This window comes from Rhinichthys klamathensis, unplaced genomic scaffold, assembly GCF_029890125.1.
Source record: "Rhinichthys klamathensis goyatoka isolate OS25496 unplaced genomic scaffold, OSU_Roscu_1.1 h1tg000062l_1, whole genome shotgun sequence".
NCBI lineage: Eukaryota > Metazoa > Chordata > Actinopteri > Cypriniformes > Leuciscidae > Rhinichthys > Rhinichthys klamathensis.
In genome coordinates this window covers 648,013-936,370 of record NW_026606606.1, presented here as the reverse complement: position 1 = coordinate 936,370, position 288,358 = coordinate 648,013, and the positions used below count along the sequence as shown (strand labels likewise).

At 39.9% G+C, this 288,358-nt stretch overlaps 5 protein-coding genes and 1 long non-coding RNA gene across 17 annotated transcripts; 3 read left to right on the top strand and 3 right to left on the bottom strand.

Moving 5' to 3' along the window:
• Positions 1 to 44,223: 44,223 nt before the first annotated feature.
• LOC130084355 (serine/threonine-protein kinase pim-3-like) lies at positions 44,224 to 50,224 on the bottom strand. The gene is made up of 5 exons (XM_056249745.1): positions 50,105 to 50,224; positions 46,389 to 46,442; positions 45,901 to 46,279; positions 45,053 to 45,223; positions 44,224 to 44,939 (listed from the first exon to the last, which is right to left on the bottom strand). The coding sequence occupies exons 1-5, from the start codon at positions 50,222 to 50,224 to the stop codon at positions 44,803 to 44,805; spliced, it is 861 nt and encodes a 286-aa protein (XP_056105720.1). The 3' UTR covers positions 44,224 to 44,802.
• Positions 50,225 to 90,320: 40,096 nt separating this feature from the next.
• On the top strand, positions 90,321 to 130,501 carry LOC130084379 (PDZ domain-containing protein 4). Its single transcript, XM_056249784.1, has 7 exons — positions 90,321 to 90,530; positions 119,525 to 119,790; positions 121,152 to 121,242; positions 121,366 to 121,464; positions 123,392 to 123,454; positions 125,699 to 125,800; positions 128,383 to 130,501. Exons 1-7 carry the CDS (start codon positions 90,471 to 90,473, stop codon positions 130,237 to 130,239), a joined length of 2,538 nt encoding a protein of 845 aa, XP_056105759.1. The 5' UTR covers positions 90,321 to 90,470; the 3' UTR covers positions 130,240 to 130,501.
• A 1,097-nt stretch (positions 130,502 to 131,598) lies between these two features.
• LOC130084376 (ankyrin repeat and SAM domain-containing protein 1A) lies at positions 131,599 to 249,518 on the bottom strand. 9 transcript variants are annotated; one of them, XM_056249773.1, is made up of 28 exons: positions 249,091 to 249,517; positions 218,622 to 218,702; positions 218,351 to 218,507; positions 213,022 to 213,084; positions 199,111 to 199,407; positions 197,450 to 197,525; positions 197,264 to 197,365; positions 197,082 to 197,168; positions 195,781 to 195,953; positions 194,248 to 194,304; positions 192,300 to 192,420; positions 190,859 to 190,902; positions 190,144 to 190,243; positions 183,162 to 183,655; positions 167,924 to 167,974; positions 165,160 to 165,229; positions 161,718 to 161,830; positions 150,538 to 150,636; positions 150,255 to 150,401; positions 148,356 to 148,463; positions 146,249 to 146,416; positions 146,022 to 146,159; positions 145,750 to 145,821; positions 144,222 to 144,308; positions 142,854 to 142,991; positions 141,510 to 141,674; positions 138,381 to 138,469; positions 131,599 to 133,310 (listed from the first exon to the last, which is right to left on the bottom strand). In XM_056249773.1, exons 1-28 carry the CDS (start codon positions 249,267 to 249,269, stop codon positions 133,307 to 133,309), a joined length of 3,480 nt encoding a protein of 1,159 aa, XP_056105748.1. In that variant the 5' UTR covers positions 249,270 to 249,517; the 3' UTR covers positions 131,599 to 133,306. The 9 variants fall into 9 exon arrangements, with proteins under 9 accessions (XP_056105748.1, XP_056105752.1, XP_056105749.1 ...); XM_056249774.1 differs by lacking the exon at positions 131,599 to 133,310 and adding an exon at positions 137,736 to 138,289 and having other exon boundaries at positions 249,091 to 249,518; XM_056249777.1 differs by lacking the exon at positions 138,381 to 138,469 and having other exon boundaries at positions 249,091 to 249,518.
• Positions 133,009 to 133,428, top strand: LOC130084378 (uncharacterized). The gene is made up of 2 exons (XR_008806919.1): positions 133,009 to 133,048; positions 133,080 to 133,428. It is a non-coding gene; the product is annotated as an uncharacterized LOC130084378 (long non-coding RNA).
• A 6,563-nt stretch (positions 249,519 to 256,081) lies between the features above and the next one.
• Positions 256,082 to 258,523, top strand: taf11 (TAF11 RNA polymerase II, TATA box binding protein (TBP)-associated factor). 2 transcript variants are annotated; one of them, XM_056249783.1, is made up of 6 exons: positions 256,082 to 256,211; positions 256,475 to 256,619; positions 256,703 to 256,848; positions 256,985 to 257,072; positions 258,010 to 258,106; positions 258,196 to 258,523. In XM_056249783.1, the coding sequence occupies exons 2-6, from the start codon at positions 256,482 to 256,484 to the stop codon at positions 258,324 to 258,326; spliced, it is 600 nt and encodes a 199-aa protein (XP_056105758.1). In that variant the 5' UTR covers positions 256,082 to 256,211; positions 256,475 to 256,481; the 3' UTR covers positions 258,327 to 258,523. The 2 variants fall into 2 exon arrangements, with proteins under 2 accessions (XP_056105758.1, XP_056105757.1); XM_056249782.1 differs by having other exon boundaries at positions 256,470 to 256,619.
• A 5,783-nt stretch (positions 258,524 to 264,306) lies between these two features.
• Positions 264,307 to 286,419, bottom strand: LOC130084374 (NACHT, LRR and PYD domains-containing protein 3-like). Of its 3 annotated transcripts, none has more exons than XM_056249769.1 (15): positions 286,364 to 286,419; positions 285,884 to 285,975; positions 284,655 to 284,762; positions 281,350 to 281,457; positions 281,165 to 281,219; positions 280,057 to 280,288; positions 278,070 to 279,810; positions 277,106 to 277,279; positions 276,581 to 276,754; positions 271,821 to 271,994; positions 271,355 to 271,528; positions 268,547 to 268,720; positions 266,087 to 266,260; positions 265,068 to 265,241; positions 264,307 to 264,830 (listed from the first exon to the last, which is right to left on the bottom strand). In XM_056249769.1, the coding sequence occupies exons 2-15, from the start codon at positions 285,934 to 285,936 to the stop codon at positions 264,818 to 264,820; spliced, it is 3,528 nt and encodes a 1,175-aa protein (XP_056105744.1). In that variant the 5' UTR covers positions 285,937 to 285,975; positions 286,364 to 286,419; the 3' UTR covers positions 264,307 to 264,817. The 3 variants fall into 3 exon arrangements, with proteins under 3 accessions (XP_056105744.1, XP_056105745.1, XP_056105746.1); XM_056249770.1 differs by having other exon boundaries at positions 276,581 to 276,739; XM_056249771.1 differs by lacking the exon at positions 266,087 to 266,260.
• Between the last annotated feature and the right edge of the window lie 1,939 nt (positions 286,420 to 288,358).

Here is a 288,358-nt window from a genome sequence, read left to right as displayed (position 1 = left end):
AGCTGACGCTTTTATCCAAAGCGACTTACAATTGCTATATATGTCAGAGGTCGCACGCCTCTGGAGCAACTAGGGGTTAAGTGTCTTGCTAAGGGACACATTGGTGTCTCACAGTGGTTTCGAACCGGGGTCTCTCACACCAAAGGCATGTGTCTTATCCACTGCGCCATCACCACCCCGTGTTAATAGTTGTTTTACCTGGGTATTGGGAACGAGCCCTAGAAAACGTCATATATTTGGTTTTCTTAGTATTTAGCACTAGCTTGAGACCATGTAGTGAGATTTGAAGCTGTTTGAATGCTAACGAAGGTAGTTTATGGCTTGGTTCAATGAAGGGGCAACTGAATATATCACTGTATCATCTGCGTAAAGGTGTAGTTTAGCATTTTGCACACCCTTTCCAATATTATTTATGAATATAGAAAATAAAATAGGGGTTAAAATCGAACCTTGAGGAACACCCTTGGTAATCTCTATAAAGTCTGATTTAAGACCATCTATAGAAACACATTGCGTTCGTTCTGTAAGATAGTTTTTGAACCAATTAATAGCTGTGTTTCCTATTACAATGGGTGGAATTGACTCGTACCCATGCTCGCCGATCCCCTAAACATCAGCGAAACTGGCCCGCTGATGTTGGTGAATACGGGCAGAGTATGGGTTCTTCCATGGCTTCTTGATCTCCATGTGAAGATCAGGAAGGAATGGAAGGCTCACCCGAGCTGGTGGTGTATGGCCGGGGAGAAACCGATCATTGAGCCTACCGTGAGCGGTCTCTCCTCTAGCGCGCTGCCAAGGCAACTGCAGCCTGCCAGCGGCACGCTTCATAACATCCACCAACTCTGCATACACGGGGCAGGATGGCTGAGGGGGTTCAGGATCTACCTGATCATAAACCTCCTCAACCATCTCCTGCGCGTCCTGAAGAGCTGCAACTGCAGGAACAGTCGGTGAGTAATCTTCCCCATCGACCTGCAGTTCGCCCTCGTCAGCCATCGAATCATCTGAGAGGCTTACAGCCCTCTCGAGGCGATCGACGAGCTCCATCTGGGAACCCCATGATGTAAGTCATCGCTCGGCCTCGGCACGAGCGGGACCTGCACCATGAGGACCAGACGCTGAGCCCCCTTCACTCGAGAAGAGGGCCAGACGAGAGCGGAGCGTTTTGAGAGAAAAACGCACGCAGTTTGCACAGAGGGCTCCCTCGAGAACCTCCCGTGCGTGCTCTTCTCACAGGCAAAAAACGCACAGCTCCTGTGTGTCAGCCGGTGTCAGAAACCTCGGACACGGGTCAGCACACTTACAAAAACAATCTGCCTTTGCTGTGCGTTTCATACTCGTACCTTTTGCGTAACTTGAGTAGCGTTTCACACATTCCCTGAAGACGAAAAGGTGATTTGTCATGTTTGCAAGGCGCCCTTATATACTTCCAGGTCGCACGTTAATCATTCACGCTAATGATTCACGGCTGTCGCCGGTCAATATGATTGACGTGATTTGATAGTGATTTCAGACACCTGTCACGCCTGCGGCGTTCCCCATAGCGTCGATGACGTATTGTTGAGTTGCCTTCGAAAGGGAACCCTGTAAACACACACAGGCATCTAATGCACATGTAACTCAGTTAGGACAGGTATCTCTCTCATAAAAACCCTGTAAACACACACAGGTATCTAATGCACATGTAACTCAGTTAGGACAGGTATCTCTCTTGAAATCCCTGTAAACACACACAGGTATCTCATGCACATGTAATACAGTTAGAACAGGTATCTCTCTTGAAACCCCATGTAAACACACACAGGTATCTCATGCACATGTAATACAGTTAGGACAGGTATCTCTCATGAAACCCCTGTAAACACACACAGGTATCTCATGCAAATGTAACTCAGTTAGGATAGGTATCTCTCGTAAAACCCCTGTAAACACACACCGGTATCTCATGCACATAACGCCGGCGATATGTTATGCCCTAAATTAATACATGATGATTAACTAACTGTATTTTTCTATGTACATTTCTGAAATGCACTTTCTGTAAAGCTGCTTTGAAACAATATGTATTGTGAAAAGTGCTATACAAATAAATTTAAATTGAATTGAATTGAACATGTAACTCAGTTAGGACAGGTATCTCTCATGAAACCCCTGTAAACACACACAGGTATCTCATGCACATGTAACTCAGTTAGGACAGGTATCTCTCTTGTGAAACCCCTGTAAACACACACAGGTATCTTATACACATGTAACTCAGTTAGGACAGGTATCTCTCTCATGAAACCCCTGTAAACACACACAGGTATCTCATACACATGTAACTCAGTTAGGACAGGTATCTCTCTCTTGAAACCCCTGTAAACACACACAGGTATCTCATACACATGTAACTCAGTTAGGACAGGTATCTCTCTCTTGAAACCCCTGTAAACACACACAGGTATCTCATACACATGTAACTCAGTTAGGACAGGTATCTCTCTCATGAAACCCCTGTAAACACACACAGGTATCTCATACACATGTAACTCAGTTAGGACAGGTATCTCTCTCATGAAACCCCTGTAAACACACACAGGTATCTCATACACATGTAACTCAGTTAGGACAGGTATCTCTCTCTTGAAACCCCTGTAAACACACACAGGTATCTCATACACATGTAACTCATTTAGGACAGGTATCTCTCTCATGAAACCCCTGTAAACACACACAGGTATCTCATACACATGTAACTCAGTTAGGACAGGTATCTCTCTCTTGAAACCCCTGTAAACACACACAGGTATCTCATGCACATGTAACTCAGTTAGGACAGGTATCTCTCATGAAACCCCTGTAAACACACACAGGTATCTCATGCACATGTAACTCAGTTAGGACAGGTATCTCTCTTGTGAAACCCCTGTAAACACACACAGGTATCTCATGCACATGTAACTCAGTTAGGACAGGTATCTCTCTTGTGAAACCCCTGTAAACACACACAGGTATCTCATACACATGTAACTCAGTTAGGACAGGTATCTCTCTCTTGAAACCCCTGTAAACACACACAGGTATCTCATGCACATGTAACTCAGTTAGGACAGGTATCTCTCATGAAACCCCTGTAAACACACACAGGTATCTCATGCACATGTAACTCAGTTAGGACAGGTATCTCTCTTGTGAAACCCCTGTAAACACACACAGGTATCTCATGCACATGTAACTCAGTTAGGACAGGTATCTCTCTCATGAAACCCCTGTAAACACACACAGGTATCTCATGCACATGTAACTCAGTTAGGACAGGTATCTCTCATGAAACCCCTGTAAACACACACAGGTATCTCATGCACATGTAACTCAGTTAGGACAGGTATCTCTCTTGTGAAACCCCTGTAAACACACACAGGTATCTCATACACATGTAACTCAGTTAGGACAGGTATCTCTCTCATGAAACCCCTGTAAACACACACAGGTATCTCATGCACATGTAACTCAGTTAGGACAGGTATCTCTCTCATGAAACCCCTGTAAACACACACAGGTATCTCATGCACATGTAACTCAGTTAGGACAGGTATCTCTCATGAAACCCCTGTAAACACACACAGGTATCTCATGCACATGTAACTCAGTTAGGACAGGTATCTCTCTTGTGAAACCCCTGTAAACACACACAGGTATCTCATACACATGTAACTCAGTTAGGACAGGTATCTCTCTCATGAAACCCCTGTAAACACACACAGGTATCTCATGCACATGTAACTCAGTTAGGACAGGTATCTCTCTTGTGAAACCCCTGTAAACACACACAGGTATCTCATACACATGTAACTCAGTTAGGACAGGTATCTCTCTCTTGAAACCCCTGTAAACACACACAGGTATCTTATACACATGTAACTCAGTTAGGACAGGTATCTCTCTCATGAAACCCCTGTAAACACACACAGGTATCTCATACACATGTAACTCAGTTAGGACAGGTATCTCTCTCTTGAAACCCCTGTAAACACACACAGGTATCTTATACACATGTAACTCAGTTAGGACAGGTATCTCTCTCTTGAAACCCCTGTAAACACACACAGGTATCTCATACACATGTAACTCAGTTAGGACAGGTATCTCTCTCTTGAAACCCCTGTAAACACACACAGGTATCTTATACACATGTAACTCAGTTAGGACAGGTATCTCTCTCATGAAACCCCTGTAAACACACACAGGTATCTCATACACATGTAACTCAGTTAGGACAGGTATCTCTCTCTTGAAACCCCTGTAAACACACACAGGTATCTCATACACATGTAACTCAGTTAGGACAGGTATCTCTCTCTTGAAACCCCTGTAAACACACACAGGTATCTCATACACATGTAACTCAGTTAGGACAGGTATCTCTCTCATGAAACCCCTGTAAACACACACAGGTATCTCATACACATGTAACTCAGTTAGGACAGGTATCTCTCTCTTGAAACCCCTGTAAACACACATAGGTATCTCATACACATGTAACTCATTTAGGACAGGTATCTCTCTCATGAAACCCCTGTAAACACACACAGGTATCTCATACACATGTAACTCAGTTAGGACAGGTATCTCTCTCTTGAAACCCCTGTAAACACACATAGGTATCTCATACACATGTAACTCATTTAGGACAGGTATTAGGGGTGTGCAAAAAAATCGATTCACATTTGAATCGCGATTCAATCTTTACCGATTCAGAATCGATTCATAGAATTCCAAAAATCGATTCATATTTTTATTTTTTTTATGGCGTGCACGGGCGGAGTGGCAATCGGGTGAGTGGGGACTTTTACCGGTGGTTCGGTAGTGTTTCGAGGCTGCGAGGGCCGGTCTGATAAATAGTTACATTGCAAGTTCTTGCCGCCCGCTGGTCAAACTGTGCAGCCTCTCTGCTCAACCCGTAAATAAATGCATCGATCCGCTGATTATGTTTGAGTTCTTAATGGTCTGTAGATCTTTTGCCAAGCGTGTCAGAGGTTACGGGTTCTAAACCGCACTCGTATAGTTTTTTCTCTCTCATCAAAACCGAATATGTTCATCACGTTTGTGTGCATCATTTTGAGATTTCACCGGAACCACAACGGCGATATGAACCGCGCATCCGAGTGAAGACTGCGCGAGCCACAGAGAACACTGTATCCATGACACTGATAGCAGCGACAACGAGCGCTGACAGCGCTCAGCTTGATTTCAAAAACAACAGATCTCTTATTTAATAGCGAACTAAATAAATGCTCTGCTAGTTAACTGGAGATACCCGCAAATTACGCCTATGAACGACTTCACTGGATCTAAACAAATCAATCTAACCATAGATGTTACCAGTAGCGGTGGCTTTTTAAAATCTATTTAAAATTATTTCGCAAGGGTTCTATGACATTAGTATATTATTAGGAAATTCAATGTGCCCAGTCGAGTTCACATTTCAACAGTCAGCCTGGTAGCTGAAGTAGTCCTTAAACCACATTTAGCATAATTGTTTGTTTGATCTGACTACAGCACTTTAAAGCTAAATGTAAAAGCTTTTTAAGTTGTATTTTAAACTTGAATTAAATGTATTTGAAAGCTGGCCAAAGCTTGGCACTTTGCACTTTTTAGTTGCAAAAGTTTTTATTTTTGTTTGAAGACATAAAGTAATATCAAACTACATTTAATTTGTTGTGTTTTTTTTTCTTTTAAATTGTGTCTACTGCAATCAATCACATAGGAAAAAGTAAACTACATTTATATACTGCGAATCGTTTTTTGAATCGAGAATCGTTTTTGAATCGAAAATCGATTTTGAATCGAATCTTGAGACAAAAAAATCGGTATCGAATCGAATCGTGACATTTTCTGAATCGTGCACCCCTAACAGGTATCTCTCATGAAACCCCTGTAAACACACAAAGGTATCTCATGGACATGTAACTCAGTTAGGACAGGTATCTCTCTCGTGAAACCCCTGTAAACACACACAGGTATCTCATACACATGTAACTCAGTTAGGACAGGTATCTCTCGTGAAACCCCTGTAAACACACACAGGTATCTCATGCACATGTAACTCAGTTAGGACAGGTATCTCTCGTGAAACCCCTGTAAACACACACAGGTATCTCATGCACATGTAACTCAGTTAGGACAGGTATCTCTCATGAAACCCCTGTAAACACACACAGGTATCTCATGCACATGTAACTCAGTTAGGACAGGTATCTCTCATGAAACCCCTGTAAACACACACAGGTATCTCATGCACATGTAACTCAGTTAGGACAGGTATCTCTCGTGAAACCCCTGTAAACACACACAGGTATCTCATGCACATGTAACTCAGTTAGGACAGGTATCTCTCTCATGAAACCCCTGTAAACACACACAGGTATCTCATACACATGTAACTCAGTTAGGACAGGTATCTCTCTCATGAAACCCCTGTAAACACACACAGGTATCTCATACACATGTAACTCAGTTAGGACAGGTATCTCTCTCGTGAAACCCCTGTAAACACACACAGGTATCTCATTCACATGTAACTCAGTTAGGACAGGTATCTCTCTCATGAAACCCCTGTAAACACACACAGGTATCTCATACACATGTAACTCAGTTAGGACAGGTATCTCTCTCATGAAACCCCTGTAAACACACACAGGTATCTCATGCACATGTAACTCAGTTAGGACAGGTATCTCTCTCATGAAACCCCTGTAAACACACACAGGTATCTCATGCACATGTAACTCAGTTAGGACAGGTATCTCTCTCGTGAAACCCCTGTAAACACACACAGGTATCTCATGCACATGTAACTCAGTTAGGACAGGTATCTCTCTCATGAAACCCCTGTAAACACACACAGGTATCTCATACACATGTAACTCAGTTAGGACAGGTATCTCTCTCATGAAACCCCTGTAAACACACACAGGTATCTCATGCACATGTAACTCAGTTAGGACAGGTATCTCTCTCATGAAACCCCTGTAAACACACACAGGTATCTCATGCACATGTAACTCAGTTAGGACAGGTATCTCTCTCGTGAAACCCCTGTAAACACACACAGGTATCTCATACACATGTAACTCAGTTAGGACAGGTATCTCTCTCATGAAACCCCTGTCAACACACACAGGTATCTCATACACATGTAACTCAGTTAGGACAGGTATCTCTCGTGAAACCCCTGTAAACACACACAGGTATCTCATGCACATGTAACACAGTTAGGACAGATATCTCTCGTGAAACCCCATGTAAACACACACAGGTATCTCATGCACATGTAACTCAGTTAGGACAGGTATCTCTCGTGAAACCCCATGTAAACACACACAGGTATATCATGCACATGTAACTCAGTTAGGACAGGTATCTCTCATGAAACCCCTGTAAACACACACAGGTATCTCATACACATGTAACTCAGTTAGGACAGGTATCTCTCGTGAAACCCCATGTAAACACACACAGGTATCTCATGCACATGTAACTCAGTTAGGACAGGTATCTCTCGTGAAACCCCATGTAAACACACACAGGTATCTCATACACATGTAACTCAGTTAGGACAGGTATCTCTCGTGAAACCCCTGTAAACACACACAGGTATCTCATACACATGTAACTCAGTTAGGACAGGTATCTCTCTCATGAAACCCCTGTAAACACACACAGGTATCTCATACACATGTAACTCAGTTAGGACAGGTATCTCTCGTGAAACCCCTGTAAACACACACAGGTATCTCATACACATGTAACTCAGTTAGGACAGGTATCTCTCGTGAAACCCCTGTAAACACACACAGGTATCTCATACACATGTAACTCAGTTAGGACAGGTATCTCTCATGAAACCCCTGTAAACACACACAGGTATCTCATACACATGTAACTCAGTTAGGACAGGTATCTCTCGTGAAACCCCTGTAAACACACACAGGTATCTCATGCACATGTAACTCAGTTAGGACAGGTATCTCTCATGAAACCCCTGTAAACACACACAGGTATCTCATACACATGTAACTCAGTTAGGACAGGTATCTCTCGTGAAACCCCTGTAAACACACACAGGTATCTCATACACATGTAACTCAGTTAGGACAGGTATCTCTCGTGAAACCCCTGTAAACACACACAGGTATCTCATACACATGTAACTCAGTTAGGACAGGTATCTCTCGTGAAACCCCTGTAAACACACACAGGTATCTCATACACATGTAACTCAGTTAGGACAGGTATCTCTCTCGTGAAACCCCTGTAAACACACACAGGTATCTCATACACATGTAACTCAGTTAGGACAGGTATCTCTCTCGTGAAACCCCTGTAAACACACACAGGTATCTCATACACATGTAACTCAGTTAGGACAGGTATCTCTCGTGAAACCCCTGTAAACACACACAGGTATCTCACACACATGTAACTCAGTTAGGACAGGTATCTCTCGTGAAACCCCTGTAAACACACACAGGTATCTCACACACATGTAACTCAGTTAGGACAGGTATCTCTCGTGAAACCCCTGTAAACACACACAGGTATCTCATACACATGTAACTCAGTTAGGACAGGTATCTCTCGTGAAACCCCTGTAAACACACACAGGTATCTCATAAACATGTAACTCAGTTAGGACAGGTATCTCTCGTGAAACCCCTGTAAACACACACAGGTATCTCATACACATGTAACTCAGTTAGGACAGGTATCTCTCGTGAAACCCCTGTAAACACACACAGGTATCTCATAAACATGTAACTCAGTTAGGACAGGTATCTCTCGTGAAACCCCTGTAAACACACACAGGTATCTCATACACATGTAACTCAGTTAGGACAGGTATCTCTCGTGAAACCCCATGTAAACACACACAGGTATCTCATACACATGTAACTCAGTTAGGACAGGTATCTCTCTAATGAAACCCCTGTAAACACACACAGGTATCTCTTGTGAAACCCCTGTAAACACACACAGGTATCTCATGCACATGTAACTCAGTTAGGACAGGTATCTCTCTAATGAAACCCCTGTAAACACACACAGGTATCTCATGCACATGTAACTCAGTTAGGACAGGTATCTCTCTAATGAAACCCCTGTAAACACACACAGGTATCTCATACACATGTAACTCAGTTAGGACAGGTATCTCTCTCATGAAACCCCTGTGAACACACACAGGTATCTCATAAACATGTAACTCAGTTAGGACAGGTATCTCTCGTGAAACCCCTGTAAACACACACAGGTATCTCATACACATGTAACTCAGTTAGGACAGGTATCTCTCGTGAAACCCCTGTAAACACACACAGGTATCTCATACACATGTAACTCAGTTAGGACAGGTATCTCTCGTGAAACCCCATGTAAACACACACAGGTATCTCATACACATGTAACTCAGTTAGGACAGGTATCTCTCTAATGAAACCCCTGTAAACACACACAGGTATCTCTTGTGAAACCCCTGTAAACACACACAGGTATCTCATGCACATGTAACTCAGTTAGGACAGGTATCTCTCTAATGAAACCCCTGTAAACACACACAGGTATCTCATGCACATGTAACTCAGTTAGGACAGGTATCTCTCTCATGAAACCCCTGTAAACACACACAGATATCTCATACACATGTAACTCAGTTAGGACAGGTATCTCTCTCATGAAACCCCTGTAAACACACACAGGTATCTCATGGACATGTAACTCAGTTAGGACAGGTATCTCTCTCATGAAACCCCTGTAAACACACACAGATATCTCATACACATGTAACTCAGTTAGGACAGGTATCTCTCTCATGAAACCCCTGTAAACACACACAGGTATCTCATGGACATGTAACTCAGTTAGGACAGGTATCTCTCTCATGAAACCCCTGTAAACACACACAGGTATCTCATACACATGTAACTCAGTTAGGACAGGTATCTCTCTCATGAAACCCCTGTAAACACACACAGGTATCTCATACACATGTAACTCAGTTAGGACAGGTATCTCTCTCGTGAAACCCCTGTAAACACACACAGGTATCTCATACACATGTAACTCAGTTAGGACAGGTATCTCTCATGAAACCCCTGTAAACACACACAGGTATCTCATACACATGTAACTCAGTTAGGACAGGTATCTCTCTCGTGAAACCCCTGTAAACACACACAGGTATCTCATGGACATGTAACTCAGTTAGGACAGGTATCTCTCGTGAAACCCCTGTAAACACACACAGGTATCTCATACACATGTAACTCAGTTAGGACAGGTATCTCTCTCGTGAAACCCCTGTAAACACACACAGGTATCTCATGGACATGTAACTCAGTTAGGACAGGTATCTCTCGTGAAACCCCTGTAAACACACACAGGTATCTCATACACATGTAACTCAGTTAGGACAGGTATCTCTCTCGTGAAACCCCTGTAAACACACACAGGTATCTCATACACATGTAACTCAGTTAGGACAGGTATCTCTCTCATGAAACCCCTGTAAACACACACAGGTATCTCATGGACATGTAACTCAGTTAGGACAGGTATCTCTCGTGAAACCCCTGTAAACACACACAGGTATCTCATGCACATGTAACTCAGTTAGGACAGGTATCTCTCTCATGAAACCCCTGTAAACACACACAGGTATCTCACACACATGTAACTCAGTTAGGACAGGTATCTCTCGTGAAACCCCTGTAAACACACACAGGTATCTCATACACATGTAACTCAGTTAGGACAGGTATCTCTCGTGAAACCCCATGTAAACACACACAGGTATCTCATAAACATGTAACTCAGTTAGGACAGGTATCTCTCGTGAAACCCCATGTAAACACACACAGGTATCTCATACACATGTAACTCAGTTAGGACAGGTATCTCTCGTGAAACCCCTGTAAACACACACAGGTATCTCATACACATGTAACTCAGTTAGGACAGGTATCTCTCTCATGAAACCCCTGTAAACACACACAGGTATCTCATGCACATGTAACTCAGTTAGGACAGGTATCTCTCTCATGAAACCCCTGTAAACACACACAGGTATCTCATGCACATGTAACTCAGTTAGGACAGGTATCTCTCTCATGAAACCCCTGTAAACACACACAGGTATCTCATACACATGTAACTCAGTTAGGACAGGTATCTCTCTCATGAAACCCCTGTAAACACACACAGGTATCTCATGCACATGTAACTCAGTTAGGACAGGTATCTCTCTAATGAAACCCCTGTAAACACACACAGGTATCTCATGCACATGTAACTCAGTTAGGACAGGTATCTCTCTCATGAAACCCCTGTAAACACACACAGGTATCTCATGAACATGTAACTCAGTTAGGACAGGTATCTCTCTCATGAAACCCCTGTAAACACACACAGGTATCTCATGCACATGTAACTCAGTTAGGACAGGTATCTCTCTAATGAAACCCCTGTAAACACACACAGGTATCTCATGCACATGTAACTCAGTTAGGACAGGTATCTCTCTCATGAAACCCCTGTAAACACACACAGATATCTCATACACATGTAACTCAGTTAGGACAGGTATCTCTCTTGTGAAACCCCTGTAAACACACACAGGTATCTCATGCACATGTAACTCAGTTAGGACAGGTATCTCTCTCATGAAACCCCTGTAAACACACACAGGTATCTCATGGACATGTAACTCAGTTAGGACAGGTATCTCTCATGAAACCCCTGTAAACACACACAGGTATCTCATACACATGTAACTCAGTTAGGACAGGTATCTCTCATGAAACCCCTGTAAACACACACAGGTATCTCATACACATGTAACTCAGTTAGGACAGGTATCTCTCTCATGAAACCCCTGTAAACACACACAGGTATCTCATACACATGTAACTCAGTTAGGACAGGTATCTCTCATGAAACCCCTGTAAACACACACAGGTATCTCATACACATGTAACTCAGTTAGGACAGGTATCTCTCTCATGAAACCCCTGTAAACACACACAGGTATCTCATACACATGTAACTCAGTTAGGACAGGTATCTCTCATGAAACCCCTGTAAACACACACAGGTATCTCATACACATGTAACTCAGTTAGGACAGGTATCTCTCTCTTGAAACCCCATGTAAACACACACAGGTATCTCATACACATGTAACACAGTTAGGACAGGTATCTCTCATGAAACCCCTGTAAACACACACAGGTATCTCATACACATGTAACTCAGTTAGGACAGGTATCTCTCATGAAACCCCTGTAAACACACACAGGTATCTCATACACATGTAACTCAGTTAGGACAGGTATCTCTCATGAAACCCCTGTAAACACACACAGGTATCTCATACACATGTAACTCAGTTAGGACAGGTATCTCTCATGAAACCCCTGTAAACACACACAGGTATCTCATGCACATGTAACTCAGTTAGGACAGGTATCTCTCTCATGAAACCCCTGTAAACACACACAGATATCTCATACACATGTAACTCAGTTAGGACAGGTATCTCTCTCATGAAACCCCTGTAAACACACACAGGATTCTCATGCACATGTAACTCAGTTAGGACAGGTATCTCTCTCATGAAAGCCCTGTAAACACACACAGATATCTCATACACATGTAACTCAGTTAGGACAGGTATCTCTCTCATGAAACCCCTGTAAACACACACAGATATCTCATACACATGTAACTCAGTTAGGACAGGTATCTCTCTCATGAAACCCCTGTAAACACACACAGGTATCTCATGGACATGTAACTCAGTTAGGACAGGTATCTCTCATGAAACCCCTGTAAACACACACAGGTATCTCATACACATGTAACACAGTTAGGACAGGTATCTCTCATGAAACCCCTGTAAACACACACAGGTATCTCATACACATGTAACTCAGTTAGGACAGGTATCTCTCATGAAACCCCTGTAAACACACACAGGTATCTCATACACATGTAACTCAGTTAGGACAGGTATCTCTCATGAAACCCCTGTAAACACACACAGGTATCTCATGCACATGTAACTCAGTTAGGACAGGTATCTCTCTCATGAAACCCCTGTAAACACACACAGATATCTCATACACATGTAACTCAGTTAGGACAGGTATCTCTCTCATGAAACCCCTGTAAACACACACAGGATTCTCATGCACATGTAACTCAGTTAGGACAGGTATCTCTCTCATGAAACCCCTGTAAACACACACAGATATCTCATACACATGTAACTCAGTTAGGACAGGTATCTCTCTCATGAAACCCCTGTAAACACACACAGGTATCTCATGGACATGTAACTCAGTTAGGACAGGTATCTCTCATGAAACCCCTGTAAACACACACAGGTATCTCATACACATGTAACTCAGTTAGGACAGGTATCTCTCATGAAACCCCTGTAAACACACACAGGTATCTCATACACATGTAACACAGTTAGGACAGGTATCTCTCATGAAACCCCTGTAAACACACACAGGTATCTCATACACATGTAACACAGTTAGGACAGGTATCTCTCATGAAACCCCTGTAAACACACACAGGTATCTCATACACATGTAACTCAGTTAGGACAGGTATCTCTCATGAAACCCCTGTAAACACACACAGGTATCTCATACACATGTAACACAGTTAGGACAGGTATCTCTCATGAAACCCCTGTAAACACACACAGGTATCTCATACACATGTAACACAGTTAGGACAGGTATCTCTCATGAAACCCCTGTAAACACACACAGGTATCTCATACACATGTAACACAGTTAGGACAGGTATCTCTCGTGAAACCCCTGTAAACACACACAGGTATCTCATGCACATGTAACTCAGTTAGGACAGGTATCTCTCTCATAAAACCCGTGTAAACACACACAGGTATCTCATGAACATGTAACTCAGTTAGGACAGGTATCTCTCGTAAAACCCCTGTAAACACACACAGGTATCTCATGCACATGTAACTCGGTTAGGACAGGTATCTCTCTCATGAAACCCCTGTAAACACACACAGGTATCTCATACACATGTAACTCAGTTAGGACAGGTATCTCTCTCATGAAACCCCTGTAAACACACACAGGTATCTCATACACATGTAACTCAGTTAGGACAGGTATCTCTCTCATGAAACCCCTGTAAACACACACAGGTATCTCATACACATGTAACTCAGTTAGGACAGGTATCTCTCTCATGAAACCCCTGTAAACACACACAGGTATCTCATACACATGTAACTCAGTTAGGACAGGTATCTCTCATGAAACCCCTGTAAACACACACAGGTATCTCATGAACATGTAACTCAGTTAGGACAGGTATCTCTCTCATGAAACCCCTGTAAACACACACAGGTATCTCATACACATGTAACTCAGTTAGGACAGGTATCTCTCTCGTGAAACCCCTGTAAACACACACAGGTATCTCATACACATGTAACTCAGTTAGGACAGGTATCTCTCTCGTGAAACCCCTGTAAACACACACAGGTATCTCATACACATGTAACTCAGTTAGGACAGGTATCTCTCTCGTGAAACCCCTGTAAACACACACAGGTATCTCATACACATGTAACTCAGTTAGGACAGGTATCTCTCATGAAACCCCTGTAAACACACACAGGTATCTCATGCACATGTAACTCAGTTAGGACAGGTATCTCTCTCATAAAACCCCTGTAAACACACACAGGTATCTCATGAACATGTAACTCAGTTAGGACAGGTATCTCTCTCGTGAAACCCCTGTAAACACACACAGGTATCTCATACACATGTAACTCAGTTAGGACAGGTATCTCTCTCGTGAAACCCCTGTAAACACACACAGGTATCTCATACACATGTAACTCAGTTAGGACAGGTATCTCTCATGAAACCCCTGTAAACACACACAGGTATCTCATACACATGTAACTCAGTTAGGACAGGTATCTCTCATGAAACCCCTGTAAACACACACAGGTATCTCATACACATGTAACTCAGTTAGGACAGGTATCTCTCTCATGAAACCCCTGTAAACACACACAGGTATCTCATACACATGTAACACAGTTAGGACAGGTATCTCTCATGAAACCCCTGTAAACACACACAGGTATCTCATGCACATGTAACTCAGTTAGGACAGGTATCTCTCTCATGAAACCCCTGTAAACACACACAGGTATCTCATACACATGTAACTCAGTTAGGACAGGTATCTCTCTCATGAAACCCCTGTAAACACACACAGGTATCTCATACACATGTAACACAGTTAGGACAGGTATCTCTCTCTTGAAACCCCTGTAAACACACACAGGTATCTCATACACATGTAACTCAGTTAGGACAGGTATCTCTCTCATGAAACCCCTGTAAACACACACAGGTATATCATGCACATGTAACTCAGTTAGGACAGGTATCTCTCTCATGAAACCCCTGTAAACACACACAGGTATATCATGCACATGTAACTCAGTTAGGACAGGTATCTCTCTCATGAAACCCCTGTAAACACACACAGGTATCTCATGCACATGTAACTCAGTTAGGACAGGTATCTCTCTCATGAAACCCCTGTAAACACACACAGGTATATCATGCACATGTAACTCAGTTAGGACAGGTATCTCTCTCATGAAACCCCTGTAAACACACACAGGTATCTCATACACATGTAACTCAGTTAGGACAGGTATCTCTCTCATGAAACCCCTGTAAACACACACAGGTATCTCATACACATGTAACTCAGTTAGGACAGGTATCTCTCTCATGAAACCCCTGTAAACACACACAGGTATATCATGCACATGTAACTCAGTTAGGACAGGTATCTCTCTTGTGAAACCCCTGTAAACACACACAGGTATCTCATACACATGTAACTCAGTTAGGACAGGTATCTCTCTTGTGAAACCCCTGTAAACACACACAGGTATCTCATACACATGTAACAGAGTTAGGACTAGGGTTGGGTATCGTTTGGGTTTTATCCGATTCCAGTACCTACTCGGTATTTTTTAAACGGTTCCGGTGCTTAAACGGTTCTTAAATCGGTACTTAAGAAAATGAAACCGCACACACTTTATCAAAAAATAATACCCTTTAATTTACAGGGCCAAACTGGACACAATATTAACTTAAATCTTTAAACAATATAAATACAAGTAACATATGGTAATAATAAAACCAATATAAAATAAAAATTCATATTTACATAATATCAAATGAAACAATATTGTATCAAACAATGTAATAATACTGGAGATTAATAGAGATTACTAGCAGGCAGAGCTGCCAACTCTCACGCATTGACCATAAGACTCACGCAAATGACCCTTTTCACACAGAGAAATCGCGGACAAAGAGGACACGGACAGACAAGACAGAGAAGGTTACTTTTGATATGGAACAAATCCACAGCTGTCAGATTCTGTCAATATTTTTACGAGATTCACACAATAAATAACGTTTTGGCTCTTTGAAATGTGACAGATCGCTGTAGCGCGTCAGTTCAAACGGCACGTGATACAGCAGCCTACAAATCCACTGCTTCTTAGCTACGCAGCGTTGAGTGAACCTATGAAAGAGAACATCTCTGGTTACTGGTGTAACATATCTCTCAATAGGGAACGGGACGCTGCCAAGCTCCTCGCGCTGCCGACCAGCTTCCTTTTTCGGCAGAGAAATGAAATCTGAGGAGCAGATGGCGCGCGCACGCCAACATAGTATGACGACGTAAGTGCGTCGATGCGGCGCCCGCGCCATCAGCCAATGAATTGGCTTGATTCTATATGGGATTCAGACTATCGGCACACCCAGAGGGCGTTCTGACACGTAATTTTACACGTAAAATGCAGCCAAACCTTGTGAGAAAGAGCGTGCATGCGAGACAGAAGAAACTGTGCTCCAAACTGTGTAGCACACGCACGGCGGAGAGAGAGCGAGCGAGAGACCTTGTGTGTGTGTGTGTGTGTGTGTGTGTGTGTGTGTGTGTGCGCGTGTGTGCCTAATGAAGTTAGGCACCGAAATCAGGCACCGAAATTTTCGTTCTTATTCGGTCTGGTTACTACCGTTTACGTCGGAACCGGTTCCCTATTGGCACCGAGTTTCGGTACCCAACCCTAGTTAGGACAGGTGTCTCTCTCGTGAAACCCCTGTGAACACACACAGGTATCTCATACACATGTAACTCAGTTAGGACAGGTATCTCTCTCATGAAACCCCTGTAAACACACACAGGTATCTCATACACATGTAACTCAGTTAGGACAGGTATCTCTCTCATGAAACCCCTGTAAACACACACAGGTATCTCATACACATGTAACTCAGTTAGGACAGGTATCTCTCTCGTGAAACCCCTGTGAACACACACAGGTATCTCATTCACATGTAACACAGTTAGGACAGGTGTCTCTCATGAAACCCCTGTAAACACACACAGGTATCTCATACACATGTAACTCAGTTAGGACAGGTATCTCTCTCGTGAAACCCCTGTGAACACACACAGGTATCTCATTCACATGTAACACAGTTAGGACAGGTGTCTCTCATGAAACCCCTGTAAACACACACAGGTATCTCATACACATGTAACTCAGTTAGGACAGGTATCTCTCTCATGAAACCCCTGTAAACACACACAGGTATCTCATACACATGTAACTCAGTTAGGACAGGTATCTCTCATGAAACCCCTGTAAACACACACAGGTATCTCATACACATGTAACTCAGTTAGGACAGGTATCTCTCTCATGAAACCCCTGTAAACACACACAGGTATCTCATACACATGTAACTCAATTAGGACAGGTATCTCTCATGAAACCCCTGTAAACACACACAGGTATCTCATACACATGTAACTCAGTTAGGACAGGTATCTCTCTCATGAAACCCCTGTAAACACACACAGGTATCTCATACACATGTAACACAGTTAGGACAGGTGTCTCTCTCTTGAAACCCCTGTAAACACACACAGGTATCTCATACACATGTAACTCAGTTAGGACAGGTATCTCTCTCACGAAACCCCTGTAAACACACACAGGTATCTCATACACATGTAACTCAGTTAGGACAGGTATCTCTCTCATGAAACCCCTGTAAACACACACAGGTATCTCATACACATGTAACTCAGTTAGGACAGGTATCTCTCATGAAACCCCTGTAAACACACACAGGTATCTCATACACATGTAACTCAGTTAGGACAGGTATCTCTCTCATGAAACCCCTGTAAACACACACAGGTATCTCATACACATGTAACTCAGTTAGGACAGGTATCTCTCTCATGAAACCCCTGTAAACACACACAGGTATCTCATACACATGTAACTCAATTAGGACAGGTATCTCTCATGAAACCCCTGTAAACACACACAGGTATCTCATACACATGTAACTCAGTTAGGACAGGTATCTCTCTCATGAAACCCCTGTAAACACACACAGGTATCTCATACACATGTAACTCAATTAGGACAGGTATCTCTCATGAAACCCCTGTAAACACACACAGGTATCTCATACACATGTAACTCAGTTAGGACAGGTATCTCTCTCATGAAACCCCTGTAAACACACACAGGTATCTCATACACATGTAACACAGTTAGGACAGGTGTCTCTCTCTTGAAACCCCTGTAAACACACACAGGTATCTCATACACATGTAACTCAGTTAGGACAGGTATCTCTCTCACGAAACCCCTGTAAACACACACAGGTATCTCATACACATGTAACACAGTTAGGACAGGTATCTCTCTCGTGAAACCCCTGTAAACACACACAGGTATCTCATACACATGTAACTCAGTTAGGACAGGTGTCTCTCTCTTGAAACCCCTGTAAACACACACAGGTATCTCATACACATGTAACACAGTTAGGACAGGTGTCTCTCTCTTGAAACCCCTGTAAACACACACAGGTATCTCATACACATGTAACACAGTTAGGACAGGCATCTCTCTCATGAAACCCCTGTAAACACACACAGGTATCTCATACACATGTAACTCAGTTAGGACAGGTATCTCTCTCGTGAAACCCCTGTAAACACACACAGGTATCTCATACACATGTAACTCAGTTAGGACAGGTATCTCTCTCATGAAACCCCTGTAAACACACACAGGTATCTCATACACATGTAACACAGTTAGGACAGGTGTCTCTCTCTTGAAACCCCTGTAAACACACACAGGTATCTCATACACATGTAACTCAGTTAGGACAGGTATCTCTCTCATGAAACCCCTGTAAACACACACAGGTATCTCATACACATGTAACTCAGTTAGGACAGGTATCTCTCTCATGAAACCCCTGTAAACACACACAGGTATCTCATACACATGTAACTCAGTTAGGACAGGTATCTCTCTTGTGAAACCCCTGTAAACACACACAGGTATCTCATGCACATGTAACTCAGTTAGGACAGGTATCTCTCATGAAACCCCTGTAAACACACACAGGTATCTCATACACATGTAACTCAGTTAGGACAGGTATCTCTCTCGTGAAACCCCTGTAAACACACACAGGTATCTCATACACATGTAACTCAGTTAGGACAGGTATCTCTCTCATGAAACCCCTGTAAACACACACAGGTATCTCATGGACATGTAACTCAGTTAGGACAGGTATCTCTCATGAAACCCCTGTAAACACACACAGGTATCTCATACACATGTAACTCAGTTAGGACAGGTATCTCTCATGAAACCCCTGTAAACACACACAGATATCTCATACACATGTAACTCAGTTAGGACAGGTATCTCTCTCATGAAACCCCTGTAAACACACACAGGATTCTCATGCACATGTAACTCAGTTAGGACAGGTATCTCTCTCATGAAAGCCCTGTAAACACACACAGATATCTCATACACATGTAACTCAGTTAGGACAGGTATCTCTCTCATGAAACCCCTGTAAACACACACAGATATCTCATACACATGTAACTCAGTTAGGACAGGTATCTCTCTCATGAAACCCCTGTAAACACACACAGGTATCTCATGGACATGTAACTCAGTTAGGACAGGTATCTCTCATGAAACCCCTGTAAACACACACAGGTATCTCATACACATGTAACTCAGTTAGGACAGGTATCTCTCATGAAACCCCTGTAAACACACACAGGTATCTCATACACATGTAACACAGTTAGGACAGGTATCTCTCATGAAACCCCTGTAAACACACACAGGTATCTCATACACATGTAACACAGTTAGGACAGGTATCTCTCATGAAACCCCTGTAAACACACACAGGTATCTCATACACATGTAACTCAGTTAGGACAGGTATCTCTCATGAAACCCCTGTAAACACACACAGGTATCTCATACACATGTAACACAGTTAGGACAGGTATCTCTCATGAAACCCCTGTAAACACACACAGGTATCTCATACACATGTAACACAGTTAGGACAGGTATCTCTCATGAAACCCCTGTAAACACACACAGGTATCTCATACACATGTAACACAGTTAGGACAGGTATCTCTCGTGAAACCCCTGTAAACACACACAGGTATCTCATGCACATGTAACTCAGTTAGGACAGGTATCTCTCTCATAAAACCCGTGTAAACACACACAGGTATCTCATGAACATGTAACTCAGTTAGGACAGGTATCTCTCGTAAAACCCCTGTAAACACACACAGGTATCTCATGCACATGTAACTCGGTTAGGACAGGTATCTCTCTCATGAAACCCCTGTAAACACACACAGGTATCTCATACACATGTAACTCAGTTAGGACAGGTATCTCTCTCATGAAACCCCTGTAAACACACACAGGTATCTCATACACATGTAACTCAGTTAGGACAGGTATCTCTCGTGAAACCCCTGTAAACACACACAGGTATCTCATACACATGTAACTCAGTTAGGACAGGTATCTCTCTCATGAAACCCCTGTAAACACACACAGGTATCTCATACACATGTAACTCAGTTAGGACAGGTATCTCTCTCATGAAACCCCTGTAAACACACACAGGTATCTCATACACATGTAACTCAGTTAGGACAGGTATCTCTCTCATGAAACCCCTGTAAACACACACAGGTATCTCATACACATGTAACTCAGTTAGGACAGGTATCTCTCATGAAACCCCTGTAAACACACACAGGTATCTCATGAACATGTAACTCAGTTAGGACAGGTATCTCTCGTAAAACCCCTGTAAACACACACAGGTATCTCATACACATGTAACTCAGTTAGGACAGGTATCTCTCTCGTGAAACCCCTGTAAACACACACAGGTATCTCATACACATGTAACTCAGTTAGGACAGGTATCTCTCTCGTGAAACCCCTGTAAACACACACAGGTATCTCATACACATGTAACTCAGTTAGGACAGGTATCTCTCATGAAACCCCTGTAAACACACACAGGTATCTCATGCACATGTAACTCAGTTAGGACAGGTATCTCTCTCATAAAACCCCTGTAAACACACACAGGTATCTCATGAACATGTAACTCAGTTAGGACAGGTATCTCTCGTAAAACCCCTGTAAACACACACAGGTATCTCATACACATGTAACTCAGTTAGGACAGGTATCTCTCTCGTGAAACCCCTGTAAACACACACAGGTATCTCATACACATGTAACTCAGTTAGGACAGGTATCTCTCTCGTGAAACCCCTGTAAACACACACAGGTATCTCATACACATGTAACTCAGTTAGGACAGGTATCTCTCATGAAACCCCTGTAAACACACACAGGTATCTCATACACATGTAACTCAGTTAGGACAGGTATCTCTCATGAAACCCCTGTAAACACACACAGGTATCTCATACACATGTAACTCAGTTAGGACAGGTATCTCTCTCATAAAACCCCTGTAAACACACACAGGTATCTCATGAACATGTAACTCAGTTAGGACAGGTATCTCTCGTAAAACCCCTGTAAACACACACAGGTATCTCATACACATGTAACTCAGTTAGGACAGGTATCTCTCTCGTGAAACCCCTGTAAACACACACAGGTATCTCATGAACATGTAACTCAGTTAGGACAGGTATCTCTCGTAAAACCCCTGTAAACACACACAGGTATCTCATACACATGTAACTCAGTTAGGACAGGTATCTCTCTCGTGAAACCCCTGTAAACACACACAGGTATCTCATACACATGTAACTCAGTTAGGACAGGTATCTCTCATGAAACCCCTGTAAACACACACAGGTATCTCATACACATGTAACTCAGTTAGGACAGGTATCTCTCATGAAACCCCTGTAAACACACACAGGTATCTCATACACATGTAACTCAGTTAGGACAGGTATCTCTCATGAAACCCCTGTAAACACACACAGGTATCTCATACACATGTAACTCAGTTAGGACAGGTATCTCTCTCATGAAACCCCTGTAAACACACACAGGTATCTCATACACATGTAACACAGTTAGGACAGGTATCTCTCATGAAACCCCTGTAAACACACACAGGTATCTCATGCACATGTAACTCAGTTAGGACAGGTATCTCTCGCATGAAACCCCTGTAAACACACACAGGTATCTCATACACATGTAACTCAGTTAGGACAGGTATCTCTCTCATGAAACCCCTGTAAACACACACAGGTATCTCATACACATGTAACTCAGTTAGGACAGGTATCTCTCTCATGAAACCCCTGTAAACACACACAGGTATCTCATACACATGTAACACAGTTAGGACAGGTATCTCTCTCTTGAAACCCCTGTAAACACACACAGGTATCTCATACACATGTAACTCAGTTAGGACAGGTATCTCTCTCATGAAACCCCTGTAAACACACACAGGTATATCATGCACATGTAACTCAGTTAGGACAGGTATCTCTCTCATGAAACCCCTGTAAACACACACAGGTATATCATGCACATGTAACTCAGTTAGGACAGGTATCTCTCTCATGAAACCCCTGTAAACACACACAGGTATCTCATACACATGTAACTCAGTTAGGACAGGTATCTCTCTCATGAAACCCCTGTAAACACACACAGGTATATCATGCACATGTAACTCAGTTAGGACAGGTATCTCTCTTGTGAAACCCCTGTAAACACACACAGGTATCTCATACACATGTAACTCAGTTAGGACAGGTATCTCTCTTGTGAAACCCCTGTAAACACACACAGGTATCTCATACACATGTAACAGAGTTAGGACTAGGGTTGGGTATCGTTTGGGTTTTATCCGATTCCAGTACCTACTCGGTATTTTTTAAACGGTTCCGGTGCTTAAACGGTTCTTAAATCGGTACTTAAGAAAATGAAACCGCACACACTTTATCAAAAAATAATACCCTTTAATTTACAGGGCCAAACTGGACACAATATTAACTTAAATCTTTAAACAATATAAATACAAGTAACATATGGTAATAATAAAACCAATATAAAATAAAAATTCATATTTACATAATATCAAATGAAACAATATTGTATCAAACAATGTAATAATACTGGAGATTAATAGAGATTACTAGCAGGCAGAGCTGCCAACTCTCACACATTGACCATAAGACTCACGCAAATGACCCTTTTCACACAGAGAAATCGCGGACAAAGAGGACACGGACAGACAAGACAGAGAAGGTTACTTTTGATATGGAACAAATCCACAGCTGTCAGATTCTGTCAATATTTTTACGAGATTCACACAATAAATAACGTTTTGGCTCTTTGAAATGTGACAGATCGCTGTAGCGCGTCAGTTCAAACGGCACGTGATACAGCAGCCTACAAATCCACTGCTTCTTAGCTACGCAGCGTTGAGTGAACCTATGAAAGAGAACATCTCTGGTTACTGGTGTAACATATCTCTCAATAGGGAACGGGACGCTGCCAAGCTCCTCGCGCTGCCGACCAGCTTCCTTTTTCGGCAGAGAAATGAAATCTGAGGAGCAGATGGCGCGCGCACGCCAACATAGTATGACGACGTAAGTGCGTCGATGCGGCGCCCGCGCCATCAGCCAATGAATTGGCTTGATTCTATATGGGATTCAGACTATCGGCACACCCAGAGGGCGTTCTGACACGTAATTTTACACGTAAAATGCAGCCAAACCTTGTGAGAAAGAGCGTGCATGCGAGACAGAAGAAACTGTGCTCCAAACTGTGTAGCACACGCACGGCGGAGAGAGAGCGAGCGAGAGACCTTGTGTGTGTGTGTGTGTGTGTGTGTGTGTGTGTGTGTGCGCGTGTGTGCCTAATGAAGTTAGGCACCGAAATCAGGCACCGAAATTTTCGTTCTTATTCGGTCTGGTTACTACCGTTTACGTCGGAACCGGTTCCCTATTGGCACCGAGTTTCGGTACCCAACCCTAGTTAGGACAGGTGTCTCTCTCGTGAAACCCCTGTGAACACACACAGGTATCTCATACACATGTAACTCAGTTAGGACAGGTATCTCTCTCATGAAACCCCTGTAAACACACACAGGTATCTCATACACATGTAACTCAGTTAGGACAGGTATCTCTCTCATGAAACCCCTGTAAACACACACAGGTATCTCATACACATGTAACTCAGTTAGGACAGGTATCTCTCTCGTGAAACCCCTGTGAACACACACAGGTATCTCATTCACATGTAACACAGTTAGGACAGGTGTCTCTCATGAAACCCCTGTAAACACACACAGGTATCTCATACACATGTAACTCAGTTAGGACAGGTATCTCTCTCATGAAACCCCTGTAAACACACACAGGTATCTCATACACATGTAACTCAGTTAGGACAGGTATCTCTCTCGTGAAACCCCTGTGAACACACACAGGTATCTCATTCACATGTAACACAGTTAGGACAGGTGTCTCTCATGAAACCCCTGTAAACACACACAGGTATCTCATACACATGTAACTCAGTTAGGACAGGTATCTCTCTCATGAAACCCCTGTAAACACACACAGGTATCTCATACACATGTAACTCAGTTAGGACAGGTATCTCTCATGAAACCCCTGTAAACACACACAGGTATCTCATACACATGTAACTCAGTTAGGACAGGTATCTCTCTCATGAAACCCCTGTAAACACACACAGGTATCTCATACACATGTAACTCAATTAGGACAGGTATCTCTCATGAAACCCCTGTAAACACACACAGGTATCTCATACACATGTAACTCAGTTAGGACAGGTATCTCTCTCATGAAACCCCTGTAAACACACACAGGTATCTCATACACATGTAACACAGTTAGGACAGGTGTCTCTCTCTTGAAACCCCTGTAAACACACACAGGTATCTCATACACATGTAACTCAGTTAGGACAGGTATCTCTCTCACGAAACCCCTGTAAACACACACAGGTATCTCATACACATGTAACACAGTTAGGACAGGTATCTCTCTCGTGAAACCCCTGTAAACACACACAGGTATCTCATACACATGTAACTCAGTTAGGACAGGTATCTCTCTCATGAAACCCCTGTAAACACACACAGGTATCTCATACACATGTAACACAGTTAGGACAGGTGTCTCTCTCTTGAAACCCCTGTAAACACACACAGGTATCTCATACACATGTAACACAGTTAGGACAGGCATCTCTCTCATGAAACCCCTGTAAACACACACAGGTATCTCATACACATGTAACTCAGTTAGGACAGGTATCTCTCTCACGAAACCCCTGTAAACACACACAGGTATCTCATACACATGTAACACAGTTAGGACAGGTATCTCTCTCGTGAAACCCCTGTAAACACACACAGGTATCTCATACACATGTAACTCAGTTAGGACAGGTATCTCTCTCATGAAACCCCTGTAAAAACACACGGGTATCTCATACACATGTAACACAGTTAGGACAGGTGTCTCTCTCTTGAAACCCCTGTAAACACACACAGGTATCTCATACACATGTAACTCAGTTAGGACAGGTATCTCTCTCATGAAACCCCTGTAAACACACACAGGTATCTCATACACATGTAACTCAGTTAGGACAGGTATCTCTCTCATGAAACCCCTGTAAACACACAGAGGTATCTCATACATATGTAACTCAGTTAGGACAGGTATCTCTCTCATGAAACCCCTGTAAACACACACAGGTATCTCATACACATGTAACTCAGTTAGGACAGGTATCTCTCTTGTGAAACCCCTGTAAACACACACAGGTATCTCATGCACATGTAACTCAGTTAGGACAGGTATCTCTCATGAAACCCCTGTAAACACACACAGGTATCTCATACACATGTAACTCAGTTAGGACAGGTATCTCTCTCGTGAAACCCCTGTAAACACACACAGGTATCTCATACACATGTAACTCAGTTAGGACAGGTATCTCTCTCATGAAACCCCTGTAAACACACACAGGTATCTCATACACATGTAACTCAGTTAGGACAGGTATCTCTCTCATGAAACCCCTGTAAACACACACAGGTATCTCATGAACATGTAACACAGTTAGGACAGGTGTCTCTCTCTTGAAACCCCTGTAAACACACACAGGTATCTCATACACATGTAACTCAGTTAGGACAGGTATCTCTCTCATGAAACCCCTGTAAACACACACAGGTATCTCATACACATGTAACTCAGTTAGGACAGGTATCTCTCTCATGAAACCCCTGTAAACACACAGAGGTATCTCATACATATGTAACTCAGTTAGGACAGGTATCTCTCGTGAAACCCCTGTAAACACACACAGGTATCTCATACACATGTAACTCAGTTAGGACAGGTATCTCTCTCGTGAAACCCCTGTAAACACACACGCCTCGCGGTTCTGGGCCCGCGGTTGCCGAGGCAGCGCGGCGCCGCAGATCGTGGGGCTCACAGATGGATCTTTCAGCGGGACACGGGACTGCTTCGGCATCTTCCCGATCCTCGTCTGAAGATTTAGATGTTCTCCCGCCCCGTGTGGAAGCCCGCGATGAGGTTTCTTCCCGCGAGGTGGATGAACAGATGCTTCATTTATCTGGTTCTGAGGAATCAGATTAGTTGAGCATCGGGGCGGGTGATGTGGAGCTTAGGCCTCGTTTACACTGCAGGTCTTGATGCCCAATTCTGATTTGTTGCCTATATCCGATTTTTTTTACCGTCCGTTTACACGTTCTTTAAATTGTGACCCATATCCGAGTCATGTGTTTACACTTGACTGAAACATCGCGCATGTTTAAAGGGGTCTTCTTGCTCAGATGGACGAACGTGCAGCGAGATCTCAGGACAGGTGGGAACATACAACACGATCTCATAAAAGTGAGTATCTATAGCACAAATTTTATTTCTCATGCCATTTATGCGCCAAAAATAGCTTTTGCTTGCATATGATACGCACTGTAAACGTGCGCATTAAACGCCATAAAGTGCGTATCATGCACGCAAAAACTATTTTTGGCGTAAATGCCACGTGAAAAAAAAATCGTGCAATAAACGCACTTTCATGAGATCGTGGCGGGCTTTAACGAGGAGCAAGCCAACCTTTGATATGTTGTGTCAGTGTGTCCACATTCCTCTCCTACGACGACACAATGTTTCGTCGGGCCATTCGTCCATCCACAGATGCGCGTCGGGGTTTCTCTCGTCATTAAACCGCGGAGACACAGCCTAATGCCTCGGAAAATCCGATCTGCCTGTTTACATGACAGTTGCATTGGCACACATCCGATTTACATCTGATTTATTTCCACATATGAACGAGGCCTGAAACCGATCTCGAAATATCCGAATGCATGCGTTTTTTTCCTGTTTACACTGTCATAGAACACATCCGATCTGTGTCGCATACGAGTAAAAAATCGGAATTGGGTCACATTTCACTGACAGTGTAAACGAGGCCTTAGTTCACCGCTTCACGCACCCGCTCAAGAGGAGCTGGTGGAGGTTTTGACCCGCGCTGTGGCCAAATTAAAATTAGACTGGCCACAAGAAGAAACAGAAATTCAGCCGCCTAGTAAGCTGGATGAACGGTTTTATAGGCGCCGGTCTCAACCTCCATGCCGGGGCCTTCCGTTTTTCCCTGACTTGCGTGGGAAAAAACATTTTCAGCCAGGCTCTCCAACCCCCCAGTGCTTGATTTCTCTAATGTGCTGGGGGCGGCTGAGCGTGGCTATGGGAAAATACCTCGGGTGGAGGAGGCTCTCGTGAGCTATCTTTCCCCCGAGGCCGCATCTTCCCTTAAGGCCCCGGTACTGCCCACCAAGCCATGCCGAGATACTTCCTCACTGGTGGACAGAGCTTATATGGCGGCTGGGAGGGCTGGTAGTTGCTTGCACACTATGGCGATCTTGCAAGCCTATCAAGCTGACCTCCTTAAGGAGCTGGATGAGGGTGAGGGTCCCTCTCCTAGTGACATCTTGGAGCTGAGGAAAGCCACCGACCTGTCTCTCCGCATCACCAAGGAGACGGCCCGTGCCATCGGCCGCTCCATGGCTGGTATGGTGTGTGTGGAGAGACACCTCTGTTTGAATTTGTCGGGAATGAGGGAGAAAGAGAAACATTTTCTTCTCGACTCCCCGATTGTACCTTCTGGCCTCTTCGGCGGTGCTGTTGGTTCAGTAGTCGAAAGGTTTCAGGAGGTCAAAAAGCAGTCGGCGGCTTTCCATCAATATCTTCCTCGCCGCTCTGGCTCCTCAGGGAGGGCTGCCGCCTCAAGAGGGCAGCCTCAGCCGCCTGCCAGCTCCTCGCACCGTCAGGTGCAAAGAAAGAGTGTCACCTCCCGCGCCCCTCCGGAGGTAGCTTGGCAATGGAGGCGGCGCTCTCGAGGTAAGCCTTCTGAGCCTAAGGTCGATCTGAGGACCGTCCTTCAGGCAAAGAAGGCTTCCTCCAAGCGGTCCTAGTTGCCGGACCGCTGAGAGCTGTCCCCCCCGGGGTGGAGCGATCGAGGTCGCCTCCATCCCGGAGGTCTCGGGAAATCAGTGCTGTGTTTCCGCCGTCCAGTGCGCTTCGGGCCACACTGATTTCCCGCATACGCACGCCGCTCCAGCACCTCTACTAAGACCTGCGGCTGGGCAGCGAATGCGTCCGCCCACCGAAAACCGTTGTCGACCGCTCCCTGCCGGCCAGCCGCTTCAGGGGGTCGGGAACGAGTCTCGAATAACACCCGAGGCCAGCCTCGGTTCCCTTACTAGATTATCTCGGCGCATGGTCATGCCTTCCGAATATTTCTGCGTGGGCCCTGCGTACTGTAGAACTGGGTTACAGTGTGGTACTGTGGTTGGCCCAGAGCAGGTTCGGGTTATGGAACAGGAAGTTCAATCCCTGTTGGTCAAGGAGGCCATAGAACGTGTTCCTCTGCCAGACAGGGAGTCCGGGTTCTACAGCTGGTACTTCAGGCCATCCTTAAAAATATTTTGGTTTGCAGTAACAGCAAAAAATCACTGAGTGGCTCTTCAACCCATGCCTTCGGGCGCACCATTGCGAACCTCATTCTGATACAGGTTATAGACCACAAACAATTTGAAATCTTTGTCAAAAAAAAAACATATTTATTGCATTAATTCCAGCTGCATTCATTTGGAAAAAAATAGGCAGAATCAAAAAAAAAAAAAAGGAGCCACTAGATTTCAATGAAAGTGGATTTTCAGAGGTAAACAAATAAATTAAAATGACTAATCTCACCAGCGCCTCGCCGTCCAATAAAACAGCGCGTTTGGCACCATTCGTTTACATTTGACCCATACTGTTACAAGCCCCCTTTCTGGTCTAGGGGCAGGAAAGGAGGGTAACAAAAGGTTGCAGGGAGAGAGTGAGAGATTTGACCCATAAACATCTATTATTAACGGAAATCAGTGAGGTCAAATGGCTAGGCGCATTGTAGGAAACTAAAGGCCGATTAAGTAGTCCTGACATATTATGGAATGGTCGATTTTCTTTTGTGCAATTTAGTACATTTCGGTATGGGATGTGCTGTTTTATTGGTCAGCGCGGCGCTGGTGAGATTAGTTCGCGCCGCTCTGACCATTGGCTGGCGCAAGCAAACACTTCTCCCTGCGCTGTCGAGTCTGTCGCGACTCGGCCCAGTCAGCCACGCAGATTACAAGTCAGCGCAGCGCGAACTCTGTAACACACAGCGCCGTTTCGCCCCCCTTTCGGTGTGTTTGGCTTCCCATACTTATGTGTGTTTGTTTGTCAGAGCCTGCAGTTGCTGTGTGATGCGCGTTCGCGGTGGGCATATCGTGACGAGCTGGACGCTCTCCGAGAAAAGGCAGTTAACATCGATTCCCTATTCTCCTATTTGACCATTAAGAATTTCGAATAATGAGCGACTAAATGTAGGCTCATACAGACGTATTTCACAAGCAGCCACGCCGCAGCTATCATCACCGAGCGCGAACCATTGACAGTGAATGAAACGAAGCGAACGCACAGGCCATAGTGTGACATGCGTAAACCAATGGTGTAAACATAATCATAATAGATGACGCCAGGGGTTTTTATTTAAAATAAAGAACGTAGCCTACGCAATTTATATTCACAATACTTACTATAATACATTTATATTATTTTATTGCATTTGTATTAGTTGTTTGAAGAGTAAAAAAAAAATCGGTCGGTCTTAATGCAAGTTTACAACTGGCAAGTCGGTCGGACTAAAAGGGAAAAAAATAATAATAATTGGGTCGGTCCAAATTTGACAGGGTCGGTCGGGTTACGGCAAACAAGAATATTTTTAACCCTCTGGGGTCCAAGGTGTTTTTGGGGTCCTTGAGATGTTTTGACATACTCTGACATTTGTGCTTTTTTCAGTTGCTTATAAACAAATTACTGGCAAAGGTGTAATTACACTCTATTTAGCACAAACAGGGCTACCATAATATGTTATCAACATGTATGTACATGTTTGTATTTTTGAGAGAATATTGTTTATGCGTGGTTATTGAAAAAACTAAAACTTAAAGTTTCTGAAATAAGGCCACAAAACACATACTAAATATGTGTCTTTTGACTAATGGATGTTTTAGCTTAAAGGTTTTTCTTCAAAATGATCTGAAAATCATCCTGCCTTATCATTCACATAAAACAATAGATTGGTTTAAATTTAAAAATGACACTTTTTGTTTGGAAAGGCAATATGCGCAGGGGTGTGACCTGCTGTGATTCACACCTGAGAAGACAATGGGCCCGCATAATGAGCGCATAATGGGGCTGCATACTAATGACCCTTTCATTCAGGTGTGTCACTGAGCCACAAGAATGCAATGACAATATATATATATATATATATATATATTAGTGCTGGGCAAGTTAACGCGTTATTATCGCGTTAACGCATTTATTAATTAATGCCGACAATTTTTTTATCGCGCGTTAACGCAGTTTTTTTTTATTATTATTATTTTGAAAGTCCGTTGCTCACTGGCTCTGAATACACATAGGCCTACAGTCAAACCATGATCACAGGAGGGGTGGGATGTTGGTCAGCCAGCAAATAACCCACCCAAACAAGCAGTGGAGAGGCTTTGGCAGGTTCTCTCAGGTGAACAGAAAGGGAGACAGCGCCCCGCGAGTGAATGACAGGCGCTCTATGGATAGTAACCATGCAACGGCTTCTGTGCGCTACGCAGCTGTAGCCTTTTTAACTTAAATTAAAATTATACATAACTTTACCTGATAGGCCTGCGTTTAGTTTAGCGGGGATGCTCTGCCATGTGAATTCCCTCCTGTTGATGTCCTGATAACTATTTAGATTCTGGAAACTCACAAACAGCGAGCCAAGGATCAGTCTCTCTTCCAATGATTTGTGCTGCGCGTCGTGTACAAAAAGTTAGACAATTCAACTTCGGCAACGCGCGGGCGCGTGCGTGAGGCGAGCATGACCGCAACAGTTTCACAGAAACGCACCCGCTTGTCGCTGCACCTGTGCTCGACCACTTCACCTCACTCTATCTAGGCTGATTTATACTTCTGCGTCGGACCTAAGCCGGAGCCTCTACGCTATAGACTACGCGTTGGTTTTCATTTATATATCTGCGTCGTTGTCCGCGTTGACGCGCAATTACACATGCAGAGGGAGAGTGTGAAACCCGGGGAGCGGTTCTAGCAATCACAGCGCTTGCAGTACGCGTAGAATTGACGTTACATTTTTGGAGAGATGCACGTCAGGGTATGCGCGCTACACAGCTACGGCGTGAGTTCGACGCAGAAGTATAAATTGGGCTTACCTCTGTTTAATGTAATCTTACGTGGGAAACCATGGCATGCCATGACCAAACCTAAGCTGCTATCAGAGAAGTAACGTTGGTCGACTTATATCTGTAGTAGTGATCATGACCCTTTGACTGTTTCTGCTGCTCCCTGATACAAGATACCTGTTCAGAAAAAAAAGAAAAAAAAAAGAAAACTGGACTCTTTTTAACAAGCTAGATAAAAGGTAATGCCCTGGCAGTGGCAAATAGCTTTGTTTAAATATTTGATTTGATTACGTTAATGTTTAAGTTGAGATTTACAAGAAATATTTTATTGCTACTGTGTAAAGGGAATACTGCTGGCATAAAAGCACCTTATTTGTTTAAAGTTTTTGCAAACCACATGTTATTGCACTTTTGTAGCAGTACATTTAAATCAAAAGTGTGCAATACACTACTTTAGAATTCATTATTCAATATTGCGCGTAACAATGCGATTAATCGCGATTAATCGCAAGAAAATCATGCGATTAATCGCGATTACATTTTTTAATCGTTGCCCAGCACTAATATATATATATATATGCCTATATAATACAAAATTGTTTCACAGTTCCAATTATTTATTTATTTTTCAAATTGTGCTTGCAAATTGTATAATATCAAATGTAAACATTTCTAGTAATTGTGCAGTTAATTCTCATACTATTTTTACAGAAAGTTTGGGAATATATCCCAAATGTGTCACTAATAAAACAAAATACAATTAATTTAAAGAGGAGGCTTATATTGAGCTTTTAAGATTTACCTAAGATTTATTTATATGTAGCCTACATATATTTTTGCTATTTTAATAAAAAGGTTAAAATTACAACAACAAGTAAAATTTTAACTATATTTCAAATGTAATCTTTCTTTGTATATACTAATTGTCGCATTGATCAGTACTTCTTACGAAGTCAGTCAAGTCAGTCGAATGAAATCCAGCGACAGGAAGCAAACCACAGCTCGCAGGATATCAGCACCCCTGTCATTGACGAAAGGAGGGCTTGCACAGTTAGTGTTGAACATATTCAAACTTGTGAACCCGGTCAGGCTAACCAGCATAAGAGAGAAAAGAACCTCAACGGGCATAGGCCTGGAGTTAGATGGCCAAGAGCTTGTGAGAAAACTGCATGGGACACGGTAAACACAGATCTATGCTTTGCATTGGAAAGATTAACTGGTACAGTTGAAAAGAAGCTAGATAAATTTGGGGACATCATTTACGCATATGGAAGTGAGAGGTTTGGTGTGGAAAAAAGGAAGGAAAAAGTACAAACTACTCCTGGAATGTCTAGACGGCAGCAGAAAATTGAAGGGTTAGTTAGAGAAAGGAGACAGCTAAGGAAGCAATGGAAAAGAGCAGAACAAAGTCAGAAGGAGGGACTCAATCTCTTAAAAAGGGCCATAAAAGATAAGCTGGCAACATTACGCAGAGCTGAGCGCCTACGGAAACGCTACAAAAAGAAGGAACGTGCGAGGGCTAATTTCTATAAAGACCCATTCAAATTCGTAAAGAAGTTATTCACCAGTGAGAAGAATGGCACTTTAAAAACATCTAGGATTGAGCTAGAGAGATATTTGGAGGACACGCATACAGATGCAAAAAGGCATGAGCCTATGTCAATTCCATCAGACATACCACCTATCAACCCACCAGAATACCAAATGGAGGTCTGTGCACCTAAGTGGAAAGAGGTAGAGCAGGCTGTGAGAAAGGCAAGGGCTTCATCATCTCCAGGGCCTAATGGAGTTCCGTAGAGAGTGTACAAGAGTGCTTCAGGAGTTCTGCGAATTCTGTGGAAATTGATAAAAGTGGCATGGGAAAAACAGGTTGTACCTAGAGCATGGCGCAGAGCAGGTGGAGTCTTTATACCTAAAGAAAAAGATGCTACAAGCATCAGTCAGTTTCGTCCTATTTCACTTTTAAACGTTGAGGGTAAGATTTTCTTCAGCATTATTGCCCAGAGATTGTCCACCTACCTGTTAAAGAATGGCTTCATTGACACCTCAGTTCAAAAAGCGGGCATTCCAGGGGTCTCAGCATACTTAGAACACATCAATGTTATCTGGCAACGAATTCAGTCAGCTAAAAAGGAGAGGAAGGAGCTCCATGTGACATTCCTGGATTTGGCTAATGCATATGGTTCAGTGCCACATGAGCTTCTTTGGGCAGCATTTGATTTTTTCAGAGTACCAATGTCCATAACAAATTTAGTGAAAGCCTATTTTGGAGATTTGCAATTCAGTTTCTCAACTCCAAAATTCAGCACTGCATGGCAATGCCTAGAGGTTGGAATAATGGCAGGATGCACCATTTCTCCACTGGCTTTTACCATGGCGATGGAAGTAATCATGAGGGCATCAAGATGGGTAGTAGGAGGAGAGCGCTTGGCTTCTGGGATGCGACTACCACCAATCAGAGCATACATGGATGACATGACAACCATGACTACAACAGTAGCCTGCACTAATCGGTTATTGGGGAAGTTAACAGATAATATTGAATGGGCACGAATGAAATTTAAGCCCTCTAAATCAAGGAGCATCTCGATAGTTAAAGGAAAGGTAGTAGATAAAACATTCTTCATTAATGGTGAGGCAATACCAACAGTTTCTGAGAAGCCAGTGAAGAGTCTTGGGAGATGGTACGATGGGGATCTAAAGGACACAGGAAGAAGTTAGACGACAAGCAGTGGAAGGGTTGAAGAGCATAAACAGCTGTGCTCTACCTGGTAAACTAAAACTCTGGTGCTTTCAGTTTGGTCTACTGCCGAGGTTGCTGTGGCCACTGACCGTGTACGACGTTTCTTTGACAACAGTGGATAAGCTGGAAGCGTTGATAAGTTCATACATCAGGAAATGGTTGGGAGTTCCACGCTGCCTCAGCAGAGTAGGACTTTATAGTAAAGGAATATTGCAGCTGCCAGTCTCTGCTTTAACCGAGGAGTTCAAGTGTGCCAAGGTCAGACTGGAAATGACCTTAGTAGAGTCACGCGACAAATGTGTAAGGGAGGCAGCCCCTGTGTTAAAAACTGGTAGAAAGTGGTCAGCAAAGAAATCTGTAGTAGAGGCAAAGGCTGCCCTTCAAATTAGGGATATCGTGAGACAGGTACAGCATGGAAGAGGGGGTTTTGGGCTCAGTTTAGCTCCTCCTAAATGGCACAAGGCAGGGCCAGCTCAAAGGAGGAAGCTGGTAGTCAACGAGGTGCGACAGCAGGAGGAGAGGATGAGGTGTATAAAGGCCATTTCCCAGGCCAAGCAGGGAGAGTGGATGAGATGGGAGAGTGTGGAACAACGTAAGATGGGCTGGCAAGACCTTTGGTCAATGGAAGAGAGTAGGATCAGTTTCCTTATTAGGTCAACATATGATGTTCTCCCATCACCGCAGAACCTAAACCTTTGGGTAGGAGAGGATCCCTCTTGTCCTTTGTGTTCATCACCTGCCACATTAAGGCACATTTTGACAGGATGTAAGGTGGCTCTTAGCCAAGGTCGGTTTACTTGGCGCCATGACCAAGTACTGCGATGTTTGGCTTTAGCATTAGAAGGCAAGCGTAACATGACCAATAAGTTGCCACCTGTTCTAGCAAAACATTACACGCAGAAGACAATATTCCTCCGCCCAGGCGAGCAACCACCAAGAAAAGGTGTTAACACCAATTCTCGCCCAGGACAACTGGAAGCTGCTAGGGACTGGAAGATGCTGGCTGATCTTGACCAACGGCTTATTTTTTCACCTGAGATTGCCACCACTAACCTACGACCAGATATTGTTTTGTGGTCTGGATCAGCACGCATTGTTCAACTGATAGAGTTAACAGTGCCATGGGAGGATGCGGTAGATGAGGCATATGAGAGGAAGAAACTGCGGTATGCCACTGAAGCAGAACAGCGAGGATGGAGAGTCCAGGTTTATCCAGTGGAAGTGGGTTGTCGAGGTTTTGTGGCACACTCTACAACCCGGTTCCTCAGAGACATCGGATTCAGCGGCCAAGAGTTGCGTCGCACAGTAAAGAACTTATCTGAAGCAGCAGAAAGGAGCAGCAACTGGCTGTGGTTGAGACGGAAAGATTCTAGCTGGCTGTGTACAGGCCGCCACGCTACGGTTTCGTAGAATTCTTGAAAACTTGAAGAGTCTGTTGGTTTGTTTGTATACGTTCCTGTGAATATTGTGTGAATGACGGGTGGTTGGGCAGATATTGTGTTTTGCGGTAGGTGGTATGCCATACGGAACCGTTGTCCACTGAAACTGCATATTAACGCACCAGTGGGGCTCGACAGCCTTAGTCAAACGGGTTGGCGCGTATGGTCGGGTTGCGGAGAGATTGTGGTTAGGTCTCAGCAGCAGGAGGGATGTAGAGGTCAGTAAGCTGGGCTGAGTTGAGTGGGGGACGGAGGGGGGTGACACTGGGACGCCAGAGTCACTGTCGAGCCCTCTTGAGGTGTCGTGGGCTAGTCGACGAAACACTGAGGACGGAAGGTGCCCACTTGAAGACCCTAGAGATGTCCCCTACTCGGTTCAATCCAGACGGTTGTCGTGCTGGTCCTGTAGTTGCAGCCATCGCGTGCGCTAACGCGCCAAGTACACTGCTGCCGTTAACGCCGGACAGAAGGGGAGTCACACCTTATGGAAAGAAGCGTAAATGGATGGAGAAGCATAGTTTACTGTAAAGCTACGTCTTAGTTTTGCTTATCTTGGCGAAAGCCAAATACAAATCAGCATGAAGTTTTAACATCTACTCTCGTGTAATGGAAATCATTTTATATATGCCTATATAATACAAAATTGGTTCACAGTTCCAATTATTTATTTATTTTTCAAATTGTGCTTGCAAATTGTATAATATCAAATGTAAACATTTCTAGTAATTGTGCAGTTAATTCTCATACTATTTTTACAGAAAGTTTGGGAATATATCCCAAATGTGTCACTAATAAAACACAATACAATTAATTTAAAGAGGAGGCTTATATTGAGCTTTTAAGATTTACCTAAGATTTATTTATATGTAGCCTACATATATTTTTGCTATTTTAATAAAAAGGTTAAAATTACAACAACAATTAAAATTTTAACTATATTTCAAATGTAATCTTTCTTTGTATATACTAAAGTATACATTTTATCATACATATTTCACAGTTTCGGATTAATTAGTTTGAATATAGCCTACAATCGAACAAACACTATAATAACATCTTAGCAAACAAGCTTATTTGATGTGGCAGTATTTTACAGTAAAAACGACATCTTGTCTTTCATATGTAACATATCGTTTTTATGATTAGGACATATAAATGTTAATTTGCAGTTTAATACGTTGCTTATACAAAAATATTTTATTTCAACATATTTCAGTCGATTTTTACTCATCTCAGTATTGGAATATAGTTAGGTAAAAGCTGTTCATTCATTCACACACAAAAACGTGATTCATATTCAAACAGTCTTTTTGTTTACAGACACTATTCCATATCGCGATTAGAACAAAGCACTTGAAAATAAAGAATGCACCTATTCCTCAGCTGGATCCGTTGCTCCTCCAAATGAAACTACCTGCACTTCTGAGGTAATTATTAAGATAGTATTATTACTCACAGCGTCGTAAATATGAGTCTCTTTCGGTGGGTTATCCAGCTGATGTGGGCGTGGATCGCCTCAGAGCGTTTGTGTTTGAATAGAGTGCGCGCTCCGTGGGCGTGGTCAAATTAACTTTAATGAGCTGAGACGAGAACGACTATCATCTCTCTCTTTTCGTACAGATTACATAAAATGAGAAAATTTGTTTTTTATATAAATTACTTCATTTAAAAGAAGATAATTCAGGCTTCATGCCTGTGTGCCTGTATACCTGTTTGACTGAGTATTTGCAGAGTTACAGTTCATTTTTCGGACTTCACTGACAGAGAACGCAGAACGCGCATCATGTTTATTTTTCTTTATTAGGCGAAAAGCACAACACTTTGTTTTTATTGTGAGGTTCCACAAAAAAAATACAAACTTAACAGGATCGAATGATGTACAACACTTATATGTAAGATCAAAATCAACAGAGTAATTTGAGTCTCTTTTGCACAGGAGGTTCCTGAGGTTCGCTTTTGGGGGCGAAGCGTACCAATATCGGGTTCTTCCGTTCGGCCTAGCTCTCTCCCCTCGCACTTTTACAAAATGCATGGATGCAGCTCTAGCACCCCTGAGGCTCAAGGGCATCAGGGTGCTCAACTACATTGACGACTGGCTGATACTGGCCCAGTCGCGAGAGCTGGCGATTCGGCATCGAGATGTCGTCCTCGCCCACATCCAGAGCCTGGGGTTGATACTCAACACAAAAAAGAGTGTGTTGACGCCCTCCCCGAGGACTACGTTCCTGGGAGTTGTATGGGACTCCACGACGATGCGGGCACAAATGTCTCCTGCGCGCGTGAAGTCCATACTGGCAATGGTCTCCAGAGTGAAGCTAGGCCACAACCTCACTGTGAAGCAGTTTCAGAGACTGCTGGGGCTCATGGCAGCAGCGTCCAGTGTTATACCTTTTGGTCTGCTACACATGAGACCCCTACAGTGGTGGTTGAGAGCCAAGGGATTTTCCCCGAGGGGAAATCCGTTCCGTATGATCAGGGTAACGCGCAGATGCCTTCGTTCCCTCGTCATATTGAAGAAACCTTGGTTCCTGTCCCAGGGACCGGTGCTGGGATCATCATGTTGCCGGAAAGCCGTTTCAACAGATGCCTCCCTCACTGGTTGGGGCGCGGTCATGGACGGCCGCTTTGCGAGAGGTCTGTGGGAGACCCGGCACTCTTCCTGGCACATCAATTGCCTTGGAAATGCTGGCGGTCTACAAAGCTCTGAGGAGTTTTTTCCCGGACCTCTGCGGCCACCATGTCCTGATACGCTCGGACAACATGTCCGTAGTCGCGTATCTGAATCACCAGGGGGGTCTGAGGTCGCGCCCTCTCTGCAGACTGGCACACCAGATCCTTCTGTGGTCCCAGGGGAAACTGTCGTCTCTCAGAGCGATGTCAAGTCAAGTCAAGTCATCTTCATTTATTTAGCGCTTTTAACAATGGAGATTGTTTCAAAGCAGCTTTACAGAGATAAACATACAATTTACGGTAACAGAGATTGTTTTGGCTTTATAGCGATTTTGAATTATGTTATTTCCGGCTAAAGTTGGTTTTGATTGATTCACTTCCAGCAAAATTATCATTTGTTATTACATTAGGGGCCATTAGGGGCGACGCCGTTCTCTCTAAACAGACTTTAAACGCGAACCTGTGACCGGATGGCGTTCACATGCGCATTAGAAATTGATTCTATAGTTATATTCGTTTCAATATGTGTGCGCAGGTTTGTAATTTCCCTACCAACCATGCCTAAACAAACTACTTGTCTTGCCTATATCTTTGATACAGAATTTTATTTTATCACTTCGGGGTATGTCCCGATGATGTATGTCCCCGGGGATCAAAATCAGAGAGCAGACATCCTGTCGAGGCAGGGGCTGAGGCCCGGGGAGTGGCGACTCCACCCCGAGGTGGTGGAGGCCATGTGCGTGAGATTCGGCCCAGTGGAAGTGGATCTTTTCACGTCTCGAGAGACGTCCCACTGTCCACTGTGGTTCTCTCTCAAGTATCCAGCTCCGTTGGGGCTGGACGCTATGACACAGACGTGGCCGAGGCTGCGTCTGTACGCATTTCCCCCGATCGCTCTGCTCCCGGGAGTCTTGGAGCGGGTCCGCCGGGAAGGAATCAGCCTACTTTTAGTAGCACCCCGCTGGGCGACCTGGATATGGTTCTCGGACATTGTAGCACTGCTAGACGGCCTCCCGTGGCAGGTCCCTCTGAGGAGGGATCTGCTGTCTCAGGCAGGGGGCACACTATTTCACCCCCGGCCAGAGCTGTGGAACCTCTGGGTCTGGCCCCTGAGGGGGCTCGGTACCTAGAGGCTGGCCTGCCAGCAGGTGTTGTCAAAACCCTACTTAGCTCCAGGGCTCCTTCCACTAGGAGACTGTACAGCCTAAAGTGGAATGTGTTTTCCACTTGGTGTAGAGAGCGTGAGGTGGACCCAGTTAACTGCCCAGTGGCTTCAGTGCTGGAGTTCCTCCAAGATCGTTTCTCCGCCGGTCTTTCCCCATCCACACTTAAGGTGTATGTGGCTGCCATTGCGGCTTTCCACTCACCTATAGGTGCTGGGCCTTTGGGAAGGCACCATATGGTTGTACATTTCCTCCATGGGTCTCGGATGATTAGGCCTGCGGCTCGCTCCAGAGTCCCAACTTGGGACCTGGCGGTGGTTCTTGAAGGGTTGGCTGAGGCCCCCTTTGAACCACTGGAGTCGGCTGAGGCAAAGAACCTGACCTTCAAGGTGGCCTTTCTCCTTGCCATCACTTCTCTGAGGAGAGTGGGGGATCTCCAGGCCTTGGCTATATCGCCAACTTGCCTGGAGTTTGCCCCTGGCGGAGTTAAGGCCATCTTACATCCTAGACCGGGCTATGTGCCCAAGGTGCCGTCTAGTGCGGCACGGTCAGTGGTTCTTCAGGCCTTCCATCCTCCACCTCATGGGACGGCGGAAGAGGGGAGACTTCACCTGCTCTGCCCAGTCAGAGCCCTAAGGATTTACTTGGAGAGGTCTTCTCAGTGGAGGAATTCAGACCAGTTGTTGGTGTGCTTTGGTTCACCCAAGAAAGGGCTGCCTGCATCTAAACAGACAATCAGCAATTGGATTGTCCAGGCTATAGCCACGGCTTATCAGGTGCGCAATTTGCCTTCACCTATGGCCGTGAGGGCACATTCCACCAGGAGCATGGCCTCCTTGGTGGCCCTCCTTTCTGGCGTCTCGCTTCAGGAGATCTGCGAGGCGGCCGGGTGGGCCACCCCGCACACCTTCATACGTTTTTACAGTTTGCAACTCCCCATGACGCCTGGCGCCAGAGTGCTCGCGTCCTAAGTGTGCCTGGTCTTCCAGCTTCACACTAGGGCAGGCGTGATTACGGTGTGGCATAGTGGGTATTTCGTTCCCAAAGTGTCATAACGATGACACAGTTCGAGTTCCCTCGAAGGGGAACGTCTCGGGTTACCACTGTAACCCTTGTTCCCCGAGAAGGGAACGAGACACTGCGTCTCGTCGCCACACCTATCACGTTCAGAGCGCTAGCTTCATCGCAAAAGAGCTATTGTTTGTATATGCCAGCGTACCTTTGTATCTTCCGGTTATGCCGTCATCTACTACGTCATGACGCAGCACCAATCAGGATTGGACAGATTTCATTCATGCTTCAGATGCATTACGCTAGGGGCGTTCCCAAAGTGTCATAACGATGACGCAGTGTCTCGTTCCCTTCTCGGGGAACAAGGGTTACAGTCGTAACCCGAGACGGTATCTCATACACATGTAACTCAGTTAGGACAGGTATCTCTCGTGAAACCCCTGTAAACACACACAGGTATCTCATGCACATGTAACTCAGTTAGGACAGGTATCTCTTGTGAAACCCCTGTAAACACACATAGGTATCTCATACACATGTAACTCAGTTAGGACAAGTATCTCTCGTGAAACCCCTGTAAACACACACCGGTATCTCATGCACATGTAACTCAGTTAGGACAGGTATCTCTCGTGAAACCCCTGTAAACACACACAGGTATATCATGCACATGTAACTCAGTTAGGACAGGTATCTCTCATGAAACCCCTGTAAACACACACAGGTATCTCATACACATGTAACTCAGTTAGGACAAGTATCTCTCGTGAAACCCCTGTAAACACACACAGGTATCCCATACACATGTAACTCAGTTAGGACAGGTATCTCTCGTAAAACCCCTGTAAACACACACAGGTATCTCATACACATGTAATATGCCATTTTAATAACTGACAGTACATTTCACTAATTACCTGTCTTTGTATAATAGGTTTAATGTTAAAAGAATCATTCACTTATCAGTGAAAACAAGTGCATAATTTTGATTCATGTATTACATTAATAGATCTCTGGGGTGATAAATATTTCTGGTCAGTAAAGAAAGGTTAAGTTCATCCACTCTTACCCTTACTACACACAACACAGTTTATTTTATTTTCGTTTTTTAATATTTTTGTTAAAGCTGCAGTCCGTAGCTTTTCCTCTTTGTCGCCATCTCTGTTTGAAGTCTGCAATTGCAGTCATTCGCGGAATTATTAATTTTACGTGAGTTGTACATCGGCATGAAACAGCGCAGATGAACACAATGTTGTGAGGAGAGTGCGCGTCGCGGCTGTCGGTCACAGCGCCGGTGTGGATACTGGCATTCAGAATCACACATACTTTTTGGAAGTACAGGATGACCAACATAAGAATTTTCACCGGAAAATGTCATCTGAACAAGTAAGTAACATTCACTTTTGTTCAGATCAACTACGGGGAAAATGCATTGATTGCACTGCAGTAAATCGCGCTGATTAAATCTAACGATCGCTTATCATGTCGAACCGTGCAAATTATACTTTGTTCTCAAATTGTTAATGTTAACAACATCAGCTTTGCGTGACTACATTTAATGTGTTTTATGGTTACCTGTAGTTCAGAATTCATATTCTCCATAATAGCTAAACGAGAAAGGCACAACAAAGGAAACTCCATAACTGTGTGAATTAAGCAAACAATTGTGGTACTGTTACACGATTGAACTATTGAAATGTCTTACTTGTCCAGCAGAAAAAAGCGTCTCTTCTTCCGTTTTGAACCCCTTCTAAACACGGAGTTCACGCACCAAACGCCCTGCCTATGTTCCTTGTGTTCACATGAGACGGTTGCTGTCTTTCTCTAGCCACTTTAAATCCGAAGTACGAAGTCTTTTGGGTTTTATAACTGGTGAATCTTCAGTTGACACTGATGATTGTCGTTTGGATCTTTCTGGATCCGCCATAAGTTCAATTATGTAAAGTGCTGCGAGAAAAGGCATCTCTACTCTCCCCAACGTCAACATCCTCACGCGCACTATAGCTAGCCGAAACTCCTTCTTTATGTGTACGGATGTGGCATAATGACGCAAAGACATGCTCGAATTTCCCGCGGAAATCCACCAGTGCCACTGGAAATAAAATCATTATTACAAGCTAACCGTTTTGAATCGAGCTACAGCAAGCAGAGAGTTTTGAACACTGGCTGAATATGTTTTTTTTTAAATAACTATTTTGGATTATTTTTAACTTGAAAAAAGTTACGGACAGCAGCTTTAAAAGAGTGACCGTTGATCCAGGTGTATACCAATATTTCAAATTGTTTTCGCGATTGTGCAATATATTAGCGTGTGACTTTGAAATAATTTACTTGACATGACATAAATAATCAATTTTAACCTTGTTTCTATTAGCGGCAGAAGAAAAAAAACGTTGGTGTATCCTCATACACTTACTGCGCATGACCGGTGACCTATGCAAATTAGGAATTAGGAGAACGCCTACTCTACAATGTCACAATTTTTACGCTGTACTGAAACCCCTGGAAATAAGTGACTGTCGGGTTCGTCACTTATTGGGTTCCCCTGGAAACATTTCCGTAGTCTGTGCTATTTGCAGTGTGTTTCTGTATTAGGTTGAGTTGTGAGTATTTGCAGCACACGTGTGTTGTGAAATTGATGAAAAAAAAAAAAAAGTTTATAGTAACTAACAAATGACTAAAAAAAAATGCAATTATTTATTAAACTAATTTTCCCTCCACCCACACAATAATTTGAAAATATTTATGAAAACTTGGTGCTTGTTTTTGTGCACTAAAGATGCTTTCACACTGGCAGTTCAGTATGAAACAGAGCATGGTTCGCCTAAAACACTGAAAGGTCACGTGAAAGCTGTCACGCGGACCGGGGAGCGCACATGTACACAAGTAGGGGATGACAGTGGTGATGACTTACCTTGGCTGTGAGCGAGAGTGAGCCAGCAGTGTAATCGTGCAGAGTGAGTGCAACACGTTTTCTTAATTAATTAGTCTTAATTCATATAAAAAACACTGTATATTGACCTGCATTTTGTGTTCTATCATACGCTGTGCATCAGGTTTCTTTAGAATCAAGTGTGTATGAAACCAGTCCAATCTGGGAACAATTGCACTCGGATTCGGACAGGAGCAAACATGCCCAGTGTGAAAGCCCCTATGGTTTTCCTATCTTTGTGCACTAAATTAGCTCTTCAAACTTTTCTCTATTTGCTGCTTCTTTGTTTGTGCACTACTTCTGCTCTTTCCTAGTAATTTGCTTCTCTCTATGGAGCACCGATTTGCTGCTTTTTTTAGCTAAGATTGCCACTCTGAAGTCTCCCTGCTGAATGGTTTGTGCTGATTTTCCTCACTTTGGAGCATCTGATGAATGAATGAATATAAAGAGCTTGTGCCTGCACTGCTTGGCATTTCACAAAAGTGATTTCTGTAATCATCTACCTTCCCTCCTAAGTTACAGTACCTGACTCCTGAGCTACTCGTGACATTGGTCCCTGCCGAAACCATTCATGCTGTAAGATCTCCTCTACAGTTGCTCTCTCGGTTGGTTCGCGAGTCAGGCATCGGCTTATCAAATCCTGGCATTCTGTACAAGTTTTCACAAGAGCACAGGTCATGTATAAACCTTGCATGTATTACGTAAAGGATTGTACTGATATTTCATGTGTTTCAAATGTTACTGTAATTGTGTTCTCTCACCTCTGGATATTCTGGAGTTAAACATCAGAGCACCATTATTCATATCTTCAAAACTTTCAAAGGGATGACGTCTGCACATCACTCTGTACATCATAACTCCCAGAGACCAGACTGTTGTTGGCCCTGCCTCATATTTTAAGATCTTGTAGTACTCAGGTGGGCGACATGCTCCTGTTCATTAAAAGCAAGAGATATTCAGGTTAAGCAAATATTTAATTTACAAAAGTCAACTTGTACAAATTTTCACATATCTATTCTTCGCTTCTATTAAATCACTACACACGCAAGACTGACACATCATTAGGGGCTTTCGCACCGGAGGAACCTTTTCATAGTTCCTAGAAAAGAAGTTCACGGATTTTGGCGTGTTCGCAGCGCAGGAACTGGGAACGATTTTAGTTCTAGGAACTCCTTTTGGAGGAACTAATTTAGCTCCTACTTCAGAGTCGGTCTAAACCAGCACTATAGGAACTATCAGTGACGTTAGTGTTCGCTGATTGGCTGAACACACGTGAAACACCAGCTCCCGCCATTTTTAAAAAGCTGTGTAAACACAGATTATAGCCTATTTACTCCATGAACTAACTCTACGAACATGGAAAACAGTGATAGACGGGCATCTTAACCTTTACACTGAGGAGAAAATACAAAGCAACTTTCAGGGGACCAAGCCAAACATGATTATGTATTTCTGCTCAGCTAGTGACACTGGACATCAACCACACAGCATACGCTAATAACGTATTAGACAGGACTGTTAGACAGATACTGGCGGTGCGAATGCAACCAGGAAACCGTTCCTTAGGGAACCATTAGTTCTCTATGCTAACACAAAAAATCCAACTGACCTGTAAATTCACCAAAGTAACCACTTTTGAGGAGGTCACCGCTGCCAAAGTCGATCATTTTGACTTGGTTTGTCGTTGTGTTGATCAGAAAGTTGTTTAACTTTATGTCACGGTGGAAGACGCCTCTGTCAAAACAGTGTTTGGCTCCGAGCACTGCTTGGTACATCAGGTCACGTGCCTGCGATTCATTCATTCGCAGTGCGTTCCTGACAACAAATCTCTGCAAGTCTTTACAGGGCTGCGGATACTCTAGGATGAGGATGTACTCATCTTCCTCTTCAAACCAGTCCAGCATGTGCACAATGTAGGGGCTTATTGGAGGCTGATTGAGCAGCAGGTTTAGAGCCACTTCTGCTAACAGTGGCTTGGAACACCCAGGCTGGAGAAAAGAGTCAAACAAAAGGTTAGCTGACTTTCAATATCACATTGCACTTGTATTTAAGATATATTATTTGTATTTAAATGTATGCATTGTTTTGCCAACTTACAATTGCAATACACCGGTCTTCTGTTGTTCTCTTAGGGATAAATTTGATGGCGACCTAAAAAAAAAGATATTGGCATTATAAGAAATGTTAATAAATGTAAATAATATTCCATTTAAATGTATTTTAAAGTCCCCCTGTGGTGAAAATCCAGATTTTAATGTTGTTGTGGTGTTTTTTCATGTGCAAATTCATAAGTCAACATCATTGCTGGGTATTTTCTGTTTAAAACTGCAGTGAGACACAGACCGTCTCAAAAACACGGTTTGAAATCGCTGGTGTTTCTGACGTCACAAATCGCCTTGTAACCAATCAGATCAACGTGTGATCGTCAACGAGTGGATCTCTGAGCTGGGGGCTGTTCCATAAACCAAGATTAGAGTATAAGCCAGGCTTATTTCGGTTAGTCAGGCTTATTTTTGGTAGATTCGGTTTCATAAATCAAACTTAAAAAAGTTCAAACTCAGTTACCCTGGCAACTTATGCTGGGAAACTAGCCTGGTCCAGGGCAGGCTAACTGTCAGGCTAAGCCTCAGTTGTTACACAGATCCTCAACACTGACCGACAAGAACACAATGATATTACCACTGACAGTCTCTAATACCATTATTGGACTTTATAAATACACAGTATACAGAAAATCAACTTAAATAAGGCTACAATATAGACACATATATAAGGCGTTTTAAAGTTGTCCGTTTAGGACATGTCATTTTTGTAATAAAGACATTTTAATTAAGGAATGCCTCGGTTATCAGAGAATTCTTTTTTCTACACTGTCTCATATATATATATATATATATATATATATATATATATATATATATATATATATTATGTACTTTATTATGTCTTTCAATTCAAACACATTTAACACAATTATACAAATGGACAGTTCCTTTAAAGACATTATTTTCCCCCAATAAATATTCCTTATTTTTCCTTCTACTTTTTTTTCTTTTGTGATAATACCAACACATACATATAAATAAAACAATAAATAAATATTAATAAAAATATAACATTCACATATATCAAACTCTTATAATGAATGACACATAATTCCTAATAGTTATTCAAGTAATATTATTTAAATATCAAATATTCAATATTAAATAAGTAGATAAATAAAATTACAAATAACTAGAAATAAAAGGGAAGGTTACATAAAAATGTAGTAAATGTAGGCCAATATATATTCCTTTATTTTATGGAATATTCTTTGATTTTAGAGTTGCACATATCTTTTCAAAATGTATACATTTGTTCTTAATTTAATGTTATCCTCTCCATAATGTACTTTAGAAACTAAATCTAACCACTCATTTAAAACTGGGGATTCTTGCTTTCTCAAAAAAAAATCATTGCATTAAAAGCTGCAATTCTCAGCATTCTAAATAAGTATAGGCCTATATCTTTATTAGCATAGGTCCTATACCCAAAACTATATTTTGTATCTTTATATATTTAGTTTCTTAAAAAAAATCTTCCCTGAATTAGGCTACTTCTGTTCAATTTTTTTTATTTAGGCCTATTAGAAGTATAAAATGAGTGTAATGAGCTAGAAGTTCACTGCAACTTATCCAACATCCTAAAGAGAAATTATTATAATTAGAAGATATTTCTAGTGTTCTAAAATATCGCATTTTAATTTTCCAAGCAAAATGTATATTTTTTTATCAGAATTATTGCGCTCCTATTTGGCGCGCATGCGCGCAGCAGCGCTCGTTCAATATGAAGATTAGCAGCAAAATGGATACATTTGCACGACTTTCTAACATTTACAGATGGAGAATATAACTGTAAAATGTAATTTTTGCACTGAGGGGGAAAAAAAAAACATGTCACAAATGCATAAAACAGCACAAAAACTACGCTGTTTGATGATGGATCGATTTGATCCACGATCGACCTCTAGGGCTGCTTCAGAAACGCGTGCACACGCAATTATCTAGACTAGATAAACCTGGATCAAATTAGTGAGATTGTGTGAACTTCAATTACCTTTTATGGAACCACTTTAGCCCCAACTTATTTGTTAGGCTCATTCAAGTCCGGTTTTGGAGTTTAATCCCCGCTTTTCTAAGCTTCATTTATGGAACAGCCCCCTGGTGTGAGTGAGTGGAGGCGGGGATAATTTGCATATTCATAGAATTGTGTATACTTACATTCAAGCTATTTTGAGGCATAGAACCTTTTTTTAAGGAAAAAAAAAACGTTTAAATGTGTAATTTTGGTGATCAAAGGTGTGTTTTAAGGCAGGGTTTCTCAACCTTTTGCCTACTGCGACCCACTTTTCTTTTGTATGCCAGTCATATGACCCACTACTAAATAAATCAATAACTGAAATGCCTATTTAGATCTAGGCTACACCGTAGGTCTATATGCTTATTATAATTAATGATAATCACGAAAACACAAACATTTTCAATAATTAGGCAGACTATGTATGAGGCAAACTGATTTTTTTACTCATGTTAATGTGATAGCCTACTTGAGACTGCCGCTCTGAAATGATCATAACCAGACGCGGTGGAATTTGGAAAAGTGTGGCTCGTAGTGTCGCACACAAATAACTGTTGTAAGCCTATTCCTGCTTTTTGTTTTCGTTGCAGTCACTGTTGAAAATCCCGACTCACAAAGATAGTAGTGCTAAATGGGAAGAGAAACTTCGTTGCACAATCTGCGAGTTGGTTTAAATCCAAGGAATGAAAATAGCCTACGATTCGTTGGAGGATCGACTACGTTTACATGCACAATGAAATGACTGAATTCATTCCGATTGATGAATCTGAATAGTGTTTACATGAACGCTAAATGTGATCGGGTTAATGTGCGCGTTTATATGTCACAAGATTCAAATCGAATTATATTTTTTTGACATGCGCACACTGCACGAATATACAGAGTTTCCCGCGGTTTGCGCATACTAACTATTCTCTTAGATTGGTTCTTTATTTGTTTTAAACAGCAGACTTAATATTTATCCATTGCTGGTCATAATTTGGAGACAATAAGCATATGAACCGTTGTGCCGTGCTGCTTATTTATCACGCAGTAAAAATGTCCAGCACCCAAAACCAGTCGTCTGTGAATGAGAGTCTGAAACAAGGACTGGTGGGACGTTGTCCTGCTCCACTTCACAGACGCTGAGTGAAAGGAGAATTTTAGAATGATGGTACGCTCATTTATACGACACTTTACTCAAAAGGAAGAACAGCTCGTTCAGCGCGTCATACATCATTATGCTATGCGCAGTCCTTTAGTTTCGGTTTTCAATCCGATCAAGCGTTTATGTCCTCCCAGTTGGATTAGAAAATGAATAAACCACCCCTTTCAATCGAATTGAAATTTTATTCGGATCAAGCTCAATCGGATCGATTAAGGTGTTTACATGAAGGCTTTTTAGTCCGATTGAACCGTCAATGCGTTTACTAACGGATTATTTGGATTTGGTTGCATGTAACCAAAATCCATTTGGTTGCCTGTTGCAATGAGCCTTTTGTGAAGCCCACTTATTGCCTGTGCCGGTTAACACAGAGAAAGTCTCGCGACCCCCTATAGAACGAACAACGACCCACTAGTGGGTCGCGACCTACTGGTTGAGAAACACTGTTTTAAGGGATAAAATGATTGACTACAATGGGACTTCAAAAAAGTTTTGGTTAAAGCACTGATCTATAAGGTACAGTTGGTGAATACAGCAAGATTGATTTTACCTGCTCGCGTCTAAATTTCGAAATCCCCTCGCAGACGGTGCCGAAGCCTCCTTCTCCAATCTCGTCTCCCACTTCATAAACCTCAGAAAACGGAACTGCAAAAAAGTACCAAAAGAACATGTTAATATATTAGATTCATAGTCTTACATGACCTGGAGACTAAATATGGTTAAGAAAAAAGTAAAACAGCAGGATAATCTTTAAGTAGGGAATCAGAAAAAAATTATACTTAGGGGTTGTTTACACGACACCGTTTTCAACTAAAACCGTAAAACTTTTTATTTGTTTTGGCCGTTCATTTACACGACAACTGCGTTTTGGGTGCCTGAAAACACAGACTTTTGAAAACGGTCCACGTGTAAACAACAAAAACGCTCTGAAGAATCTCTGTAGATGATGATGTCATACAAATGCGTATTACATGTTCAGTCTATAGTGTTTCATCGCCATCTAATGGCCTGACAGCAGAATACAGCGTTTTAGTCGTTTTCTCAGATCCGTGTGAATGGGGATCGTTCTGACAATGGTGTCGTCTGTACGCGGAAAACTCAAAGGAAAAACTTCATATCGTTGTCGTGTAAACGTACCCTAAGATCAGGAGTAAAAAATTCATCAGGATGACACATTACGTTAAACAAAGGTTGACAAATAGAAAAAGACTCACGGGTAGATGGGCCCGGAGAAGAGGCTGTTCTTAACCAATCTTGATCTCCAAGACGTCTCCGCTTGGAAGCAGCACCTGTAAGTTTTGGAGATCTTGGCTCAGGGCCAGATGGGCCTGGAAGAGGATCAGCTGGATCCTGCAGACCTGTAAGCACAAGGACATATGGTTCTACAACAGATGTTATCATTGAAGCAGCTGGATCTCGATGGTCGGATGAACCAGGCTGTTGGATCCAACTGAAGATCAGTCGGAACCTGCAGAACCGTTATCTCATGGACGGCTGGATCCAACTGAAGATCAGTCGGAACCTGCAGAACCGTTATCTCATGGACGGCTGGATCCAACTGAAGATCAGTCGGATCCTGCAGAACCGTTATCTCATGGACGGCTGGATCCAACTGGAGATCAGTCGGATCCTGCAGAACCGTTATCTCATGGACGGCTGGATCCAACTGAAGATCAGTCGGATCCTGCAGAACCGTTATCTCATGGACGGCTGGATCCAACTGGAGATCAGTCGGATCCTGCAGAACCGTTATCTCATGGACGGCTGGATCCAACTGAAGATCAGTCGGATCCTGCAGAACCGTTATCTCATGGACGGCTGGATCCAACTGAAGATCAGTCGGATCCTGCAGAACCGTTATCTCATGGACGGCTGGATCCAACTGGAGATCAGTCGGATCCTGCAGAACCGTTATCTCATGGACGGCTGGATCCAACTGAAGATCAGTCGGATCCTGCAGAACCGTTATCTCATGGACGGCTGGATCCAACTGAAGATCAGTCGGATCCTGCAGAACCGTTATCTCATGGACGGCTGGATCCAACTGAAGATCAGTCGGATCCTGCAGAACCGTTATCTCATGGACGGCTGGATCCAACTGAAGATCAGTCGGATCCTGCAGAACCGCTATCTCATGGACGGCTGGATCCAACTGAAGATCAGTCGGATCCTGCAGAACCGTTATCTCATGGACGGCTGGATCCAACTGGAGATCAGTCGGATCCTGCAGAACCTTTATTTCATGGACGGCTGGATCCAACTGAAGATCAGTCGGATCCTGCAGAACCGCTATCTCATGGACGGCTGGATCCAACTGAAGATCAGTCGGATCCTGCAGAACCGCTATCTCATGGACGGCTGGATCCAACTGAAGATCAGTCGGATCCTGCAGAACCGTTATCTCATGGACGGCTGGATCCAACTGAAGATCAGTCGGATCCTGCAGAACCGTTATCTCATGGACGGCTGGATCCAACTGAAGATCAGTCGGATCCTGCAGAACCGCTATCTCATGGACGGCTGGATCCAACTGAAGATCAGTCGGAACCTGCAGAACCGTTATCTCATGGACGGCTGGATCCAACTGGAGATCAGTCGGATCCTGCAGAACCGTTATCTCATGGACGGCTGGATCCAACTGAAGATCAGTCGGATCCTGCAGAACCGTTATCTCATGGACGGCTGGATCCAACTGAAGATCAGTCGGATCCTGCAGAACCGTTATCTCATGGACGGCTGGATCCAACTGAAGATCAGTCGGAACCTGCAGAACCGTTATCTCATGGACGGCTGGATCCAACTGAAGATCAGTCGGATCCTGCAGAACCGTTATCTCATGGACGGCTGGATCCAACTGAAGATCAGTCGGAACCTGCAGAACCGTTATCTCATGGACGGCTGGATCCAACTGAAGATCAGTCGGATCCTGCAGAACCGTTATCTCATGGACGGCTGGATCCAACTGAAGATCAGTCGGAACCTGCAGAACCGTTATCTCATGGACGGCTGGATCCAACTGAAGATCAGTCGGATCCTGCAGAACCGTTATCTCATGGACGGCTGGATCCAACTGAAGATCAGTCGGAACCTGCAGAACCGTTATCTCATGGACGGCTGGATCCAACTGAAGATCAGTCGGATCCTGCAGAACCGTTATCTCATGGACGGCTGGATCCAACTGAAGATCAGTCGGAACCTGCAGAACCGTTATCTCATGGACGGCTGGATCCAACTGAAGATCAGTCGGATCCTGCAGAACCGTTATCTCATGGACGGCTGGATCCAACTGAAGATCAGTCGGAACCTGCAGAACCGTTATCTCATGGACGGCTGGATCCAACTGAAGATCAGTCGGATCCTGCAGAACCGCTATCTCATGGATATATCTCACGGCTGGTTCTGGCTGAATCTGTGTCGGGCTGTGGACAAAGAGGAGTCTCCTTGTTGTGGTTTTTGTGTTGTGTTGTTGTGCATTTTAGACCCCAAGAATAAACATTTTCATGACTTCATAATTAACTAACATGCTGCAAGGGAATGGATAAATACACACACTTAAGAGTCACTAGACACAAGTGTTAAAAATCAGAACAAAATTAAAATGACAGTAGACTCACCTTCAGCAGGCTCAGGATCAGCTGGATTTGCATTACAGTTCATTGGCTTGACACTGGAAGGACCCGGCTGAGAATCAGTTTGATCCCGTAGAGCCGTCGGCTCGAGGCCGGATGGACCAGGATGGGGATCAACTAAATCTGTGTAGGACACAGGCTGAAGAGGAGCCACTTCGTTGCCTCGACGTCTACTTTTCACAGCCAGCCATGTATTTCTGAACAATGCCCAAAGGCTATTCTTCTTGCTTTTTGCTTATTTAAAAAATATATATATTTATATATTTCTGGTTATTATTTAACATTATACATTAACATTTTACATTAAACATGAAATGCCACAAACAAATTAAACTAACTTCATATTGTGTAGTTGAAAACGGAATTAAACATGCAAAACTATAATATATATTATATATATATATATATATATATATATATATATATATATATATATATATATATATATATATATTAATATATATATATATATATATATATATATATATATATATATTAAGGCACTTGGTTTAGGCATTTATCTGACAAAACTGTTTGGCAAAAAAATACTACAGCTATCCTATTCTACAGTTTACTATGCAAAAAAAAAAAAAATCTCACAACCAAAAGCATACATTGACTACAACATAATCATAAACATAATTGGTTTTCTCTTGTTTTTGCCTGCATTTATTATTTCCTTGTAGGGTATGAGAGCCTGTCCGCACAATTTGACGTTTCATTGCGTTATCATAAAACAACTGACTCCAAAGCCCAATTATGCAATATTCTATAGAATACATTCTATAAAATCCTTAGTATTTTTTTAAAATCATACTTTTGAATAAAGGGTGAAGATGTCAATTTCCGTAGGCTGGACATCAGGTTTAGCCTTTTAGTGTGTGTGTGTGTGTGTGTGTGTGTGTGTGGCCTGGTAAACCCTACTTTATGAGGACAAAAAGTCCCCACCAAGATGGAAATATCATACTAATAATCATACTAAGTGATGTATTTTTGTTTTGTTTTTGAAAATGTAAAAAAGCTAAAAATGTTGATAGGTTTAGGGTAGGGATAGTGTAAGGGGAGAGAATATACAGTATAAAAATCTATGGAAAGTCCCCATAAAACATAAAAGCATTTCACAAAATGAAGTTTGTTCCATGAAATGTTGGGCTGTTGTTGTTGTTGGGCTATTTACCTGTTGGGCAGTTCTCCATAGCCGCTGCTGTTGAAGAAGTTTCTCCAGCTGTCAAAGTGTTATCTGCTGGCATTGGACAGTTAGTGTTGAGATTCATACACACCAACACAGGAGAAACGCAAGTGTTTATAATGAAGCTTTAAACTCGCAAGTCTTCGCTTCTGCTCGGACTCACACTGCACTGGAGCTGCACTATGACGTCACGGATTCTGTGACGTCCGCGCGCGTTTAAATTGGGCGCGCAGTGCAGCCTCGCACATGCACAAACACATTATATACTGCCTTCAAGTGCACGCAGAAATGTCTTGTTTCCCACTTGTTTTTTTTTTTTTGCCCGAATAAAAATTAATCGTGGAAGATGGTGTTCTGAAATATTCGGTGCCTGAGATTTTCGTTGACACTGCGGACATATTCACGAGTTTCCTGTTTTGTGTTATACCACTGGAAATATTAGTGCACGCCCCTCGCCTTACAAAAAGGTATTAGTCTATGTTTCAGAGTTTAACGAAGTTATCTTATATTCTAACTGTTATTATGTTTATATGTAGGCTATATTGTGTTTTGTCTGGTCGTGTCTTGTGTTTAATATGATCAAAAGGTTGGTATGATTACAGTATTTACCAACCAGAGGATACGCTAAACGAGCCAAATGCGTTTAATAGCCTATATTTGTATTATGTTTTACAAGTATCGTTTTATAAGTTTGCTGAAATGTATGATGTCATGGTAATATTAATTAAAGCAGTGAACAATTAAGGCAGCAGTGAACTTAGTTTGCAGAAGCACTTCTAATATGGTTAGACTTGGATTTCTTGTGTTATACAGCCCATTTCCCAAAACTGCACACATGCATGAACACATGTTAGTGTACTTTAGTATCTTAATGATTAAAAGGCCATGATAAATTATTAATCTGATAACCAATAGGCCTATACTGTCTGATACCTAATATAACCTTGATTATTTTCCAAAGAAGGTGACTTGTGCCAATGCATATCCATGTACACCAGACAAAGCAGACACTTTTATTTTTCACTTTGCTTTGTAATTTTTTTTAATAACACAGGTATGTTGTACATATCATTATTAGGCTATATATTTTTTTAGATTGAATCTGTCAGTTGCAAAGGCTGGGATCACTGGATTGCATGAGTAGATCAAACTTCTGCATGGGATCTCAAGACTTAAAAATGTGTTAATGTGTTTATTTTTATTATATGTCACACATTTCATGACTTCTCTTTGTGAATAAAACTGAAGAAAAAAAAAACAGAATCAGTTGCTCGCTTTTATTCCAAATGAAACTACTATCATGATTTTCTTTTATCTTTGACATTTACAAATTAGGCCTACTAGGCTACATGGTCTATTATTTAGCAGCTAAATAAATGTCATTAAAATTTGAACATATTAATTGTTACGGTTAGCTTGAAGAATATAAAACATTTAATTACGAATGTACTGCTGGCTCACTTCACAACTCATATCACCACTGTATTAAATTGAATCCTGATTCACACTGCATCATGTGACCAAAGGAACTTTTTTTTCACATTTAAGACTAATTTTGTAAACTAAATGCATCGTTTTGGGGGGTAAAAAGATTGGGAATGTTTCTTGATCATATGACAAAAATGTGTGAAGCGTACTTTGGATCTAATAAAGACTCTTCAAAATTATTGAGCGAACAGAAAGTAAGAAATGACAGACAGTTCTCTGCACACATTACATCATTACACACAACTTCAAAATAGTACTAAATAATACAATGTCATGAATACAACAGATTTATTTTAAAATCTTTGGCTTTGTTAAGAGATTTAAGTATAGTTATTACTGTCGATAAATGGGCAATTCAATTCAAGTGATACAGTCATTTGGACAGGAAGCCAACATTTAAGTCAAAACTGTACACTGAAAAAAAAAATTGTCAACCTCACACAACTCTACTTAATCCACACTATTCCTGCGCCCCATGACGCTTTGCGCGAATTATGGGTGTAAATTCCGTTAAGCTTTAAACAATCAGTGAAAGGCTCGCTCTATGAACGCAATACGTTAAAAAAGTTACATTATTCGACTCACGCTTCAACCATCGAACATTAAAATAAAATTTAAAATAATCAACAAAGTACTTTCAACAGACCAAAAATAGCCCCAAAAGCGCGAGTCTTTCGTTAAATATCACTGTAAATATATATCTGTATTGTATAACAAGCCTAATCAAAAATGTTCATTAACTTCAGCATTACGTGACACTATATCAAAGTGATTTCCGTCATTTTGACAGATTATAAATTGCATTTACCTGTGAAAACAAACCTGGAAAGAGACGTGAGGATTTGAGGAGAATAACGAGAGATTCTTCGTGCATTCCAGTGAATTATTAAGGGAATATCGTAAATTAAATTCGGGAGAACAGACCACAAATGTGCCGTATATTGTCCTTTTTCATGCTTTTACAGCGGATTGCAAAGGAAAAAATAAAAATCATCATGAGGAGAAGAAAGCAGCGACTGTAAAGAGCTCTCGCCGTAGATATTCTTGTTATAACATGTCACGTTAAAATACCAAGTATAACGTTATTCTCATGATGTCTGAAAATAAATCATGAAGGAAAATTGACGGATCAGCTTTATTTGTAGGGCAACCTTATGATTTGAAATGATTAGTTTTAGCCTTTTTGAATGGAAGTTCCCCAAACCGGAAGTGCCACCCATAATTCAAAACGCAGTAAGCTTGTCAGGAATAAGGTGGATATGAACCATGGGTGGATTATGACTTAGGGAATAGTGAACTCATTGTCATGTTCAAGAAACAAGTTTGAGCTTTGTGACACATGTGTTATTCTGCTGGAAGTATCAGTAGATGATGGGCAAAAAGAGATGGACATGGTCAGCAACAATACTCAGGTAGACTGTGGTGTTTAATCGATGCTCAATCACTAAGAGGCTCAAAGTGTGCCAAGATAAAATCCCACACACTATTACAGCACCAGCAGCCTGAACCACTGATACAAGGCAGGATGGATCCATGCTTTCATTGTTTACATCAAAGTCTGATCATAACATCTGAATGTCACAGCAGAAATCAAGACTCAACATTTTTTTCCATTGCTCTTTTGTCTAGTTTCAGTGAGTCTGTTACCCCTTTTCCAACAACGCATTTTGAGAGCCGGTTCGGAGCCGGTGCCTGCGCGCGAACCAGTTCTTTGTGTTTCGACAGCCAAAGAACCGGTTCTCGGCCAGGAAAACTGGTTCCAAAGCGGCACCAACTCTTTGCTGGACTAGAACCGTTCTTTTACCACGTCATGCTTACGTCGGGGGGCTGGGGGCGGGTTTAGGTAACATATTTTCTGACACAATAGGATCGCAAAGCCAGGAGAAACATTTGCAGAAACACGATGTAGTTCGCCATTGTAATTGTTATGCTTGAAGTTGGCGCAAGCATTTGTAGTTTTTTTTTTTTTTTTTTTTTAAGATATGTAGCCTAAGCAAAGGAGAAAACAGTCATTATATAGAACAAATAAATGGAAAGAAAAAAAAAGACAAGACAGGAGTACATAACTAATCAGAAAAGATTACATATCAAAGGAAAAGATTAAAAGACTTACATATTTCAATTGTTTTTAAAGCCTTCTTGGTTCATGAGTTAGAGATAATCCCAAAGTAATGTTGTACTTGCAAGCGTTTCTAGCTAAGATGTATGGCGACGTACACAGTGACGTAACGACGTCGTTCGCTGGGCGCTCTAGTCAGTGGAAAAACAAACAGGTTCTGAGAAGGTTCGCAAGTTGAACCAACTCCGAACCAACTTTGAACCAGCACCAGTTCCGAACCAGTTCGTTTTTGGTGGAAAAGGGGTATGTGTGATTTCAGTTCACTGTTCTCATCTGACAGGAGTGTCACCGGTGTGTGTGTATTCTGCTGCTGTAGCTCTTCTGCTTCAGGGTTTGATGTGTTGTGTGTTCAGAGATGCTCTTCTGCAGACCTCGGATGTATCGAGTGTTTATTTGAGTGACTGTTGTCTTTCTATCAGCTGAACCAGTCTGGTCATTCTCCTCTGACCTCTGGCATCAACAAGGCATTTTCACCCACAGAACTGCTCACTGGATATTTTCTCCTTTTCAGACCATTCTCTGTAAACTCTACCCAGATAGCACAAGTCTATTTGATGTTATATTTACATCTGGAAGACGTATTTTTAAGAGTGTTTGCTCATCTGCAAGACGTCTATAGGACGTTTCCTGTCAGATGTCAAATAGACGTTTAGAAGATGTCAGTTTAACATGCATTCTAAATCATTACATCTTAAAGACATCTTCTAAACGTCTATTTGACATCTGACAGGAAACGTCCTATAGACGTCTTGCAGATGAGCAAACACTCTTAAAAATACGTCTTCCAGATGTAAATATAACATCAAATAGACTTGTGCTATCTGGGTAGAGATGTTTGTGTGTGAAAATCCCAGTAGATCAGCAGTTTCTGAAATACTCAGACCAGCCCGCCTGACACCAACAAACAAGCCATTTAAATCACCTTTCTTTCTCATTCTGATGCTCAGTTTGAACTTCAGCAGATCGTCTTGATCATGAGTTGCTGCCATGTGATTGGCTGATTAGAAATATGTTTTAAGGAGCAGCTGAACAGGGGCACGTTCAAGTTCAAAACGGTGCGCAGCGTTTTGCTACGGTTTCCGGGTTGAACGTCATGTTTCCTGGAAACGGCGTGCACCGGTGTGCAACGGGGTTTGAGATGCGTTTTTTCTTGTTTGGTGGGTGTGTCAGAACTGCAGTCCAATCAGCAGCAACATGTGTATAACACACGCGGTATTAAAGTGAACTCGCACAATGGGTTCAAGGAAAGCCATTTACAAATGTGTTCGATGCAGCTCAGTATACGCAACAACTGAGGATATTACGACATGTTTGTCGTAAGTTTTTTTGTAAAAATATAGGATATCAACATAATGATGTAGTTGTTTATATTTTTAGCTTCATTGCAAGTGTATGACATTTGGTATAGAAATAAACAATGGTAATTAAAGGTAGGGTAGGTCGTTTTTGGTCTAAAAAACTTTTTCCCAAATTTGTTTAAACTTTCTATATATATCAATGCATAATTAAAATGTAAGTACTCTGATAAAAAGAGTATAAAAATCGAGTGACTCTAGACCGTTTAATCTGCACTAAACACAGCTCATTATTTCCTTCCGGGACGAAACAATGGATTGGCTTAGGCGACTGTCACTCTCTCGCAACCATGGCAACACCCCCGCTGCTACATGCGCTGCCCACATGCGCGCCCTCGTTTGACTCGAGGAGGGCAAGAGACTAGTAAGAGACACAATTACATGCAAAACACGGCGTATATGTTATGAATCTTACACGAAATTCACCTTTATCACAGTGTAACTAATTGTAATGGGAAAACGTGTATCAATGCAACCTGTTTTTAGCTTTGCTTTATGTTACTAGCTCGTTAACGAATCAAACTCAATATATTTTAAACTTTACCAGTATCGATATGCTAGCTTGATAGTGAGTACTAACAGCCATGTTAGTTGTTTATATTCATAATGATAAAGTTAGGTATTTTATTACATGTGAGTCTGACATGATGTCACTACATGCACTGCTCCTCTCCGCTGGGCGCTGGTAAGCGCGTCCTCCAGCTGTGAGCTGTCGGCATCGCGCGTTCATGTGTTTTGGGGGCGTGGTTTTGGAAGGAGCCCAGAATGGAGGGGGTGGAAGTGAATGGAGATAAGTAGCTGTGTTTATTACAGCCCTGAGAGGACTACAGACACTCGATTTTTATACTCTCTTTTCCAGAGTACTTATATTTTAATTATGCATTGATATATATAGAAAGTTTAAACAAATTTGGCAAAAAGTTTTAAAAAGAAATTCCTACCTACAATACCTTTAAGTGCTTTTCCTAAAAATGAGAAAGAAAATACAGGGTATTAAAACAGTGTGAACTACAAATAAATGAAGTTTTATGTAACAAAGTTCGGGAGGAGCATGTTCAGGTAATCATCCAATCAGCACAAGAAGAAGCCAGTATAAATAAAGCCTTCCCTTACCTCCTGTCTCATGACTTCTTTCTCAGCATCCCTCCACCACCCCTTCACCCCACATTCGGCGGGGTCCGCTCATAGATACCTATGACCTCTAAGGTTAGGGGGGAGTACTCTGGGGTCGGGCCGAATTCTGAGCTCGGAGCCCTCCCCCCGGACAGCAAGCCAAATACGCATTATTATATTACATCAGATTTCATTAACATGTAAACTCGTGAAAGTCAGTATGTGAGGCTAAATAGATGTTTTAGTCTGAATTAGGTAAGATGTGTGCTTCCATTTCAGTTTCCACAAATCCCTTCACTCGATTGGGATGTTCTCTTGTGTTCTGGGCGGCAAGTGCAGTAACTGGAACATCGGGCATATTTTGTAGCATTAAACACATATTTATACCGACTTCATCAGGCTCAGAAAATTCTTCACAAAGAACACAAAGAATGGCCTTCTCAGCTGCCATAGTTGTAACTCTTGCGTCATCAGAACAGTGTCACGGTTGGTAAATCCTATGTCTTCTTGTCTCGTGTCTCTGTTGTTGTATGTGTGTGCGCTGATCAGAGGGGCGTGGCCGCTCATCAGTGCTCGTTCAGCAATCACTCATTACCTCATCACCAGCTGCAGTCTATCCATTCCTGTGTATATATCTCACCAACTTCTCATCTCCATTGTCAGATCGTTGTTTTGTGATGTCCGGTTGTGTTGATCCCTCTGCGTTCCAGTCCCGTGCCTTCGTTGTTCCTGTGGTCGTTATCTGGATTCGTCTTGTTTGTTCAGCACTCTCCGTCACCTCACTCACCGGATTCATCTGACCATTGGAGTTCCTGCGCCGCTAGCCTGTTACCACTGGACTCTTTCTTGCTTCATCATTGCTTTATAATAAATACTGAGTTTTTACTTGCATCTTGCTTCCGAGTTTCTATCATTACAGAACGATCTGACCCAAATGGAAGCAGCGAGTAACCCGTCAGAAAGTCTGGAAGACTTTCTGAACAACAGCAGACTTCGGATGGGTAACCAAGAAAAGAACCTCAACGACACAGCTCGCGCTGTTCAGGCTTTAGTGGCGCAGGTGTCCGGGCTCACCCAGCAAATCCAACTTCTGCAAGCTCCCACTGCGCCGCCTGCACCGCCGATTCCCCAACCACCACCAGCGGACCCCTCCCAGTCGGAGCCCCGTCTACCGGCTCCGGAGCCGTATTCAGGTGAACCTAACTTTTGTCGAGCCTTCTTAACACGATGCTCAATGCATTTTTCTCTCCAGCCCCGAACCTTCCGTGAGGAACGAACCAAGGTCGCTTTTGTCTTGACGTTACTGACTGGGAGAGCGGCACTATGGGGAACGGCGGTGTGGGAGAACCAGGATGAATGCTGCGCCTCGTTCCAAGCGCTCTCTGCCGAAATGAAACGAGTCTTTGACCGCGCTGTGCCCGGTAGAGAAGCAGCCAGAGTGTTAGCCGACCTGCGTCAAGGAAGGAGATCCGTAGCGGATTTTTCTATCGAGTTCCGGACCCTGGCGGCGGAGAGCCAATGGAACGAGGAGGCGCAGTGGGACATGTTCCTGCATGGGCTGGCTGACCGCGTCCAGAAGGAGATATACGCCATGGACCTTCCCACCAAGCTCAACGACCTAATCGCTTTGGCGCTTAGAGTGGACGCACGGCTGTCCAGAGTGGAACAGCGAGCACAGCTCAACCGCCCTTCGGGAGGATTTGAAGGCCAACGTTCTGGAGGCGGGGACGCGGTCAGCCCCGTCTACGATCCCGAGCCCATGCAGGTGGGTCGAGCTCGGCTTTCCCGGGAGGAGAAGGAAAGGCGGAGATCCCAGGGCCTCTGCATGTACTGTGGAGGAGCTGGACACTTCGCCTACAACTGTCCTTTAAAAGGCCCAGCCCGACAGTAAGTATGAGGCTACTGTCGGGTGGGATCTCCGCCGAGAAGACCTGATCAACATCGACTCTCCTTCCGGTTAGACTCCGATGGTCCAAACACCGTCACGACTGTCACGCACTTCTGGACTCGGGCGCCGAAGGTAACTTCATGGACCACACCTTTGCACTCAACCACCAAGTTCCCCTCAAACCCCTCACCCATCAGATTGCAGTACACGCCCTCAATGGCCAAGAACTCCCCACTATATCTCTGGTCACTGAAGACATCACCCTCATCACGTCAGGCAACCACTCAGAAACCATCTCCTTTTATATCCTGGACACTCCGCTTGCACCCATTGTTCTTGGCCACCCATGGCTCACTCATCACAACCCCAAAATAGACTGGCAGCTCAAATCAGTAGTGGCGTGGAGCAGTTTTTTTCATAAGTCCTGTCTTGTGTCTGCCTGTCCGTCTGTTTCTGTTCATGTGTTGCAGGAGGAGACAGTGGATTTATCTAACGTGCCCACGGAGTATCGGGACCTGAAGGAGGTGTTCAGTAAGTCTCGGGCTGATTCTCTTCCTCCACACCGTCCCTATGACTGTGCTATAGAGTTATTGCCAGGTACGTCTCCGCCTAAGGGCAAATTATATTCACTCTCTGTCCCAGAGAGAGAGGTCATGGAGAAATACATTTCTGATTCTCTAGCAACGGGATTCATCCGCCCTTCCTCTTCTCCAGCGGGGGCGGGGTTCTTTTTTGTGGGGAAGAAAGATGGATCGTTGCGACCTTGTATTGATTACCGGGGGTTGAACAACATCACGGTAAAGAATACTTATCCTTTGCCGTTGATGTCTTCAGCCTTCGAGAGGTTGCAAGGAGCATCTATCTTCACAAAATTGGATTTAAGAAATGCATATCATTTGGTCCGCATCAGGGAGGGGGATGAGTGGAAAACCGCTTTTAACACCCCTAGGGGGCACTTTGAATATTTGGTTATGCCGTTCGGCCTTTCCAACTCCCCAGCGGTCTTCCAAGCACTTGTCAATGACGTTTTGCGAGACATGGTCGATCAATTCATATATGTCTACCTGGATGATATATTGATTTTTTCATCGTCTCTCCAGGAACACGTGCAACACGTCCGACAAGTGCTTCAGAGGTTGCTAGAGAATGGGCTTTTTGTCAAGGCGGAGAAATGCGTGTTTCATGCACAGTCTGTTCCTTTTCTAGGTCACATCATCTCGGTTGAGGGAATGCGCATGGATCCTGACAAAGTTAAGGCTGTGGTAAATTGGCCAAGTCCAGATTCCCGTAAGGCCCTACTGAGGTTTCTGGGGTTTGCCAATTTTTACCGGCGTTTTATTCGCAATTTCAGCCGACTAGCCGCGCCTCTGACCGCCTTGACCTCCCCCAGAACGACGTTCAGGTGGTCAGACGCAGCAGAAGCTGCGTTTGCCAAACTGAAGGGTTGCTTTGTTTCAGCCCCCATCCTGATAACCCCTGATCCATCACGTCAGTTCGTGGTGGAGGTCGATGCGTCAGAGGTGGGGGTAGGTGCAGTGTTATCCCAGCACTCTCCTTCAGACGACAAGATGCACCCTTGCGCGTTTTTGTCTCATCGTTTATCCCCTGCCGAAAGCAATTATGACATTGGCAACAGAGAGTTGTTGGCAGTCAAGCTAACATTGGAGGAGTGGCGCCACTGGTTAGAAGGGTCAGGGGTACCTTTTTTCGTCTGGACCGATCACAAAAATTTGGAATACATTCGTACGGCTAAAAGACTTAATTCCAGGCAGGCTCGGTGGGCTCTTTTTTTCGGACGTTTTGACTTTACTCTCTCGTACCGCCCGGGTTCTAAAAACATCAAACCCGATTCTTTATCGCGCATTTTTGACCGTTCCGATCGCCCGTCTACTCCCGAGTGCATTTTACCAGAGACCCTATTTATCTCTACACTCACATGGGAGGTCGAATCGAAGGTCAAGAAGGCCTTAGAAGGGGTAACGCCTCCGACTCGTTGCCCACCGAACCGGTTGTTTGTGCCGGAGAGTTTACGGTCCAGCGTTATTCAGTGGGGACACTGTTCCAATGTGGCTTGTCATCCGGGAGTTAATCGTACTATGTTTTTTAGTCAAGCAACGATTCTGGTGGCCTCTCATGGCTTGTGATGTTCACAATTTTGTATTGGCCTGCTCAGTTTGTGCCACGGGTAAAACTTCCAATCGACCTCCAGATGGGTTACTCCAACCGCTGCCGGTACCTTCGAGACCCTGGTCCCATATCGCACTAGATTTTATCACCGCCCTCCCACCCTCCCAGGGTCACACGGTAGTTTTGACCGTGGTGGACCGGTTCTCGAAGGCTGCCCACTTTATTCCCTTGCCCAAATTACCTTCAGCCAAGGAGACAGCGTTGATTGTCGTTGATCACGTCTTTCGGATTCATGGCCTCCCGACAGACGTGGTTTCTGACAGGGGACCCCAATTTGTGTCCAAATTTTGGCGAGAGTTTTGTAAACTTCTGGGGGCGACTGTCAGTCTGTCCTCTGCGTTCCAACCCCAGAGCAATGGTCAAACTGAGCGAGCCAACCAGGATTTGGAGCGAACGTTGCGATGTTTAGTGTCCAAGAATCCTTCCTCTTGGAGTCAGCAACTGTCTATGGTGGAGTACGCCCACAACACATTGCCAGTGTCATCCACGGGCCTATCACCATTTGAGTGTAGCGTAGGTTACCAGCCACCTATTTTTCCTAGTCTGGAATCCGAAGTCGCGGTCCCCTCCGCCCACGCCTTCGTCCAGAGGTGTCACCACACTTGGACTAGAGCCCTTGAGACTCTACTCCAAGTGGGAGCGCGCACCAAGGCCAAAGCCGATCGCCACCGGCGGAGGCCTCCCGTGTACGTCGTCGGTTCTAAAGTGTGGCTTTCTACCAAGGACATTCCTCTCCGCTCCGTTTCAAATAAGCTCGCACCCTAAATTCATTGGCCCGTTTTCTGTCACCAAAATCATTAGTCCGGTGACAGTCCGCCTGAATCTTCCTCCAGTGTGCAGGAGGATTCATCCCGTCTTTCATGTATCTAAAATTAAGCCCGTTTTTTTTGCTCTCATTAATCCGCCAGTCCCGGTTACCCCCCCCCCCCGCCGCGTCTCGTAGACAGGGAACCCACTTATTCGGTCAATCGTGTTCTGGACTCGAGGCGGAGGGGGCGCGGATTGCAGTACTTGGTGGACTGGGAAGGTTACGGTCCGGAGGAGAGAAGTTGGGTACCGGCTAGAGACATCCTTGATCACTCCCTTATCGATGATTACAATCGGCAGGTAAGGGAGTCTGGGAACGCCAGGAGGCGTTCCTAGGGAAGGGGGTACTGTCACGGTTGGTAAATCCTATGTCTTCTTGTCTCGTGTCTCTGTTGTTGTATGTGTGTGCGCTGATCAGAGGGGCGTGGCCGCTCATCAGTGCTCGTTCAGCAATCACTCATTACCTCATCACCAGCTGCAGTCTATCCATTCCTGTGTATATATCTCACCAACTTCTCATCTCCATTGTCAGATCGTTGTTTTGTGATGTCCGGTTGTGTTGATCCCTCTGCGTTCCAGTCCCGTGCCTTCGTTGTTCCTGTGGTCGTTATCTGGATTCGTCTTGTTTGTTCAGCACTCTCCGTCACCTCACTCACCGGATTCATCTGACCATTGGAGTTCCTGCGCCGCTAGCCTGTTACCACTGGACTCTTTCTTGCTTCATCATTGCTTTATAATAAATACTGAGTTTTTACTTGCATCTTGCTTCCGAGTTTCTATCATTACAAACAGTGTGTTCAACGCATCACTGTTTCTGTTTAAAAAACGTTGTGCAACATTTTGTAGCTAATAAAGTGGCAGATGCCTTTTCAAATGAATCCATTGATCTCGTTTATTTTCGGTTTAACCTGAAACTTGATGGGCACAAACCAAAAGAAAAGCTTCATAGACCTGACAGCAATGCAAAAACAGTTAAAGGTTGTGACATATAAAGTCGCAATTATCTTCTTTCTTTTTTTTTTCTATTCAAATATAACAAGCTTCCATAGATAAAATGCTGTTGATAGAGATTAACTGATCCTGGGATATTCCTTTAACATGCCTCTATGGAGGTTTTGGAATGATGTAAGTAGAAGCTGTTGTAACTGTCTAATGTGAAGTGTACAGGTGTTTAATGCGTGTATTGTTTGCACAGTGAGTTACTATCTCTCTGCAGCATGCGGCACCATCAGTCAACACGGCTCTGAAGGCTCGAGCGCCTACAGGACGATTACACATTCATTTCACTGACTCCACACCTCCCCCTGCTCTCTGGTCGGGTCTCTCCCTCTCTCATTCCCACTATTCCTTCTCGCGGCAACACGGGCATCTCTCATTGTTCTTAATGTCTTGCTGCTCTCCGTTAAATTCCCCTCATCACCTCTTTGCTCTTCCCATCTTTACCAATTTTCAAGTTTTCATCTGTGTGTTATTTTAACACAGATATTAATCAATTAAAGGAGATTGGAAAGAATGTGTAGCTTTGATGAAAATGTGTGCTTATGGGTGGAGACTATAGAATAGATGGTGTAAAAGTGCTGATGTAAGCAGGGAAGAACAGGGACTGCAGGAAGAGGACCGAGTTAATGGTGTATTGATCTGACACAGCTGCAAGGCACACACTTCTCTGTCTGGATATAATGCTTATGTATTTGCATGCAAGGTGTGTTACTTTCACATTAGAAAGATAGCAGAGCATGTGCGCAGAGGAGAGGACGTGAGACTATTTTCCTATTAAGATTGATCTCATTTAAGATTGAGACTGTAATGTTTCCCTCTAGGACTAACACAAACACTTCCTCTGAACTGAGAGGATCTGAGCCCCTCTGGTGGCGGACTGTCTGCCTGGATGAATTATACAATCTGTTGTTGTATGAAGTTTGCTGCTCTGCATGGTTGTAATTTATGAATCCTTTAATTTACTTCAAATACTGATCTATAATCTACTCCAGGTTACTCATTCACATTCACTCTGGATTCAGATCACTTGCAAATCCAGGCAATCCTTGTTCGAAGGATGCATAGTTTGATCCCTAACAGGTTAATACATAAACCTTTATGTAACTTTGCTTTTTTAAGTAAAAACACTAATCTATAATCTACTTTAGATTACTCACATTCACATTCACTCTGAATTCAGATCACTTGCAAATCCTGTAGATCCACTGGTTCGAAGGATGCATAGTTTGATCCCTAAAGGGTTAATACATAAACCTTTATGTAACTTTGCTTTTTTAAGTAAAAACACTAATCTATAATCTGTTCCAGATTACTCACATTCATTCTGGATTCAGATCACTTGCAAACCCAGTAGAACCACAACGTTTGACTGGTTTGACCCACTTTATGTAGCTTTTTAAACTAAAGCACTAATATATAATCATTCTCCTACAGATTACTCTCATTCACATTCGGTCTGGATTCAGATCACTTGGAAATTCAGCAGATCCGCTGGTTTAGGGGTTGATTCTTTGTTAGGTTGTGAGGGGTTCACACACACACACACACACACACACACACAAACTAATGTTTGTATGTAACTTTAAAATAATTTCGTTAACTATTAACATTTGCCTGATGGACCCAGATTAGTCTCATAAAAGGTGACTGTCTAGTCTGAGCCCTAAAGCTTTCATACATACAAATTTTTTTTTATACTTTCTATTACACAAACACTTATTTTTAGTCTACTTGAGATTTCTCTCATTCACATTCACTCTGGATTCATTCTTGATTCAGATCACTTGTAAATCAATTCCACTGATTCAAACGTGGACTCTTTGTCTAGTTTGAACCCTAAAGGGTTTGTGCATTTGCCTTTAAGCAAAGGCAGTTATGAATGCTAAATTCAGTAAATTTAACTACACTAAGAAGCTCTGCAGCTCAACTCACTTCTATTCAGATGTTATCTCATCTAATTATATTTTATTAACAATACAAGGGCATAAAAGGGCACTGAGAATATCTCACGCACGGATATTTATGATCAAAGGAATAGTTTCATTTGAGAGAGGGGTCATATCCAATCAAAAAACAACACTTAGGACCCGTACACACCGGGACGAATATCGGCGCGCGTTATTCGTCAGCGTTTTTTTTGTTTTCACACCCAAGCGATTTTCGCTGACGATGAGCCGAGTGAACATGCAAATTCATTCCTTGATATTAGATGGCGCTTAATGTAAAACAGAAATAGTCCTATTTTGTAGTCCCTGTCGCGTTTGTCATCATAGTTCTTTATGTTCCGACACCAACGAGACCAGCAGCTCTACATTCATCTTGCCTTGCATCTTCCTCGTCTTATTTCTTGCCGGCAGTGTAGACGCTACTTGGCGTATATCTTCTTCGCCGTTATACGTATGTGTGCTCGGCAAGAGCGTTTTGTGTTTGAGCGCCCCCAAGTTGTGTTTTACTGTAACTTCAGAAGCTCCAGACACGTGAGCAAAAGAGCCAATCTCATTGGTCGAATAGTTTTTCACGCGGCGCGTCAAACAAAAAAAACGAACCCGAGGCGGTTTTTAAAAAATGACGCTTTTACGCGTGGCGTTTTTCGTGTCGGTGTGCACACTCACATTGGCGCCCTTTGTTTAGTCACGAGGCGTTAAACGTCGGAACAGGCCTTTAAAGTGAGAAATTGAAAACAAAAAACATTCTCCTGTACATCATAAGCAATCTTCGCACATATTTTTATCTAGGTACCGAACACCCAGGGATGCGGTTTATCAGGAATGATCAAGGCAGTATCCACAGCCGCTGCTCCCATATTGATTTGGATTAAATCAACACAGAGACGTGTAAACAGTAGCCCTAATCTCCATGAAACTGTTTATCAAGGCATGAAGAGGAGAGGAAGGGTGTTAAGAGGAAAAGAAGAGAGAGCTTTCTGCAGCCCTCGGAGTGGTTTGTGCTGTTTTTGTGGAAAAATTACTTGAGGCAGATTTGTCATTAGAATATTGATCAAGTCTGGCTCTCTAGAGAGGACAGCAAAACTAGATTACAACAGGGGGGAAAACTGCAGCGTTTGTGAGAAGCACTCTGCATATCTAATGAGAAGCTGTTGACCAGACTATACTGTATATATTTATCTGGCAAATTCGCATTCATTTAAGAGGACAAGATAGTTTTAAAGTGCCCTTACATATTTTAACGGTTCCTAATTCTGTTTTGGAGGTATCCTATAAATAGGTTTATATGCATCCAAGGTAAAAAATAAATAAAAAATAATATATACATTTATCATAGTATACATTGGATATCACCTAATGTCCAGTAGGAAAACGGTTCATTCGAAGATTCAGTCTCTCTAAACCCCTCTTTTCCAAGAGCCTACTCTGTTCTGATTGGTCAGATGACCCAGTCTGTTGTTATTGACTGTTATTATTGATAAGACATCGTTAAAATAGTCCAAGTGACTACAGTGGCTCAACCTTAAGCGACGAGAATACTTTTTGTGCGCAACAAAACAAACAAAAATAACGACTTTATTCAACAATTCATTTTCTTGGCTGTGGGCCTCGAGAGAGTTGCACGAGAACTGAGAAGATGTTATTGCTGAATAAAGTCGTTATTTGTAGGGGGGTTTTGCGGACAAAAAGTATTCTCGTGGTTTGATAAACTTAAGGTTGAGCCACTGTATTCAGTTGGACTATTTTAATGATGTCTTTACTAACTTTCTGGGCCGGCAGATGCAACTACTGTACATAGAAGCCTATGGAGGAGGGATCCAGCTCTCAGATTTAATCAAAAATATCTTAATTTGTGTTCCGAATATGAACGAAGGTCTTACGGGGTTGGAACAACATGAGGGAGAGTAATTACTGACAGAATTTTCATTTTTGAGTGAACTATCCCTTTAAAATTAAGCCTAAAATGTGTTTTAATATCGCTAAGGATAGTAAGGATAGTGTGATCTCTGTATACTATATCAGTCCTTAAATGCAAGAAATTTTAAATTGTAGCTAAAGAATATACTTGCAATAGTTCCATTTTAGTACAATCAAATTTACTTAAGTTTATCTTTAGTTGGACCTCCGCACTATTTCTGGATAACTAAAGTGCAAAATTAGTTGTTCCTGTTTAGCAGACTTCAAGTAAAGTATACCAATTTAGTATACCAAAAGTACAATTGCAGGAAATTTATATTAAGTACATGTGTATACTCAGCATAAAATAAATGTATTTCAAATACATTTTAGTATATTTATTTATTTTACACAATGTTATGAACATTGAACATTCAGAATTCAGGGTGTGCTGTTAAAATATGAGTTGTTCTGCAACAGATGCATACGTACTGTACCTGCTCATCTCCAGGAGCACTTGTCTTTATATCTGTACCTGAGTGTGTCGTGCAATTTTCTAAGAAACACCTCCAGGCTAGCTGTCACAATCTATAAAGGAAGCTTAACAAGAAATGTCACAGTTTTCTGCTCAAGGCAACACACACAGACACAAACCTGAACAGGTACTCGAACCGTTTCTCTCTCACATTAAGCAGTTTTCTCTTATTTCATGTGTTGAATTGTAAAATAAGTACTTATTTACAGAAGAAATATACTTTAAAATAATATACGTAAGTGAACTGAATGTAATGCTTTTTGACACTTCATTACATGTTATGTACAATTGAATGAAAGTGTATTATAAAGTTTGAATTTATATTAAATTAAATTAGCTGAACGAAAGAGTTGTTTTGACCCACTTAAACAGGATTTAAGGACACGTTTATTTGTAAATTCATAATTATTTTTATTGTCTTTAAAATATGGTTAAAGTGTACTGCCAAATGTACTGACAAACATTTATGATAAATTAAATTGTATGTATTTTCTTAAAACTTGCCATGTATTTAAATGTATTTGTATTTAAATATTTGTAATGAAGTTGCAATTTAGTACATTTAAAATATATTAACTTTAAATGCAAATATTGAACAGCACTACAGTTTAAATTACAAGAATTACTTGTAAGATGTGTTTTATTATGTCAACACAATAATACTAAAGCAAGACAAAAGATTTAAACATAAAATTTAAAATGTACCTTAAAGTAAGACTTAATTTACATTATTGCAAAGTGCACTTTAGACACAGTCATATAAGTGCACTCTCTTTAAGTGAACTTAAGTGGCCTTTTATTTCATTAATATCATAGTATCTGCAAGTATACTTTTAAGGTTTGAAGTATACAAAGCACACTTCTTTTCCACAAGGGGCCTATTTAGGACAGTCGGTGTGTCAGTACAGCAGAAGAAAAGTGTGCCCTTTTCACTGAGGACATGCACTCATGACAATGACAGTCTCAAATAACACCCATAGCTCGTAATACATCTGAATCATCACAAAGACATTTACAAAGACATTTGGCTTGGCATTGTATAAAACGTTCAATGATTTTTATCAAAAACTACATGGGGAATAATTATAGATCCAAAGATCACTTTGCCCAAGGATACAGAGATCTTCATTTCGGTCTAATATCCAGCTGTGTTTCATTCATACCAGTTCAAGGTGATCAAGATGTTTGTTGGAACATGCTAGCTGATTGACCAGTTAACGAGCAGCTGGAAACCAGTAAATGGATTTTAAGGCAGAGCTGTTTCTTTTCCCATCGTTTGACCAATCATTTTTAACCACTTCACATCTCAGCCCTTTTTGTCTATTGGTTGTCAATATTGTTTTCCCCTGCCCCCACCAGCAGCATTCCCACCATCAGCTATCAAAGCATAATCTCATAGCCAATTAACCTCTGCTGACATTGAGCCATCTCTCTCTTACTCATTCTCATCTAACATCATGCCATCCATTCGTCCCCATGGAAGAGCAACCGGCACCTTCTAGCCTTTGAGAACAGTAAAATAAAACAACATGGCATGTTTAACATTATTTTCAATAACAACTATGGTACCTGCAACAGACTGATCCTATTGTCACAATCCTCAGTCACCAGGCCAGTCGCCACAGAACTGCATTTCCCAGCATCCCCTCTGGTCCACCTGCACTCAGTCAGCCATCATCACACCTGCCACTGACTATCACCTCCTCAAGACACACATATAAGCAGTCACTCTTCAGTTCACCCTTGTCTGGTCTCGTCGTTCCTCCCGAGAACCATTAACCTGATCGCCTACCTTTGAGAAACTCACCTGTGTGATCTTCCTCAGTCCTCAGTCGTCTGTCCTCTCCTGCGATCCAGTCTGTGAAGTGGTTTCAATTGTTCTGTAAATAACTTCGCAGAGATCTTTGATGCCAGAAATATTAGACTTTATTAACAAACAAAGCCGAGCATCTCCTGCAGGGGATCAATCCTGATCAGTGCCCAGCTTCTCACATATATCCATACATCCTTTTCCAAAGATGGTCATACACTTATAGATAGTTTTGGGTGAAGGTCTTGTACCATGTGACTTCTCAGAATAGAATTGACATTCAGGGTCTTTTTACAGAAGGTCTTGCAGCTTTCAAAGTTACTTAGACAGAGTCCTTTTAGAGGACTCATACAAGAAATAATTGTGTATTCTTATAAGGCTAAATTACTTGTTTTCTAAATAATAAAATCTTCAACATCTGCATCATTTTAACCTACAGAAGATAAGATATGTCACTCACCATCAGCATTTCAGCATTGATCCACTGATTTTTGGTCTCAAGACCATGACAACAGCCGTCTTTAAACCTCTCTCACTGTACGACGTATGACCACCGTTTAGCTGCAATGACCACAGAAATTGCCACGATTTGTAGGCTAATCTTTCATTTGGAACAGCCCAAAATCATACAATGTGTACCGGCCGGGCATTAGGCACTTCAGTGAAATTGCTGTAGTGCAGTTCCATTTTGAGGAAACCTTGACGGCGTGTCATGGTGTTGACTCAATGAGAACGCCTTCAGCGTGAGCCAGTGTCTGAGTCACGTCTAGTACACACAAAGCCATTGGCCTAGGACGAAGTCAGGTGACGCAACATCGCTCGTGATCAACTCTATTAGTAACACATGCACGAAGAAGAAGCTGTACGTCTCTGTCACTCTGTGTCAAACTGTCTGTTTCTCTGTCTTAGATCAGGAATTTGGACTGAAATGAATTAAGTATAGTAATGTGTTTCAATATGTATGAGCCAATCTCCACTCCTCCGTTGAAGCTCACGGAGTGGATGTGTTCAGTGGAATAGACGAGGGGGGTGATGTCTCTCGCAGGCTCCGATGGAGAGGAGTGGTCCCATTCACTAGAGGATTCTGCCGTCCCTCTCCACGTGAAAGTGATGAACGACCATCCACAGTTGATGCTGAGCTCATCGGTATCCTTACAACATGGCAGTGGTGGCCTACATAAATCATTAAGGGGGAATGAGATCATAGCCGATGGCGTCTTTTGGTACGACGTCTCCCTTTGTGGTGCGAGCAGCATCTCCTCTCGCTCTGCGCAGGCGGCTTGAACTGAGACGTGGATTCACTGTAACAAGGGAATGGAGACTACATCCCCAGACAGTTCTGAGAATTTGGAAAGTCTTTGAGAGAGTAGAGGTAGATCTGTTCCACTCACTGTCCCCTGTACTACTCAATGACGTAAGCACATCTAGTAGTGGACTGTCTTGCCCCCGGTACAAATTCGTCACCCTGTCATCTGCAAAATCAGAGGATCAGGAGAAGGTTTTGCTGGAGGCCCCAAAATGGTCCAACCAACCATGGTTCCCGGAGATTAGGGAGTTACTGTACGCCCCCCATGGGGGGTCCCGCTGTGAGGGACCTCCTCTCTCAAGCGAGAGGCACATTCTGGCATCCACAGCTAGAGTTATGGAAACTGCATGTCTGTAAACAAGTGGGTGATCTGCAGGCTTTGTCAGTCAACGCTTTCTACAGAGCAGTTTTAAAGCCCAGACATGGCTATGTAGCGAAGGTGCTTACCACCCCCTTTAGAGCTGGTGTTTACATTACACGTTTTCTCACAGTCACTTAATTTGCTATGCTGTGCAGGGCATTACGTGTCTATGCAGAGCACTCTCATCAGTTCAGGCTTCAGAGCAGCTCCTTGTCTGATTTGGAGGCCACACTAAGGCAATGCTATTCTCCAAACAGATGGAAAATAGCGTGGAAGCGATCACCTTGGCATATGATGCACGGTGTGCAATGCCCCATTGGAGTGAAAACCTATTCTATGAGAGGGATGGCTTCCTCCTGTGCATGGTTGAGTGGCCTGTCCCTTCAGGACATCCCACCTGACAATGATCTCCGCCTCATACTTTTGCTAGGCTCTATAATCTGGATGTCTCATCCTTCTTATCACAGATTTTCTCTGTGCGGGAGCACTGAGTCTGTGTCTCTCGCTAGCCCATGAAGGCTTTATTCTCGGGATGCATGATATTATCGCCACAACATCGGAATTGACCAATAAAGGATTAAAATGTAATAATCAGCATCACCCCATTATGAAAAAATTATGCCCATATGCCTTGCCGATGAGATAAGATAACGTGTTGATTATTTCCCTGCGATAACTCACATGTGTGCAAGGAGTGCTAGCGATAAGATCACGTCAGCAGTGTGGTCATTTTATTTATTTAGGGGGAGATGATGTTAGACTAATAAAATGAAAATTTAAATACACAAATAACATTAAGTTACTTCTGTTTCTGAATCAATAAAGCAGTAATTTGTCATAAAATCACAAGTCTGATTTGATTTGATGTCATAAGCCGTAGCCTAAAAGATAAATACAAATCACAAACATGACACTTGTAAATTATGTGATTCTATATAGTCAGTTTATTAATCAGTATTCTGTAATATAATTTTTAAATTTTCAAATAGATGATGAAAATATCTTGAATCTAAGGAGTTCCGAGGCTAAAGACGGCACGCTTTACCTGAAGTCACGCCACCTGCGTTTCATGTGTAGTCAAGTCATCTTCATTTCTATAGCGCTTTTAACAATGCAGATCGTTTCAAAGCAGCTTTACAGAGATAAACATACAATTTCAACGCATTCTCATCCCAAGGCGTCATAAACTGACGCTTTTGACATTTCGTCTAAATCCAACGCACATGGCACCCTTTAGTGTCAATATAGTTATGGGTAGGTTTAGGTCTGGACGCTAAAGGGTGCTATGTGCGTTGGATTTAGACGAAATGTCAAAAGCGTCAGTTTATGACGCCTTGGGATGAGAACGGGCTCACAATTTACGGTAGCAGAGATTGTTTTGGCTTTATAGCGATTTTTGAATAATGTTATTTCCAGCTAAAGTTAGTTTTGATTGATTCACTTCCAGCAAAATTACAATTTGTTATCAAATTAGGGGCCACTAAGACGACGGCGTTTTCTCTAAACAGACTTTAAACGCGAACCTGTGACCTGATGGCGTTCACATGCGTATTAAGAATTGATTCTATAGTTATATTCGTTTGAAAATGTGTGAGCAGGTTTGTAATTTCCCTACAAACCATGCCTAAACAAACTACTTGTCTTGCATATACATTAGATAACGAATTTTGTTTTATTTTATCACTTCGGGTTACGCAAACCGGATTTTCAACAACGCTTTATCTGTAGAGTGGGAAAGGGATCCTCCATAGGGAGAGGATAGTTGACACTTCAGCACTGCATTGTCATCGGGTCCAGGCGAAGCTCCTTCGTCAGATCTGGATACGGCCTGGATCCGGCAGGCTGCGGGAAAACCTCGGGATAAACAAAGACACTAAAGTTAGCGTAGATGCCATTCTTCTTATGATGTAACGAGTACATGTAGACGACTTCATTGCTGTAGATCATCTACAAATGTAAAATCCACAAATAAAAATGTTTAGGTTACAACTTTATTTATTTTATTTATTTATTTTTATTATATAACTACATTTATTTAGTTCTAACAAGTAACCTATTGGTAAGGAGACCTAAGAACTCTGAACCCAGAATGAAAAGATACAGTTTTTGCTCAATACTAACTGAAATGAAAATAATTTATAATTCTTGCACAGGTGTTCCTTTGGTGTTGTTTCCAAATGACGGGGGGGGGGGGGGGGGGGGGGGGGTCACATAGATTACATAGATTAAAAGCCACAAAACTCATGGGGTCTTTAAAATATCGGTAACATAGAAATAGGCTCCATGTTTTAGTAAGATGATCAGGCTTTGATGTTATTTCAGATGTGATACTAGAACCTCGATCATTTATAGCTATTTGTTTTCAGCAAGCTGGACTGTATCACTGTAAGAAATATGTCACACTTTTCATTTACAATGTTTGCACACAGTTGCTCAAAGCATTCTGTTGTTGTCTTCACTAAAAAGGCTCATCAAGGGGGTATTCCTCTGAGGAAAGAGAGAGAGAGGCAGAGATGAGGGATGAGAACAGAGGGTCATGGTTGAACATGGCTTGACAAAACCCCGGAGAAATCACAGGCATTTGCTATTGACCCAACAGATTTGCAGTCATGATAATCTCTCAGTTTGAGGAGAGCTAAGAAACAGATATTACTGTATATACACTCAATAGATATTATGTCACAGCCGTCCTTCTCTCCTTTAGCATGTGAGATCATCAAGTTAGTGAAGTTATATGTTCGTAGCATTAGTTCATTGAATTTTCATAATAACTACCAGTCAAAATTTTGGAATAATTAAACATTTTTAATGTTTTTTTGAAAGAAATCCGTTATACACTACCATTCAGAAGTTGGGTTAAGTAAGATTTTAAAAAGAAAGAAAGAAAAAATTACTTAAAGGATTTCTATTTTAATACTGTTTGTTTGAACATTCTTTTCATTAAAGAATCCTGACAAAATGTATCACGGCTTCCACAAAAAAATATTAAGCAGCAAAAACTATTTTCAACATTGATGATAATAAGAACAATTAATAATAATTGATCTTCCGTTTTATTGAACCTATTGGTGTCTTTTACCATATAGCTTTTCTAGCATTTAATAAAGCCATAAAATGGACATGATACAATAAAATTCCAGCGTCAAGAAATCTGAGTAACATTCAACTATCAATATTACTATTAACATAAATGTGGAGTGCGTATTTCACTGGTCAACCAAAAGCTTATTAGATTTTTCACCATAATGTCAATCCGAGCCCAGTTTGATTTTTGCTGCATAATATTCGGATATTTCAGCATGAATATTCAGAATATGATTTGAATATGGATAATGGAGTAAACAATCCGAGTAAAGCAAGAAGACAGACAGATGCACACATCTCTGCAGCAGTGTCAGGTGGGTTATTTAATGATTGCCTCACTCATACCCTTAAGCACTAAATAAATGATGAGAACATTGTTAAAATTCTGCTCATATTCCTTCCAGCTTTCTCTCTTTCTGTCTCGTCTTTGCACAGACACGATCTGCAACTTCACAACCTCACCACAGCATTTTAATCTTACAAAAGACGTTGGGAACTGCCTCATCTTCTAAATGAATTAAGCAATATTTTGCACGAAAAATACATTTTTAAAATTATGTTTAGTCGCCATACATTCTCTCATACCTTTTTATTTCTATTATTTCTCAATTTTTTTGCTCCTTTTGCCCTTGTCATCTATTCTTTTAAGGTTTTTTTTTTCATTTCGCAGTAACAAAAAGTCTCTTGCCAATGTTTTTGATTGTTAATGAATTATTTGGCACATGTAATGCAGGCTTTATTAATTGCCTGTATTCAAAGCATTGAAGGGCAATGCAAATTATATTAGACCTGATCGCAAACCACGTGTGAGCGCTAATTTTACATCCAAAGAGGGAATTTATTTAGAAGCCTTAAAGGCACAGCAGCTGTTTAAGTGGAAGGGTCAGCGAGATGATGCAAATAGTCATAAATAAAATAGTGTTGGTGCTTAAAAAGCTTACTAACATTCAAAGTTTGGGGGAAATTATTAAAAATTTGATTTGAGCAAAAACAAATGACCCAAATCATATTATAATTTACAGCTAAAAACATTCATCATCAAACTACAAACGACATCTCTATCTGGCTGTGAGAAAAATGTGCAATTGATATTTCAGTTCACATTTCCCAATGTGTCTCTGTGTTGATAAATATCACAGTGATGAATCATCCGGCTCTGCAGCTGTGGGATATGATTATTCTGATGACTGCTGATTGGCTGCAGAAAGGAGTGGGCGTGGCCTACTTACTTTAAGATCCTCTGGATTGCCATTACTGCTCATTAGCAGATGACTGACAGCTTGCAAAGACTAAATGGACATGACCTCTCGTCTCATGAATTATGGAGCAGACTACATATAGGGTCAATTCAATCCCAGACAGTCATGCTGCTACACACACACACATACACAGAATCATTTCTAAAAAAAAAAAGTTAATTCCACTTAAAATCTCTTCATTGATAAGGTGCAGTTCATAACATTATAACAAATAACTGTTTTCTATTTGAATATGTTTTAAAATGTAATTTTATTGCAAAGCTGTTTTATATTGAGTTGAATATATACACTCACCGGCCACTTTATTAGGTACCCCATGCTAGTAACGGGTTGGACCCCCTTTTGCCTTCAGAACTGCCTCAATTCTTCGTGGCATAGATTCAACAAGGTGCTGGAAGCATTCCTCAGGGAGTTTGGTCCATATTGACATGATGGCATCACACAGTTGCCGCAGATTTGTCGGCTGCACATCCATGATGCGAATCTCCCGTTCCACCACATCCCAAAGATGCTCTATTGGGTTGAGATCTGGTGACTGTGGAGGCCATTTTAGTACAGTGAACTCATTGTCATGTTCAAGAAACCAATTTGAAATGATTAGAGCTTTGTGACATGGTGGAAGTAGCCATCAGAGGATGGGTACATGGTGGCCATAAAGGGATGGACATGGTCAGAAACAATGCTCAGGTAGGCCGTGGCATTTAAACGATGCCCAATTGGCACTAAGGGGCCTAAAGTGTGCCAGGAAAACATCCCCCACACCATTACACCACCACCACCAGCCTGCACAGTGGTAACAAGGCATGATGGTTCCATGTTCTCATTCTGTTTACGCCAAATTCTGACTCTAACATCTGAATGTCTCAACAGAAATCGAGACTCATCAGACCAGGCAACATTTTTCCAGTCTTCAACTGTTCAATTTTGGTGAGCTCTTGCAAATTGTAGCCTCTTTTTCCTATTTGTAGTGGAGATGAGTGGTACCCGGTGGAGTCTTCTGCTGTTGTAGCCCATCCGCCTCAAGGTTGTGCGTGTTGTGGCTTCACAAATGCTTTGCTGCATACCTCGGTTGTAACGAGTGGTTATTTCAGTCACTGTTGCCCTTCTATCAGCTCGAACCAGTCTGGCCATTCTCCTCTGACCTCTGGCATCAACAAGGCATTTCCGCCCACAGAACTGCCGCTCACTGGATGTTTTTTCTTTTTCGGACCATTCTCTGTAAACCCTAGAGATGGTTGTGCGTGAAAATCCCAGTAGATTAGCAGTTTCTGAAATACTCAGACCAGCCCTTCTGGCACCAACAATCATGCCACGTTCAAAGTCACTCAAATCAACTTTCTTCCCCATACTGATGCTTGGTTTGAACTGCAGGAGATTGTCTTGACCATGTCTACATGCCTAAATGCACTGAGTTGCCGCCATGTTATTGGCTGCTTAGAAATTAAGTGTTAACGAGCAGTTGGACAGGTGTACCTAATAAAGTGGCCGGTGAGTGTATATATATATATATATTCATATACAGGTCCTTCTCAAAAAATTAGCATATTGTGATAAAGTTCATTATTTTCCATAATGTAATGATAAAAATTTAACTTTCATATATTTTAGATTCATTGCACGCCAACTGAAATATTTCAGGTCTTTTATTGTTTTAATACTGATGATTTGGGCATACAGCTCATGAAAACCCCAAATTCCTATCTAAAAAAATTAGCATATTTCATCCGACCAATAAAAGAAGTGTTTTTAATACAAAAAAAAGTCAACCTTCAAATAATTATGTTCAGTTATGCACTCAATACTTGGTCGGGAATCCTTTTGCAGAAATGACTGCTTCAATGCGGCGTGGCATGGAGGCAATCAGCCTGTGGCACTGCTGAGGTGTTCTGGAGGCCCAGGATGCTTCGATAGCGGCCTTAAGCTCATCCAGAGTGTTGGGTCTTGCGTCTCTCAACTTTCTCTTCACAATATCCCACAGATTCTCTAGGGGGTTCAGGTCAGGAGAGTTGGCAGGCCAATTGAGCACAGTAATACCATGGTCAGTAAACCATTTACAAGTGGTTTTGGCACTGTGAGCAGGTGCCAGGTCGTGCTGAAAAATGAAATCTTCATCTCCATAAAGCTTTTCAGCAGATGGAAGCATGAAGTGCTCCAAAATCTCCTGATAGCTAGCTGCATTGACCCTGCCCTTGATAAAACACAGTGGACCAACACCAGCAGCTGACATGGCACCCCAGGCCATCACTGACTATGGGTACTTGACACTGGACTTCAGGCATTTTGGCATTTCCTTCTCCCCAGTCTTCCTCCAGACTCTGGCACCTTGATTTCCGAAGGACATGCAAAACTGAGCAACAGTCCAGTGCTGCTTCTCTGTAGCCCAGGTCAGGCGCTTCTGCCGCTGTTTCTGGTTCAAAAGTGGCTTGACCTGGGGAATGCGGCACCTGTAGCCCATTTCCTGCACACGCCTGTGCATGGGTGCTCTGGATGTTTCTACTCCAGACTCAGTCCACTGCTTCCGCAGGTCCCCCAAGGTCTGGAATCGGTCCTTCTCCACAATTTTTCTCAGGGTCCGGTCACCTCTTCTCGTTGTGCAGCGTTTTTTGCCACACTTTTTCCTTCCCACAGACTTCCCACTGAGGTGCCTTGATACAGCACTCTGGGAACAGCCTATTTGTTCAGAAATTTCTTTCTGTGTCTTAACCTTTTTGCTTGAGGGTGTCAATGATGGCCTTCTGGACAGCAGTCAGGTCGGCAGTCTTACCCATGATTGCGGTTTTGAGTAATGAAGCCTCAGGAATCTTTTGCAGGTGTTTAGAGTTAATTAGTTGATTCAGATGATTAGGTTAATAGCTCGTTTAGAGACCCTTTTCATGATATGCAAATTTTTTGAGATAGGAATTTTGGGTTTTCATGAGCTGTATGCCAAAATCATCAGTATTAAAACAATAAAAGACCTGAAATATTTCAGTTGGTGTGCAATGAATCTAAAATATATTAAAGTTTTATTTTTATCATTACATTATGGAAAATAATGATTTTTATCACAATATGCTAATTTTTTGAGAAGGACCTGTATACGTCAATAGTTTTTATGATTTCACTACCATTCAAAACTGTTGCAAATAGTAAAAATAAATAATGATTAGGTGTGTCTGAAGTTTTTTGAAGTGATTGGTAGTGTATGGCGCACATGTTTAATCCTTAAATGAAGGTGTCTGCCCAAAACAGGACAAATGAATCATCTTCATGTGCTGATATATTTGGTCTGTGAGTCCGTGGTTCCCTCAGGACAAGAGTATGAGCGCTCATCACATACATTCTGCACTTCTCTAATCCTGCTACAACCCAACACCAAACCGTGTGTGTGTGTGTGTGTGTGTGTGTGTGTGTGATCATGCATATGGATCACATTTCCATTAATTTTCTTTTACTGAGTGTTTTCTCTATATAAACAAGACCTGGCACCGTTTATGGTTTCCCACGTAACCCTGGTTGCCTGAGATAAGGGGAATGAGCATTGCATAAGTTCGCTGACGCTGATGGGGAAACTCTGTTTTCTCCTAATCCTGAAGCCTGATTGTGCAACTGCACAGACAAATGGCATTTCAGCCCGCTAAAAGGGGCGGGTTTGGCTGCCTATATAAGCCATGCAGAAATTACCATTCGTCTATCTTTCGACCGTGGAGCGGCTAGCATGACTCGCTGCACAGTGTAGGAGCACAGCAAGCTACGCAATGCTCATTCTTGTTTATCTCAGGGAACCGGGGTTACGTGAGAAACCATAAATGTGCCCTTTCGATATGGTTCACTCGCATTGTGTCAGTTTTTAGCTGACACTTATGGGGAACTTAATCCAACAGCACCATGCTACAAGCCGACAGCTTGGGGGTGCTCGTTTGAGATCCCCGTTATCAGCTGCATAATGAGAGGCTCAGACTGCAGCCGGAGCCTGACCATATAGTACACAAGCATTTAGGCCCCGTTTACATGAGAACGATTCCGGGTGAAACGTAAAAATATTTTATCGGATGTGCCTTTCGTTTACACGGCAACGGCGTTTTGGGGGCTTAAAAACGCAAAAAAGTGAAACCACCCTCCAGAGTAGAAATCTTAAAACCGCTCCACCGTCGTGTTCCCGTCTAAATGGTAAAAACGCAAATCTGCTCACGGTGGCTCTCGTCGCGTACGCGTTTACGTCACATGCATGCGCCAGTTCAGGAAAATAACAACCAACATGTCAGATTATTTCCATACGTCGGACCTTCAAGTTGCCCTAGCAGCTCTGAAAAACATACAAGAGTCTTTTCAGCAGTTGTACAAAATATTCTAAGATATTGGTGTTGTTGTGTGGCAGTGCTTTACATTGCCACCTGGCCGCCTGGAGTGCATACTATATCAAATTTCACACACTTTTGCGTCACCATATACACGCGGATTTCCCAACCATAATGCTCGTCTAAACGCAGAATAAAAAGTGATAAAGCAACGCCACTTTTGCGTTTTCTCTTCAGATCGTTTCCGTGTAAACATAGCCTTAGACTGACAACACCCGTGCTTGAAGAGCAGGATGTCCAGGTTGTAAAATCTGATGAAAGTGGAGGGCGAGGACCAGCCGGCTGCCGCACAGATATCTGTAATGATAGAAATACCACTGGACCACACCCAAGCCATACCTCTAGTGGAGTTAGCCTTAACCCCTAAGGCATCTTTCAAAACCACTGATATAAACCAGTCCCTGCTGCAAATTTGCACGAGGATTTGTTTTATAGTTAACTTTCTGAAAAGCCATCTCATGAGGGTGTGATTTAGACATCTCAGATCGAGGATGGGCCTGAGGCCGCCATCCTTCGGCTCTGAGGACATGAGAACTGTCATCTGAGACCAAAGTGTGAATCACGCCCATGAAGCGGGTGGTCTGCGAGTGAATTGAAGCGATTATCCCCCAAATCCTGCCCAACACTCCGGGGATGGCCTGCCATGCCCTGAGTTGGGTGGCAAAAGGTTGAAGTATTATAGACTGCGTCTGGTGGGAGAATGGCACCTGCCACAGTATTAAGATGAGGAGGAATGCTCTTTTCGTGAGAATATACTAATTTTATTTGGTTCGCTATAACCAGAGGGTTATAAGAAGGTGTTTGGGTGCGCAAACTGGTGTGGCGGGCCCAGAACTGGCAACAAACACATCGTTTCCACCGCCCTGAACTGAGGAGGGGACTAGAAGACGGGCACATTTTTAGGTTGGTCTGGCTTTTGCAGGACGTATCCCTTTCCTCCTCCGTCCGTAGGCTGGGCGGAGGCGTGGCTTTGTCTTCAAGCTCTGCTTTCGGCTTGGACAGGCGCTGAGGCTGGCCTGGGTCGCTGCTGAGTCGACTGGGCCGTCTTGGAGCAACTGGAGGCAGTGGAGGAGCTGGCTCTTTTGGGCAAGAAGTGGCACATACCCTGCGATGACTTCTGGGCTGTGATGTCGCTTGGAGAACCAAACCATGGACCACCATGGAGCCAAACAGGCCTGATGGGGAGATGGGGAGTCGAGAAGAGCGTCTTCCAGTCAGATTAAGCCACAAGTGGTGCTCGAGCACCACAAGGCTGGCCATAGCGCGGCCAATGGCTTGTCCGGTGGCTTTTTGTAGTGCGCAGGGCCAAGTCCGTTGCACTGTGTGGCTCCTTAATGATCATGTGATGGAGAAGCTTGGCCTGATAAACTTGAAGCATCGCCATTGTATGCAGTGCGGAGGCGACCTGACGGTCAACGGTTGGCGCTCTGGCTGCAGGAACCCTTCATCAAGCCGAGCTCTTTTAAAGCTTTTGTGAGGACTCGCAAAAATCTCGTGTTCATACGAGGCCGCACGTCATCAGATTGTTTAGGGGGCAGAGGGGCAGAGCCATTGCTGGAGCTCGCCCACACTTCGCACTCAAAGGCGGCCTGAGACATCGAGGCTAACTCTTTGTCAGACCTGCCAAACGAGACCATGCCACTCAGGCCAGAAGAGGGGCGTTAATCCCTGTGGGTGAAGTACAGGGGACTTGAGGGAGCAGCCAGTTCGCTGAAGCGCAGCAATGCGTTTGTGTGAAAAAAATATCAATATTTAAAACTTTATCAACTAAAATAACTAGCTTCCGACAAACGACCGTACGCATCATTTTACAGCGAAAGAATGACCTCTGAACTGACGCATGATGCATTGACGAACACAGAAGTGCAGAGAATAGAGCAAAACAAAACAACACCATTCACGAATTATAAGTCTAAAATTAGAATTTTTAAAGAGAAATGTGGGAGGAGCTTGAGTTTGTTGCCCAGCGCTGTTTGTTTGAACCGCGAGAGGTGTCAAAGCTCACGCGATTCCTACATCCTACGTCACACATCGTCAAGTGTTACTCTTTTGGCGTAAGTCTACTTGCGTAGGCCGTCTGCCGTAAGCTAGTTATCAAGTTATAAATATGGATATTATTCTTACTAGGGATGCACCGAATCCAGATTTTTGGGGTACTACCGAATCCTACTCCCATCCTCAGCCCATTACACATTAATGAAGTAAACAACATTCACAGCAGTGTATTTGTCATTTTATTTTATTTTAACTGTAAAAAAAAAAAAAAAAGAATAGGCAACATTATGCCAGGATGCAAGTGGGAAAAACTATTTTGACAATTACCATGTTTACCCTATCTCAAGTTCCAATCAATATCCAAAATATTGGATATAGCTGTGACAAAATATATTAGCTGTGACTATGCTTCCTTTGCCGTACTGTACCTGAAGTTGCTGCATTTTGGCTGCTGTCTGTAGATTCCTTCATGCACAATTCGTATTCTTTCGGATGTTTTAACACCGGCGATGTTGTGTATTGTTTAGGGTCATTGCCACCACAAGACAAATCGGCATTGGAAAAAAATTCTAAGGTTCGGCAGAAACCGAATCTCGCCAAAAAGACCAATATTCGGCCGAATCCGAAGCCTGGATTCGGTGCATCCCTAATTCTTACACAAATGCATCGCTTTGCTTCAGAAGGCCTTTATAAACCCCCCGGGGCCGTGTGGATTACTTTCATAATGATGGATGCACTTTTTTGGTCTTCAAAATTTGGGCTCCCATTCACTGCCATTATAAAGCTTGGATTAGCCAGGACATTTTTTAATAAAAACTCAGATTGTATTCGTCTGAAAGAAGAAAGTCATATACACCTAAGATGGCTTGAATGTGAGTAAATCATGGGGTAATTCTCATTTTTGGGTGAACTATCCCTTTAAGGTTTCCTTGTCTTGCCTAAACCCTCTCTGATGCCACACACGCACACTCTCTCTCTCTCTCTCTCTCTCTCTCTCTCTCTCTCACACACACACACACACACACACACACACACACACACTAATTACATTACAGTTCTTGGCTGTTTCTCAGCTTTCATCATGGTCTCACACCTGTTACCTAGTTTCTCTTCGGTGTCTCATTCTCGTCCATTCATTCTCTTATTTTCCTTCTGCTGTCTTTCAGATGCTTTTTGTTTTCATCAGCATAAAATAAATAGTCCATTTGAAATGACATGATGACACCAGCACATCTGAACACAGCCGCTGACATTAGGTGTGGATCTGCGGGTTTCATCTCTCTCCCCATGAAGCTTTGATCCATACAGAAGATGAATGATTCATTTTTTCAAAAGATTTCAAACCTGAATCACGCACAATAGAAATGAATCCATGACCTTATGAATATCACATCCATCCATTAGTACACAGGAGTTTTAAAATGCATTATGCAGCAGAAGGAATGAAAGGGAAAGAGTGGCTGAGTGAGAGAGGTGGGGCGTTAAAGGAAGAATGTGAATGAGAGTGATATTTTATTTGTTTTATTTCAAATAAAAAACATATGTCTGTTTTTTGTCAAGTTAATTAAAATTATATTCTGTTATTTTTTGTAGTCTTGTAGTTTTTATTTATTTGTATTACCATTACTAGCAAGCTTTTTTGTCTTTTCTTTTTATTGTGCAAATTGATGCTTCGCGACCCGCTTTCATGAGAAAACCTTACTATTTTCCGTTTTGGCAAATTTGTATGAATATGTCCAATTTGAGTCATTCAAAAACTACAATCTCATGGCAATTATGCATTTTGGTGAATTATTGGCTAATTCGTATGAATTTGTAATCTCATCTGTACGTTTTCGTACAATCTGCTTACGCCCCATGACGGATATGTTTAGGGGTGGACCTTAATGCTTAAGTTTTATATTCAAAATCATTCAACTTCGTACGGTTCAAATTGTAGAAATTCATAATTCAAATATATAATTCGTTAAGCGGTTTCTGTGAGATCGGGCTGACAAAAAGTTTAGGTTTAGTTCTGTTCCAGTTCCTTGTCATATTAAGTTGACCTAGTTTCCTATTGTGTGCCAGCTTGTTTACATAGTTACTGATTAGCTTCACCTGTGTTTCATTTAGCTCCCTTTGTTTGTGCAAAAATGATCACAAAGGCCACAACCCGTAACCCATATGTGGTGTTTTATCAATGCACATAAATCACAACAAAATTTAAAAACTGTAAACCTGTCCATAGAGAAAGATAGGTGGACGAGGAAGTAAAAAAAAAAAAGTCAAGTGGAATAACTAGCTGTTCAAATTCTATTATTATTTTCCTTATCTTTTTTATTTAATTTTTGTTATTATTTTTTGTTATAATATTTTCATTCAATTAATCATTTAATTGTATTTCACCAGTATTAGTATTAAAACTGGACATTTAAAAGGGGCAGACAGTAAAGCAGAGTAACACTGAGAGCAGAGGGGAGAGAAAGTGTGTGTGTGTGTGTGTGTGTGTGTGTGTGTGTGTGTGTGTGTGTGTGTGGGGCTGGAGGATGATTTCTGTTGCATCCTAAACTATTCCGCCAGTGAGCACGGCCACTAGTGTGTGTGTGTGGCTTCACAGGGCGTTAATGTCTTTGTGTGCTCTCTCTCTCTCTCTCTCTCTCTCTCTCTCTCTCTCTCTCTCTCCGCTGCAGTGGGGGAGTTTATTCAGCGGCTCGCATGAGGGGACGAGACAGCAGCAACCTCACCTCACCTGCCTGCTCGCCCCTCTCCCGTCCTCTGTCCTCCTCCATCACAGGCGTTCTGCTCTGAACTGGACCAGAATACCATCCCTCAGCTGCAGGAACTGATCCAGTTTTCTGCCTCTTTTCAAGGATTTTTGAGGAAAAAGAAACATGCCATTATGGATTACTCAAGTCCTCCCCAAACAAAAGGACACAGCACACTTGGGAGGAAGAAGAGAGAGAAGGAGGGATGACACGCCTCTCCCTCATACCTGAGTTTTGTTTCTTTGAGAGTTCTTTGAAAGGTGCTTTTTCACGTCGCACTTGAAGGCTATGCTGATGTTTGATGGCGTCTAGTTAAGTCTGAGGAATACTTTTGAGACTGTTGCGTTATTTTTTTTTCCTTCCAGTTCTCCAGAAATCTTTCTATTTAACTCTTTGCTAGCTGTCCTGATCAACTATCTGAGTTTGTTTCAGGTGAAATACGCCAGTCTTCTGCGCTTGCATGAGTGTGTGTGGTAACATTTGACCCGTGTGTGTGTGTGTGTGTGGGTGTACGAGGGCGACGCCTGTTAGCGTCTCGGGGCGCGCGGAGTCTGTCTGGCACGTTACTGCAGCATGAATAACTAGCCTGCAATCTCAAACAGCAGGGTGCGTGAAACAACACGAGTCCTTTCACAGTGTAATGAGGTTAAAGCTTTCCGCCGTCGTGAAGCGTATTCCTATCAGAAACCGGATGGTTTGAGAGACGACTTTCGGATAGAGTGTGGATAAATAGTTCTGACAACATGAATAGTAGTTGAATAATGACTTAATAGACACTTAAATAGAAATGCTATGACAATTTTATGAATGTTCCAGAGATTGAGTTTTTGACTTTTTCCTCAGAAACTAAGAGTGGAGTGAAGAGAAAGTGTGAAGGAGGTAGACGGACAGAAAAGCTAAACAAAGAAAACTAGCGAATTAACGAACTTGCTACGAACAAGTTGCATATCTGTTTCTCCTGAATGGTAAAGCCTCAGATTTGAGTCTGCGATTAGACAAAGATTTATACGCACCTTCGGACAGCTCAGTTTTCTAATGTCCCACCTCTGCAGCAAAGTGTGCCAGCAGAACGCCGAAGCATTTGTTAAACCGAACGTCTGATAATTACATTTCGCAAACCACTGAGCACCAAAGGCACCCAACTGCTATCTTATTAAGAAAGATATTGATTTTTACGTGACAGAGTGCCAGTGATCACTATTAAGGGCTTGTGTCATTTAATTGAATTTGCTTTCATTGATCTGAATAATGCTAGATTTTCACTGTTGAGGAATTGGGTTAAGATTGACTGTTAAGTACGGAGCTTTATTTTTCATAATCAGATATAAATGCTTAACAGTCCTTTTTTTTTTTTGTAAACGACCTCAATTTACGTGAATATGCTCCTTCAAATGCTGTTGATTTACATTTGTGTGCTTATCCGGACTTGTACACCTGTATCTGGTCGTGTTTGTGTCGTGCGTGTGTGTTAAGTGTCTATGGCGGTTGTGTGTACAGATGGGCAGCCAGTCGAGCGAGCGAAGTTTGCTGTTGTTCGCACCTAAGCAGAACTGTTAAAGCACGTTTATGTAGGAGTGCGTGGGACTGGATTTTCCTCAAGCACACTGACTCTCTCACCTCACGCTTTTATGTGCAACCAATTTTTACCAATTCACCCAGCTTGCAACATGCATTTTTGTTCAACCGAATGCGACTCTCGCTACACACTTCACGGCCTTTGAGAGGCTGACGAGAAACACCTACATGAATGCGGAAGTTCAAAGAGCGAGATACGAGAAAAAGCTGCTGTGAAAGTGGAACAGGTGGAGGGACAGAAGAAAAAGCACAAAGCCGAAGTGAGGCACTTGAAATGTATGGATATGTGAAGGCGTTAAGCATTCAAACTCTTCTTTGATTATCCACAGCAGTCGAACGAAACTGAGAAAGAATCCATCGATTTCAGGTGTGACTGTGAGAAGTAGTGAGTGAGGAGATAAACTGTGGCTAAAAAGCTGTAGCCACAGTCAAGAACTGATTCGATTCGAAATGAAAAGACTTGATATTCATGAGGGCTTCTGCAGTTTAAAGCTGCAATAACATACACTGCTTTGACCACTGTACTGCAATTATTGCTGTTCAGTTTTCATTTGAAAATGTTGGCAAAAAAGGCCTTGGAATTAAAGTGACACTTTTTGGAAGCAAAAACTCGTAATGAAGCCACAGATTTCGCAAAAGTAATTTTCCTTCTTGGAACGCTTTTCATTGAAGGTCTCTCTTGACCAAACATTCAATCTATCCAATCATCCCTCCGTCGCTTTGGAATAAAACATTGGACGTACATGCAGCATTTACTGATTTAGGAGTAATTTGGATGTTGTCCCAGAAAAAGCACTGCTGGAAGTGGCCTTGATAAAAGCGCGAGAGCAAGCACAGACGCGTAATTTCATGCTGAATTCCCTGAATTAAGCACATCAATGGGGACAGGAGCAGAAGAAGTGGCGTACTACAACATTTCACTTAAAGCACAAATGGACTTTTCTACATGCTGGAATTCATTGGATTTCACACTCCACAATAGACTTGAGATATGCCATTTTGGACTTTGTTTTTTTTGAGTAAGTTAGGATGACATGCACTCTTAAAAAGCTTGATAACTTACTTCTTTAAATACTTTTGTACTTGCATGTGTCTCTGAACTGGAAATGGTTTAAACTCAACGGCTCTCCCCGTAGTACATTCGTAGAACTCGTTGTTGGACTACGAAAGACAAGCGAAGTGTCTGTGGGCATCTGGGACATGCGGTTGTGCCTGAACTAGCACAGCGGCTCCTCTGAGAAGGCGATCTGAGCGGGTTCGTGGCCTGGCGGGTGGTCAGACGTCAGGACTCAGGATGGGGTGCAACATGTGCGTGGTGCAGAAGCCCGAGGAGCAATACAGGGTCATGTTCCAGGTAAGAATACAAAGCAAAGTTGTTTCTGTCCATAATCCCACTTATAGAAATGTAGAAACTTGCTCTGAATGGCTTGATAACATAGAGATCTGAATAGACCACCAACCCTTGACTTGGTCAGTACATTCAGCAGTGCACTTAATCCATATTTCAAAGACAATAGAAGTAATTATGAAAATACACAGAGACAGAGATGTACTTAAGTCTACTAAAGTAGGTAAAAAAAAGCACTCTTAAGTTCAACTAAATGCATCTATATATATATATATATATATATCAAAATACAGATGTTCTCACCCAACATTCGTCTTAGTGGTTGCTTTCCTCCGCTTTGTTTGATGTGTTTTAATGAGCTTTATTAGCCCTGCTTACTACAAGGAAGAAAACATCCAAGACATTCAAATCATTTCATTTTCAATCAACTTCTTGGAAGTAGCAAAAAATCCCCTGTGGCTTCTACTTTTTTATTTCTACTGTTCTGTGCTGTTAAATATTTTACTTGGCTAGTAAAAATGCACAAGAAAGACTAATGAACTTCTGAATCATATCTAATGAGAGTCTGAAACCATAGGGGTGACTGATACCTGACATGCTTTTAGGATTGTGATTCATGAGCATTGTTATAAATTGTCATGCTGGGTGTACTGAAGTGAATACTTGTGTATATGTTCACAGGCTTGAAAATTGCAACCAGACTGTGCATGTATCTTTGATAGAAAGTCTTGTCGATATGTGGCCACCAGTACTAATAAAGCCAATTAGCAGAACAGTCCGACCTTTAGCGCTAACAAGCTGTGTTACAGAGAGAGAGAGAGAGAGAGAGAGAGAGAGAGAGAGAGAGAGAGAGAGAGAGAGAGAGAGAGAGAGAGAGAGAGAGAGTAGAGAGTAGTTGTAGAACTAGGGTGCGACTGTGTAATTACCAACATAATCATTATTTAAGCATTCAGATTATTAATTTGAACCAGAGTAGAACAACATTTTGTGTGATATTTATAGAGTGCTAAGCTTTGTTCGTGTGTAGAGGGAGAGAGAGAGAGCGAAAGAGAGAGTAGGAGTGTAGTTGTAGAACTAGAAAATATAATCATGTGTTTATTTGATGTTAAAAAAAACTTTCCCTTGTCCCAGCAAAGACCATTATAAGTAAGCTATTTCTAGGCTGATTCACCTTGAAAATGTAAACACTGTAAAAACATATATATATGAGCAATATCACATGAGCAGGAGTGACACAATGTTAACTAGTAAACTTAAAATGGCAATTAAAATGCTATATTATTTAAAAATGACTTATTTAGGGAAAATAATTTAGGGGAAAGACTGTATTATACTGCGATTATTGTGGCTGTTTTGAGCATTAACGTGGTCTGAGGCGTAGCAGTACTGGAACCACCAACTTCCACAACTTCCAGAGTGTTGCATGTGAAAAATACAATACCATAATAACACCCATACTTCTCAGAGGTTAGATGAGTTGAGGAAAGCAGTGGGTGATTCATTTGCTCTGTAATGTTTTCAGAAGTGTGTGAGAAAAACACAGACATGCTCATTTTGGACAAGACTGAAATCACAAATTTGCGAAACACGAATGTATCTGACCTTCATGCAACATAAGTCCTGTCTGAATAAAGCCTTTCTCTCGCTCATCACCTGCGGAAAACTGTACAATCAAAATGAGCCACATTGTGGTGACCAGTTCAATTTAAAAGAAAGTTTGTTTTTCATAATCTTTAATCGAAATCAGAAAATGTGCTTCTCCTCTGGAAGGATGTCCCTTTTCTGATGATGTCAGGAGGTACATTAAAATCAATCCTCGCCCTGTTTTTTTTTTTTTTTTTTATATTACATTTTCACAATAGTGTCGGTCGGTCTTAACTTCTCATCACCCAGAATTTAAACAACAGCTCACCCTGAAAGTCTAGCCTAAGAGAAGTATTATTGGATATCTATTATAGGTCCAAGCTGCAATGTAACAAAAGTAGTGACAGATCTTTTCTTTCATATTGTGATGTACATCAGAGTAAAATGTAAGGCATTTGAGCATCAGTTGCGTTGCTTCACTTCCATTCACAAATCCTCTCCCGTGGCCTCATGGGACAGTAAAGTGTCCATCAGATGCTCACTCCAGGATCTCAGGGGAAGTCGTAGGTCACCTGGGTACTTTTGTCTATTCATGTTTGAATACTATGAAAATGGACATTTAAAAAAATGAATCGTTCACATTCACACAATAACATCAATCGCGTGCATTTAGAAAAGACTGGGTGCATTTCCATTTCATTACACTTTTAAAAAGTGCAGCAAAAGACACATTTTCCAGGTCACTTATTACTCAGGCTTCTTCTTAAACCACCGAAGCCTAAAAAAAGAATGGCGACGACACGATAAGAAGAACAGAAGCTGTTAAAGATCTGTACATTACATTACAGCACAGATCTGTATGGACTCCATTACTGTTGGAACCAGACGGAGAGAAGCGTGGCGGAAAGGTGAGCTGGAGGATAGAGAGATGATGAATGGATAGATAGCTTTTTTTTTTTTCTTCGGCTGTTTGCCATCATATAACGGCAGTAATTGATTTCTACGCATCAGAGAGCAGAAATGAATCGGTGGACCTTAGTGGCTCCTCAGGACCCGGCGGGGCTGTCCAGCGCAGTGCCTGACCGTAACTCTCACAGTCTCCGTCCAGTTTAATCTCGGCTTCATCTCACTACAACCCATCCACAGATCCATCATTTGTTGGACTTATTCTTATCTCAAAGAAAAGACACAGTGGCAACTCTCAACATCTAGAAAAACTGATTTAACTGCGTGTCCGAATGTTCATTTAATGGATGAAATGCAGCAAAATAATAGTTGTGACAATCAACACAATCCAATACTGTTTTCAAGGTTAGAGAGAAAAAACAATCAATATTTAAATAATAAATGCAAGAAAGAAGACTGAAAGAAGTATGCAGTGTTACAATGACATTACTGACGTTATATTGTGAATGGTATAAAGTGTTAACATGCAAATGTTAAGTGATTTGAGTTTAATTAATTGCATTTGGAGAAGAGGAAGAAAGAAGAGGAACTTCAATATAGTGCTCATAAAATCATTTTAAATTCAGTCAAACACACACAGACACACACTCGCACGCACACACACACACACATGATTCATGTTCTCAGAAATAAAACCATCCAAGCAGTTCACAACAAAACATGCCGTCCAAGTCTCTTGCTGCGTCCAATGACTTTAACAGCCTCTCCTGGGGTCCATGTTGCTAAAAGACCCCGCTAATTAAACTTAATTAGGAGATTTTATTCTCTTTAATCCTTCCAATTAGAGACATTGCGCGTTGTGCTGTACATGTGGAGTGGAACAGTAACAATAATGATTTGATCCATCATGACTTGTGCTCTTTAACCTTAACCAAGCTAATGTTAATTAAATCAGTTATTCTTCTTTATGTTTCTTATCAACATGCTGGCTGATCCTGAACTTCATTCTTATCAACCTGACAGATTTCACGGATCCGCGAAAACGACTAAAACCGCTGTATTATTCATGCCAGGCCAGTAGGTGGCGATGTGACTTTGTTAAAGATTTCCATTACACGAGAGTAGATGTTAAAACTTCATGCTGATTTGTACTCGGCTTTCGCCAAGATAAGCAAAACTAAGACGTAGCTTTACAGTAAACTATGCTTCTCCATCCATTTACGCTTCTTTCCATAAGGTAGTGTGACTCCCCTTCTGTCCGGCGTTAACGGCAGCAGTGTACTTGGCGCGTTAGCGCGCGCGACGGCTGCAACTACAGGACCAGCACGACAACCGTCTGGATTGAACCGAGTAGGGGACATCTCTAGGGTCTTCAAGTGGGCACCTTCCGTCCTCAGTGTTTCATCGACTAGCCCACGACACCTCAAGAGGGCTCGACAGTGACTCTGGCGTCCCAGAGTCACCCCCCTCCGTCCCCCACTCAACTCAGCCCAGCTTACTGACCTCTACATCCCTCCTGCTGCTGAGACCTAACCACAATATCACAATCTCTCCGCGACCCAACCATACGCGCCAACCCGTTTGACTAAGGCTGTCGAGCCCCACTGGTGCGTTAAAGGAGTCATAATGTGCAATTTTCACTTTTCCATGAGAATCAATGTATGTTATGATTGACTAACGATTATACATTGGCCGGGATGCCGATATTCAAAAGTGAAGCGTTTGTTTACCCCAGGGTTCTTAAACTAGCCAACGTGCACGCGCACTCAAATACGAGATTTCAATTTCTCCCCCGACTTGACGTCAAGACGGGGCCGGATATACCATATATGGACACCGCAGAGGAGGCCCGCCCTGCCCCTCTCCCCATCATATTCAGACAAGAAAGATGCAGAAACGTAGTGCACACGTGAGTTGCTCTGTGGTTGACTGTCATAATCCACATTCTAATGTTTTTTCTTTACCCAAAACTGACCAAACTACAAGGGACAAGTGGGTGAAATTTATTTTTAATGACGCTGTTCCAACAACCAAACTTGCTCAACGTTAGGTGTCTGCGCTAAACATTTCACAAAAGAATCTTTTACAAATTTGGGGCAATATCAGGCGAAGTTGGCATCGAAGCTACGTTTGGAAAAAGGTGCCATTCCAACAATCAGGGACTTGCCTGAATTTGAAACGGTAAGACTGTGTTTTTATTACTATATTTTGTGTAACAAACAGCAGCTAACTACTAATGCGGTTAATGTATGTGATAAGGATAGATAAATTTAAAAAACAGTCAAGAATTAATAAACATAAAGAAAAACATAACGTTACATGTCTGTAGATGAAAATTATTAAATATCTAAAAAACCACAACGTCAAAAAAGGCAAAAACAACACATTATAGCAAACGTTAATCTCTATAACCACTGTAAGCTGAAAATAAAGTAGACTACATCTCCGTTAATGTAATCTACATTAAATTAAAGCTAAACTTATGTGGGAGAAAATAGCAAAAAACGTTTTAGCTCGTTACTGATGTTAATGTATGTCTCAGTCAAAAAAATTGTCTTTACCATTCAGAGACATGTTGATGTAGACGTCCTTCAATTGACTGTTGTTCCTCTTCCGTTTCCAGCTCTGGTTCAGAGTCTGGCTCAAACATATACGGTTGAATCCCGTAGGTCGCGGCCAGGTCGCGTTCATTAACAACTTGCGCCATGATCTCTTTTTGGAATGATATGCTGAAGTTACCTGCGGTGTCAAGCCCCCTCCTTCCTGCCACCAATCAACGCGCCCCTCATTTGCATTATTAAAATGACCGTCCACGACAGCCAAAACCTCGCATCAGATCTCGCGAGACAATAATGCATTCAGAAATAAGGGTCAAACGAGCTCTGTGTTTATTTTTTTCCAATTTTTCTTTTTTAGAAGGGCATGAAATGACTATAATAGAGCGTGGGTATCAAAGTTAATACTACATTATGACTCCTTTAATATGCAGTTTCAGTGGACAACGGTTCCGTATGGCATACCACCTACCGCAAAACACAATATCTACCCAACCACCCGTCATTCACGCAATATCCACAGGAACGTATACAAACAAACCAACAGACTCTTCAAGTTTTCAAAGAAACACTACGCGCTTATAGACTGAACACGTAATATGGATGCGCATGACATCAGCGTTTGAGATGATAAGGGTATCGTTTTCAAAAACTTGCACTTTGAAACCCGTTTTCAAAAGTTTGCGTTTTCAGGGCCTCAAAACGCCATCGTCTGCAAAAAACAGTTTTTCGTTTTTAGTTGATGGCAATTCAATACTATTTTAAACTTTGGAAAATTGGTTATTTGTATGATCTCATGCTTACGTTTTCTTACCCCCACTGATGGTAACCATCCATTTTTCTAAACATTTTCATGCAATTCATATTGTACAAATTGATATGAAATTGTCGCTTATGAATAAACAAATAGTTATTTGTCTGTGAGATCGAAATAATGATGCTGAAATCACATCTTTGCATCATAGGAATAAATAATATTTTAAAATATTTAAATAGAAATTAGACTAAAACAATGAATAATATTTCACAATATAACGGTTTTTACTGTATTTCTGATTAAATAAATGCGTGACTTGGTGAGCATAAAAAACTCCTTTTCAAAAACATTACATTGCAAATATCTTACCGATCCCAGTTTTCAACAGTCAATTCATTATTTTAGGGGCATTTTTTATTAATTTTACACATTTTGAAAACAAATTGTACACGATATGAATTTGGTGGTGGATGTTGCTCTTTAATATGCATATGGCTCAGACTGCACACTAATTTGACCTGCAGTGGTTAACTCAAGCTTATTGTTTCAGATTCTACTGAGTGAAAGAATTTGACATCAGTGTTTAATTAATTTAATAAAAGTTATTAAATATAATAATAACCCCCACATGTCGCAATATGAGGTAAATCCGGCCCTGCTCATACAAAAATGTACAAATCAGATTTTATACAAATAAAATTTATACAATTTATGAATTTATACAAATTAGCCACCAATTCGCCAAAACATAAAATAGTTACGAATTGCCATGAGATTTGAGAAATAAGATTTGAGAACTACAGCAATTTTGGTGCTTTCCTCAGTCAAAGCTATGGCTTCAGAAGCCTTGGAATATAGCACGGTTTTTATTTGTTTATTGTTTATTTTATTTTAGGTTTTAACAATCACTGATCTCCGTATACTTTGGAAAAGAGCTGCATGAACATTCCTCAAAAGTTCTCATTTAGTCTTCCACAGAAAGAAACTCATGACATGAAATGATGACAGAATATTAAATCCGGGTTGATCTATATCTTTAAGTGTGCAGAGAATTATGGGACTCAAAATTGTGATAAAAGAAAATGTATTTACTCTTTTTTTTTTTTTACCGATCATAATTTTAATTCAAATCATATCTTGACCTCATCTTACAAAATCCATTTTGACTCTCCAAATGTGACAGTATTGCTTTTTTTCAATATGTGCCTGAAAATCCATTTCCACATTGCAGATATGATAAGGTGAAAATGAGCACCAGAGATCCATACAAAAGATCCACACACAAACACTCTCAAAGCAGGAGAGTGTGTTTATCTGATGTGGGTGTTCAGTGTTTCTCAATGTGTACTTTCCCTTCCACTGGCAAAACCAACCGCAGAATAAACACCATCAATCTGCCCAGCACACCAGCAATATCCAGCACCCCATCAATCATCCTGAGCGCCCCTTCCCCTCTCTCTCTCTCTCTCTCTCTCTCTCTCTCTCTGAGCTGCATTGCAATGGGATGCTGTAACTATGGCAACCAGACTCATTAAGCAAGCAAAATGAGTCGTCTTGCACTGATTTTTGCCTGGTTACATTGGTATTAATGAACATATGGCACAAATAAGTGCTTAAAGTGATCAAAAAAACACTCTGCCTCCCTCTAACACACACACACACACACACACACACAGCCTCGCGCCTCTGCTCGGCCACACCCTTTCTTTCTGTCTGTCTGTCTCGTCATGCCAGACGTATAATCACATCTTGCTCTGTATCTCTCTCTCTCTCTCTCTCTCTCTCTCTCTCTCTCTCTCTCTCTCTCTCTCTCTCTCTCTCTCTCTTACTAAGCCTCAAAAGGATTTTCTTTAAAGTTACATACATTTTTTATCAGCATGATGTTCTAGTTAGTGGTGTTTAATGAGGTGTAGAACAGCAGGAGAAAGCTAGCCGTTAGCATTCCCGTTGCAGGACCTCCCAGAAAAATGTGATTTTAAATCTGCTATTTATCTTTACTTCATCAGCAGCATAATACACACATCTCGCAGTCAAATCTTTCTAACATTGTGTACTTTTCTTTTTTTTAAATGGAATATTGTAGTATTTATGGTAAATGATATATGCGTGCACATCATTGTTTTTTTTATTAATGTACCCTTGTAATAAAATCCCCCCTCCCCCTCTTTCAGCAACATCTCTTCTCTGATGATGTGTGTACTGGAACAAGGGCGGGGCAACATGTCACTCACATGAGATCCACCAATAGCAAATCACTACCATCCAATCAATTCCTCATCAATTCCTCAATATCCATATTTATAACTTTACAAACTATAATCACTGCTTCCGGTAACAGCCGTACGTGAGTCTATAGTTCCAGTGGAAGAGTGACCTCTGACCCGACGCAGGATGTATTGACGAACGGTGAAGCGCAGAGAAAAGAGCTAAACAAAACACGAATTAGAAGTCTAAAATGAGAACTTTTAAAGATAAATGTGGGAGGAGCTTGAGTTTGTTGCCCAGCTCTATTAGTTTGAACCGCGAGAGGCGTCGACTCTCACCTGAGCTTACGCTGCTCCAACATCCTTCGTCATGCGTCGGGTCAGAGGTCACTCTTCCACCCGAACCACTGTAGACTCGTGTACAGGTGTTACCGGAAGCCAGTGATTATAGTTTAAAAAGTTATAAATATAGAATATATTTCTTACAAAAACACATCGCATCGCTTCAGAAGGCCTTTATTAACCCCCTGGAGTCTATGGATTACTTTTATGATTTTATATCACTCCCATTGTAAAGCTTGGAAGAGCCAGGATATTTTTTAATACAACTCCGATTGTGTTTGGCTGAAACAAGATGAAGCCCCAGAGCACACCCACCTATTACATAATCATCATGGATTAATCATCAAAGGTAGTTTCTAGTTTCTGGAAAGTTCACATTGGCGAACTGTTTCGGACCACTGAAAAAAAACTCCAAAACACCTTGATTTTGGACAGATTTTGTTCGCAATGACGTCACACCTTTTCATTCTTCATCTCGTTCAACTTGTTCAGTGTCTGCGCTATTTCTCTCCAGAAGTAATGACTTTTTTTATCATGATAAAATTGCCAATATACACTCACCGACAACTTTATTAGGTACACTTTGCTAGTACCGGGTTGGACCCCCTTTTGCCTCCAGATTGCCTTGTCACGAATTCGACAAGGCGCTGGAAACTTTCCTTAGAGATCTTGGTACGTATTAGATTACCTTTATTGTCATTATAAACATGTACAGTATAACGAAATAAGGAAGTGTTTCCCTTAGTGCCGGATTATACAACAACACAAACAATGTTACATACAACACAAATATTAAACATATAATACAAAAATAGTTTGAAATCAGTTTTAAATATTGCACTAATAAGAAATATATTGCACCAAAAACTGTGAATTACAAAATGAAAAATAACACCCCGAGACTGTATATGTATATGTATGTATGTAGCAGAGAGGGATCAGTGCATATTAGAGTTCATGATGGTTATGGCTCTGGGGAAGAAATTGTCCTTGAATCTTTTTGTCCTCATTTTTATGGACCTGTAACTCCTGCCTGATGGCAGCAGGTCAAACCATTTAAACCCGGGGTGTGAGGAGTCCTTTAAAATGTTTTTAACCCTACTGAGGCATCGAGAGTTGTATATGTCCTTCAGTGATGGGAGGGGGCATCCAATGATCCTCTGTGTGGTGTTAAAGGAAACGCATTTTTGGTATGTTTTAGCTTTACCTCAAGGGTATCCAAGATGTAGGTGTCTTTGTTTCCGCAGTAGTTTCAATTTTGATATTTTTAGGTCAAACCGTTCTTGTCTGTCAGTCATATAATGCAGGTCTATGGTCACCACCTCAAAGAGCATGCACAGAGAAGTCCAAATTAAACATGATTTAATGACTCGTAAATGTAAGCACACATTGACGGCCTAAGACACGAAACGAGCGGTTTGTGTGAGAAAACGAATAGTATTTATATCAGAATAATAGAGTGATTTCACCTGACTAGTATTCATTCACACTTTTCCATGTGCTGATTATATGTTTAGTGAAATTATGTTTGCTGGTCATTTTGTATCTGGAACAAAAAACGGTGACATTTTCATTTTTGTAATAAAGGTTTTTTGTCCAATGAAGCTTTTTGCAAATATGTAAAATGCATCTGATCTTTCTGCACAATAATCTAGAAACAATGTGAATCAACATCTCCACAACTGAAGCAAAGCAAAATTTAGCTAAATTTATATCACTGCCAAACATTTGGCCATGGCTATACATAGCAAATAGTTATATATATACTCCTAGTGATGAGCAAATTTACGTTGCATACTATATGCATAGGCAATACAGTAGCACATCAAAACCAAAGTATACTTTAGGCTTTAAGATTTCAGATTACAGGTGAAATTACATTGATGCCATATATAAAGACCAGTAAAGGGCTCTTTTGATTTAGGACACTAAGCACCAAGAAACCACCCAGAATTCTAGAAACTGTAGAGAAACATGATAAAAACACTCAGAAATCCTTAGCACTGCATAGCAATCACCCACAACACCCTATCATTGTGGTGTCACTTTTGCATTGCCAAGCACCACTCATATTTCCTTCTGAAAATGTAAAAAGTCAACTTGGAGAAGTTTGCATAATTTAAGTGAAAAGGATCACCCAGACCTCTGAACACAAATACACACACACCGGAGTGCAGACGCACATTTGTATCAGATAATATCACAGGAGCGTGTTAATGAGGGTTCAGCACTATGTGTGTCTAATTAATCCCAGCGGAATGAATCGTCAAGGGAGGGATCAAGATCTACTCAGTATGGAAATGAGTGTCAACAGTGAGTTCATCCTTCACCTCATCAGTATGTACACCAACAGGTAGCCTATGTCTCGGAGACATGTTGGTATGTACAGGATTAATGAGACGGTCAGAGGTCAAGTCAAAGGGCTGCAATATAGATGATCTATGTCCATTGAATTATGCTCAGATAATAGCTCTGTTACAAAACAGAGAAAAATAATCCTCCAATATGGTGGATGAGCATGAATGTCAATGAGAAATATATTCACACAATAGCAAAAAAATGGACAAAAATATTGTTTGTACTTATAACAGCATCTCATGCAACATGCTAATGCCAAAAACCAACCCAGGCTCATTGGAAAAACATCCCTGGTCCGACATTTGTGCAAAATGATGTTATGTTTCTTCCTGCACGTTTCACAACACTTTCAAATGTCCAGTGAATAGCGCTAAAGGTGAGTTCAGTTTTATCCGAAAAGAATCTGGCGCAGTTTTATTATTAATAATTCATTGTTTGTTGTATGTGTAGCAGCTCAAACATGAAATGTCCTCTAAAAGGAGTGACTCTGAGACCCCATTTACACCTGGTATTAAAATACGATCTGTATCCAAGTTATCCGGATAATAAAAAACGCATGTTAATGCAAGGTGTAAATACGTTGTGATCGGATTGTGATCGGATCTGCCTGACCACATCTGGAGGTAGTCTGGTTCGCATTGTGTTCGGATCTTTACTAGGTGTAAACGCAATCCGTACGACGTGATGGCATTCGTACCTGCCAATTGTCTTTTTTTTCTGGCCTTGTCCACACGGACACGGCTATTTTTATAACCGTGACTTTTTTTACGCGGTTCGGCCGTTCGTCCACACAGAAACGCAGTATCAGGACACTGAAACCGAACATTTTTGAAAACCCCTGCCAGGGTGAGGATTTTCAGAAACGCCGGTTACAGTGTTGTCGTGTAGACAGGAAAACCCGCGCTGCGCCGTTATCCGCCTACCGGAACCTGTAATAACTTTTTGTTAGGCTTCTGATTGGCCAACGTGGCTTTACGGTTAGGGTTATATCGCCGCCTGCTGGTGTGGCATGCTCTTGACAGCGCTTGATAGCGTGTTTTTGCGTTTTCATGTGGACGGGATTTTTTTTTAAACGCAGGAGGAAAAACTCCAGTTATAAAAATACCCGTGTCCGTGTGGAGAAGGCCAGAGATCTGAACTCAATGTGGATAACGAGAACGCATTAAAAATACTTGTAAAGATGTAAACGCAAAGGTGAGATCAGAACACTTATTATCCGGATATCTCATCTGGATACAGATCTCATTTTAATACCAGGTGTAAATGGGGTGTAAAAGGTTAATCCTCTATTGCATTTGAAAATATTGTACCACCTACACTAAACCCTAAACCTAACCGATAGTGTTTACAAAAGCAAATGTGAGCAACAATGCCCTTTCAGCTTGTTTCTGCAAGCCTTTGAGCCCTTTTATTGTGCACTATGGTAAAATTGTGAGGTCATAATGATAGTATAGTAAAGGACCTGTGCAAAAATAAGTCTTTATTAAACAATCATCTGCCCTGAAATCAAAATTTGATTGAAAAGGATTCAAATATGTTGGTGTTTAATTGCCACCAGTGTTTCAGCTGGAAACTGCAGTGAATTTTATGCAGGTTTTTATAATTAACTTTTTTGCTCACCAGTCATTGTGGCAACTGGTTTTCCAAAGTTACAATTGTTGCATTTTCACTGGCCCCAATTTTCACATCGATACCATGGGGAAAAACTGCCATAGAGACATTTTTAAGATGATCTCATAATTTGTCAGCAGGTTTATTAGGCTGCTGTCACTTTAAGACCTGAAGCACGGATCCATTATACTTTGACGCATGCGTTTTCTTTCTCAACTGTTTACGTTCACTTGAAAAATAAAACTCACTGGATCTCATTCATGAAACCCGAGCAGAACGAATTTTTGTGTAAATCGTGTGTAAAGTGGTTCTGGCGTAAATTTTCGGATTCATTAAAATGTTCGTATTTTCCAAATGTTAGTTGGTACACAAGAAATCTACACCTGCTCCCAGCCACGCGTAAATAGTGCGCTTAACACCCGAACGTTTTGCTCATTAATAAGGCTGCATTTTAATTCACCTTAATCGGGTACATATTTGCACAGCATTTTGAAAAAATATAATATATAGTAATTACATACGGTTTTTCTTATTATGAGAGCCAGTAATAGCATCTGCGATGGTGGTCCTTCTCCAGTTTGAATACTATTTTTGAACTAATTAGTGAACTAATTCGTTTTTTGCTCTCAAGCTTAATGTCGAACCATTTTCTTCTCACTTCTGGGGATGTTCGATTAACAGATGAAACTCCATTAACTGCATCTGTAATATGCTGCCAAGCTTCCTTTTTTTTAGGACCCGATACGCCACTATGTACGCTTGAAAATAAAATGTGGCGTTTTGAATGAACTTCTGATAATAAAACTTCAATATCTGCATCTGAGAATTTTTTTTTCATTCGCATTCATGTCATAATATGATGCCCATATATAGTTGTCAGTCGGATTTAATGGGCGGGATTTATGGTAATTGAGAATGAGCGTGCACGCGCATCCCATTTACGACTGATTGGAATTCATTAACACACACACACACATTTCACTATCACATCTGACGTTTACGAAGTATTTGTGAATCAGGAGAAGAGTTTTCGGGAATGTCTCTTTACGCGCAAATCACTCGCATATTTACTCGTATATTTACGAATGTTTCATGAATGAGACCCACTGTGTTTACGTGAATAATCGACAAGACCAGCATTTTGACATTATTTTGTGTGTATTTGACTGTTTAAGTGTAATAAGCAGCGATAACGAACTCAATTTATTACTGAGAGGAGGCTTGATGTGCCACACTTTGGGTAAAACTCAAGCCGCCAAAGTGGTTAGTAGGAGTGACTGCGTTACACACCTCTGCTGAAATACACACGCTTTTGGGTGAGTGTTAATGTCAAGCCCTGATTGTATGTATTGGTGCATTGTTGTAGGTAGAGCTACTGTATGTTTTCCATTGAGCCTTCCATAGATTGCTAAACACTATTGGAATCAACCATGTTAGTCAAATGTTGTGTTTGCTGCAAACAAGGTTAGGGTTTCAGTGAGACTCCAAATAAACAGTCACATGAGAATCCCAAGAGACTTCACAGAACGAGGGTTACTATGTAGTCAGGACTCTGTGTCTTTGTGTAAAGCATATCAGTAACTGTTAAGAAAGTCACTGCCTATTTAGAGCATTCCTAATTTGGGTTTCGTACAAAGTAATGTTTCAGACGTCAAAGAGAAAGAAATACGGAGAGAGGAGAGATGCAGCCTAAACACTGGAGATATTTAGACTCCCTTATGTTGTCTGTGCTGAGAGACTACAAAACGAAACAATGAATCTTTGTACAAACAAAAGCCGATTAAACAATGCCTGCTGTACAATCATCCAATTGGTTTGTTTTTCCAGAGGCTTTCGAACATATCTTTGTATTTCATTTGAATAAATCCGTAGCAGCAGGCCCACAGTAGGAAAGGATCGCTCCGCTTCACGGCATTTCAGCAGATATGTATTCCCTTGACAAACTGTCTGCAGGGTATGATATGAGTAATGCATAGTTAATTTCTACATACAAAACAGCCACAGCTTTCACGTACATGCTGCATGGGTAATAAAAAATGAGAACATTAAATCATCAAGCTCAAATAGTTTGCCAGCCACTTTATACTTTAGAATGGAAAATAAAGAGACAGAAAGCATGCATGCATTTTTAATGTCCAGATGTCTAGAAACTGTCTGAATATGCAGATGATTTGGGAAGAGTTCTACAGAAGGGAAATTAACTACCGCTCTCGTAGTATTATCTCAGAGACAAAGAGAAGTGTTACTGCAGCTACAGGTTAAATAATTCAACAAAACTCTTGAAAGGTACATGTGAGAATGTGCTGGTGCTCCCAGCTCTGAGCGGTTTTATCTGGAGAGCGTTTACTCTGAGCCGCTGTCAGACGGGGAGTCCCGAGAGAGCGAGCGGGAACATTAGTATGCTTCTCACCGCCCGCGCTCTCTCACATGCACTGTGTGCGCGCCACAGAACAGGTGTCAATGTGTCTCACTAACACACATGAGCTACCATTAGATACCAAATAAACCCACTTATAACCCTTGTGTCGCGCACAACACCGGTTTAATCCAAACAGATGTTATGCTGTAGATGAGGAGACAGATAGGCCACTTGTTGGAAAATGAACGGGAGATATATCACAATGCTCAATATGGCATCTGTAGAAAAGCAAGTTAAGTTTTTCAGATTAAAAAAAGAAAAGTTTCACAAAAATCAGGTGTGGTGCATTTAAGCAGTGCATGTTTATTTTGACAGCCATATTAAAGTTCCCCGATCATGATTTTTCAGATATTAACTTGTAGTCAGTGTGTAATATAGCTGTTTGTGAATGTAAAAGGTCAGCAAATTTATAAAGATCAAAGTTCAGGATAAATTGTTATTGTCTCCTAAAAGAAAGAATCGATTCTAACTCTGCCTGAAATGAGTCGTCAGTAATTCCAGTCTCACGTCCTTCTCAAACCATCGTAGGTTTGCAACAAATCTACATAATTGCTGCCTATGGTCTTCTCTGGCTGCCTGCGAACAACACCAACTTTGACCCTTAAACACTGTTGAAGTAGCTGAGGCCTGGAAGAGCTTGGTTTGTGTTATCAACGTGTAAAGAAGATGCTGTTTTCAGCACCGTGAAAGCAAATCCACTTTGCATGCACTTCAAAAGGATGAGGACTTGTGCTAGAATTGATACAGTAAAACCAACGCCATTGTTACTGTTTGTATCACTGTGTATTAAGTGCTGAGATAGATCCAGAGCTGAATTTCAGATATGGTAATGGACGTTTGGTTTCCGACATGTGCTGTTAGCAGTAGACCAATCACAACAGACTGGACCATCTGACCAATCAGAGCAGAGTAGACCAATCACAACAGACTGAACCATCTGAGCAATCAGAAAAGAGTAGACCAATCACAAAAGACTGGGCCATCTGACCAATCAGAGCAGAGTAGACCAATCACAACAGACTGGGTCATCTGACCAATCAGAGGAGAGTAGACCAATCACAACAGACTGGGTCATCTGACCAATCAGAGCAGAGTAGACCAATCACAACAGACTGGGTCATCTGACCAATCAGAGGAGAGTAGACCAATCACAACAGACTGGGTCATCTGACCAATCAGAGCAGAGTAGACCAATCACAATAGACTAAGTCATCTGACCAATCAGAGCAGAGTAGACCAATCACAACAGACTGGGCCATCTGACCAATCAGAGCAGAGTAGACCAATCACAACAGACTGGGTCATCTGACCAATCAAAGCAGAGTAGACCAATCACAACAGACTGGGTCATCTGACCAATCAGAGCAGAGTAGACCAATCACAACAGACTGGGTCATCTGACCAATCAGAGCAGAGTAGACCAATCACAACAGACTGGGCCATCTGACCAATCAGAGCAGAGTAGACCAATCACAACAGACTGAGTCATCTGACCAATCAGAGCAGAGTAGACCAATCACAACAGACTGAGTCATCTGACCAATCAGAGCAGAGTAGACCTATCACAACAGACTGGGTCATCTGACCAATCAGAGCAGAGTAGACCAATCACAACAGACTGAGTCATCTGACCAATCAGAGCAGAGTAGACCAATCACAACAGACTGGGTCATCTGACCAATCAGAGCAGAGTAGACCAATCACAACAGACTGGGTCATCTGACCAATCAGAGCAGAGTAGGCACTTTAACTTCACACAAACTCAACAGAAAATACACTTTATAGACCCCTTTTCAGTTGGTAAACATGGTGACGCTTAGGTGGAGGCAGAACGATCCCTCTGGCCGCTTCCCTAACGTTAGTTTGCTAGTTTTGTTAGCTTGTTTTTTAACAATGACTGGAGAAAATCCGATTTGATCTTAATGTGCAAGGTCACTCAGTGCCCAGGACCGCGATTGTTATTTGCAAAAGTTAATTTTAACGGACGAAACCAGATTGGCCGACCCGTACACATTCACTCAATGGATGGATGATCTGACAGGATTAACGTTAACGCTACCTCTGGTTGAGTGGCCTGACTTCTACACCTATCCGATAGAGAAACCGAGCGTAAAGAGAAACTGAGGGCATATCAATCTTTAGATGCCTATAACTATGTGCTGAATGGTCATGTACAAGACTTGTGTGGTACGATCCGCAGTTCTGCCGAGCCAGCGCCAAGACGACAATGTAAAGAGTGACATCATGGTGCGATTTTAATGATGTGAATATTTTCTAGAAATAAAAATTCCAGATACAGCATATTGATTTTTCATTGATTCTTGCACCAAACAACACAACAAGATGACATTTAATAATAATAATAATAATTTAAGCTCCTTATTATGTAGCCGAATCTGTGCTGGTTTGTATTGGCCGCCTCCAGTTGTCCTGTGACGTAACTGTGACGCCGGCGAAAAAGGGGTCTAAACCTATTTATTAACATTGCTTTGCAATATAGGACTTTTGAAACAATATAAAATGGAGTAAAGCAAACACTTTCTATTTAGTAAATCTGACTGAATCTAGATGATTTAAGTTTTATGGCTGCATTTTGGGTTTTCAGTTTAGATTCAGATTCATTTGATTTGAATGTAAATATGATGTAATATTTCTCAATAGTCAACTCATAATCTGATCTTTTGTGGCTATTACTGAAGGAAACTTTATAGTATATTATAAACACTTAAAATTTGCGGTTACACTTTATTTCGATAGTCACTTTAGACATTCTACTAACTATAAGTAACTTGTCAACTACATGTCAACTAACTGTCTTTAGAGTATTAGTAGGCTGTAGTAGACTGTCAGTAGACTGGTAGGTAATGGTTAGGTGTTAGGGTTCGGGTTAGGAGAACAAGTTGACTTGTAGTTCCTAAGTTACTTATAGTCAGCAGAATATCTGTTGGGGGACAAACAAAATAAAGTGTCAGCAGATATTAAGCAGACAGTCAACTTATTCACTAATGACAGTTAGTTGACATGTAGTTGAAAAGTTACTTATAGTTAGTAGAATGTCTAAGGTGGACTATCGAAATAAAGTGTTACCAAATTTGCAAGCACATTAGCCACATTTATGATATATGCATGGATGGGCAGGGAGTTCTTGCCCAGAACAGAAATATACTGCCAATCCAAACTGTATGCTAATTGTCAATCATCTTTGACGATATTGGTCCTGACAGAAATATATTCCTACAATCCGTCCTCCTGGACCGCTGTGCTCCTGGAGACACACACCAGCGCCAATACACAGCCAAGACCATTTCTAAAACCCACCCGAGAGCACGATGGAACAAGATAAGAGGCAAACCAGCCATCTCACCATTATTAATCATCCCATGAACCACTTCATCCTCGACCTCCCCTCTGGTTCGCTCTGTTCTAAAGCCTGTGAACTGCCTCTATCTGAAAGCATCATGGGCTTCTGATGAACAGGCGGTTTTAAAAGGTAGGCACTGGCAGCACTATTATATTTTGTTTGGGTCAAACAATAAGGCAGAACTGCAAATGTATTCAGCAAAAAAGAAACAGCCCTTTTTCAGGATACTGTATTTTAAAGATAATTTCGTCAAATTCAAATACGCTTTATAAATCATAATTGGAAAATGTTTAAAGCAATGTTTTTCATGGTCGTTCAATGAACCATAAACCATTTTTGCACATTCGGAACAGTCACAGACCGAACACTTGAAAAAGGCTATTCTCTCAGCTTTTTGCTCAAAATGTAGCTTTTTATTTTAACGTACCCACATTCAAGTGTTGATAAAAAAAAAAGAAAGGATGAATAAAACTAGAATAAAATGTTGTTGTTTGTTTTGTTTTTAAAAGCAGAGGGTCTGTTCTTTCTTTTGATATGTTGCATTTTCAGATATTAATACGGCAAAATATTCTGAAGGGCCATGAAACTTGACAAACATGAAAATGATCAAAATAATTGCTGGCGGTCCCTGGCAACTGTTTTCCAAAAATTCTGTACTACTTTTTCACAAGAGTTAAACAGTATTACACCGTGTCCTAACTACACGAGATAACATGCATCTTTTCCATGTTAATCAGAGTTTTGTCCTAGCCGCGGTGACACGCGACGATACTATTTTAGAAACGGTTTCTATTTTTCTGCGAGGTCGCGCTGGAACAACAAACACAAAGTGTGGCAATGACAATATCAGGTACTGTTTATGTGCTTTATTTAATGTTAAAAGCGTGTAATGTGACTTTGAATATCTTTTATTGCTCCAGCTTTGTAGCTGTAAAAGCAACAATGGATAATTCACCTCAGATCTTGAAATTAAACAAATGGAAAACGTTCAAACTGTGAACAAACAAGTGTATTATTTGACAAAGATTGTTTTAGTTACTCAGGTACTTGTAATAATGTTTAAATTGTGTAATATTTGTGATTATGATTATGTACTTATCCATTTTCTTGCCATTGTCGTCAAGATTACTCTCTGGTGCTGTGCGCTGTTCTGATTGGCTGTGGGTTTTGATAGATTTTTATGGAAGCTTGTTTCCGCCACAGAATGAAAAATAAAAAAGGTAATTGCGACTTTTTATCTCACAATTCTGACTTTCTTTCTCAGAATTGCAAGATATAAAGTCAGAATTGCGTGATATAAAGTCAGAATTGCGTGATATAAAGTCAGAATTTATTGAATAAAGTCGCAATTGCGTGTTATAAAGTCAGAATTGCGTGTTATAAAGTCAGAATTGCGTGATATAAAGTCAGAATTTTATTGATATAAAGTCGCAATTGCAGGTTATAAAGTCAGAATTGCGAGATATAAAGTCAGAATTAATTGATATAAAGTCGCAATTGCGTGTTGTAAAGTCAGAATTGCGAGATATAAAGTCAGAATTAATTGATATAAAGTCGCAATTGCGTGTTATAAAGTCAGAATTGCGTGATATAAAGTCGAAATTGCGTGTTGTAAAGTCAGAATTGTGAGATATAAACTATTCTGATGGGAAAAAAGTATTTTCCCCCTTAGAATTGGCCTAATAACTTGCAATTGCGAGTTTATATCTCACAATTCTGAAAAAAGATGTCAGAATTTCGAGATATAAACTCGCAATTATGTGTTATAAAGTCAGAATTGCGAGATGTAAACTCGCAATTGTGAGAAAAAAAGTGAGGATTGTGAGATAAAAAGTCGCAATTCTGTCTTTTTTTCTCGCAATTGCGACTTTATTGCGACTTTATTTCTCATAATTGCGACTTTATATCTCAGAATTGCGACTTTATTTCTCACAATACTGACTTCATATCTCGCAATTGTAAGATAAAAAGTCACAATTATTTATTTTTTATTTTTTATTCAGTGGCGGAAACAAGCTTCCATAGATTTTTGATGCATCTTGTAGTCGCGTCGCAAATTGCTTGTCGCTGGACTCTTATCGCATCATGTCTGGTTAGGACCAAGGGGGTAATCCATCGACTGGAAGTTGAAGCCAGCCGGGTGCCGCCATGTTGTAGCAGAACTTCACTTGCGTTAGCCTTTCCATTGACTCCCATTCATTTTGGCGTCACTTTGACAGCGAATAACTTTACATCTGAGGCGTTTAAAGACTCCATTTGTCCATTATTTATTTCTAAAGAAACACGACAATGTATAAAGGGCTCCATTACCTTCTATGTTACATTATGGCCCCGTAGAAATAGATTTAGTAAAAATAGGCTAACGATTGCGTCATAACCACTCGACTCTCTGTCGCGCTGTACAGAAGTTACCGTACAGACAGGAGGAGAAGCTCGCAGGCGATCGGGGGGACGTCCCGTCAAGGGAGAAGCCCATAGATAATGAGTCCATAAAAGCAACGGAGTACTTACTCCTGCTCACTCACGCCAAAGAACTCTTTGCTCAAGTTCCCCGTCTCTGCAAGATTAACGTTGGCAATTTTCACGCACAGCTACTAGAAGATTAACGTCTGTCAGACAGATTGCTCACGTCATCAAGCTTAGTTTGAGTCGGTTTGAGTCTGCGCGTCAGGAACGGAAGTGCTCAAAAATCGCTAAAAATGGGCTTCAACTGTCTCAACTGAGTTCCAATGAGATGGCTCTGTCCACTTCTTATACTGTCTATGGTTAGGACATGGTGTTACACGATTAGCTTAGCAACATGCTAATCCAAAACTCTATTGGAATCAATTTTGATTCAACTAATGCACAAAATATTTGCTTAAAAAGTAATTCAAAGCATAATATTTATATATTATAATAAATTGGAAAATATAGTATGAATAATAAAATTATTATCAGCAATAGTAATAACTAAAAGTAATGACCTATAAACTCTAATAAATGCTGGGTTGTTTCAACCCATGGTTGGGTCAAATATGGACAAACCCAACCGTTGTTTCAATTTTTTAATTACATTTTTACCCCAACGGTTGGGTTTGTCCACATTTGACCCAAACATGGGTTAAAACAACCCAGTATTTTTTTTAGAGTAGCCTTTAGTGCCAGTCATGGTTATACTGCTGCCGATCGGCTGAGATAGTCTCTCTGAATCTCCCCATCATGCTCTCTTTCCCTTCCCCCTGTTTTGTCTCTCTCTGTCTGTCACGATCTTTGACGACCCCCTCCATCCCCCGTCTGCTCTCCGTACTCCAGCTTCAGGAGGAACACTGAAGACTTTCTCGTCTCTACACCTATAGTTGTGTCCCTCTGTAATCATGTGTCTCTGGACCTGTAACCCTGCAGACACGGGAGCGGACGTGCGGCTCAGGATGTTTTCCGCATTACGCCCGCTTGAATTAGTGTCTGGGGACGCGGTTATGCCTCCGTGCCGGAGATGAGGACATCTCCTATGTAATAAATCACCGCTTACTGTTAATTAAACCGTCCGTCCAAACTACACTCCAAGTATGTGTGTGTGTTTATAGCTCTGGCTAGAGAAGGCGTGTTAAACTGTGTGCATGATTGCGTTTATGAAAGCCAGTGCCCCTGACGGTCGTATCCTTGGAAATGATATGACGGGGAGACAGCGGAGAGAACTGGCCTTTACAGCAAGACTATTAAAAGCTGAGGGACGATGAATCTTCAAGCCCAATGTGGCATATTTGGGCACAACAGAGCAGCACTAATATTGTGTTGAAATGGATTTGGAAAGGGACAAACCAGTTTATGTAGAAATCTCCAGAAAGCGGACAAGGTCACTGTCAGCAAACGTCCCGCATGGAGTCTGTGCCTACACAATAATTCTGTACGCAGGTTTACACAGGATTCAGTCGCCCGGCTTTAAGTCGCCATGAAATGCCATTCACTAATCATTTTAAATTCGTAATATAAATGATTCCAGTGAAGTAAAAACGGGATATTCAATGAGAAAAATGTTAGTGGAACAAGTCCAGTAATGTGCATCAAGTAAAGCCAGGATTGTAGACTAGTTGATTAGTGAGGTCGAATTTTGAAAACGGCATGACAAATAAGTCATTATAGTATTTTATTCTCTATTGTGATGTATATCCGAGTGAAACAGCTTCTCGAAGGAGAAAGTAAGTTAGGATGGGACTTGATTTTGTCCGTGGGGAATTGATTGGATGGTTGTGGTTTGCTATTGGTGGATCTCATGTGAGTGACAGGTTATTGCCCCGCCCTCACGCCAGTAAACACATCATCAGAGAAGAGATGTCGCTACAAGAGGGAGGGGATGTTATTTTGATTAAAAATTACGAGGACACATGAACTAAAAAAAACAATTTTTACAATTTGAACAGATTTTTAAAATTTGAACACTACAGACACCACACACTTTATAAGTAGTTACAGAGAAAAGCTCGTACACTAAAGACCTGAGGATCTAACAGACTTCCAGGTTGTTCCAAACACAAACAACTCACACAGAAGTATGAAGAAGTATGATGTTAATAAGCAATTTTATTTGAATATCTGCCAGTATCGGGCCATAAGAGCTGGGCGGTATGAAGATATATATAGTGGCGATGACAAAATCTACTTGTAAAATTAAAATTATTGACACATTAGAGCAAAAAAGCTCTTTTTCTCGGAGACATATCCGACCATAGTCTACTTTGAGAACTTGGGTGCACACCTAAACGCACATCCTGATGTTGTCGAGTTTGACACGTTCCTGGGTCAACATATTTTGTTGATCCTGGAACAACATTCCTGTCTGAAAATGTAATCCTAACCATATCCCTAAACCTTACCAACAAGTTATTAAATGATAGGTGAATAGCACTGATGTAGAAGCAAGCACCGAACCCTGGTTGTAAGCCTAAATTTGACATAAACTGTAAACTTGTCCCTCAAATCTGATTGGTTGATTGAGTGTTTTTCCAGGATCAACATTCCCATAGTGTCCATAAACAAGCGTATCTGATCAGGGGCTGTGGACACGAATCAGACTGATTAGGACTTCACTTGTCCATTATAAACACGTGTAATTGTGCTCATCCCAAGTTAGAACGTTGGCTGATGTTCACTATAACACAAATTAGCAGATCCACTACAGTGTGGAAACACTGGGAATACAACACTTGGCATACTTGCATTGTGCTTGTATCGAATGCTGTGCAAAAATCAAGTTTGCGTAGCCAGACACATTTGCGCTCATATGAGCATGTTCGGCAACTTACAGATTTGTGAACAGGTTCAGTGTGGCTTATTAATGACAATGCATTCTCTCAGAAACATGCAGTGTGTAGGTCTATGACTTCATACTAACTTCACATAGTATTTAGACCGGCATCATTTGCATTTGAGTCGCTGTAGGGGAAAGCGAGAGAGGAAACGTGTCTTTGCTCTGGGTGTTCTCTGTGTTTCTTTGATGAAGCCGCCCACTCGGACCTGAGTCTGAAACTCACTCTGCTTCCATCTGAATCCTGCTGAATATTATCACACTAATCCCCAATTACCAGTCTCTCTCGCCGCGGGGATTACGAGTCTCAGCCATACCTCCATACAAACACAGTGGAAGCATTTAGGTGGGAACGCTTTCACACACATGCTAGTCCTCCATAAGCTTCTGGGAGAGGTCAGAGGGGCACAAAGGTCAGAGGTCAAAGATGGTCCTCCTACAGCCTCCCAGTTACAGCCAATAACAGTGAGAAGTGTAAACATAAACTTGGCAAACAATATCGTTTTTCACTCATGTGAAAAGAGAACACTTTAGCATACCTTTATGAGTATTCATATTGTAAATAATATACCTTAAATAATATGTTTAAAGTCCCCTTGTATAGTCACTAATTGTATCCCTTAAAACTCATCTTTGATCACCAAAAGTGTTTTCCTTCTTCATGCCTTAAGCTTGAATGTAACTCTACACCTTTGCCTCATTTAGTATACGTGGTTCTATGAATATGCAAATGAGCCCCGCCTCCACTCACTCACTCAGTTCAGACATCCACTCGTTGATGATCACACGTTGATCTGATTGGTTACAAGGTTGTTTGTGACGTCAGAAACACCAGCGATTTCAAACCACGTTTCTGAGACTGTCTTTGGTTCACTGCAGTTTTAAGGAGAAAATACTCTTAATGAATTTGCACATGGTTTTTCTTAAAGAATATTAAAAACACCACATAGACATATAAACAACACAAGCTTGACTTTCACCACAGGGGGACTTTAAACGTAAACTGAATGTAATGTTTTCAGACATGTAACTGCATGTTTATTGCAATTAAATAGAATCGTATTATAGTTTAAATTTATCTTAAATGCAGTTATAGCTGAACTTGCTTAAGTACATCTTTATATATAATTTCACAATTACTTCTATTGTTTTTGAAATATGAAAAAAAAAGAAAAAAAAAATACTGCTGAATGTACTGACAAGCATTTATGGTAAACTAAAATATACTTTAATTTAATTTCTGTTGAAACCTGTATGTCATGTATTTAAATATATTTCTGATGATGTTGCAATATAGTACATTTACAAATATATTAACTTTAAATGTAATATTAAATAAACTACAGTTAAATTAAATTCAATTACTTTATATGTGTAAATTAGTATGTTAGTCAACACATCAAAATAAGTGTACTTAAACCATGACAAAATGATTAATTATATAAATGAAATGACGATATAAAATGTACTTTAGAATAAAACTTTTAATTTAGTATTACAAAGTGCACTCTCTTTAAGTACACCTAAGGTGCCTTTAATTTCATTAATAGTATCTGTAAGTACAGGTTTTTAAAAATACACTTTATTTTATAGTCCTGTTTACCCATACTGTCCCTATTATAGTAGTTGCAATAATAACCCTAACCTCAAACCTACCCCTAAACCTAACCTTAACCCCTGTAGTTACCATATATTACCAGTACTTTCTTAGTTAACTACACTGTAAGTACACATAAGTGCACATACTGTAAAATAAAGTAAGAGCACATTCAATACAATTAAGTGCACTTGTTTTTCACAAGGGTATAGACAAGAACTGCATTTGCATGACTATATAATAGATGTCTGGAGTCACTAATGTCATGGCCGTCATGTGAAACAACATCTAAGATGTAAATCAGCCATTTTGCATAAAACAAACAGAAAAGCTTCATACCAGAGTGCATATCAAATTTTCAACACGATATCCTTCATATTAAACCCTTAAACACACACTTGAAAGCCCTCTTGCCTGCAGATCTGGAGCATCATGGTCATTTATCACCGTGAGACTGTATTCTGCTGAGTGCAGTTTCTCCACTGTCTCCTCAGCACTAAATGAGCTGGGCTTTCTCCTTGGATATGCTCATGCTCCCCCCATCTTAATACTTTCCTCGTTCCACCACAGAGGGGGCGGATAAACGGCATGCTGTGCTCCTTTAGTGGGGAGGCTCGATTAAAGGTTTCGTTTCTTACATGTCTGAGTGTTGCGTTACTGTTGTGTGATGCTTTCGATAAGTGACCATTGTAGATATGTTTAGATGGTATGTTGTGTTAAGTGTTCATGTTAAAGGAAATTCCCCACATTAAAAAAAAAAATTATAATAATAATAATAAATGGCATCATTTATTCACACTCATGTCGTTTCAAACCTGAGGATATTTTGAGAAATGTTTTTTTTTTGGTCCGTATAATGATAGCCAATGAGGGCCAGTGTTGTTTTGGACACCTCTGACTTTCATTGTGTGGAAAAAAACAGAAACATTCTCCAGAATATGTTCTTTTGTGTAACACAGAAGGAAGAAAGTCATACAGGTTTGTAACAACATAAAGGTGAGTAAATAATGACCAAATTGTCAATTTTGGGGTGAACTATCCCTTCAACATCCGTTAGATCAGTGAGTGTTTATTACATTTGTTTTATGTACATTGATGAGCGTTCATCAGCCTTCTACTGTCAGTCAAACAAATCGCTCTCATATTAACTATGCTTAACTATCTATGGTCTATGTGTTTTTATGTTGAATTTGTTCCCTACCTCATTTTGTGAAGACTTTTTCATCAATGATCTCTCTGTACTTCCTGTAAGACCAGTTTACACCAACAACGATAACTATAAAGAAAACTATATTTCTAACTATAAAAGCATACACACCAACCCATGATAACGTTCAGTTTAGGATTCTGATTGGCTGTCAATGTTTTCATTGTTCATGAACTGACTTTTTTTTTATAGGTAGCCTATCGTGCTTGGTGTGAATGGTATGGAAGCTTGTTTCCGCCACAGAATGAAAAAAAAAAGGTAATTGCGACTTTTTATCTCACAATTCTGACTTTTTTTCTCGCAATTCTGACTTTTTTCTCACAATTGCGAGATATAAAGTCAGAATTGATTGATATAAAGTCGCAATTGCGTGTTATAAAGTCAGAAGAATTGATTGATATAAAGTTGCAATTGCGTGTTATAAAGTCAGAATTGATTGATATAAAGTCGCAATTGCGTGTTATAAAGTCAGAATTGATTGATATAAAGTCGCAATTGCGAGATATAAAGTCAGAATTGATTGATATAAAGTCGCAATTGCGTGTTATAAAGTCAGAATTGATTGATATAAAGTCGCAATTGCGTGTTATAAAGTCAGAATTGATTGATATAAAGTCGCAATTGCGTGTTATAAAGTCAGAATTGCGTGATATAAAATCTGAATTGCGTGATATAAAATCAGAATTGCGTCATATAAAGTCGCAATTGCGTGTTATAAAGTCTCAATTGCGTGTTATAAAGTCAGAATTGATTGATATAAAGTCGCAATTGCGTGTTATAAAGTCAGAATTGCGTGATATAAAATCAGAATTGCGTGATATAAAGTCGCAATTGCGTGTAATAAAGTCAGAATTGCGTGATATAAGGTCTCAATTGCGTGTTATAAAATCAGAATTGCGTGATATAAAGTCGCAATTGCGTGTTATAAAGTCAGAATTGCGTGATATAAGGTCTCAATTGCGTGTTATAAAGTCAGAATTGCGTGATATAAGGTCTCAATTGCGTGTTATAAAGTCAGAATTGCGTGATATAAGGTCTCAATTGCGTGTTATAAAGTCAGAATTGCGTGATATAAGGTCTCAATTGCGTGTTATAAAGTCAGAATTGCGAGATATAAGGTCGCAATTGCGTGTTATAAAGTCAGAATTGCGTGATATAAAGTCAGAATTGCGTGATATAAGATCTCAATTGCGTGTTATAAAATCAGAATTGCGTGATATAAGGTCTCAATTGCGTGTTATAAAATCAGAATTGCGTGATTTAAAGTCGCAATTGCGTGTTATAAAGTCAGAATTGCGTGATATAAAATCTGAATTGCGTGATATAAAATCAGAATTGCGTGATATAAAGTCGCAATTGCGTGTTATAAAGTCTCAATTGCGTGTTATAAAGTCAGAATTGATTGATATAAAGTCGCAATTGCGTGTTATAAAGTCAGAATTGCGTGATATAAAATCAGAATTGCGTGATATAAAGTCGCAATTGCGTGTTATAAAGTCAGAATTGCGTGATATAAGGTCTCAATTGCGTGTTATAAAATCAGAATTGCGTGATATAAAGTCGCAATTGCGTGTTATAAAGTCAGAATTGCGTGATATAAGGTCTCAATTGCGTGTTATAAAGTCAGAATTGCGTGATGTAAGGTCTCAATTGCGTGTTATAAAGTCAGAATTGCGTGATATAAGGTCTCAATTGCGTGTTATAGTCAGAATTGCGTGATATAAGGTCGCAATTGCGTGTTATAAAGTCAGAATTGCGTGTTATAAAGTCAGAATTGCGTGATATAAGGTCTCAATTGCGTGTTATAAAATCAGAATTGCGTGATTTAAGGTCTCTATTGAGTGTTATAAAGTCAGAATTGCGTGATATAAAGTCTCAATTGTGTGTTATAAAGTCAGAATTGATTGATATAAAGTCGCAATTGTGTGTTATAAAGTCAGAATTGCGTGATATAAGGTCTCAATTGCGTGTTATAAAATCAGAATTGCGTGATATAAAGTCTCAATTGCGTGTTATAAAGTCAGAATTGCGTGTTATAAAGTCAGAATTGATTGATATAAAGTCGCAATTGCGTGTTATAAAGTCAGAATTGCGTGATATAAAGTCTCAATTGCGTGTTATAAAGTCAGAATTGCGTTATAAAGTCAGAATTGATTGATATAAAGTCGCAATTGCGTGTTATAAAGTCAGAATTGCGTGATATAAAGTCAGAATTGCGTGATATAAAGTCTCAATTGCGTGTTATAAAGTCAGATTTGCGTGATATAAATTCGCAATTATGTAATATAAAGTCAGAATTGCTAGATGTAAACTCGCAATTGTGAGAAAAAAAGTCAGAATTGTGAGATAAAAAGTCGCAATTCTGTCTTTTTTTCTCGCAATTGCGAGTTTACATCTAGCAATTCTGGTAATTCAATTCTGGCAAATCTCATGATTGTGACTTTATATCTCGCAATTGTGAGATAAAAAGTCGCAATTATTTTTTCATTCTTTTTATTCAGTGGCGGAAACAAGCTTCCATAGAAACAAGCTTCCATAAAAACTAAACCCTAAAAAAACGTAAATATAAAAAATAATCTTGCTGCTAAAACCTGAACAGATGTTGCTGATGTGTAAATGTGAGTCATTTTTTAAACGTTTTTTTCAGCTTACATATAGTTTCAAAATATTTGTTTTTTTGGACTTGAGTTAACGTTTCCAAGATCTTTGATTTCAAAATGGAAAAATGGACGACTCGCCCCCTTTAGCACATCTGTTAAGTTGTAAAGTGTTACTTACCTCAGCGTGGAATGGATGTGTGTGTCTGTGAACGCAGGTGAACAGTAAAGCCCTGTCCCGGCTGTCTCAGGACCAGAGTCTGCAGGCGCTGCGCTGTAAGCGTAACACGAGGAGGAGAGCCGGGGGTCCTGGAGCTGCTGGCGGGACGCTGCTCGTGACGGACTGTGTGGACAGCGGGACGCAGACAGACATCAGCTTCCAGCACATGGTGACGTTAGGCCGAGCCGCTCATCACAACAGACCCGCGTCTCCTCCGTCCCCTCCACTGCCACCCATGCCGGAGCCGTACCTCTTCAGACAGCTGTAAGATGGCCTCCAGGACACACACGGGGCTCACTGTTGGGGAGCTTTACTAATCTACACTTCATTTGGTAACACTTTATTTTACAGTGTCCTTGTTACATATGTTACATGTACTTACCATAGTACTAACATTAAATTATGCATAATTACATGCAACTAACCCTCAACCAAGTCCTAATCCTACAGTAAATATGTAGTTGCTTATTATTACTCAGTACTTAAATATATTATTACACTGTATGTGACCATGACAGTGTAACCCTTTATTTTAAGGGGTCATTGTTACAGTGTAATTATAAGTACTGAGTCAAGCTACATGTATTTACTATAGGATTAGGGCTTGGTTGACGGTTAGTTGCATGCAATTATGCACAATTTACCGTTATTACTATGGTAAGTACATGTAACATGTGTAACAAGGACATTGTAAAATAAAGTGTTCAAAATCAATGCTGTTATGATGACGCATGTACATTAGGATCATAATAATGTGACTAATTACAGTGCCGTTCAAAAGTTTGGTTAGACTTTTAGATGTTTTGAAAAAAGTATTTTCTGCTCACCGAGACAAGCATTTTTTAATTAAAATACAGTAAAGCAGTGATATTGTGAAATATTATTAAAATTTAAAATAGCTGTGAATATATTTTAAAATATAATTTATTCCCATGTTCAAAGCTGATTTTTCAGCATCATTGCTCCAGTCTTCTGTGTCACATGATCCTTCACAAATCATTATGATTTGCTGCTTGAAAACATTTGTTATTATCAATGTTGAAAACATTTGTGCTGCTTCATATTTTTGTGGAAACCGATAAAAACTTTTGTAACATTATACTTGTCTTTACTTTCAATTTTTTATCTATTTAATGCATCCTTTAATATATATATATATATATTACTGACCCCAAACTTTTGAACGGTAGTGTAAGTTACACTATTACTTTACCTTACAGAAAATAAATATTTGCCATACTTTCACATGAAAAAAGTATATGGACAGGCTATTTTGTTAGGACTGTTCTTACAATATATTCTAAAGTTACAAAATACTGGTGACACTTTATTTTACAGTGTTCTTGTTAACACGTTACATGTAGTTACTGTAGTGATAACAGTAAATGATGCAGAACCCTAAACCAAAACCTAATTATATAGCTGTAAATTAATATTACTCAGTACATAAATGAAATTACACTGTAACAAGGACAACTTAAAATAAAATATTTATCACACTTAGTGAATTACCAGTTTATAAAACCATGTAAATGATTTGATTACCTCAAATAAGAGTTGCATTTAAACTGCCTTTCTGTGACTTACTTCACTATAACTAATAGATATTTGATGTTTCTCCTCAGCTCTCCTATGGATCACGTGTATTATGACCCAACGGACTACTTTGACATAAGTCAACATGAGGTGGACAGACAAGATGACCTGGAGTACGAGGTCAACATCGTCTCTTAACTTCCTCTACTGCAAAATAAGCTTCTTTTAGCCTGAAATACTGGCAGAAGAGGAGCATCTTATCTCTGTTAGTTTAGCTCTCTCTCTCTCTCTGTTTTCCTTCAGGAGGTGGAATTGTATAAATCTTGTCAGCAAGATAAACTGGGTTTAATGGTGTGTTATCGCACTGATGATGAAGAGGATCTGGGCATCTACGTGGGAGAGGTGAGAAATGGGGAATAACGGGAATCTGCTGACCGATGAATAATGAATGAAGCCTTAGGGAGGATTGTGAACCTACGCCCTTCTGCTTCAGTGTTGGATAAATCATTATTTTAAATAAAACGCCATATTAAATCCAGAACACTATTTCATCTCTCAAGAATTAGTGAATGTGCACACGGTAATCCTACTTAAGCTGGACAATTACAATGCAATTACACCTTGTTACTTAATTCAATTTTGCAAACTGTATATTATTAATTCTTTATATCATGGTCTGTCTGAATACTCGATTCAGATTGGCTGAAAGGTGTGCAATAAAACCGTTTAATGCACAGGTAGTTTAATCACAGCTCTAAATCAATGCATTGTTTCTCTCAATGTCTCTAATAAATGCTATAATTCATTCATTGAAATAAATGTAGTAATTTTACGCGCTACTTTATCTCTGTAAAGTTTAAAATTATTGGTAGCACTTTATTTTACAGTGTCCTTTTGATTCAAAGCGGGCAGAATGCTAGATCTAATAACCATCGTTTGTATCCTTTCAGGTCAAATATTGCACTGCAAACTCAATAAGTTGTCAATGCTGGCAAATGACCATGGTATAATCGTTATAATCTATACGGCTAGCTGTGCATTCAACGATTTCAATGCACGATGTGGAGACAAAGAACTTGACGCGAAGCCTAATATAATGTTACATTTGAAGCATGTGATTTTGTATTTAGTTTAATATGCAGAGACAAAGGCAAGCCATTTGCAGGGTATTTCAACATAGGGTGATTCAAACGATTGCTGTTCGAACATCCCAACCAGCCAAGGGTAGCGGGAGTGTTTAGGAAACTTGTTTGAAAGCGGTCACTATTTCTGTACACTCTGTTTGTTGTAGATAAAGCTGTAAAAATTACAGCATATGTTTAGATTGCAGAAATGACTCTTTTCAAGCTAATTTTGAAAGAAAATGTTTAAGATCAAATATGCCACAGATGCTGTCGGTGATCACATACATTTACAGTAAAAATTTACAGTGATATAGTGTTGCATTAGAATAAATAAAAATGTTAAAATGCAGTGGATATATAAAAAAATAATTCACTCCTCGTTAAAAACTGATAACTCGCAATTGCGAGTTTATATCTCACAATTCTGAGAAAAGATGTCAGAATCTCGAGATACAAACGCGCAATTATGTGTTATAAAGTCAGAATTGCGAGATGTAAACTCGCAATTGTGAGAAAAATAGTCAGAATTTTTTGTCTTTTTTTCTCGCAATTACGACTTTATTTCTCAGAATTGCGACTTTATATCTTGCAATTGCAACTTTATTTCTCACAATTCTGACTTCATATCTCGCAATTGTGAGATAAAAAGCCGCGATAAATTTTTTTATTTAGTGGCGGAAACAAGCTTCCATACATTTCAGAGAAATAATATACAAATAAAAACTTAGAACAACCTGCAAAAGTATGCACCCCCTTTTATAAATTGGGTATGTGAGTGTGTTCAATCATCAAGCTCATGTAAAAGCAGAACACACAAACCTGTTTTAAGCTAAAGTGACTGTAAACAACAGGTTTTCTGATATATCCAGTCTCCCAAATGTTTCACTTTGATTTTCAATGGCATTGCATAGGTTGTAGTTTTCACATTAAATGTGCAAAAGTTCTGATATGATTTATCTTTGTTTCATTTTTTACATCACAAAACCCACTATTTTAACAGGGGTGTGTAGACTTTTTAATATCCACTGTATGTTTTGACTGTTTGGAAGCACTTGCCCCCACAGCATATCCGAGGGAGATGTATAAATTTACACTATGTACATTTTTGTTTTAAACTATTATTTGTGTTATATATTTATAAAGCAGAAATAGTATTCTTGTATGCAGCAACCGTCCCCGGCACTGATTCTGTATCATAATTGCAGGTCAACCCTAATAGCATTGCTGCCAAGGATGGCCGAATCCGCGAGGGAGACCGAATACTGCAGGTAACTGAAGCCAAACTATGTTATTATCCGTCTGAAAACAGATTAACGATACACTGTTCACAAGAGGTCCAATAATGATCAACTTCCTTGATATCAACCAATCAAATTTTAGAGTATGGTTTAAGGTTGGTGGCTTATTGTAGACCATTTTATATTGCTTCATCGACTGGAACATTGGGTTGGCTTCACTGGTGTTGTGATCAGCTGGCTAAAATCATATCTTAGTGATAGGAGTTGTATTGTTAAAATTGGAAATTGTTCCTCGACACTAACATCTTTGTCCTGTGGCGTTCCCCAGGGCTCAGTTCTGGGTCCTTTATTATTCAATCTTTACATGCTACCACTTGGTAAACTCATGAAGAAAAATTCAATCTCCTACCACAGTTATGCTGATGACACACACATTTATTAACCTCTAATGCCTAATGACTATACCCCCATTGAAACTCTCTGTCAGTGTATTGAAGAAATAGATACTTGGATGTCACCGAACTTTCTCCAGCTTAATAAAAATAAAACTGAGGTTATCGTTTTTGGAAGAAATGAGGACAAATTTAAAATCTCTACCCTGCTCGAAAAAAAGGGCTTAATAGCAAAGGAAGTGGTAAGAAACCTTGGTGTCTTAATAGATAATAATCTAAAATGTTATAGTCACATAAAAACAATCACAAAATCAGCATATTTTCATCTTAAAAATATCAATAAACTTAAAAATGTATGTCTAAGGAGGATCTTGAAAAGATCATACATGCTTTTATTTCTAGTAGGATTGATTATTGTAATGTGCTTTTAACAGGACTCCCCCAAAAGACTTTAAAACCTCTCCAAATGGTACAGAATAGTGCAGCCAGGATCCTTACAAAAACTAAAAGAATAGATCGTATAACTCCAATTTTAAAGTCCTTACACTGGCTCCCAATTAGATACAGGATTAATTTGAAGGCACTTTTACTAGTTTTTAAGTCAATAAAGGGGATGGGACCTAAATACCTTCATGATATGTTTCAACAGCATACTCAACCAAGACCCCTTAGATCACAGCATAAACAGCTTCTACTAAAACCTATTGTTAGAACAAAACAAGGGGAAGCTGCTTTTAAATACTTCGGCGTCCATCTCTGGAACCAGCTCCCAGAAAACATAAAAAATGCTTCAACTATTTTTTTTAAATAGATTAAAGACCAAGCTTTTTTCAGATGCTTTTTGTAGTTAATGCGTAATGAATGCATCTTCACATGTGTATATATGTGTATTATTGTATATTTTTGTGTATTAATCTCTTTTATGTCTTTGCTGGTGTTTTATATATATAGAATTTTAATTATTTATACTATATTGTGTGAAGCGCATTGTATTGGTGCTATGCATGAAATGCGCTATACAAATAAAATTGCCTTGCCTTGCCTTTAAAATAAGGATGCACAATATATCGGCCACCATTTTTAATGTTATCGTTATCGGCCCGATAAGAAAATTTGGCCGATATATATTAAAGCCGGTAAATGTATTTTTTCCTTCAGGTGCCCACTGTTCACCATAATGGTTTTGAATTGCTTGAAATATGATTTTAATCACTTCAAACTTGGAAAATACTGTAAAGTGCAACATTTGCAGCGCAAGTCCGTCATATCGGCTGCATAAAATTATAAGAACATCATTATAATTGTGTTTAGGACATGGGTTTAAATGATGAGACTTTTGTTTTTGTAATCAGGCTCTCACAACTTATATAAAATTTTGGATTTAGATTTATCGGCCAATATATCGGTTATCGGCTTTCAAACATAAAGAGTTATCGGTATCGCACAAAATGTTAATATCGGTGCATCCCCAGTTAAAAATCATTCTTTTTAATAATGAGCTACTAGATGTTGATCCTATTTGGTAAAATCATGTTGTTGTATTTTCTGCTTATACATAACCCTTCCAGATTCTGTAAGATGTTAATCGTTGTTTTTAAAATAAGAGGAATAATAATAAGATGAATCATACATTTTACATCTGCCCCGAAGAACCTATTTGACATAACATTAGGAAAATGTTTATAAAAATAAAGACAAACCTGAAATTACATAATCAATGTTCAAATGATTACATACTGGTTCTTATTAAAACTCCTCTTTAGGGCAAAATAAACAAAACAATAATAATAATAATACAAAATACAGAATAAGGGTTATGTAAACTCATGAGCACACACATCATCTGTGATGTGAAGTGTTGTAAATGTGTGTTTGTGTTCAGATAAACGGGGTGGATGTCCAGAACCGAGAGGAAGCAGTGGCCATCCTGACCAGAGAGGACAGCACCAACATCTCTCTGCTACTGGCACGGCCAGACATCGAGGTGAGACTCGCCTTCAATTCATAAACCGCAGTCAGATATCAGCGCTCGATTCAATTAAGTTAATCGCTTTCATAGAGAGTTTTCTTATTGAAGCAGGAGAAGTTCAAATGAAAAACATGTTTACTTATTATCTTTTGAATTGTTTTGCAGCATTCAGTCTTTATCTCACCAGTCACACCGCATTCACATCTAGAGCACAAACTCATAACTCGAGGAAATATCATTTCTTATGCTGCGAGGCGTAGATTTAGAAGCAGCACTGGGCGAATGTTTGGTGAATGTTAAAGTATTACTGAAGCTATTAATGACAGCTAATTTGATATTCAGACATTACGTAAAGTGTATTATGGAGTGCTTATTCAAGCAGTGACAGACAAATGTGTTATAGTGTACAGGTGAACACATGGCTTCGATCTGTTCTCCGTTTACAAATGAAAGCAGACAGAAAAGGGCAGAGAAGGACAAAAAACCCAGACGAGGAAATAAATAGAGAGAGAAAAAAAAACACAAGGAGAGATGAGGACACATGGGCTGGTTTGGCAGTCTTTTGTTCTTCTCAAGGTCACACTTTAGAGAAAGAGACACACTTAGGACATCCCATAATACACATCCTCCAATAGTGAGTCACAATATCCATTTTATTTCCTTGAACACATATCCAATGCAGTCTGAGACATCGGCTTTGTTCAGAATGGAAGAGTAGCTACTAATTGAGCACTAGTATACACTATATACTGCATAGTCTTTTCTTTTTAGCGTGTGGGAAAGTAGGGATTATTCCATGATAAGCATTTCAAACAATATCACATGACCACATTACATTGCAGTTTAAGTGAGTGACATCCAATTATCATTTTGGAAAACTGTTATTCTGCTATTTTGTATAAAATATCTTAATATTGGCAGTGTGATCAAATAACGAAACAAAATGAGAGTTTCATCCATCGCACTGAAATTGAAGGTCAGCTTAAATGTGCGAGGATCAAAATCAACAGACTAAGTTTAAATAAGGACAAAAATGATAATGTCTCAATGTCTTCTCTCTGTGTGAGTCTCTTCATTGATTGGTCCCAAAGCTCATGGTCTGTCAGCATGCTTTAACAACCAGATTTATCATCTTTAGCCCTTGTGGAAGCCATAGCAACAGTCCGTATCCCACTGGTAAATATTTAAATAAAACATAATGCAAACCCCCCAAGGAATCACCCAGTTCATGAATACAAATAGACCAAAACAGCATTTGAAGTCTGAGGCATGTTTATGAAGTTAATTTGCCATGATGCTATTTGACACAAAAGCTGTACAAGAGAACAAGGTAATAAAGATCGCAAAAAATGCATCTTATTTGCATATAATAATCATGATAAACTCAGGATGCTGATTTTGAACCCAGAAAGATATTCATTTGTGTTTAATATAACATACAAGTCTATAGCCAATGAAGATGAAAAAGCTGTATGTACACCATTGGTCTGAATAAAACCCATTTGGGCCCAGTTCTAAAATAAAACTCCATCTTTAATTGCATTCAATATTTTTCTCTAGAAATCTGTCAGCTGTATCCATAGGGTTTGGCACAAAGTAAAAATCTATAATTGAGATTCTTTAAAAACAGTTTGTGGAAAATCATTAAACCAGAGATGAGAATAAGAACCAATAAACAGTGAATGGTCATTTGGGAAATAGTCACTGATTGTACAGTTTTAGGATTTGGGGTCAGTAGCACACAAGTGTGTGTGTGTGTGTAAGGATGGAAGGTCCAGATGGTGTGTGTGTGAGCCCTTGGGCCAGTATATTCCCCAGCACAGGTGGCTCATTTGAGAAACCTCTCACATTTAAAGGCCTCCTACAACAGATGGGAAAAGACCCTACAATCAGTTACAGCATCCACGACTAGGCTTCCATTGACAAACACTGCCCTCTGCTGTTCAAACACAGACGTCTTCATGTGTTTGCTGCTGTCGACCAATCAGCATGTTTTTTAAGCAAGTTTCTCTACTACACTTTTAGAAAAAAAAAGGTTCTATATAACCCTTAAGGGTTCTGTTAGGCGCTTCATATATAGGCCAATCCACACCGCACAGACTAACGCAAAAAAAAACTAGTTTGTTGGGTTTTGTCGGATCAGTGGTTGGTGTTGGTAAGGGTTTATTTTCACTCAAATGACCATGTGAATTATTGTCTGTTGGGTCAATGTGAACAAGTTATTTTTTTAAATAAAATTCTAAACCCAAAAGCCAACTTGTTTGTTGGTGTTCGTTGGCATTTTTCTGTGCAGTGTGAATGGAACATTTTAAGGGTATCATCATGATCATTTTATGAATTAACCAGCTCGTAAACATGCTTTATCACTAGAAAATGTTTTAAATAACCTGTTAAAAATTAAATTATTATTCAATAAGTTAAGACACTTCTCCTTGTATAGAACCTTTTGGTATAAAATTGAGTCAAGAACCCTAGGGTTCTATATAGAGACCCATTGAACCCTTTCTTCTAAGAGTGCAGTACGATTTATAAAGTATTTTGCTAATTAAATTTGTTTTCTTCTTGTTTCCTATCATCAACAATCCACATCTTGGAAGAATGAGGCTGATGATCTGGATTTGGAGTTGAGTGTGGGCCTGGATCTAGAGGACTTGGAAAACGCCACTAACTTACCCAGCCCTCAACACCAGAGGAAAGCGAGCTCCTTGCTGAGTGACATCACTGGGATCAGAGGAGGTCGCCCCAATTTGTGGCACACTGCCCTCAATAACAGCCAGGAGCTGGACAGCGGGGTGGGTCGCACAGATGAAAGCACGCGCTGTGAAGAGTCCTCCGAGCTGGCGGATGATCCCACCAGTGCATGCACCACCAATGCCACCAACACACCCGGCAGTTTGCGCAAGTTTCGCGCTGCTCAGCACGGGTGGGAGTTTCACTACAGCAACGACTCGCTGCTAGGGCCGGATGGGGTGGGAGTGGCGGATCACGGGGTCCCTGAAACACTGGGCTCAGTGACCAGCAGAGTGCTCATGCCAGGTTTAACTGAAGAGGAATATGAACGTTACCGAGAGCTACTGGAGATCCGGTGCCTTTACGAGAAGAATGGAAACGCACTTCTTCTTTTGGACGGGAGGAACCATGGCGCAGGAGGAGGCGTTCCTGTAGACATGAATTGTAACGAGAGCCTGATGCAGCACGAGATTTCCCTTCTAGATGAGGAAATACGTCACCTGGAGTTCAAGTGGCGCAATGTTTTGCGGGCTCAAAAGATGAATCAGTTGCGCCAACGCTGCCTAAAGGTCTGGCCAGCTGACGAAGAGGACGATGAAGAAAAAGGAGCAAAGGCGAGGTGTGGAGGTGCAGAGGCGATCCACCATGAACTGTCAGATATCAACGAGATCCCAGAAAGGGAACGCTCTGACAAGGAGAGCACAAGCGCCTATAACACGGGTGGGGAAAGTTGCAGAAGCACACCTCTGGCTAGCGAACGATACCCCTCGCCCTCCGCGGCGGGAGATTCCAGTGCCTCTGCAACCATGCGACCTCGGACGCCCCGTCACAGGACAAGCACGAGCCGGGAGAAGAATCTAAACACACCTCCTTCATCAGATGCCAAGAAAAAGAGTGAAGAACTCGGGGACAACAGAGACTCTACTCCAGCAACAAGGCTTCGGTCAGTATCTCGTAATGGCGGCAGCAGTAGGAAGGGATTGGATGGAGCACGAAGGGGGTCCCATGCTAATGGGACTCTCACTCCCGGGATAGTGAAAGGGGGAAGGAGTGCAGAAAACAGTCCGTACCTGTCCCGACGCCACTGCAGTACCACGCTGCCTCAACGCTACCAGAGTTGCATGCAGTTGAGGGACATTGACAGTGCAGAAGTTCGGGACACCCCTGAACAGGTTCCTGCTCACTCCAGCACAATAACTTGTGCAAACAGAGAATCCACCGCAACTTCTTTGATCATACCACCAACGCTGCCTCCATCTTCACCTCGAATGGAGTGGAAGGTAAAGATCCGCAGCGACGGCTCACGCTACGTGGCGAAGCGTCCGGTAAGAGACCGTTTGCTAAAGGCTCGCGCCATGAAGATTCGGGAGGAGCGCAGTGGGATGACCACGGACGACGATGCGGTTAGTGAAATGAAGATGGGACGCTACTGGAGCAAGGAGGAACGCAAACAGCAGCTCCTGAGAGCTCGGGAGCAACGGCGACGCCGCGAGTTCATGATGCAGAGCCGACTGGACTTCTTGCGAGAGAAAGAGAAGGAGCAAGACTCTGGACCGCAGGGACAGGCTTCCATACTCGAGCTGAGCCAGAAAAAGAGTATGAAGAAACGCAGCCGACGCATCCTGGACAACTGGATCACCATTCAGGAGCTCCTGGCTCATGGGACCCGTTCAGTGGATGGGAAGAAAGTGTACAACCCTTTGCTCTCCGTGACCACTGTTTGATAATTGGAGTGCAATGAGATCTTTTAACTATTTGAATTACAAAGTTTACCAATGATTTGCGGCTGTCTGATAGAGATGCCTAGCAGTTTAATTGAGAAACAATGATGATGAATATAAAACGTACAAAGAAAAGTACAAGACAGAAAGGCAAAATGTCAAATGAATGTATATGGGACCAGCACGCATAAGTTGTTTTTATGCTTGAAATTTCAGAGTTGCATTCAGACTGTTACAATGCAGCGGCTGTCTCGAGCATTTCCAAACCAGATCAATCTTTCATAAACACTTTTTAATCGAAGAACATTTAATGATAAGAGAAAAACAGAGCAACCAAAATTCATTTAAGTTCAATTTAGGGCCTGTTGCATAATCACCTTAGAGTAGTATTACAAGCCTAATAATTAAGACTAGTACTAACTATTTTAAAAATCAGTTTCATTTTTTTTTTTTATATGAAAAGACAGCCAATCCTTTGGCTAAGTTCAAGGTGGTTAGAAAAGTTTTTAAGACAGTCATATGCGTTTATGAAAATGGCCCCAGATCTCATGAGATTACCAAGTTAACCTGGTGATTGGTTATGAATTTGCTGCTGTTGTTTAGGCGCAATATGTGTGGTTTTCTTTACTGGCAAAATTATGAAAATAGCAAAAGCACAATAAACAACAACAAAAGAATGAGCCATTACTTGTTGCCAATGAGTTCATTTCACAATTTTCGAAGCACATGAATCATTAAAAAAAAAAAAAAAAAAAAAAAAAAAGGACAACAAAAAAAGGACAACAAAAATACAAAAAGCAAAAAAGTTTCAGCACACAAATATTGGCACAGCGGTAATGTCAATTGTCAAACACTGACATTGTCCAAAGAAAAAATATCTGATAATATTTTTGTGGTACATTTGTCAACACATTTTAATCACTCTTAAAACTATTTTGTTGTCAGCTTGTAAAATCACATTTGAAACTGTTTTTCTGATATTGTTAAAATTTAGCATGTTGTTGTCTGGGAAATATTTAAATTGTTGTGTGAAACTGTCGAGTGAAATTGTTGTGTCTTTCTGTAATACAGATCATTAATATACTGTGTCCAAATGTTCATTTAACACCTTGCAGGTCTAAAATGGGGGAATTTCTGTCCCTAAATGTTTTTGAATAAAATTTTTGCAACTTGACGATGTTTGATTTTCACCTGTTATTTGCAAAAACAACAAAAAAACATCAATACAGAAACAAAGTTAATGTTTGTGCTAAATAAAATGAGCTGAAGATGCTTTTGATCTCAAATACAAATGGACATTAATGTGCAAGAACCTTCATTTGGGGTTTAAAGTTATGGATAAAAAAATTACATGACACTGGATATCATCTCTTCATTTATTGGATGTACAATTATGAAAAATAATAATCATAAAAAAGACTGGAAGCCCAAGATTATTTACAATCGTTCTCTTTGATTCTGTGGCAAGGTCTCTCAGAGATACCATTGTCAGTCTCATGCTCACTTACACCATGATATGTTGAGCTTTAAAAAGACGTTCCTCTCTAGATATGACAAAAACATGACCAAAAAATAAACAAAGAAAAAAAATACATACAGTACATACATATACATATATATATAGAGAGAGAGATATCTATAAAAGCATAATCATTCAAGTATCAAAAGACAGATCACCCAGGATTACTTTACAATCCAATATTGTTTATATTTTAATCATTTAGCCATGAGTATGATCTGAACTGTCACCGTTGTATTCGCTAATGTGATTAGTTGTGCAAACACTGCGGCTGTTACAGGTGCTAGCATTAGCATCTGCTTGTATTTAGCACTGTACCCATTTTTAACGTACCATGTTAAAAACGAAGATTCAAAATAAATCAAACTAAAAAGTACCAGACTTAAAATCCTTGTAAACTAGGGCTAAATGCATATAGGAATATTTCCCATCTAAACCTCATATTTATGCATTATTATCTACACAAAATATAAGCACAAGTTTGTCTACGACGGATGAATATGCTAATTTAAACCTTTTTATCGGTTTCATCATAATTTTTTTGACATACCCTGCTTTCTGCAACTTAATCATTAAAAGGAAGGAGACAAACAGTTCAATTAAGAAACTCTACACATAAAAACAACTCGCTGTTGTTTGTAGTGTCACATAAACGCCATCATTTTGTATTAGAAATCACAGTATACGTGTAAAAGTCACTACAAGTACCAAGATCTGGACTGTACCAATCTCATGCCATCATAAAGTTATTAACTAATCATAATAGTGTACCATAAGACGTCACAACACAGAGTATCTCCCGTTAAACTGGCATTGAGTTTCTGTCAAACCTTTCCTATTGAAACTCGTACCATAGTTCACATTCCTTATGCTTGAATGGTCTTGCCCATATTGTTTAGCTTGACAGACGTTTGTACTAAAGCCTGAAATACTGACAGTAAGAATCAAACATCTCAACTTACGGATGGATTGATCTGAATCGGACATCAAAAGACAAGACTGAACTCTCTAATCAGTGTTTTGTTGAACTAGAATCAGTGTTTTTAACTTACGGCTTTTATTTTCAAAGTTATCAGACAAAATAAAAGCATCTGCACTTTGTGAGATGAAAGACCATCAGTTTAGACGACAGAATCACAGATAAAACAGGAGTGTGTAGACTGTCGCTTCACAAAGAAAGTAAAACAAAACTCGACCGAAATCAAAGCAAAGACAACGTCAACACTGGCTCTTGTTATCGCGTGAGAATACAGTGAGTCTTTGAACACGTCTGAAGTCTGAAAAAAGCAAAATGTTTTTCAAAGGGAGAGGTTTCGGTACGGAGAGTTAAAACAGTGTGCGAGCGGAGCAGCGGACGGGACATTTTCTGTCTGTCTTTGGCCCGTGTGTTAAATGGGATGGGAGGAGATCACTGCAGGTGTGAGTAGTCTTCACACACTTACATATAACTCTATAAAACGGCGAACACACACACACATGAAATACAAGTGATGCTTCATCCACAGTCATGGCATCCCAACTTTCCTTTCTGTTTGGCATCCGACACACTGGTCAGCTACAGGGAGACATACACACACAGGGATTAAAACAAATCAAACAAATAAAGTGTGGGATCTAGTTAACATGCCAATACCATTTACAATAGATATGAGAACAGAGAAGAGAAGGAGTAGTACCAGTAATTTCCCCCAATAAATCTTCTCCCCTTTGGACCCTAAAGAGTGCATCGGCTGCTCAAAACTGGTCTTGATATTTTAGGCCGCCTGACTAGAAATCACACATTACCAATGCTGACGTATGTTCTGGTGTGTAAGTCCGAACCAACTGAATAATCTACAATATTCTTGCTGAATATCCCGTTTCACTCAGAAATGCATCCGATTAAAATGGGATACAAATGACATTTCACTGTGGCTTTAATTACGCATCAAATATCATGTGATATAACCAGGGCTTGATATTCATTTTTTTGCTCACCAGCCGCTGTGGCAACTGGTTTTCCAAAGTTACGAGGCACTCAGCATTTCCACTGGCCACTATTTGGACGTCGACACCATGGGGAAAAACTGCCATATAGATATTTTTAATATTATCGCATAATTTGTCAGCAGGTTTATTAGGCTGCTGTCACTTTAAGACCTGACGCACAGATCCATTATTCTGTTACACGTGCGTTTTCTCTCCTTTACATTCACTTAAAACATGTCTACACATGAATACTCACAAAGACTGGCATTTTGACATTATTTTGTGTGTATTTGACTGTATAAGCGGCAAAAAAACAACAACTCAATTTAGTGCTGAGAGGCGGCTTTATGTGCCACAGTTCAGGTGTGAGTGCAAAATCTGCGGGAATGAGTAAAATTATGGCCAATACGTGCAATCCCACGGCTAAATTCAAGCCCTGTAACACCAGCAATATTCATCCGGATTAAATAAAACGAGTGAGTGAGTGGAGGCGGGTTTGTGCATCACTCGCTGTCGGAGAGAAGAGGGAGAGAGAAAGAGCAGCTGGTGTCCGGTATCTATTCTGTGGAAAATCAGTATTGGAAACGTTTCAGATATTTCAGTGTATCGAAAAATCTATATTTTTGACAACACTACATTGCCACAGTTTAATATTTCAGATGCCTTTTTAAAAGAATACAATAGAAAAATGTATATATTATATGTGGGAGTGACTACGTTACAAAATACTGAAATGTTGAAATACACCCACATTTGGCAGCTGTTAATGTCAAGCCCTGGATATACAGTAACTTCATCAACTATACTGTATATATGGTTCTCTATATGTTTTGTTCAGTTAGCACGCTAACCGATTAGACCTTCAAGACTTCATGCGTCTCCCTGCTCACTTTCTCAGATGATTATTGTACATAATTAATATTTATTTATAGTCATTCGCCCATCAGGCTTTATTTGGGGATAATGACCGGGAGGACTATAATGGATGTGTCTCAATCAGCTCCCCAGGTCGTGAATCATCATATCGTATATTATATCCACATTGACTATTAGGCATTACAAACGGCTAGCCCTTGGGGTCCAGAGGGAGAGGACTTTGAGGAGAGAACTGGATAATGCACAACAGAAGCAGCAGACTGACGTAAAGGGACAATTAGAAACGTTTCAGGATGAAGAGAGTGGCACTGGACACTAGACTGGACCAGATGCTGATCACAGGTCAATAAACACAACTTTATCCTTTATATTAACTTTTGATACTGAACTAATTCTGTCATCGCTGTACAACTGTCCTTACTGTAAAAGGATGCAAAAATAAAACTGGCTGCCAGTGTGTCGTCATATGAAAGCCATATTTCTGCCACACAAAGAACATAATCATAATTATGAAATAAAACGTCAAATTTATAAGGTCATAATTATAAGATAATTAAGAGGTTAAAAAGAAAATGATGAGATAAAGGGTCGTAACTGAGATATAAAGTCATAATTTTGACAAAAAAGTAAGTCATTATGACTTCTGCCCTACGACTTTTTTCGACTGGTCAATTTCAGCTTTTTGAGTTTTTAATCTAATAATTTCCTATTTTTACATAATTTATGATTTAGCAAGTCAGTATAATTATGAGAAGTAAAAGTAGTCAATTTCAACTTTTTATATCATATTTATGATTTAGTATGTCACTTTCAACTTAGTCTGGCATTAAAAAGTCAATTATGACTTATTTCGACGTCTCATAATTATGGCATACTACCTCATAAACATGATATAAAAGCTGAAATTATGAGATATGTTAGGTATGACTTACCAAAGCATGTTTTTTTGTTTCTTATGTGGCGGATGGGCTTCCATATCATCACGATATTCAGAACGCGGTGACATTTAGTTTTTTCCCCGGATAAGTGTTGTGTGTTTGTGAATGCACCCATATTTTACATGATCGCGTGAGAATTTTTAAGGCTTGTGAGGAATACATGAACATAATTCCACATTTAAATCCCAAAGAAAACAAGACAAAACTGCTTTTCTAACCCACAATGGCATTTGATCTTGTACGAACCCACGTTTCCTACAACACTGTTTCAGTCTGCTTGTGCGTGCACCTCCTGATTACGCCTATAACAAGCAGTCGCTGTTACATCTGACTTTGATGCCTTGACGTCAGACACATTTTGAGCTGGCGATCTGCTCAGACACCTCTTTGTGATTTGGTTCAGACATTTAGGCCCAGCCTGGTCTGCTAACTCAGACTTAAGACAACACATCATATCACAGTGCTAAACGCAAATCCATATACTGGCAGCAGAATTACATTTACAGTGAGATACTTCAATCCCAATTCAATTAACTTCTACAGTACTTAAGGACGCTTCTGCCAGTGTGTTAGGATGGACAGAATGTAGAGCATCAAGTAGATGTGCATAGTAACATAACAGGACTGATAATAATCCATATAGCCCTCACAGTCCATCATAATATTTTTAGATGTCAGTAAGTGAGCTAAAAGAACACAAACTGCAAACGATGCTTAACATCGGATCATTTACTCGCACTTTCCATGGAAAAGGGTACAAAATGGAGCTAGACTAAAACTTAAAGGATAGTTCACCCGAACATGAAATGTCTGTCAGTAATTACTCGCCCTCGTGTCGTTCCGAACCCGTAAGACTTTCGTTCATCTTCAGAACACAAATGAAGATCTTTTCTGTCCCTCCATTGACAGTCTACGCAACTACCACTTTCAAGCCCCAGAAAGGTCATCATGAAAGTAATCATGTGACTCCAGTGGGTTAACCTCGATTTTATGAAGCCACGCAAAGTGCTTTGTTTGCGTTTTTGTTTTCATTTGTGTTCCGAAGATTAAGGAAAGTTTCACAGGTTCGGAACGACACGAGGGAGAGAAATTAATGACAGACATTTCATCGCTTTAAAGTCAAGCCATTTTTTTATTCTTTGTAGCAAAGGGAAAGGAGGCGCTCAACCTTTGTCCATCACCTCAACTAAATATCATACAGTTATTATAAGAGTATTATACAAATATGATTACTTTTATATGAATTCCTAAACGTTGGGACATGTTTGAATACTGTTTAAAACAACGATTTATGTGACGTGTGCTTTTAAAAAAAAATAAACATTAAATAAATTACATTTGTAAAAAAGTTTTTTTTTTTTTTAAACCCAACTAAATAAAATAGAGAATAAAATAAAAATTCAGTTTAATTGAGCCTCACTCAGTGGGTGCGGGCTAGTTTTTGGTTTGTGGTAATTCATGAACTTACCAAAGTTAAATACATATATCTGTTTAATCCTTTTTTTCTTACAGTAACTTTGGTTACAGGGTTGAACATCTGACAAATGCAGTCAATGATATTTTGCTTAAAAAATAGAAAATGACAAGAGATTATTTGAAAGGTCCAAATGATTTTATGAAAAACTATTATAAAAAATAAAAAAGTAAATAGTGCACTCAAATTATGGGACACAGCAACATATATTTTTGGCCATTAATGAACATAATTAGGTAATTAATGATTCAAGTGAAATAAAACACTTCTGTACTATTTTGACTGTTGGCTGTACATGCTATCATGTTGTTTTTTTTACGTTAGATAACGGCTCATCTAACATGTTATTAGTTCTAACACTTTACAATAAGGTTCATTAGTTAACATTAATGTATTAACTAACATGAACTAACAATGAGCAATACATTTGTTACAGTACTTATTAATCTTTGTTAATGTTCGCTAAAAAAACCCAGCTGTTCATTGTTTGTTCATGTTAGTTCAGTGCATTAACTAATATTAACAAATACAAACTATCAGTAAATGTTGAAATTAATATTGACTAAAATTAATAAATGCTGAAGAAGTATTGTTCATTCTTAGTTCATGTTAACTAAGGTAGTTAACTAATGAACCTTATAGTAAAGTGTTACCGTTCTAATTCTAAATATGATGTGAATTGTGCCTTTATTGCTAATAAAAAATAATTACGGGACACCAAAATGTACCATATTCATGGAAAGTGGCTTTAAAGTAATCCTTGGGGGTGTTTTTTTGATTTGACGCTACATGTTTAGTGAAGTCCAGCTGAAACTGAGGAGGAGGAGAGTCTTCATCAGTGTCACTGCGGTCGACGCCTGGTAGAGACGAGCACCACAGAAGGGAGGAAAAGAAAGAAAAACTAGTTAAGAGGAAAAAAAGGGTCAGTGTGAAAGATGGAGGTAGAGTCCTTTGAGCAGAACGGAGTAGGAAGTGTTAGTGTCTTGACGTTTGAGACAGGAAGGTTACATGACAGCACTGATGAGATGTTCTGGTCCTCAGCACTTATACTTTGGTTTCGGGACAGTTATGACACGACTACAGGGGCTCCTAAACCTACATGAGGGCGGGGGGAAATGTGTTTGAGTGAGATTGGAGGCCTCAGGAAAGGGTTGTTGGACAGCCAGAGCAGAACTAGGCGTCAGGACGGTGCGAGACAGACGGAGAAGTAAAAGGTGAATGGAGAAGGTGTCTTCCGTGTGGAGGAGAGCGAGGAGGAAGGAGTTCGGTCATGTCTATCTAGAGAGTGAAGGCACAGAGCAAAAGGAAAAGGTGTGAGAGGGGGACGAGGAGGAGAGGATCGTCCGATCAGAATATGGTGGTCTCGTACTTGGTGCTGACGGTGCGCTTGGGATCTTTGGAGTCCATGATCCAGGACGCACTGCTCTGAGCGTGAGCGTCCACATCCAGCGCCTCCACCTGAAAGAGCAGAGCATCGGAGAGCGGTCAACACCAGGCCATCACTGGGCTTCATGAAGACCCTGTGCTAGAGACACGCTTACCCTTCACAGGAGTATCACTGCTTCGGAATAACACCTAAAGCTTCTAACGTTACTGCTTGAAAACAACAACCTTTGAATTAGTTAAAAGGTTACACTTTATTACCTACGAAAGTACTGGTGATATAAGGTAACTACATGGGTTTAGGTGTAGGTTTAGGGTTATTACCTAGTTTTTACACAGTTATTGTAATTACTTATAGTATGTACATGGCGAACAGGACTGTAAAATAAAGTGTTTTGACAAGTGTATGTAACCCAGAATATTCACTGAATTGTAAAGCAACCCCATATTGCATCTAAATACAGTTGAAAGGTCTGGTAAGGCTTTTAAAGTTTTTGAAAAAAGTCTCTTCTGCTCACCAAGGCAGCATTTTTTTGATCAAAAAATACAGTAATAACTGATATGGTGAAATATTTTTTACACTTTAAAATATCTATTTCTATGTGAAGAATATATGTTCAAATGTAATTTATTCCTGTGACAGTAAAGCTGTATTTTCAGCATCATTACTCCAGTCTTTAGAGTCACATGATCCTTCAGAAATCACTCTGATATGATGATTTGATGCTCAAGAAACATTTATTATAAAACAATTGTGCTGCTTAATATTTCTCTGGAAACAGTGATACTTTTTTTCAGGATTCTTTGTTGAATATAAACTTACGGAAGCTATAGAAGAATAAAACAATTTTAAAAGATACAGTAATTGCGACTTTATCTCACAATTGCGAGTTTACTTTATATCTCGCAATTCTGATGGAAACTCAGAAAAAAAAGTCAGAATTGTGAGATAAAAAGTCACAGTTACCTTTTTAATTTTGTTCTGTGGCGGAAACAAGCTTCCATAGAAACTTTAAAATAACAGCATTTATGTGAAATAAAAAGTCTTTATGGTCTCTAAACTATTTTGAATGTTTAGAGACCTCATTTGAACGTGTGCTTCCTCACAGCACCAGCAGGGGGCTCTACAGCACTATACGCACTGGTCAGAGCACTGGTAAAAAAAAAGATCCGTTGCACTACAGCAAAAGTGGGCTAGATATGGATCTGCCAGTAAGTCATAGAAAGAGAGGAACCATGGGAATTGGAGCTATTGAAGTGACAAGGTGAATAAAGGACGAGCTGGATGAAGGAAAGATGGAAACTGACTGAGCAATGGAAAGTGGAAAGAATAATTAGAACAAGAATACAGCAAGGTGAAGCTGAACTCAAGGATGAAACCAAAGAAACATGTAAACATTAAGCAGTGACTGGACTACAAATGCAGACACAGACAGATGGGTTTTGGGAGGATCATTGAGCTTTGGATTAATGTTTTCTGTTGAAAGCAGGCGTCTATCAGTGGATATATTAGGGATCTGCTTTTAAACACTCCCATGTGTATCTGTGTAACCGCTCAATGAAGAGCATCAAAGATGTCTATTTACGACATGTTTTGGAAGCGTTGATCATTGTAGCCAATCAAAGACGTATATGCTGAGCGCCTGAACACAGTGTAAATCAGAGGCGTTTAAAGGGATAGTTCACTTTGAAATAAATTTTTGGTATGTTTACCCCATATAATGCAGTCCTATGGGGTCCACCTCAAAGAGCATGCACAGAGAAGTCCAAATTAAACATGATTTAATGACTCGTAAATGTAAGTACACATTGATGGCCTAAGACACGAAACGAGCGGTTTGTGTGAGAAAACGAACAGTATTTATATCGTTTTTAGCTCTTGTAAACACAGCCACGTCCAAGTGATCTGAGGGCGCGGGCGCTTCGGTCTGCGCAAGCGCCGGAAGTGATCTCTCGCGCGTGTACGTCACTCATTGTTTACACAGAGATTTCAGAAGTGTTACCTTTCACTGTGAAGATCTAAACATATTATATATACAGGAAATCACAATGGAAGACGATTTCGATATATCAACAGACAACGTTGAATTTTTTTCGCAACCGCGCGAGAGATCACTTCTGGCGCTTTCCGGCGCTTGCGCAGACCGAAGCGCCCGCGCCCTCAGATCACTTGGACGTGACTGTGGTTTCAAGAGGTAAACACGATATAAAACTGTTCGTTTTCTCACACAAACCGCTCGTTTCGTGTCTTAGGCCATCAATGAGTACTTACATTTACGAGTCATTAAATCATGTTTAATTTGGACTTCTCTGTGCATGCTCTTTGAGGTGGTGACCATAGACCTGCATTATATGACTGACAGACAAGAACGGTTTGACCTAAAAATATCAAAATGTAAACTACTGCGGAAACAAAGACACCTACATCTTGGATGCCCTTGAGGTAAGCTAAAACATACCAAAAACTTGTTTCAAAGTGAACTATCCCTTTAAGAATCCGCTCAAAATGCTAGAGGAAAATGCTGGTTTCGTCACATTTTACAATTTCAGTACCGACTTGGTACTTTTGACAACACTACATCTAACTTTCAAATATAGAACAAATTATATTAGTTGAATACTTATAATAATTAGTAGAGTTAGCTTTTAATCTTTGCGTATGTTCATGTAGCTCATGTATTGACAGCGTATTCTGGTTAAAAACCGCCCACTTAGACCCCGTTTACACCTGGTGCGTTTAGATATTGTAAATACACGTGTCTAACGGGTCTAAAGTGCTTTGAGCTTGTCCACTTTCCACCGCTTCCAGAGGGAGTTGAAAACACATTCGACCGGATTGCTTTAGTAGTGTGAACGCTCATGTGGTCGAATGTGTTCAAACAGCCACAAAAGACCGACTACTCTCCGCATACTGACCTAATGAGTAACATTATGAGAAGAGCTCTAGCCAGACGGGATTCAAACTTTGTAGACTGAAGACCCAAGTTTGTTTTGAAGAGGAAAAACGTACCAAGACGGGAAGAGACCTGTGCAGCCTGACTGGAGGAAGCTGTGTAGGAACCGGTGGGTTGTTTCAGGGCTCAGGATGTGTGTGTGTGTGTGTGTGTGCTCTCACCCCTGACTTGCGCATGCTCCCTCGTGGTTTGGGCGTGGGTCTGCTGCTCTTGGTCTCGATGATCTCGGGGTTCTGCTGCTGTCTGGTCCTCTGGGCCTGCAGTGCCAGCTGATAGGCCACTTCAAACGCCTGTCCCAGCGTCAGGATGATCTCGTAGGTCAGGTTCTGACGGGAGGAGGGGGACACGCAGCGATTAACTATGATGATGGAGTGCTTAAACAGCTATTAAGAAATTATCAAAGAGCTCAAATGACCTCGATCCATCTTCAGAGGTTTCTTAAATAGCCTCATCAACAGAGTCATACATCAATACATTTCTACAAGCCTCCACCATTATACTGCACTTAAGAGGCATGCTAACTCTCATAAAGTGTGTAATGGCAAGCTTAGTTATACCAAGTAGTGTAATGAAGAGCAGCTTTTCATATAATTACACATTAGACATCATTGAGTCTCTGAAAAGGGACATAAGCAGTATTTCTCTGTGCATCTATGAGACGCCCGTGAAGTGTGACACATATGTTTCTATGGATTCTGAGTTTATCTCTCACAATTCAGATTTTATAACACTCAATTGTGAGTTTATATCTCATTGTGACTGAAAAAAAGTCAGATTCTTTGATGAATATAAAGTTCAAAAGAACATTCGGTAACACTTTACAATAAGGTTTATTAGTTAACATGAGTTAATGTATTAACTAACATGAACTGACAATGAGCAATACATTTATTACTGCATTAATCTTTGTTAATAGTCGTTTATTGTTTGTTCATGTTAGTTCACAGTGCATTAACTAAGCGCACTTTTCATTTTAAAAAAGAAACTAAAATGTATTTTCAAAAGATGGTTTTGTTGTCTTTATTGTTAATTATTGCATGCCTAATATAACCTCTTAACTCAAAAGTAAAAGCTTATAGCTATTTATGGATCACCTGAATAGTCAATTATCAGTTCTAATAATGGCTTGATTTGTGCATCATTAATTGCAGCTTTACTAGAGTCTGGCTGTAAGTATTCAAGGTCTAGTGTGTCTGTATCGTTCAGGCAACTGTATGATCAATGAAACTTTAATGGGCTGTTGCTCACAAACTCTCCTATAAAACTCTTTGTGATACTATCAGAGTCCTGGCACACGGCCCATGGTGCTCTACACACCACACAGAGAGAGAGAGAGAGAGAGAGAGAGAGAGAGAGACTCGCGATGTCCAGAACAATGACTATTAGCAGTGCTTCTCAAATGTGTCATGACAGACAGCTTGTTTTGCAGAAGTTCTGTAAATCAGCATCTGAGACTGCAACACAAGCGTTGAGAACCCCTGAAATGCTGGTGGTGTTGGCCTCACCACGTCTACGGTGCTGAACACATGGCAGTAATGATGGCTGCTCTGCAGATCTTTAGTGATGTAGGCGAAGGTGCAGAGGTCCTCAGGGTCCTGAGCCGCACACGAGATGTTCCGGATCTCATGTTCTGCGATGATGTTCTGCACACACAAAACCAAGATCATGTTAGGAGACAGAGCCTCAACAGCAATCACAGAAACACTATATATATACAGTATATATATATATATATATATATATATATATATATATGACATTAACACCCACCAAATGCGTGTGTATTTCAGCAGTGGGGTGTAATACGGTCACTCCTATTAGCCACACTGGCGGGTTGAATTTTACATATAATATATACATTTTTCAACTGTAGTCTTTTAAAAAGGCATCTGAAATAATAAACTAAAAAACATAAGATTTTTCAATATTGATACTGAACTATCTGAAACGTTTCCAATACTCATTTTCCACAGAATAGATACCGGACACCAGCTGCTCTCTCTCTCTCTCTCATCTCTCCGACAGCGAGTGACACACAAACCCGCCTCCACTCACTCACTCGTTTCATTTGCTCCAGATGAATATTGTTGGTGTTACAGGGCTTGAATTTAGCCGTGGGATTGCACGTATTGGCCATAATTTTTACTTATTTCTGAAGATTTTGTTCTCACAACCGAACTGTGGCACATAAAGCCGCCTCTCAGCACTAAATGTAGTTATTTTTTGCTGCTTATTGCGCTTAAACAGTCAAATACACAAAATAATGTCAAAATGCCAGTCTTGGTCAGTATTCACGTGAACACAGTGAGTTATGTTTTAAGTGAATGTAAACAGTTGAGAGAGAAAACGCATGTGCAACAGAATAATGGATCCGTGCGTCAGGTCTTAAAGTGACAGCAGCCTAATAAACCTGCTGACAAATTAAGAGATAATATTAAAAATATCTATATGGCAGTTTTTCCCCATGGTGTCGACGTCCAAATAGTGGCCAGTGGAAATGCTGAGTGGCTCGTAACTTTGGAAAAACAGTTGCCACAGTGGCTGGTGAGCAAAAAAGTGAATGTCAAGCATAATTTTAATAATAATAACAATAGCAGATTAATGTCAATGCAGTGTCTACAGGATCAAAACTACTTAAAACTTTAATGAATACGAATATAATATAATCAGGAGCCCCTTCAGACACCCGTGACCTTTAGCAATGTGAAAATGACTCAGGATCAGGATCTGTTTATCATCATGTGACGCGATGAGAACACAGCACCCCCACCCCCACCCCAGAGAGATGTCCCATGAGCCAGAGGGGTTTCAGTTTAATGAGCGGCTGTTTATCTGCCTGCCTGGGGCGAACGACAGGAGGATGATGTCATCACCTTGTTGGCAGCATCGATGAATTTCACACCCTTGTACGTGATGGAGAGGACGATGGTGGGGATCTTCCTCATCTGTTCTGTCGACCTCTGAGAGAGAGAGAGAGAGAGAGAGAGAGAGAGAGAGAGAGAGAGAGAGAGAGAGAGAGAGAGAGAGAGAGAGAGAGAGAGAGAGAGAGAGAGAGAGAGAGAGAGAACGAGAGAGAGAGAATTATAGAAGGGTTGTGAATATAATGCCCCAAATATTTCACCACAACATTTTTTATTACCATTTCGTTATAACACTGTAACCAAAAGGGCACTCAGTAATCTGGAAAATGTGTGCCCCGGGATTCATATTTCTCAAATAAAGACACTAATTTTACATGCAGCACACAGTGAAAATGACATGAAAATGACAAGGTGGGCAGCTGGGAAAAGTGCAGCATAGTTTGAAATAAAGTTTGTCGATCGTGCGTCTCCAGTGACAGCAGAACTCACTCTGCCGTTCGCATCCGATTCGGTCTGACATGTCCTGCTTCTGACACATCGGCAAAACAAAACGCTTATCGGCCGATGCTGAATAAAAAAAAACACCAAATATTGTCCGATATATCGGTCGACCATTCATTTTGTCCCAAATTAATCATGACTGCAAAACAGTAGTTCTTGATCAAGAGCTTGGGGTTCATTAGCAAACATCCAAGCGGCCTGAACAATGACTATACAGTATTTAAATTAGGGATGACCCGAGCCGAGCTCAAGGATCGATATCGGTGCCGATTCTGCACTTTTTAACTGATCGGTATTGGCTATCGTAAGCCCGATCCTTTATTCCCCGTGTGCCTTCACGCAGGTGTCGAGCAGTCGGTGGTCCGTCAAGGGGGGTTTGCCAACCGCCACCAACAAAGAGAAGCTCAAACGTACGTGCGCAAATGAAGTCAACTTTGATTATTATTACTATTATTATTAATATTAATATGTAAAACATGATTATTTTCTTTTCTTTAAGCAAAATATATTTTATATTCATTTATTTATTTTTAAGATTGAAATATGACCTGTTTCAATGTAAGATTCACCAATAGCCAGTGTTAATATTCAAAGGACACCCTTCTTTTATCATTTACTTAGTAAAGAATGTTTTTTCCCTCTGGCTGGCTCTCTTGATTAAAGCATCACTCTGGCCTGACTACATCTCTGCAGTGACCGGCTGAGCAAACAGCTCTGCTGAATTATTTAACCATTTAAACCCCAAAGTACATGACTGCTTATCAAAAACAGCCCTTAAAGTGAAAATCTGCAGTCTGTCTCACACAAACACACACACAGACACACACACACTGGACAGTTTCCACTTTCTGGACAGACCTCTGTATCTATTATGAAACCGGTCTTTTTTTGCGCTAGTGTCCTGTAGAGGACTCGCATGGGTAGCAGTTTCCTCTCGCTGCCCGTTCCAAAATATAATGATGAGCTCAGTGTCCTGGCGAGACGCTCACAGGAGACCTTCAGCTCTCTCTGGCTGAAGAACACCTCAGTGAACACCTACCCTCATTTTAGCACAGGCGTCCTGCGTTGACTCCGTTCCTCTTAATTCTTTAATGAGCATCGAGCCCAGATACTGCAGAGAGAGAGAGAGAGAGAGAGAGAGAGAGAGAGAGAGAGAGAGAGAGAGAGAGAGAGAGAGAGAGAGAGAGAGAGAGAGAGAGAGAGAGAGAGAGAGAGAGAGAGAGAGATTTCAGTTGGTCTGGCAAAATCACATCTAAACACCATCAAGGGAATAATGACTTTATAAAGAGAGGCTGATAGAAATATGATTACATTGGCCTCGTAACCGCACGATTCAAAGATGAGCTTCTCGGGCTGGTGGTGCCAGTTCTGCACCGGTGTGTACGGAGCCGCCAGACTCGGGGGTCGTAAGGTCAGGCGAGGTTCCCGCTGACGCTCCTCATATTTCTCCTTCAGGGAGGAAGAACACTTTTAGGATAAACCGACCAAAATGCGCCTCATCTGAGCAGAACCGGAAGGAATCGCTGAGTTTGACTCACTTGTGGATGTGTTCTGTCGTTAGGCCGCTGTCGGGTGGACACGTCATACTCTGAGTCGGGTCCTCTCCTCCTCCCAGAATCCCCTGCGGGCAACAGCGGATCCATAGAACGAGTGTAGGAGTCTGAGTGACTGAGAGGAGACGAGGTCTGGGACACTAGATCCTGACACTGCAAAAGAAGTGTTCAATGAGGGCGATCAGCCAACAGGGAAGATGTGCTTCCTCATAAATGAGAGAGAGAGAGAGAGAGAGAGAGAGAGAGAGAGAGAGAGAGAGAGAGAGCTTCCAGTATTCTGCACTTTGTTATAGACTATAATCAGGGCTGATGCCAAATTTCAGAGGGACTGAAGTACCGTCTGTTCAATAAAGGCAAACTGTCCTCTACCTGGGTGTGTCAGCGGAGGAAGTGTCATTGCAAACATCTTCCCGCAAATTTATAGCGGACAAAGGGATTGTTTTCATTATATATATATATATATATATATATTTATTTATTTTAAATGTAGAAGTGCAGTCAAGGTGCTGTTTGTTGTTGCAGAAGTCAACAGAGGAAACATAAAAACACATCTGGACATTAAAACACATGGACAAAAACTCTGAAAGGCATGGTTTGCGAAAATAAGACATGGCATACGTATTATTAAATGCAATAACTGACACATTTATTTAATTTCTTCTTCATTTTTTTTGTCTTGACTTTGATAAAGAAGACCAGATGAAAGATGAATCAATAAACGACTGTAAAAATATGAAAACAACACTGAAATAACAAAATAACAATGAAACAAACACTCAAACAATACGTTTAAAAGTTTGACATTTAAATTGTACATTTATAGATCAAAGTTAGATCTGTTATAGTTTGACACATTTCTTCATTTTTCATTAGTCAACTAAAATGACATCTGTTCAAAGAGTATAGAAGTAGCAAGAGGCGAAACTCCGTTGCTGTTTTGACTTTTGACAACAATCGCCATTTTGGACTGAACCAACGGCTTTACCGTTAGCACAACTATACAGCATTAACACTATGTCTGGAAATTAAAATAAATAAAAAATCTGATTAGCGGCATGGAGGTGTACAACAGTGAGTGCAGGGAAGATGTGTGTGACAAGGAAAAGTGCACAAACACTCTTGTTTACATGGTGAAACTATTCAAGAGTCAGAATCCATCATATATTACGGACCCAAAATCGACAACTCTCACAGCCCAAACAGCCCAAGCCAAGTCATCTGTAAATCTGTACATTAACTCTCTCTTTCTGTATCAAATGTAACATGTGCTGTACAAAGTTTTTATCAGTCAAGATGAATTAAATTATAATAAAACTAAAGACATATAGAACAGCTAATATATGTACCATTGTCATTCTATTTGTAGTAAATGGTTGCACTTTTGTTGTGTGTAATGTAGGCAGAAATTTTGTGATGATCTTCTATTACTATTAAATATTGTGTCTTGACTAATGTGTTGTCCCTTTCTCCTACTCACTGTTCACTGTGTTTTGGCTTTTTCAAGGCATTTGTCAATCATTTCATGAGGAACATGGGCTGTTGTTACTGGTGTTGTAAAATTGTGCTGTGTATGAAAACAGGAGTTATCCCCAAAAGTTATTGGGGTAAATAAATAGCCTATTTGACAGCTTCATGCTCTATGACGGAATTGTTTCATTATAAATCGATCCATAAGCATTATTTTGTTGTACATTATTCAACACGCCGTTTTGGTTTAGGCTATAGAGATATTAAAAACTAGAAACTACTTTTTAGTTCCCTTAAGCGCTTTTGAATTGGAACCGGTATCGTTCAATTGTATGACAGCCGTGTTGCGTTCAGGCCAAGATGGCGGAGCTGCAGCTCTGCCCATGGGTGCGTTTGTTGCAATGGCCCGTTCTATTGAGTTTCGCCTCTTGGTACTTCTATACTCTTTGATATGTTGACAAATTATATATCAGTAAAATGGACTAAAATCAATGTCATGACAAAGTATTACTACAAAAAAAAAAAACCTGCATGACAAAACTGAAAGTGTAATGCTGTCCCTCAGGAGTACTGAGTGTTTGGTCAGCCTGAGATCCGTCCTGTAGCGGGTCATGTTAGCACTTACTCTGATCTGAGAGAGGCGAGGGGGTTTAACCGGCGGCTCCTCGTAGGGCCGTTCAGCTAATGATGCGATGATCCTCTTCCTGTGGCCCAACAACGTGATCTTCAGCACCTACATGCACACACAACACACACACACACAGACAAAAATAGCCCATTCACACCAAGAACGAGAACTCTAAAGACAACGATAAATACATTAGCGTCCACACTGGTGGACAATATCATTGTTTATTAAAAGCGCGCTGCAGTTTTGTCGTCTGTCGCTTTAAAAGCTCGAGCTCGTTACGGCAGGATGGATTCTGATTGGCCGTCCATGTTTTTATCGTTCATCAGCTGGAAAAAGATCATTCTAAAGTGAATGCAGTGATATTGTTCGTGTGTGCCGTTATGGTTATAGTTGTGGCGTGAGTGGACTCTGCTACCCTTTAATATTTAGAATGATTTTAGAGCTATATCTTTATTGTTATCGTCATCGGAGTGAACGGGCCTTAAAGGGGTCATATAATGGTGCATGCACTTTTACAAGTTGATTGTACTGAAATGTGTGTTGGCAGTGTCTGTACACAACCATCATATAATGATAAAAATCCATCCAGTGGTTTTGTTTTAATCTCCTTAAATGTTTTCCCCTGCCTCAAATCGAGCCGTTCGACCGTGTGACGTCACACGCTCGGAAGCCCCTCCCACGATTGTTGATTGACAGGAGCGTCTCAACACAGACCCGCCCTCGCGGGTGAGATCAGCTCCATGAGAGAGCTGTCAATCATAGTCTGCGCGGACCGGCGCGGTCATTGTTGATATGCTGGAGCACTGTCTATGAGCAGAATGGCGTCTAAGCGATTGTGGTGTTCTGTTCTTGGGTGTAAGAACGAACACAGCAGTCATTTTAATTTTCCTAAATCCGAACCACTGAAGACGCAGTGGCTGTGTTTGTTTTCGAAGGGAATATTCCCCACGAGCAACGTCAATGCTCTCATGTTTGCGCGAATCATTTCTCACCAGACTGCTTTATAGACGAGGGTCAGTATAAAGCTGGATTTGCTAAGCTGCTGCTCATTAAAAAATGGATCGGTAGCTGCTACCAGATATTCGTGTTCCTGCTGAATCTCCAGAAGAACGGAAGTGAGTGTAACGTTTTATTAAACTTTATATTAATATATTAATCTTTGCAAATCGCTAGCTGCACGCTTCACAATGAATGCGTCTAAGGTTTACACTCAGGGTACATTACGGCATGTTTTCTATGTATGACGTTCTCAATATAATTCATAATCCCACGTTTATACTGAACAACGCGTTATGGTTATTGAGTTACAAATGGTGTACGCCAGAGCTCTGGTGTACGCACAGAACAGAGCTGTTTTTGACCAGGTAAAATAAGTTTTCTTACAATACTAATGAGAATTTTTAATTAAAGTATATTACAAACTTTTAATTTAGACCCTAAAGAATCATATTAGCTTGTACAAAAATGGCATTATATGTCCCCTTTAATTCAGAAACAATTAATTTAATTAAGTTTACAAACAAAAGAAAAGCCAATTGACAACGTAAATAATAACACTTTTGCAACGCTTTACAATAAGGTCGCGTTACAATTAGTTAACATCGGTTAATGCATTAACTAACATTAACAACGAGCAATACATTTGTTACTCTTTGTTAATAATAATACAGCTGTTCATTGTTTGTTCATGTTAGCTCAGGTCAATTCAATAATATAAGATACAACTTTTGATTTTAATAATGTATTAGTAAATGTTTAGAATTAGCATCAACTATCATTGTTTTCATTGTTATTTCACGTTAACTAATGTAGTTAAATAACTTTAAACGGAACCGTACATAAAGTGTCTTTACTGATTACTGTGAATGTCTGAATGTGTGAGGTTGTCCTCACATTAACGATCTCCAGCTCCCACAGGTTCTTCACACACTCTAGCGTGCGATAGCCGCTGGACATGAAGTTGTGCAGGTACTCCTGAAGACCCAGGACGTCCAGCCACGAGGAGAGGGACGTGCTGCCGTCACAGCCCAACGCTTTCACCTGCACAAAACCAGTACAGCGGACTCACAACAGAGATCAGTACACTGATGGACATCTCACAAGATGATACTGATAAAGTAAGAAGTGATTATAGACCATCTTAGCATGTAACGGATGAGTTTAGACGGACACAGACCTTCGGTAAAGAACGTGCAGCGCTGACGATCTTCCTGCGATGTCCCGGATCCGTGATGCCGATTTCTCGCAGATCGTGCTCTTCCATTACATCATTTCCCTACACAAACACAACCATTAGACATACTGCAAAAGATGGCTTCCTTTCTTGGTGTTTTTTAATGTTGGCAAAATGTGATATATAAAGAAAGTAAACAACCTTCGAATTAGATAAATGTGTTGAATTAATATATTGCATAAATCTAACAACAATTAATGAGGTTTATGCTAGTAATTTATTGAGGTTTATGTACAAAAAACATACACTAAACTTGTAAAATCTCTGAAAAAGTCTTCATTTGCTTCTCACATGAGTTTTAAGGATGATTAGTTTAGATTAGATTACATTATACACAACAACACAACAAAAGACCCCAATACACAACTCCATATCAATACTGAAGGCCACCATTGAGAGCTGCAGTTTACAAACCACCTCTACTTTCCTCAACAATGATACTGTATGTCTCCACTTTATGGATTAAGGACACAATATATATCAGGTAGGACAGAGACGCACATCTCACATTGTTTGTATGAGTGTGCGTGTTTCATGTTTCTTTATTGATCAGTGCCATATACTCTAAACGCAGTAGATCTAACACAGCAGCATCTCTGAGCGATCGATGCAAGACGGCGCAGAGAGCAATCTGAGGTGCTGATCTTACAACGCGACCTCACACACACAGAGAGAGAGAGGGAAAATAGTTTTTTAATCAGGCCTTGCAATCCCTTTTTACACAATTAATGCATTTAAAGAGGAAACACTGCGTATAACCCTTCCTGCACCTGAAGGGTCACTGTATTAAATAGCCTTGAAACTGTGTCGAAAATATGATGACAAACAGAAGATGATAAGAATTTAAAGCAAGTGAGTGATAGTGTTTTGAGATCTACAATAAAGTGAACTGATTTACAGTGAAATTTAGTGTCTGGCAAATTTAGTGTCCAACAGCCAGTGGTTCAGTGTATGCTGTGGAGAATAATGACAATAATGACTCATTTGGAGCACCGGCCGTCGTTATGTGGCAATTAAGGGAGAGTCCATGGTAGAAAATATAAACACTGCAACACAATACTTCAGTCACAGTCCATGAAACAATGACATCAAACCATAACATATACCAAATCAAACAAAGTAAAAACAAACAAACAACAAAAAGCAAAAACAAAACAAAAATTCCAAACAATAATAAAACAAAACCAATAATACAAACAAACAATAACAAATCCTCCAAACAAGCACAAACATTTCAAAACAAAATCAATAAAATACTAAAAAGGCAAAATACAATAAAACCAATAAAACAAACCATAAAATCACACATCAAAAACTCCAAACAAAATAAAACCAATAAAACAAACAACCAAAAACCAACCACAAAGCAAACCTCCAAACACACACACACACACACACAAAACAATAAAACACAGTAAACCACAAACAAAACTCCAAACATACACAAAACAAAACCAATAAAACACAAAAAAGCAAGCCAGAAAAAACTAAACAAAACAAAAATCAATAAAACACTAAAAAAGCCAAACACAAAATGAAAAAACAAACAAACAAAAAGTCCAAACCAACACAAAATAAAAACAATAATACAAACAACTTAATGCAAACCACAAAGCAAACCTCTAAACAAACCCAATAAAACAAACAGTAAACCACAAACAAAACAAAAACTCCAAACATACACAAAACCAGACCAATAAAACACAAACAAGCAAGCCACAAAAAACTCCAAACGAAACTAAATCAATAAAACACTAAAAAGCTAAACAAAACAAATAATAAAAAATAAAAAAACACCAAACAATTTTCCAAACAAACACAAACACAAAGAACCCAACACCTCAAAAAAAAAAAAGACAAAAAAAAAAGACAAAGATAATTAGCATAACACTGTATACTATTCACAAGCAGTGTGATAAAGAGAAAATCACGTCATCTGTTAATCGTTTAGAGATTTTGTCCTAACCAGCCCACATTCAAATATAATTGCATTATAGATATGTTCTGATCAGGGGTAATTCTGTCCCTCCACACCACACTTCGGTGGACAGACGGAGGGGAAACGTGTTGCTGCACACCTGGTGAAGAAGACATGGTGTGAAGTCCTACAGTTGTGTCTGGTGAAGGAAAGTGGTGCAGTGTGTAATCGCCACAGACATCCTGTGCAATGAAGGAGCAGATCTGCTCTGAATCAAACATGAGACATCTAATGCTCTGATGAACTGACAAACCACATCACTGTCTGTCATCGTTCCCTCAAACAGCAAGAGCGATCCGAACCACTTTAGGTCTCATCTGCTCATCCTATGATGAAGTGAGTGAGGGAGGCAGATGGGGAATAGGTTCGAGTAAAACTGCCCAAATCATTTAGAGTGAAGAAACGGCAGCTGAATGCAGAAAGGTTAAGGTGGATCAATCCATCTCCGTCCTCTTTTCATCTCTCTCTAATCCACTTAACTCCTTCAGTATAGACTGAAATCTGAGTACAACACAGAGATGTGGTAAAAAAAAAATTCTAGAAATGCGATTATGCGACAACTGATTATGAAACAAATGGATGTCTATTCAGTGGCTCCAAAAAGTATTTGGAAACGAACTATCAACTATCAAACTAAATGGCATCAGCAAACAAGCGCTACAGATTTGCTCTCGCTAGCTAATGTCACTTTTCTGAACCTTTGTTCATCATTTCAACCCCATGTGTCGATTGAGAGAGTCCATTCTTACAAAAGATTCACACTGCAACACAATCCCCACTTCAACAAGAACATTTTACTTCTAAAATAGCCATACCAAACACCACCAAAAACTAACAAAAACTATACAAAATCAATAAAACACTAGCAACTAAAAGCAAACTCCAAACAAACAAAACAGAACCAAACAACCCCCCCAAAAAAAGACCAATCAAAAACCCCAAACACAAAAACAACAATAAAGTACCAACAACAACAGAGCAAAACGCAAACCAAAACCAATAACACAAACAATAAAAAGCAAACCACCAAACAAAAACTCCAAACAAACACAACAAACAAAAAACCAAAACTAACAACAAAACGACTGTAGGCATCGTTCATGTCTGTACCGCAGACAATGAATGACGAGGGAAACTGCTGTGCTGTATACTTTGCATTTAAATCCCAAAGCCCGAGTATATAACAGTGATGTTGTCCTTTGCAAACAGGATTAATAATAACTTGCATGACTCACAGCTCTAGAGACTTTGCAGACTTTGCAAAGTAATGCTTTTTTAGAACTATCCAATTTCACAAAGACATCTGAGAATAAAACTTTGATTCCAGTTGTGGAGAGATTCCTCATGATGGCGGAGGAGAGAATCAGCCACTAATAAGGGAAGTCCACCAAACAACAGCTCAATTCCAGACGCAATGCATGACAAATCAAAAGAAATCTGTGCGCTTCGGAGCCGTGGAAAACCTCAGAGGAAACCTCTCTAATGCAGAGGAACTTGAACTAACTTTGAGGAACGATGCAGATGCTTTACGACTACAGAAGAATTTGTAATCATTTTGCACACTAGCAATCATGTCAATGACATCAAGAGATGCCTTTTTCAGAAGCACCAATTAGACGCTTGCTAGTTCAGAGCACCTGTGCTTCTGTCAATCATAAATGCACAAACATTCAATTATTAAAAACAAAATGTACTGATACTGATAGTTTGGTGGTTGTTTGAAAAGTAAAGTACTACTAAATTGTATATGATCGATAGATGTAAATCAATAGACTACCACAATTAACAATGATAAAACTACACATTTTAAATATATACAGTATATATATATATATTTACACACACTCACCTAAAGGATTATTAGGAACACCATACTAATACTGTGTTTGACCCCCTTTCGCCTTCAGAACTGCCTTAATTCTACGTGGCATTGATTCAACAAGGTGCTGAAAGCATTCTTTAGAAATGTTGGCCCATATTAATAAGATAGCATCTTGCAGTTGATGGAGATTTGTGGGATGCACATCCAGGGCACGAAGCTCCCGTTCCACCACATCCCAAAGATGCTCTATTGGGTTGAGATCTGGTGACTGTGGGGGCCATTTTAGTACAGTGAACTCATTGTCATGTTCAAGAAACCAATTTGAAATGATTCGAGCTTTGTGACATGGTGCATTATCCTGCTGGAAGTAGCCATCAGAGGATGGGCACATGGTGGCCATAAAGGGATGGACATGGTCAGAAACAATGCTCAGGTAGGCCGTGGCATTTAAACAATGTCCAATTGGCACTAAGGGGCCTAAAGTGTGCCAAGAAAACATCCCCCACACCATTACACCACCACCACCAGCCTGCACAGTGGTAACAAGGCATGATGGATCCATGTTCTCATTCTGTTTACGCCAAATTCTGACTCTACCATCTGAATGTCTCAACAGAAATCGAGACTCATCAGACCAGGCAACATTTTTCCAGTCTTCAACGGTCCAATTTTGGTGAGCTCTTGCAAATTGTAGCCTCTTTTTCCTATTTGTTGTGTAGATGAGTAGTACCTGGTGGGGTCTTCTGCTGTTGTAGCCCATCCGCCTCAAGGTTGTGCGTGTTGTGGCTTCACAAATGCTTTGCTGCATACCTCGGTTGTAACGAGTGGTTATTTCAGTCAAAGTTGCTCTTCTATCAGCTTGAATCAGTCGGCCCATTCTCCTCTGACCTCTAGCATCAACAAGGCATTTTCACCCACAGGACTGCCGCATACTGGATGTTTTTCCCTTTTCACACCATTCTTTGTAAACCCTAGAAATGGTTGTGCGTGAAAATCCCAGTAACTGAGCAGATTGTGAAATACTCAGACCGGCCCGTCTGGCACCAACAACCATGCCACGCTCAAAATTGCTTAAATCACCTTTCTTTCCCATTCTGACATTCAGTTTGGAGTTCAGGAGATTGTCTTGACCAGGACCACACCCCTAAATGCATTGAAGCAACTGCCATGTGATTGGTTGATTAGATAATTGCATTAATGAGAAATTGAACAGGTGTTCCTAATAATCCTTTAGGTGAGTGTATATATGCACAGAATCTCACAAAAGTGAGTACACCCCTAACATTTCAGCAAACATTCTAGTATATCTACTCAAGGGACAATACTATAGAAATGAAACTTGGATATATGTTAGAGTAGTCAATGTGCTGCTTGTATAGCAGTATATATGTACTGTCCTCTGAAAATAACTCAACATACAGCCATTATTGTCAAAATAGCTGTCAACAAACGTGAGTACAGTACTTATTGGAGCAAGTACAATGAAACTACACATTAAAATAGAGTGTAACCAACAGTTCTTATTATCAATGTTGAAAACAGTTGTGCTGCTTCATATTTTTGTGGAAACTGTGAAGTTTGGAAGAACAGCATTTATTTGCATTTATAACATCAAATAACAGCATTCACACACACACACACACACACACAACAGGTGCAGCTGGTACTGGTGTTGATATCTGATCGTGATACCAGCTCTTTTCTGTGGCCGGTCATTCTGAAGCGCATTCACTGACCCAAACGTGAAGCTAATTCCACTTCTCACCTCTCTCTGTGTTAGTGGATTGATGACTTAGTAAGCTGGTTGCACATGGGGACAGTGGCAAGGAGAATGCTAACATCCTCTGGCTCTGAACGGACCACATTTCAGGCTTTTGCAGCATTTTATATAAAAAAAAAATTGAATCCGTTTTTGCCTATTTTCCCACTTTCTCTAGCTCTTAAAACTAAACTTTGCTATTATAAACCAATGTAAGATGTCTCTGATTGACCAAACCTTTTTGTATGTGAAAATACTGATGTAGTTCAAACTGTATATCCTCAAAAGGCTGAGAAATATAGAGTAGACGCATCTCATTTATTTAAACTTCTTTCCAATAACACTGAACAAATCCCACCGTTCTCACAGGCATGACACACACAGTGCGTCAGTTCGCTCGGAGGAAACTAATGGATGTAATAAACACACTTAATTAATAACCTGCTTAACTGGATATCGTGCTTCTACCCATCACTTTGGACATCGCAAAATTACATGTCCCATAATGCACATCACCAAATCCACTTTGTGTCCTCAGATTTTCCTTCAATATTACATGCCTTTTAATACTCAAGCACAAGTAAAAGTAGCAACATATTAAAGTCAAATTGGAGACAGTTTCTTAATGCAAGACCTAAATAGACGGCAGACGAGCTCATTTTAATTATTGATCAAATATCTCTGGCGAGATCAAAGGCGGCGGGCTTCTTTGGGGTGAATTATGGAGAAGTGGAGTGCAGAGACGAGGACGGGATGGGAAGAAGGAATGGAGATGGATGTGGGTGGTAATGCACTTCTGGAAAGATGTAAGACCGAATGAAAGCGAGACCTTTGAGTCGTACTCCTGCACTGCATTTGGAATTAGTTGGGAAAGGAAGAGCAATGTTTTGGCCTCCATCTGTGTTCCTCAAGCTCTGACGTTCAGAAGTTCTTTAATATGCATGAAACCTCACTAGTTAAAGAAGAGATGTGAATGCTTTTACAAATTACATCCCATCTTCCAATGCGTGTTCACCACATACGCAAAACGCAGAGTAACAATTCCTTGCATCGGGTCAATAGGCAAATTTCAAAGAAGTATTTCAACTATAGTGTAAATGGATGCGTAAATAGCTATATCGCACTTAAACTACCTTTCAACAGTTTGGGTTTGGTAAGATTTTTTAATGGTTTTTATATAGTGTCTTCTGCTCACCAAGGCTGCATTTATTTGATCAAAAACACAGTAAAAACAGCGTCGAGTGTAGACAGCTTCTAGTTATAGAGCTGCCGTCCGGTGTAGACACGCTGCAATTAATTAAATATCATAAACGTCCAAATATCTGATAAAACCATATTGATGTACATACATACATACAATTCCCCAGACTGTTGTCAATGGGGCTGTTTACACAACACCGTTTTCAACTAAAAACGTACAACTTTTTATGCGTTTTGGGTGCCTGAAAACGCAAACTTTTGAAAACGGTCTTCGAATAAACAGCAAAAACGCGAATCTCTGAAGAGGATGACGTCATGCACATGCGTATTAGTGTTCAGTCTATAGTGTTTCATCGCCATCTAATGGCCTGGCAGCAGAATACAGCGCTTTAGTCGTTTTCTCAGATCCGTGTGAATGGGGATCGTTCTGACAATGGTGTCGTCTGTACGCGGAAAACTCGAAGGAAAAACTTCTCCGCTTTAAGCATATCGTTGTCGTGTAAACCTACCCTCAATTATAAATAATTTCTGCATTTTTTTTCCTTTTGCATTTCAATCCATTTTAGTTGCTGTCTGGAGCCCCTGCTCTCTTTTAAATATAGTGAGGAGAACTCTGGTAAACTAAGATGAAAGAGAAGAGAGAGGAAAGGAGATGCTACAAAAGAAAAAAAAAGTGTTTATCCATGTAAAAAAAGAAAAGAAAAAAAAAAGCCCAAGCTTTCTGCACCAGTATTATCTTCGAGAGAACGGATCGTCAATCCTACACTCTGCCATGAAAAACAGAGTGTGAGCAGAGGAAGATGAAGTCTTCATCTCCAAAAAGCACTGGGGAGGAAGTGGAAGAAAAAGACAAAGACGAGAAGGAGCTTTACAGTGATGTTCAAAGCATTCTGTAGATATTAAACACATCGACAGCTGAAGATGCTAAACCCGCTCTTTCCAATCAGCTCAGTGTTAAAAATGACCTTTCTGCAGTTTCAATGTGTGGAGATGAAACTGAGCGTTTTTCACAAGAAGCTCAAAGTGTGAGGAGGTACAGACCAGCATATAAACAAATCCAAGCTCAATTCATTTCTTACTCGTCTCCACTGTGACATTCAGAGTTAAGTATGTAAGAGTACAGCTGTACGGTCCAGCTAAGATTTATTAATCCTGCATATATAAATCAGCACGAATGCATTCAGGCACTGAATCTGAACACAGCAGAGAGACTGGCCTCCTGTATCTGTGTTATTGTGGACTTCAGCTGGGCTCCAAAGAACGCATTGTGTGATTATGTGACCGCATCATGCCATGCCGCTGACTTTGAGCACAGCATTATGAGCTGGATGAATGAAGAAAGAGCTGAAACTGCATATATGCTACCGCTCAAACGCTTGGGGATTGTTTTTTTTTTGTCTCTTGTTTACCACTACTGCATTTATTTGATCAAAACAGACGGTAATACAGTGAAATATTACACAATCTTGAAAATATTTGTTTCCCATAAGAATATATTTTACAATGTAATTGAATCCTGTGATGGCAGAAATCACTCTTATATGATGATTTGATGCTCAAGAAACAGTTATGTTGAAAACAGGTGTACTGCTTAATATTTCTGTGGAAACTGGGATAAAAAATTTTTTTTAGGATTCTTTAATTAAAACAGCATGTTTTTGACCTTTGTAACATTGATTGTAAATTTAATATGGCGTTGCTAAATAAAAATGTACTTTTTTTTAAAGATTGTGCAAAACAAACTTCTGAATGGTACCGTATATTGAACAGTATATGACAGAAATGATACCAACTGTTTAATTGAAACTTATAAATGGTGAATTTTGTTTAGAAATAAGTATAATTGTTGTTAATTGTATAGCTATTTTTTATTTGACTGGTTTTAATGTATAACTGTGACTACCCTCGTTTGGACATCAGTGTCACTAATGGCGAATTGAGAACATCAATGGAATTTAACCTCTTACTCCAATCTTTCTTTCTATCTACGCAACACCAAGCATGATGTTATGAAGGAGCTGCAGAGATGGTCCAATCATCGAGACACACACACACACACACAGCTGACCAGCTTGGCCATAAAACCTTCATTACTTCTGCAATGAGGTGGCTCTCAGAGTAGAACAGAGGGCATCCAGGGGCCCGTCAGTATCTTTGATTTACAACACGCACATTGCCTCCCTCGGCCAGCTGAGGCTTTCAACCGCATCACCATCAATCCTCATTACCTCACATGGTAAAAACAACACAGCCCCTTATAAGGAGTCCGGGTTCTTTTAAACAGCATCTTATGGGCTTCTCAATCTGGCGAAGAACATGTTTGTTTGTGGGCCGTGTCCCTATTACATGAATCCTCAAAAACATGTGAATCAATCAACAGCCAAAAAGAGAAGCGGTTTTGTGTGCGTGTTACGAATTCCAACTATATTTATACACTTTCTGAAGAAACTGAGTGAGAAAATGGTGTGTGATCTCCAATATGTTGCTAGCATGGTCTGGAAGCCCAAGTCAAAAGATCACGATTGGGCTGTCTGAGACAAATTTGGGGAATTGAAATATATTTATTTCTAAATGGTGATAATTTCACTTCATATATATACAAATTTTGGGAATCCTAGAATATTCCTCTAATCCTGCTGCGGTGAAGTGAAATGATCGCCATTATATATCTCTCAGGGCTGTACGTTAACTTTCTTTGCACATAGCACGGGTGCTACAGAGGTTGAAAGTTTTGTAGCACAGGCCAAACAGTTGTAGCACAAGTATAAAACGTCTGTTATCATCCCTGAAAACAAACACAAGTAATGGAGTTCATCACTTAAAGAGGCATTGATGTTCCATAAAGTGCACACAAAAAAATACTTTGATCTGGTAAAATTGCTTCTGTCGATTCTTCCTTACGGGCTAGGTTGGGGTTTTTGTGGATCACTTGAAAATAGCGCTTCATTTTCTCGTCAACTAGCGGCTGCGTAGAAATTATGGGCGCGTTACTTAGGAATTGTGGGAAATGGAGTTGGACAAAATTATTCAATGCAGCCGGGACATGAGTTTTAATCACACAATAGACTACAACTACCAAGTACAATAGCAGTGCGCCATCAATCTCACACGCAAACAAGCACAATCACTTCACACTATTAAGCGGCTGTGTTATGAACATGCAAAACTGTATCGCACGTGTGCTACAGTGGTACATTTATTCATCGCATATATATATAAATAAGTGTTTGACATGATCAAAATTAACGCTTTAGATTGTTTTCGTTTGCTAACCACCTTTTCAATCCCGCATTTAATGCAGTTCACAGTCATCGAACGCGTCACGACTTGATGATGTAAAACGCTGGATGGGTCTTCTTGCGTGCGTCCATTTTTAACGAGTCTTGACTGTCGTTGAGTCTGACATTAAAGAAAACCGAGATCCTACAGAGTGACATGGATTACAGCGGGGATCATGTTCATTCGGTCTGACAAGCAACAACCGTAAAGGACTGTTAAAAATCGTGCAGTGTTTGTGCACCCAGATTTAGAATAGTAATAGCTCACCTCAGTTTAAAAAAATGCATGATTTGAGGTATAGTCCTTGGTGATGATAATTTAAGCCTTCGCAAACACCACTAAAAAGTACTCTTTATTAATTGGGCTCGTCATAACCCATTTTCCAGAGGCTAGTGTTTTATAAACCTTTATTGTCTACAGTCTGCAGTTATTGGACGTAACTGAGCTCTGCCTACATAGAAATTCCACTTAGCGTCCAATCTCGCAACAATGTCCAAATTAGGTTGCTAATGATTGATCATTCAGGCCCTGGATAAAGACCGGGGCACCCGCCTTGAATAAGTGCCTATTTTTGCTATAGCAAATCATGTTAAACCAAAGAACGCTCACCGTTCATTTGACCTCCCAGTTTAAAACGAAAGCTGACCGTCCCGCTGCTGTTACAGAAGTCAGCTTGCTACGGCAGCATACTTCTAAACACTTATTTATTCAGGGTACAAGAAAACCCTCTCTTTTTCTGAGTGTGTGCTTGAAGGTGATTACCCTGCAACATCAGAGTTACTAGCCTAGATCCATAACCACCAGACTATCAAAACTGCCATACAAAAATATAAGCTCTTTGATGACAAGCATTTTTGTAAAGATGTGAAGATTTTCTTAATGGCAATCTGATCAGTAAAAAAGACAAGGCATAGAAAGACACCAATGGCAAATCCAAATGGCAAAGTAAAATTTAAAGTTGTGTTCACATGTAAACAGTTTAGACAATCATAACAGAGTACATTCACATGCACAAGTCTTAAAGGCACAGTAGCAACAAAAGTGAGATGCTTTTAAAAAATACAAACGAGGCATGTGTTACTCACCATAAACCGCAGGTCATCGAAGCCGTTGAGCAGAAGCTTGCTCTCATACTGTGGAAGGCCTATATGCTCCAACCAATCACCGACCGGCTGCTCAAGTAGCCTCCCGGATCCACCTGCGGACAGAGGAAGGCGCTTGAGGAGCGAGAAACCGTTGAGACGGTAGCATCGGCACTCGGAGGAAGAGACGTGGCACTGCCACATCATCCTCGGCCAGCAGTGCCGAGAGCACAAACACCAAGAAGGCAGAGGCGACAGGATCCCGGCCGAGAGGTGTGGTCGCTCCCACAGCAGGGGCGAACCACGCTTGCAAAGAATGAAGTTCGTGTTTCCGAATTTGGGATGAAGATGGGCCCAACGCTGAGGTTGATCACAGATTTAGACTCCACATTACCTTCCAATTTATATTTAAGAAGTTGTAACAAGTTGCTATGAAATACGCACACAGGAAACAACTGGGGGCCAAGACCAGCAATTATCGAAGTTTCCATTTGAGTCCAATATCACCCTATGAATCAAAGGTTTGATTTCACAATCCAAACAGTGAGAGAAGACGATGTGCATCCCTTGAAACAACATTGTAATAAATCCAATTTCATAAGAATCCAGGCAAAGCTAGTTCCTGAAAATGCGAGCTTGCAGATCCATCTTTGCACACCCTAATTTGCTGAGCTGTTTAATGAGGAAGAGCACAGCAGGGGATCAAGAAAAACATCTCACAACTGTAAGTTGTAATTTCCCTCCTGGGGTGTCCACGTGGAGGTAGGTGCACAAATAAACTTCCCACCTTTAACTAACACAAGCAGACGTGCAACTCTAATTATGCCCAAACAATGTCTACCAATCCCACGCAGAGTGACTCTTACTAATAACTCTTAAAACGTCACAATCTCCTGATCTCCTAAGAGTGACTAAAATTTGCTATGAGCCTGGAAACTCTTAACTTGTGCATACTGCACTCTTCATCCTCATGCAAATTAACTTCTAATCCAATCTCTATGATAGTGGTACTTAAAAGTCAGGCAGGACTGGATGACTTGCATTGTACAAAGTCACTCTGTGGTTCTCATGATCAAAGGTACATGAGATCAAGCACTGGTGTTTGGTAGGCAAAGAGAAAAAAAAGCTATCACAACTCTTTTCTCTGATAAAACTCTTGATATCATCTTTATTCTACAACAAATATGCCTGCCTATGATTCAATTTAGTTGCAGAAGAAGCTGACGGAAAAGAGATCACCAAACACATGCCTCGCTAATAAACCTAGACTTGAAGAAGTCGGTCTAATCAAAGAGGAATTAAAAGCAAAAGTGAACAGAAAACCAATGATCCAATGAGAACTAGTTATTCAACTTAATCAGAGACTCCCAACCGCAAAAATACAAGACTCGCTTTTCCAACACAACAAAGTCTTCCCAGAATCATAGAAGTCCAAACAGAGAAAGTGGGTGCGCTTCCCACATCATCAGTCAATCCTCCGAGTATGCTGCAGACGTCTAGATATCCCTCTAGTTCCTTGAGACATCGCGGCAGCCTCAGTTAGAAATGCAAGGTCAGTGGGATGTTTGTCAACCCTGCTCCACAGAACGACGCTCAAACTTGACACACTTTGCAGGGTGAGCGGTGCAGACGAGTCTGGATGCTGTAAGAAATGCAGCAGTAATCCCTTCGCACAGAAGGTGCGGTCTCCTTGTTCAACCGGACACTGTCAATTCTGCTCTGCAACACTCCTGCTCCGTCGTCTCCTTCCTCTCTCTCACTCCTGCTCTCCCCTCCCTCTCCCAGCCTCCTCCCTCTCCCTGCCTCGCTCTCTCTTCCCCTCGAAGAAACTGCGGGCCTGCTGTCCATTGTCTAAGGAAGGACTCATCAAACCTTTGTCCCATCCATTGACCTGACCAAGACCATTCCTCTTTTGACAGTTTGTAGTCGACTATGGTAACAATATTAGAGGCATTGATTCAAAAGGCAAAGAAAGAAATGATACACAGTGCTTACGCAGAAATCAAAGCACAAACACACAGGCATATGCAGAGCTTCTAGGCTGGAGGGTGTAGATCTGAGATGATTGCCAAGCTGCAGGGCAGTTCTTCTTCTAATGCCCCTGACACTCATGCAGGTTAATATTTTAGCACCTTTATCCACATAGACAGAAACAAAATGAAAAAATATGTAAAAAATTATGTTGCAGGAGTTTATTAATGAAATAAGGTATTCTTGATGTGGCAGGTGCCTTTATTAGGCTTGATATTAGGAAAGATGGGCCAAGTCAAAGTCAAAGAAGTTCACTTTAGTTAACAAAAAAACATTGTTGTTACCATCTAAAATGGTACAAGTGAACCAAGATTGTTCTGGGAGGTATCTAGGCTTTCTAGCCTAGTCAAAAGTCAAAAGAGCCCACTCACTATGATATTCTGGTCCCTAGATTTATTTGTCCATTTTATTGCTTATCCAAAAATCTGAAGTCTGATTTCTCAAAAAGGTAGTAGCACAACTCAATAAGATGCATGATTTGAGGTATCAAACCGTGCAGGACAAGCAACACTTTAAAGTCTTACTTTGGTTATGGGTTTGTTAAAATTCATATTGTCAAGGAAGCGCAAAAGTAATAAATGCTGGCTTTAGTAAGCACCACTAATAAAATTAAAAACCAGGAATCATGTCCAAGTAGGAAGCCCGCAGGAAACAGGAAATGAGGTCAGTGCCAGTGCCATGTGACAAAAGGACAGTGGCGCCTTGCAGAGACACAAACCACTTGAAACAGTGTCTACAGGCTTTAAGATAAACCGATGTGAGAATGGTGATTTATTCAAGGCTTAAACTTAAGAACAGAATCTCCCCCGTCCGCTTTTGCAGGAGTTGCCAAACAGTGCTTACAGGACCGAGTGATACAGCAAGCGTGACGGTCTCTCTGGTCTCGATTGCTGTAGTTTGGTTAATTCCAGAGGAAGGTCAATAAACTGCCTCCATACAGAACAAGGTCATGCATCACACCAAGGCTGAATCGTCAAGCATCTCAGCGTCCATTGATTTAACTCTCAAGTGTCCCCTCGTCCTTCAACGGCACACTGGGATTTCTCATTCTCCATTTAAAGGGCCAGCCAACCCCATATCCTTTATTCACTAATGTAACTCTTTTAGACTTGGCCTTCGTCCTTCTCTTGCCCATCAAGAGGTTATTGTGTTTCATTGCTGGTCTGCTCAGTCAGGTCTTATTTCATAGGGGAGGTGATCCGAAGGCAGATCCTCATTCAAACATACAATCCCCAAAAGACACTTGATGCTCAGTTAACATCAGGAGACCAAACCACCAGCTAACTTTGACTACAATGAGCAATGATTGCAAAAACAATTAAATACAATGCATTGTGCATTGTGTCAGAAACTCTTTGCGTCTTTCATCTGAATAATGTTTAGACACAGTTGAAAGGGTAATGCCATCACATACCTGTGGCGGAGCAATCCTGGTCTTTGGAGAAGTCAATGCCGGCACCAATCAAAGTCATGATCTTCTCAATCTGTAAGAGAAAAAAAAAAAAAAAAGAGAAAAAAACACAATGAGACAACCACATGAAGACACTAACCATAGCGCAATTTGGAAAAAAGCAGCTGAAATTTATGTTAAAACTTTGCATTAATGATTTCCCAGCAGAGCAGATGAAGCGGCAAACAGCGACAATTCCGACTGAGAAACACACCATCTATCATCCCAAGGTTATAAAGATCATGCACAAGGCAAATAAGAAGTGACTTAATGTTGGACAGAGAAATATCTGGTTACACCAGCCCTGACCAATAGAGTCACAAGTGAACTGAGGGTATGTCACTCACCCCCGGTTACACATGAAAGACAATCCATGGTCCAAATACTCAAGAAAGTAAACACCAAGACATTCAGGTAAACTCAAAAACATGCAGGAGATCAAGGGGACAACACGTCATTTCATATATTCACCATCATCAATCACTAGTCAAACTTAAGTGTCTGACTGGAAGAAACCGTCTGAAAAGTCATAAGGGTAAAAGTAGTTCTGTCTTGTATTTGATTATATCAATGTTTAGTCAAGTAGGACGTTTCTAGAAGTCAGCAAAGTCTAAGAAAGCAGCTCTTCTCTTGGATCTCATTGGAATCGGCATTCATTGATCATGACGTCCACACCCTTCAGTGATTGACAGAATGCTGCCGTAACTGAAAAACACTGATTACACATCAGCATAGTCTGATCCTCATTTCAATATGATACATCATTCAATCGTGAAAAGAATTCAATTCAAAAACAGGCCGTATCCGAGTCAGAGATTAAGATCTCTGTCCTTAGCAGCTTATGAATCTACTGATGTGTGGAAGCAGCTCATAACTTCAGTACAGCAGTGGAGTTATGTGGTGACGAGGCATTTACAAATGACGCACAAATTCTTTTAATTGTCTGTGCGACTGATATTAAACACTGGCAGAATTGTAAAAAAAAAAGAAAAAATTGAGTTAGTAAAATAAAACAGTGACAGCAAAGCTGCTGAGCAATAGCTTATCAAAAGTAGTGAGGTCACCAAGAGAGCAGTAGACTGAAAAAGGGAGAGAGAGAGCTTGAGTCCTGCCACCACTGCCAAGAAAAGCTGGCCCAGAGAGGTCTGCGAGAAGACAAGGTTTCCAAACGTCTAGTGACAGTTACACATTTAAAGGAATAGATAAAAAAATACATTAAAGTTCTGTCCTGCTTTACTCATCCTCAAGTTGTTCCAAACCTATATGACTGACTTTCACGTGTGGAACAAAAAATGAAGATAGTTTGAAGAATTTGAATGCTGCTCTCTTCCATACATGAAAGCATAAGTGCAATTGAAATTTTTACTTCAAACTTTGGTCTCTTTCTCATGTAAAACTATTAGGCCTATATTACCTAAGAAGGCTTGGAATACCTCCAACGAATCACATCAGCAACTTTTTTTTAATCGTTCTTTTTGTCGTACATCTGCGTTAATTATATGTAAAAGAACAGCATGAACATTCTGAAAAATATCTCATTTTGTGTTACATAGAAGAAAAAGTCATATCGGTATGGAACATCAGTGCTATTTTAGTATTTATATTTTTATTATTTCTAATTGCTTTATTTTTATTAACATTTTAGTTATTTTAATATTTTAACTTATTTCAGTTAGTTGCCAAGTCAACATTGTATAATACATTTATTTTTCAATCTAATTTTTGCATTTTATTTCAGCATAATTTAAATAATTTGTAATAATTTTAGTTAAAGTGATAATGAATATCCCAACAATGTAAATTCTGTCATACAGTGGTGTGAATAATTGGCATGGGGTACTTTCCATAAGATCATCTTTCAATGCAAATCAAACCAGCTATTAGGCTAACTGAAATAACACCATGCCAATCTCTAGGTATGGTGAAGGGAATGTGATGATGTGGGATATTTTAATTCCAAAGGCCAAGGGAACTTTATCAGGATGCATATTATCCTGGATCCATGAAATAACTGGCCTTTAAAAATAAAAATCTGCCTGACTCTATGGGAATTTAACATAGGGGGGGCCTGACTTATGCACCCTGTATTTTAAGGAAGAACATTTATTTATTTATGATACATTATTCATACACAAAGAAAATTGGTGTCCTTAAAGGTTGGATTTTTCCTCATTTTTCTAATTAAGGCATTAAGATCAATTTCCAAAAGATGATTTTTTATTCCTCTTTTTAGGCAACTTTAGCATGGGGGTAATAACTTATTCACACCACTGTAGTTTACTAACCCTCACGCCGTTCCAAACCTGTATGACTTTCTTTCTTCTAGAGCATTTTTTTTTTAAAATGTTGGTAACCACACAGTTTCAGTGATCATTGACTTACACCACATGTTTAAAACAATATAATAGAAGTCAATGGGAATTTGTGTTTGAAAAAAAAGAAAAGAAAATGAACTGTTTGGTTACCAAAATATGCTCTTTAATGTTCCACAGAAGAAAGTAAGTCACACAGGTTTGGACCAACATGAGGGTGAGCAAATGATGCACTATCCCTTTAACTTTAACAACACTGGAACATCATGAGGATGAGTAAAGAATCATTCATTTACAAAATAAGAACACCTCCATTTAACTTTGCTACCAGTAAGATCCACAAGAAAGGCTGGCTCCGAGCAGCGGTAAAGAGCAGAGGTGCACAGGAAGACAGAGGGACGTGTGGAGGGTCTTACTCTTTGGGACGGCCGACGTCTCCATGGAATAGAGAGGGAATGCCTCTGTCTCTGCAGGGAGAAAACCAACTTTTGTTCAAATGCTATATTTTGGGAGAACAATCTTTGAGTCTTGACAATGGCACAATTGAGGAACCCTTTAATACTGGTAATGGGATTTAAATATAAAAGTGACCTCCAGGTGGGTTTGGCACCTCAGTGACCATGTTTCCAGGAATAAACCCTTTTGAAGACGCACAAACACTTGAATGGCTGTCAAAAAAAAAAAAATAGAACAGTCTGGGAACGAGGAAAGATCCCGGAGATAACGCCAGTTTGGCTCCTTCAACAACAGGGGAGTATTTTTGATTTAAAGATAAGCTGTTTGAAGTTTTCTCATTCCAGTCTCATCCAGAATCCATCAGAAGGAAGACGAGTCATCAGTTATGTCTGACATCCCTCCGTCCCACAGCGGTTTGCTCATTTTCAATAGACAGCGCATCTGTTAGAGCGCTCACAGCGCATGAATGGCAGATTGTACAGCTATTCACTTTTTTTTTTTTTCACACTACACAAATTTCCACACTGTTATAGCTAGTGGTCAATGCATACGAGTTTGTCAATGATTGCTGATATAATGTTAGTATAAATGGCATGGGATTGTGGGTATTGTGCATTATTTTTCTCTCTCTCTCTCTCTATAGAGAACATTTGGTTACACTATTTTAAAGTGTCCTTGTTACAGTATAATCATATTATATTTTACAGTAAGTATTGAGTAATATTAATTAACTACATGTACTAATTATAGGATTAGTTACATGTAATTATGCATAATTTATAGTTGTTACTAAATTAACTGCATGAAATATGTAACAAGGACACTGTAAAATTAAATTATACTGAAACTATATTCTGTATATGAACAAAACTTAATTGATAACAGCGGTTTCTACAGTTTCACGATCGATACCTTTCATTTGACAGACATTCATCCCAAAATATACATCTTAAGTGCTTAATATATTAACACAGTGAACCAAACAACGTGTAGGTATGAATCTAGCCGTATTTAGAAGTCAAAACCATAATCAGAATGAGTGCTTGATTCCTAAAAAGAGTGATAATTGTTGGCCTACAACAAAATTGAACCTGACTGCACTTCATTTCTACAGTTTCATTTTTAGTTAAAATAAATAAATGAAATCAAGCTTCCTTTCAGCGGGTGTAGGCCTTTGAGCGATGCATATGATCCAATAGCATCTCGCGCCCCAGTTGTACACTTCCAAATATCTGTAAGTATCTTTCAAAACAATACGATTCAACATATAATTGTATCAATTGTATAAAAAATGTTTAAAAAAATATATATATACACTAAGTCATCAACCATTTAAGGTGAGATAATTGTCATTTTTTTTTTAAATATGATAATTTTTTAAAAATAATTTCACCCCCAGTAGAGTCACATAAGGGGGATTTTAAGTGGACTCGGGTACGGTTCGTGGGCTCACATCATCCAGGCGTCCTGACCTCTGACCTCGACCCCAGGTGCGCACCAACAGTGCTAGTGTGAACACACACTACAGCGCTGACTGGGGACCGGTTCTCAGCAACAAACACACACTTCTCTTTACCACAAATGCTTTACCTCTTGATTTAAAATGCAAAGTCTCTCATATTTATCTACATCAGTATTCTTCACTATGATCAGTGTGTCTGCTGACCTTATCACACAATTGGAAAAGAAATTACAATGAATAACGACCTGATGTCAATGTCAACTTGTGACGTATTTCACTGCAGACAAATGCACAAGTATAGTTAACCAGAGCAAACGTGACAAGAACACTTACGTAACTGGGTGAATCTCCCTAAGCCTGTCAAGAAATTGATTTTGCATGATGAAAATGAGCTATTTTAGGACCATTATGTTTTTGCAATGTTTCATTGACTCCTGGTTTCCCAGACAAGCCTCAAGTCTAGTCTCAGACTAAAATGCTATGAGCTGTTAAAATGTTTATAAAATGTTTGAGCTGTTTTAACTGAAAGAATATCTTAAAATATGTCAGAGCCATGGTTTTGTCTCAAGATCCACACCAGTAATGTTTTTAAGGCACTTTTATGAAAGCCACTTATATGTCCTAACTGAACTAAGTCCTAATCCTGGCCTAATCTAAGCCCTGTCTGTGAAACCTGCCTTAAACATATTTACCCTTAAAATCGTATCTAATATGTGTACTGTGTGTAGTAGTAGTAGTAAACTGTTGGATTGTAAGTCTGCACTGTAAGAATTTATTAATGAAGGGTCTCATGCAAATACGCAAAGGCGTGCGATAATCACACACACATTATGCACGGCTCAATTAATGAACCAAACTGAGAAATATTGCATGCAAAGGAAATAAAAGAGAGAATAAATGCTAAATAATTAAATGTTTTCTGCATCGGCAAGAGAGCTTGCGTCATACAGTATACTGCATGTGTTAGCAAAACAGCTCACCACACACACACACACACACACACACACACACACACACACACACACACCTAAATATAACACAATATCAGCTTTAAAGAATATAACAATAGCAGTGCATTGTAAAAGAATACTTCTGTGGGACAATGAGAGTGAGCAAAAAGTTTAAATCTGCTAAATTCTGTGCAATGGGATTATGATAAACACATGCTCAATCAGGCTGGAGAACAGTACCTTAGTGGTAGCACAGAACATTTACAAATTAGGTAGAATATTTAATAAACATGCAAATAACAGGTGGGAAAGTGCAGAGCTGTGAATGACGGCTGTTTAAACTCTACAGCCATATCGTGATGACCAAACCAGCTATACAATGGTACTACAATATAAAAGATATAGGCTAAATATAACCAATTTCAGCAAATGTTATTATTGTAGTTTTATGGTTTGCCTTTCTTCCACATCTATAGAGTAGTGCAGGTATGACGTCAGAACCCGGAAGTTTCTTCGAGACTTATATGGGGATTTATAATGGGGGTTTTCAATGAATGAGTCGAATAAAGCCTGTGGTAAACATAACTTAATTAGTCTTACAGGTTCTGACGTCATACCTGCAGCAATCTATTGATAGGGATAGAAGAAATGAAACTATGGAATAAAGATGGGGGAATATACAGAATAATAATACAAGCCAGATTCAAACCATTTTGCCCATATGAGCAACATGGCTCAACATATGCACATGTGTCAACCACTAGACCATGAGATCTGCTCAAATTGATTTCATAAAAAATCTATTAAGAGTTCAAAAGAAAAAGCTTGTTTTAAAGATCTGACATTATCGAGTATATCCCTCACTTTACAAAAACACACCCAGAGAGTGCAGGCATGCAGTGTGTGATGAAGTCTAGTAGGTTAGACTAGTGTGTGTGAGCATTTAGAGTGCACACTTTCACTGCATGAATTAGTCTATTAAAATGCATTTAGAATGAACCCAATATTCAAGATAAGGGACAAAAACGAATCAACTTGTTGAACGAAACTGTTGAATGAATGATTCAATGACTCACTCATTTGCACAGTGAAATGCTTCGTTCCTGAATGAATCAGCCGTTTAAATGAGTCAGTTGAAACTCAATGACCCACTCATTAACAGGGACTTGTTGCCACCTACTTTTTTTTTTCTAATGTCAATATTCAATGTTTTATGTTTAAATCATCAACACATTATGTATAAATGTGTATCTGCAGGTTAAATGCATTCATGTCCGTCTGAGCTGCATTAAACAGTGTGTGTAAATGCCACTTCAGATCAGCTTCTGTGTTTCCTCTGCATTGCAAAGATGAACTCTGTTGATAGCGATTTCATTTGATTGCAACAGCCCTACATTGCCGTCTTATTCTAATTTAATTTATTGATTAAATGTAAGAATTTTGACAAAAGAAAATGCATACATTTATAAAAGGTCAAATTTTAAAAAGGTACAAATCAATTTAAACTCACTGCAAAAAGATCATTTCTGTCACCGCTGTGAACTGACCACCGCACAGAATATGAAGAATATCAAAAGCTTTAGGAGTCAGCTGTCTATTGCAGTCGTAAACCTGACAAGGTACCAACACACTAAACACACTCAGCAAAATATCGTCTAATTATCATTAGCGATAAAATCCAAGAAATTAGAGATATCTGGCTTTTTTTTGCCAATATCGCACACCTCTAGTGGACAGTTATTTCCTGACAGTTTTTGTTGAAAATATTAGGCTGAGAACAAGAGACGGAAACAGAACCGAAGCGAGCAACAAAATGCCCAAACTCAGATTTAATGAACCATATGATATTGCGTCAGCTTGAAACATTAATTAGGATTCGGTCTCAGAAAAGTGACTTTATGTAGTGTAATGAGAGTTCGTAGGTGAAGCTGCCTGCCGTTGTCCACAGCGCTGTTCAAGGGACCCGAAGTGACACACACTGGTGGAGGGGTATTAGTTTAGTGAAGCGCTCAGCATTAATGAAATGTTTCGCTGGATCTTCAGAGTGACGCATTAGATCTCGGCTCATTGACATGCAAGAAGAATGTGGCTCGTGTGGTTATCCTATAAAACAACACTGACTCCATTCAATGACCCGCTTCAAACCCAAAGGGCGGAACAGGAAATGCATAATTGAAAACATAACAGATTTTGCTCAGCCTCTGAGCAAGCAGTGTTCACACACACACACACACTTGAGCCGCAGGCCACTCTCATTCAATATGAAAATTGTAATGAAAACACAATTCAGATTCCCATCAGTTGGCCAGAAGGCAAGATTAATGCACCTCAGTAGAGAAGATAAACTCAAACCTGTCCAGCCTGTGATCCCCAGGGGTTCAAAACACATACACACCCAACACACACAACAAAACAATGTTATTGATTCTCAGGGCCAGAGAGAGAGAGAGAGAGAGATTCAGTGTGAGGGCCTCTTAATGGTAAACCGCTCAAACAATAGTCGAGTCAAAGGCCGCGGTGGAGTCACAGGTCGACAGCTGAAGTATAGCTGAGCCGTGAGGTTCATACGGGGAGGCTTGTGTGTGTGTGTTTGTAGTATGGCACAGCAGTGATCTATTCTGAAGACCAACACACAAAGACCCCAGGCATCTGGCAAGGCTGGCATGGGCGAACAAAAGGGCAAGAACCAGTCACAAAAGAGCCAAGCTGCCATCCATTCATCAAGTCCAAACTCAGAGAGACTCCTGCCAAGACAGGTGCCAGTCGACCCAGAGCAAGTCGACCCAGAAGAGCCTCTCTCTGTAAACAATGTTACATCACAAACACTGGTAAAACAAAAAAAAAAGTGTTCTGGAACAACAAACAAGAAATCTTGTTGACGGAAGTCTGTTTCATATGCTAATTGCTGAGACATGCCATAATGCTCAGTTTAGGGGAATTGAAATCACAGCAAGAAATTGAGAACATGTTCTGAAAGTCACATTTCGTATTCAAAACCATTGACATTTTTAAAGGTTTATAGAAATATATCAAACAATTGCCAAAAAAAAAAAAAAAAAAAAAGTGTACAGGTCTTATTTAAGACCATCTATATTATGATAATCCTTAAAGCCTGCAAAATTGGTCTTACAATTTGTAGCACCTTTAGGAATATGAACTGAAATCAAATCAAACACTTGTGAAAAAGTGTTGCGTCACAACAACTGGAAACTCGAAAAGTTAACAACTGGAACAACTGGAAACTGCGAAAGATATTTTCACACGCAAATCGTCAAAAAATGCATCTCTTAAGTTTTAGAAAATTTAAGGACATTAAAATCATAGTAAACAAATGGCGGAGGAAAGTTTAGGCACAACAAACGAAAATCTAATTTACGTAAATCTATTTTGTATGCTAAACTTAAAGCATGCAAATTATCACAGCAAACACAGGTGACAAACTGTTCATGCGCAAGTGACGGAAAATCTTTACAAAAAAATCAGTTTTGTTTGCTGATCATCACAGCGTGCGGATCAGATCTGTCCAGAAGAGCCTCCGTAAACAATGTTACGTCTGGCAAAAAACATGTTCTGGCACAACACACAGAAAGTCTTGTTTACGGAAGTCTGTTTCGTATGCTAATCGCTTAAAGGGCAGTTTACGCTAATTATAATCGCGGGAAGCATAGGCGAACATGTTCTGGCGCAACTAATGGTCATCTTGACGAAGTTCATTGGGTAATCTAAGCAGCTGAAACTTTTAAAAGTTTAGAGAAATATATTAAGCAGATAGAAAACACTTCATTTAAAAATATCCATTTTGTATGCCAATCATTAATGCAAACAAAATTGGTTTAGGAATATGAATTCAAATCATAGCCAACACTGATAAAACCCTTGTTTTCGTTTTACCAAAAAAACCCAGAAAATGTTACATCTTCATGAACAAACGGTAAATCTTACGAAAGTCCGTTTCATATTCTAAAAAGTTGAAACTTTTAAAAGTTTAGAGAAATATGAAACATTGTGTTTGGTCAGAATAAAAAGGAAACCTTTAATTTACAAACGTTTGTTTCGTATGCTAATCACTGAAATCTGTGACATTCATCTAAAACTACAAACAGTTCATTTTATTACCGAAGTCTATTGGGTTTGAGAATCATTAAAACGTAAAATATTGGGGGGGGGGGGGGGGGGTTAAAGTGAAAAAAGATTTTAAGGGTTTAAAAATTGGCATCAACTTTAAAGTAACAGTAAATACGCAATTGACCAAAATTGAAAGAGAAAAGATCGGTCAAGACGTCAATGACATCATTCTTTCTGCGTTTTCAAGCAAATACTACATCCATCTCTATAGCGGCAAATATATTCTTGGATCTTACCGAGACTTGCACCATAGAGAAAGTAGTGGAAGTCAGCATTAAACCCCGCGTACCTGCCAACGGTTTTAAACAACGTCATCATGCGAGCAGAGCAGCCGATAGGTAGAAAACTAACCGCACTCACAAACGCTGGTCGGGTGGCAGCCATTCGGCCTGGACGGGACGCCGGGCGAACCAATGCATAGACGGAGGAGACGCGACTCCCTCGTTTAACTCCCTCGGGCTGACTGCATCTCCACATTCAGGCCAGACCTCCTTCCTAAACTTGCAGAGAGCTTCCCACACCGTCCCGTTCAGTCTAATCCTGAGACGGCCTGTATTAGCATGAGCTGCCTTTCCCTCCCAACCCCCTGCCACACACACACACACACACACACCCTCATGCAAGTCAAAATCTCCTTTGTATCAAAATTAGACTTTGTGTGAGATTGTGTGCGCGGCCGTGAAGAGGAAGAACACACACACACACACCGAGAGAGAGGGAAAGTGATGGGTGTTGTGCGTTCCTGCACCCACACGCTGTCACTCAGGGCAGCGAAGTGTCCCGGGCCAGCCAGCCGTGACCGCTGGGGGAGGAGGAAGAGAGAGACGGACTGAGAACACACAACAGGAATGATGACAGACCGCTGTTCGGACATTTGAGACGGCAGGAGAGACTGTTCAAACAGAGACAACATATGGATATAAATCCTGCTGTACAGACAGAAGGCAGAGAAGATGCTTAAGTTGATTTAACGTCAACATTAAACATTTGCATTCATGTTGCATCTGATATTTGACATATTCCAGAGTGAAATAAGATGACGCATTTGTAGAGTGGAGAGAGATCTGTTTTTACCCATCAAAAACTGTTTAGATTATGAAAGATGATTTGATTTCAGGTTTTAATCAGATTTTCAATGTTTACTCAGACTTTGGATACTCATTGCATTCAGAAAGTGAAAAGAGTGGATTTTGATTTCCTGATGACTCGGTTGTATCACCGTTTGAAACTATCAAGCAATTGCTGAGGCTCTTCAATAAAAGCATGTTTATTAAGATTCACACAGATCCAAAGGGAGAAAAGTGAATGTCGGCTGCTGTTCCTCACTGAAGCTGCAGGACCTTCAACCACAGCTGTTACAGTTTCCCTTTTACATACAGAGAATCAATCTGTCGTCAGAAAACACTAGTTCTGTTTCCTCACAAGTCCCCGTTTCTTAATAATATTCTGAAACGCTATATTGAACAAACAATCTGATTGATTTCAGACAGAAAGATATATAGACAGAAAGATATAGAAATATCTATAGAAAGATATTTCTACATATAGACGGAAAGATAGATAGATAGACAGACACAGACACAAAAACAGACAGACAGACAGACAGACAGACAGACAGACAGACAGATAGATAGATAGATAGATAGATAGATAGATAGATAGATAGATAGATAGATAGATAGATAGATAGATAGATAGATAGATAGATAGATAGATAGATAGATAGATAGATAGATAGATAGATAGATAGATAGATAGACAATAGATAGATAGATAGATAGACAGACAGATAGAGACACGATAGATAGATAGATAGATAGATAGATAGATAGATAGATAGATAGATAGATAGATAGATAGATAGATAGATAGATAGATAGATACAGAGACAATAGATAGATGACAGACAGACAGACAGATAGAGACACGATAGATAGATAGATAGATAGATAGATAGAGACACGATAGACAGACAGGAGACAGACAGACAGACAGACAGACAGACAGACAGACAGACAGACAGACAGACAGACAGACAGACAGACAGACAGACAGACAGACAGACAGACAGACAGACAGACAGACAGACAGACAGACAGACAGACAGACAGATAGATAGATAGATAGATAGATAGATAGATAGATAGATAGACAGACAGACAGACAGACAGACAGACAGATAGATAGATAGATAGATAGATAGATAGATAGATAGATAGATAGATAGATAGATAGATAGATAGATAGATAGATAGATAGATGTAGGCCTTTCCAGCAGAGGGCAGGAGAGAGTCACAAACATGGACACAGAGTGGGAAAGCAATAGAGACAGTGTGTGTTATGACTAACACTGGAGAAATCCCACACAAATCTCAGATGCTTGGCAACAGAAACATGCCGAACAGGGGGAGAGGCGGAGAGGCAGAAGAAGAAAAAACAGAAAACAAGTCAAAGGACAAAGCACAGGTCGACAAATGAAGAACAGATCACAGTTGTTATCAGCAGGAGAGTTTTCTCCCTGACCTCTCGTCACTTCACATCAAATGTCTCAAATGAAGACGCCCCACAGGTGACGCTTCAACACGTCCCGATCAGGCTGTTATTGTATAGAGGGCGTGTCTCCTGTCCTGACCCACAGAGTAAGGTTATCGTCATGGTGATAAGGTCATGATAAAGATTAGAAAAGCTTGGTCACAGCGTGGATCATTACGAAACCCTCTATTCTAGCAGATCCAAAAACTGTTTAAAGGTTTAATAAAATTCTGCCATGTCCCAAACACACAATTATAATGTTCTTATTATAATTTTATGTAGCCGATATGACAGACTTGCACTGAACTGTATTTTCCTTTTTTTGAAGTGATTCCAATCATATTTCAAGCAGTTCAAACAGTGCGTATCTGAAGTGTCTCAGCTGAAGGAAATCATACATTATTTATCGGCTTTAATATATAGGCCAAATTTTCTTATCAGGCCGATAGCGATAACATTAAAAACGAACACATATCAGCCGATACGGATATGGTGGCCGATATATCCCTAATTGGCACACTTGAGTGGAACCAGAGCGTGTTTGGCAACAGTCTTCTGTTACCTGTGACCGTCTCGTCTGTAAGAGTGTAAGACCAGCTGATGGAAACTGTGCATGAGTCCCTGAGGGTTTGGATCCAATGTCTAGATCTTCAGATTGAAGCCAAAGCTACGGTAATGGCGAAAGATTATTGGTGCGTTCACGTGCTATGGAAAATATGATATTTTCCACTTGTGAACTGGTATTTACCAGTGTGTTGCGTTCAAGTGCTTTTGTTGTCGTAATGTGGTAGAAAGATGGAGATCCAGACTTGTTATTTAGCTAAAACTATTTTAAACTGCTTAAGTCATCTGCTACAGCAAGACAATGATTTATCAAAACTCAAACGGTAAATAATATGCTGTATATTTTCTAGATCATGATGAATAGTACGTATTTTTACCAGTCTTGACTCTCGCGTTGTTCTCCGCCATTTTGAAAAGGTCAAAGGTTATCTCATCTCGGCAACTCGTACATCAACATGTTCTACGAGCTTCCCAGTGGAAAATACCACATGAGGGGGTGTTCATGTGCATTTTCCACGTCGGCTTTTGGTATTTACCATAATTGACCGTTCGCAAAGACCCGCCCCCCTTAGTTACTGTCGCTATGTCCGAAATGTTCTCACGCAGTGAAAAATACATCGCGGACAGCCAGGACAGACCAGGTTACTTTTCGGTTACTTTTGATATGAAATATATTAAACAAAGTCTCACCTTTCAAATTTGGTCTTTTTTAAAAAGAAATTTAAACAATAAATACCGTTTTGTGGCTCTTTAATGTGTCATGACAGATCGCTGTAGACCATCAGTTAAAGCTGCTCGTGATCCGATCATCTCTTCCGTCTAGTTCATTTATAGCATCAAATAAACATGAATGAACATCAGAAGGAATGTTGTTTTAACCGCGGAAAGGCGTCAGTACATTACGTTTTTCAAGTTCAAATCCTCCCATGTTAATCTACTAACTCTTCTGACTGCTTTGTCGGACAAAATGGCGGATGGCGAAGTATGATTGGTCAGATCACCTGTCAATCAAGCTCCCTGCGAAGGGTCAATTACCATATCACGTGAACACACCATAATTCTGATTGGATAACAGACCAGAAATTTCCTTTCACATTCTTAAAGAAATGGCCAAACAGGACATGCAATCTTTAAAGGAATGGTCGGTTAAGCTCGATCAACAGCGGAAATTGCAGCTAGGGTTAAAAACTTCAACTTGGGCGTGAGCATTGTTCACTTTCATTGTGTTTACTGTAGGTAGAAATGTGAAACTCAATTTTATTAAAACATTTACATTCATTTAAAAAAAGTGTGTTATTAAGCAAACAGTTGTGTTTTGCAGTGGGACTACTGTTCTGAGTGTGCTTATCGTGCACCTAGTGTCAGGTAAACACACAGCAGATGTCTTCTGTTTAGACTGCTGTCTGCCTTTTTTCATCGTTTGACAGTGAACATATGCATACCACTGGAAAGAGACACATTTATGTTCTTCTGCTGATTCAAGGCAATTGTCTGGCAAACTATCTGCTCAGCTCCATGTAAACAAGGAATTTACAACACCTCCAATCTTGGAAGTATCCACGCTTGAACACTGTGTGAAACTTACCAGGAAAGACCGGGAATAACTTCAATAACAAAGATGAGGTGTACTGAAGCCAGAGCATTCCTTTAACACCCACAGAAAATGTACAATACCGTGTTACACGGAAAGAACAAATTCAGCTTTAAATTCCACAAAAGCTGTCAGACAGCATAAGATATTACACTGGAAGAGAGGATGGCTTGTATGAAACCAATTCTGCATTTACATTTCCCTTTAAGTCATTGCGCAGGGAGAAATGATAGACTGAAAAGGTCACCATTTACCATTCATTCCCTGCATCTCATACATACTTCCCAATGGACTTCAGCGACTAACAATTATCTGTGCCATTAACTCTTTCCCCGCCAGCATTTTCACAAAAGTTTCAAGGCAACCAGAATATTTTATTGTATGAATATCTGAATATGCAATATATCACAAGAAAGAAAAGAGAAAATTGTGTTTTTGTCAAAAGAATACGTCCGGATCAGATTCAGGACGACGATCAAAACACAGATGGAGTAGATCGAGTCCATCAACACCCAGAGCTTCACAGTCCTAGAGCTCGTCCTGGGTCGACATTTCAGCAGTTTTGATTTATATGCCGTTTAGGGCTGTGTTGAAAAAATCGATTCACCAATTCTGAATCGATTTTCATATTAATTTCTAAAGATCGATCCGTAACTCAGAGGATCGATTTAATAATAGGAACTTTAACTTGCCGGGAGATCCCTGTATGCGCATTGAAAGGCTTTCACTCAGCGCGCACACTGTTACAACAACGGGCTTTGAGTGAGTCATTCGTTCATTCAACGAACACGTTAAAAAAAGCTGATTCATTAAAAGAGATGTAATGAAACAAGGTGTTAATTATTTTTAACTTTGAGTTCCACTTTTCAAGGCTCAGCTGAGCAGCAATGCGTCGCATGTAACGCTGAAGCTGATGCTTCACTTATTAGAGACCAATGTGGCATTGATTCAATGCGTGACTCGCTGATTTTATTTCCCCGCGGCTTCCTCGCGCTGTGGAATGCTGACCAGCGCTGCTCCTGACGCGCATTTATGGTAAATACCCGTGACGTGAACGCTAAAAGGATGATATGACAAATATTTCGCTTTCCTTTGACACGGCAACCTTTTTCACGAATACATATGACTTCAAAGACAGACGCAAGTAATCGCACGCGCTCTGCCGATCTCTCTCATTCACTGTCTGTGCGAAGCATGGGCGGCGCTAGGGAGGGGCTACCAGGTGCTTCAGCACCCCCAAGAAAGACCAAAGCACCCCGATAGCACCCCCCAAAATAATGTCTGGAATAAATTATATTCAAATATATGTTATTTCGAGATATTAAGTCATTATTTCAAATTAATATCTCGGTATTTCGACATAATAACGGCAAATTTTTGTCCCGCCAAAGCCTTTTTTGATCGGTGAGTGATGTAGAATAGAATGACTGCTGCGCATGACAGGGCGCTTAACGAGCAGAGAGAGAGAGAGAGAGAGAGAGAGCCCCGGCCGCGCGCACTCTCACGTCTTCAAACACTTCTCGCGCATATTAATCAAAATCAATTGACACGATAGTAAAAGGTCGGAAGACCGTAGTTTCACGTGGAGCATTTGGAAATTTGTTCTCCTGAATTACCGCGGTGTGTGAATTGTGCTAAAAAAAACACGTTGCCTAGCTTATCTCTAAAAAGCGTTCCGCCCATTCAGCTGACCTAAACCACATTTCAATAAACGAAAAAACCTATCCAGTGATATGTTTTCTGTATTGACGCAAATCTTGCGATGTCCAAACTGCCGAGATAACCACACAAGCGTGCCGTAGACGTCCACTAATGACACGTCCCATACGCAAACGAATGACTCATTTTAACCATTCACTTTAATAGATAGTTAAAACAACTGACATGTCCAACACTGAACTCACGAGACCTGTGGTGTATTTAGTATTGTTTGGTTATTAAAGTACACAGCAAGACCTTTGAATCGGTGTATAAAAAAACGGTAACACTTAATTAAATCAGTTAACATTTACTATTAATTAACTGCATTTCAGCATTGTAATGTTAATTGTTTCAATATTTAGAGAGTCAGGCCCACTATATGTGTGTTGTAGCCATTAAATAAGCGTATTTAATTTCATTTTTGTTAAAATATTATAATGTTTGTTTGTTTTTTTACATCTATGCTGATTATGGAAATTGAACAGCATGAGTAAGATGCGCGATATATCGGAAGATATGATGGGTCAGACATGATTTTGACCACTAAATTTACATTTACACATTTACATTTAGTCATTTATTTTAGCAGACGCTTTTATCCAAAGCAACTCAACTGAGGACTAAACCAAGCAAGTAATCGTGAAAAGACAAAAACAATGCAAGAAGTGCTCAAAATACCAAGTTCGGACATTGCTCGGAGTAGCATAAGCCAGACAAGCGAGGATTTAAAGGAAAAGGATTGTTATTTTTTTGTTTTATGTTAAGTATAAATTAAGTTTTGTTTTGTAGAAAGCCTTTTTAAAGTGAATTTCGTTTTGTATAAATTGTATCTTAATTTTAATAAATTTTTCATCAACCAATTGAAATAAGAAGCAAATATAGCAGACAATATGATAAAGATAAGGAGGCGCGGGCGCGATTGCATTGCACGTGAACTGGAGCACATCTCATCATAAATTTTGCTCATTTAAATAATAGTGTGTGTGTGTGTGTGTGTGTGTGTGTGTATATATATATAGGCTAATTGCGCAGCTCCCCCTGTCAATGATCTAGCACCCCCTCAGCACCTGCGTTAAAAATTATCTGGCGCCGCCCTTGGTGCGACGCCTCTGTAGGCTACACATCACCACGATAAACGGTCTTGTTTGTTATCATTATGAACTTGTTTAACATTCAATACACATGCATGAAGTTCAAAACAAGCAGTTAAATGTCTATAATAGCCTAATAGTATCAATATGTTGCATAACTACAGTCCTGTAATTCAGGTAACAGCTGGAAAAAACAAAAAAACTCATCTAAATCTCGAAAATCGGATCAGATCGGATCGGATCGAATAATGATAATCGATTCAAGATCTTGAGAATCGGAATCGAATCGATTCTTGAAATTTGAATCGAAACCCAGTGAATGTTGATCGCATTATTTTACATAATGCATCTGCTTGCATATGATATCGCTTGTTTCTGCTCCTCCTTCGCATGTGTTTTGATCAGGAGATTCTGAACTCTTTCAGAGGATGTGTAATAGCGCCCCCTACCATATAACAGGGAAAACCGGAAAAGTCCATCAATGGCGGGAAAGAGTTAATATCAGACACTTTGAATTATATCCGTTTTAAACACTTGCAATTAAAATAAAGATTTACCTTCAGTAATACACCCACATGAAAACTGGAACTGAAAATAGTACTTTTTAAATTAGGAATAAGTCTAAATTATATATATTTGTAAAAGTGATCACAACACATTCTTCCCCCAACTGATCTCATCGGCATACTATTTACGCTAAAACTAATAAAATGTTGTACAATATTTGAATAATCTAAACTGAAACTAGAATAATGGCATGACATTTCATATTCCAGGCTGAAGCTACATTTAAAGTATTAAATAATATTTTCATAATAGCTGTATAAACCTAAAAAATTCCTCAAACACAATACGGACTTCAATCAAACTCTTTTCCGAAACAAAAGTTCCTAAAACTAATGATCTTTAAGTGAATCTCAAACAAACTGGCTTTTGTCTATAGCAAATTCTCCAGTTCACAACAGCAACAAAGAGCTAAAGAATACACAACAAAGAACAATTTCACATTCAAACATCCTGAACTAATGCATTTTCAAACTTTCAGCCAAAATTTGAAAATGGCACTCAATACCATTTCTTGCAAAAATGTTGGTGTCTGAAACTATGATTATTTCCTTTTTTTGTGTGTCGTATAGCATGTAAGAAAGACAGTACATCCAGGCCACTTGGGGGAGCTCTTACCTCGTCCCATTCTGAGGTGAACGAAGGCGATTTTTCCAGCCTTCTCTTGGCGGTGCTGCAGTTGGACACGGACTCACTTCTCCCACCCAATCCCGTCTCTTCCTCACCGGGCGGGGACACCAGCAGGTCGGAGTCGGACTTGGAAAGGCTACGCGCTAGCTTGAGATACCCCGGCGGAGGCATCCTTCTCGTCAACGGAGGATCGCGGGCCGGCGAGTTGCGTTTCGGCGAATCTCGCGGCTCTTTGTGGACCGTGGCGTAGATAGCTTTGGGGTCAGTGTCCTGGAGAATGGTTTCTATGGTGACCGCTGATTTGGGATGGGGAGCGGAGCTCGCCGATGTGGAAGTGTTTGAAGCCTCACCGGACTTCCCTGCAGAGGACGGCAGTCTGAACGCTTCCTCCCGACAGTCGACCACCGGCGAGGAACCGTGAAGCAGACCAGTGAACTGCTCAGGAACAGCAGCGCTTATATCCTGACCATGCGATGAGCTCTCTGTTAGGGAACAGACGGGAGAGAGAGAGAGAGAGAGAGAGAGAGAGAGAGGGGTTGTGGTTACAGACAGATTGTGGAGCAATATCTAGTCCAGATAACATGAATCCACCCACTCTACTACTGTCCAGTGCCTGAAACAGATCTGTTATTGTTTTCTGACAGGAAAAGAGAGAGAAAGAAATGCAGAAAGAAAGAAAGAAAGAAAGTTGGGCTCACCAATTCCTAAGTGCCAGAGTTACAGAATTCCAAGCGCAGTGTATAAGCAGCTGACATTTCTCCATAGAGATCTGTTTGTGACTTGCTTGTTCTATTCCCTCTCTCTCTCTCTCGCTCTCTCTCGCTCTCTGTCGTACTGCTAACAAGCAGACAGCTTTATAAGGCTTGCTTCCAGAGAAGTTATGCCTCACTAAGGATTCCCTTCATTATGATTGGCAAGCCTGAAACAGGATCCCACAGAGATGACTGTGAAAGAAACACACTCGCTCTTACTCACAAACACCTCTTTACCACACCGCTCTGCGTTGGGTTCTTAAAAATTAAATCCCTGCTTCGTGATTGTGAAAAAAAAATCCTTGTCATGAAGTAGCACACTTACAGACCTCTTCTTGCACTCTCTCTCTGGCCTGAAACATACTATAGGCAGGGACATGAACACTTCTTTGCTAGCTTGATTTCAAGAGAGAGTTTCATTCTCAGCATTACCACAGGGAGCACTATAGCGTACGTTAGTGCAAATCGCCTTCTTCCATAGTCGTTTTTCTCTATAAGTGCAACTACTGTTATGCTGGAGCAAAAGATCTTGCTGAATTAGTTAGAAAAAGTTATTTTTATAGATCCAAAGATGCCTTCCCTACTATATAGTAAAGGGAAACGGTATGTTAAATGAGTAGTGTGTCCGAATTCATACATAAACTGTTGGGTTTGAGTCCCCGGATGACCTACTACTTCCACTGAGATTCTGAAGTGTGAATCTGATGGACACTTTACTATCCCATGAGGCCACGGGAGGGGATTTGTGAATGGCATTGACGCGACAACTGACGCCTCCAAGTCACGTGACAATGACAACATGGCGGATGTAGTGCGTCCATTCTACACACATTCATACTATATAGAACATATTTTTTTAATTATCGCAAATTTTTCATTAAATATAGTAGCTACTCAGGCCCCATCCACACTACTGCGTTTTAGTTTAGAAACGAATAATTAAAACGAATACGATCTCCGTCCACACCAGCTTTTTAGCTGCGTATTAGAATTGATCTCCGTCCACATTAAAACGACTGAAAACGCGGATCACGTGACCATTCACCAACACTGGGCATGCGCGTGCCGGTGTAAACACAACTTCATTGATAAAATTATCCCACCATGCTCTGGGTTAACCCCAAACCGGCGCTCCATGTACGGTCAACGCCGCCGCTGCACACGGGAATTGTCACAGATCGCTCGAATAATAGCTTGACTAAACTCTAAACTCTATAGCAACCTTACAAAAAAGGCAAGTATGGTAATGTACAATTGCAACTTGTTGGCTAACATTCACATCTGTGGTTGTGCTCTTGCGTAGACTCTGTTTCTGGTTTAAACAGAACACTGCAAACACACAAACACAGACCATGAGATAAATCCAACCCTAGGATTCAGATATGACCCAGATGGCTGGGCAAACAGCCACCATACCAGCAAGATATCCTAGTGTTGCATGTGGTGTTTGGTGACCAGAAAACCAAGTCAGCCGTGTCAGAGCCTAAGGTCAGAAACTTTCTGTATGCAAGTATACAAACATACAGAAAACACTTGTACAATACTGGACCTGAATCTTTCAATACTGGAAGTAACAAACCTCAAGGGGGTGACACTATCACAACTTCGCTGGTGCAATTAAACAGGATTTATTATTATTCCGGCAGCTAGTGTAACTAGTCCTCCCACTCCGAGTGGGATTCAAACCCCCAAAGGGTTAACTTACTAGCAGGCATATGTAACACAAACCCGCCTAAACCTAATTTCCACCTGGGTCACGGCACCAATGTAAATGGTCCTACTCGTACTGCTCAGAGCGGCATTTGAACCAGGGTCAACCAACATGGGAGGCAGGCGGTCTTAACAAGGACTGTAAAGAGCACAGCCTCCAGTGCAAGAGTTTAACTCCAACTGTAATCAGACACTTCTGAACCACCTAATTAGGGTGCTCGGATTACTTGAAAACAATAGCCAATCGGTTTGGCTGCCCCTGCTCTAGCGTCAACCACTAGTGTGCCACTTAAGGCCAGGGGAGGGAAGTTTACCTGCACAGCTCTTACTAGCTGGCCTCCATTACACTAGCTATAAACATGTCGACAGTTAAACCAAAATCCCTTTTCAAAGCAAGTCATTTCACTGTGTGGACATCTTGGGAATAAACACCATTTTCAGTCAGCAAGTACAGCAGCTGTCGAACGGAACGGGGAAATATCGAGATTTTAAACGCTTTGCCCAACCCTCCAAGTACAATTACAAGAGAAAACTTGGACAGTTTATGCTAATGCCTGCTTTAGTGCAGTTGATAAGGCACATGTGTTAATTGTGAAATGTTAATCCCATTTAATGCAATGCAACTATCCATATAATCGTACATGGTTTGTGTAAAAAACAATCTCACGTTGTTGATGACAAGGAAATAACAATCAAACACAAATTAATCTGTCATATGGTAGAACCCCCTAAATTAGGCAGATATTGACCTGAACAAGTTCTATAACATTCTCACACCACACCATCAATCACCTTTTGATTACCAACGAAAAATTTGGATCTTGAAGCTAAACCAGGTCCGTTAAGTTTGGCAATGTGAGTTTCTGTTGAAGTTACATCATCTCAGCGCTAATGTTTGGTTTACAATAAACTACAACTTAGCAACTCTCTCCTGAGAGCTTAAGATTTCAAGCAATCCAAGGAATTATGAGAGAATAAACCGCCCACTCAACGTGTGCCGAGGGACATTCAGACACACAAGACCAGAACCATGAGTCTAATCACTTTCTCATGCAACACACCCAAACACACACACACAGATTGGGCCTTCAGTCTGTGACGTCATTTTAAATCAATAGAGAAGATGAAGTCAGTGCTGTTCTCCATCCAAACCCAAGGCTTTAGCATCAACACTACACATTGACAGCATTTTTCCATGTTTACTCTAACAACATGTCCGTTTCCAGGAACTACATGCATGCAGTGGTTAAATCATCCAATGTTCAATGAAATAAAAGCACTGTGGACATGTTTCAAGCCAAAGAACACCATAGCTCTGTTTCTAAACCTAGCACCTTGCAATCTGCTGTCTACTTAACATTTTAAGGTTACGTTAGCGAAAATTCTGTGAAATTTCATGAGAAAAATATGAAGCACTGCTCACACAGGAGTCACTTTCAAGCCAAGCAGCTTTCTGTCGGTCGCATAACTAACTTCATGAGTGAAATCTGTCTGGAAATGTTTCGCCCTCACAGGAAAATGTAGATTGTGCAGATTCCTATTGAAATGACTGGAGAAGTTTCAAAACATTTCACCTAGCAACAACAAATGTACAACTTAAGCTGCATACTAACTGAGCTGAAACGGATCTGAAACCCTTTAAATACACGCCACACAAATAGCGGTCCCATGTGAATAACACAAGTCTAACACTTAGTCAATTCAAACAGAGTTTCAAGTTAGCATCTTGCCAACAATGCCATACTGTAACATGTTTAAAAGTGAATAGCACAGATGTAAAAGATTTTAATGACAAAACATTTGAACCAGCCCAAGATGATTAACTGGTCTTTGTTGTTCTCCAAACTCAGGCTGGCTGGTCTGGAAGATAATCTCAAACCAATCAGCTTAAGCGGGTTTAAGCGTTTTGTCTAGAACTTTTTTTTTTTCAAATCATGATCAGTATTTAATGAAATAAGTACATCTAATAACATTTATCATAATTTTCCTGTTGTAAAACAAACTTACATAATATAGCACATTAGCTACTATAGACCGTATGCGCCAGAGAAACAAGCGCACATCCATCTTTAGAATATTGTCTTTGAACTTTGAACTAGCTCTGTATATGTCTATGGCATCGCTGTCGAAAAGTAATTAGCTAGTGATTTATTAATTGTAGAGGTAACGAAAGTTATGTTTGAGGCGGGTGTCATAACAAATGTCAGTAGATCGGGAAGATTTTAAAACGGGCAGCTCATTCATAAATACGTAAGATCGCAGTGCAAATACAAACCAGAAGACAAAAGACAACGAGCGCAGCGCTGAGAAGAGGCGGTGCTGCATAAGGTCTATAGAGTGGTGCAGGTATGAAAGGGAGTTATTAACCAAAACCCGAAATGGAGTTATTAATTTAGCACTTCTGGTTCCATCGTCCCAAAGTCAATGTGTTTTTTACAGTAAATGGGGTTTTGGTTAAATGGCTGGAATAAGGTCTGCGGTGAACAGAAGCTCAAGACAGACTTACACCTTTAATATACGACATAAACTACATCAGGATTACCCCACTCATGATTTTCTGAAGCTTCTACGTGTCTTGAAAAAGGCGGATGCTAACAAGTGGCTAAATGGGTCTACAGAGAGGCTGTCGAGGAGATTAAACGCCATCACGCAGAACAGGACAACTCAGTCCGCTTTTACAGCCTCGTTATGCTTATAATTGTGCTCTTATAAACTATTCCAACTCAAACGCGAGTTGTGGGAAGCTTAGTGACGGTGACGTTGAAGTCATGTGACCGTGGTGTAGTTCGTTTATAGCCTGTGTGTTCATCAGTGATAATTATCTTGATGGACAAAACGTGCAAGAGTCATAAACTTTTGCTGATCACAGAGCTTGTTTTTACTTTAATCCAAAAGCCTATGGAAAAATACTATTGGGTTTTTCTCGAGGGAGCCAGTGCGATGCGAACTGCCGGTTGTCCAAAAAATGACGCCATACCCGCACGCACCACACTACTACTAGGAAAAATCTCCATTATTTCACTCATTTATTATTTTTTTTAAATAGAAGGCTGTGCTCTATGTACATATAGTGTTGTACTGAGCAAGTTGAACACATCCAAGCACACTTGAGCAGTGCTGACATCTGATGAGCTGCAGTAATGTCACCCGTCAGAAAGCTCTAGGGTAACAGTCCTCAGCTGTTGCATCTCCTCAGCTAAGTGCTAAGCGCTTCGGAGCTGCGTGCCAACGGTGAGAAGCGTTTATTAAAACAGGGAAGGGACGTCTAAAACACACATGCTTTTGCACTCAGGATGAAGCTTTCATCTCCAAAGCACTAAGGTCAGAACCTCCTTCAAGTCCTCAATACATCAACGCATCGCTCCCACTGTGAGAGCCAGGCATGAGAAATATGACAAGCTTACACCCTGTGATTTGGGTGTGTGTCTACAGACTGATTTCCTGCAGGGTAATTGACAGGTGCGGAGCGCAGCACGACAGTGGAGGTGGCAGCTGAGGTCTATGAAGCGAAGGGACGAGAAGGGCAACGAGACGAGGAGAGACGCTCTGCTGTTTGTTTTGAAACACGAGGCTTCCATATAACTTCCACTGGCATTCATCACACGTACCAATGCTATGAAAATCCAACCATATTAGAGCAAGAACTTTATACCATGCCACTATATAAAGGCTTTATGTGTGCGCAAGTTTCACCTTTAGAGTGAAACTAAGCCGTAATGGCATTTCTCTACACCAGTAATGCTAACTAGAGTCGTGTTACACTGAGTAAACATTGTTCTAAGTTAGGCAAGGATTTCTGAGTGACGACTTTAGGAGGATCAGAGAGGGACACTGGACAAATGTCCACTTTTGTGTTACCATCCTACCAACATTCTTGCTCCAAAACTGTTGACAAATGGAGATATTTTGGAATAGTTCACCCAAAAATGAAAATTTAGAAAACTTTTAGTGTGTTTTAACGGTGATGAGGAGTTTTTTTTGTCGTTGGAGCTTGACGCGGCACTACTTCCACATTATATGGAAAGGAGCAGCGTGAACATTCTTCAAAATTTCTGATTTTGCGTTCCACAGTAAAAAATTGATACAGAATTTGGAAGACCTGTGATGGAATTGTTTTTTTTTTCCTACCTCATTATTTCCATCACAAAAGTTGATGTGAGTGAATGCCAAGATCATCTTGTCAGAGAAAGCTTAAGTTTAGCAAGCAAATGCAAAAGTTTTTTCCCCATGTCCCTTCAGGGGCTCCGTAGGAATGACAATAATGCATAAATAATACATAAAATAAATGTTCCCTTTAAATACAGCCCAAAAGCACAAGTCTCAGACAGAAATCAAGCATTTCAAAGAGTAAGTAGTCTAATTTGTTTGATAGATATTTGGTTGTTAAATCGTAGCTGTCACTTAACCTGTTATACTGTTATTCAACTATGGCAGCAACATTGTAAAGGCCAGTTCTTAGTGTTTACGGTGACATTAGGAAGCGAGCGTTCACATATGCACACACTTACCTCCAGACGTCTGGCCTGTGCTAAAAAGAGGAGCAGGCGGCTGCAGAGTGTTTGTGTTGGACGCTGGAGGTCGTAGGTCAATGTGTGTGGCGGTCTTTCGCTGCAACAATAACACCAATATTCACACATTAACGAATGTCTAGCTTTTAACAGATGTGCAACCACACACACACACACACACACACCAGATGCTGCATACAGATGATAATTGACTGGCTACTGCACACTAGACAGTGTTCAGACAGCGTAACAGATTTGAAAAAAAGTAAATAAACAACAAAACTCTGTTTTAAAAACTTAAAGCTTCCTATGCAGGCAGGATTTGAAGGCATCATGGGTAACTCTAGACAGTTGACTGTACAGTATCTTTTACAAAGGAGGCAATCCAAGAAGGCGAACAAGAGAAATGTTGATTATAAATTAGCTTATTTCATTCAATACTGAAAAATCTTGCTAAAAATGTATTATTTCACCAAATAATTGTGTGTGCTGTATAGGTTTATGTTTTTAGAGTATCAAGCTTTTAGCTTAGCGACATGCTGATATTAAACTCTGCTGGAATGCATTGAGTCGAGTCTCTTGTGCGGAGCATTGCCTAAAGCGTTTTAAATCACTCGCTTATGAGGTGTCATAGCAGTGGGATGTTGCCTTATAAGCCTATGCAGGATTTAGGCAGCGAGGTTTTGGGACAAGCCTAATAATCAATATTTCTCACCTGAGGTAGGACACTGTTGGAAGACTTGGCTGAGATGTCCACATCTGGAGATAAAGACATCAAGTTATGTCAACGAGAAAATAAACGAAAAGAAGGCCACATCCTGTAAATATGGGATATATCGATTGACTTCACTTTTAAGACATTCCCTATCCATTTGAAACAGTGTTATTTTAGCATTAGTAGCTTATTTTCATTTTTATTTGAGTTTAGGTTGTAGTAATTTTGTTGCCCTTTTGTCATTTTTATTAGTTTTCTTTTTATATTTCTACTTTTTAACCTTTTTGAACATAGATGTGAAAATGCACTATATATACGTAAATACACACACACACTCATGTCTGGTCCACTATCTTTGTGGGGACTCCCCATAGACGTGGTAATGGTTTGGTTATAATGGTTTTTATACTGTACAAACTGTATATTCTGTCCCCTTACTCTAACCCTACCCCTAAACCTGCCCATCACACACACACACACACACACACACACACACACACACACACACACACACACACACACACACACACACACACACACACACACACACACACACACACACACACACACACACACACTAACCCTACCCATCACAGAAAACGTTCTGCTCTTTTACATTTTCTAAAAAAACATCATTAAGTATGTTCATTAATCAATTTCCCTTGTGGGGACCATTGGCTAGTCCTCACAATGTAGGTGATTTCACGTTTTACTATTCTTGTGGGGACATTTGGTCCTCACAATGTAATAAAAACAAGAGCACACACACACACACATATATATAAAATTTGGACTCTTAAATTGGTATAAAATCAAAGCCATATGTCTAACCAGATCGTGTTCTATATTTGAAGTTGTCACAAAAGTTTTGGTGAAACCCATTGATTTTTTTAAAAAATTAATTCCTCTTTCAGAAATTAACACATTTGTGTCATAAGATCAGATCTATCACGAAACAGTCACCAAATATGGAACCTCGAGTCTCAGACCTTTCCGACGATATGCGTTTAGTCAATTTTGAAAAAGATTTGATTGTAAAATAGTGCAGTAAGTTTTGTAATATGAAACATGACAGCGCCCACTAGGGGGGAGGAGCCGGCTTAAAGGACATTTCAATATTTTGTTTCGTTTCAGCTTCATTTGAATTAACAAAAATGATTTTTAATAGTCTTAGTTTACAATAACAACAATGTTCTGAAATCACTTTTTGATTCTTTCAAAGAACGACTAGATGTAACATCTGATCTAATAGCATAACGTTGTAGTTCATGTTTTCAGTGATGACAGTATCATTTATGAGGGGTATATGCAAATTGGCTCATGTTTAATAAACAAAGTGGTGGGGTTAATCTATAAAGCTTGTGTGAGGTCTCAGAACCGCATCGAAGACGAAGACGACCCACATCACCATGCCAAAGGAAATGTGCAAGAGTGTCCATACCGCTCTTGTTTTGAGTGTTGTTGGGGATTTTGGTCTGTGCGGTGACTAGCAGTTCATATGTGTGGTCCTCCTCTTCCAGGGGCTCGACGCGTTCATCCACACTGCTGTTAGTGTGAGCCGCCTGCAGAGAGAGAGAGAGAGAGAGAGAGAGAGAGAGAGAGAGAGAGAGAGAGAGAGAGAGAGAGAGAGAGAGAGAGAGAGAGAGAGAGAGAGAGAGAGAGAGAGAGACTCAGTTCATGCAGAAAACACTGGCATAAAAAGCAATCGCTCATTCACAGTCCGTATTGCTTTATGAGCAGCAGCACTTTGAAAAAGATGACCTTTCTAATAACAGAGTCTGAATGTCTGTCATTTATATGGCACAGTCCAGCGAGTGATCATTTATGCTGACACTGCATGAACGTATAAAACAAGCGTTGGAAAGTCTAGCCTACTACTCTTGAGGAGTTGTAAAGCTTTGAATCTCTGTATCCATCCAGCCACAGAGACCGAGCCGGAGTGTGTTAGTGTTGGCCATGGGCTCCTGAGTCTTTCAGACAGAAGGTTTGCTGTGTGTTGCAGACACCCACAGCATTAATATTCATGAGGATGCTGTTTGATTTGGGTAGACGTGCGGAAACGGCAGTCAGCGAGTGGAAAGACAGATTCAACAGCCTCTCCGCCACAATGTTCATCGTTCTGCTCTCCGCCCTGTGCACTGCCGCCAATGATTCATGTACAAATTAAATATAGATAATAAAGTACAAACAAAAAAGGTTCATTTTTTTAAAGACATGTTATAGCAGCTGGGTGTACCATGTAAAAATCATGGCAATTATTCACTATATTTCCATGGTATTATTATTATTAATTACTCTTTTTTTTATGTTGATTAGCCATTGAAAACCTACTATGTATTTGTTGCAGTTTGTGGCAATTAGTTTTTTGTAGATATATTCATACATTCATTATAGAGATCAACAGTCAGGTTCCAGAAGTAAAAACTTCCAGAGGGAAATAGATATTGATTTTGAAAGGTAGTTTATAAACCTTTAAAGAGTGCCTTCCTGTGAGCTACGAGTTTGTTAATCCATGGCCCACATTATTTCAGCTTACTTTTAAAATAATCGTGTTTAACAGCAGAATTCATGGTGAAAAACTACATTACCCATAATGCTGTACAGCAAATTCCACCAATCAGAGGAACAAGAGTTGAAACCAGCAAAATACTGAAATGTTTGTAAAATGCTAATTTTGCAATAAACTTAAAAACACATTGCTTTTATACGTATAATCAACATTAGTAATAAGTAACTTAATATTGCTCCATCGTTTTTAATTCGATTATGGGATTGTAGTTCTTGTACCTTTGTCTTTTTGTCAGATTTTCAAAAACTTTTTTGCTTCAAATCAAGGTTTGTAGTGTTATATAGAGTGGTGTTGTGATTTACCTAGCAGCTGAAATAACTCTTGAACGAAGACTATTTTACAATCCCTATGAGAAAAATTAAATATCGGAACAATCGCCACTGAAAAAGGGGGCGGGCACTAATACACTCGATATATTAATTTTACTATGGTAAATAAGCGAAGGGAAATGGCTGCTTCATGACCAATTGGAAAGTTGTATTTTTGTTTATAGAGTATAAAGCTATTAGCTTAGCAACATGCTAATAATGAATGCATTTTGAGTCATGGTCATGGCTAAATACCACAATGATACATCCACAGCACTTCTTTTGTAAGAGAAATTGAAACAAATAAGAGATTTGAAATGAAGTAAACAGAGAGGTGAACATTCCCAAGTAAAAGTACTACTCTACTGATATTGGAAACACCAGGGTCAATCACATCTGCCAAGTGGAATCACCGGGCTGTTCTTCCAGAGGGATTCTTCAAGGATTCCAGACTTTATTTGATTTTATGTGAAATGTGAACCAAACACTGGAAGTCTGAACAGAGACTTTACCTCCGAGCTGAGCTCCTCTTCCAGTGCAGACTGATTCTGTGGAGGATGGTGCTCTTTCTGTCAGAAACATTCAACTCATTTACTATCAAACATGGTGAAACCTTTGTTTTTTTAAAAGAAAGACATGAAGAAATTTAGGTTACACTTTATTTTAAGGTGTCTGTGTTACAGTGTAATTATGCATTTAAGTACTGTGTAATAATAGTTAACTACATGTTATTTTTAAGGTTAGTTGCATAATTTATAGTCATTACTACAGTAACTACATGTAACGTGTGTAAAAAGGACACTGTGAAATAAAGTGTTACCGAAGTTCAAAGTGAACACCATGATGGACCTGTAATTAAAAGTCTCCATCTAGTGGAGGAAACTACTACACCAAATCTTCAGATTTCACAGAAGGCGACTGAAAAGAAAGTAATTGAAAACAATACTAACGCAACCGACCAATAAAACTGTGCGCACTGTATCACATTGCATCATCATTTCATTTATTGCTTAGAAGGCAAAAACAATTTGATAAAATATACTAAAGTTCAATAAAGATCTTAAATGTATAATTAAATATTGACATAATAATCATAGTTCTTCTGCTAAGTAAAATAATTCATTAACTGAATGTTTACGCCACAAGTGCATTAATTTGTATTTAATGAAGACTTAGGGACGAGGCTCATCCAATCAGATTCTAGAGTCAAAACTGCGGTTTTATAAATATCAATTACATTTCCTCATCGGAATTGCCTCCTTTGCTAGCATATTTCTTACATATAGAATTGAGAATAAAATTTCATATACACTGCCGGCCAAAAAAACCTCGCTGTCTGGATATAAATAGGCAAAAGCTTAAGAGTCCATGATTAGATCATCATTGTAGTGATTATTATGTTTCTAGCAAGTAATACGTTCGGAAACAGTTCTTCTAACCCTGATTGTATCATGTAGGAAGACACACCATGGCCATATTCCAGGATGACAAGGTCAAGATTCATCAGGCTCAAACTGTGTAAGAATGGTTGGGAGGAGCATGAAGAATACTTTTGTACACATGAATCGATGCTCCTCTGAGTCCAGACCTTACATTCATTGATGCACATCTTGATAAAAAGTAACATCACAACATTTAATCCATAAAGAGGTGCATCAATTGTTGTCCAAGATCTTGTACTGACAATGCAAGAGTCCAGCACTCTGTAAAGTCTCCTCCAGCACATCCCAAAGTCTTTCAATGAATGTAAGGTCTGGACTCAGAGGAGCCAATTCATGAGAGGAAATGATTCTTCATGCTCCTCCCAGAAATTATTTTACAATTTGAGCCTGATGAATCTTATCATCCTGGAATATGGCCATGGTGTGTCTTCCTACATGGTTGTTTAAGAAAGTAAAAGCTACACACTCCATCATTTATCATGTAACTTTTTTTTGTTGCCAGGCAGTGGATATAAAAATGAAACATTTATACCCTGTTTAATAGGTTGATTTCAACCAATAAGGATTTCAAAAGACAGAAATATTCGTATATCGAATCCTCACCTTCCCGGCTTCACTGTCGGGCCGCCCGGAGTCTCTGTCCGAGGACTTCCCGCTGGCAAGGCTGTCGAGAGAGTGACACGAGGAGGCCTCAAACAAGGCTTCATACGGACTCTCTTCCACGGGGGGCGGAGACAAACCGGATATGAGCTCACTGACCTGCTGCTCCATTTCTCCTGTGAAAACACACACTTACACATTACAACATCTGTACAGCAAAGGATACAGTGAGCCTCATTTGTATTTGGAGAGGGAGACAAAAAAGTATCGCTGAGAGAGTCCGAATATCAGGATATGCCACTGGCCGGACTCAACTCCAATATGGCATTCATTTTCATTCATTCATTTATTAATGTTCACCCCCCAGAAAATACAATTGACCAAATACAAGGAAATGTACCAAACAAAATTTAAAACAAGACAATATTAAGGATGGAATAATGGTGTAATTAAAAATAAATAATAATAAAAAAGTAAATTAGAACACAATATGCATTGATAAAACATTTCAAAAAGTAGTATTGGTGCGTTCACGTCTTGTCGTAATCACTAGACGACGTCCTAGACAGAGCTGTTCACTCCCTTGAAATCGAAATTATGCATTTCTATGGTAAAACAATTAACGATTAATTTAGTCCCTGTTTACACCTGGTGCTTTAGTCCGTCTCTTTTGTCCACTTTCAACCACTTCTGTCCTGATTTCTGTGAGGGGAGGGTCTATGGGCGGGGAAGTGAATGGGCTTTTTCACATCTTTCAATCTAATGGGCCAAATAAGCTTGTGCAGGTAACATATGAAGGCGAACGGAGACGACGGAAAAACACACGGAGAACAGCAGCTTTAGTTTCTGCTCGGACAGACTCGAGACCAGCCGAACGCTGTGAGTGTGTGTTAGAAATCAGGAATGGTGAGAGAACATTGTGCTTGGTACATTTTTCATCTTTAAACTAAACTTGGGTCTTCGGCCGACAGTTTGAATCCCGTCTGGCTAGAGCTCTTCTCATAATGTTACTCATTAGGTCAGTATGCGGAGAGTAGTCGGTCTTTTGTGACTGTTTGAACACATTCGACCACATGAGCGTTCACACTACTAAAGCAATCCGGTCGAATGTGTTTTCAACTCCCTCTGGAAGCGGTGGAAAGTGGACAAGCTCAGAGCACTTTAGACCCGTTTACACATGTATTTAGCGTTGTCCACTTCATCCGATCGACCGAAACGCATCTTAAAAACAGGTGTCAATAAGGTCTAAATAACATTTCACCCAAAAAACCTAGAGCACATGAGATCTGAAGCTTTTCTCTGACCTTTTCTCTTGGGGCTCAGGCTCTCTTGAGGTGGAGGCACTGGTGGAGGAGGGAGGCTCGTGTCTGACGGACGCCCGCTCATATGAGCTACAGAGACACAAGACAAGCGTGAAACTGAGGACCAGAGCAGGAACCGGCTCAGTGGTGTGTGTGTGTGTGTGTGAGATCTGCTCCAGACGTACCTTGTATGAGGGAGGCGATCTGTCGGCTCTTTTGAGAGGGCATGTCTCTAACAGTGTCCAGCGCTGTTAGATTCTTACAGTCCACGATATTCACATCAATACCTGAAGAACATTCAGACAGAGCGTCCTGGGGACATTTCCGGGAGTCAAAGGACTGGAAATTTCTGAATTTGCCTTTGTTTTTACCTGCGTTGAGTAGTTTTTGTACTACTTCGGTCTTTCCGAATAGAGCTGCTTCGTGAAGAGCGCTGCCTTTCTCTGTCTGTGAACGAACACAATGACTCTTAAATAACACGGTAGCAAAGTTGTGAAGGTTAAACGGTCGTTAAACGGTCGTGTACGTCGCGTTTCAGGTCAGTTGACGGCAATAACCGAGTCCGATGTGGCACATCAGAACCCAGTGGAGACCAGACAGGCTCATTTTCACACTGCACTGGCTTTCTCAGTATGTTATCAGACAGAGCAGACTGTGTGAATGTGGGCCGCTGCTCTGAGTGAGAGGCAGATGGCAGGTTGTTACTGTTAAGTGTGTGTGAGCAGGTTTCTCAGGTAGGGACAGTGTTCTGGCAAGGTGTTAAAGAGCTGTTAGCTCAGATCACGGTGAGAAACTGAGTGAGGCAAAACCACCTCTCATGCCCAGCCAACACACACCTGCACTGATATGCACTTGGACTCTATCAAGTCAACATGAGACAAAATGTTTATGAAATTACTTCTATGACTTGACATACATACCAGAAAATGTACATATGCATACTGCAGAAATAGTAAAAGTATTGAAGTATGGTAGTATGCTATTTCGAATATAGCCCAAAACATCTTGGGTGCTTAAAGTCCCCCTGTGAAATCTTCAGCTTTGAATGTTGTTTATATGTGGTGTTTTTAATATGCTTTAAGATGTGTAAATTCATAAGTCGACGGCATTGCTGAATATTTTCTCCTTAAAACTGCAGTGAACCAAAGACAGTCTCAAAAACACGGCTTGAAATCGCTGGTGTTTCTGACGTCACAAACTACCTTGTAACCAATCAGATCAACGTGTGATCGTCAACGACTGGATCTCTGAGCTGAGTGAGTGAGTGGAGGCGGGGCTCATTTGCATATTCATAGAACCACGTATAATAAATGAGGGTGTGGAGTTACATTCAAGCTATTTTAAGGCATGAAGAATGTTTTTTCAAATAAACAACTCTTAAATATGTCATTTTGGTGATCAAAGAGGGGTTTTAAGGGATACAATGATTTACTACAGGGGGACTTTAAATGCGAATGCACAACAGGAGAATTTAAAGGCTTAGTTCAACCAAAAATACTAATTCTGTCATCGTTTGCTCATCCTCATGTCATTCCAAATCCATTTTTAGTTCATCTTTGGAACACTGAGAGATGATTGGTAAACGGCTCAAAGTTCAACCGTGCTCGCTTGATGCGCGTGAACCAATGAGATTCATTCTTGCGCGTTTCGCAGCACTTTTGAACTTCCTTAACGACCAATGAGGTTCGTTCTCACACGTCAAGCAAATACGGTTGAGCTTCCAATTGCCATTTTTCACATTTGCTGATCAATGTTTATATGTGAATTAAAGCCAAATTCAATCATTAGATCGCATCTCTGCAGAACACTTGATCTGAACTGCTCGATTCATATGCATTTATTTTACACTCTTAATAAACGTTTTGAAATGTCAGAGTTTTTGGTTAATAGACTGTCAACGGAGGGACAGAAATCTCTCAGATTTCATTAAACAGATTTACAAATTTGGAAAGTAACTGATGCAAGATTTCAGTTTTTGGTTTAATGCTTCATCATGGCACTCGTGCGTGATATTGGGCCCAGACGTCCTCACCTGGTAGTTGATGTCGACGCCGGCGGCCAGCAGCACCTCCACCACGGGCAGGTGTCCGTTGCGCGAGGCCAGGTGGAGAGGCGTGTGTTTCTTGGTATTGGAGCTGAGCAGGTTGGGATGAGCGCTGAGCAGAAGCTTGACCACCTCCAGCCTGCCGTAGAGCGCAGCCAGGTCCAGAGGCGTCTCAAACTTGTTGTTGCGCATGGTGGGGTCGGTCAACTCCTCCAGCAGCAGCTGCACCACCCGCGTGTGCCCGTACTGAGCCGCGCAGTGCAGAGGCGTCTCGTTGTCGTTGTTCTGCGGAGAAGAGGACGGAGAGATGTTGATGGACAGATAGGGCTGATCACTTCAGTGCTAGGGCCTGAAAAGTGTGAGAAATAAACCATTTCAAACGGCAAATTTCAACGATGAAATCCAGGAAGTTGAAGACCCAAGGTGGTAAAGCTATGTGAGCATAGCTTCGCATTGGCAATAAAGCCAGCTTTTAGGAGAACAACACAAAAAACAAGATCAGTCGAAACAGAGCAGGATTGTGGAAGATTTGTAACTTTTTAGACAAAACCTCGGACTGAATTTATGTAGAATACACAACACACAACAGTCTTACACCGTTATTCAGCCAATGATTTTACGACAGAGAGAGCAGAGGAGGACATGCAAGCTTGACCGCATGCAGACAACTCGTCTCACACACACACAAAGTCCCACTATCAGGGCTTAAATACTCATTTTCAGCACTTATTTTTGTGAAATTTCATTGCTTGTAAAGTGTGCTTGTTTGATCTTTAAATCAATGACACTTGATTCGATATGTTGTATCTAATGTATTGATATTCCCACATTAAGTTTGGCTTAAGTGTTTTTGGGACTATATGTGCACTACTTTACCATCACTTTTGATCATTGGTCAATATCTCAGACACTGGCTGACTATCACTCTTGGTATTTGCAATACTTAAATTAGACACAATTAAACAAAATGGCTCATAGTTTGAAATGTACAGCATGTTTGCAGCAAATCATTCAACTCCACAATGACTGATGTACTGAAACCTGACCACCAGAGGGCGCTGTTATATTTGCTTTGTTTGCTAACTGAATAAAGTGAAATCTTAAGTGTAATAATAACTATGGAATTAAACACAAAATACCCTAGAGCTCAAAAACTGCAAGTGAGAATCTGACTGATTCATCATCAGACTCAGCTTCCTCCAGAGCTGTGCAGAGATCAGTGTGACTGTGTGTGACTGTGTGTGAGTGACTGTGTTTGTGTGTGTGTGTGTGTGTGTGTGTGTGAGTGACTGTGTGTGTGTGTGTGTGTGTGTGTGTGTGAGTGACTGTGTGTGTGTGTGTGTGTGTGTGTGTGAGTGACTGTGTGTGTGTGTGTGTGTGTGTGTGTGTGTGTGTGTGTGTGTGTGTGTGTGTGTGTGTGTGTGTGTGTGTGTGTGTGTGTGTGTGTGTGTGTGTGTGTGTGTGTGTGTGTGTGTGTGTGTGTGTGACTGTGTGTGTGTGTGTGTGACTGTGTGACTGTGTGTGTGTGTGTGCGTGCGTGCGTGTGCGTGTGCGTGTGTGTGTAGAGCCGGAGTCAATGAGCATGTGCTGGTTTGGTGACCACACCCCACAACTACATCATCAAAGTGGGTACAGCAATCTGTGCACACGCACGCAGATGCACACACACTCGCACACACAACCAGACACATTATTATTTATTATTTATAATAATAAATACTATTTATTTTTATTGTTATTATATTATTATTGCTGTCGTTGTTGTATTTAAGTTATTAATAAAATATTTTGTATTGTACATTATTATATTCATCATAATCATCATTATGAATCTTATAACAACAACAAACTATTTTTATTATTATTATTAAGATGATTAATAAAACAGTGAACCCTCTTTTCCTTTATAACTGCTCTCTGTATTAATTTACTTTTTTTAGTAATTTACTTCATTTTTAATTGTGATATACTTATGCGTAATATAGAATGGACATGTTTTTTTCCCCTTTTATTTATGTTTATGTCTATTGGTTTGGCAATATTGACAGTCATGCCAATAAAGCTCATTTGAATGTAATCAAATTTAATTGAGAGAGGGACAGACAAAGAGAGAGAGAGAGAGAGAGAGAGAGAGAGAGAGAGAGAGAGAGAGAGAGAGAGAGAGAGAGAGAGAGAGAGAGAGAGAGAGAGAGAGAGAGAGAGAGAGAGAGAGAGAGAGAGAGAGAGAGAGAGAGAGAGGGACAAAGAGAAAGAGAGAGAGGGACAAAGAGAGAGAGATAGAGATAGAGAGAGAGAGAGAGATAGAGAGAGAGATAGAGATAGAGATAGAGAGAGAGAGAGATCCAATGGGACACAGACGGGAGAACAAAACTACACCTGTCGTTTCCCTCCACAGACGGAAAAACAAACACAGCAAGCCCTTTATTCTTCAAACTGAAACAAGGAAAACCGCAACACACACACACACACACCAGAATCAGATCCCTTAAAATCAGCTCTAACATCTTTAGAGTGACAGTGAGCACAGAAGCAGATCCCAGATATCCGTGAGGAAACAGCTGGACTGAACTCCTTCATGAGCTTCCTCACTCTCTCTCTCTCTCTCGTTTCCTCAGAGCTCTTCTCAAGTGAACGACTCTCTCTCTAGTGAGGAACCGGACACCACAGAGGCTTTCCACAAACACAAGAGATTCATTTTCATGTTAATTCCGGTCCACCGCTGACCGACTGACTGTCAGGAGAAGTGAGCTTTCGCTGTGTTTTCAAAATAGAAAGTGCTGATTTATCCGTGACATTTCAAAACAGTACGTGTTCAACAGCAACACTCGCACTCGACCTGTACGACGGAGCATTTCAGCGCTCGAGCCCACAGCGAACTCTAATAAACACATGTGCATTCAGTGTCATTAGTACATCATCATCACTAGTTAACACTGAAACAATTCAAATCGAGTTAGTTTTTTTAAAATACAGCTTTAAAATAAAATATTGGTATTACATGAAAAACCCAAACTTGCAAAACTTAATAAAATAAAATGATAAATCTTGCCTTGGCAAGTAGCTGAAATAAAGCAAGTTTACTTATTAAAATTGAAACAAAAATAAAGCTAAATAACAATAGTAAAAAAAAAAAATAGAAATGACAAAAGCACATAAAACATCTAGAGCAAACCAGGGGTGTAATAATACATCGATACGGATCCATACATTGATCAAATGACTACGGTGTATCGATACAACAAGGAAAAAATCGAACGGTACATTCGTTCATCTTCAGAACACAAATGAAGATCTTTTTGATGAAATCTGAGAGTTCTCTTACGAGAGGTTCTCTCGGACTGCGCAATATCTTACGCTAGGGGAAAACCTCTTTTCCACGAGATATTGAAACCAAAAATTATCCTTAATTTTGAATTAATGTAAAACGCGTTGCGGCAGCATGCAGACATAAGCAAGGCGGCTCGCGTGCCTATTGGCTGTCCTGCGGCAACTGCAGCAGCCTATCGAGAGAGGCCCTTGGTGACGTCAAAAGCGGGCGTGGCCTGGGCCTATAAATATAGCTCGATGGGCTGATATAATCTGATTTTTCATCTCTTCCGGAGTGAAGAAGCCGCGGCGTCTGAGAAAAGCTTTCTGCGGGACGAGCCTCTGCATCTGAACCCGGTGGCCTTCATCTCGCCGCCTTCAGTCGCCGTACCTGCTTCGCTTTCCGGCGTTATATCCTTTTACTCTGAGTGTGTGTTCGCCGTCGCGACTCACACTCTCTCTCACTCTCAGCGTCTTTTTAAAGATGCCTTGTTCCTGGGCTACTCCCCCACTCAGCGACGGGGACCGCCATTTCATCTGCGTTTCCTGCCTGGGAGAGGATCATGCAGCTCTCGCGCTCGCTGACGGCGGCTGCCATCACTGTGAGCTATTGCCCATGGTGACTCTGAGGACTCGCAGTTGCCGCAGGACAGCCAATCGGCACGCGAGCCGTCTGGCCTATGTCTGCATGCTGCCGTAACGCGTTTTACATTAATTCAAAATTAAGGATAATTTTTGGCTTCAATATCTCATGAAAAAGTTTTCCCCTAGCGTAAGATATTACGCAGTACTCGTCCCTCTTCTAGAGAACCGAGGTCACGTTAGTAACGAGTACGTTTTCTGTCCCTCCATTGACAGTCTACGCAACTACCACTTTCAAGCCCCAGAAAGGTTGTAAAGACATCATGAAAGTAATCATGCGACTCCAGTGGGTTAACCTCAGTCATGCAAGTGCTTCGTTTGCACACAAAAAAACTTAATTTACCACTTTATTTACAACTAGGGGTGTAACGATACACGTATTCGTATTGAACCGTTCGGTACGAGGCGCTCCGTTCGGTTTTCGGTACGCATTTTTAAACCGAACGGTTCGTTGAACCATTTGTCATGCCGACCAAAATTTAGTTATTTCAAATGTAGGCGCGTCGCGCGTGGCAACTGGCAAGTGCGCTCATAATGTGAGAGACGCTGGCGTGATCACAACATTGCCCAACATCAAATGGCAAATGTAACGTGAGCGGAACGAAACTGAGCGACTCGTTATTGTGTGTTTGACGGGCCGTTTATCAGTTTGGACCAATGCGGCGCGAGCCGATCTTAATCAAGCAGCACTGTTACTACAGCGAAATCCTGTAAAGAAAACATTCGCCACTGAAGTAATAACATCGCTGCGAGATCTAGTGAGAAAAATTCACATTTCTCCGTTATTAACGGGTCAAACAGCACTGACGTGGAAACCAGGAAGAAACATTGTGCCATGAATGAACGATCCAGATCAGCAACATTCACCATGGGTTTACTGTAGTAACACTACTAACTGTAACCATGGAAGTTCGGCAGGAATAGTAGGCTATAATGTTTTCAAGTAACATCACGTCGGTTTTATTTTGACATTATGAATACAATTGGTGCCCTCAAATGTTAATCTGAACTAAAATAAACCTTTGTTTATAACTACTGCAATATTACATTTCATTTTGTCCAAGGAGCTGTTTTGTGTTATATGCTCCTAAGAAAAGTCAAGTATAGCTCCATCATTGCTCAAAGCAAAAAAATATCATACTTCATGATGTTAGTTTTAATTAAAATATAATTAAAAAAATGTAATCAAGGAAATTTCTCTGGCATTTCTTTCTTTTTGCTGTATCGAAAACGTACCGAACCCTGACACAAGTGTATCGTATCGAAACGTGAATTTTGTGAACCGTTACACCCCTATTTACAACATTTTCAACGTCTGTGTTCTGAAGATGATCGCAGGTCTTACGGGTTTGGAGCGACATGAGGATGAGTAAACGCTGATGTTTGTATGTCTTTAACAGTCTGCGATGGCCTTTCCTGAGCTCTGGACTAAACATGATAAAACGAGCTTATCTTTCTGTTCACGCTCCCTCTCTCTCTCTGGGTTTAATAAGCTCGATGACTCCTGTCATCCCTCATCCGATCACATGACTCCATATGTGAACGCATGTGCCCTCCCCTAAGGGAGCAAGCCAAACGAGCACATTGACACAAGTTTCACATGTGCGTTGCCTGACTGTGCGGAGTCCCGTGCTCGGATGCAAACGCAGGCTGACGTGTCGGGCCTATGCTGGGATTATTCCAGAAGGGTTATGATATGCATGTCGGGTCAGCGCACATGCGCGCGGATGAGGATAATCAGAGCTGAAAGCTGACCTGCCACGTGATGTCATGCAGATTACATCATCAGCACATAACCTGTGAGGAGCGGGAGGAGTGATTACATCATCAGTGTGTGCCCTGTGGGAACGGGAACAGATGCTGCCGCTGCCGCCACCAGAGCACTGGCACACACTGGTTTGGCTCCACCAGAAAAAAATTAAACAATTATTACATTACTTTACATAAAATGTTAACTAATGTTATATTTTTTTCATATATATATACACACACACATATATATATATATATATATATATATATATATATATATATATATATATATATATATATATATATATAACCTCATACAGGTTTACCTTGAGGGTGAGTAAATTATGACAAAATATGCATTTTGGGGTGAACTATCCCTTTAAGATTAATATGTTGTTCATTAGTACCTGTTAACAAATGTTAACAAAGTGCATAATTTTTTATTTATACAATTGTATGTGTGCATTCATTACAATTGTTTGCATTGTTACCTTATTTTAATGAATATTAGTTAATTATTTCAATAATTAATAATGGCAATTTAATGTACATTTAATTTAACGTAAATTACATTATTCAGTCATTTTTACGGTATATAAAAAAGTAAAAACACTGAATTTTATTTAAATCATAATAAAGTCAGTAAAACAAAAATTAGCTATTGTTCACTAAAATTATTTGTTAAATTATTGTGAACTGAAATGAAAGAAAATATAATTATAAACAATAATAATAATAAAAAATATATATATTTCATTAAAAACAAACAAAACTTAGAAATGTTGCCTTGGCAATTAACTGAAATAAAATAAGTTTTAGTTGAGATATTAAAATGACTAAAAATAAAACTGAAATAATAACAAATATTTTAAATCAAAAATAATAAACTTTACACTTACATTACAAAATTGCTAAAACTTAAACTAAACAAATAGATTTAATTTTCATTGATAAATACTAAAATATTATATAAATAATACTAAAAGCATCCTCTCTCTCTCACACACACACACACACACATACACAGACAGATGTGCCATCTCTCTGGAGGACAAAGCAACCAGACAAGCAATGCAATGCTTTCCACATTACCATCTCACTGGGAAGAGAGCACAGCATTTCACATTTCTCAAAGAGTCCGAGGGACGTTTGGTACCCACACATAAAAGCTTTTAGAGTGAGAGAGAGAGAGAAAAAGTTCCCCCTACACAACTGATGTGATTTTAACCAATTAATGTCACGAAGAGATCACGGGTTGTGAGCGCCATGCTGGATCACATTGTGAATCTCAGCCATCATGAAGGATGAGGAAATCTCCAGTCTCAGACAGGACTAGACTCCTACCAATGATTTAAGGGCACGAAAAACGAATGAGACTTCAGAACTAGTGAGCATTTTAAGGCATCAAAAGCCTGTTAACAAAAGGTAGGCAGCAAAATCAAAATGGCTGAATTGTGCTTTTATCCTTTGCAGATTACTACATTTGTATTGCTGTTTACACGACACTGTTTTGGCCGTTCATTTACACGACAACAGCGTTTTGGGGGCTTGAAAACAGGTTTCAAAGTGTCCGTTTTTGAAAACGACACCTTTATCGTCTCCTCGTAAACTACATCATGCACATGTGTATTACGTGTTCTGTCTACAGGTTCAGTCGTTTTTTCCGTACAAAGTGACATCGCCATCTACTGGCCTGGCATTAGTAATACAGCGATTTTTGCCCTTTTCACGGATCCGTGTGAACCGGGATCGTTTTGACAACATTGTCGTCTGTACACGGAAAATGCGAAATGAAAAACTTTTGCACGGTCATTTAAACGTCCCCTCAGTGACACATTCACCCGGGATGGCGGATGAGTTGATAGAAATTGTTTACTCCAGTTTAAATGGAGTTTCACCCAATATTTTTGTTTTCTGAGTATTTTTATGCTTATCATAGTAGCACACCATTTATCGTAGAAACATACTATAGTAACCCTAACTCTACTTACACTACCGCTGAAAAGTTTTCGAGAAATTAATACTTATCTTCAGCAAGGATGCATTATAATGACACATTTTTACAATGTTACAAAAGATTTCTTTTTCAAATAAATGCGGTTCTTTTAAAATTTATATTCATCAAAGACTCCTAAAAAAAAAACAATCTATCACGGTTTCCAAAAAATATACAGCAAAGCAGCACAACTGTTTTCAACATTGATAATAATCAGAAATGTTTCTTGATCATCAAATCATCACATTAAAATGATTTTCTGAAGGATCATGTGACACTGAAGACTGGAGTAATAATGCTGAAAATTCAGCTTTGATCACAGGAATAAAAGTACATTTTAATATATATTCCAAATATAAAAATAGCTATTTTAAATTAGAATACAATTTTACAATATTACTGTTTTTTTAATCAAATAAATGCAGCCTCGGTGAGTACAAGAGACTTCTTTCAAAAACGTTTTAAAAATCTTACTGATTCCATTATTGTAAATGCTAAGTCTAGTGTAAATGCACCAGTAGACTGTGAGGCAACTCGCTAGGTTTTGAAAAAACCCAATAATGTTCATTGGGAATTATGATGACAAGGCAATAACTTGAGTAGATTCTCATGCTAACTAGGTCATCTGAGAGCGAGCGGTTCCCCACAGACACGATGAAGGGAACCGGGGATGAATGCTCTCGAAACACGGCTCTCCTGAAATAAGCTCACAGTAGGCAGGTGAACCGCAGCTGTGTGAATACATACGGTCGGTGTGTTTGATCTTCTGTCATTATTGTGTGTTCATTCAGAAGGGGAAATACTATCTTTTTTAGATGAACTGTTCAAACCGCGAGTCATGTGTGCTAGCATGTCCACAGTGTTAGTAACTGGTGGTAAAAGTGGCAGATGTTCATTCAGTTTTCTCCGAAACAGATGAATGTGAACACGTCAACGTTTTATACCGTTTTTTGTTGTACGTATCGCGGCAGTGTGCAAATGAAATCTCCAGTGAGTGACGCAACACATATGCAGCTGGTTATGCAATGCAAACATCAAAAAATATAAGTTTACAGATTATGCACTGTGGTCAAAGTGTTTTTATAACACTATAAATAGTAGAGTTGATAATCTGCCCCCGTAATCATAATTTTGGTGAAAATGAATACAAATTATTTTACTTCCACTAATGTTCATTGGAAACTGCAGTAAATTGTATTTAAAGGAATGGTTTTGAAGTTTTGCCGAAACGAAGGTAGAGGAAACTACTTCCAATGAGCCTAGATTGCTTATTCGTACATTTAAAAAAAAAAAAAAAAAAATTATTTGTTTTAGTATCCATATCTGTATCGACCGATACATGTTCATATTTAATGTTATTGTTATCGGGCCGATAAGAACATTTGACCAATACATTAAACCCGATAAATAATGGATTACTTCCTTCAGCCGAGACGCTTCAGCTCGGACCATGATGGCTTCGAACTGCTTGAAATATGATTGAAATCACTTTGAAAAGGAAAATACAGTTCAGTGCAACAAGTCTGTCATATAGGTGACATAACATTATGATGATAACATTATAATTGTGTGTTTGGGACACGACTTTTAAATGGAGATATTTTTGCTTTTGTAATCAGGCTCTAATCAAAATAACATTTTGTTAATAACATTGTTATTTAATCAAAATAACATTTTGGATTTAAATTTAAAGGCCAATATATCGGTTATCGGCTTTTACATATAAAGAATTATCGACTATCAGCCAAAATCAATCAATCAACGTCTGTCTAACTAAAGCTTTATTTTATTTCAGTTTTAGTCATTTTTACAGAGCCCCCTTAGTCCCACTTTGTCAAAAAAATTTATTATAACTATCTCGTGGCCTCAAGATAAGTAACTCGTGGCCTCAAGATAAGTAACTCGTGGCCTCAAGATAGTAACTCGCTTTACGAGTTGGCCACGAGTTACTATCTTGAGGCCACGAGTTACTATCTTGAGGCCACGAGTTACTATCTTGAGGCCACGAGTTACTATCTTGAGGCCACGAGTTACTATCTTGAGGCCACGAGTTACTATCTTGAGGCCACGAGTTACTATCTTGAGGCCACGAGTTACTATCTTGAGGCCACGAGTTACTATCTTGAGGCCACGAGATACTATCTTGAGGCCACGAGTTACTATCTTGAGGTCACGAGATAGTATCTTTAGGCCACGAGTTACTATCTTGAGGCCACGAGTTACTATCTTGAGGCCACGAGTTACTATCTTGAGGTCACGAGATAGTATCTTTAGGCCACGAGTTACTATCTTGAGGCCACGAGTTACTATCTTGAGGCCACGAGTTACTATCTTGAGGTCACGAGATAGTATCTTTAGGCCACGAGATACTATCTTGAGGCCACGAGTTACTATCTTGAGGCCACGAGTTACTATCTTGAGGCCACGAGTTACTATCTTGAGGTCACGAGATAGTATCTTTAGGCCACGAGTTACTATCTTGAGGCCACGAGATACTATCTTGAGGCCACGAGTTACTATCTTGAGGTCACGAGATAGTATCTTTAGGCCACGAGTTACTATCTTTAGGCCACGAGTTGCTATCTTGAGGTCACGAGTTACTATCTTGAGGCCACGAGTTACTATCTTTAGGCCACGAGTTACTATCTTTAGGCCACGAGTTACTATCTTGAGGCCACGAGTTACTATCTTGAGGCCACGAGTTACTATCTTGAGGCCACGAGTTACTATCTTGAGGCCACGAGTTACTATCTTGAGGCCACGAGTTACTATCTTGAGGCCACGAGTTACTATCTTGAGGCCACGAGTTACTATCTTGAGGCCACGAGTTACTATCTTGAGGCCACGAGTTACTATCTTGAGGCCACGAGTTACTATCTTGAGGCCACGAGTTACTATCTTGAGGCCACGAGATAGTATCTTGAGGCCACGAGTTACTATCTTGAGGCCACGAGTTACTATCTTGAGGCCACGAGTTACTATCTTGAGGCCACGAGTTACTATCTTGAGGCCACGAGTTACTATCTTGAGGCCACGAGTTACTATCTTGAGGCCACGAGTTACTATCTTGAGGCCACGAGTTACTATCTTGAGGCCACGAGTTACTATCTTGAGGCCACGAGTTACTATCTTGAGGCCACGAGTTACTATCTTTAGGCCACGAGTTACTATCTTTAGGCCACGAGTTACTATCTTGAGGCCACGAGTTACTATCTTGAGGCCACGAGTTACTATCTTGAGGCCACGAGATAGTATCTTGAGGCCACGAGTTACTATCTTGAGGCCACGAGTTACTATCTTGAGGCCACGAGTTACTATCTTGAGGCCACGAGTTACTATCTTGAGGCCACGAGTTACTATCTTGAGGCCACGAGTTACTATCTTGAGGCCACGAGTTACTATCTTGAGGTCACGAGATAGTATCTTTAGGCCACGAGTTACTATCTTTAGGCCACGAGATACTATCTTGAGGCCACGAGTTACTATCTTGAGGCCACGAGTTACTATCTTGAGGCCACGAGTTACTATCTTGAGGTCACGAGATAGTATCTTTAGGCCACGAGTTACTATCTTGAGGCCACGAGATACTATCTTGAGGCCACGAGTTACTATCTTGAGGTCACGAGATAGTATCTTTAGGCCACGAGTTACTATCTTGAGGCCACGAGTTACTATCTTGAGGCCACGAGTTACTATCTTGAGGTCACGAGATAGTATCTTTAGGCCACGAGTTACTATCTTGAGGCCACGAGTTACTATCTTGAGGTCACGAGATAGTATCTTTAGGCCACGAGTTACTATCTTGAGGCCACGAGTTACTATCTTGAGGCCACGAGTTACTATCTTTAGGCCACGAGTTACTATCTTTAGGCCACGAGTTACTATCTTGAGGTCACGAGTTACTATCTTGAGGCCACGAGATACTATCTTGAGGCCACGAGTTACTATCTTGAGGCCACGAGTTACTATCTTGAGGCCACGAGTTACTATCTTGAGGCCACGAGTTACTATCTTGAGGCCACGAGTTACTATCTTGAGGCCACGAGTTACTATCTTGAGGCCACGAGTTACTATCTTGAGGCCACGAGTTACTATCTTGAGGCCACAAAATAGTTATAATAATTTTTTTTGACAAAGTGGGACTAGGGGGGCTCCGTACATTTTTGTTCAATTAAGGTTTTTTATGTTTAAGGTTTTTCGTCAGCTTTATTTCTATTAGACTAAAACTAAATTTTAGATTACCCATTACTGTTTTTTAATAGTTTTAGTTAATAACACATTTACTTTCATGTTTTTTTTTCTTCTTCAGACTAAAAATGTAAATAAAAAAACAGACCATAAAAAAATCAATTACTGCAGATCTATTTTATTATCATTATGCACCTGCAAAACATCAAAACCCATTGAATGAATGGCTTCTCTTCCATTCATCATTCTGTATTTTTTCTTCCTTTCATTTGTCTTCATCTCTCTCTTGATGCACTACAGGGTCGGCCCTCAGCTATCCAGCCATGACACCGTTTCCATGACTACACCCCACCTCTCTCTGCCACACACACACACACACACTTTCTGACACTGATTCAAGCCGACGGCTACACAGAAAAGCTTCTCGACTCTGCATGTGTGTGTGTGTGTGTGTGTGTGTGTGTGTGTGTGTGTGTGTGTGTGTGGCACAGCAAGTATTCTAGAAATACCATTTAACAATCACAAAACACACACTTCCTGTCAGCTCATGAATTATTCATTTCCGCTTCAGTCTGTTCAGTTGTAACCTGCCTGACACACACACACACACGGCCGCTTGTACGAGGCGGATCTAAAGCTCGAGTGAAACCCCTGTGTGCTATCGAACGCGAGCGAGATGAGGAGTTTTCTTGGTAGTCTGAAAAGACTCAACATTTCTCAAAGTTCAAATATTTCCTCCTATCCCATTTTAAACTGCAGAGGCAGCATTACATTCACTTATTATTCGGTACTGGGACAAAAAAAGGCTACAGAACAGGGAAAAATTGCTTGTGTATAAAGGAATTGTAAAAAGGTTGATGACAAATAAGAGTGCAAGATAAATAAAACACAAATCAAAATTCTTCATTGAATCTTTGCATGTACGGTTCATGACACCTTGAATACATGTGAGAGAACACATATTAACCATTTAAAATAGAAAAAGATTCATAAATAAATCTACATTTCAAGGTAAAAAGTAAAGGAGTAGCATGATATGCCACATGATATTTTACTACCTGAACTAACCTTATCTTCTCTTACATAGTATCAAATTATCTGATATTTTGCGTGCACTCTCAATATTTTAAAATCCAATATTCTAATATTTATCATGAATTCATTAATATCCGTATTTATCAATCCAAATCCACATTAATATCTGTATATACTAAATTATTTTAGTTGCACCAGAAGATATTTTACAACCTGAGTTTATGTTGTCTTCTCTTAAAAATAAAAAAAATAAAAAAATAATAATCATCTAATAAGAGACTAATAGTCTTTGACACACAGTTATGAGGGTTCGGAGGGGTTCTCTCTATGATATCCTTACCTGTTTTGCATTTCCCTCCTAGATATTTCTGCAAATTATCAAATAAAAATATAAATTAAATATAGATTAAAATCAACTATATTTTTATGAATATAATAATAATTTACATTAAATGCAATTAGAGTATGTTTGTCCCTCTAACGTCCATTTTTATAGGTAAACTAAAATATACTTTAATGCCATTTCTATTGAAAACTGTATGCCATGTATTTAAATATGAGTCTATGAAATTTTTCTAAATATATTTGGAACTTAAAATACTGATAATAATATTTTTTATTTTCTCACAATGTGAGTTTTTCCCTTTTCTTGTCATACATTATTAGTCTAACGGTGTGGGAAACCTGTCTGGAATCCATCATTAATTTTGCAGTTTGCAGAAATTACACCTTTCAGCTTTAACAGTCATGATAAACACAAACTGTACAAAAAGCAAGTGCTCACAACTCATTTGAGACTCACAGCACAGTCCGTCACGTCTTTATACGTTATACGCCTTCACACAAACACTGTGCTTGTATAACCCACATGATGACAAACATGAGAAAGAGTGAAGTGACACTGTCCCAACAGAAACCAGACAAACCCAGGCGTGGCGTATGGAGGTGAAGCGTGCAGGTCAGAGGTCATGGGTACACACCTTGGCATTAATATAGGGGTCAAATGGGCCACAGCGTTTGAACTCTGTGTGGTCTAGAGAGCTCTGGGAGAGGGGAGAGAACAGGAAGGAGACGTGTTCACATACACACACACACACACACACTGAACAAAAGTGTTAATCAAATGCATGAACACATGATGAAACAGGCAAAAGAAACTACAGGCTGGCTTAGAGTCCGTCGAATGATAAACGTTAAAGAAAAATACACGCAGAATGAATATTTATTTTGATACGAGGCATAAAATTTCAAATTTGTGAGGAAAACTAACTAGACAAATCAGAAACATTTGACAGTGAAATGTACTAGCATATGCCGAATTTGACCAATCAAACTATGGAGAATAAACCAGCCTTATAAAATGGCAAAAAAATGAAATGAGACAGTTTTTTGTTGTTTTTTATCCAAAATGTTTTTAATTCATAATGAATCAATAATAATTAATTATTATTTTTGGCTGCTCTGTTTCATTTCATTTTGAGACATGTCATGCTATAACAAATCAATGAGAAAACAGCACAATAACAGAGTTGTTAAATGAAAACTGTGATTATTATGTTACTGAAAAACATGGAGTGCATCACTGCGGAATAATAAATGCATGAAAAGTCTCCCCAAATTATGCAAAATGAGAGGATTTGAAGACAGGCCGTTTCTGCTTTCCTCTGGGGACATTTCATTCAAACAATAAAAACCAACCCCGAGTACAGGTGCACATGAATATTCAGGTCCATTTGTTAAAAGATTGTCACGGTGTTGGAAATAAACTAGGAACAGCTATAGATATATAAGGCAAGCGAGAGCAAAGAAACCTTATAATATGTCATTGCTGGGTCAACAAACATCAAACAAATTGAGCAATTCAGCTCCAAAACAGCATTAATATGTGATTTTATATGTTTTTATATACATTGTTGTCACATGACCTGTACATTTAATTCAGCATGAGAAAAAAAAAATGCATTTCATCCCAAATTTGCGGTAAAAATCATCACACAGTGGAAATGTCGGTGTTTATATTCCGATATTGGTGGTTATTACGCGCCTGGATTTGGTTAATCTGCAATTTAAGTGTCCTAATCTTAACTGACACTCGATTGATTCAAACAGACATACAGTAAACAGTCATACCGTCTAGGTCATGTTCTACTTAAAAAAAAAAACATTTGAAATTCGGCCAAGTGTTACAACTAAAAATAGCAGTTGTGAAAACAGCGTGTATTAAGGGTGAGAAGCCACTGAACTCATGTTTAGCTTTATCTTTAAACACACACACACTCACTCAAAGTGTAAATGAGAGCAGTGTGAAGCTGTAAGAGGAAGCAAAAGTGTTCCTGATAAGCTGCAGCTTTTCCTGAGACGCGTCAAAAGAAACCTAACCTCGAATCAAACCTCAAAATTACTAATTTACACACCCTCCCTCACTAGTCAACAACCTCCCAATACCCTACTACTGATCTCAGACAGTGTGTCATTAGACAGGGGAATATTTACAGAGCAACTTAAAGACTACTGGCAGGATTTATCCTGACTCGTCTCTCGGTTTGGAAACCTGCCATGGCAGAGAGGAAGCATTGCAGATTAAACATTTTAAAATATGCAATATGACAATTTTGAAAAGTACAACCATAACCTACTGGTATTTCCAACTGGTATTAACATGGATTATTTCTGGTCAGTGCTAAATATGGGTGGAAACGGGGTCTATAATGGGGTTTTGTGATTCGTCAACATTAGTATGTAGTCAACAAACTTTTATTGCAGGAAGGGCTATTTTAACATACTGTGATCTGACACATTCTGATATCACAAACTGTTAAGGATGGATCGTATGATTGGGATGCAGGTAGGGCTGGGCGTCGGCGATAAAACGATAACGATAATTATCGCGATATAATTTTTCTCGATAAAACGATATCAAGAGGTCGATAAATGTTCGATAATGTTTATGCGCCAAAAGCGGAACGAAACTCATTTGAACCGCGCGCGCCTCACGGACTGTTTATCCGCTCGGCTCAAAGTCCAAACGGCAGCGCAGCGCGAGCTCACTAGAGCAGACGCGTTTACTCTGATCGTCTCGCTCACGAGATCCAGTGAGAAGCGCTTGAGTTCAGCGAAGAACACAAATGTCCAGTTTGAACCAGTTTAAAGCAAGGGGGTAATCCATCGACCGGAAGTTGAAGCCGGCCGGGTGCCGCCATGTTGTAGCAGAACTTCACTTGCGTTAGCATTTCCATTGACTCCCATTCATTTTGGCGTCACTTTGACAGCGAATAACTTTACATCTGAGGCGTTTAAAGACTCCATTTGTCCATTATTTATTTCTACAGAAACACGACAATGTATAAAGGGCTCCATTACCTTCTATGTTACATTATGGCCCCGTAGAAACAGATTTAGTAAAAATAGGCTAACGATTGCGTCATAACCACTCGACTCTCTGTCGCGCTGTACAGAAATTACCGTACAGACAGGAGGAGAAGCTCGCAGGCGATCGGGGGGACGTCCCGTCAAGGGAGAAGCCCATAGATAATGAGTCCATAAAAGCAACGGGATACTTACTCCTGCTCACTCACGCCAAAGAACTCTTTGCTCAAGTTCCCCGTCTCTGCAAGATTAACGTTGGCAATTTTCACGCACAGCTACTAGAAGATTAACGTCTGTCAGACAGGTTGCTCACGTCATCAAGCTTAGTTTGAGTCGGTTTGAGTCTGCGTGTCAGGAACGGAAGTGCTCAAAAATCGCCAAAAATGGGCTTCAACTGTCTCAACTGAGTTCCAATGAGATGGCTCTGTCCACTTCTTATACGGTCTATGGTTTAAAGGCAGATGAAACTCCGCTGACAAACAGGAGACACTGCGCGCAACGATACAGTCAGAATCTGAATTGATACTGAATCCATTTAGCCTACCATGGATTTAATGTAAGGTTAGCCTAGTAATAGCCTGCACCATGAAATGTGGGATATACATATTGAATTGTATGATATTATTAATGTAGACAATGTATTAAATGACTAATAGAATATAATTACAGTATTTAATAATGTATTTAACTGGTAGGCTACTGTTTTTCATACAAATACCATAGAAACCATAAAGTTACATTTTGTTATGATAGTGAGGTGCTAAGTTATAGGCTATGCCTGGTTTTATCTGTGGTTATCATGATCTAAATGCATGATACTGGATGAGCAATGGTTTTTAATAAAACTCAAACAGTCAGAATATTACATTTTACCAAATAAAAATGTGGTCGTTAATTTTTTTTTTTTAAACAGATGTTACTGTTTTTGTTAATGAACATACATTTAACATAGTAGTATTAGCTTGAGTTAGGATGCCGATTTACTGTCAACTCACTGTCAAATATGGATTTCGAGACAAAACATGTAATTTGAATATTGCAGGCTGCACTGCAAATTGTGCTGAAGAAATATTTTTCTATTCAGATATTAATTTTGTTAAGGAAAAATGACAAATGTTTGATTGTTGTACAGATTTGTAAAATGTTCACCTTTTTGGCAAGTGTTTGTCATGATATGTTCTGACAATAAAGAGTAGTTTAAAACCACAATTAACGCTCTGGTTTATACAACTTTCACTTAGGAGCAAAAATCTGCCTTTAAACTTGAAAGAAATTAAGATTTGACATTTATCGTGATAATTATCGATAGATATAAAAAAAAAATATCGTGATAATTTTTTTGGGCCATATCGCCCAGCCCTAGATGCAGGGACTGTTTATATGGAGCAAGTTCCACATTATAATGCATAAGTAGACATTCTTTGACCTAAAAAGTAACCCAACTTAAAGACATTTTAAACAAGTTCTTAGCAAATGCACAATCATCACATTTCTGTTTTTAAAGTGCCCCTATTATGCTTTTTCAAATATTACCTTTCATGCAGTGTGTAATGTAGCTGTTTGTGAATGTAAAAGGTCTGAAAAGTTGTAAAGATTAAAGTGCGCGACAAATAATGTTTGGCTGAACTGCCAAAACGAGTCGTCAGTAATTGCAGTCTCACTTCCGTAAGATATCCAAGTAGGTTTGAAACAAATTTGCATAATGTCAGTCTATGGTCTCCATTGTCTTTGATGTGTATGTGCGTGCGATCACGTGTGATGACATTACCCACCCACTCTTCATCGCTATACACATTAACATAATATTCAGTCACTGCATGGAGTAAGTGTGGAGAAAAGATCATCCGTAATATCGGGTCAGAAAAGAAGAGGAGTAACACACGCAGACGTATACACTTATTACTGAGATGAGCCAAATGATCCGGTTCAGTTCCCTAAAAAGAGCCGGAACTCCCGTCATGAGGAAACAGCCTATCTATCAGTAATGTGGGTTTAATGTGCGCTACATCAGAATTTATTCGGCAAATGAGTTTCCATCTCCCATTATTTGCATTAACTCTTTTTTGCACGTGTCAAAAACTACCTCAAGCGACCGTAAAAACTTTATGAATTAAGGGATTTTTTGCGCATAAAAACAGGGTGATGGAAACACAGCTACTGTCTATCAAGTGCTGAGGAAGATCTGGCACTGAAATTCAGATATGGTAATGGGAGTTTGGTTCCCAACAGGTGCTGTAAAGTGGTAGACCAATCACAACAGACTGGAGCATCTGACCAATCAGAGGAGAGTAGACCAATCACAACAGACTGGAGCATCTGACCAATCAGAGGAGAGTAGACCAATCACAACAGACTGAACCATCTGACCAATCAGAGCAGAGTAGACCAATCACAACAGACTGGAGCATCTGACCAATCAGAGCAGAGTAGACCAATCACAACAGACTGGAGCATCTGACCAATCAGAGCAGAGTAGACCAATCACAACAGACTGAGTCATCAGACCAATCAGAGTCAGCTCTTGGAAAAGAAGGGTTTAGAGAGACTGTATACTTTATCGAACCGTTTCATTCAACTGTGACACTGTGAGGAAAGAGGCGATGCTGAAAAGTATATTATGAGAAAAGTGAAGTGTTTTTGGACCTTGGCTGCATGTAAACCTATTGTAGGAGACTGCAAAACAAAATTAGGAACCTTTAAAATAGCATAATAGAGGCACTTTAAACCCTCCAGAAGGCCTGGCCCAATAGATGTCCAGTTTACCTGTAGACAGTAAGAGTATTTTATACATGTTTCCCATTCTGTTTTTTACAGAGAGACGAGTCAAAACTACTTCCTGTGGTATTCAATAGCAAGTCACGAGCGCTGCTCATAGACGACATCATGTCGTAAATAACCCAGAACATGTCTTTGAATGTGCCGCTCGGTGTCGTGTGGTCAGACCTGTTCATTGAGTTTGGGGTGAGACGGACCCTGATGGACGAGGAGCTTGACGATCCGCTGGTCCCCCTTCCAGGCCGCCAGGTGCAGAGGGTAACAGCCCTTGTTGTCAGCGATGTTCGTCAGAGCCTCGTTGCGCAGAAGTGCTTCCACCACCTCACTGACAGAGAGAGACATGCACAATTATGTGTGGAATTCAGAAATAAAAGTACATTTCGGTAAATAAAACTAAAATGATCGTTGAGGTCAAAGGTCATCAGGTGACAGGACTCACCTGTGTCCATTTAAAGCAGCGTGGTGTAGAGGTGTGTATCCAGTGCTGTCCACACAGTTCACATTCGGCCCCCTCCAGATACTGTAAAGCAAAGAGTGGACAGACAGTGAGTATTATAATAATAATAATAATAATAATAAAAAGGGTTAAAAGTGCTGAAAATACACAACTGGAATACAATTTAAAGTGTACTCAAATGAAAAACAGTATTATTACTGTTATAACTTATGCTTGGTTAAAAAAAAAATGCAGCCTTGGTGAGCAGAAGAGACTTCTTTTAAAAACATTACAAAATAATGTGAATTATTCCTAAATTTTGACCTGTAGTGCAAGTGTTGGGTGACCATGGGGTTCGTGAAATAATGCTAAAATGACCCGTCAACAGCAAGACCCCCAGTTTTTCTGATTTATACATCTCCATGGCTTTCCCATGATTTGTTTCCAATAATTTGTGAATACAGAATACAATAGAGACATTCACAAATACTCCAGTCCTGGAAATCACAATTTTGAATCCCATTATCGTAGGCAATCTTGTTGGTTTGTTTGTGTTGTAGACACAGAAAGGCCGTCAGTCCTCTGATAACCTTGTGAGGGTTTGGACTTTGAGTGTGCTGGTCTACTGTATGATTCATCAGGCTAATGCCATGGGAATGAACATCACAGAACACATTAGCAAATCCCCTTTGGTTTTTTTACGCCTCTTGAATCAAACCGTGAGTCACACCTGAATCTAGTGTGATGACATCAGCAGGTGTGTGAGGTCACTGACAGAGAGCAGGCAAACAGGTTCTGCTGAGAGTGGAGACTGGGACAACTTGCATGAGTTGAGAAAACACAGGAGACACATCGGATGTGGGGTACAGATTGCATTCGGGTCCGTTTTGACCCGGAAGAAATACATAAAAATGTTGGTAACACTTTATATTTGTTAACATTAGTTAACTACGTTAGTTGTTCATGAACTAACAATGAACAACAATTCTACAGCATTTGTTAGTGCTAGTTAATGTTATTTTTAACATTTACTAATACATTCTTAAAATTAAAAGTTGTATTTGTTAACATTAGTTAATGCATTTTGAACTAACACGAAAAAACAATGAACAACTGTATTTTTATTAACTAATACTGACAAAGAAATGATACTGTGTGAATGTGTGTATATATAAATAATTTTGAATTTGGGGTTTTCATAAGCTGTAAGTCATAATCATCAAAATTATAACAAATAAAGGCTTGAAATATCTCACTTTGCATGTAATGAGTCTATATAATAAATTTGTTTCACCTTTTAAGTTGAATTACTGAAATAAATGAACTTTTGCATGATATTCTAATTTTTCGAGTTTCACCTGTATCACAGTTAATGTTAACAAATGAGGCCTTATTGTTATGTGAAAAATTAGACGTTAATACCAAAATATTTTATAATAAAATCCATCTTAGGAGGATCTCCAGTTAATTCTGGTAATTCTGAGATATGTTCTTATAAATTTCATATAATGATATATCAAATAAAACATCTCATAAATATATGTACATCAGTTTTTTTTTTGGTTAATATTTTGTCAATAAAAAAACTGCTAAATGTAGTAATAACGTAACAACAACGTGGTGACAATTAAAACAGTTGATTTTTTTTGCATATACTTAATTATTTATATAACAATACACTTTCAGTGAACACTCAGGACAGATTTTAAGATTTTGGGTCACCGTTCCAGCTCTTGAATCAGTGGTTTCCCACTACCAGAAATGGATGAGATAACCTGCAAAGGCTGGACACTTGGAAAAGACCATTAAACTGCCTCAGATTGCTATTTTTAGATAAATTAATTGGCCTCAGTCACATCCACACAAATTTAATTTTGGCATAAACTCTCCCAGTGTGCTTGTAAATTGACTAAACTACAAAACACACAACTCTTTGTCTGCTCTTCTGCACACTGGACCTCACTGAAAACACCCTTAGGCTGTGTACTCGACATATAAAGACATACTTGACTGAAGGGAATAGTTCTCTTGCTGTAGCTGTAAACATATTGTGTACTTGCAGCATGTGTAGATAGAGGAGGTGTGACGAGAAACTGATTCGAGGAGAGGAGAGTGTGTATGTGTGTATCACGTGTTGTACAGCATGCACTCGCTCGCTCGCTGTCAAGACAAAGAAGCACAAATGAAGACACAAAGCACACAGACAAAAGAGGAAGAGGAAAGGAGAAGCCGGTGGCAGAAGGGCTCTCAAACTGTGCTGCTCTTTTCTCTCACTCCAATCTGACGTTCCCATCACTCCATTCTGGCAGCCAGGAACATCATACAGAGGGGAAACTGCACCAGCGGAGAGAAAGTGTTGCTGCTTCGCAGAATATGCAATGAACCAACATCATTTGACCTCAATACAGTGATAATCTCTTTGACGAAATTACTCATTTAGATTGATAAATATATTTTGAATCATTTATAGATTATTAAAAATTTGGTAACACTTTGACCTATTTTCATTACTTTAGTTTGCAGCTGTTTGTGAATGTAAAAGGTCTGCACAGTTATAAAGATCGAAGTGCACAACAAATAAAGTTATTGTCTCCTAGACAATGTTGGAGAAAGTTACTTTTAAAAGTAGTGCTACAATATTGCGATACTCCCTAAAAAAGTAACTAATTACTTGGTTACTTTTTTATGGAAATTAATGTTGCAATACTTTTGTGTTACTTTATCTCACCTGGGCTGGGCTTGCTTGTTTTTTAATAACAAAACCAAAAATGGACAATGTAAATGCCATTTCACACAAAAAGAGAAATAATAAGCCCCAAACGGATGCAAATGCAAATTCACAACTGTGCAGTAGACGGCGCAGCTCAAACAAACCTTTCAGACAAATGCAGGAGAAGAAAATTCAACACTTTTTCTTACTTAAAAATTAAAAACAAATGTAATGTTTAAATAAAGTCATTTTTGCTCAGTATGATTGAACTGGATCATCGAAGGTCAGCAGCAAATACATTGCTCAAAGTGAGGTTAAGTTCATAACGTATATTTGTATATTATTTTGGATCACGTGCTGCAGAATAGCTGAAATTTAAATATTTAGAAATTTCGTTTCCAACACATGCTGTAAACGGTAGACTAATAACAACAGACTTAGCTATCTGACCAATCAGAGCAGAGTAGACCAATCACAACAGACTGGGATATCTGACCAATCAGAGCAGAGTAGACCAATCACAACAGACTGGGATATCTGACCAATCAGAGCAGAGTAGACCAATCACAACAGACTGGGCCATCTGACCAATCAGAGCAGAGTAGACCAATCACAACAGACTGGGATATCTGACCAATCAGAGCAGAGTAGACCAATCACAACAGACTGGGATATCTGACCAATCAGAGCAGAGTAGACCAATCACAACAGACTGGGATATCTGACCAATCAGAGCAGAGTAGACCAATCACAACAGACTGGGATATCTGACCAATCAGAGCAGAGTAGACCAATCACAACAGACTGGGATATCTGACCAATCAGAGCAGAGTAGACCAATCACAACAGACTGGGATATCTGACCAATCAGAGCAGAGTAGACCAATCACAACAGACTGGGATATCTGACCAATCAGAGCAGAGTAGACCAATCACAGCAGACTGGGATATCTGACCAATCAGAGCAGAGTAGACCAATCACAACAGACTGGGATATCTGACCAATCAGAGCAGAGTCAGCTCTTGGAAAGGAGGGGTTTAGAGAGACTGGATAATTTATTGAACCGTTTCAGACACTGTGAGAAAAGAGGTGATGCTGCACTGTACATTATGAGAAAATTAAAGTGATTTCCACCTTGAATGCATGTAAACCTACTATTGGAGACTGCAAAACAAAATTATGAACCTTTAAAATTGCATAATTGGGGCACTTTAAAAATAACCTACAACTAACTACCCCTCCCTTTTTTTGACAGTTTTATGGGAGCGTCATTGAGATAGGAAGTAACAGAGCAGTGTGGTTTACAAAGATCCACACAATGAGCTGGATTCTCATGACAGAGAGAATTCATAATGCGGTAGTGTCATAAACATCCTATTGGAAAATACAACTGCAAAACATAACAGTATGTAATAACAGCACGAATGATGCATGCTTGGGTAATGTTATTGGAAGTTATTGCATTACCATTGCAAAAATTGGTAAACCCCTGAGACAAACTACAAACCAAAGCTTGCGGGGCTTTGTTTTCTCTCGGCTGCATGATCATATCTTGCCAAAGATGATGGTGGGGGGTGCAAGGGTACTTAAAAAAAGAATCTAATTTTAATTGAATTACACCGGTATTTAATGATCGAAAACCGAATAAAATCAAATTTGTTTCTGGTTTGTTTTCTCTCGGCTGCATGACCATATCAATTTACTTTCTCATGTCACTAGCTTTAAATATGCAACTTCGCTAACAAATGCATAAAAGTGACCAGCTGGATATAAATGAATCCATATAGATTGTAACATTCATGAAATTAAACATTTCGGGCGTGTGTGTGTGTGTGTGTGTGTTTGTCACATTGTTTTAACCACTTGAGGTACTAGTAATGTTAGCGCTTTGACGTCAAACATGCAGCTGTTCTCCACTAATGCAGTATCTAGTCAAATTATTTACTTCAATTTTAAGGATTTTTTAACTCATTACTTTAATTTTAATACTTTAATTAATAATATTAAACATGTATGGTAGTGTACTGTATACATACCTCTTCATTGTCTGTTTTAAACCCGCATCTGAAGTGTCCCGCTCTGTGCAGCGCGTGTCAAAACAAACACCGAGGCTTCAGCGATAGTTTATTTCGCCTCTAGAGGCCGCTCTCGTGCGGTATAATGTAAAAAACACAGATGGAGTAGATCGAGTCCATCAACACCCCCAGAGCGTCACAGTCCTGTAACTCATCCTGGGTCGACATTTCATTCAGTAACATTAAGCAGTTTGGATTTATATGCTGTGAAACGTTGATGATTGCATTATTTTACATGTGCATATGATATCGCTTGTTTCTGCTTCTCCTTCACATGTGTTTTGATCAGGAGATTCAGAACTCTTTCAGAGGATGTGTAATAGCGCCCCCTACCGTATAACAGGGAAAACATGGAAACCCAGAAAATTTGTGTCGGAAAACATTGTTTGGTGGGGAAAGAGTTAACACAATGACTTTAAATGATCTTTTGCGATTAGCTAATTAGATTAACTAATCGGCACATCATGTAATTAATTAGCTAATAATATTGAATAGTATATACATTATTTTTAACTATAGTAAACATAGCATTTAGTATATTATATTAAACCAATGTTTTAGCAATGAGTAAACCTTGTCCTGTTGTGTAACACTTCCTCAAGATTGGTTTTGGTTTTCATCTGATTATGAAAAATTAAAAAAAATTGGTTTTCATTTGATTATGCAACATTTGCCCCCTCAATACAGCACATCATAATACAGGAAGATAAAGAAATATCCTTCAACTAAATCTGACATCATGCTCCACCCAAATGGGCATCTCCGGCCCACTGTGCTCTATTGGGAAAGCGCCATGGCAACTGAAGTGCGGAAAAGGGTCTGGCGGGCGAATGGTTCGACCCCATGAAGCCTCCACCGTGACACTGCTGTTCTACACAAAGACTATTTTCAACCCCACAGAAACTACAAACCTCATAATCATTTCCAAACTACAAAATGGCAAGTAAAAATAAGCAGCTCTGTTGCTATGCTTTTACAAAAATGCTTCTCCAACCCCTAGAATGAGGAGGGTAAAAAGAGAAATGTCTACCCAGCATGCTGTGCAGCAAAATTGAATTCTTGGAGTAGTTCTAGTGCACTCTGGAAACGGTGGGAAATGTTGAAGGGCGGGAGAAACAGTTTCCATCAAGAAAAACACGGAAAATGATTTGCATTAAGCCACCAAATGAAAAGAAATTAACACAATCATAATGTGGATTATCTACGTTTTACACGAAAATACCATTTCAGATTTTCACATTTTGCTGCCAAATTATGAGTGAAAATTCTTTCTACACCAATTATTCTTTCAGTGCATTTTAATAAAAAAATAATGCAAAATATAGATTGTTGGCACTATTTATGGCCAGTGTTTTCACTGCCATTGGGTCACACACTTCATGATGCATATAAATCCCTTTGTTCAACAACGCATAGACATCTGTGGCCTTCTGTCCTTGTGGCATATTTCCTATGCGAAAAGATCAGGCCATCCGAATATATTAAGAGGCCGGGCGACTGAAGGAAACAAGGCTTGAGTTGGCATCAAGGCCCCGGGCTCTGCCGCAGCCACAGCTTCAGCCCCACTGAGCACATCTCTGACTGCAAGCCGGCAGGGAAGCACATCCATTCACGACTCGGATTAAAATAATGAACAAACAGAGAGAGGCACCTTACATAACAGCTTTCATAATGTCAACATTTGAGCCATTACAGTAAAAAGCTCTGCATGTGGTAAAACCCGCATATGGTGGTTTCAGTGTTGGGAAAGACTTTAAAACCGCAGTTTGTCAAGCTGCAGTTACTCATAAGTTGAAGTAGCCTAGTTCAGCTGAGGCCGAGATTCGGTTAGGAACTACAACCTATTTATTTTTAGGAGATACATATGTCCTGATATCTTTTTAAATTAGCCAATATCACACAAGCGATATTGTTGCTTGTTTGCGTGTAATATTGTTTTTATACAATATAACAAGAAGTTGATATTGAGTAGCTTACCATTTAAACACAATATTGCCAGTTACCTTATCGGTTTTTGCTCCACTACCTAGTTAAAATAGTTACCAATGTAGCCACAGACAATTAACTGTTGCACATCTCTGCACACAAGCTGTCATATATGTCACTATATAATCATAGACTGTAAAATAATATGGACGTAGTGTCCGTGACGTCACCCGTAGTTTTCTGAAGAGCATTTTTAAAGCCTAAAGTGGGCGGAGCCGGCCGTCGCCATCTTGGCAGCGCGTCACTCCCGGATAACCGGGAATGGGCAAAGAGGCGGATTAGCTGAGGTGACGTGACGCTAACAGACAGCAGACAAACGGCTAGTAGTGACAGCAGAGCAATCCACCTGTCACTCAAATGGCCACGCCCTTATTTATGCAGAACTTTAAGGTTTAATATAATTTTAACGGATGAGTTATAAAAAGATCCACCCCCCTCACAGTTGTCATGAAGGGCAAAATTACCTATGTAGACCAAAACCACTTTTTGCTCCAGGCTGTAAACATATTTTGTTCTGCTGTAAAGTTGGGCGTATTAACATGAGGGGTTTATGTGATCGACTCTCTTTTGGAGCCTGTCTCTAGTGGCCGGTCGATGAATTACAGCTTAAGACACTTCCGTGTTGGATTCAAGAGAGAGACCGGGAGGTTTGAATACTCTGAAATTGCCCCTTTAACATTATAAAGAGCACTATTTAAAGATACAATATGTAAGTTTTTTCGCCACAAGAGGGCACAGTTTCCAACAATAACAAAGGCGTATGTGTATGACGCAGTGAACAGCTGAATGATGGGACTTGCTGTCAAGCTGATGGATATAATAATGTTTATGGATGAGTGCAAACCTTCATGTTTTTTAACATTACAGTGTTATGAAGCAGGTCGCGATTGCGAAAGAGACAGATATCGTCTCTTTAGCAATCGCGACCTGCTTCATAACACTGTAAGTGATACTATCCGCGGCCGCGGGACTTACACGCGAGTCCCGCGAATAGAAAGGAATAAGGACATTTAGAGCTGGATTACACACACAGGTCAGTTTATTAGACGAATTAAACTTGTGAGGTAATGCAGCGCTGCTTCACTTGGTCTAATGTAACACTATCACACTAAACTGCATTTAAATGTGTGTTGAAAGTTATAACGTTATTCTACGTGTTAGTTCGTTTGCTATACGAAACTAGCAAGGTAAGCTAGATCAACATTAGAATAACATACTGACCATATTCTAACATTTCATCATGTTGAGCTAACGTTATAACATTGATTTGTTGTATGTAGTACATTTGCTCACCTGTCTAATAAAGCTGTCAAGTCGTGACTCGTGAAGCTCTGTCAAGTCCAAGTTAGTCGCGGACGTGGAGCTCTAGGCATCTCAAAAACGCCACGCTGATATTGATCCTCATTTTAGTTCTCCTTGTTTGTCCCAAAGTCTGCTTGCCATGGTCTATGTTTGAACGAAACAAGAACTGCGTGCCGCTAAACGTTACGCACTACCAGTTGTCCACGTCTGTCGCCATGGTTACGTCATGGCCATGGCAGTGCGAGCGGAAACCGAGGTTAAGGCGGATATTGCGTCATTGACAGGCGACATTTGTTGGCCGGGACGGCCACTTATTTTAAATTGGAATTTCTCTGAAATAAAAAATCTTTGGAGACTTTTGGGATATTGTAAGTACACAACTGCAGGAAATATATCACACTGTGCAAGTGATTTTTGGATATTTTATTACAAAATTATTACATATTGGACCTTTAAGGAGACAGCCAGTTGTAGTAGCATCAGAAACAATAATAGACATTATCAAGTGCACTCATTCAACTTCATAACATACCACCAAATAAGATCAATGGCTAAAGAATAACCAAAATGCACTGAAAATCATGCTGAATAAATTACCGCATCCACAGCAGAATCATACAGGTGTAAGTTTATTGTTATTCAAATATTTACGATTTATACAAGCTAGTTTTCATGACTGTAGGGAATGAGGGTTATGTGGGTTATATGACAGTCCATGGTGTTTTCTTTCTGAATGAATCAGTGCTTTGAACAAAACAGTTGAGTGACTATTTCAATGAACTTGTTTAGTTTCTGAATGGATCAACATTTCTTTAAAAGAGTCACTTGAACGAATGATTCAGTGACTCGCACATAAAGACAGTTAGGCCTAGTTGTTGCCACCTACTAGCATAGCACTGTAACCTGCAGAAGTGACAAAAAAATACCCACTATTACACAGAATGAAGGCCTACCAGCACTATGGGAACACTACTCAGTTTTGAGGACCAGAAGTAACTGCTGTATGAAACTATCAGATGATAAAATTATGTTTTACACCAATATGTATAGCATCTGGCAAAACAAAGACAACAATTAGGTTGACAGCATTAAAAACAAAACAAAAGGAAACACACTAAATGCATCTAAATAAGTAATATAAAGCTATAAAACACATTAACTTATATAAAAGAGTAGAAAATTGTAATGAAAAACTGCAAAATATTCTGAAATGTAAATATAAACAGTGTGTGTGTGTGTGTGTATACAAACACACACACACATACATACTGTTTATATTTACATTTCAGAATACTTTGCAGTTTTTCCATCATCTTTCTACTCTATTATAAAAGTTAATGAATATACCCTGTATATAAAGATGAGTTTAAATACTACAGTGACCTTAAACTAATGAGATGGGATGAGTTAGATGAACATTTTAATGAAAAAAAAATATTTAAAAAAATATTAATAATAGGTATAATGCAACATTGACCTTAAATGAATTGGTAAATCATTGAATCAGAATGAATGAGACTCAAAAGAATCAGACTTCTAACTCTGAGATACAAGGCATCAAACACTTGACAAGTCCGGAAGACTAATAAACCCTCATAATAAGCCTGACCTCAAGGGCATGAGTCACCAGCGCTAGAGGATCATCTTCATCCTCTTACATTACTTCAAACCGAACACAACACAAGTGAGAGAGAGAGAGAGAGGATGAAGAAGGGAAGACGCACCCGATGAGGGGATGGGAGTGAAGGGGCAGTGGTCTGTGTACAGGGCTAGCTTTAAGATTCTGACAGCAAAAGGAAAAGCTAATCCCTAATTTCCCAGTGGGGGTATTCGCTTGAATGTCTGGAAGCAGAAACAAAATTGGCCCAAAGCAACGGAGGAAGTGAAAAATAGATCGAAAAGGGATACAAGAGAATGAAAGAAAAAAAGCCCAAAATCTGTGAGCAAAAAGAAAGAGATCTGGTGCCATTTCCATGGTAAAGAAAAAGCACTGGGATGATCCGATTTGAGGGAGCGGAACAAGCCGGCGGGAATTTCCAAAAGCATTAGACCCCGCCTCTCTTAAATTCTCATTGGTCAATAGATGCTTGCATCTAGTGCTGCAAGAAAAAATAAGTAATTTTTCCCAACTTTGTTTGCATGATGAAATGATGTATATCCCCCACCAATATGCCATAATAGGAAGTAGATGAAAAAGAGGGAACAGGTGAAGGCACGTCTATCGCAGTCACAGATATCTTCTTGAGCCAATTAGTGAGGTGATGGACACTGTGCTGGGGATTATCCGTATCCCACGGCACATTGCCAAGAGGAGCCTGATACATGGCGCACACTGCCAGGGCATTGGAGTTTAATTAAGTGTACTAAACCCAGTGCCAGAACCAGATGCATCATTGGCACACGCTCATCAGAACTCCCTTCATCCACTCTCTGCCGTGCACAGATTACACACACTCAACAGCACTGGCTCAAAAGCCTTGGATTAAGATGATAGCACCACTGCTTATGTTGATGTGCGTCAGGGTTCCCAAACTTTAACGATTTTTTTTTTGTTTGTTTAATGATCATACATTTCGATGACTTTAAGGCCAGATATTAAAAAGAGTAAAACAGGACGCATTAAAATGATGTGACACTGAAAACCGGAGTAATGGCTGTGCTATCACAGGTCAAAATGACATTCACAAAGACAGCACCAAGATGTCTACACTGAACATGATTGATGTGGCGATGCGACGCATGTTTAGCATCAACGAGTCATTGTGAGTCCAATAGCATCTGTGCGTGTGAAAGACTGACACTGGTGCCACGTTTACTAGCACTCGCGCCAAACAGAAAGCAGATGGAGAGACAACATTCATTCCAGAGAGGCGTAAAATATTGATTAGAAGCCTAATGATACTAATACGAATGACAACACAATAACAAATTGTTCTTTTTGTTATTATTCTATAATAAGAAAAATATATAAGGCTAATAACAGATTCAAACTTCAAACTATTTCAAACAACAACATGAAAAAACACAAATTCTTCACCCATAAACTAGGGCCATTCAGATTACTTGTTAAAGTGCAATGAAATACCATTTGTCAGCAGACAATGTTCTTATCATCACCTTCTCGTTCAAAGATTTCAATTTGCATGTGATATCCACGGGCTCACCTTTTGCGTCTGGTTTCCCCTGTAAGTTTAAAATATTCCAACTGAACCCTCAGGTTTTTTTTAATGTGACAATTACGTTAGAAAACATCACATTCTTATTTCCATTGCGACATGTCAAGCTTGTTTACTGGACACGCGGTCCTAAGTGCTATGTATGTATGATTATTAAAATAAACATAACATAGTTGAAAACACTGAATAGTTGTGGCTACGACAAGTGCAGAGTCTCTCTCTATTGCCACCACCACCAATGCACGCAAGATAATATTGTGTATCTGAAAATGGAAAAGATCACCCAACACTAAAGCCCGGGACGCATGATGATAAATGGCATTTTACGCAACTAACTCATCAGGTATATCAGTGAGAGTGTCACTCGCGACAACACTAATGGAAAGAATGTACTTAGTTTGGTTGGTAATATAGGCGGAGGGTGAACCGGCTCCAGGGAACGGGTAAGGAGATGCGCTTCCCCAATAAAAACGCATACGTTTCCCTGCAATAATTTCAATTTACATGTCACAGCACAACCTACACATCCCAGCATAAATGCTCATGATAAATGATTTGTTAGTAAAACATCTACGTTCTCAGACCACCGTTGATTTAACAGAAAAGCAAGCATACCGTATGCGTGATGTGACATGGCCGAAAGCATGCAAAAAGCGCTTTCTTTATAATCACTAAAAAGGGGCCACTCGTCTTAGATCATCGCGATCTCACAAAGTCCTGTAATAATCAATGAATCTCTTATTTACATAATTTTCCTACAATGAGAGGATTTGCGAGAACTCAGAAACCACTTATCGCTCAAAACAGAGTTTTTGTTCAGTGCTATCTTCAACACCTCTGATTGGCCATTGCGTTCAAGAAATCAACATCAATGTTACATTTCTCAACGCTGCAAAAATATTTAGTAAATATTGGGGTGGGGGTTGTGTGGGCACCCACCGGCAGAAAAAACTAAATCAGTGCCTATGATTTTGGAAACACCAATTAGAGGGCCAGTCAGGCGCATTCACCACCCGATGTTTCATTTCCTCATTTTAGAGTGACCACAGGTGAGAGTCGGATGGACATCATTTTGTGAAGAGGAAATGACCCACTTCTCTCCTCTGGAAATAGAACGATTCTGTTCCAGTTTGGCTGAAGCTAGACCAAGTTTTGCGTTGCAGTGCCGAGAGACTCGAACAAAGTGTTACACGCATCAACCTCGGTGACCTCTTAGTCCCGACTCAAGCACTGACACAATTCTGTGTGCAACAAATCAAGGGCAAGAAAGGCGAGAGACAAAAGCTCTCTCTTAGAGGAAACAAATATGCTCTTTCTTTTAGTAAATATCAACCACTCTTTTTATAAACCATAACCTCAGTGGAGAAGAGAACCTTATCTCTGGAGACATGAAACCACAACATCTGCGAGACGCTAGTCAACAGAGAGCGAGAGACGGAGTCTACAATATATATTAAATGTTTTTATAATTAGATAGAAACCTGATTAAGCATGTTAGCAAAAAGTAAATAAATAGTAAATGTTTAAAGACCAAAACAATGAGATTATGCTGCTTTCATGCCATGACATAAACGTAATTATGATATGGCAACCCGTGACATTTTACCCGGAGCCGTTCACGTCCTCAGACTCGGATTTAGGCGATTCTATGTCAACACTATCAACGCCTTACGTTATTATTATTGTGATGTTATGTGCTTTGAGACGTGAGGTATGCCTCTCGTGACGCATTGCAAGCTGGTCTGTGTGTGTTCATGTGTTTTGAAGGAGGCGTGGCTTTGAAGACGCTCTAAAGGGAGGGTGGGATCTCAAAGCTACATTTCTGTAAGGGGCTTTCACACCGGAGGAACATTTTCATAGTTCCTCGAACTATTGGTGGAAGTTCCCAGATTTTAGCACTGCAGGAACAAGGAACGATTTTAGTTCTAGGAACTCCTTTTGGAGGAACTAATTTAACTCCTATTTCAGAGTCGGTCTAAACCAGCACTATAGGAACTATCAGTGACGTTAGTGTTCGCTGATTGGCCGAACGCACGCGAAGCACCAGCTCCCCCATTTAAAACATGTAAACACATTTGTAGCATATATATTTACTCATGAAACTAACACTACGAACATGGAAAACAGTGATAGACGGGCCTCTTAACCTTTACACTGAGGAGAAACTCCAACTCAACTTTGAGGGGACCAAGCCAAACATGATTATGTATTTCTGCTGAGCTAGCGACACTGGACATCAATCACACGGCATACGCTAATGCTTTTCACATACTGTCTACTTTCTATGTATAACAGTTCTATCTAATAACGTATTAGACATGACTGTAAGATAGGACTGTTAGATAGATCGTAAACGAAAGGTCGCCAAAATAAAGGTCCACCACGCCGTCAAAATAAAAGTCACAAAAACAAGCGCGGCTCACGTCACTTCAGAGTACCTACTGGCGGTGCGAATGCAACCAGGAAAACATTCCTAGGGGAACCATCCCGATGGCTAGTTCCTAGAACAACCCGTTGTGTGAAAGCCCCTATTGCTAGCATCTCTGAAATTGCCTACCCTACCTTTAACAGAAAACGCTAGACATTTAAAGATAAAAAAAAAATCATGTTTTTCTCAACTGCTGTCTGTGGCTTTCTGCTGACATTGAAGAAAAATAAGGCAACTCAGAGGCTACTAAATTAGAACAAGCAATCAAAATGTCTAGACAAGACTAACTGGTGTCCAGAAAGGACATTACAGAGGCTAACTCTTCTGTGTCCAAATAAAACAGCGTTTGAAGTCGGTAAGCAGGAGTAGGTGGTGCACACAGCAGGTGGGTTACGGCCTGCCAGGAACCGGAGGAGGTGAAGGGAAAAACATCATAAAGGATGAAGAATGACGACTGCCTTTTGAATAAAACACAAGCTGTTACTTTAGATTGTTACACAAGCTCAAACAGAAACTATAGATTGTTACACAAGCTCAAACAGAAACTATAGATTGTTACACAAGCTCAAACAGAAACTATAGATTGTTACACAAGCTCAAACAGAAACTATAGATTGTTACACAAGCTCAAACAGAAACTATAGATTGTTACACAAGCTCAAACAGAAACTATAGATTGTTACACATGCTCAAGCAGAAACTATGTCTGCAGATTTTCAGAGAATTTAAACACCATTCATTTATGAAGTTCCCCATGCTTAAACACATTTCACAGAATCCGGCAGATTTACCCCAAATTGCAGTTTTTAAATGACTAACCTAATTATTCTTAATAAAAAGAAGAAAGAAAAAGTTTAAACCTTTGTCCCAAAATCTATGAGCTAACATAGTACACAATCTACTAAAGATAAAAAAACGCACAAAGTAAACGCCAAAGCCCGTTTAATTCACAAATGTTAACAAATAAGCAGCATGCCTGTTGTCACATTTTTTATAGGACATTTTTTAATGAGAGGTGAATTGAGGAGGGTCAGATAAACAAAACATATTAAGAGAAGCGAATGCTTTTTCTTCAGTTCAAAAGACCCCATATGCGTTAATACCGAAACCAAAAAAATAACACAAATCATGTACTGAATTAGAGTTCATGAACACTGTCCTAAGATTAGTCTGATGGATTCACTTTCAAAGTAAATGTTTTTGTGTGTGTGTGTGTTTTTCTTTTCAGATAATTGGTCATTCTGCTTTTGTACTCCTAGAAAGAAAAAGAGGACCTTCTTGTCCAGTTCAGTTCCTGAGGGTGTCGGATTCCTCAGAGGGCGAAACTGCCCATTAGTGAAAACAACTGCTGAACTCTGAATGAGTTTCCAGAGGAGCCTGCTGTAATGTCCCCTCCACTATAGGCTTGAAAACTTGCATTTCAAAGTGAAACAATAAAGTATGTCAAACAATTTGTTTACCCACCTACAGTAGCATAGTTTTAGTTTTCAGACACTGCACTCCAAACTCAACAAGCTCCCGTTTTAATGTTCAGTTCCTGATAAACCACATTCCAGCTAGCCGAGAGTATGTGTTAGAGACGTAAGAGGGCAAATGATTTAACAGGTGATTCTGAAAGGCAAGTCACTCACTCCCAGTGCATTCTGGGTCATGACTGACAGTCAAACGAGTAGAGATAACGTAGCACTTATCCTGATGCTTTAATGCACATTTTATCACACACAAAGAAATTAAACGACACAACAGGAAATATTTAAATGTAGGTGTGTGGAAAAAGCACTCAAGAGTGTGAAGACAAGAGTATCAAGGGTGAAGAGTGGAAACTGTGACACGTGTAATTTCAGAAACCATCCTCGCTTAATATAGGCAAGACAAGTCATTTTAATACCCTTTCATTGCATTGCAATAGTTATACTTTGTTCCCTGTATTTATTAGCACAGTCTACAGCAGCGGCGGAGTGATATGTAGTTACCTAGGCAACCGAGAGAGGTAGTGAGAGAAGGGGTAGAGAGAGGTAGTGCAGGTAGTCCCGACTGTAGTGCGCTTCGGTTCTGAGTTTACTTTTCGGCACAGCGCTACTAACCGGAGCAAAGTAAAATTCCGCCGCTGCTGAGAAACTAGTTCCTGTAAATGTATTGCGATCATTGAGATGCAAGAGTAGTTTGATTTTTAACATTATTCTCTTAACAGACATTTACATCGATAGTCTGGCGTTATAATTTATTTGCTTTTGGTGTACTGTGGAGTGGGTAAAACTGTTTTTAATGGCAGGCTAGCAGTTACCGTTGACGCGCGCTAGCCTAGCACCGGCGAACTATGCAACTGGAACGACTGGATGAAATTTTTTGAAAACTGTCTCCACTGATAAATAACGCTAAGGCTAACTTGGAAATGAGGCCCGATGTCCAAAATCCTGAACCACCCCTTTAATGATTGAGTCAATGAATAATGTATTTAACCGATTTGTTCAAAAACACAGATTTATTCAGAAACGGGGGAAAGAAACACAGCTGTGAGTTGCTGAGAAGTGCAACAGTTCTGCTTTGATTAGAAATATTGTAATTGGGAAATTTCCGCGAAAACATCAATATTGACAATGTTGTGTCTAACATGTCATTTAATATTAACTTTGTTTTTTGAACTGCTGTATAAAATCACTCACATGATCTGCAATCGTGCTGATATTTGGGTGGGGGGGGGGGGGGGGGGGGGGCAGCACTCTTGCTCGTGTCCTATTGCTGAACTATTATGTTATAAATACAGAACTCATACAGGAGCATTTTTTCCCCCATATCTTGAAATTTCCAAAACATTTTTGACACTTAAATCCATTTAAATATTAACTTTGTCCGCCACTTTGAATCAAGTTTTTTACTGAGCTTGAAGCAGGAGACTACCTTACAAATACAGCCAAACAAGACAGATAAGACCTTAAGAGGGCAGCATAATGTTGCTACCTATCGATCTACCCATACAATTAATGTAAAACAAAACACCTAAACAGGTTCTAAACTGGAAAATTGTTAACAATAAATGAAATGTAGAGCCACCCTGTCTTGACAAAGATCCACAAAAAGGAGAGAGGAAGCAGGAATGGTTAAACGTCCACCACATGACAGTCTAATCCAGTCAAAGGAGGTTCATTCTGAGGCCAAAGACACCGTTGTTGAGAGATCAGTCCAAACCGGGCTAGTGGAACTTCCCTTCACGCAAAGATAAACTGATGTAAAAAACCTTTTACACAGTTTAGCACATAATCAGCTTCTTTCATTATTAGTTATTAAGAATTAAGTTCATAGTCATCAACTTCTGTGCTGGGGAGGCTTTGTATGGCTTGTTATTTTAAGCAGAGACTAAACAGCAAGACAGCAAAGCTATTAAGGAGATAGAGGGAAGTGGGATTGAAATGTTGCAAGCCAGACTTGAACCTTTATCACCAACATGAGCAGAACAACTCAACATATTTACACCGTGTCCTAACTAGATGTGATGTGATGAGCTTCCAGTTGTCCACACCAGACATACAAGTGCTGACACAATCAATCTCAAATCACAGACAATCAGAGGAGCCTGCGGAGCCCCAATTCATTAGATGAAAAAATTAACAAATATAAAAAATAAAAATGGCAGCAAAATAAAAATTCTGGGCCGAAAAGGAAACCTCTGGATGCACAAAGGCTAAAAAACCAAAAATGACTTTTTAATAATTAGTAATTTCTCATTTTAAATTAGTTTTTTTTTTTTTTTATAACTGTAATATTTTGTAAACTGTAATATTCCTAGGCCCCGTCCACACTACTGCGTTTTCGTTTAAAAACGGAGACCTTTTGCTACGTTTGCACCTCCCGTCCACACTAAAACGGCAAAAACGGAGAAGTTTAGAAACGCTGCCGATCCGTTTTTCGTTTTGAATCTCCGGAGGGCGTTTTAGTGTAGACGGGTCAAAACGGAGGGCTTTAGAAACGATGACGTAGTAGAGGCTCACGCTCAGCTCTCTGATTGGGTGTCATCAGTCATGGCGTATATCTTTGCTAGCAGCTGTTGTACAAGTAAATTCTGCATTTTACAGCGCTATAACTGCCTACATGCGCCGGAGTCAAGCTATTATTCGAGCGATCTGTGACAATTCCCGTGTGCAGCGGCGGCGTTGACCGTACATGGAGCGTCGGTTTGGGGTTAACCCAGAGCATGGTGAGATATTTTTATCAATGAAGTTGTGTTTACACCGGCACACGCATGCCCAGTGTTGGTGAATGGTCACGTGATCTGCGTTTTCAGTCGTTTTAATGTGGACGGAGATCAATTCTAATACGCAGCTAAAACGCTGGTGTGGACGGAGATCGTATTCGTTTTAATTCTCCGTTTCTAAACTAAAACGCAGTAGTGTGGATGGGGCCCTAGTCTCAAAAGCATTAAACAGCACACGCATTCGTCAAAGCACATGACAGGGCAAGCCACATCAATTCGATAAGTAGTTTCCTTTAAAAGGGTCATGACGTGAGAAATCAAATTTGCCATATAATACGTCTTTGTAGCATTAAAACATCCTGCAAGTTTCAAACGTCAAACGTCCTCCTCATTATAAACAAAGCATTTGATTAAGCTTCGAAAAACAGCTGGTTTTGATATTGTGGGATCTGTGACGTCACACAGGCTAATACATGTGCATATGACTGCTTCCAGAGCAAGATATAGTTACACATTAAACCGCACCATAGTAATGTGAGCGCCACGTAGCGTCAAAACAAAAAGAAGCCATTGTAATCACTGAGGCTGTCTACACTGGATACAGTTTACAGATCAGTGTTTCCCATACACTGATTTATTTGTGAAGGCCCTCCACCATATCAACACTGACCGCCACAAATAGATTTCAGTGCTTCCCATTCATTGAGTAGACCGCGGCGGCCCGAAAATATATTTAAACTTCTAATAATAACATTAAAGCTCTTTAAATGTAATGTTTTGCGCCATTGCTGTCAAACAAACAAACTAAAATCAAAAGTGTGATAAGGCTTTGTGTCCTTATTAAACCGCAAAAGACTGTCTGACTGCGCAAAAAGAAGTGCGCACTTTACTCACATGATCAGCTCCGTGTCTCAGTTCGCAGTGAATGAATGCAGTGAACTCCATCTGTGCATGTGCTGAGTTTAGCGTGCATTTGGGAACGCAGTTACGCATTATTCCACATTTGCATAGTCGACGATTACAGCATTTCACTAGATTTGTAATGAGACACGTATGTAAACTTGTTTTCCACCAAAATAAAAGCTCGACTGCTGTTTCCTTCAAAATAAAAGCTCACGGGTTTCTCTCTTGCATGTATAGAAATTAGGACAAAACTAATTAGTTTGCATTGCATATGGCTATGACTGTCATGGGAATAATATAATAACATTATTATTAATATTTTTAGTAGTATTATGTAGTGTAATAATGTAGACTGAGACATATCAGAACTAAAGAGAGGGCTCTTTAAAGTTCAGGTACAAGTCAATCCACTGACTTTTTCTTTGTTCAATTTGCACACTGAATACGGGTAGGAGCTCTTGATTTTGAACTCTTAAAGTGCACTAGATTTATTAATTTAGCTTTAAAATGTACAAAATCCTCTTAAGGGAGGGCATGTCCCCCCGGACCCTCTAAGAGAGGCCGAGGACCACCCACCACAGTTTCACAAAATCCTGTGGGAAACGCGGAGACCACTGACCATAGCAATGTTCAGGCATCTCGCGTGTTTTTTTACCGCTATTCTTACCAAATAAATATTAGTGACCAAAAACCTGTTATGTTCAGCAATTTTAACTGAAGCAGTCAACTGAGGCGTCATGTTTAGCTTATTCGAAAGACTGCTTCACCGAGTGGCTCTTGCAGTGTTGCCATGTCCTTTTTGGGGGCTTGTTGTTTAAAGTCCCCCTGTGGTTAATCAAACGTTTAAAAAAAAATTTCCTTGAAAAAATTCTTCATGCCTTATAGCTTGAATACACCCTCATTTAGTATACGCTGTTCTATGAATATGTAAATGAGCCCCGCCTCCACTCACTCACTCAGCTCAGAGATCCACTTGTTGACAATCACACGTTGATCTGATTGGTTACAAGGCAGTTTGTGACGTCAGAAACACCAGCGATTTCAAACCACGTTTTTAAAACTGTCTTTGGTTCATAGCAGTTTTACGGAGAAAATACTCAGCATGTCAGCAATGATGTTGACTTATGAATTTGCACATGGTTTGTCTAAAAGCATATTAAAAACACCACATAGACATATGAACAACATTAAAAATTGCTGCTAACTGCTGTAGTGCTGCACACTAGCAAAACTTTTAACGAGAGCTGTAGAACTACATGCCAGAAGGCCTCATCTTGGCTGCATATATTACTCTAAATATGCTTAACTAGTCTTTAAAATGAAAACAGGAAGTGATACAGATCGGTCCTTGGTCACACAGTTCGCCAACCAAAGCACTTAACGCTGAGTGTGTATGAGGCGGCCACATCAAACAGAGCCTGGTGTGTTATTCACACAACACGAAAGCGGAAAACAACCTAACCTCTATGAAGCATCAATTGTCCTCGCCCAACACCAATGCATTCAGTGTTTTTAAATTTAAGCCATTTAACTATCACAACTCGCTACTAAGCTCAGATGGATGTTACAATGATTGAAGCTGTATGATACTTAGCTATGATTTAGCATAAAATATTCAGAGCATAATCATCCACTGATTCATTGAGAAATTAAATACAATTCAGACGGCTCGGTATCATAAGTCTGTGATACACCGCTGAGCAGTTTAAGCATGGACCCTTGCTCTCCTTTTTAACTCAGTCCATTTTGACAGCTCTGTTAGCAGCCCAACCACAGTCCCGTTGAGTTCCCAGACACTGCAGTTCTTCAGGAAGCACCTGCCCTTTCATCTCCCCACAGGAATCCACCACTACACTGGCCACTCTTCAGAGGAACTTCCCTTCGCCAGGTTTTGTGGGAATCAAAAGTGACAGCCTGTGTGAACAGAGTCTAACAGGATCTCTAGATAAATAACACTCAGCACTTTTACAGAAGCTTGAGGTCCGATTTGGTGTAGCGCACAGAAATGGACAACAGATAAGATTTAAATTAGTGCCCTGACCAGTCCAAAAGCGTGTTCACAGCGGTCCTTTAGTCGCAATGCTGAGAATTCAGACCAATCATACTAACCAAACAAGTTGTCTACAGCTTAAAAGGCACACCCAGAAAAGCTGCCTCTCAGACAGAGTGCGAATGGCCTTTTAAATCGAGTTCTCTTTCATGTCTTCTTGCACTGAAACTGACAAATTCACACAGAATTATGTCAAAATCCCAGTATGGGAAACTAAACTACCCTTGAAACAATCAGTTGTGTCTTAAGTGAACAACAGTTGAAAAGACAACACATGTGTAACAGTAATTTGGATACGTGCCGCTCTTAAAGTGACAGCAGCCTAATAAACCCACTGCTGTCTTTATCCTCAAAGTTAATCTAACAACAAAAGGCAAGAGAAAATCACCCAATGCTCTTGACTGGTTGAGCCCTGCTGAAGCAGCTCTAAATATTCACTGTGCTATTAAATTAAAGATAAATATGATAGAGCAATAATATGAACAGGGAAAGTAAAAGTACCTCATACAATACATTTTAACAGGTATAATTGGGCATGAAAATAACCGAAGGAAATATCTATTTGATAAGCCAACTCGTTTGATTTAAATTATTTTGGTATCTCTGCCCAAGAGCCAGAGCAGTGACCTTAACTAACCTGTCCTGCTATCAATCATCGGACCAATCATCGGATCAATCATCGGATCAATCATCAGACCAATCGTCAGACCAATCATCGGATCAATTGATCAGACCAATCATCAGACCAATCATCAGACCAATCATCAGACCAATCATCAGACCAATCATCAGACCAATCATCGGATCAATCATCGGACCAATCATCGGACCAATCATCAGACCAATCATCAGACCAATCATCAGACCAATCATCGGATCAATCATCGGACCAATCATCGGACCAATCATCGGACCAATCATCAGACCAATCATCAGACCAATCATCAGACCAATCATCGGATCAATCATCAGACCAATCATCAGACCAATCATCAGACCAATCATCAGACCAATCATCAGACCAATCATCAGACCAATCATCGGATCAATCATCGGACCAATCATCGGACCAATCATCGGACCAATCATCGGATCAATCATCGGACCAATCATCGGACCAATCATCAGACCAATCATCAGACCAATCATCAGACCAATCATCGGATCAATCATCAGACCAATCATCAGACCAATCATCAGACCAATCATCAGACCAATCATCAGACCAATCATCGGATCAATCATCGGATCAATCATCGGACCAATCATCGGACCAATCATCAGACCAATCATCAGACCAATCATCGGACCAATCATCGGACCAATCATCGGACCAATCATCGGACCAATCATCAGACCAATCATCAGACCAATCATCAGACCAATCATCGGATCAATCATCCGACCAATCATCAGACCAATCATCAGACCAATCATCAGACCAATCATCGGACCAATCATCAGACCAATCATCGGATCAATCATCCGACCAATCATCAGACCAATCATCAGACCAATCATCAGATCAATCATCAGACCAATCATCGGATCAATCATCGGACCAATCATCGGACCAATCATCGGACCAATCATCGGACCAATCATCGGATCAATCATCGGACCAATCATCGGACCAATCATCGGATCAATCATCGGACCAATCTTCGGACCAATCATCAGACCAATCATCGGACCAATCATCGGACCAATCATCAGACCAATCATCGGACCAATCATCGGACCAATCATCGGACCAATCATCGGACCAATCATCGGACCAATCATCGGACCAATCTTCGGACCAATCATCGGACCAATCATCAGATCAATCATCAGACCAATCATCGGACCAATCATCAATCAACGGACCAATCATCGGACCAATCATCGGACCAATCATCGGACCAATCATCGGACCAATCATCGGATCAATCATCGGATCAATCATCGGACCAATCATCAGACCAATCTTCGGACCAATCATCGGACCAATCATCAGATCAATCATCAGACCAATCAACGGACCAATCATCGGACCAATCATCGGACCAATCATCGGACCAATCATCGGACCAATCATCGGACCAATCATCGGACCAATCAACAGACCAATCATCAGACCAATCATCGGACCAATCATCAGACCAATCGTCAGACCAATCATCAGACCAATCATCAGACCAATCGTCAGACCAATCATCAGACCAATCATCGGACCAATCATCAGACCAATCATCGGACCAATCATCGGACCAATCATCAGACCAATCATCGGACCAATCGTCAGACCAATCATCAGACCAATCATCAGACCAATCATCAGACCAATCATCGGAACAATCATCGGAACAATCATCGGAACAATCGACCAATCATCGGAACAATCATCGGAACAATCATCGGAACAATCATCGGAACAATCATCGGAACAATCATCAGACGAATCAGATGTGTTCGTCTGGACCACATAATGAGAGTGAGACGTTGGTTCTGTTGATTTAAGAAAGTTGTGAAAGTGACAGGTCGACCGATTAATCGGTCGGATGATTAATCGGCCGATTTTTTGCATTTTTTTTACATAATCGACATCGGCCAATATCCAAGTAAATCAAGCCGATTATTAGGCAGGCGCATCTGTGGGCAGCCTAGTGTTGTCGTGGAACACGTGTATGACGCGCGCTGCCGCTTGAGTCATTTTCCAGCCGAGTGAGCAGACCTCATACAGTGCCTAAGGCAGGAGCTAACTAAGTTCTTTGGAGAAACGATAAGGATTCAATTCTTATAACTCCTTTATATTTAATTAAAAACTTTTGATATGTTACTGCCAACTTCGAGAAAAAACCTGAATAAGCGACACGACATTCAGCTACTTTGGATCGTAGTTGAAGTTGCATTATCACAGCAGAAGAGTTGCGATCATGTCACAATAAGTAAGCAATAATTTTGCAATTACAGAGTGAATCTGAGACTTTTATTTGTTCTGTTTGTGTGGCTTATATTTGAGAGTGTTGTCACTCAATGCAGAGAAATAAGTAACGTTAATAAAAAAAAGAGACCAACGCACTATAGGCTAGTGACAGACTGGCTTTGCTTTGCTAGCGGGTAGCTACAGACAGACCCGGTGCTAATACGGCACTGGAACCTTAACGATCGTTATCTACCGCACCGAATATCAACACGGATTTCTGTGCTTCAGTTCGGTGCTACTGTTATGCCAGTGCTTCTCTTGGATGCTCAGAAAACGGACGTTAGAATAACAGAAACATCGCTTTGCTGCACGTGACGCTAGTCAGGAGCGAATTTAATCATACCGTTAGTTAGTAGCTAGATTAAACATGGTTAAAATGCTGGCCAAACAGTGTAAAGTATGACTGTATTTCACTGTAGACTAAAAGGTCCAACAGCGGGATGCCGTTGTCTGAAGAACAACAGACGGACGGTGCGTTGTGGGCATTGAAAGTTTTTGTAAAATATCATTTTCCCATCTTGTGGTTGTTTTTGTCGTTCAACAGCAATTTACTAGTGAAATACGTTATTGTTATAAGTTAAATAAAATAAAATATAATAAACCTTATATATAAAAAAATATTAAATAATTAAAAGTTTTTTTTCCCCTTTTTGTGATAATTAGGTTATGTTCATTTGGCTTTGTCCGTCAACAAACAAAACAAACAAACCAAAAATACAGCTCATGTTTCAGGACAGTTTTTGGGAAGAGGATAGAAATGTTTTTAGCCTTGTATTACTTACAATGCACTGACATTATACATTTTTAATTTAAGTGTACAAGTGCAGATTGTTCATTGTTCAAGTGTTCAATAAATGTTTTTGAGAAATTTTGTCTATGTTAAGTAATTATTATTTCTGTTACATTTTATCTTTCAAATAGAGGTTAAAAACAAGCACATATCGGCCAAAATAAATCGGCAGCATTAATCGGCCATCGGCCGACCCGGATTTCAAAAGATCGGCATCGGCCTGAAAAAAAACATATCGGTCGACCTCTTTTCATAGATAAGAAAAAGACGGACAGATAGACAAAAAGAAAGAAAAGGTCTTATAGACCAGCAGACAGGTTATGGAGAGGGCAGACAGCTTAATGTATAAACAGATTGACAGAGATAGACTGATAAGCAGACACATAAAGATAAAAAGACAGACAGTGTCTGTCCCGACAAATGGACAAATAAATAGACACATAGAAAGACAGTCATATAGATAGATAGCCAAAAGGACAGACAGGCAATAGACAGACAAATAAACATTAAAAAGGAAAACATCTGGACAGACAGACAGACCGACAAAAAATGGATAAACAGATGGACAGACAGACAAGCAGAAGGAAAAATAGATAGACAGACAGATGGAAATATGGACAGCCGGACATAAATACAGACAGACAGATGAGTGTAAAACATCTCAGAAGTAAAGGATGTTGAATTAAATGCACATGTAGATAAGCACACTTATAAATGCAGATACGGCAGCATGTGCAACACTGTAGACGCCGCCATGTTGAAACGACATTCCACGAAGGGGAGAGAAAACAACTCTCAAACTCAAACCCTTTCAAAACAACATGACAAGTCTCAACACGACGCCTCGTTCCGTACAGTACAGAGACCGAAAACACAGCGCAAGAGCCGTTTCTTTCATTCCCAAGCATGAGGAAACCTCCAGTGCACAGATATTAGCCCTTCCATCACAACACAGGTGTGTTAAAGGGATAGAAAATTATTTCATTTACATAATGTCTTAAAAAAAATAAAAATTCTACCATGAAACTCGAATATTGAATATTTACCAAAGAATATCCAAGGTGCTCTTTTCCACAATGAGCGAGATACTGAGCAAAAGCCAAACATTTGGAGCGAATTATGTGAAGCAAACATCAAAATGTATTAGTTTACAAATCATGAACTATGGAAAAAGTGTCTTGAGGACTTTATTAATCGATAATCATAATTTGTGTCAAATGTGTTTTACTGCCACTAGTGTTCATTTCATTTCATCTGGAAACTGCAGTGAATTACGTTTAGACTAGACTTTTTCAAAAATGTAGATAGGGAGACATGAAGTCATTGCTAAAAGGTGGAACTGGCCTTGTTAATAAGTGCAGATTAGTGAAGACTGCTCACTCTAAACGAGGCAAATCTGACGGCAAGGAATGGCAATGTACACACAAGCAGAGTAAGACACACACTCGCACCACATAATACTATTGACATGTACATTACACACGCCAGACGACAAGCTGCACGCAAACACAGCACTCCCTTTAACACCTGCCGATAACTGCGTCTCTGGGAAGTAAATACAGATTGATGCTCTTAAAGAGCGTTGGCCTGTGAGAGGACGGACAGAGAGAGAGAGAGAGAGCACCCTTTTATTCTTCTCCTGCTGGCACCAGTTCCAGCCGATCATCCGTTTATTTCCCTCCGACACACGCTGAGCCGGTCTTTCTCACCATAGAGCACTGCCAGACATTGATCCACTGAGCCAGAGACACACACTGATGCCAGTGGACACAAAGAGCTTTGACGGGGGGAACGGGTGGATTCCAATTTGCAATTGGAATAAGTAGATCCTGTGCGTGTGTGTGACTCACGCCAGATGAAGGGGTAAGATGGATAGATATTAGGGCTGGGTAAAAAATATCGATTTCACGATATTAATCGATTCTCATTTTTACTCCCGATATCGATTCTTAAATCTCAAGAATCGATTAGTCATCCTGTTTTCATTTGATGAATGAATGGAACATTGTGGCGCTCATCCCATCCAATAAATCGCAATAATCTTTGTGCTTTGTTACTATTGATACTAAATAAAGTCTCAAATTACGTCCATTTTCTTACGAAATTCAAAAACATAAATACCGTTTTGGCGCTGTGGCGTGAGATCGCTCTGGCTCAGCTCAAGAGAAGCAGCAGCACATGATCTCCTCTTCTGCCTTAATAATACCAGTTACAGCACCAAATAAACATGAAAGTACCTCTGAAAGTCTGTTAAAAGATAGAGTACAACTTATCGAAATCCGTATCATGTCACATGGAATCGCTCAATCAGTGTTTCAACCGTGAAAGACGTCAGTAAACAACTTGTAAACAATGTCATGTAACGTCACATTTACCTCAGAAAAACCATATGTGACCATAAACTCGTTAGTCAGCTAGAAAAATTAACTCTAAAGAGGAGCATTTTGCTGAATATATGCACCATATTACATATTCATTATAATTTTTAATGTTCTTCGATATTTAATGCATGTTTGAACAAATCTGGCAAGTTTTTATGACAGCCACCATTTAAATGTTTATATTTCATATAACTTTATTATTATAAAAATAAATAAAAGTGTAATTTAAGTGTTTGTATAGCTACAAATCAGTTCATTTTTAGCTTCAATATTATAGTAGGCTAATGAAGCCTAGTAGGCTACAACTGACTCCCATAGTTTACAGCATTAGTTAAGAGATTTGTTTTCCTTGAGAGAATCTGCCATGTATTGTACCTGATATCCAAAATAATCAATATTGAATCGAATCTGGGCTGAGGTTTGATTGTATTCATGTTGTGTGGATTGTTGGATTAGTTATTATTTAGTTACTCTTGTGGTATTCCGTCTACCATTGTTGGTAGTTGTTCGTCATTATGTACTCTTGTGATATTCCATCTACCATTGTTGATAATCATTGTTATGTACCCTTGTGGTATTTCGTCTACCATTGTTGGTATTTGATAATCATTGTTACCTGTGGAAGTATTTGTATATTATTAATATGTATGGTATGAATGTGTGGTTTTGACTAGGGATGTGCACGAATATTCGAATTTTCGAATATTCGATCTGTAATTATTATTCGAAAAATAAAATACTATTCGAATTTTATCGAATTTATGAAGCCGTAGCCTAAATGCTTTGCTGGCCGTAAATGCAGTGAATCCCTGATAAATCCCAAGCACTAACTCGCAGTTATAACTAAATCCTCTGGGTGGCGCTGTGGTGCGTGTTTAACAAGTTGTTTGTATTTGATCACATAATGTCGTCGTCGTCTGCCTCGCGAAGTTTGGAATTAGACTACTAGTTGAAAATTATGTTACTAAATGATCTTACAGAAGGGAATTACTTTTGATCAAATGAATTAATTATTCTGAGTTATAATATGATCAACACAATGAGAAATCACATGAAATCCAAACACCAGGCGACTGAGGAAAGACAGCTTTCTATCACTACGACTGCAGGAAAGAGCAGCTGTAGCGCGCGTGATCCGAGAGATGATAACTTATCTAATAGCAAAATTATTTTTTTTAGACATATACTTCCCTTAAGTTTCATTGAGAGAGACACGTTTAAGAACAGAAAACGCAAAGTGCTGTTAGAAACTTATAACACCGTGACCGTTTGTGTCTCTGAATCGTCTGTCAGTGCAGCGCGTTTTCTCACTCGAGCATAGCACTAAATTGCTGGCGGCGCCCCTGCATGTGGACATTATTGTTTTTCTCAACATAAATGTGTGACAATATACACGATAATCATGCTGACTCGAGTGTGTGTGTACGTTCTGTTCGATATCTGGCGCAGTCTGCTACTCTGCTTTATTAGGCGTTTTTTTTCCGCTCGCGCTGCTTGAGCTTAAATCCTTTTGTTATTTATATTTTGTTTACACATAGGCCAACTGTTTAATGTTTTCAACTAAAAGAAAACTTTAACATATATTGTAAGCTTGTTGTGCATTGCCTAATCGTAAGCTTGTTAAGAAATGGTGACAAAAACTTTTTGAAAAATGTACTTAAAAAATAACGTCTTTTTCGTTAAATGTCATTTAAATAGGCTAAACGAATATTTGAATATTCGATTTCTATGAGCCCGAATATTCGAATGCATTATTTTTGAAAAATGCCCATCCCTAGTTTTGACGTGTGCAACCACTGTTTCTAAATGAGGTATTATTATTACTATTATTATTATTTTATTTTTTTTAATTATTATTATTATTTTCTCTTTGAGATTATTGATGAAGGAAGCAGCTATTTTTTGTTTGTATAAATTCTTTGATAGACTGGGGTGGGGTTTAATAAGTTTTACTTCTTTCCACTCCTTTTTCAAGCATAAGTGTATAAGTTATTATTATTGTGTATCTTTTCTGTTTTATTTATAAATAAATAAATAAAATAGAATAAAAAATAAAATAAAAAAATATATGGTAATCGAATCGGAATCAAATCGAATTGCAAGCTTGTGAATCGAAATCGAATCGAATTGTGAAATTTGTGTCAATACCCAGTCCTAATAGATATGATGACCTCAAAATGCTAGTAGAAGACTAACAGCAAAAGCTCATAATGAGGAGTGAATTTGAATCGTTATTCGCCATATCTGGGGTGTGTTTTCCGTACGACTACTAGCTAGTCACGACTGTTTCCCGAAACCGCAAATTAGTCAATGTTTAGGCAATCTCACATGTTGCGCTATAACATGGTTTCATATCTGTCTCTTTGAAGATATATATATATATATATATATATATATATATCTTCAAAGAGACAGATATGAAACCATGTTATAGCGCAACATGTGAGATTGCCTAAACATTATTCAGACTAGAGGAGTCTGGACTTTGAAATGCATAAGAAATGAAGAGGCAGCTCAAGTGCATGCAAATGTGATCAGCTCTCTATTCACACACTACACTGAGAATAATTTGCATTTCTATCTCACACACACATCTACGTTGTAAATACATGTGCAAATCACATCCAGCAGGAATGTTCTGTATCGCAGTATTGCGACACTACATTTTGCTTTGTAATAGCAGGGATGATGGCGCATTTTACTCATGCTTTTATGACATTAAGAGGAACAACATCATGTTTATATTGAGAAAGAACTGACAAGGATCTTTGAAAGATGAGGATTCCTTGAGATACTTTTTGACAGCTAGCTAACAGAAATGGTTTCCAATGCAGCTGTTTCCAAGAAAACAAGGGAAGAACCGTAAGGTTTTAGCCTAGGTCAAACATGTCATTGTGCAAATGTGTTTTTCTTTACGCATAAAAGGTTTTCCAGCTTTAACTAAAACATTTTTTTTGTGAATTTTGCTCTGCAAACTCTAATATCATAATTTGTGTGGTTGGGTACCAAGTGAGCACAATAAAACCACACAGACATACAAGAGGTTTTATATGATGAAGGCAGATGTTTACTGAAACGTGAAACATATGAACGTCATGGCTGGGGGAAAGTTGTCACGTGTGTTTTGAATGTAAATACGTATGCTGTAAAACAGTTTTTTTATTTTTTTATTAAGCATTTTAGATTTCAAATTAAGTTATTCATAACCTCAAATCAGTTAGTCAATAAACAGCAGTTGGTGACAACCTAGCTATCCCAAACATTGTGACAACATGCCCCACTATAGACAACACAGTGTTATAGAGCCTTCAATTATCTTTTTGTTTCCCCATGGGAAATGCTAAGTTATTTGTTTAGTTAAGACTTCAATGTTTGTGTCTACGACTTAAATAAAACAATAAACCAACTGTGAAAACAATCCCTGGAGTAAAGAGTGACAACTAGCCCCGGTGGCTCGCTCGGTCTCCCGTAGAGATAACGTTAACGTTAAAAGCCTCCGTGGTTTTCTCTCACCTGAGCAGACTGGAGAGCGTGTGGGAAGAGCTGTGCCCACCGCTCCCGGTATTCCCGGAGGATCCAGCGCCGCTCGCGGCGGCCGACCCGGCCGACTGTCTCTTCCCGGACAGCAGCTTCTCGACGGCGGGTAGATTCCCGGTGCGCGCCGCCTCCAGCAGCTCCTGCTCCTTTCCCATCTCACACACACACACACACACTCACACCAGCGGCGGAGGAACGATCACACGGTCGGCCACACGGACCCACGGCAGCCTCTCCGACGCCCCGACGCGCTCTCTTCCCGCTCCGCTCCGCTCGGTCCACCAGCGGCGGCTGTGTCAGGGTTATTCCCGCTCCAATCGCTCCTGCTCCGGGGAAACTTTCTCTCCCAGCGCCCGCACAAACTTCCTTTGGCAACGGCTCGACACGTCACTTCCTAGACGGGCGCGCTCCTTGGTGACGTCGCGAGGGCTCGGAATTATGCACAATCATTTAATTACACTAATGATGGTGGAACGGCATTTAGGGAATTGAAATCGATGGATTCCATTATGTGAAACCCCTCGTTTGATCGCTTATCCTTACATCCTGACAATAGTGGAAGAAGAAACCGTGACAATATATCAGGGGTTCATGGAAAATTACTTCATTTGAGTCTCTGAAGAGTCTCTTACAAAGTGGATCATTATGAACAGCAACGGGACTGATGGATATAACAATCCATTATGATTTTAGATTTTTCCAGATATTTTTTCTATAGGGTAATTAATTAATCTTATATTTTAGAGTTATATATATTTAATGATCTGATGATTAAATGAGACTCGCATCAAGCTCATTGTGCATCAAGGCTATTGATCACAAGATATTACGTTTAAGAATTGCATTAATGTAACTTTAAACTGATTTTTTCTAAAAATGTATTTATTACTGTAAACCTGAATAAGTTGGCAAGACACAAAAAATTTAGCCAATCAGTTACATCAAAGTTTTTAAGTTGTAAGCAGAACTGGCAGATTTTTATTTTGAACTCATACATTTTAATTGCTCTTAACTTTAAATATTTGAGTTAGCTACATTTCACTTCAAATTATCATGGAATATCTTACTTGAATATTTTTAGTAGTGGAAACAAAGCTAGCTTTAATTAGCTAGTAAATGCTAACTTGCTTATTAATGCATTGATAGCCAACGCATAGCATAACAATTGCTGAATAAGTAAGGCAATATATACATGTTCTAAGCTCATGCTCCACTCGTCACAATGACTGAAACCCTTCAAAAAACACACATAATAGAAACTTTTCTAAGTTAGCATAGCTAAACATAAAATAATACTAAAACATAAACATTAATATTGCACACACACACACACACACACAAAAAAAAAACATTATATAACTCTTAATTTTATCATTTTCTCCCTTTCAAGTGTCATGTCAAAGCATGCTAGGAAATAGGAATCCCAGCCCAGTTTCAGTTAAATTTAAGTTTGTTAAAAGAAACAAGTTAATAAAACTCAAAACAATGAAACACTCAGAAAACTTAAAATCTGATCTGAACCAATTTGTTTAATTTACGTTTACCCTATAAAACCGATTCATTAATTTGAGCATTAGGATTTACAGTCTTTGATTGATTTTCTAGCAGGTTCTTGACTCTTCTGCTCCTACTTAGGCCTATTTTTTTTTATTCATAAAACAATTTGGCCATCATGCATTTATAGATTATATATTGTGATATTTTAAATACAGATTTACTACTTGAAAGTTCATACAAAAAGCAGCACATAAAATAAATTAATTTATATAATTAAAAAAAAGGTTTTTGTAAATAAATTAATTTCAGACATAAATTCCCTTGGTCTTAAAAGCATAGATTTTATAGATTAAATGCAGTGGTGTCAAAATATATGAATTGGATCTAAATAATAATTATAACTTCAGTGTGTAAATTCTACTCAATGACTCAAAAAAAAAATTTTAGCTGTTAAAGGCCATGGTGCAGGTTAAACACCACTGTCGATTAATGGGTACATAAAGCAGTTAAGATATGTATATAAAGTTAGAAATGTCTCCAAAATTGTGTTAAAGTCCAGTTTTTGACGTTTTTGGTTAGTAACGGTTATTTTTTTACGCGACTCGGCGATGACGTCACATGAGGTAGACGCAGGCAGCGGCGCGCTTGGTTTAGTTACAGTTCTGATGGTTCACAGCCGAGGAGATCGATGTTCTCGTCAGGGCCGTAAAATAAAGAGAAGTGACATTGGGCCGGGGATGGGACAAACCCACCCAAATTAGCTTCGGTTAAACATGCACATAATAATTTGGGTAAATGTGTACGCTTTATGCCTATTTTTCATATCGTCATGAACACAACAATGATTTCACTCGTGTTTAAATAGTTTTCCTTATAATAATGTATCATTTGCAAAAAGTAAAATGCATCTGTGTAGATGAGAGAATCATCTACAGTGTATGCGCGTTGTTCATTCTGTATTATGGCCAAGCATGCGCGCTTAAAATAGCATCTGAATGTACGCGCTAGACCTAGACTTTAGACTAGGTTAGGGTGACCAACAGTCCTGTTTTCACGTCCTGTCCTGGCTGGGTTTTTTTTTTTTTAATTATGAAAATGTCCTGGTTTTCAAAACTTCTGGGAAAGATCAGCTCTAAAGCAAAAGATAGATGGGCAAACAAGGAGAATGAGGAAGAAAAACAGGATAAAGAGGAAGACTAAAGATACATTTTGTTAGTTTGTTTTTGTAAGCTTGTGAGAGCTATTTTTGTTAAATTTGGAGGTATTTCTTTTAGTTATTTCTTATTTATATATTTATTTTTCTAATACAGAAGAGACATTATTTCATTAATTCAAACCTGTAATAATTATATATTTATTTTTCTAATACAAGAGACATTTCATTCATTCAAACCTTTAATAAAACAGGCTCTGAGAAGGCTATCTGAATTTGTGTCTTGTAATATAACCATTTTCTACAGAGGAGGTATAGGCTACTTTAAATATACTGAAATTAATAAGGCATCATTGAGTAAATTTCGAGTATAATTTGAGTATCTGTTTGCCAGGCCGGGTGTCCTGCTTTCACCTCTATCTCCAGTGAAAATGTTGTTTGCAAACGTAGCTGACGACGAGTAGGCTGGTCATGTCTTCAGTCAGTGTGATTATTGTTGATAGTACTAACTAGTTTTCCTCGTGACTGTCATTGACACCGTCAGGCTTACCGGGAGAGGGAGTGAGTTGTGGGCGGTGTCGTCCCATGGAAACTGTGGTGGAGAGCTTGTGTTGTAGGGAGGTGAGCGCGTTTGTAACGTGCCTAACGCAGCATCCTGGATATGAGGCATAATGCCTGAATCCGTTTGTGCTACACATAGCATACTCTCACTTCATGCAGGATAATGGTCCCCTTCAAGCCAGCACGCACGAGTATGTTCATGGTTTATGTTTACTTTACCTTTTTATTTTTTACACCGAGTCCTTTGAACAACAGCTATAGGTGACAGGAGATGTGTTGCATACACAATAAACATGCATCAGAGACGTTTCCAACCTACTTACAGAGTTTAAAACTTAAGAATCTTTCCTACTTATCCCTAGGCAATACCGGTACACTGCGTACAGGCAGGCTATACGCTGGCCTGGGCTTATGGAGTTTTAGGCAGGAGTATAAGAAGCCTCTCGTGTGGTTTCAACCATCAGACAACAATTCCAAAGTCGTGACCAGACCTATCAGGGCTTTCAATCGCCTCGTTTGGATGAAATGTTGTTTGGATGAAATATTCTGTTGTGATCGCCCAATTTGCCCTCAAAATGTTATAAAGTACACAGAACACATGAATTTCTATAAGAAAAAAAAAACAGTTTATTGGCATTGCTTGTAATGGTTACTAAACATTTACTGAACAAGGACAAAGATTACTGAACAAAGACACAGTTTGCAAGTAAACAAATCTATATAAAAAAAAGCCCACTGATGAAGGGCTAGACCTGAAACGTTTGCACATTGTTTCTTTTGCCTGCAATAGTGTGGTCCAGAGCCATAGAGAGAGAGAGTTGCGACACTCCCATAGACCGCCATAGGAACTTAAAAATGCGCAAGTAACGCGTGTCGTGGAGCAGCCAATAGTTCCAAACACTGATAGTTCCAGCATTGAACCCCATTCATTTTCAGTGCTTCCGAAGTACGCTCGCTGGTAAAATAATGAAATTACTGTATTTTTTTTTTACTTTTACACACATTAGCCGACCTCTCGTGAATCTAGTCAGTATATTTTATGTAGCCAGTTTTAGTTAATGCTTATTGGAAGATAATGGGTTACTTGCAGCTAGCTATAGCTCACATGACCAACTCTTCATTAAAGTTAGCTAACTTCTGGTAACCTGAAGTATATATTATATTATTTATAATATATATGCATAGCATATGCATGTATGTATGTTTGTACGCCTATGCATATATACACACATAACCCTAACCCATTTAAATAAATGAATTGTGTGTGTGTGTGTGTATATATATATATAGTTTATATTTACCGAACATTACTGCAAATTTGTACATGCACACTTATATTTTACGTTGGTTGTAATTCTGAACGGACCGCCTCTCCAGACCTCTTTGCGTGATCACGAAGGTAGGCTAATGGCTGAATCGGAATTTATAAGCAAGATCACGGGAATCAATAGCCTAAGAAAAAAAGTAATGATTTTGTGCAAAGTAAAACCAAAGCAACAGCACACAAAGAAAAAAAAAACATGCAGAATGCAGGAAACCACCACTAAATGAATACTTACAACTAAATCATTGGACTTGTCTGTGGAAAGAAAATAATGTGAAATTAGGTTCTTGTAGCGTGACTGCCGGGCTAGGTAGAGGCTGACGGCCTCCTCAGGAACCTGTTCGAAGGATTTGGCGATGGGGGCGGGTGCATCAGGACAAACTGGCGCTAACCTCTGGAAGAGCTGCAGGTGAATTGGTGTAGCTTTCCCGAAGGGCCTTCATTAATGATGTTGCATAACCTGCAGACATAATAATAATAATACTGTATAAAGATCATTGCCACTAATGGAAACACATGAAATTGTCCTGCATATGAATTATAGCAAACATAAACAGTAAACAGAATGTTACAAGATTGCCAGGGAGATTACAGTACAGTGGACCCTGATTTGCGCTACTAAATGTTTTAAAAAATACATAAAAGAAATTCAGAACATATTTGATGATTTGAATGTTACAATTAAATGTTTACACCAATACTAGTGGTAATACATGTGGTAAAGTTACATAAACTCTTATGAGGTAGTGAATTTACTGAGAGGTAGCTAAACTCTGAAGTGAGAAGTGGATAAACTGTTTCTGACATAATTTCAGCGGTGGGTAAACTGCGTTTAGCCTCCACTACAGCCCTGGCGACACGGTCACGGTCAAATGTGAAAGAGAACCGTAGCAGTCTAACACAAAAAGCAAACACACGATTGCGAAAGCCGCTTGATGATCATCACCACTGATCTAAACACTAGCCATGAAGCTTTCATGACGATAAGGACATTTACTTCAGGGCAATTTTGTTTAGGCTCAAATTCGTGAATCACGAAAAATGCTCTTCTAATGTCAGAGTGATCGTGCTTGTAGTGGAGGCTGTGTCAAAGGGAACACGGTAGCTATACAAAATACACACAGAGCTAGCTAACCCGCAGCTTGTAAACATTAACGTTAGAATGAACTTACCGTGGCAATATCTCGCTTGCGGCAGACGGTGTCTCTCGACCTCGGGACAGGGCAAGCAGAGAGGTTTGCGTTCACAGACGGCACGGCGGTAGGAAGTAACTTAGCCATCCTCTCACTCTTTAAACTAAGTGAGACCATCTTGGCATCCCCTGCGTGGTAAATTAATCCTACTCTTTGAAATGCGCGCTGCATATTCTCGAGTAGGCGGCGACAGAGCTAACTTAGCTGAAAAATCTGCTCGCCTAATCTTGACAAATTGCACCCAGCTTCGGAAGCTCCCTTTGTCCTTGGGGAAACAATGGACCCCATGTCCAGTTTTGATAAAGTTTTTGCACCCGCCACAAACACAGTAATAAACCATTTTGTCTACTTATTATCTAGCTTACTCTTCTCTATCTCTAAGCTGTTATGTGCTATGCTATCTCTCACTATCTATCTATGTTATGCTTATGATATCTATCTATCTATCTATCTATCTATCTATCTATCTATCTATCTATCTATCTATCTATCTATCTAGATATATTTACTTATCTGACACTGTCACTCTTTCACTAGCTACCGTTAGCTAAGTTACTACTCGCGGGCTTTCGTCTGTTGTCCAACAGCGAGTACCTCATGTGACGTCATGCAATGCATTGTGGGAGAAATTAGAATCCTCGCTAGGCTAGTGGTAAATGCTAACACATCACCGACTTTTCCGTATTATATTTCTTTTTTGTAATCCCCTACAACATAAAATACAAAGGATAACTGTTTAAATGTTTATTACCAACTAGAAAACTGGCAAAAAAAAAAAAAAAAAAAAACCTGCACCATGGCCTTTAAACCTTTTTTTTTTTTACAGTCTACGTGTACAATAGTGTCCGCACCACAGGCCCTCACGCTCCTTGTAAAGAAATTAGCAAATGCTGTGTCACGTGGCATTTGTTACTTATCTCAGCGCTGGTCAGGGTGGCACAATCACAAACGTTTGTGTTTATGTTTATGGGTTTTTTATTTAAAAAAAATAAAAAATGCTTAATCATGTTCTTGGAAGTAGTAACGATAGTAATAATAATCAAACGATTTATTTAAGCGGTTGTTGTTCAAATGCCTCCATTTAGACAGTAGGTTGGTTGGGATATGAATGCGTTTCAGTGGGGCATTCCTCTATCTGGGCCTCTGTGCAAAGTGGTACAAAGCTGTTTTTCCTACGCAACAGTTCATTATCTAGCAAAGTGCGCCACCCAGTGATGGAAACTAATATGGACTCTTATTTTGAAATTGACCGGAAATTGTCATGACTGTTGAGTATGAGTTCAGTCTGGAGTGTAGAGGCGTAAAACAAACAAACAGTTCCTTGATTCCGTGTTTATAAAACTATTATCAACCCTGCGGTCGGCCTGAGGTATGTTATTAGGAGAAATCTGTGTTTATGTCTATTTTGCACTGTTTATTTACACACACGGCCTTTTTGTCTAAAATGTTGTCAGATTCGGTCCCAGTCTAATGCACACAATTAACATGATTATCACATTGTCTTATGTAAAACCATATTATATTATAAAAAAAATGTCATTAGTAGAATAATAATCATCATTCAGTACCATATCAAAACACCATAGAATGGGTAAGTTATATTTCTTCTTTATTGAATGTGCCTCAGCTCAGCCGAAGCATGGCAGATCCGGACCGAGTAAAGCCTGAGGACAGAGCCGAGCAGAAGAGCCTGGGGTCCGGGGACGCTTCGGCGAGCGGCGGGGTCTCCAAAGAACCCGCTGCGGGACACAGCAGACCCAAGGAGGAGGGCAAAGCGGTCCGTCCACCTCTCATCCAGAAACACTAGAAATGATATGATAGAAATGTATGTATTCATGTTTTATCTGATTCCTGCTTTAGAGGTCTGAAGACGCTGTTGCTGCTGGTGAAGATGATGAAGAGGGATCTTCTCTTCACCCCTCTCCTGCTAAAAAATTGAAATTGGAGCAAGACAAGAAAAAGGAGAAACGGCAAAAAGTTGATGAAGATGAAATACAAAAGATGCAGTGAGTTTCATTTGTCATTCATTGTACTGCATGCTGATTTACTGTATTAAGGTGCAAAACTTACCTTCCCTAAAAACCTGTCTCTGAAAAAACCTTGCACAGACTGATATGTTTACTCCTCACTTTTGTCCCACAGAGTTTTAGTATCGTCATTCTCTGAAGAACAGCTGAACCGCTATGAGATGTACAGACGCTCGGCTTTCCCAAAGGCAGCAATAAAGAGAGTAAGTGGAGGAGTCGGTGTTTGTCCGTCCGTGTTTTTTTTTTTTTCTGGAATTGGGCTACTTTTAAATTATTGCCGCAGGTTGAAGGTCAGACGTACAATTTCGGCTCTCCAAAACCCCACAAAATCATGTTTTTGACTATTTTTGATTGGCCATAGGGCTAGTTTGTGTTTAGCACACCTGGCATCTATTGGATCAGTCAGGAAATCCTTAAAGGACAAGTTCGGTATTTTACAATTAAAGCCCTGTTTTAAGATCGTTTCTGATTAAATAGAATGGTTAAGATTGTTTTTTAGACAAATGCTGCTGTCCCGAGAATTTTCGGATTCTGTGGTAGCACCCCCACACCTCTACAATGGTAGCATAGGTGCACAGGAACAATCCTTCATTAAACGCATTAAACTTTAGTTTACAAAGACGTGAAACTCACCGAGTGGTCTGGGGTGTTCACTGATATGGTCACACAAAAATCGCTGCAAAAGATGCTTTCCAACAGTTTTTCTTTATTCTTTAAGAAATATGTGCAAGATTTAATTTGGAATTAATCATGGGACCAACTTTAAAACAACCTAATTTGATCAAATGAGAGTCCTTTTCTATCAAAAAAGATTTTTTGTTCATATTTTGAGTCTTATTGCATGATATAGTAAATGTTATCAGAGCCCTGCTTGTACTGAAGTAATGTTATGCTACTGGACAATTAAAGAAACCCATTATTTTATTGTTGTACAGTTAGTATAGGAATTAAACATTTATAATAAGTTAATACACACATTTTCATTAGGATCCTTTAGGTTTGGTTCCAAATGATGATGATAAATTCTAATGGGAATCCTGTAAACATTTATAAGATCTAAGTATACCACAAGGTGTTGGAATTTTATATATATATGAAAACGGTTGAAAGTTGTTGAAAAAGATTGTTCCTGTCTTCCAGCTAGTTCAGTCCATCACAGGATCATCAGTCTCTCAAAATGTGGTCATCGCCATGTCTGGAATTTCAAAGGTGTTTGCTGGGGAGATTGTTGAGGAAGGTTGGTACGACACTGAAGTATGATTTAGCTAGAAACCGTACGCCTCATTGATTGTCTCCATAATGTTTTTTTCTTCTCTTGCACTCCAGCTCTTGACGTGTGTGAGAAGTGGGGAGACACGCCACCTCTGCAACCCAAACACATGAGAGAAGCCGTCAGGAGATTGAAGAGCCGAGAGCAGATTCCCAACACCAAACACAAACACATCCTCTTCCACTGAGCTTGAGTCCCTATACACGGAAAACGGCTCTGTGGATAAGCAGAGGGAATATGGTCATGGCCATATGTCATTTTCCAGATCTCTGAGGTGTCTGGAAGGCACTGTTGTTTTTATCATGAGGTTAACTGTAGACGATGTAGTAATACTTCTTACTTTATTCAGTCTGTCATCTCGAGATAGCAGCTGAATTATAAACAACAACAACAATAAATTCATGTTAATGAAGACTTTTAGGACAGTACATGTCGAACAGTTCTTAGCTGTGACTCAAAAATCTCTAGGTCAGAGAAATGTCTGTGGACTCTCTTTCTTTATTGTTATATTTTGTAATGTTTGTTTTGTTTTGAAAATTGCATATATCGTCCCCTTGGAATTATAAGGTTCTATCTGACATTTTTGTCAAAATTGAGTTATTCACATATTCTTATTCTGTGACAACTTATTTACATTATGTGATGTGTTTTTTTTTTAATTGTGTACATTGTGGGACTTTTTATTGAAAAAACAAAAAGGTTCTAACTTCTATCTACAAAATCGAATTCTAACTTGGCTCTATAAGGTTCTATCTGCGTGAGCCAATCAGCACTTGGAATGCACAGAAGAGGACCAATCAGAATCAACTTTATATGTCATGTCAACTTTTCCTTGAAGACAAAAAGAAACCTCATAAAGGCATAATGCTATACATTTACAGGTTATTATTAATTATCAATGAGGTTATTATTAATAACTTATTATTATAGTTATTATTATCTGAATTATACAAATATGCAGTGAGTAAATTGAATATTTAAAAAAAACATTTAACACGCAAGTGTGTGTGTGTGCGCGAGTGTGTGAAAATGTGCGAGTGTGTGTGTGTGAGTGAGAGAGAGTGTGTGTGTGTGTGTGTGATTAAAAAATTAGTCTGACATTTTTTGTGATCATATAGTCAGTGAATCATTTTTCAATGATTATTAAACTTTATGAATTAATTTGCTGAAGCATGTCGATTTTCTTGTAGTTTTTAAAGTCTTAAAATGTCTTAATTTTTATAATTTTAAGCCTTAAAGGTCAAATAGTTAACAATTTCATTGATGGGGTCTTAATTACAACAATAAACGTTAGCATGTTATTTCAGCCATACTGATGTATAGAGAGAAAGCCATTTCACCTGGCCCACTTTAGCTGGAATAAAGTCCTACTCAGATGTATTACAGTAGCTGCTTTCTGTCTAAACAAAAGAAAGATTAAAGTAACAATTTCTGCAATAATGTATTTAATTACCCACCAAATTGGTAACGGAAATTAAGATTCTGCACTGGACAAAATATTTAGACCTACCTTGCTTAATTTGAAATGTCCTAAATACACGGAAGTGCTAAAAAATATGAAATAAATGTCATAGAAAGGATAAAATATTACTTTCTAACACATGTTGAGACATTGTTACAACATTAATTTTATATTTAATGTTCAAATAATGTTTTGGCAGATAGAACCTTATAAATCTAAGCGAAAAGTGTTTTTTTAGAATTAGAAGGTTCTATCTGCGTTTGACCCATTCCAAAAAAAAAACATTTACAAATTTTAGAGGATTTTGATATTTTATATTTAGAATACATTTAGGGTCCCTGTTATTTTCATGTTTGAAAGAAACTTGTTCCCCATATAAATGTTCCTATATGTAATGCAAAAACTTTGAAGCTCAATATCTCAAAACTGCTCAGAACGCAGATAGAACCTTATAATTCCAAGGCGACGATATGTGCAGTAATTTTATGTGTGGACATTGTTAAAATGTTATCTTTTGACTTGAAGAATGGAATATTAAATATTTTGACGGAATTAATGTAAACCTTTACACTTCTTATTAGTGTAAACCTTTTGTTTGATGAAACATCACAGCCAGCGCAATAGTGGCATGGTGAGCGAGTCATAGAAAGGTTAATAATAACAAATGTTATTATATGTAATAACAAATGTAATCTAGGCTCATACCTTATAATGCCATTTTAGTCTGCATATAAACTAAAAGGTTTCTGAGTTTAGTCAAGTCAAGTCATCTTCATTTATATAGCGCTTTTAACAATGGAGATTGTTTCAAAGCAGCTTTACAGAGATAAACATACAATTTACGGTAACAGAGATTGTTTTGGCTTTATAGCGATTTTTGAATAATGTTATTTCCAGCTAAAGTTTGTTTTGATTGATTCACTTCCAGCAAAATTATCATTTGTTATTACATTAGGGGCCACTAAGACGACGGCGTTCTCTCTAAACAGATTTTAAACGCGAACCTGTGACCGGATGGCGTTCACATGCGCATTAAGAATTGATTCTATAGTTATATTCGTTTGAATATGTGTGCGCAGGTTTGTAATTTCCCTACAACCCATGCCTAAACAAACTACTTGTCTTGCCTATACTACATTAGATTAATGTATAATTGCCTAAACAAATTTTGTTTTATTTTATCACTTCGGGGTACGCGAACCGGATTTTCAACAACGCTTTATCTGTAGAGTGGGAAAGGGATGCTCCATAGGGAGAGGCTAGTTGACACTTCAGCACTGCATTGTCATCGGGTCCAGGCGAATCTCCTTCGTCAGATCTGGATACGGCCTGGATCCGGCAGGCTGCGGGAAAAACCTCGGGATAAACAAAGACACTAAAGTTAGCGTAGATGCCATTCTTCTTATGATGTAACGAGTACATCTGGATTTAAGGGAAGTGTTCCCAGTTCCGGCTGACCTAATCTATGCAGCCTAATATTGAATTATAGAAGTCTATAGTGTGTTATGTGTATGCTAGGTCAAAGAGATGTGTTTTTAGTCTAGCTTTGAACTGACAGAGTGTCTGCTTCCCGGACAATGGTAGGAAGACTGTTCCAAAGTTTTGGTGCTAAATAGGAAAAGGATCTACCGCCAGCAGTCGATTTTGACATTCTAGGTATTATCAACTGGCCGGAGTTTTGAGATCGCAATAGACGTGAAGGACTATAATGCTTTAAAAGCTCGCTCAAGTACTGCGGAGCTAAACCATTTAGTGCTTTGTAAGTAATCAACAATATTTTAAAATGTATACGATGTTTAATAGGCAGTCAATGCAGTGTTGACAGAACCGGGCTAATATGGTACTGGTATTTGGTATAATATTTCCTGGTTCTGGTAAGAACTCGAGCTGCTGCATTTTGGACCAGCTGTAGTCTGTTTATTAAGCGTGCAGGGCAACTACCCAGTAAAGCATTACAATAATCTAGTCTTGATGTCATGAACGCATGAACTAATTGTTCTGCATTTGTTAATGAGAGCATATGGCGTAATTTAGATATATTTTTAAGATGGAATAATGCAGTTTTACAGATACTAGACAGGTGACTTTCAAATGAGAGATTGGTATCAAAGAGCACACCCAGGTTCCTAACTGACGACGAAGACCTAACAGAGCAGCCATCAAGTGTTAGACAGTATTCTAGGTTATTACGTGTGGAATTTTTTTGTCCAATAATTAGAATCTCTGTTTTTTCAGAATTTAGTAGTAGGAAACTACTGGTCATCCAATTTTTTATATCAGCTATGCATTCCGTTAATTTTGTGAATTGGTAAGTTTCGTTAGGTTTTGAAGAAATATACTGAGTATCATCGGCATAACATTGAAAACTAATTCCATGTTCCCTAATGATATCTCCTAATGGTAGCATGTACAGAGTGAACAGTAACGGTCCTAGTACTGAGCCTTGTGGTACGCCCTACTGAACTTGTGATCGATAAGACATCTCTTCATTTACTGCTACAAACTGAGAACGGTCAGATAAGTATGATTTAAACCATGCTAATGCAATTCCACTAATGCCAACATAATTTTCGAGTCTATTTAAAAGAATGTTGTGGTCAATGGTGTCAAATGCAGCACTAAGATCAAGTAGCACTAATAGAGAGATACAACCAAGATCGGATGATAGGAGCAAATCATTTGTGACTCTAATGAGAGCGGTCTCAGTACTATGGTACGGTCTAAATCCGGACTGAAGATCCTCGCAGATATCATTTCTTTCTAGAAAGGAACACAGTTGTGAAGATACTGCTTTTTCTAATATCTTTGACAGAAAAGGCAGATTCGAGATTTGTAAAGACTGTAGACCATTCTACATAAACATAGTGATAGTCTTTTCTTCACTATTGTGACGTATATCAAAATGAAATGGCTTCTTGAACAAGAAAGAATGTAGGAAGAGGAAATACAAAAAAATATATTTTGCAATCCAGACATTTATGAAACTTCCCAAAATACCAAAGTGAACAAATCACATACTGTATGCCAGTTGAAACAGTTTATATTGTTGAAGTTATAGCAGTTTATCTGCAATAAGGTTTACACAAAACATTTCAGTGAGTTTTGAATGGAAATAAAATTGAATGGAATAATATTTAAATGTAACTTTTTGCCCAGATTTACACTCTGGACAAGTCGACGTTAGTTCCTGAAAGTCAGAGCAAATCTGCAAATTTTGAGCAGACAGATTTCAAAGAAAATTGCATAATGTATGTTGGACACTGACTGATGTTTTAGCTTAAGACTATGAATCCATCCAGTTGAAGCATATAAAGCATGTCTGAGATTATGAACCGATATTAGAATGCGTTATTTTCATGTCAAGATATAATCGTCCTATAACGAGTCACATGTTTCTGTGCGAGTTTGTTTTTGGAACAACTTCTGATAGTGTTTGATCCTCATTCAGTTAGAGTGATGCCTGGTTTTTAGCTGTTTTGACCAGCCCGTTCTCATCCTTTGGCGTCATACATGTGACGCTTTGGACATTTCGTTGAAATCTTACGCACATGGCATCCTTTAGCATCAATATGAGACGCAGAACTCAAGGCGTCATACAGGTGACGCTCGTCTAAATCCAACGCACATGGCATCCTTTAGCGTGAATATGAGACGCAGATCCCAAGGCGTCATAACCGTACCCTACCCCAGACCTAAACCTACCCATAGCAGTGCGTGTTATATTGACGCTAAAGGATGCCATGTGCGTAAGATTTCGACGAAATGTCATATGGCGTCACCTATATGACGCCAAAGGATGAGAATGCGTTTCGACACACTCAAGTAGGCAATAATTTTAGAGGACTGTGTCTGTCTGTGAGTGTATGCAGTGTATGTCATGATGTAATGTGATGGCTTTAAAAGTTCTACTTTCACCTGTGGAGGAGTCTGTAAAGATAAAAAAAATAGCTTTTAAAGTTATGTAGGCATGTAATGTGATGAAATCTTGTTGTTGAAAGTGTAATGTATCTCATGTGGCCCAAATCCCTGTTTATATGTGCCAGTTTTACATAAATAAGCAGAGCATAAAAAAATATACACCATAACCAAAATATAAATCTCAAATAAATGTTTTTAAAAATATGTTTTACAATTACATATTTACAATTATATCTAAATGTAATTGTTAAATCTTTTAGCTCTGCGAAATGATTCACTGTTTCAAAGCACTCCAAACCGGTGACATCTGCTAGTGAAAATGGTGTAAAGCCAGGGCATACAGTAACAACCCCAACAATGACACAACTGCAACTGACAGAAGATACACAAAGTTCAACTTTAAGAAACATTTTATTGACCATCATTTGTGACATTTTCGAAGAGTTATGGTTTACAGAACCAACAAAGTATCAGTTTTGTTTTAATGTTTTGTTTCAGGGCTTTAATGGAGATGATATAAAATGTGAAATGATATTAGAGTACTGCAATGAAAAGATCAGAGGTCAAACTAAACATTTTATCCACAGCAGGGCATGAACTAGGATGAACACATGCCATTCAATTAACCAAAAACAAGACGATCAGTTAGAAACAAGATAAACAAGGACAAATCAATTCAACAATTTAAAACCAACAATCTGACATGACACCAATGTCTTGTTCATTTACACATCCATTTTATAATCAGTTTTTTTTGTGTTATATTGTTTTTAAACTTTCTTTAACTGAAACTCTTTTCAACACCCACCCCACTAATCTGCTGTAGGTGGTGATCCCTCTCCTTTCTTTTGATGCTGCTCTCTTGGTGATCAGAAATGTGTAAATAGCTGTAGGTAACGATCATCAGAAAAGCATAATTGCACTTGAATGGTTCGATCCTTACCTCGTGGCAAGAGAACCCTTAAGGTTTCCTGGAGAGGAGAGGTCTCCAAGTCACACCTACCAGTTCAGTGCTTAGTCTCCTGGGCACTATCAGAAACACTCTTTTCTCTGCTTCTGTATTTCATGTCTTCTTTAAATTGTATAGATGTTTTCAATTGGCATAGTAAACTGCAAATATTTTTGGACATTTATGATCAATTTCTTTTCAGGTTCCTCATTTGTAAGTCACTTTGCTGTAAGTCATTACAGCATATGGCTAAATAACTAAATAGAAATGTCCAGTAGGGAAAAGTAAGCATGTCCGGTTGATTATGACAGAAATCAGTTGTTTGGATTGCCATTTGTAGTTGATTGTTTTAGGAAACGATGCTGTAAAAAAATAAGACCGAAAACTTAGAAATTAATAAACATTTTACTGTAAAAAAATAAGACACATTAATATACAATTGTTATGAGAATCATTTACAAAGATGAAAATATTTTTTGTAGGTTATGTTGAAATAATTCTGTTTAATTTAATTGAATATTGACTATTGTGAATGACAGACACTTTACTAGCAATATGAAATTAAACATTTACAATTCATGGAGCAAATCATCACTCACTGTAGTTTCTCCAGTTTACAGTTTGGATCCTTCAGTAAATCGGAAAGCAACTTTACTCCTGAATCACCCAGTTTATTGTTGTTCAGATTAAGCTCTCTCAGGTGTGAGGGGTTTGATCTCAGAGATGAAGCCAATGAAGCACAACCTTCTTCTCCAATACTGCAGTTATACAGCCTGTAGAGAATAAAAAGTACAAACAATCCTTAATGTTTCCTTCAATGTTGTACATATGAAATGTATGTATATTTGAGAGATGTCTATTTTGTGTGTGTGATCTGCCTACAATGATTTATGAGCCCAGTTTTTAAATGAATTTTTAGAACAAAATGTATAGAAAATCAAAAAGCTCACAGGAAAAAGCATACACTGGCTACAACATAATCAATTTTTTATATTTTGTTGGTTCTCTCTTGTTTTTGTATCTGTTCATAATTTCTTATGGCAAAAATTATAACGACACATTTTGGCATGCTTCATTGCATTATCACAAATAAAATACTTGGCTCCAAGCACAACTACGCAATTGTTATGGTTCTGTTCTGTCATGTTGTGTTTTATTTTGAAGTTCTGTTCCATTTCCTTTAGTTCCTTTTTCCCTACTCTGTTTAGTTTCGGTTTCCTTGGATACTGATTATTTTATTGTTTGTTTCTCTTGTTACATATTAGTTTCACCTAGTTTGGTTTCCTTTGTTCCAACCATGTATTTATAACCCCGTTTATTTGTTGTTCTTTGTCAGTTCTCGTTTGATTTAAATGTTGTTTATGTTACTCTCTTGAGTTATCTCCAATGTGTTCAGATAATTAATAGACTGTTTTGTTTTTGAATCTCATTTGTCTTTGTGCCTGTTGACTACACGTTACAGCAATATGCCTATAAAATCTTTAACAAGTTTTTAAAATTAGGAATAAAGGATGAAGATGTTAATTTTCATTGGCGAGACATCATTTTTGGCCACTGCAGTATATATATATATTTTTTTTTACTACAAATATAGTATGATGACCAGCGCAGTACTCACTGCAGTTTCTCCAGTTTACATTTCCATTCCTTCAATAGCTCAGAGAGCACCTTAATTCCTGAATCGTCTAGTTTATTATTGCTCATATCCAGTTCTCTCAGGTGTGAGGGGTTTGATCTCAGAGCTGAAGCCAGAGCAGCACAACCTTCTTCTTGAAATTTGCACAATTTCAGCCTGCAGATGAAAGGAGAGAAAATCAAATACATTTATATGTAAGTGTTAGAATCAGCTGAATGTGTGCTTTGTATGTTATCATTCTAAAGGAAAAAAACAGTCTGTGTATCAAGAGTTGTGAACAACCTGCTTTTCTCCAATGCATGTTAGCTACAATTATTGTCACCCCTATAAATTCTTATGTAAGTATATTCCCATTCATATTTAAGTTTTTTTTAGCACACAAGGGTGACTTGGAGCAGCCATGATGACTTCCTGTTCAGCAAGAGTATAAATATAAAGAAACACAAAGGCCAAATTCCTTTAATCATTCTTCACAATGAGTAAAACCAAAGAATATGGTTCTGATGTGCAGCAAAAGATTGTTGAGCTTTACAAAATAGAAAGTGGCTATAAGAAAATAGATACAGCATTGAAAATCCCCATTTCTGCCATCAGGGCGATAATTAAGAATAAATAAACTAAAGATGTTACAAATCTGCCTGGAAGAGGACATGTATCTACATCAGGGGTCTCCAACCCTGCTCCTGGAGAGCTGCTGTCCTGCAGATTTTAGCTCCAACCCTGTTGGAGATCCCTGGTCTATATTGTCCTAATGCACAGTGAAGAGAGTTTGAGTTGACCACAAGTTAGGGAGGGGTTTGAAGAAAAATCCTCCTCACTCATCCAAAAACAAACTCTAGAATATTCAGTTGTCAGACACGACTGGAATTCAAAAGGGACCTTGTTCTATGGTCAGATGAAACTGAAAAAGGGGGCTTTTTGGCAGTAAGCCCAGATAAAAAGTACCCCATGCCCACTGTTATACTGCCCTATATAAATATACTGCTGCATCTTTAATGTTGTGGGCCTATTTTTTATGCTGGATGTCCTAACCATCTTCTTCAGATACATGGTATCATGAATTCTAGCAAATACCAAGAGATAAAAAATCAAGACCTGACAGCTTCTGCTAGAAATCTTATAATGGGCAGTTGTTGGATCTTCCATCAGGACAATGATCCAAAACAAACATCAAAATCAACACAAAAATGTGTCACTCAGCAAAAAATCCTATAGAAAATTAGTGGGGTGAACTGAAGAGAAGAAGCACCAACATGGACTTGGGAATCTGAAGGATCTGAAGAGATTTTGTATGAGGGAATGGTCTCTGATCTCTTGTCAGGTGTTCTCCAAACTCACCAGGCATTGTAGAAGAAGACTCAGAGCTATTATCTTGGTAAAAGGACATTGCAATAATTGGATGCCAATAATTGTGGCCAACGTGAACTAGAGAAAAACATTTATTTCATAATGAGATCCACAATGAATGATGATATAAGCAGGGTCTATGACAGGAACTAAAGGTCGACATTGAGCTTCTCTAATATGAATTTCCTTTGGAAACTGGATAGAGATGAGTCATGCATCAAGAGAGCTAAATAGCCAGCATATCAAAATGGGCTATAAAGAAGATTTCATCTCAAGTCATCTGGTCAATATAACCATACATTTGTTAGACATAGGGAAACAGATGCAGGTTTTTGAACACTCAGATTGGGACCTGGATCCGACCAATTTTTAGAGGGCAATTAGGGCTGGATCAAATACTTGGCCTATACTGCATACCAGATCAGCTCATTCTGTTTAACTCCTTAAAACACTGGGTACTGACAGAAGATGGGAAGTAGAATAGACCTTAGCTTGAAGGAGCTAAACAGACTGATGAGTGTGAACGCCCTGATAGAAAGGACAAAAAACTGACAAATTTTCTCATTTCAAAAAAAGCATGGTTTGTTAAAAAAGCTTTGTCTATTGCTCATTTCTTCGCTTAGAATATTTATACTTGGCTGAGCCTTAACAGATGCACAATATGGGGTGTCAAAGGACCTTGGATCACACCAAAGGTGTATTGTGCTTTCAAAAAACAGATGAACACTGTATGCGCAGAAGTTCCATGAGATATTTCAGAAGGATCTGCTGCTCTTTAGTAAGCAAAAATACAATAGCCATCTTAGCTCGAAGGAGTATGTTAACAACCTAGTAACCTTTGTTCCAGCCTAACATAATGTTCTGACACAATGTTTTTTGATTGCCAAAATGTGTTTTGATTGAACCCCAGGAGCACAGGATGGTTAAATAACCAAACAACCAAAAATAGATAGCATGCATATGGAGGAAACTGTATTTTAAAAAATGTTTGAAAGGAGTCTGTACATTAAATAGTTCATACTGAATTCCAGAAAACCAGAACAACAAGATCATTTCACTTTGACGCTGCCTTTCAATAACTACACTGACACTCACTGTAGTTTCTCCAATTTACAGTGATTATCCTGTAGTAGATCAGAAAACAGCTTTACCCCTGTGTCTCCTATTTCATTTCCATTGAGATTGAGTTCTCTCAGATGTGAGGGGTTTGATCTCAAACCTGAAACTAGAGCTTTAAAACACTCCTCAGTAATAAAGCAGTCAGACAGCCTATAGAGAAAAAGAGAAAGTCACATCTTTCAGTTCAGCACATGCATTCAGCAAAAAAAAACGTTATGTGTATTACAATTATTTTTAGAGAAACTGATTATAAGTTAAACACATAATTGACTCAAAAATGACAATACTGTGAACATCCACTAATAATGTAAGGAACAGCCAGGTTGGTGAAGTCAGAGGCCGTCACATTTGTCAGACAGGCTGCTTCCAGTGTCTTGAGATCTTGCAATGAATATTGCTCAACTAATGGGGCACGAATTAGATTGGCCACTCAGAAAATGCTTGTCGAGCTAGGAGGACTGAGAATCCTGAGGCTCGTCGTCATGCTGAGCTTCCTGGCTGCGTGCCCAAAATCTTCCGAATCTGAAGCATAAATAGCCTCACGTGCATGTGACAGGCCGAGGTATTTCACACACTTACCGTGCGGGTCATCACTTGCAATGAAGCGAGAGCACAGTGGCTGGCAATGACGCAGATCCTTTGTGCTTCACCGAGAGGAGAACGAAGCAAGTTCCACTACATGCGGTCGCTGAAGCACAAAAAAGAGAATATCCAACAAAAAATCGCTTAACTAGCACGGGCCAGATAAACCGCTTCCTCTGAGGAGGAAAATCTGAGGGGCAGATGGAGCGTTCCCTCATCCTTCCCTCGGGTCCTTTTGACTCGAAAATCATTTTGTAAAAATGTTTACAGTAAAAATGCAGTGTTCAACAGAGAGGTCCAAGACCCTAAGACTTTTGTCGCACTTGAACCACGAATACACACACAAAAAAATTAATAGATTCGAGGAGCTTTATGGTTGAAATTTAAAAAAGTAACAAATCCTTTCCTCGCGGGTCAAATTGACCCCCATATGAATTAATGGAATGCGAGGAATGCTTCAGTACACAAAGACAAACCTAAAAATGTTCAAAATTCGAACTAAAAATGCTAAAACTTTACCAAAAAATTATTTTAGAATGTCTACATCTGTATTTAAATGCATTCTGAAGAGAAATTACTTTAGGACCCCGCAGAACACCTCATTTGCTCCAAATAGAGCTATAAGGCCATTTAGTGGCAAGAGTCATGAAATATCATTTTATATATATTTTTCCACAAGAGGTAGGCAAAGACACCCAATGTAAGATATTTGGAGCTAAATTAAAAGGTTTATGCATGAAATTGTGAGTTATTTTGAATTTAAGTTGAAAAAATATGAGGAATGTGCGTAAATTACTATTTATTTATTATTTATTGATCAAACTTAGTAATTTAAAGGTAAATAAAATAACAAATAACAAAAAAACTCCAAAGAAATAGCATTAAAAAAATGTGAAAAAATATGATCAAAATAAAATAAGCTTTCTGGACAAAAAAAGTATCATTTTAGGGCTTTGGTTCATTTTGACCCGCGAGGGAAAGATATGTTACAAAAACACGAGGGAAGGATGAGGGTTAAGAGTGAGTGATGTAGCGTCTGTCAAGAGGCGCCTGTGCCATCAGCCAATGATTATGAAATATCAATTCAATATAAAGTAATTTAATGCTTAGTGGTTTGACTTAAATTATTTTTTAAATGTATACATGCCCAGAAGTACTACAAATTTCACAAGGTAAACATTTGTTGAAAGTAAATTAGTGAAAGTAAAATATATGTTTCATATAATATATTCAGGTATTTTTACATTATTTTTATTTTACTTCTATTCAGTTTCCTTTTTCCATTGTTGGTTGGATCCCAAATGGCACACTTCATGTGGACTCGTGGCCTCGTGGCCTTAAATTGTGAGTGCTCGCAAAGTGTACGAGTCCGTAGGGTGTCCCATTCGGTATTCCAGCGCTTAGAAGTGTGCTTGCGAGCGCCGCCTTTGTGGCCCCGATGCGGACTTCATGAAGCCCGCACTTTCGCACCCTCCACACGAGTTACCTATCCAGGAATCATTGTGAACGCCTAATCAGATAAATTAGGGGAGGAGTTTCGTGGCTGTTTAACTTTCGATGGCATGATGTCATCAAGCCTGTCCCAAAATACACTCTCGCGTGCCTTCGAGGACTCGAGACCAGCACCCCTTAGGTCTGCACTTCCTGACGTCACCAAGTGTGAACTGTGAACTCGAAGGAGGTCCACAAAGCCAGAGTGTGCCATTTGGGATCCAGCCGTTCTAGCCAGTCTTTAGTTGTCATAGTAACTAATTTGATTTGTCATTCTGTTCAGGTGTGTGCACCATGTTATCGTTTGTATATAAGTTTGTGTGTTTTCCCTTTAGTTTGTATGGTCTTGTTAATGTGACGTTATGTTTGCTTGCCTGCCTTTTGCTGAAGATACCTTTGGATATTATTAAAAATAGTTTGAACCTGGTTCTTCATCTTTGTGTGCTTTCCAACAATGTATTATGACACACATTCTGTTATTGTTTCAGTTTCATTTTCATTGACCTTTATATTTTATCCATAAAAAATGGGTTAAAATTAAGCATTTTTCAAAGACAAATCCTGTACTGCAGTGGTCTATGTGATCTTTTTGGTTAAATTCTGAGCAAATAAAAAACAACTGGAATTCCTCCCATATGTCTGTATTATAAAAAGGTATTATAAATACATCATATTAACCGTTTTACAATATGGTAAAATAGTGGAACTCACTGTAGTTTCTCCAGTTTACAGTGTGTGTCCTTCACTAGACCAGAGAGTAGCTTCACCCCTGACACTCCTGGTTTATTATAGTTCAGATTCAGTTCTCTCAGGTGTGAGGGGTTTGATCTCAAAGCTGTAGCCAAAGCAGCACAACCTTCTTCTCCAATACTGCAGTTACACAACCTGTAGAGAATATACAGACAGAAGCATTCTTATTCTGCTCTTACTGCACTGTAATATAAATATACTTTTCCATTGGCAGAATGTGTTTATGTATTGTTTGATGTTGTTGTTCAACTATTCTATCAATAGGTTTGTATAACCAGAGAAAAATATAGGAAATTAGACAAGAGATAGCTTATAAGGATTATTATTATTTAAATAAATATCCAGCCCATTGGTTCTCAAGGATAACATCTGTCTAATGATAGCATGATAATTTCAAATCAAAACTATAATAACTACTAAGACTCACTGCAGTTTCTCCAGTTTACAGCGTGGATCACTCAGTAGATAAGAGAGCAGTTCCACTGCTGAGTGTCCTGGTTTATTATGGCTCAGATTCAGTTCTCTCAGGTTTGAAGGGTTTGATCTCAGAGATGATGCCAGAGCAGTACAAGCTTCCTCTTCAATACTGCAGTTACAAAGCCTGTAGAGAGAAAAAGAATCCTCAAATTTACAGCTCAATACAATTGAAATTCCAACAGGTGAAATGAAGCCTTGAGATGTAAGTGTCTGACTAATCTATTCAGTGAGGCTATTGTTTTAGATACAGAGGGGTACAAACATATTAGAAAACATTAAATCTGTGATTTAAAGTAGGGATTCACCAAAATAAAAATTCTGAGTAGAAACCGAAAATTCTGTATTCACTTGAATGAAAACTGAAAATGCAACAAAAAAAATGACTTTTTAAAATAGTACAAATATTTATTTAAAATTCTTAAAGCAGACTTTGCTTTTCCAGTGAGTGTGAACGTTACATGAGTGGAGCATTCACTTGGGCTGTGAGCAACTGAGCAGTGAGAGCACACACAGAGAAGAACACTGAGCAAAGTGGGTGCCGGTACAGACTTACCTGCTCAGCCAGATTCGCTTTGAAGTCGTGTATCTTCAAAAGCAGAACCGCTCGCAAAGTTACAAAAAATGCTGCGCGAGAGTAAACCTGTGTTAAAGTATTAAACACTCAGGGGTTTGGGCGGCATGTATATTTTCATTACATATTTTCTGCCTTTTTTCGCTTTTGGACAAAAACAGAAAATGCCATTTCCGGCGGCTGAAATTTTGGTGCATCCATAATTTAACACTCTGGGGTCTGAGGGGGTTTTGGGGCCCTGGAAAAGTTTTGACATGCCCTGACATTTGTGCTTTTTTTAGTTGCTTATAAACATATTAATGGCTAAAGTCTCATTACACTGTATTGAGAACAAACTGGGGTACACTCATATGTGATATGTTGTAACGACTAGACAGATTAAACAAACCATTGTTCCAGTCAATCTTCACAACCCCACACCCAGGCAGACTCTGTGATGTCTGGTTGCCCCACTGAGAATTACCACAAATTTGCTTATCTTATACACTTTAAAAAGGCACTGCGTTGGGAGACAGTGCCTGAACAGAAAAGTACAACAAAAGGCTACAACAAACAGACATGTAGTCCCACAGAAATGGAATTATTTCCACTAATTCAGTGACAAATCTGTCTAATAAATAATAAACATGTATTTCCCCAGTACATTTTGTGTATTATTACTGTTTGTATATAGTCTTTTTATATTGTATAGTGTTATGCATGCCTGATGACATAACTACTAGTTAATGTAGCCCAAACTAAGGGGGTCTCTCCTATTTCGGTGGACATCAACTTCTAATAGAATGTAGCAGGGCTCCAGACTAACTTTTCCACTGGTTGCACTGGTGCTACCAACTTTCTCAGTTGGTCGCACCAGCATATGATTTGGTCGCACCTTTTTTTTTTTTTTTTGCTACATGCCATGGGATTAATCAATGCATGCTGATGAATAGTGGTTTTAATGGACCAAGGCTAGCAAAGGCTTTCTGAGTTGCAGCAGAAATACCTGTAATATATTAATTATCATTGCCAGGATTTCATTTCAGGATTTTCATGGATTTTGGACAGTAATAATTTTAATCTGTAATTTTAAGCATTTTACATTTGAATTATACAATCTATCTATTTACATTTGAATCATATTCTATCTATCTATCTATCTATCTATCTATCTATCTATCTATCTATCTATCTATCTATTATCATCTTTCTATCTTTTAAAAATCATTAAACATTCAAATGTATGCATTACATTTTAAAAGATTAGAGTATTATAATAAACTGATACAGATTTTTAGTTATCAAAGTTTATAGTTGTAACAAAAAGCAGAAATCTCACACTCCTTACCTTCTGCATTTTATAATAATTTCCTTTTCCTCTGTCGAGCGATCATGAGAGTAATCGCTCGACAGAGGAAAATATAACCGCTAAAAAGACGTAGGAGTAAGGGGCTCTGTGTATATGCATTAATTCGTGAATTCGTAATTGGCGCGTTTCACCATCAGTGTGCAATGCGCGTGATGTCTACGTTCGTCAATAAATAAACTGCACGTGTCTTGCGGCAGAACATTGTAGACGGAACTTCTCTCCGTTAATGTCTATGGCGAGTCACGCAGGCACTGGGCTACTCCGCAGCCGAGACGACCCCGGGATAAAATAGTCCGAATATAAACACTTATTATAGGCGTACCGTAGTGATTCAGAATAAGTCAAAAACACAGTTTGGAAAATGGATTCATGATGTAGCCTACTCGTTCATTTTGAACATAAGTTATAGGGATGGGACGAAATATCGTTTGACAAAATATTGCGATACAAAACGTGATGAAACGCATCGAGGTCGAAAAAAAATGGATCGCGAAATAAAGATAGATGGCACTGCAGCATGATTTGCGTAGTATAAATAATTTAGTGTATTATATGTGTGTGTGTATGTATATGGGACAGACATACAGTCTATGGTTGCAGGCTGGCAGCACCATCTGCTGATCAAGCAGGGTAAAACTAAATGAAAAAAAAATTTATACCCGGGGAACGGTGCGGTACGTCATCACGTCAAGACAGCGCATGTTGCAACAACAACACTGCAGTCTACAGCGAGCTAACAAATATTAGCATCAGTACCAACTGCCTTGCCCCCAAACAGCCGATTATGGAGTCAAATGTATATCTATACCGTAAAACTTCAAATAATAGCCCGGGCTTTTATTTTCCCAAATCGTCGAGCTGCACCGGCTTGTATTTGAGACAGGTGTCTATATGAGACCGGCCTTTATAATTTAGTGTTGAGATGTTGTTCATTGAGTCTAAGTAAGCCTAGAGTCTCTAATCTCTAAAAATCTCCAAATGCTCCACGTGAAACTGCGGTCTTCCGACCTTTTACTATCGTGTCAATTGATTTTGATTAATATGCGCGGGGAGAGAGAGCAAGACAGCGCTCGTGTTGTTTGAAGACGTGAGAGTGCGCGTGCGCGGCCGGGCGCTCTCTCTCTCTCTCTGCTCGTTATGCGCCCTGTCAAGCGCAGCAGTCATTCTATTCATCACTCACCGATCAAAATAGGCTTTGGCGGGACACACATTTGCTTTGGCCGCCGCCAAAAAGCGGACGATCTGACGGGTTTTAGAAGGTTAAATACAACCCAAAACTAAAAAACAGACCCGGCCTCTATTTGAGACCGGCCTTTATTTACCCAAACCTGCAGCCACACCAGGCGTGTAAAAGAGACAGGTGTCTATTTGGGACTCGGCTATTATTTGAAGTTTTACGGTATGCTACATCAATGCCCAGTGAGCGTGTCTTTTCCACAGCAGGAGACATTGTGTCAGCTCAAAGACCACTGATTACACCAGAACATGTTGATATGTTAGTTTTTTTGAAGAAGAACCAGTCCTGAGATAACTTAACCTAGGATTAGAGCAGCACTAAGAGTGTTCTTGTTTGTGTTTGGCCAGTTAGGCCTTGTGTTTCCCTGTGTGCAGCTGAAACAAAAATAAATAAGTTGTTGTTATTTTCTCAAGTAATATTTTTTTCTTTTTTTTTTTCTTTTTTGATATCGTATCGTGACGTATCGTATCGTGACCCTGGCATATCGAGGTGCATCGTATCGTGAGTTTAAGTGTATCGTCCCATCCCTAATAAGTTACGGACTGCAGCAGCTGATACAACGGCGTTCTGTTGCTCAAGCGTCCACTCGCACAAATGCGACCACATAACATTTTAACTCGCACATTCTCAAAAAATGGTCGCATATGCGACCAATTTGGTCACAGTCTGGAACCCTGTGTAGTGTGTGTTTTTTGTATTTTTCAGAGTATAAATGGACACAAACTGCTAGCTTACTCAAACCATACAAATGAGTCAGCTTTTCAAACAAAGGAACTTTCCCGCTTGAGAATTGCACCTTTCTCATTGATCAAGCCAAAACTCAAAGGTGTGACCTCGGTGGAACTTAAAAGCCAACACAAATTGTTATTTCCTATTCTTTCTTTTGGTAGTACATTACATTACTTTTTCCCCTGAATATAGCAAGTACTGAAACATACCATACCAAAAACACCACTCTTAAACTACTGGTTTGATACAAACTGTATAAAACCAGTTTGAACTGGCAACTTTGCCGTACTGGTTGTTCTTTAGTAATCATTCCTAGTTTTGGTTGCTCTAGAAATTTCTTCTGAAGCAAATACTGAACTGTTTTTAATTGTAGACAGCTGCACTTCAGCTGCATGAACAAAACCTGATAATTATGTTAATAACATTACTACTGCTAAGTTTGCATTTCATGTTGACATTGAATTTACATTATCTTATGCTGCTAAAAATTATAAACATTGAGGAGTAAGTTTGCATAAAAATTACACCAGTGCATAAAGTTTCTTATCAAAGATTATTTGCCATTGCAGCCACTTATTTGTGTTGAGGACAAACACTGGGCTATCTTGGTCCACACTCTCTCACACACAATCTTAACCATGTTTTTCTATTCATTGTTTTTTAATGTTGTCCCTGTACAGGGTTAGAGACATATAACATGCCATTTTATTACGGTCTCAGACTTTTAGACCCTATTGTTACAGAAAATTAGTTTGTAAGAAGCAAAAAAATAAATAATAATAACTTATCTGTCATTCAAAAATCTGTCAATACAGCAGCACTCACAATAACTTCTCCAGTTTACACTGTGGGTCCTTCAATAGATCAGAGAGTAACTTCCCTCCTGAGTCCCTTGGTTTATTCCAGCTCAGATCCAGTTCTCTCAGTTGTGAGGGATTTGATCTCAGAGCTGTAATCAGAGCAACACAACCTTCTTCTCCAATACTGCAGTTAGACAGCCTGTAGAGAATATATATATTAACAGCAATTCAGCTGAACTTCTGAACAATTCTCAAAGGTAGTCTGCACACGTAGTAAAATACTTCGAAGAGATCAACACAAACAAAAGGAGCTGGAATAAATTATGTGAATTGTAAGTGTTTGACTGATGTATTGACATTAAAAACAAATAAACTATTAGTGGTTGTTACAAATATGTAAGCTATATATTCACAAAAAGAGAAGGTGTAGAGCAGAGGTGCCCAATCCTATACCTAAAGGATTACTATTCTGCAGTCTTTAGTGATGTTAGAGTGTTTACAGGCAGGTGTGTTTCATATTACATTAAAAAAAAATTGAGTAACGTCTTACTTTAGAGTCTGCAGTTTACATTGAGGATTCTTCAGTCCATCAGAGAGTAGCTTCAGTCCTGAATCTTGCAGGTTGTTGTAATTCAGGTTCAGCTCTCTCAGACTTGAAGAGTTTGAGCTGAGAACTGAGGCCAGTGTTGAACAGCTCTTCTTTGTCAGATTACATCTCTGTAGACTTTAAGAGAAGTGATCAACATAACCATGTAACTACAGACACCGAATTACTTATGTTCAAAAGATACAGTATCTCATTATTTTTCAGCCTTTCGACAAAACTCAATACATATAAAAAATGTTATGTATTTGCTTTCAAATAAGTTAAAACAATTTTTATATGAAGAAACCTTCCTGTAAAGCTACAGTACAGTGAAAATGTTATGCTCTTCTGTAAAAATGCTATAAAATGAGGATGCTTTCAAAAATAATGTCATAAATGGGTTTTATTTATCAAATAACTTATATTAACTAAATCAAATCAATATTTGGTGAGAACACCCTTTGCCCTAGGTACACTCAAGCAGCCTTTGTCCTAGGTACACTTGCTCATAGTTTCTTCAAGTTTAGGTTTCTAAGGTAGGTTTCTTCAAGTTTCTTAGAGATGTTGCCACAGTTCTTCTGGATTTATTTTTTTTCTGTATTTTTCTGTTTCTTCGATGATGGTGTGGAGCCATGTGGAGCATACCGGCTGTTGTCAGACTCATTCAAAAACCTCACTCGATTATTACAATTAATGGCAAATGGATTGTTTGGATATGTATACTGATATTTCCTACTGGCACACTACTGCAAAATATATAAATAACTGGCTTAAAACCATTTTTTCGGTGAAAATACTAACATGCCTAAGACTTTTGCACAGTACTGTATATATTGCAATGTGGTATATTTCCCAATGCAACATTTTCAGAGGATTAAAGCAATAAATAAACTATGATGTATGATGTTTTGATTAGAAAAATGCTCACTCAGATTTTCTAGAAACTTTGATGACTGGCAGCAGCATCAAAAGACCTTCTTCAGATGGTTTATATTTACTCAGTTGAAACTCATCAAGCTCCTCTTTTGAGTTCAGCAACACAAAAACCAGAGCTGACCACTGAGCAGGAGAAAGACTGATTTTAGGGAAATGAATGACGTCCATCCTGCTCAAAAAATTTTGAACTTCCTGAACTAGTGAATGATCATCCAGTTCATTCAAACAGTGGAACAGATTGATGGACTTCTCGGGGGAGGGATTATCCTTGATCTTCATCTTAATGTACTCTACTATTTCCTGTTTGCTGTCAGATCTGCTTTCTGTCTGTGTCAGGATGTCTCGTAAGATAGTCTGATTGGATTCCAGTGAGAGACCCAGAAGGAAGCGGAGGTAAAGGTCCCAGTGTCCATTTTCACTCTGTAAAGCCTTGTCTACTTCCCTTTTCAGTAAATCTGTCATGCTACTTTTTGTTTCTTTTTCTGAAAGAAACGTGAATAAAGCAGCAATGAACTCCTGAACGCTCAGATGAACAAAGCTGTACACCTTCCCCAGGTACAGTCCTAACTCCTCTCTGAAGATCTGGGTACAGACTCCTGAGTACACTGATGCTTCTCTGACATCAATACCAAACTCTTTCAGATCTTCCTCATAAAAGATCAGGTTCCCCTTTTGCAACTGTTGAAAAGCTAGTTTTCCCAGTGAGAAGATGGTCCTCTTGGCCTGCTGAAGATCTACTTTATATTTCCCATCATACTTCTGGGTCTTCAGTTTGGTCAGATAGATCAGGAAGTGAGCGAACATTTGAGTGAGAGTCTTTGGGATCTCTGCACTCTCTTTTTCACTCAACATCTTCTCTAGAACAGAGGCTGAGATCCAGCAGAACACTGGGATGTGACACATGATGTGGAGGCTCCTTGATGATTTGATGTGTGTGATGATTCTATTGGCCAGATTCTGATCACCTATTCTCTTGCTGAAATACTCGTCCTTCTGAGGGTCATTGAAACCTCGTACCTCTGTGACCTGGTCGACACACTCAGGGGGGATCTGACCGGCTGCTGCTGGTCGAGAGGTGATCCAGAGGAGAGCAGAAGGAAGCAGATTGCCCTTGATGAGGTTGGTCAGCAGCACATCAACTGAGGCTGATTCTGTTTCATCAAACAAGCTATCATTGTTCTGGAAATCTAGAGGAAGTCGACACTCATCCAGTCCATCAAATATGAACAGGACTTTGAGGTCATTAAAGTCTGTTGCTCTCAGTTCGTTTGTATCCATAAAAAAGTATTGAAGAAGTTTCATCAGACTTATATTCTTTTTATTTGTTAAATTGAGTTCTCTGAAAGGAATGGGAAATATGACATGAACATCCTGATTGTCTTTTTCTTCCGCCCAATCCAGAATGAACTTCTGCACAGAGACTGTTTTTCCAATTCCAGCAACTCCTTTAGTCAGTACAGTTCTGATGGGTTTGTCTCTTTCAGGTGAGGCTTTAAAGATGTCATTGCATTTGATTGGCGTTTCATGTGTCACTGGTGTCCATGATGTTGCCTCAATCAGTTTCACCTCATGTTGATTATTGACCTCTCCTCCCCCTCCCACTGTGATGTACAGCTCTGTGTAGATCTCATGTAGAGGTATTGAGTTTCCTTGGTTTGATATTCCATTATTAATTATATGGAAATTTTCCTTTACTGTAGATTTGTGTTGTACCAGACAGAAAGGGGAATGTTCTGGTAAACAGAGAAAGAAAAATGGATATTCACAAGCCATATATAAATAACTTTGCAATTTATTATTTTTCTGATACAATAAACATAAATAGTAACCACAAATGTACCTTGTCCCCATTCACTTTCATTTTAGGGGAAAAAGCAGTTTGGGCATTCTGGTAGATTACTCCTTTTGTATATCACACAAGCCAGTAATACAGATTTTTAACATGAGAATAAATATTTATATTCCTATAAAGCTCTTACTGGTCTGAAGTGTGTTAGTGATGTCTGTATGATTCCAGTTCGTCGGGACCTGCAGTGTCTTCCGAAGCCCCTGTCTGACTCTGCTCTGCTCTTCATCATCCACTTCCTTTCTTTCAGAGAATTCTGGGTTATCAGATCTCTGACCTTCATCCTCCTCCTCCTCATCCTCCTCCTCCTTTCTTTCAGAGAATTCTGGGTTATCTGGGCTTAGCAGTCTTGTGGACCTCTTCAGCTTTTTTCATGAACGAGATGATGATTTTCACAAATTAGGCATTTTTCCTTGATGTCACCTGATATCTAGTATGTCTACACAGATACAAAAATACACTGTGTGCCTAATTTTGTTTTCTTAAAAAATTGGGTTGGAAAAAAAGGAAATTTGTCTTTTGCAGGGGAATTACAATAAATTTACTATAACTTGTGTTCCTAATTAGATCATCTATTTTTCAGCACTACAAATTAGAAATATTAAACTAGTTTGTTTCAACAAAAAACACACAAAAAAAAACATAATTTAACAACAAAAAAAGTGTATTAGTCTAGGACTATTTTAAACAATGACAGAGAAAGCAGTTATTTTGTTCTGTTTTAAAACGCCATTTGAGTCTAGGACTAGGCTTATTCTCTGTCCGGAAACCATCCCTATCAGGAGACAAGTGGTGGATCACAGTTCCAATAACTAAGAGCACTAAAGAGGCATTTCTACTGACTCTAAAAAACACCAGGAAAAAGATGCCTAGTGTCCCATATCACCTGTATGAACAGGCCATAGTCCTGCTGCAGGAGGCAGGAGTACTGCAGATGTGGACAGAGCAATAAACTGTGATGTCTGTAATGTAAGATGCCTAAGACAGTGCTACAGGGAGACAGGAAGGACAGCTGATTGTCCTTGCAATGCCAAACCACTTGTAAGCATGCAGCCCCCAAACTAACAAACTAACTAACTTAAATAACACTAATTGTACCAAAAAGGCCCACTTTGGATTAATTTGGATTAATTCATAAAATGAAGATATTAACCTTAAAAACCAATGATATGAAATACCACCCATAGTCGTGTCTCGGAAGGGATGTCATTTTTAGTTGGAAAATATGGTAAAACACATACCTTAAAAGAGTCCAACCGCCTTCCTGTGGAAGACTTTGATTCCTCCTGATTCATACTGTGGTTGTGGGTAGATTTCTTGTAAATATTTAATCAGGCATGTAATTCACAAATTGAGTATTTGTCATCTTAAATCTTCACATTAATGTTCAGACTCCTCCAGCTGTAAACCATGAGTCTGTCCTCACCTCACATCAGCAGAAGAGTCGCCTGAACTGAAGCCGTATGGTACATCCATTGACTGCACACTCTTCAAGGTCTCACCCCGGGGTTTCGTAGATTCACTTTGAATAAGACTGAAAAAAAAAAACAATTAATTCCTAATGCTGTTTAAATTTTTCATTATTTATTTCTTGTGAAGAACTCGGAGGAAGATATTTTGAAGAAGGTTTCAACATGTTTTGACCAAGCAATGATACAACAGTGAACCCCCCTGACTTTCATTGTGATGACATGAAGTGGTGGATTTCTTATCATCCTCATTTACAGCTAATAATTAATTTCCTAATAATTAATATATGGTACAAGTAACCAGTATGCTATATACTGGGGGTTGGTGTCTGGCACGCATCAAAATTGCAATAACCCTTATTATGCATTTAATCTGGCTCCCATAGACTATGCATTTATAATTATATATTATTTCAAGATCATGTATGCAATCAATGTATCCATTGCATAACTGGCCAGTCCTGTGACTGGGACTGTATATGCTATTATTTGAAAACTCATGATTTGAGACCCAAGTCAAAGAGGTAAAACAGTTTGAATAATACCTTTTTGAACTTTGCTGTAATTCCACTATAATCAACACAATCTCACTCCCAACTCGTCACGTATGCATTTTGAATTTGAAATCATACCCCAAAACATACATCACATAATTTGATCATGACAATAACATTATCATGCCCATTCCTTCTGTGTAAAAAGGAAATTTGCATTGTTGCTAATACTGTAACTCTGCATATGCATGCTCGAATTAAAATCCTTGCCATCAAACTTCTTCCCTTGAAATCTTGAATCAAGCACTACATGAAATTTGCTGTCTGTCTGATTCGCATAAAACTGGGTATGCACATTCTCGAGATATTCCAGATAAAAATGTATCAAAAGACTATTGATTAATTTAATCGTTATGGAGATACAGGTCAATCTAGTTCTGGGTGCTAAAGGTGCCAGGTGCTAAACATTTGTCTTTCTGAAGGGGTGCATGATGATTCTGTATGGTATTGAAGGGTCCACTCCAGTGCGTAGCATCCCAATTCCCTGTTTCTTTGACATGGTTATGACTAGGGCTGCAACTAACGATTATTTTGATAATCGATTAATCGGACGATTATTTTTTCGATTAATCGATTAATCGGATACAATTTTCAATTCGATTTTTTTGTTTATTATGACTAAATAAAACCCGGTTACACTTTATTTTAAGGTGTCCTTGTTACAGTGTAATTATATATTTAAGTACAGAGTAATATTAAGTAACTACATGTACTTACTATAGGAATAGGGTAGGATTTGGTTGAGGGTTAGTTGCATGTAATTATGCATAATTTACTGTTATTACTACAGTAAGTACATGTAACAAATGTAACAAGGACACCGTAAAATAAAGTGTTACCTAAAACCCTAAATTAGGGTATTTATGTGTAAAAGTGTACTTTAAAAAGTGCAAAAGCCACACATTGAGTTTTACAAATATCAATATTTGCATTGTTTTTAATGATAATTGCTGATGGCAAGTTGACAACCATGATTAATGTAAAAAAAAAAAACATTTATATCCAACATATTGTTTTAACACAATTTTTGTTAAAACAAATTTACAGACATGTTGTTCAGATGTGAAGATATATACTAAAAACATCTAAAATATATAATTCATTTAATTTTTATTTAAAAATAATTGAATTATAAGGATAATTTGTAAAAAATAAATATAGAAAGACTGAAAACAAGCGTGTGAACATAGAGCCGCAGTAGATCGCGTTTGAAAAACAATTAAAACTTAATAGTAGACAAATGCTATATAAAGAGAGCGGAATGGAGGTACGCAGCAAGCTAACAGGCTTGATTAAAAAGACGCATTGCAAAATGATGCATTAGTGCACAAACATTCGCTGAAAACCACTGAGTAGGCTACAGTGACTAAAAAACAATATTTTACTGTTGCTGTTATTAACTGCCTTTATATTTAGTGCTTCGCTTTGTAAAGACCGTTTTAATTTAATATTTCTGCGGTAGCACTATTTTAATCCATCACTTATGTTGCGAGCAAACTGATTGCACAACCTGATGCTCGAGACGCAAAATACAGACATCCCAAGTCTCCCGGAAGTTCTGGAAGTCACCCGCATATTGATATGCTCCCTGATGCTCGCAAATTAGTTCAAACTCCCGGGATTTGAGCGCGCATGCGAGACAGAAGAGACTGTGCTCCAAACCGTGTAGCGCGAGCGCGGGGCAGAGCAACGGAGGGAGAGAGACCTTGCGTGCGTGTGTGTGCGTGTGTGCCTCATGAAGCGCGTGTAAGACAGAGAGCATCCTGATTGGCCCGTTTCAACCAATCACCAGTAAACGCTCCCCGTGACGTAAGCAGACCAACTAATCGATAATGACATTCGTTGACAACGATTTTCATAATCGATTATTATCGATTAGTTGTTGCAGCCCTAGTTACATAGCTGCCAACTCTCACGCATTGGCCGTGAGACACCCGCATTTGATTGGTTTCACACGCTCACACGCCACACTCCCGATTTCTCACGCTGAAGTGTCAACCCGGGCGGTCAAATGCCTGGAAGATGAGTTTATCTATATATCTACCTGTTGAGCCACTCGTGATCGACTAGTTATACCGCAAATTCGTTAAAAATCTCCCGTTATCTAGAGCGAGCGTGCATGCGAGACAGAGATTGTGCTCCAAACCGCGTAGAGCGAGCGAGAGACCTTGCGCGAGCTCCCGAGAGAGAGACCTCCCGCGTAGAGCGAGCGAGAGACCCCCCCGCGTAGAGCGAGCGAGAGACCCCCCCCCCGTCAACAAATCTCACGCCGAGCAAAACTCAAAAGTTGGCAGGTATGTAGTTATGACTGTGACCTTTTCCCATGTAACGCGTCAGCCATGGTCCCACACCGGCTAAAACCTTTTTTTTCAGGATCTGAGTGGACGGCCCTCGATGTTTTAATGGTGCCAAGGGATCAAGATGATTCAATGTTCACACTGTTGGGGAAGATCCCCCCAAAAAACATAAAATGTCATACTAATTGTAGTAAATGAACACTTTGACCAAATACAATTTTTAAATTAAAAAAAAGTCCAATTGCCTTCTTGTGGAAGACTTTGATTCCTCCTGATTCATACTGTGGTTGTGGGAAGATTTCTTGTAAACATTTAATCAGGCATGTAATTCACACATTGAGTATTTGTCATCTTAAATCTTCACATTAATGTTCAGACTCCTCCAGCTGTAAACCATGAGTCTGTCCTCACCTCACATCAGCAGAAGAGTCGCCTGAACTGAAGTCGAATAGTTCATCCATTGACTGCACACTCTTCAAGGTCTCACCCCGGGGTTTCGTAGATTCACTTTGAATAAGACTGAAAAACAACAACAATGAATGGAAGAAGGTTTCAACATGTTTTGACCAAGCAATGATACAACAGTGAACCCCCCTGACTTTCATTGTGATGAGGAAGTGGTGGATTTCTTATCATCCTCATTTACAGCTAAGAATTAATTTATAAATAATTAATATACTGTACAGGTAACCAAGTATGCTATATGAGGGTTGACGGGTTACAACGGTTTTTTTTCAGGATCTGAGTGGACGGCCCTTAATGTTTTAATGGTGCCAAAGGATCAAGATGATTCAATGTTCACACTTTTGGGGAAGATCCCCCCAACAAACTATTAGTAGTAAATGAACACTTTGACCAAAGACACTTTTTAAATAAAAAATCGGATTACAAGAATCAAGCGGAATCTACTTTTGGACTAGATCGTGTGTCTGATTTATCGAAGATATTGAATTTTTTTTTCAAAAGTTACAATTGTTCACTTTTGCATTAGGGTGTCTGATGCATCTATATTTTTCTAGTTATGTTAGGCTCTAAAATATTTTAGGGAGTAGAAATCGAATTGTCTGAAATTCAAAAACTGAAAATGTGCTGTTAATTCATTGGTCAAAAAGTGTGAACCCTTTATTATTTAAATTAATTATGGATCTTTTAATTAATTTAATACGGTATATTGCCACTCCTGTAAAAAATAAATAAGCTGGTATATTTAAGAAATATTTGCACATGGGGTGCCTTCAAATTTTGTCATGAAGTCACAAAGTTTCAAAACCAACATGCTTGAGGAACTGAATTTTAAGCAAGGAAATGCATTTTAAGCAAGAGGAAAGCAAGATTCTGGAATTCTTGTGGCAGTCGGACCTGTTCCTCCAGCAGTAGATGACTCATGAGACTCTCCCTACCTCACATGAGCAGAAGTGTTTCCTGAACTGATGTTTATTGGGTCATCCATTAACTGATGGCTCTTTATGGACACACGGCAGAGTTTAGGAGATTCCCTTTGACTAAAACTAAACAGCAATTCGTCATTGTTTTTTTTATTATTATTAATCTGTTTCAAATAACTAAATTACAAATAAATATCAAATGCTGAAATTGGCCACTGCACAGTGAAATGGACCTAACCATTGACTCTGACTCACCATTCATTTGTCTTCGCACCAGTTTCTCCAGAGAGACTCTTTCTGGAAGCCATGGCACCATTTAAAATGTTGATTATATATCTGAAAATAAACTAAGCACACACATATTAGCAATTCAGATACATCAAAACATCAAAAGTCTCTGTATTTGTTATAGTGGCTGTATGTTCTGCCTGCAGTTACTGTGCTGATCAATCCAAAGGGATTTGCGATGTAGCTGTTAGTTTTGAATGTTAATGTTCTCTTGTGAGGTTTACCATTTGTTTTTGTTTTCATTTTTCAAGTGTTGTTATTTGCTCAGTACTTACCTGTTGAAACTTGCTGACATCCAGTTCCTCATTCACATGAATATTACATTACAGTAGTATATATTACATACTATAATAAGACTTACAAACGTGTTACAAACAACCCTTAATTCTCCATGATTTTGTTTTAGTTTATTGTGTCAATGTGTAAAGCACAAGCTGTGATACTCACTGTATTTGTCTTTCCTTGTGTAATTCCCCTCTTCTTACCAAGTGCTTCCTTGATTCTTTTGTTTTACAGTTTTACTTACACCTATGAAGGAGGAGTCTGTAGGCCAGGGGTGTTGAATTAAATTTCCAAGAGGTCCAGTCTCTGTATTTCCTTCCCAGCGGAGGTCCAGATAATACTGTTTTGGAATAGTTATACATTTCCATGTGGACAGCAGTAGTTCTTTGTAAAAGAAAACAGTTGAAATAGTCATCAAGGATAAGGATACTGGAAACAAACAAGTGGTGTCTGAGATTTTTTATCCATTCAAAAATGAAATTGCTTAACTTGTTTAGCCAAATTGGATTTGAATATTAAATTCTCCAAACTGATCAGATGTTTAATCAGACTTTTAGTCTACTGTTTTTACAGTCCGATACCTTGCACATATTACACATAAGGCTTAGGAAAGGATCTGGATCTAGATGGATATATTAAAGTGTCCCTATTATGGAATTTTGAAAATGACATTTCATGTAGTGTGTAACATAGCTCTTAGTTAACGAAAACATACTGCAAAGTTTAAAAAAATAAATAAAAATATTCTCAAATTCACACATGTAAAAATAAAAAGTGCCTGTCCCTGTTCACTTGGCGCCTGTCAATGACGTAATATCCGTGTTATTGCCTTAGTAACCATGGCAACAGACGTGGACAACTGCATAGTGCGTAACATCTAGCGACATGCTGTTGTTGTTTGGTTCAAACATTATGGACCATGGCAAGCAGACTTTGGGACAAAAGGAAAGAACTAAAACGAAGATCAATATCAGCGTGGCGTTTTCGAGATGCCGAGAGCTCCACGTCCGCGACAAACTTCGAATTGACAGAGCTTCACGAGTCACGACTTCTTGTTTGAAGTTGTCAAAGCAGGGGTTTACTCTTTGTATATTTACATTTATGATAAAACTTTACAATAAATAAAAGGAGCTTAATACAAAATCCTACTTTGATTAGATTCTTGTCATTAATACTGAACAAGGTTTCAAAGAAACAAGGATTTCCTCTTATGTAGAATATTACAGTTATTCCAAAGAACAAAAATTGTGTGGCGAGAAATTATGTTTGTCCCCAAGCCAGAAGCATTTGCTGATGATAACTGGAGTTTTATAGGAAGCTAATAGAATAATTGCACATTAAAAGGAAATGTTTACCTCCTAACTGAGAAAACGTTTTTGTTCAAACATTATGGACCATGGCAAGCAGACTTTGAGACAAAAAAAACGAAGATCAACATCTTTCGAGATGCCGAGAGCTCCATGTTCGCGACTAACTTCGACTTGACAGAGACGCAAGTGTTCCATGTAGTTTATTAGACAGGTGAGCAAATGTACATACAACTAATCAATGTTATTTAGTTCAATATGATGAAATGTTAGAATATGATCTGTATGTTATTCTAATGTTGATCTAGCTTACTGCTAGTCTCATATAGCCAACTAACAACCTAACTAACAACAATCAACACACTCAAATGCCGTTTAGTGTGATAGTGTAACTGTTAGAGCAAGTGAAACAGCGCTGTGTTACCTCAAGTTTAATTCGACTAATAAACTGACCTGTGAGTAACTTATCAATTCAGCACTTGCGGGTAGTTCGGTAGAATGAAATGTCCTTATTCCTTTATATCCGCGCTTCGCGTGTGGCGCTGGTATACGTCTCTCATTAGCAATCGCGCCCTGCTTCACACCACAGTCATGTTAAAAACATCACTGTATTCACTCATCCATAAAAGATCCATCAGCTTGACGACAAGATCCATAATTCCACTTAAAGGGTTAGTTCGCCCATTTAAGACATGAAGTTGTATGCAATCCTTACCAGCACTATATGACTTGCAAGGATGCGTAAAGGTTGATTCTGTTTTGGCTTAATTTGCCCTTTATTTTAGTTGGTGGAGCAGAGATGGACAAAGTGACTGGCAATATTGTGGTAATTTACACTCACCTAAAGGATTAT

Bases quoted from the DNA above. Each gene is read 5' to 3' on its own strand.
- LOC130084376 (XM_056249772.1), bottom strand. From the start codon at position 249,269: ATGGGAAAGGAGCAGGAGCTGCTGGAGGCGGCGCGCACCGGGAATCTA. The intron at 194,305-195,780 runs GTGAGGATTCGA...TGTTTCTGACAG, and splicing joins CCGACAGTGAAGCCGGGAAG to AAAGAGCACCATCCTCCACA. The intron at 150,637-161,717 runs GTGAGTAACACA...GTGTTTGTGTAG, and splicing joins TCGATGACCTGCGGTTTATG to GGAAATGATGTAATGGAAGA.
- LOC130084374 (XM_056249769.1), bottom strand. From the start codon at position 285,936: ATGGCTTCCAGAAAGAGTCTCTCTGGAGAAACTGGTGCGAAGACAAAT. The intron at 281,458-284,654 runs GTGAGGACAGAC...TTTTTTTTTCAG, and splicing joins GACTCTTCTGCTGATGTGAG to TCTTATTCAAAGTGAATCTA. The intron at 271,995-276,580 runs GTGAGTGCTGCT...TTCTCTCTACAG, and splicing joins TGTAAACTGGAGAAGTTATT to GCTTTGTAACTGCAGTATTG.
- LOC130084379 (XM_056249784.1), top strand. From the start codon at position 90,471: ATGGGGTGCAACATGTGCGTGGTGCAGAAGCCCGAGGAGCAATACAGG. The intron at 119,791-121,151 runs GTAAGATGGCCT...GTTTCTCCTCAG, and splicing joins CCGTACCTCTTCAGACAGCT to CTCTCCTATGGATCACGTGT. The intron at 121,465-123,391 runs GTGAGAAATGGG...TCATAATTGCAG, and splicing joins TGGGCATCTACGTGGGAGAG to GTCAACCCTAATAGCATTGC.
- LOC130084355 (XM_056249745.1), bottom strand. From the start codon at position 50,224: ATGTTCTTTTGGTACTTTTTTGCAGTTCCGTTTTCTGAGGTTTATGAA. The intron at 46,280-46,388 runs GTAAGTTGGCAA...TCTTTTCTCCAG, and splicing joins AAGACCGGTGTATTGCAATT to CCTGGGTGTTCCAAGCCACT. The intron at 45,224-45,900 runs GTCAGTTGGATT...TTTAATGAACAG, and splicing joins TTACTTTGGTGAATTTACAG to GAGCATGTCGCCCACCTGAG.
- taf11 (XM_056249783.1), top strand. From the start codon at position 256,482: ATGGCAGATCCGGACCGAGTAAAGCCTGAGGACAGAGCCGAGCAGAAG. The intron at 256,620-256,702 runs GTCCGTCCACCT...TTCCTGCTTTAG, and splicing joins CCAAGGAGGAGGGCAAAGCG to AGGTCTGAAGACGCTGTTGC. The intron at 258,107-258,195 runs GTTGGTACGACA...CTTGCACTCCAG, and splicing joins TGGGGAGATTGTTGAGGAAG to CTCTTGACGTGTGTGAGAAG.